Source organism: Echiichthys vipera (assembly GCF_963691815.1).
Source record: "Echiichthys vipera genome assembly, chromosome: 14".
Classification (NCBI taxonomy): Eukaryota; Metazoa; Chordata; class Actinopteri; order Perciformes; family Trachinidae; genus Echiichthys; species Echiichthys vipera.
In genome coordinates, this window is record NC_139839.1 from 6,147,250 (window position 1) to 6,420,664 (window position 273,415).

Below are 273,415 nucleotides of genomic sequence, written 5' to 3' on the forward strand. Positions count from 1 at the left end.
GCCTTTGTGGAAGAATCTGAGGGTGAACATTTGTCCAAACTCTTAAATTACTTTTCTCAAAATAGTTTTGGTGTCATGATCCACAGGGTTGAGTCATAATAAGATGTTTCAGTAAAAATGAGCTCAGGTGGGATGTTCTTGAATGACCGAATTGAACTATGGGTTACGAATACAAAACGAAATCAGCTCCGCGTCCTTTGGAGTTTTAAGGAAGGTCGAGTGGATCAGTGGAAACGAAGAGAAACGGGAGGACGTTGGGAGTGAATTTGCCCTAGAGCAGGTCATGACAGACAGAAGAAAGCTTTGAGTGTAAGAAAATAACACTATCGCTCTGATTGCTTTTGAAATCAACAAGAAATTGGTTGAGACAGGATCAGTCTGGTGTTAATTAAAGGTTGAATATGTAGAATGTTTATTAAAAGCTATATCTAAAATAATAATACACCCACGGGGCATTTTGAGGGGTACAGAATAAAAGTATTGCTTTTCCATAAAAAAATATATTTAGTCTGAATGAATATTTTAAAAAATCGTCAGATTTTACGATGACTTCCCGTCACGGTCTGTTTACATTGTAGCAGCCGATTGCGGGTTGCCAGGGTTGTCTGTTGTTCAGCGTCAGGGACAAGGAATCATTCTGAGCTGAGAGTTAGCGAAACGATTTCACCCCACTTAAAGAAAGACTTCCAGTTGAAGACTGGCTAACGTTAAATACTGTTGTAAAATGAATGAATTAGTCCAAATTAGTCGTTACCCTGTATGATTCTTCATCGACGTGGCGCAGGCTGATCGCTTGACACACTCCGCAACGAACTTGGCAACAAGACTAGTGGAATTATTCTTTTTTTTGTTGCGACTACGACCTTGAGACACTAGATGGCGGTGTTCTGCTCATTCTCCATATTCAACCTTTAATATTTGTTTTATTGTCAACAAATGTCACGAAAGAACCAAAACCAGCAACGTATAAAAGACGGACGTCTGTCTCTTCACCACATCTCTGCTCTGTATGTGGCAACCACCTCCAAGCCCACTGGTTCCTGATCCTGAAGATACTTTAAAACACCTCACAAAAATACTGAATAGTTACATTTTTTTTACGAGTCAGTAATTGTACATTTCTTTGGGAGTCCAACCAAAAAGTGATTTTCTTTTTTGGGCGATTGGTGTAGATCAAGGGTGTCAAAGTGATCCAGTAAAGGGCCGTGTGGCTGCAGGTTTTCGTTCCAACCAATCAAAAACACACCTGCTCCAACAAATCGACTGTGTGAAGACAGTTCAGGTGATTGAGTAAGTCGAGTCAGGTGTGTTCTTGCTCGGTTGGAATGAAAACCTGCAGCCACAGCGACCCTTTAATGGATCACTTTGACACCCATGGTAGATCAAAGAGTTTAAATCGTCATGCAATTCATGAGGTAATGCAAAGATTAGAGGAAAGTATTCAAAAATAAATGTAGAATTGTTCTGTTGGTGTTTTTCTTTTTTACTATTTTATCCTGTCGATTATCTTTCAACCCCTCAGATTTATTTAGCGTACCCGTTGCTCATTGATGTGTTTGTAACGGTTAAGCACCAGATGTCTCTTTCAAAGTTTAACCTCCCAGAGCTCGTATTACTTCTAATCACAGTCTAAAGAAACCTGTGTGTAGTAGCTGTTTATGTCTTATTTGCTGCAGCATAAAATGTGTCTTATTTCAAATGGCTGTTCTTCTCTTAGAGTGTGTCACTGCTGTGAGCATTTTGGTGGAGGCAAACATCCGCTACTACTGTGGTGACATCTCCCTTGTACACAATCATTGTGGTGCAAGCAAAGTATTTCACAAATGAACTGCTTTCGTCAAGATGTATGTGATCCAGTCCAAGCTACTATGTGTTCAAATCATATATACAGTGTATGGTTGCACACTTGATGTCTAAAACACTTAAAGCTGTCCACAGTTTGTCCAGTTTTATCAAACACACGTGGTCTTTGTACCTGAAAATAACTTAAACTCTACCGATAGAACACTACATCCACAGGCCTTTTCGTCATTGCATACATCTGTAAATATTTCTGTTTTCATTTTGTGTCCTTGAAATCATCACGCTCCATCAACCTACGACATATCCCATGAGTCTTATGCAATGCCACACTGTCAGAGCTCCATGGGGGCTGCAGTTGTCGAATGCAAAAGATGAGGGTTTTATCATTATTCAGAAATATGGTACAAACAATTCTTCTTGAATTTGGATTGAACGGATTTGTTCTGGGGTTTCTTTTGGCCAAAAAGTCCCTCTGATGTGGAACAACTGGCGACTATTAAAAGACTCAAATCCTAGGAAAAAGTTCCGCATTTGCGGCGAAGGGATGCATCGTTATCTGGAGAACTGTGGTGACATTGATTGGTTTTGGGGGGAGAAATCCATGAGAAGTAAACAACAGAGGCTTGTTTGTCAGACACTGTAGATGGAAACGTATATCTCTTCTGGGGGAGCGTCAGGTTTTTAATGTTAGCAATAAAGCTAGTGGAAGCAGCTCCAGACAGAACAGTTCTGCACAGGCAGTCTGTTATTTGTTCCCTAAAATACATTCTGACTCGACTCTGTCGTCTATGGAGGATGCATGGACACTGAGTCATGTAAACGGCACTTTAATGCCCTGTTGAGCTTGTTCCCATGCTGCAGAGTATCAGGAGAGAATAACAAAGCAGGTAACCAAAGGCAATACAAATCCTAAAACATCTGACAGACTTTTCTAAAGTTTTCCTCTGAATTCTTCATCTGGGAAATCGGCACGGTGGTGTGGTGGTTAGCACTGATGCCTCACAGCAAGAGGGTTGTCGATTCGAGTCCTCTGGGGCCCTTCTGTGCCGCAGCGTTGTAGTACAGATGAAAATGAGCGCGTGTGAGGTTAGAAAGTGTTGTTTTGATAGGAAATAGTGGTGTATATGTCTACTGAAGAAACCTCTAGTATGTGCATGCTTACACTTAACAAATGTAGCTTAAAGTAGCTTAATCAAATGTATAGAAGACTGTGATCAACAACAACCAAAACACAGAAACGGAAAGTTACCTCTCCAGTAGGTCTTTTTGATTAATTCACCAAAGTAACAATGAGTCTACAGAGTTTACAGTCGTGCACGCATGATCATAGTGACAGTGCTAGGCAAGGTGCCTTATATAGCACATTTCAGCAACAGGGTAATTCAAAGTGCTTTACATAAAACATTAAAAGCAAATTAATATAACTCAAAACATCCAAAGGGAATAGAAAGTATATAATACTAAAGTAATAGTGTGGTGTAAGAAATGAATTACTGTAAGCAGATATACGTAATGTTGCCATGTTAACCATGAAACCAATAACATTTTCTAGATAGCACTGAAGTCGGCCTACAGCTGATGGAAATGTCATTTATTTAATTATTATGTATTTGGTATGAACAATAGTGGAAGTAGACATTCGCATGCACTGAGAAAGGGCCCTGTGGAGTTTTCTCAGTGTAACTCACTGGAACAGATCTAACAGCTGTGGTGAAAGCATTTCCTTCCTCATTAGCACTTGCAGAACCGATTTTCCTCAAAGTTTGAAAGCAGAATTGTTTACATCCAGCCAGCAGTCTTCTCCTTTCCTGACCTTGTGTATACGTGTGGTTCAGGGCGCTACTTTGATCTCACCTAAGACCGTGCAGACCATTGGTATCAAACTGATCCAGTAAAGGGCCGTGTGGCTGCAGGTTTTCATTCCAACCAATCAAAAACACACCTGGTCCAACAAGTTAACTGTGTGAAGACGATTCAGGTGAATGAGTAAGTCGAGTCAGGTGTGTTCTTGCTTGGTTAGAATGAAAACCTGCAGCCACACGGCCCTTTACTGGATCAGTTTGACACCCATGGTCTAAAAGGCACTTCCTTGTAGTCCATTGGAAGGTGATGATGATTATTATTATTTGCACGGGAAGGCTTGAGGAGACAGCTCCTAGGGGCAGAGGAGATGTGGTGAGCTCACCTGATGGCAAACGTCACAAGCATGCGTCAGTAGTGTGAAATCACTCTCACTGCCAGTGGGGGGGAAAGTTCTGCACTGCAGGTTTAAGTTAATGGATCAGTTCAATATTCTGTAAGTTTAACATTATGGTCAGTGGTTTCTCTATACTGCCAGCTGTATAATGCTGGTGGGGAATTCCCCTGTTGAGTTAACTAATTTGTGCCAAAAATGCAATTTATCTGGATCAGTTTGATACCAATGGTGTAGAGTCCTCAAGTCCTCCATCCTTATATACAGTCTATAGCATGGGTGTCAAAGTGATCCAGTAAAGGGCCGTGTGGCTGCAGGTTTTCATTCCAACCAATCAAAAACACACCTGGTCCAACAAATCAACTGTGTGAAGACAGTTGCCACACGGCCCTTTACTGGATCAGTTTGATACCAATGGTGTAGACGAATGAGATCAAATGTACGCGTTGTCAGAGAACCATGAATGTTTGTACTAAATGTCATGGCGATCCATCCAGTCATGCTGCCACTAGAGGAGAGGGGATTAGGATTGATACTCTGGGGATCATGAATGTCTGTGAAAATGGTATCAAAGTTGACTAATCAGTCAAATCTACACCTCCCTGCTTGTGTCATATGAACCTTGAGCTTATTAACTTATTGCCTTTGTTGATTATCTGCTGCGCAAAGTTAACAGCAAAACAATAGTTTGACCTACATCGGCTGTGTTGACCTTGTCCTCCCTCGTCAATCATTTACTGCCTCGTTTCACTCAACAACTCCGAATTCCTGTGTGAGTGAGAACCTATGGCGCGTTCAGGAGGAAAATGGATCAGCAGAGGTATTTGGAAAGCAAGGGCAGACGAGTGTGGTGTGATTGCTCAGTGTTTCGCACCAGCTGCTGTTTCAGACTCCTCCGGTAGAAATGGATTTTTTTACTAAAACTCAATTCCCTACAACAGATGTTCCCCATTCCTGTCTGGCACAGGTAAATATGCTGTATAATTGTTTGCAGGTAATTTTAAAATATCTCAAAATAAACACAATCTAGGAACTACATTTTAAAAGCTCAAACTGAAATAACAGCCCAAGACTGATAAAGACCATCTACCACTGAAAGCTTTCCCATGTCTGACAGTATTCATTCATCCATCTTCGACTGCTTGTCCCTGTTGGGCTGGCAGGGGGGGCTGGAGCCAATCCCAGCTGACATCGGGCGTGAGGCAGGGTACAACCTGGACAGGACGCCAGTTTATCGCAGGACACATATGACAGTGTATAATCTCTATAGACACACAGATATCTGCCTTTGAATGTGGAAACAAAGCAACGGGGCAAGATTTTGGTATCGGAAGCATTGGTTACCCTTTGTAGTCTGTTTGCACCAGTCTCGTTCGAGCGGGCTTTGGTTGTATGCAGGTAAACAGTCCGTGTGGAGAGCAAATGCGGCGGAATATAATCTCAGAACGTACTTGCTATCACCTGACGCGATTTAGCTTTTCCTTAGCATTTTTAAAAGTATATTCATCTACATTCATATGAAATTGTTGTCTCCCAACTCCGCCCCTGCGTCTCAAGTTGCCAATTGGACTGTAAACATTGACCGTTGTACGAAAGACACCAGAACCGTAGAAATACTGGCCATTGCCCCCCCCCCCCCTCATCATTGGACTGATGGTGGATGGGTTCTGAAATTCGATGTGTTAGGACGGTCCTAAAATGTCCTAAAATAGCCATCGTAACAACTTTTCTACATCTTTCCTCTGGTGCTACCCTGAGGACAAACTTTACACACTGCAGTGGGCAGAACATAAAAAATATGAAGGAACGGCAGGTCTTTCATCAGCGAAGCGCCTCACTTCATAAAGTACAGTTACCACTCTATAGCATCATAATGTAAGATTAATATTACCGTTGAATGAACACCTTGTACCTCCACAATGAGCGTCATTATTCCCTCAACCTGCAGAGGAGCATGTGACCCTTTAAAAGTCAACTCCTGAAACATTTGTTGTATACTTTTTATTCTGATTGGACGTCCCACAGCTTTACGAGATGAAGAGCTTACATCACCAAGCGGGGAGGTTTATTTTGGACTGAATCCTGCTGCCGTGTGTTCATGATATAGACATGGCCTGCGGAGCTGACAGCATGTGAAAGCACTGTAACTGTGCCAGAGTGACGTCTCAGCAAAAACAGCTTCCTGTTAGACCAGTTGTGGAACTTTGCCCAACAAAAACAAGGTCATGCAGCATAAAGAGGCCCATATTACTTTATCTGTGTTTGCATAGGCATGCTCAGTCGGCAGAGGCGGAGGGAAAGACTTGTTTTCCCATTTCTGTGCTTGTTATCAAGTTGTTTGTAAAGGGATCATCTAATAGTCTTGACGTGTTCATCCGTGTTGTTTTTAGCGAGGTGAGACGAGAGATCTTAATCTCAAGAGATTACAGGAGTAAGTAACGGTAAATTATTTAAAAAAATTAATTAAAATCTTTGAATAAGTTAATGCACTTTCAGGCGTACCACCTCATTACAGAGAAACATCTTAAACTACTGTAACACACAGTCATTACCACCATGTCGACTGATGCCAATGAACGGATATTACTGATTGGACACAGCACAGGGAAGTTTTATGTGTGGGACATAAATTAATTTAAGCAAGCAAAAGGCCGTTTGAGATTAGAAATAGTCGGCGCGTGTCATTGTCCACATCTCCTCTGTTGCGCTCCTAGAAATCTAACATCACAGGGCATGCGAGTGTTGAGTGCGACCCCACTTCTGAAATCTTTATTACCACGGGGGGCTGGAGTATCAGGCTATGGTCAAAAACAGGCTCCCATGTGGGCCTCTTTGGAAAAGGAAAATGGAGTGCTTTGCAACTCGTACTTGAGAAGACTGCTGACCAGGAGGAGGCAGGAATACCACCCCCACCGGAGATGAGCAACTTTAAAACGCCATACCCCGAGTATCTAAGGGTACCATCACCTAAAGAACCGATAAAAAGACTTTGAAGACCTCTACAAAAGTATCAGAGAGGTAACCAAACCTGAGAGGCCATTACTAGATGGAGATAAACTCATGGGCAAAGTAAAAAGAGCGCTGAATTTTAAACCACCACTGAGAGCCGAGGCCAAAATGGAATATGAGTTTGATCAAAATTACATCTGCTCTAAAGATCAGTCTTCTAGAGAGGTCCACAAGTGGTCTGCAAACACATCAGCACCATGTCCACCAAACACTACACCGGCCACAGACTGCACTAAAGCCAGAAACCAACCACCGCACAGGCAGCAATCTGCTGGTGGAGACATATATTTCCCACCCATCTCAGAGACAGTGCAGCTCTCACACAGTCAAAGTCAATTGGAGCCACTGCCCTTGCAAATTTTCCTTGAAAGAGTTCAGATCCACTGCCAGCCACACAGGCCTCCCCTCATCAGAGGTGGCACTGACCTCAAACAAAGCTCCAAATATGGACGTGTGCTCAAAATTCACACCACAGGAAGCACTAATGCCACGAATTGATCGACACACATGCAGCAGCCTACTGGTGCAGTCAAACAGGGGACTAAAGACACTTCAAAGGACATACATTTGGGGCGGTCCCTGTGGCGGCGCCCCCTGCAGTCATGGATCATGATTCGTCTCGGTGTGCGCGGCCCCCAAAGGTAGCCTCTTCCTCACCTCAGATCTCAGGGCCCAGCCATGTCCATCCTCAGCGCAAGATAGTGTATTTCCACAAAGCAATGTCAGTCAAAAAAGCAACTGGACTGGTTGTTTGTCTAGGAAGACGTTTCACCTCTCATCCAAGAGGCTTCATCAGTTCATATACGCTAACTGATCAGGCTGGGACTGGTGTATGTGTGTGTAGGTGTGTGTAGGTGTGTGTATGTTTGTGTATGGGTGTAGATGTCTGTGCGTATGGCTATGTATGTGCATGAGTGAGTGTGTATGTCTTTGTGTATCTCTGTACGTATATTTGTGGGGGTGGGAGTTTGGGCTTTCATGGTGTTTCTTTGTTGTTGATGTTTTGTTCTGCTTTTATTTTCTCTGAGCCACTTTGTGCTACTGAAAGTATGAAAAGTACATCGTTAATAAAGTGGATTTGATTGCTAGACAACAGCGGGGGTCCTTGTCATTCAAAGGATAAAAAATTGTCAAAACCCGGTGCCTACAATACCCACAATGCAACGCAACCACCAACAGGTCTGTCGGATTTAGTTGTGCTCAAATGTAGCCCTGAGCCTCTGGTCTCAAGCAGGTCTGGAAAGATCATTCCAGCGCTAAAAACCCAGATTTATTTTAATTTTCAAACTTGTAGTCTCCAGCCCCAACCAACTCATTTGAGGACATGTATCAGGCTTCATACTGCTCCCTCTGGAGACTCTATACAACTCTTTTTACAGACAGAAGCGCTTTGATGTGTCAAATCGTTTGAAAAAAAGTTCACGTTTACGACTGAATAACTCAAATTGACACTTGCTTGTTTAATAATGTTTTAAAAGAGAATAACAAAACAGAGAAACATGCATAAATTCATACCTAACAGTGCCATTTACATAACACCTAAAATAAGAATGACGAGCAGTCATCGCTTATTAAAAAACAAACAGTGTACATACAACAATCAAGCACCAAACGCTTGGTTACTGTGAAAACATTTCTGCAGAAATACAGTACATCAAAAGGAATAAAACTGTCACAGTCATTTATAAATTGTGCGTCATGAACAAACATGGTTGTATCCATACAGCAATTCAGTTCCAGCTTGTACAGGCTGTCCTCATTGGCTGTTCGTATATATATATATATATATAATTTCGAAAAGCATTGCAGTGTAGTTTGTGTGTATTCCACGTATTTATTACTGTAGAAATCACATATGGAGCAAAGAAGGAACTCAAGTGTTGTAGTATGAGAACGCTAACTCTGTGTAGGGAGGAGGGTTGGGGGGTTGGGGTGTAGATGGGTCCCAAAACACAGGACTTTCACCTGGAGGGGGCGGTGTTTGTGTGGCGGCTGTGTTTGTGTCCCCACTAAACCAAACTAGACACTTTTTCTTATCCTTACCAAGTCGTTTCGATGCCTAATCCTTACCATCACCTCTTATTGCAAAACTCAAACCAGTCACGTAACGTTCTTGTGCGTAAACCTAACCATCACCCTTCGTTTCCTACGTAACCATCGTGGTCACCTGTGCAGTGTTAAATAAAATGTCACACAGGAATTTGTCATATATCATACCAATCTGTTTCGTGGCATTAAATAGAACATCATATTTTTGTGAATTACTTTTTGTAACATATACAAACCTGTTGATGAGAATACGTTGACAAGTAGCATTAAAGTTGAATACTTCTGCATTTCATCGGAGCAGCGGGGGCGGTGTTGCAGTCGCTCTACCGCACTGTTGTGACGAAAAGAGAGCTGAGCCGGAAGGCAAAGCTCTCGATCTACCGGTCAATCTTCGTTCCTACCCTCACCTGTGGTCATGAAAGCTGGGTCATGACCCAAAGAACCAGGTCGCGGGTACAAGCGGCCGAAATGGGTTTTCTCAGGAGGGGGGCTGGAGTCTTCCTTAGAGAGAGGGTGAGAAGTTCAGCCATGCGTGAGGAACTCGGAGTAGAGCCGCTGCTCCTTTGCATTGAAAGGAGCCGGTTGAGGTGGTTCGGTTTAGTAAGGATGCCCCCTGGGCGCCTCCCTAGGGAGGTGTTCCAGGCACGCCCAGCTGGGAGGAGGCCTCGGGGAAGACCCAGGAGCAGGTGGAGATTAGGTCTCCACACTGGCCTGGGAACGCCTCAGGATCCCCCAGTTAGAGCTGGTTAATGTGGCCCAGGAAAGGGAAGTTTGGGGTCCCCTGCTAAAGCTGCTTCCCCCGCGACCCGACCCCGGATAAGCGGATGAAGATGAGATGAGATGAGATAACTTCTGCATTTATACATTCAAGGATGTGCGTTTCACTCTACACTCATTCTTATATGCAGTGATCTATCTGTGGAGCAAACAGGATTGGGAGTGTATGTCTGTATGACGGGGCGGACAGAGAGCATGGCCCGTTCATTTGTTTAAGCCTGGTACGCTAAAGTCAGTCACTCATTAAAGCAAAACCGTGCTAAAAAGGGTGGCTAGCGACTAGTTGCGTGGAGGTTTCATCCTTAAGAACACTGATCCTGTATGACTCCTGAAGTGTCAGCTGATAAAGAAATTCACTGTTTAGCATCCTAACTGTATTTAATATGTGAGACGGGTGGTTGGCTGTAACTTCAGCCTTGTCTCATGAAACGGCCTATGAATAATGCAGCAAACCTCTGGAGACCAGTGGTAGCGACTGTGGCCTAGTGACAGAGTGGGTCGTCCTCCATTCACGAGATCAATCCCCACCTCCCCCGGTCCACCTGTCAAAGTGTCCTTGGGCAAGACACTGAACCCCTAATTGCTCCATGTGCTGCGCATGGGTGTGTTAATGTGGTGTTAATATGTGGTCTGTAGATGTCCACTGCCATCAGTGTGTGAACGGGTGAATGTGACAAACACTGTGAAAGCGCCTTGAGTAGTCAGAAGACTAGAAAGGTGCTATATAAGTCCATTTACCATGTGAAGCCAGTTATTTTAACTTAACCGTTCATTTTTCGTTAGTTACACTGAACTAACTTAACAAACGTCACGATTTTAAACCATATCCCAATTTTTTTCTTAAACCTAACCGCCACAGTTTTGTCGGCTATACTTTGACTGTAGTGGAGCGCCATAGTTCGGCACGTAAAACTGACATCCTGAAAGTGTCTGTATGTCACGAGTTGGGAATTAGAACAGGGCGTAAAATGACACGCAAAACACAAAAAGTGGGGTGCCATTTAAAGGCTTTCCCCTGAGATCCAATTCCAAAGGTTTCTTCCTTATGAGCACTGACCATGTAAGACCTGATTGTGTCTATAAATCGTCACGGTCAAAGAGTCATCTCGTAAAAATATTCAATGCTAAACACATTAACTGTATTTAGCTAATATGTGGGATATGTGGTAGTTGGCTGTTATTTTAGTAGTCTTGCTGGAACTGTGCATATAACCAAAGATGAATTGTTTTCAAATGGAAGAAGCTTTGAATGCTCTTGTGAACAAAGTCATTGTACCGTGTAGAAACGTTCTCTCGACCTGACACGAATGTTGACAAGAAAAATAACACTGCTTTTCAAATCGTCAGGAGGCCCCTTTAAATTCCCTCGCAAAAAACTGTAGCGTAGGAGTCAGCAAGTATCTTCCAAACACCCTGTCGATGAATTCACCGAGCTGGTGCAGCATTAGTCCTCGTGGGATCCAACCTGGCAACCCTGAATATTACCTATTTCTGCTCCGCTGACTTCTGGTCACACACAAAAGGTTTTTCAGAAAACAGCAAACCTGACAGAATCCGTAACTGCATCTACAAACGTGACACATTTCAGTTTATATACAGTGTAATCTACATGCTTAAATAAACCCATCACATTCCCACTAATCCAAAGCCTCATCATCATTGGCAAGAGGCGGACTTTGTGGTTCTGAGTCATAGACTCCTGGAACAAACCTTCATGCCTCTGTCCCCGTCCTACTGGCTCTGCACCTCCTCTTCTCGGGTGAGTAAGACGGGATGAACTGGAGGATTTTCAAAAATGAACTGACGTGGTTTGAAAAGGGCATGTATGAAGGCGAGGTGCTGCACTTCATCTTGGCATATTCTTCAGTCGTTTCTTTGCCTCAGTTCCTACATCACCTCCTCCTCCTCTGCCTCAAATAAGCCAGAGCTTAAACAAGGAGGAGGAGGAGTAGGAGAGCTTTCCATCCCTCCATCTCCTACTCGTCTTCTCTGTGAGGGGGATGACATCAGACGAGCTGGAGCAGGAGGTCCTGGAAGGTGTCCTGGCCCCGGCAGGAGTTCCTCCAGACTCCATCAGAGCCCATCTGGGCTGCCAAGAGGAAGAGCTTCCTGTCCTCAGTCAGGGAGCCCAGAGACAAGGCTTCATGCAGCTCCGACACGCTCACCGCGTTGGGCTTATCCTGTAGAAGAGGGTGAAACCGGTTCAACTCAATTTAACAAGAAACAGTGCCGGCATAGACCTAATTTGTTATGTACTATAATCTCATCACTTGCACTTTAATGTTAAGCCCATTGATTTTCCCTGTAATGTGCGACTTTATATAAATAAATTGCCTTGGCTCGCCTTTTATAAAGAATAATATATCAGCAAGTAAACATTGCCAATCTCTGACGGAAATTAGTCTGTTAATGTTTGTTTGTTCCCATAGTGTAAAATGTTTACCCTTCAGATGTTCATGTGTAAAAATGTCTCATTCTGTCAAACTGTATGAACAGCATTTTTCCAGTAAGCAGCTTTCAATTTAGTTTTTGCGGTTAGCTCCTTCGTGCATGCAACTATGTTAGCTTACTTTGTGAGCATCAGCAACACAAACAACGGACCACGCTATAATAAACAGAAGCTTTGTATTTAGCCATGTTTTGTCACATTTTGGTGAAAAAGTATAACGTTTCTGTTTGTTGCTAGTGTTTTATACTTATATACTTACATTAAATACACCACTCTTTGCTGTTAGCATTCATTTGCCATTTAGGACCAAGACTAACATACGTAAACTTAGTTGAGGGACGATTGTAAAAAAGCGCTTTATGCTAGCAGCAAACAGAAGCGGTGCTTTTGCCAGATTTTGGTAAAAAAATAAATATATATATATTCAGTTTGTCGAAACCAAATGGTGATTATATACTTTTTGTTACCAGCACAGTTAGCTACTTACTTTCAGGTAACAGCTCAGACAAACGCAAAGCAGTAAACTGTGCTAGCAGCAAACAAACTGTACATTTAGCCTTTTTCTTCTTCTTTTTTTTAAAATAAAAAAGCAGGTTTAACAACTTAGTACACAAACTTGGTTATAATTGGTTGCAACTTTTCTGAAGTCAAGCTGACAACAGTTCTCCGGGAAGATGAAAACTTGTGTGAGTGTTAGATGCTACTAACCCGATTGAGCTTTTAGTTCTTCATGTTACCCCTAAGAAAAAAATCTGTACAATTAGCACACATGGCACTCCACAGTGTAACTAGAGTCCATATTTTCTAACGGTGGTCTCAGTGGAGATGATGTAGCCTTTGTGAAGACAGTGAATTCCACGCCACCCTCCTACACAAACCATTCAAGCCAGGCTAAAGTCTTCAGATGTCCGCCTCGTTCCTTTGCACCGCCACGTCTTTTCCAACACGCAGGTTCTATTCGAAACATCCTTTGTGCCGTTTCAAACGGAGCGAGTGCCGAGGCAGAGAACAAAGCGGCGTGGTGGGCGGGAGACGGTATCACTGTCAAAAAGAGCTCCTCCTACTGAAGGCATTATTTCTTTTCTATCACCTGCGTCCTGTCGCAGCACGACGAAGGTTCAGGCAGACAATCCTTTATAACTAATACCATAGTTCTCTTTGTTTTTTTAGCTCGATTAAGGAGTTTTTTTTACTGTCTTTATATATTTTTTTATTTTGGCTTGTGGGAATTCAGCATCTACATAAAACAGAGTGCAGGGATTTAATATTATAGCTTAAACAATGCAAAATAGAACACAACTGCACTGTTCAGCTGTATGATCAATATGTTCCCAATAGTAAAAACATTATTTATATATATATAAACAACTTAATACACAGTGGCATAATAAACATTATAATTAACATTAGAAAAATTAAAAAAATTATATAATTGGATTATTTAACATACTGTATTTGTAAGAAAAAGCATGGAAAAGGAAAATGAATGTGCGTATAATATGCGTAACCCTACACTGGCATACACTTAAACATACAGTACTCATACATATGTTACGCTTAATACTTTTAACAAAATGCACATGATGGCCACAATAACACACAAGTATGTCGCCAGTATGTCATACGGCCTCTGCTACGTTATCTTGGGTGTGAGCGTTTAACAACTGGCCATGCTGTAACAAACAGAGGCTACATACTATTTAGCCCTAGTTTGAGATATGAAATTGGTTTAAGTCCAAACTGTCAGCACTGAGTCGGTCATCTGCATGCAAAAAGAAAAGCTACATTGGTCTAAACATTAGTTAAATGACTGTTTTAATGCGAAGCAGGTTCTGACTACAAGTGGAAGTAGTTACAGTATGTACATGATTTAACCACATTTATCTGAGCTTTAACCAAGATGCTTACGCGTCTTTTAACCTGCAAACCATCAAAGCTATTTGACTGGGAAATACTGCAGTTTGTTGACTAATCAAAGATTACCGGTGTAACCTGAAAGAAACTCTGGATATCTTCACTTCACTTTTATATCAATGGGTTTAGAGGGCATATGTCTCTCTTTCATTTCTGTGGTAGAAATTCTGATTGATGTTCAAGGCTCCCTTATTAGTTTTGAAGATGAAAGCGGGGCAAAAGAGGTTGCTAATCTCACACCTGTAGAGCTTTAAAGTGAATCTTGCTTTGGGTGTTTTGACCACTATACAGTGCATAACCTGACTGGACTGCACCTGCTCTGTACAGAACATTTTTGGCATTCAGCTTAACTGAAATTGACTTAACGCTGAGCGCAAGGAGTTCTCACCAATATTAAGTATATCGCTTTATAGAGAGTATGAAGCTGCAGCGCTCTGACCGTGGATGTGATGAATATTCCTGCTTCCCTTGAAGCGTCATGTATAATTCCACAAGTGCGCAGGGTGAAGAAATATGACAGGAGGAGAAAACGAGTCTGACGGATCATTACTGCTCTACAAATGAAGAGGGAACAATGTGTACCTGCTCCCTCCGTCACGTCACCTCTTCTTTGTGCACTTTTACTTCAATTTTTTGACCTCATGACTCTAATAATTATAATTTCACCAGAGAGTTTTTACCAGAAAGCCAGTCCCCCAGTGTGATGGCTTTAAGAATAAACGATTAGTGGCGCTGCTTCCTTTCCCTTTTTCCACTCCACAGGAGGACCTTACCAGTACTTTTGTTAAATCTTTGCACGTTTTACATACTTAACAAGAAATGACTGTATGTATGCTACACACTTGAGCTGCATTCTTTTAATGCATGTGCATCTGTGATCCATCAACGTCATTTTTGTACAGAAATGAATGTAAAACAATTGCTGCTTAGAACGTTTATCTAAAAAGCAACTATAAAGAATAGAATAGCCTTTATTGTCATTGCATTTGCATACAACAAAATTGGAGTGCCGCTCCCCCTTGGTACATTTTAGAAAAGAATATATAATAAAACAATAAGCAAAGTATAATATAAGCAATAAAAACACAATATAGTATAAACAATATAATAATGTGAACGGTATAGACAGATGGGGAACAGTATAAACAGATGGGGAACAGTATAAACAGGTGGGTGGAGAACAGAAACTATACTAAAATACGTATATTTAGAGTGCAGCATGTTATTATTGTACAAGAATTTCAAAGGTTTGTGGTTAGTTGCGATGTAATTGACTTTACCTGCTTGTTTCCGAGGACAACCACGGGCAGATGGGGCTCCACCCTGAGCAGGCGGTGCAATTCAGCCTTAGCCAATGGGAGGCGGCTCCTGTCAGAGGAGTCCACCACGTACACCAGAACATGAGTCTTTCTCAGGTAGTCCGACCAGTACCGCCGCAGGTCCTCCCCGCCACCGACTGCAGCAGAGAAACATTTATGTATCATAAAATATACAATAGACTTTTGAACTACAACAGCTTTTTGAACTTGGCTACAAATGTGTGTTTTATGACACACACATTTACAAATGTTTGGGACAATTTGTAAATAATATATGATGAGGACAAATGCATCATCCTATCTACAAATACAAACACTGCCGAACTTGAATAAATTCAAGTATTCTGCATACTTTGTATATTTCCAATTTCATTCATTCATTCATCTTCAACCGCTTGTCCCTGTCGGGGTCGTGGGGGGCTGGAGCCGATCCCAGCTGACATCGGCCGTGAGGCGGGGTACACCCTGGACAGGACGCCAGTCTATCGCAGGACACATAGAGACGTACAGAGGCAGACAACCATTCACACCTACGGGCGATTTATAGGTCATCGATTAACCGAACACCTGCACGTCTTTGGACTGTGGGAGGAAACCGGAGAACCCGGAGAAAACCCACGCAGACACGGGGAGAACATGCAAACTCCACACAGAAGGGCCCCAGCCGGGATTCGAACCAGGAGCCATCTTGTTGTGAGGCAACAGTTCATAAATCTAAAAACTAACTTGCATCTGAAATTCTTACTGTTCCATTTGTGCGTGGAGACTCTTTTAAAATCTTCCCACTCTCAAATGCATGATGCGTTTAGGTGCTGGTGAAAATGTCCAGCTGTTAAGGGCATAAGCTGAAACTAAATAAAATTTCTGAATCAAAAACTTGCATCCTGTGATCAAATATTCTAAAAACCAAGGTTTACCTAGTTTTTTCATTAACTCTAGAACATATCTCGGGGCCTCGTTCAGCAAAACGTCGTCACCTTCCTTTCAGATACAGTATTGTCAAAAGTTTTGCTTGTTAGATAACCCAAATGGTCCTGCGGGAGGTTAATTAGCTGTAGCTACAAGCTTTTAGATTTTTCCCTACAGACATTTTTATTGATATATTATTACATTTCGATAAAAACGTGTAAAAGCAGCTCTTCTATCAGCTCTCTACGGCTGTTACTGTGCACTTTGTCACTTTGCCAAGTGTTGTCTGGAGAAAAGCATGCAACTTTAATGATCATATATTCTTATCTGCCTGTGATGTATTCAAACAGTGCTCATGAGCCAGACTCTCAATTGTGACTCAGCAGTTGTTCTCAGTGGGGAAAACTGCTGTTCCCATGGTTAAATAAGGGTTTCATGTTATCAGTTTTTATAAGGGTGAACTCGCGGAAATGGAGATAAACTCTCTCTGATTCTTAGAAAAGAAACGGTCGCTGCAATGTCAGCCCAACAGCTACACCATCGGACTGATCGCCTTGCTCAAGGGCTTTTCAGTGTGGCAGAGGCTCTCTGTCCTTATGCTTTGTGTTACAGTAAAAGAGGACTCGACAGCCTAATGAATAAATAAATGGGCAGATCGATGGCTCGAAGTAGATAAGCCGTTTGCGACCCCGTGTTTAAACAAATTGGCCATAGATTCATTTCAGATGCGCACCAGAGCGAATTGAATCACTAATCTAGTTTTCACTGAGGGATGAAACAAGCGAAGATGCCACTTAGCCGTTATTTATATCCACGTTTCCCCGCTGGAGAAAATGTTCCTGATTCATTTATCCACCTAGTTGTCTGTGGATACGTCAGCAAGTCTCCGGGCAAAATATAACTGCGTAGCTCTTTTTTTCTTTTTAAAGGGCTTCAGGTTTCTATATCATATACTTCTTTTCCCTTTTTCGTCTTTATTCTTTGCACTTTTCCAACCTGTACACAAAAGCATTATTGATTAAAATTGGATTAGTATTGAGGTGTGTTTGACTCACGTCCTAATAATTGAGAACATGCTTCATTTTACCCAGCTGGGGCCCTTCTGTGTGGGGTTTGCATGTTCTCCCCGTGTCTGCGTTGGTTTTCTCCGGGTTCTCCAGAGTCCAAAGACGTGCTCGTGTTCGGTTCATTGATGACTCTAAATTGTCCGTAGGTGTGAATGGTTGTCTGTCTCTGTTCGTCTCTATGTGCCCTGCGATAGACCGGCGTCCTGTCCAGGGTGTACCCCGCCTCACGCCCGATGTCAGCTGGGATCGGCTCTAGTCCCCCACGCCCCCGAGAGGGACAAGCGGTTGAAGATGAATGAATAATTGAATGTTTCTTTTTAGCCATTTAGGGAAATAACTCTTTGTGTATGATTCCTTGATTTGTCTGGTCACAAAAACCTGAGCAGCATTTCTAACATAATGTTTTGCACATGTGGGGTCAGATGTGAGATCTGGCGGGTATTGGAGGACCATGTAACTTGTTTGCACAGATAATTATCTCTCCTGCTCTGTGGACTAATGATTTACTGAGTCACTTATCTAACTGATTGATGTTTGATGACTGTGACAGAGACCCTCATCCATGCCTTCAACCCCTCCCGTTTGGATTACCGCAATGGAGGAGTCCTGTTCAGGATACCCAACAGTGCCCTGGACAGGCTCCAGTATGTACAGGACTCAGCTGCCACGGTTCTCACCCTCACCCTCATCCACCTTCACTGGTTCCGGGTCAAGTCCCGCATCTCATTCAAAATCCTCCTCCTCAATCCTCCTGAAACTCCTGAAAACCCACCTGTTCAACACAGCCTACGGACTCTGTTAAAGCCTGGTGTGTGTGTGTGTGTGTGTGTGTGTGTGTGTGTGTGTGTGTGTGTGTGTGTGTGTGTGTGTGTGTGTGTGTGTGTGTGTGTGTGAGTGTGTGTGTGTGTGTGTGTCGTCATGTCAAAATGTGGTACTGTAGGCACTTACTGTAGGGTGAACTACCACAGAGGTGGTTTCGAGCACCTAGTGTTTATATGTCTGTCTGTCTGTCTGTCTGTCTGTGGCTAGATTTTGTCACTGTGATAGCGTTGCAACCGCAATAGAATAGTCGTCAATTCAACGATTCGCTCCGAGGAGCCTGATTAGACTGCCAATCTCACAGGAGACTTTTTGTAAAATGTGGTTATGAAACAATGGACTATTCCATTCAGGCCCTGGGGGTGCTGAATGTCTGATTTAGGTAACCTATGTGGGTATAAATATAAGCCTATTAATAAATACTGCTGCTAAAAATGGGAATATAACTCATGTGCTTTTAATCTTTCTCCTTATTGTACGGGAATAACCCCCTCCCCCCGTGGACTAAGTTGTTCTCTCCAGGATCTGCACCATCAGCGCATCTTGGCTGGGCTTTAAATCTATCTGGGCACCAGAAATACAACAGTCTGCTCCTGTTTAATCATCAGCATAATTTCATTTGAATACTTGACCATTTGTTGTTTTTCGTTACAGACGTTCAATCTGACACAGTGCTGTGAAAGTGAAACTACAGTTCTAAAGCTATTGTCAAAGAAAGATACAAACAATACACATTTATGTTATAACAACAAATACTTTTAATAAGATGCCCCTATGAGAAATCAAGAACCACATCTCTCAGTAACCCTCTGCCTGACACTCGCCATCCCAGATCAGAGGGTTTTTCATGAGCAAAAAAACCCAAACTGATTCGGTGATCAGTCGACTATAGGCAAGACATGACAAATCAGATTAAACTATGACATTTTTTAGTCAGGAATACCCTAGGAAAATTACAGCTGAGATCAAAATAAAGGCAGAGTCTGAAAATTGGTGTGAACAGAGCAAGGGGGCCAGAAGTAGGGCCTTGGCCCCATAAATATACACCCCTGGCCTGATGCAAGATGCAGTCAGGCGACTTTACAGGTGTGTAGCTGAGAGCAAAATGAAGGTTGATTTCAAAGATGGGTGTGGTCAGAGCGGCCATTATTATTGTGATTATTTTGATTGATTGAATGTGATTTGAAAATGACATTATAAGCTCCAGTGTAACCCAGACTAAAAGCATGCCAAAGCCTTCTGCAACACGTCCATACAACACTGAAAGTTTCATAACAAGTGAAGAAGGCTTTAACTTCCCACAACAGTCCTGCTGTGCAGAAGAACTGACCTGCAGCTATAATGACCAACAGCCCTCTGCGGCCCAAACTAATCACTGCTCACACACCGGCGGGTACGACTTCCCGTTGTCGCCGCCTCCGAATGCAACACAGCACAGCTCAGCAAGAATTCATTAATGCTGGACTTAATGGGGAGTGTTGCTAGGGAACTGGATATTGATGTACCCTTAGCTGATGTGATCTGGCAGCAATAAATACCTGTTTACCTGATATGCTACAGAGGGCGGACCTTGACGCCCAGCAGTGGGAACAACTTGTGTTTTATAGTCAGAGGGAGCTCAGCAGGACGCCGACGCTCTGCAAGCCACCTCGTTAGATACACACCCACGTGTACACACACAGCAGCCACTGAGTCACACCAGTGTGAATGATGTGGATCTGTGCGTATATATTGAACTAAGTGGTAGTTGCAGTCCTGAGGGCAAAAGTACCTCAGCTTCGTTTTCAATGGAGGTTGTGGCTGCACTTTCTGAGCAACTAGACGAGCCGTAGCACCACACACATTATTCTTACACAAAGTTTTACAGATAAAGTTCAACAAGACTTAACTTCCACCCCCATATGCTGAATCCCAAGATGCCATTCTGGTGTCAAAGTCTGTTTCACCATTGATTTGTTTTTCCCCTAGCCCCACCTGTAAGCTCCCTACGTTATCTCAGCACAAACCTTAGTGGGGAAATACAAACAGTATTTTCTTTTACCTGTTATCTGGCAGCGGTTTACATCTTCAAATCTCTCAGGCATTAACTATCTGCCTGAGCGAAAACCAATGTTTAAACACAGTATATTTTTTTATTGATTGTGTGCAGATGAAGCATACAAAAGAAGAGCCAGGTCGTGTTTGTAGCTGAAAAGCTGACACCCGCTCAGACGGATCTTCTCTGTTTAATTATGAAGTAGGCTGAGGTCTACAAAATACTGTCAAAGTATCAAAATGATCAATCCACCGAGAAATGCAGCACAGCCCGTAACTGTGCCTTTAAACGAGGGCTGTCACAACTACCATTACAGTAATTCCCTGGCTGCAATGACGGTGCACTGAGCCGGAGAGCGCACATGCGAAAGACCCTGACCAACAAGAGCCGACCGTATGAGTAAAATCATGTGTTTTTTTAATAGATAAACATGTTCTAATAGAAACCCAAAATACAAGTATGAACCTGAAAATGAGCAAAGTATGGGACCTTTAAAACTCTGACACCATAAGTGGTTTACTGAAGTATGAGATCGGGTCTTGGTTTATGACGTTTGTTCAGGTTCAGTCATCCAGCCCTCAGTAGTTTTCCATTGATCCTGCCTCTGCCCCACTCAGCCTGTCAGCCACACCCACCTCGTCAGTTCACTCTACTCACCTGTGCACACAGCTGCCTCTCATCACATGCAATCAGCCCAGCATTACATCACCAGCTCCACACTCACTCCTTTGCCAGATTGTATTATGCCATGCAAGACTTTCCAGCATTCTTCTGCCTGTCTTCCCAGTACAGACCTCACCTGTTCCTGATCGCTGCTTCGTCTGCACCCTGGTAAATCGACCCAGCCTTCTGTCCCTGACCAAGAGTTTAGCCTCTCCTCTCCTGATTCCTGTTTGCCGTTTTCCCATGTTGCCCTGTCTGCCTGAGACTGAGTAAACCGTTGAACTTTACCACTGAGTCCTTTGTACTGCAATTGGGTCCATACACCACCCGTTACAAGATTGAGTTGAGTTCCTCAAATCAAGACAAAAGCAAATTGGTACATACTGTACTAGTTGAGAGTATGGGCCCCAACTAAATGCACAGTTTGCATGAAACATTATAAACGTCTTCCTGATTCTGTTTTCAGTTCCTTACAAACTCCAAATGTGAGCTGCTCAAAGCCTAAAACTACCGCTCTCGCTGATCACACATCGTTTCGTTTGGAGTTTATAAGCTTTTAGCTGGATTTCTGCCAAGGAGAACTTGTCGCTCCCTGTGAACTGTGCTGCTCCTGATGTGTGTAAGTGTGCACCGAGCTGTCAACATGCCTCTGCATCAATGTCAGGGAGACAGAGACACCCAACATTTACTGCACTGGAGCCACAGAAGAACTCTGAGAGTGGGCGGTGGCGCGTTCTTATTTTCAGAGATAAGAAAAGGATCCTTGGCACGCACCGATCTCTGTGTTCAGATCGTGAATAAATCAGCCGCAGAGCCTGACACATCCCTCCAAATACATCTACCCAAACTCATTCTGAACTGCAGCTGAGCATCTCGCTCTCAGACCATCTGAATGAGGTGATTTATGTAATTCTTAGTGCAGTGAATGCTAATTGGCAGGATTTATGAGTTTGAATGTAAATACAGTCTAGCTGGACTCATCCACCTCTCCTCTTTGGATGCATGATTACATCTCCCCAATTTTCATTTGAGCAAAATGAAATAATATCTGCAAAAAGGTCACAGCTACAGTCACTAAGGTTCTCTGTAACTAAACTAAATGTTAACTTCCATGAGAGTTTGACACGGCAGAAACCCCCGTCATCCAACAAATACGGACGGCACAACGAGTGTCAGAGATGGCCTCTGTGTTCCCAATGATGGATGCAGTTAGTGAGCTTTCAGGGAGCAGATGAGAGACAAATATTTGGAGCCAATCCCAGCTGACATCGGGCGTGAGGTGGGGTACACCCTGGACAGGACGCCAGTCTATCACAGGGCACACAGAGATGACAAGAGACAGACAACCATTCACACCTACAGGCAATTTAGAGTCATCAATTAACCTAACACCTGCACGTCTTTGGACTGTGGGAGGAAACCGGAGAACCCGGAGAAAACCCACGCAGACACGGGGAGAACATGCAAACTCCACAAGGTTGTTGATCATGGGGGAATTGTTGGGTCTATGTAAATCATAAATAAGCCATAGAGTGTGGTCTTTACCTACACCGTAGGTAAAGTGTCTTGAGATAACTTCAGTGATGAATTGGCACTATAAATATAATGGAACTGAAACCAAATCCAGTGTTACAAACAACGACATCTCACCTCTGGTAATAAGATGTGAAAGCGTCAAACATGCATTTTAGATGAATGAGAAGAGTGTATATCCAATTGTTCCTCGCCCCATTTTGCTCAGCACCATTGAATTGAATGTACAGCATGCAGGGGTTTTCTACCTGGAAGTTATTGTAAACAAACATTTGGATTGGGTCTATGGCCGGCGTGACAGGTTTTGTATTTGTCAGGCTACCTGATCAGCTGCGGATGGTACCCTCTTGATTTTATGTTTAGCCTACTTATAATCAAACATACTGTAATCCAGAGCTGTAAAGGGGATATTGCAGATTATGGGCTGTACTACTTGGCTACGCAATGACAGCAGAGTCAATACATTCAAAGGTAGGCATACAATAGACTACACACCCTCTGGACAATATAATCAAGATGCACAAGGTTTTGCAAAGGGATTTTGAGGCTCTCTACGTAAGTAATGCTGTAGCATAAGTTACATTTAAATTACAGTGATCTTGTAACAAGTTACTAACGTTACCCGACCACAACCTGCTCTTTAATCTGCATCTCTGTTGTTTGAAACAGTGCCAGTTTGATCAAACAGATGTCCGACTGCACTGAACAGAGCAGCGCAAAGCTCTTTCCTAAGCTATTTGATAAAACATAAATGCCTTGTTGACTCCACTCCGAGCCTGCAGTGTTTGATTCTGAGGGATAAAAGGAGTCTTACTCTCCAGGAAGTCAAGCTGACAGGCGGGGGCGTCGAGGCTCATGAAGTTGAAGCCGCGGGTGGGCCGGCAGTGGCCTCTCTTAGCCGCTGACTCCCCGGGAGTCAAACCCAGCAACACGCTGCTCTTCCCGGCCCCGTCCAGACCGAGGACCAAGACCTGACGCTTCCCACGCTCTTCCTCCTCCTGCAGGCAGAGCACAGAGATGATCACAGTTCAGATATGTTCAAAAATGTAAACTGTATGCAAACGTTTAACACAATTAATTCCACACTGAATGAGGTTATTTGCTCAGTTAAGAAGAGCGAGGCTATGGAAGACTGGCTGGCTTGCCTCAGGTTTACTAAGTAATGGTGTAAATGAGGCACATCAAGCCACTATTTTCATCATTTTGTATATTGCTGGTCATTTTCGCAGCACCAATTATCTGCAGACTGGATCATCATTGTTTTCAAACTTGTCATTCAAACTGAATCATTTAGGGCAGCACTAGCTCAGTCCATAGGTGACTTGACTGGGAACCGGAGGGTCACTCGTTCGAGTCCCTGTGTGGACCATGAACGGAGCTTGGACTGGTGGCTGGAGAGGTGCCAGTTCATCTCCTGGGCACTGCCTAGGTGCTGTAGGGCGAAGGCATAGTACCCCCAACTGGTCGGGGCGCTGAGCCATTGGCAGCCCCTTGCTTATGCATGTATATAGGTCCTGTCTTTGCATGTGTGTGTATTTTCGGGCCTGCGTGCGTGCGTGCGTGCATGCGTGCGTGCGTGCGTGTATAAAATGAAAAAAATAGAGTGAAAATTGAATTTCCCCATTGCGGGACGAATAAAGGAACTCTTCTTCTTCTTCTTCTGAACCCATAAGACAGGTGTTATTTGATCCTGGGTGTGCAAATGATAATTCAATTATTTCAGGAAAATGAACCAGTGTCTGCAAACCTCTAGATGTTAAAGTCGTGATGTTACACTTTAATAATAGGCATCACAGAGCAGCGATTACCCCGCTCTCATCTTTGAAATGACTGTATCCGTAGAAAGACAAGTGTTTCCGTAAAGGTTAGCGGCTGGATTCAAAACTCCACGTTCTCTTTGCTCCGGAGACGCCACAATCCTTCTGAGATGCCGCACACGTCAGTCATCTCCGTTTTAAAAGTCACACAAGGTTAGTCCTTATTCATACCGTGCGCTGATGCGCGGCTACAGTTCTTTGGAGGTTAATTAGCAATTTAAATCAGTCCTTTCAGAGCTGGGATGCATTCGTTTCAGCTTCCTTATTAAGAAAAACCACACCTCACTTGACTCTGTTGACGGCTGATCAAGCCTTAAGAGAGTTTGGATCCTATTCCAAAGCAAACTCTCAGAATCAGCTCTAATTAAAATTCCTTGATACATAAATCTACATAACAAGGTCGGGTCAGAGGAGGAATGTAGAATATTTTGGTAATAATTAAAATTTCATCTGACTTGTTGCTGGGTAAACACGGCATCGGATAAACATGCTTGCTTTGACATATCTGTATTTGCCTCAGTGTATTTCTAGCTGACGCAGTCCGCTGGGAAATAAAGCTCAAACCCTGAAGGCGCTGAGCAGAAGGCAGAAGATTTTACTGCCTTTTCCCTCCTTTTGAAGCACTATCAGCCTGGACTTTGTGCAAAGTGATAAGTTCCTGCATACTCTCTCGGCATCCCTCCCCTCTTTTGATTGTATCTCCGAGATTATACAGGAGACGTTTATCTAAAGCTTCGACTGAACAAAACACTCAGTGCTGTTCCTTTTTTATTATAAATCTCTGACATTTCTTTGCTTAAAAAATGGATTTGACATTTGTCAAATCGAGCCGGCGCTCTTGCTATTTATCTCCCTCTCCCTTTGTCAGTTCAAACACTTCACTTTATTCGCACTTTCTTTTAGATTTTAACCTCATTTCCGCCGGTTCAGACATTACGCATGAGAAGGCAGTGATACTGTATTGATTCCTATTGTTTTTCTGCCCCACGGGGAGGAAAAACAGCACATCTCAGCAGCAGATCTGCACTGCTGGATCTGACAGGGATTTTAATGTCTTGCTCAAGGACACTCCCGCAAAGCAGTTGCTTTGGCTGTATCACACAAAAGTACTAAAGCCGCTCACCTGCAGCACTGAATAGCAAATGTTGAGTGGTATTTTACAGAGGAGAGAGAAGTGATGGAAGCTTTGATCCTCTAATACACATATCATCAGCCCCTTGTGTTCATCTTTCCAGGAGTTCTTCTGTGATTAAATGTTTTCATTTTCTGTGTTCCAGTACGTTCTCTATCAGCGTCCTGTGAGGAGCAACTGGTAGCTACTGCCGTGGTTTGGGCTTGTGTGACGGTGAAGCCGTGATTGTTGGCAACATGAGTGGCGACTGTTCATTCACAACATCAATGGCGGCTCCTAAAGAGGTTAGTGCAATAGCGTCAGTTATATCAGTTTTCTTTCATTAAAAGAAGAGCAAATAACGGCTTTTCTCGTGGATGTTTTCACTCTTCCCCTGATTTTCTTTACCAAGAGTTTGATAGACGGGTGGTTCATCCAATCACCTGCATAGTATTTTGAAAGTACACGCCCTTTTCCAAAAAGTTTCCAATGATGGCTGGAAACTGCGTAACAAACCACCACGCTACCAGCAAGCAACCTCACTGTGAGGACTTTAATCACTGCACCCAGCTGTTAAACAAGAAGTAGTTCCACACAAAACTCCCCTTACAGCGGTACAAATTGCCATTTCTCCACGCTGGGGATCATAAAGGCGTATCTTATCTTATGTGGACAGAGCCAGGCTACCAGTTGTATATTGTATTTGTTGCTCTTGAGGTGTCTTTCTGAAGACATAGTGATGATGTCATCAGGGTTATCTAAGCTTGGGAGTGTGCAGTTTCAATAGCATGAGCGTTAACCACGGGTGTGACAGGAAACCTTGACGGGCGAACAAGGTCAATTATCGCTCTTGCTGTTGTGAATTTTTAACCCATGGAGCTCTTCTATATTTGTAAAATTTTCCTTGGGCCAAGAAAAGTGGGCAGAGAAACACTACTGCACATATTCAGTGGGGCCACGTACAACAGGAGTAAACCTGGAAGCCAAGAAACTTCTTTGGCAGGCAATTCTCATTGAACTGAATTGGCACCATTTTGGGATCTGGTACCCAGTTCAATACATCCATGGTGTGAACCAGGCTGCGAGGGTCCAACGAGAGGCTCAGTCAGGTTACATCATGGAAAGTGAACAAGAAAGTGTTTAGGTGAGTTGAACCTCCAACAGTTTAGCCGGTAAGCCCCCCAGATCGTGATGCAGCTGCTCTCATGATCAATTCACAGTAGTTAGTAGATTGAGACCATGAACACCCGCCACTCCGTAAATATTAGAGCTGGGTTTCAGCAATCCATTCAATTTGATCTTCATTTGAATTAGTCGCTATCATATAGTAATTATGTAAAACAGATTGATTATTTAGAGGCTGAAGTTTGTCGGGAAGGGGGCTAAATAACTCCTAAATAAATGAAGGTACATTTTGGCATGGATGTGGGGGGCTGGAGTCTCCCTTAGAGAGAGGGGGAGAAGTTCAGCCATCCGTGAGGAACTCGGAGTAGAGCCGCTGCTCCTTTGCGTTGAAAGGAGCCAGTTGAAGTGGTTCAGGATCATCTGGTAAGGATGAACCCTGGGCGCCTCCCTAGGGAGGTGTTCCAGGCACGTCCAGCTGGGAGGAGGCCTCGGGGAAGACCCAGGACCAGGTGGAGAGATTAGATCTCCACACTGGCCTGGGAACGCCGCAGGATCCCCCAGTTAGAGCTGGTTAATGTGGCCCGGGAAAGGGAAGTTTGGGGTCCCCTACTAGAGCTGCTGCAACCCGCGACCCGGCCCCGGATAAGCGGATGGAGATGAGATGTATGACTTGAGGTACCATTTCTGTCTGCACCACACCCTCTGCACTAAAGAAAGCACTGGACAATTGTTATCTCGTCGCTCAGTACTCACTGACTCTTTCTGTGTGAAGTATCACCTCTGCTCTCCCTTCCTGAATATTAATGTTTCATTTCATGAAAGTGTTTTAATCTTCTGTGCAGTTAGTGGAGGGGGTCTTTGTTTCAGGCGAGGCGGCCCACCTCTGTGGCAGGAAACTGACGAGGGAAACCTTCAGGGGTTTGAATGATGACTATAAATTGAAGCCGCACTGACGCTTCTCATGAGATGTCGACATGCTGCCAGATCACCTACATTTCTGCAAGTGTCTGCAGAAATAACAGAAATCCAAATGGACTCAGACATTGATGGTACACCCTGACAGTTAGTCTGTGGCCTGTGGCTGCTGGTACAGTTTATCCAGCAGCTCAATGTGTTTCCCCTCTTTCAGAGATTGTTTGTCGCTGTGTAAATGAGCGTGTGCCGCCCTCCCACCTGCCCAAACTCCCCAAGGTCAAAAACACGCTGTTAGTCAACTCCCACGCTTTGCGATGCCGAAGACGCAATTACACAGCATCTTGGTACAATTTGGCTCCTGGGATGAAAACATGCATCCCCTCCTCGGCAGGGAGCTGCTTGCAGCCGCTGACAGCATTATACTCTAAAGACAGACTGAGCCAGATAAAGCAGGCTAAGCTTATTACAGGCTGCTGCTGATTGAATCTAGGAAACAAGATTAGAGACATGTAAATAGATTTTATTAAGAGATTCAGGCTGCGGCTTAAGTGCTCTGTCGGAGAGTCATTCATTTCTGTCTGCTTCTGTGTTTTTCTGCAGGAAACAGAGTAGTTATACTGGTGTCGACGTCCTGATGTTGTAATGAAATACACATTTGGGAGCCATTATGTCTTTTTCCCCAACCTCATCATCCACATATTCTTGTTCAGCATCATCATTCTTCTCACATCTTCCCCCTCGTCCTCCTCATTAAGGTCACTGCCTAGAGCTGGCACTTGATACCTTTTAAAGGGACAGTTTTTGAAATGTCGGGTATGAGGAATTTATCCATAATCAGTGCATTACCTACTACAGCACAAACATAAAAAGGGCATCAGTTTAAGTGTACGCTATTGTTTCACCACTTAACCTTAGCGTCACAAAGCACTGTTTAAGTTTAGTTGGGGGAAATGAAGTCATTCTATGCTCTTGTCAAAGCCACCAGACTGGTCGGTTAGTTAGTTTGTTTCCCTGTGTTAATAATAATAATAATAATTCATTTAATTTGTATAGCGCTTTTCAGAGACCCAAAGTCGCTTACAGAGCAGGACAGGTAATACATAGACACACATGTAACAGGTGGCAAACAACAGAAGACAAGGATGACAGGGTGTTTTAAAGGGTTGGGAACTAGGCCTGTCGCAATAAGCAATTAATCGATTATTCGCATAATATCTTTTCATGAGCTCAAAGACTTTCCCAGCTGCAAAAAAATTCAGTTTTTCCGTTTTCTCTCTGTCTCTCTATCAAAGAGACTGGAGGATGAGCGTTTCACTGCGGTGCATCTGTTTCCACTGAGCCCTCTCTCTTATTCAGCGTTATGAGGAGTTAACCCTCGTGTCGTGTCAGTCACTTGTCAGCAGCATGGTCTGTAGGTGTGTGTGTGTGTGTGTGTGTGTGTGTGTGTGTGTGTGTGTGTGTGTGTGTGTGTGCGCGCGGGGGTGGGGGTGGACCCCTGGCGTTACCCAGAGTGCAGCAGGAGAGCCCTGTGAGGAGCAGGTTAGAGGTAATGCTAGTTGAGATTTGGAGGTATAAAAACAAAGATGGAGTTGGTTTCAAAGCCGTAGCTGCCGTGTGGGAGCCCTTCAGGTTCAAACCGAATGATCGCAGTGAACCACTTCACCTGAGCGAGCCGCTGCGTCGCATTTGTTGTAAAACAGCAGCAACTAAACGCCCCAATGTTTTAAAATCTGTTTATTTATTGTTTTTGGTTGTTTTGTTTATTTATTGTGGATATTGAGTTCTAGTGTTACATATTCTTTAGTTTATTGATCTTTGAAAGGGTGTACTTGCATTATTACGTCATTATTATTATTATTATATCAGTGGAATCAGTGGATCAAGACAGCAGTAGACCAGCAATTCCTGTGTTCTGTAATGTAAAATGACTGTTTTTGTAAATGGAGTCTGGTGGCTTTGACAAGAGCACAGATAACGCCTTCAGGTCCCCCCAGGTGAACTTTAAAATGGCACATCTACAGTGGTGAAAATATTCTAAATTTAGCGTAGACTTCAGGTAGAAGAACAACATATTTACTAACGCTGACTAAGAAGAGAATGACTCATTTCAATTTAAAAACTTCCAAGGCCTTTAGTTTTCCTCCCTCAAATTCATAAACTTTCGAGGATTTCTTGTGACTTCGCCATCCTCAAAACGTCAACGCCATCATCTTCATCACCCCTCGTATCACCACCATCATAATTTTCACCGCCATCATCATCGTCACATCCTCTTGATCAGTTTCGCCGCCATCATGACATCTTTGATCGTCATCATCACTATCATCTCCGCTATTTGATGTTTAGGAAGCATCATCATCATCATCACCACCACCATCATCACCAGCATCATCACCACCACCATCATCATCATCATCATCCCCACCACCATCACCACCACCATCATCATCATCATCATTACCACTACATTAATTTAGTCATTATTATCATCTTCTTCATCATCATCATCATTGTTCTCACTGTTTACACTGACTATATTGTTTGTTTTCTGATGTTACCATCATCATCATCATCATCCTCATCATCATGATCAACATCATCATGACATGTCAGTTATTAATGAGCAGCATCATCTTCCTCTTCCTCTTCTTCATCATCGTTATCATTCTTTCCATTAAATATTCATCATATTCATCTTCTTCATCATCATTATCATCATCATCACCACCACCACCACCAGTACCAATGCCATTTATTCACCAAGCATCATTCAATCATCATCATCATCATCATCATCATCATCATCGTGGAGGAGAAATCATCTGAATTCTGCAGTGTTTTCTTCTACCTGTCTCTTTACCACCTTCAAGTCCAAGTGACATAATTGAATAAACAATAAATACTATTAAAAAAATGTAAAAATGATTCCAAACATCCTGCTTTACCTCTTTGATCGTGCAGTATTCCGCTTGCGGGGACCATATTCGCCTCTTGTAGAAGAAGTTCAAGGCGATGAAGAGAGCGGAGCCCAGGGCAGCCACGGCGGCGGTCAGAGCGATGGAGATGTGCCGGAGGAGAACCATATGTGGAGCGCACCGAGCGGCGACTGGACCCGGAGAACCTGGAGGGGAGGCGCTGCTTCCTGCACACCGACTCACAGTGATGACACTTGACGGCCGCTTGCTTCTGCTCTCCGGTCCGCTGCCGCTGGACGCACTACATGTGATGAGCGCTCTCGGCTTGTTTTTGTTTCGATACGCGCAAGAGAGAGGATGGGGGGGGGGGGGGGGGGGGTGCTGCGTTCAATGCAGCTAGGAAACTCTGCTTCTCCTCTGGACAAGCAGCTTCCAACACATTCAATTGCAATTTGCAACCAACAATAATGCAATTAAAGGTGTTTAACATAAAGGTTGAATATGTAGAATCTTTATTAAAAGCTATATTTAATTAAAATAATAATAATACACCCTTATACTCCCATGGGGCGTTTTGAGGGGTACAGAATGAAAGTATTGCTTTATCATAAAAAATATACTGTATTTGGTCTGAATTAATATTTTAAAAAAAATTTGAAGGGTTTGAAAATTACTTTCTGTCTCGTTCTGTTTACATTGTACCAGCCGTACCAGCGGCCGGCATTGCGGGTTGCCAGGGTTGCCTGTTGTTCGGCGCAGCTACTGTAGGCTGACACTGGATGAAACCATTGTCCAGGCAGCTGAGTGACAGAGACGGGCAAAAACCAGAGTCAGTATAGGCCAAGCATTCACTGCATGGACTGAGATAAAGGAATTCAACGGCATAAAACGCCGGCCAAATAGCTACGTTTCTCCTTGATCTGTAAGCTAACTTTCATGTTTACTTAGCTGTAACGGTTAATGGTAACGGCTAACAGTAACTGTGAGTCCAACTCCTCTAATACTTGTTTTTAGGGTGCAATTTGTCGGAGGGGATGGGTTCAAACCCCAAACAGGCTCAAACCAACTCCTGTCTCCTGTAGGCTTCTGGGCCAGGTCTGACCAACCTGGCAACCCGACTGCTCTAATTATTTTTTGTTGTTGTGACTTCGATCTTGAGACTAGATGGCGGTGTTCTGCTCATTCTCCATATTCATCCTTTAAGGTACATTTACGTGCATTTAGATAGGTCTGCGCTGCACAAGTAACAGCTCACACTGCACTGCTCTCTGTGGGTCAAATGTTGCACTTTCGACAGGGTTCGCCAGGGATCGCCACCTCCGGAGTGCACCTGTGTGTGTCATTAAAATGGTGCCATTTGTTATATATGCCCTTAAAAAAAAGACAAACCCATCTCTGTCAAGGTTTTCTACCAGGTAAAATTACTGTTTTTGTCAGTGAAGTCTGGTGGCTTTGATGAGAGCACAGATAATGCTTTCAGTACCCCCGTGTTAACTTAGAGACTGTAAGGTAAAGCGTTAAATACAGTCCACACTTACACTCGTTTTTTTAAAAAGGTAGCATTACACTGCTTAATTTCCGGACCTGATAACCCCAATTCCAAAAGTCTGAACTATCCCTTTAAGGATCTGGCTCAAGGTCATCATGGACATCCCATCACATTGAGGGAGTGATTTATTTTACTTTAGGTATCAAGTCAGCCAATTTTCAGTCCTTAAATGTCGATTTACCATTTTTTAATTCACATTGAAACAGCTTTGGAAGATAAATTTAGATTGTTCTTGTTGGACAAATCCCTGGAAGCAGATTGGGGGTTAGGACAAGGTTATTGCTAATGTTCATTCATATACAACTATTCTGGGAAGCTGCTAGTCTGAAGGTGACCTGACATGTATGAAAGCTGCTTTGGCCATACGGACTAAATGAACCCCTTTAAGTCTTTAGTCTTGTAAATCACTCACTTAGGCTTGACACCATAACAGAAAAAATATTTTGGGGTTTTTCAAAGTGACATTTGGCCTGGTGACGAGGAATAAGAAAACACACACTGGAATTAATCTAGATTAGACTAGAAATTAAGTGTTAAATTGTAATCACGGTGATTCAATAAGTGTACAAAAATATGTCTACTAATCATTTATACCAACAACAAGTAACAGACTCTTACTCTAATAACCATGGTTGAACACAGTGTGGGCTGATGCGCGCTGAAGGACCTATTTATAATATTTCCGACAGTACCTGAAGGCATCAGAAGCACCCCACCCGCCGCCGGTCTGCCGGTGAGAGCTTGCTGCCATATGCACAGCTGAAATGTCACCTGACCCGTTAGTGTATCTGACATGAGAATCATCTGATGGATCAAACAGTGTTGAAGAGTGATGTGCTGTCAGATCACAGCGTTGTTCTCTCAACATCAGGGAAAAAGCCTCACTCAGTCTCTCTCCATGCATCCATGAGAGGAGACTGCAGGTAAAGTGCTCCATCTAGAGTCAAGTCAAGTCTTATTTGGGCATATATAATCTAATCTCATCTTCATCCGCTTATCCGGGGTCGGGTCTCGGGGGCAGCAGCTTTAGCAGGGGAACCCAAACTTCCCTTTCCCGGGCCACATTAACCAGCTCTAACTGGGGGATCCCGAGGCGTTCCCAGGCCAGTGTGGAGATCTAATCTCTCCACCTGGTCCTGGGTCTTCCCCGAGGCCTCCTCCCAGCTGGACGTGCCTGGAACACCTCCCTAGGGAGGCGTCCCAGGGTTCATCCTTACAAGATGATCCTGAACCACCTCAACTGGCTCCTTTCAACGCAAAGGAGCAGCGGCTCTACTCCGAGTTCCTCACAGATGGCTGAACTTCTCACCCTCTCTCTAAGGGGCATATATAATATATATATATATATATATATATATATATATATATATATATATAATCTGTTTTCTGACTCATAAATACCCAGCACAACCAACCTTAACAGGAGGCTCTCTGAAAAGTTGTGTTCATGCAGCTCTGTCATATAATTCAAGAATTCACTCCAGTTATCCAGTTGAAGGGATGATTGGCAAGTTTATAAACATGATATTTTATGTTTAAGTTTAAAAAAGGGTGTTTTTGTGAATGTAACATTTCAATAAACAAAACGTTTTTTTGTGTTAAATAAATGTGGTGGAGTAAAAGTACAATATTTCCTGAAATGTAGCGTAGTGGGTTAAAATATAGAGGTAGCCTAAAACAAATTATATACTCAAGTTATGTCCTTACAAATTGTACCGATAAGAACCATACTTGAGTAAATGGAGACTACTTACGTTCAACAACTAGCAATAAAGCGACTCGATCAATGAATCCATGAAAAAAAGTATATTTTCAAAGTAATTAATGACAAAACCAATGCAGTTCTCCAGCAGTATTTATTATAGACAAGCCTCGGAATAAATAGTCGCACACAAAAAGTCCATCATTTATTCTGAAAGTAGGGTCTTTCTGTGTGTAGCAATATTACAATATATCAGTTAAACTTTGTTTGATTAGTTATTTCCACCCTTTAATCTTAGCGTTTAGTTAATCAACATGCTTTTGATTTATTGCTGAAATGCCGTAAGCTACACATGATGCCTGTTATAATAAAAACCCGACCAGGTGCCTTCTTTACCCTTAAATGACTTCAAAACAAATGGTGAGATTTCTAAAGTGTGGGGGCATAGGGTCGCCAGGAGTCACCCCTCCAAATGTCATCAAAATCGGATCAGAAGTACCTCAGGGGCAGAGCGTAAAACAGGGGTGGGCAGTTTCGGTCCTGGAGGGCCACTGTGTCAGGGTTTTGGGTCCGAGGCACCCTGCTGGTCTGTTTGTGTACTGTTGGCCATGCCTTTGTTTGGAGACCATGTGGTTTTGTGTTTGTGGCTGTGACACCACTCCCCCTTTTTTCCGCCACTTATTGTCCACACCTGTCCTGCCAATTAATTTGCTTGTTACCTTGTTTTCTCCTGCCCAATGATTGGTCTCTGTCTCCCTATTTAAGTTCAGCCTTCTCAGTATCCTTTGTCAGATTGTGCTTGCAAGTTTGTGTGCTACACTGCCTGTATTGGATTTACTCTGCCGGTGTTTGGATTACTCTGCCCGTGTTGAAATTACTCTGCCTGTATCGGAGTCACTCTGTCAGTTTGGATTTTTTGTTTCTGTCCACTGCCGGAAAGAGGTTTGCCCTTTGGTACCTGATTGCTCTGTGGATTGTTCTGCCCCTGTTCCCTTGACACTTGATGGACTTTGTTTATTTAAAACCTTAGTTGGATTTTGTGTCTTCTGTGCTTTGACTCTTCTAAGAACTGGACTAACTGAAAATAAAACCTCTTCATTGAATCTGCTTCTCATCTGGTCTGCTTTTGGGTCAAAACCAGCTAGCCTAACACACTGTCCTGCATGTTTTCGGTTTCTCTCTGCTCTAACACACCTGAATCTAATGATGTGCTCGTTATCAAGCAGCTGATGCTTGTTACAGTTTGATCATTGTTACACTCAGGTGTGTTAGGATAGGGAGAAACCTAAAACATGCAGGACAGTGGCCCTCCAGGACTGGAATAGCCCACCCCTGCCGTAAAACTAAGCTTCTCAGCATTAAGAGGGTCCATTCAGCAGTTCAACACGTTCACGTCCAGAGGGTGCTGCAGGCTCGAAAATGGGTTGATACAACCTGTGAAGGCCAGTGGGCTCCTTAAACAACACAATAAATAATAATAATAAAAAACAGAATGCAGCAAACAGAAATCAAAGGAGCCGAGGTGTCTTAATCCACCATGGCAACAAGGAAACCAAAAATAAATGCCATAAAATACTCACTTAAACAATGAAAAGTGTTGCTGTGATGAGCTTAAAAATGTCACTGAAGAGACAGTATATGAGAAGGATGATAAAATTGGAGATTTTTTTGTATCAATTGCAAAACTGCAGCTCGTTTAGTGAACTTTAATACAAATTGTACTGGGGATGCATGTCTTTATATTGTTATTACAATACTTTGCAAGAACAGCAGGTGTCATCTTAGTGAATAAAACCTATGATGCGGTAATAGATGAGAAATAATGTTTCCTAAATGTATTGTTAACATATAAACGGGGCGGAAGTAGCTCAGTCCATAGGTGACTTGGCTGGGAACCGTAGGGTCGCTGGTTCAAGTCCCCGTGTGGACCATGTATGGAGTGTGGACTGGTGGCTGGAGAGGTGCCAGTTCATCTCCTGGGCACTTCCGAGGTGCTGTTGAGCAAGGCACCGAACCCCCAACTGCTCGGGGCGCTGGTCACTGGCAGCCCCCTCGCACTGACATCTCTCCTTAATTGCATGTATAGGCCCTGTTTGTGCATGTGTGTATTTCGGGTCTGTGTGTGTAACACGTATAATAATAAGAGTGAAAAAATCCAATTTCCCAGTGTGGGATTAATAAAGTAATTCTTCTTCTTCTTCTTCTTCTAAACATAATAGAGATATTGATTATGTTCAGGACAGCCCTAGTCTAATTAACATTGTGTGTTTGGTTCAGTTAATATCCACAGTGTCAGGAACAAGCACAATAAAGCATGACATTAATAACCCCTTTTTTAAATTCTAGCGTTCTTTGGTGTTGGCTTACCTGTATGCTTGATATGTGGTGAGAAATTAGCAAACAACCACAATTTTAGGACAGGTAACAATAGGAACAAAATGTCAACAGTAACTTTATATAAACCTTTATAAGCTGGGACATTAAATATGTTTTGCGGCTCCAGACAAATTATATCTGGTGGAAGAGGGGGCAAAATGGCTCTTTTGATAGTAAAGGTTGCAGACCCCTGATATAGAACAACTGACCGGAAGTCGTCTCTCATACATGTTTTATTTTGAAAACCTAACCGGAAGTCATAGTGAGTGTATGTGACTTGACAGCGGTCGACCGGCCGAAGTCATCGGGACTGGGGGGAAAGACTTTACCGCCGCTGCCGCCGCGTCCCTCCCGTCTGCTTTGTACGCGGATAATTCAACTAATGAACACGCGAGTTTCCGGCGGATTTTACCGGATTTTTTAACGGCTGCGGATCCAACCGTTGACTTTCTCCTTCTCCCGGCGGTGTTCGCGCTGTTCGTTACCCCCGCGGCAGGCTGGCTTAGCATCGGTTACTGCTGCTAAACATGGTGGCCTGTCGGCGAGAAGACGAAGAGGAACCGAGTCCAGTTTGGGGGATTTAAGAGGATTTTTTTTTAAAAAGCCCCTTTTACGGCTCTCACTGTGGACAACACCGCTGCTCTGGAAGACATTACTGCTCTTTTATTGTGAGTTTTTACGGGACTTCGACGCGAGGTTGTCTTTTCTGTTTACGTTGAAACACAACCAACAGCAGCAGCGGCGGCGGCGGCAGCAGCACCGTCCGTGTTCAAGTGAACCGTGGGTAACTGGAGTTAGTTCACTTGGGAAAGTTGTCACCACACCTGCTTTAAAGTTAAAAAAACATGCGCCAACAACCGGGAAACATCGTCAAATAGCAACATTGTTTTTTTTTATGACCGTTGTGTTGATATTACGGGTGACTTTGACACTTACATAGACATGAACTGGCGCACAAGAACAACCGCCTGCTTGGACTATTTCATGCTCTGAGCCCCCCCCTGCTCCCTCTCACCACCCCACCTTTTGAGGGTTGATTCCTTGTTAATCTGTGGATTATTATGGATTATTATTATGGCCTAATCCAAACCGCATCGGACCGGGGAATTTGGGAATAACCGCTCACAGCCTACTTGTTGGATGTGATGGTGATGGTGATGATGATGACAGAGAAAAGCGATGGTTTCCCTTCGTTATGATTTTGAGTAGAGAGGAGCTAATTACATGGAGACTCGCCTGACATGCCAAGGAAGGAGTTGCCACTACCAGAGGGTTGGGAGGAAGCCAGAGACTTTGATGGCAAAGTCTACTACGTGGACCACATTAACCAGTGCACCAGCTGGATTGACCCCAGAGACAGGTATGTGTGTGAGAGTGTGTTTGTGTGTGTGTGTGTGTGTGTGTGTGTGTGTGTGTGTGAGTGTGTGAGTGAGAGACAGAGCTGTAGTGCTACTACTGAAAAAGATGGATGACCTTTTGACCTCCTGTAGATCATCAGGAGTACAAACAGCCTATTGAAGTGGCCTAAATCACCCATTATGTTAAAATAAAATATAAATCGCAAATGCATATCACTGTAAGGAGTGTAGGAGACACATTGGCAGTAATTCTGCATGTTTTCCCTGCAAATACAGAGAATATTCATGTCAGGTTACATATAATGCATATCACAAGTCAGCATAGCAGTGATAAAGACAAGTAAATGTCAGTCCGTAGTTCATCATCATAGCACATACATGATATTTGTGTTTTTACGTGTATTGGATGCCTTTTTCTAAGTACAAGATCCTTTTCGTTAAATTGAGACTTGTTACATTTGTTATCATCATTGTGTAATTTTTATGATGTAAATTGAGGGAGCAAAACTAGTATCGGCCCCAAATATTGTCTCAAGAAAATCGGCAGTCCGTATCGGTCATCGACTATGGCTGGTACAAAAACCGGCATTGGCCCTTAAAATACATAACGCTCTATCACTAGTACATTATTTGAACCCACCAAAGATGGATAGACTGTCTTACCTGTTCCTGGGACTGTTGCACCTGTTGTCATCAATGGGAACAAGCATGAATTAAACTCTGCTTAATGTCTAAAAGACTCAAAGCAGAAGATCATTTGTTGAAGGCAGTTATTGGACCTTTACTCGGCTTAATATCTCAAAATAATACAAATAAGTGCAGGTACCAGGAGACATATATTTCATTCTCCATCTTTGTTGTCTTCACTGATGAAACTATTTGTTCCTGCACATTAGAATGCTAATTCAATAATATATAATAATATACAAATATTGTCCCGAATCAGAGTGGTATTGTCCCGAATCAGAGTGGTATTGTCCCGAATCAGAGTGGTATTGTACCGAATCAGAGTGGTACAATACTGTACATTGTACATTATGGCCAATTACTTTTTGTCCAGCCAGAAGTCCAAAACCCAAATATTGCGTTGACCGTGATGTATCACAACCGATGGAAGCAAAACCTCACATCTGAGCAGTTGGAATCTGAGTGTTTGGCAATTTAGCTTGAATTAGCTTGAAAAAATGACTGTAAACGATTAGAAGATAATGAGAAAAGCTGCTAAAAGTAGGCCAAAAATCACAAGTTTGTCTGCAGTGACATACAACACCCTCAGTATACCCTCAGACCATGGGGATGAAGGTGCTGGATCAAACTCCTTGGGGATGAAGGTGCTGGATCACACTCCTTTTTAAAAACCAACTACCCATGCGTAGCTTGTTCATCCCTGAAACTAGTATGGCTGTCACCTAACCTGATGGCCTGCCACATCCACAGATCAAGCCATGAACTATGTCACAAATATCTGCCCATGGTTTGTGATATGTAGCCTAATGTATATGTTTTTTTTTTAAAATGTCATCTCTCTAATTTCTAAATGAACCTGTCTTTGTGCCACTGTAACATCCCTCTAAGGATCAGTGGTGTCTTACCTTAAATAAAGGTCTTTATTTGATTCACCTTTATCCACAGGCGATATACGTTGTACTAGAAACAGTTTTATCTGAGGAATATTGTGAATTTCACTCTCTTTTAAGGTCTAGTCGTTGGACACCTTTATACAGACGGTGTGTGTAGGAAAACCAGTGATGGTTGAGAAAAGAATGAAACATTATTTGACATCATGCAGGGAAACTTGAGCAAGGATTAGTCTGTAATGGTACAAACTGATTCTTATTCTGAATTATGATATCGTCTCTTGGTTTTGATTTTGCCAGAACATTGATCAGCAACTTTTTAGTATCCATTAATTGTTAATCTTCAAGCGGAAATGCTAAATATTTGATGGTTTCAACTTCTCTAATGATCATTCTTTGCCCAAAATGATATATGATAAAATACCCATGGGGGTTTTTTGTACTTTTGGTCAAACAAAACATTTGAAGATGTAAATAATTATTACTGCTTTCAAACACTTTGTTTTTTTTAGTTAAAAACTCTTAAAGATAGCAACGCTGTGAAAACACATTTATTGTCAATTTATTAGGCAAGTTTGAGTGACCTTACTGAGGCAAAACATATTTGTGAAGTAAATTGAACACAGAGGCTTATTTATGGATCAATTAGTTTTAGAAAAAATCCCCCCAAAACACTGAAACAGTAGCACAACATAAGTAACAAGCAACCCACAAAAGCTGCAGGATCGACCCTGATCTGGAGGAGGGTCAAACATGGATCACCGGACAGCTGAAATTCTTTTTACACTTGTGGAGACTTTATACTCATAATGATTTATTATAGAAAGTCTGCAGATATTTGTTTGATTAATCGTTCCAAAGGTTCCTGTTATAATTTCCCATGGCCCAATGTGATTTAGATGTCTTATTTTGCTCAACTAACCGTCCAAAATTCAAAAGATAGTAAGCTTACCATCAGGTATGTCAAAGAAAAGCCTAGAATCCTCACATTTGAGAAGCCAGTATCAGCAAATATTTGGCATTTTTGCTTAAACATTTACCAAAACTTGAAATTTATTTGAATATCAAAATAGTTTTGGATTAATTTGCTTCTATTCTCTAGTTCATTAGGCCTAATTGTTGTAACTCTACCCATAATGTTCACCTAGAGACACAACTGTTGCTTCCTGCAGCCGTTGGCACTGACATATTGTCATTCGTTATATTTTGGGTGAGTGTGACAGACTAGAAACCGCTTTATGTGAGAGTGATGGATCAATAATGAGAGTAAACCTTGCTGCAGAAATGTTTTTTCTTATTTGAACTAGGAATTCAACCTTGAAGCCGGTTGATTTCTTTAGTGTAAATTGCATTGGCAGAGAAATTGAGTGGGGGTCCTTCTCACAGCTTGCTCAGTCCATAAGTGATGCCTCATTAGCCCTGAAAGGAGACACCATAGATGGATACTATAGATATATTTTTTTCAAGATAATTTTGGCAGTTTTCCAAGCTTTTTTTTACTATACAGGACAGACAGGAAATAGAGTGAGGGGGAGACATGCAGCAACGGGCCACAGGTCGGAGTTCAACCATACAGCTGCTACCTGGAGTCCTCCAGCCTCTTTACATGGGGCCACTCAGCCAGGTATGCTATGGTGATGTAAACATGATTTGTAGTGAACAGGGGACCGGCGATAAACGAAGGGTGTTACGTCTTCTCTCCTGTTCACTACAAAAATTGTGTTTACATCACCATAGCATACCTGGCTGAGTCGCCCCATGTAAAGAGGCTGAAGGTCCCCCAGGTAGCAGCCGCAGGTTCAACTCCGACCTGTGGTCTAAAGTATACCAACAGTTTTTGGTTTCCTTCCATCCAACTAGACCGTCACTCTACCGCAGTGTTAAATAAGAATATACGTACAGAGACTTGAAATGAGTCATGCATCGTGGTGAATATCTTATTGCTTTTATTTCAGTTTTATATTGTAATCATACACAAATGCAGCTGTTAGTCCTATTTGTGTGTGGCATTTCCAGAAACATAACTAGGAAACAAACGGTGAGCAAACATGAGTGCTGGTCCAATTATAATGTAATTTAGTTGGGGAACACGGCAACATTACTATGCAAACATAATTTATTTTGACCAAAAAATAAAACGGACTAAATGCTCATCATAGTAAACATAAATGGAAGCCAGTTGCTGCCTGAAAGGCTGAAAGCCACAGTGAATTAGATGAAAGCCAATGGTTGCCTGCAAGGTTGAACACCAATGGCGGTAAAGTATACACAATAAGGAGTCAATGTCTCTAAAAATGCATTAAAATCCCTTTCATCCTTTTAATACTTAAAACAATACTTGTAAAAAAAGTCCTGTTTGAACACTGCATTGTTTAAAACAGTTTATCACTTAGTAAAAAGTAGTGGTAATAGTTTTTACATTGAGTGGATGATAAAGAAAAACCCCCAGTAGACGTTGTATGCCGTAGTAATAAAAAAAGTATACATACAGTAAATTATAGCACTGAATAAGTAATAAGTGAAGGATTTCTCACAGGAGAATGGATAAATGACTTTCTCCAAATATTTCAAAATGGTTAAAATGAACAAATGCATGGTTGGTCGGAGTTATGTCCTTTGTTGCTGTGCTTCTTCCTGGGCACGTCTTGCTTCATTTACATTCCTGCAATTACAGATCAGGTCCGGAGGTGTGAATTATCTGGGGTTTTTTTCCGCTCCCTTATAGAAATCCATCAGTGTAATAGGCTTAGATGGCTAAGCATGCAGCGCTACATGACACAGTCCCACTTGTGCAAAAACACAGTGTGGCAGATTTTCATGGGGGACTCGTTTTTCATCTTTACCAGTTACTTAAGACCCCTCGGACTTTGACACCAAATCCCTTTAATGGCTTATGTCTGGAATTCTGGAGGCTTAGGGGTGTTTTTTTTTCTTGCTTGGTGAGAGAGAACACACAAATGCTGTACTTGTTTAATCCTCAGTTGCATTAGGCTCTCGCAGGTAATGCTGCTAAAAAGTGATTCGGTCATTTTCGTGGCACTTTGCTGAAGTCGATCCCGTCTGATTCAAGATTCAAGAAGCTTTATTTATCCCGAGGGAATTTATTGTGCAACAGTCTCAATACAAAGGTGGGAAAGGGTCAGAGTAACAATAAGCTAACATAATCAAATCAAAATAAAGCTAACGTAAAATAAATCAAACAATTAACTAAGTGTGACAGAGTGCAACGGACATCGTGGTTAAACGTAGGTTTATACGATATACAACAATACGCAGCAAGTACAAACTAAATAAGTGATTATAAGTGTTATAAATGTAGCAGCATTAGTTGTAGGGATGGAAAGTAATACAGCTTCCTGTAGACCCTACAGGAAAAATTTACATTGGCTTCTATTGAAATGAAACAGTTATTCTCTGGTCCCATGAATTCTCTGTCTTGGATTACACATGTGATGTTTGCGGAATGAAATGATAATCGCCACGTTAAGAGTTTGACAGTTTACTGTCAGATTGTTCAGTGAAAGGCTCTGTAAAAAGCTTAATGAGAACGACTACATTTCATGTTCCTGTGTGACGTCACATCATCACGCTTTCCCTCCACTTCCCAACTCCGAGTGCTGCGTCTTCTGCCAAGATCGAGATCAAGACGCCAGCGTGTTTTGTGCCAGAATGTCCGCATTCCAGCAAGAACGGTTGTTCTGTCTTTCGATTCCCGTTCGACCGTAAAACCAGGACGCAGCACTGTGTGTTAAATTTATATTTCAAGCCACGTTTGTCCCCAGTCATTATGCCACAAATCAACAGCACTTTGCATAGAGGACCGTCATGGAATTTAAGTGTGAATATACGACAGGACAGCAACAAAGTAATATGAATAATAAAACTCATACATCTGGATGAAAGCAGCTCTTATGCTGGGCTATGTTCTAACATTTAGTTGCTGTCTAAAAGGTGGCAAGTTGAGTTAAGACCTTCTCCTTTTAGTGATACTCCTCTGGTTGCTTTTCACTCTGACACTTAGAGTAGAAACCTCACACAAGCACACACACACAAGTACACATTCCTGAAACACACGACGTGAAGGACCGAGCAGCATGCCGACTTGCTAACCAAAGGCCTGATTCATCTGAAATCCCTTTCACTGCTTGCCAAGGTGCACGGGGTCAAAGTGCAGCCCTGCAAACTCTTAACTAGGATCTGAACAGAAGAATGGCTCGCACAGCCACTGCTGTGTGGTTTTCTTTAATACATAACCAACCACATTATTACTTATTCATTTGTGGCAGCTTGGAACAACAGCATTAATACGGACCTGAGAGTGTTTTCCCTGAGCTGAAACAGTACACAGTGCTGAAATGTGCAGTCAGACAGCAGGCGTTGGTGATGCTTCTCACCACAACAACAACTGCACATGTTTACAGAGTGCAGGGGGGGGGGGGGGGAAGAAGCTACTTCTTCATCTATTCTTCTATTCGGGACAGCTCTGATGCCCATTTATACCTTTAAATTAGTGCTGTAACAAGGCAGTATGTTTGACTCAGTCTTGTTACTGGCATTTCTTCCCGTTTTAAACGCCTATCCCCCACTCTATATTCAAAACATACTACTAAAAATACTCTTTCCTTTAAAAATTCACAGCTCTTAAGCTTATATCCGGCCATTAATATACGGATCAAAATGAAATGGTTCACAACTTCCGTATTTGATTAATAGGGCTGTGGTGAACCAAAGAAAATCAACGTTGACTGAAACCCTACCTACTCTTCAACCAATCGATTGGTAGATGGGGGGGGGGGGGGGGGGCATTGTGCATGTTTGTGTTTACACTCTGCCATAAACAGCAGCAGGGTGACAAGGTGCTGAGCTAGCAGTCTCTTCTGTGCTGAGTGCTGCATGTATGCAGTTTCTTTCTGGTCGCTGAGATAAGGTTCGACTTGAAACACCGCGCTCATCTCTGTCACCGTACTCCACCTTGTGCCGACCACGTTCCGACATTTTTACTTCCGCGGATATGCCAGTATGTACCCCATAGCCACGGCAGAGAGATTCTTGAGATATGACTGTGGGCTCTGCACTAAACATCAACATCAATTCATGAAAAAATAATTCATAGATTGATCAAAAATGGAAATAATCAGCCTGAAGTTGAACCAGGCACATGCTGTGAGCTGCCAACACGTGAACACGTGTTTTTGTGACCTGTCACTTGCACACACGTTTCTGTTCTCTTCTGTGCTGTGATACTACTTTACTGCTAATTCAGTAAGGGAGAGCAAAGATGGTTAAGATTGCTCAAATATTTCCCGCTGTCATGCATGCATAGTTGTACTCTTACTGGAAAAACTTGGATTTGATTTTATGTTTAACCAGTTATTATCCATGGGATTAAGAAAAAAGACCAAGCAACGATAGGCCTAGTTTTCCAGTGCATTTTTCCGTTGTTGTTTATTATAGTTCCCCCTTTCACTCTTGCATTACCCCACTACTGGCATTTCAGGTGATTGATGAGTATTGACATGTGCTGTTTGCTTTGGATTACACTGTCAGCAAAGACGTTTGAGCCTGTTCACCATCAGAAACATTTATGTTTTTGGTGTATCATGCTATTATTATGGGTCGGCTCCACTGAACAGGGTGTTAAAGTGAGGAAAGCGCTTGTCTGGAGAGCTCTTAATGGCATGACCAGTGTGTGGAAATCCAACCTCCCCCGGCACATCAAGATCAGTTTCTTCTCTGCGACCGCGGAGTCCGTTCTCCTCTATGGCTGTGAATGCTGCACACTAACACAAGCCCTACAGAAATCCCTGGTTGGATGCTACACCAGAATATTGCGTGCAGTACAGAACATCAAGCAGGAAGAACATATCACCAACAAGTGTCTGTACGGGGCATTACCAAGTGTATCAGAAAAGATGGCAGTAAGGAGAATGAGACTTGCTGGCCACTGCCACAGACACCAAGATCTCCCAGCCAAAAAGCGTTGATCAAGAGGACGTCCCACACCGACCTTTGTGGACGTGCTAAAGAAAGACGCTAGTGCAGAGAGCACAAATGAGCTGGCAAGATGTATGGAGAACCGAGACAACTGGAGACGACGAGGGTTGGCTCGTTTGAGGACGACGTAGAGAGATTACACATGGAAATGGTGTATGAGTGAAGTAAAAGAAATGAGCTTAAATTCCTACGTCACGAGGGTTGCAAGAAGGCTCAGATTGATTTGTTCTTTAATAAAAAAAGGAGAGGTTATCTGAGAAGTAAACCGAAGCTGAGAACAAATTCAACGACCAGTCAGTGTTGAATTTACTGCTGCAGTCGTGTGGAAACTTCCCCGTAATAGTCTCGGGTTTAGGAATGAAGAAAGACGGCAATATGTGTGTGTGTGTGTGTGCGTGCGTGCGTGCGTGCGTGTAGACCTTCAGAAGTAGAGTCACAGATATGGAGGACTTTCAGATCGCACTGCTGATTTTCTCTGACATATTCTGTTTTTTCCTCTTCAAGTCTTTCATGACCCATTTTATTTGTTTTGCTACGTTTATTTTTTTTTCTGAACAAACAGAAAAACAACATTTATTTGATTAAAAATACATTATGTGCGTGAGTCATACAGTCACATTTAAAAGGTGGACTGAAATGAGAAAAGGGACAAAATAGAGGGACAAAAGAAAGACAAATCTCAGTATGTTTAAAAAAAAGCATCAACCTAGGCGGCCTATATAGCCCTTATAAATTCTTCAGAGTGCAATATCATCCATCCACCCTTGAAATGACGCATTGACTGTATATCGTCATGTGAAAGGAATGTTATCTGTGTAACACGCCGTCACTTTTATGAGCAGGGTAATGTGCTGAATGACTGAGGCGGATCTCTGCTGTAATTTGCATCTTTAGGATAATTTCACATTTTATTTGGATGCTTCAGAATAGTAAGGGCTTTACTGTGAGTGTGAAAGGGGTGTGTGATTGTTTTTACTGTTGGACCTTGAGCAGCTATGAAATGTAGTTGGGAGCCTCATAACTCGGCTCGAGGAATTTATATGCCGCTCCGAATGAATGATTCTCTGCGCCGTCGCCTGACTCACCGTTCAGATATGCAGCCCGCCCCTCTGTGTATTTGCACTCTGCCGCACGCTTTGTCAGTTTGCATTAGTGGCCTCCTGGCTTTTTACCTTGGTATGTGAAACCTGGGGGTGTGTGTTTACTCGGCTTTGGCTGATACTGTGTTTGAAAGGCTGATATCAGACCTGCATTGGTATCCTGCAAATTCATTTTTGACCACTTTGATCCCAGAACATCACAAGAATTCAGTGTTTTCCTCCAAGAGTTTTAGTCTCTGATAAGCTTCTTAAAAAACATGCAGACCATCATGTGACACTCTCCGCTGAAACCCATACTTATTAATTGGTCGGTTTAGCAGTTATATAAGACAGAGTCTGGACACAAGCAGGAGGCTAAAGACCCACATAACATCAGTTTAAAGGCAGTAAATGCCTCGAAAATGTGGCTAATTTGTTGTAGAAAAACTAGATGTACAAAGAAAATGAGACTTTAGTGCAGGTGTTTTTATTTTGGTTTGCCCTGGCAGCAGTCTGGGTTGACCTTCAGCACAAGACAAGATGCTTTTAAGTGCATGTGCATACTTTTCTGCACTGAATTTGAATGTTTTCATCAGTAACATTTTGCTACCCTGCCATAAAACCACGACTGGCAACACTGCAAGTCATCCATGTGACAAAAAGCTGGTCATCTGAGCAACCTGAGGTCAGGGATACCAGCCTTAACGTAGTGCGTAATGGCTGTGAAAGCAGTCAAACTAATTGATCCCAGAGAGTTTGATATTCAGGCGCTTAGAGTGAAAATAATTGCTGTCTGTTGCTCACGTCTCTGTGAGAAACACGTGTGTGTAGACACTAGGGGCATAAACATTATATCAAGTTATGTCCTTGTATCCTTGATTGTCCAGTCATTAACAGCCATGCTATGCCTCACCAGTATGCTGCCCTACAAAGGCTTAGTGCAGTAACTAGGAAATCACCAATAACAAACAGGATTTCTGCACAATTTTGGGCCTGAAAGTATGGCGGTTAAGATTGATTTGGATAAAACGTATTGAATGGCAAACTAGTAAACCATAATCCATCATCAGTGTGCCAAATATTAATTTGTTGGGACAGTAAACACAGCCATTCCTTTTTTGCTTAATTGTTATTATAGTTACTGCACTACGGCTTTGTAGTGCAGTATAGAAGCTACTGTCTGTCCATGGAAGGACAATCTTTGGTATTTCTATCAAGGTAACAAAGTACCTGGGTTGAGAAATGAGTCATGTAATATGAAAAATAATGACACTGCAAATAAGTGGTTAGCACTGTAGCCTCACCGACAGGTACAAGTGGTTGAAGATGAATGAATGAATGAATAAACAAAAAGCTATATGTAGGCGATCAGTTTTTCTTTTTCACCTTTAAAGCTAAATTGGGCGCTAAACAAAGTAAATATTTGCACCCAATAATCTGGATTCAAATGGACTCTATTGTGGGTGCTGCTGTGGCTCAGGAGTTCGGTAATAACTATATAAAAAGTATGTAGATGCAGTCCGTTTACCAGTCCATGTGGTGTGTTTCTGCATGTGAAGGTCTGGTTTAGAAAAACACATTGGTGGTGTCCTGTGTTTTTAGCGTAGGTATTGTTTTTGGCAGACTCTCGTAGACTACATTTACTGAATTGGCACATCCTAGTGGCTATGTGTTTATTACCTTTTTTGAACGACTTTTTACATGTTCACTTCTTCTCGGCGTCTTCTCACATCAGACAACAAAAAAACAATAAAAGAATAATAAAAAAAAGGATAATGGAGATATTTAAACGTTTGTTTGTCAATAGAGCTGCTCTTTAGGTTTGGGTTCTTTTCTGGTTTGCAACACTTGAGTGAGTGATGTCACCTTTATTATTGTTTCACACGCATGGTAGACTACTAATTAATTCATTCAATAAGCTTCATTCAATCAAAGACTGTTGGGCGCAGAAAACAACATTAGAAGCTTTATTCACATGTTATTCGCACAAAGATTATAAGTAAAATAACAAGTGCTTCCCTGTTAAGAAGAAAAAGAGAAGCGAGTGCCTGAACAAATAGTTTTTTAGGATCGTGGTTGTTGTATTTTCAACGCATTTGTTTATGTAACCATTATAGCAGTTTTGTCCATGTCACCTGTTCCCAGTATATGGGGGCTCCCACATCCATCACAGGCAATTGGACCACTAAAGCAGTGAAGCATGTAAGAAGCACTACAAGTGGCTATTGAATGACTGACAGTGAAATGGAGGCTGCCAGCTGGTCCTTCGCTCCTGAGGGAGAACAGCGAGTTTAGGTCAGCGACTCCCCTCAGCTCGACGATTAGAGGGTAGGATTTAGTGGGCGAGAGGAGAGAGGAATCGAATAATGGGATGTGGATATCCAGCCAGCCTACCAGCCGACTTTTTTCTGGGCTCAGCGGTTGGCAGAAGCCTCCCTGTCTTCCTGAGCTAAATTTAGAGTAGAGCTGAGGGGGTCTTCTCTGGGCCCCTTTCATTATTCATCAGCTGAAAAAGGACCCAGTTCAGTTTCTCCCTTCAGCGGTGAGCCACTGCTCTGTTTTTGTTTGCAGCCGCAGTCACGAAACAGAAGAAAAGCTAAAGAGGAGAGCTTTTTTACTCTGCTGGTTGTCGTCTCTCATCAAGAAATCATTGAGAGGTGGTTTAACCTGGTGGTCTCACTACGCTTGTTTGTTTGGTAGTCGGTGGGGGTTTGGACAAAGCTTAGGTAAATGGTGTGTCTGCTTGTATCACATTTATAGAACTACTTCCTTGATAGGCGTTTCAAATTCAGAGAATGGTGTCGATACCGTGTGAATTTCAATACTCGTGCCAAAGCGGTACTTTTCAGGGGTTGAGACAGAGTGCTTTGCAACAGTGACCGCAACCCAATCAAGCCATAAAATTTTTTAATTCAGAACAGGATTAGTGCTTTCATCACGCTGCGCATTTTTAGATAGTTAGCTTATCTAAAAAATGTGAATGTGGACACTCCCTTACAGCCCTAATTAATAATAATTACCCGTCGATGTAAAAACATGACTTAATATGAAATGTAAGGGACATTTTACCGTACGCAAAGTTGCATATTGTGCATTAAAATCTTTGGCTCATTCCGACACAGTTATGTTAAAGCGCAACGTTAAAGTGGTTGTATTCACCACCCAGCTGCAGTGAACTCTGTGTAAGGCCAAGGGTTGCCCCAGAAACCTCCAGGCGATGCGTCAGCGCTGCTTGTGGAATGCCACAGGCCGGTTTCCTCCTATTGTGACTGGCTGCAGAGACCACCCCCTGCCTCCTCTTCTCTCCTTTTCCCCCCCTTGGAGGTGAATAGAGGACTCAGTGGAACACCAGACTACCCACCCCCTCCACTCACATACACACTCACCCTACCTCATCCCGAAAGCTTTCAGTGAGCTGGGATGAGACCATGTTTTACTTTTTCAGACTTAATCAGACTCCAATAACTGTTGCATTAAGTAAGGTAGCGACAGAATACTCTATTTTATACTGTAGGTGACTTTTAGCTCTTCATCAACGATTTAGGGCTGCAAATATCAGTTGTTTCACTATCAATAACTTTTACTTAAGCTCCAGTTGACATAATCCAAATTGCTGTTTGTCCGACCAAAAGTCCAAAATCCCAACACATCCATATAAAACCAGAAAATCCTCACATTTGAGAAGCTGAAACCAGGGCAGTGACCGATTCACAAGGTTACTTTTTCGATTAGATTCAGTTCTGGATATTTACGTTACAAAACATTCTCAGAGAAATCAAGCTGTGAATTATACAATAGACCCTCTAACCTGGTGTATTGTTAAAGATATTAATGTTTACATTCAGAGATGAGCGCAAAGCTGTTGCATTAATGTACTTTTTATTTAACATGGACACACTAGAGCAGTCAATACAATAAAGTGCAACTCTGAGGACTATTCTACTCAGTCAGTGAGTATGTTGAGGTTAGAGGTCCAGGGGCCCATTTGGGTTGGTACCAGTGGATTCCTTAGGTCTTCATGTGTCATGTGATACCAAGAAAAGGTAGATTTTTCTGTGGATGAATTGATATCGGCTCGTTCAAATGAAGATCGCAATTGGAAAACCTATCTTTTTTACCTAGCCCTCGCTTCAACTGATTTATTTTTGTAATTTTTGCTTAAATAAATGTATGAAAACATGAACAATTCTATATCTTGAACTAATTGTATATTAATATTGTACGAATATTGTACGATTAAAGTTTTCTGTTGTCACACAAACACACACACACACACCCACACACACCAATTTTTCTTTTTCGGCACTTAAGTATCCCTACACATAAAACGAAGCACCGACAACATGGTTAGTGAACCCAGAGTTTATTAAGAGTGTTTTGAAAGACTCGCCAACTGGCCCCTGTAGCAGCTCCTCTTGTAGTAAAGTCCATTCAAGTCGATTACCAAATGCAATCTAATAGGAAGGAGCCCATTGTTGCTTTGTTTTATGTGTAAGGACTCTTCTCATGCTGCTGCAGAGGTTTGCTGTTATTTTGAGCAGTATTAGTGGTTAAAAAAGACGCTTTAATGCCATCACCGTACTGCCCCGAGCTAACCAGTGATAGCCACGTCCAGCTGTTAGCGACTCTACCGGATTTCTCCGTTAATAGTTAATTCACAAACTGTCTCGATGGCTTATATGAAATGCCGAAAAAGACCAAGGAATGGTTTCGCGCCTGAATTACACTTTAAATGCTTTGTCAAAAGCGTGAAAGCTTATGGGAGTGTTTGGAGAGTTCACATGGGTTCTGAAGTACATCACAACTACCTGTACCAGTTTGTACACATTTTAATCCCTCTGTAGTTGGGAGTATCACAGACCTTTATTATTGCTTGTCTTTCATTTGATATTTAGTGTGCAAAATCCTGAGGTTACCCACAATCCGGTGAAAATCCACAACACCACTCGCTCACGTTTCATGCACCGCTGTGTCATCGATAAATATTACACATGTCCTCATACCGGAGACATATCTGGGATGCCTGTTTATCACAGTGGTGCAGATTCTGTTTCTGACTCTATTTTCTGATTCTGATTTCTCCAGGCAGACGAAGCCTCTGACGTTTGCTGACTGCATCGGGGATGAGCTGCCGATCGGTTGGGAGGAGGCGTACGACCCCGCCGTCGGAGCGTACTATGTCGACCACAACACCAGTGAGTTTACGTGTTACCTGTTGTTCTTTCTGCTCATCTCGTCACCTTCATTCTCCTTTTGTACCTCCCCTAAGGTCTGTCCCATGCCCTTTGTTAACTCTTAAGCATTTCCTTTAACTCTCTACGCCTAACTGTACTTCTGACGTGTGCTTTTGTATTTTCTGTTGTGCCATAACTGTAAAGAGAAAATAAGAGTCGTGTGGTATTTTAGTAATTCAATCAGCAGATTCAACTTAATCTTTGCATTAACTGGAAGAGTTTGCAAGATACATGATCAGAAAACTCCCGCAATGAAAGGAAGACGAAATTATTTTGCAGTTTTCAGATGTTTTTTTATTTAAAATTGTTTCATTTTAAAATTCTTTGAATTGTTTATTTGGATACAGCAGACCTAATAATCAGAAAGTGTCAGTCTTCAACATTGTAATGCCAAATCTTAAATGTAGTGTGATGGTAACTATAATAATAATAATAATAATAATAATAATAATAATAATTATTATTATAATAGATCAATTTTACACATTGCTTTTCTCAGTACTCAAAGACGCTAAATGGATAAGTGTGATGACTCCTCTCTGATTGGCATCTCAATTTCAATATAAATGTGAAAACCAACAAGCATGCTTGTCATGATGCTCATATCCTTCCAGATCTAAATCCTCCTCTTCCTCCCGCACTCATTGTCTTCCTCTTCACCTTCTTTTCCTCCAGAGAGCACCCAGCTGGAGGACCCGCGGGCCCAGTGGCAGCGGGAGCAGGAATCCATGCTGCGGGACTACCTGGCCGTGGCCAGTGACGCGCTCAGCGCCCAGAAGGAGATTTACCAGGTGAAGGAGCAGCGGCTCCGCCTGGCGCAGCAGGAGTACAGGCAGCTAAATGATGCGTGGAGGGACAAGTCGACGTCACAGACCAGCTGTGAGTACGAGGGGTTTTCACGGCTACTGATTTCTTTTTGTATACTAGCCTCAATCGCTGCTCTGGTCAGGGAAATAAAGTCAATGAATCGGATAAACACTGTTGGTTTCTTCCCATGGAGCCGACATGAAAACTATTTTGGCTTAGTAAATTTCTTTCACTCAGCCTTTGAAGGCAGGTTATCCAGCTGCTGTCACTCGGCTCAGTAGCTGCCAACAGACAACAGAGACAGTTTGTCTCCCAACTCGTCCCGTACGGAGCCTCCGGGTCGGCCTATAACTTGTAGCCTGATCACGTGTTACGTGTTTGTGTTACGGGGCACTGTCTTCTTACAGTTCTTACATATTGTCTGTGTCTTATCTATCACTCTGTTGTCGACAGTGTATCGACTAACTAAATATCTTCACATTTTAATATCTCGTGGGGACGATATCTCGTCACATCCCTAATGTTTACTGTTCCTCTGCAATACCTGGATATCAGGCTGCTGTAACATAAACAGTTCTCAGTTTGGGATCAATCCCGGAAGTATCTACCTCAATGGTAATTTGATAATTCCACAGAGAAAGCACTTTAACAAGAACGGAACAGATACACTTTTATTAAATGCATCAATCCACACTGACACGCATCTCACAGAGACTAGTTGACAAGTCGACGAGGTGGTACAACCCCTACAGACGAGGGACTAAGGCAGGAGGAACCACAGGCATAGTGTTAATTAATTTATTTTACATTTAAGGACATTTTGCTACGTGCTACTTGGATCTGACAGCGATGCAACACATAGCAGGTGCTCCTGACGGCTGAGTTAGTACTGTCCACAACAGAGGGAATGGATTACCTCCCCGAAAAAACCAAGGCACACTGCTTTGTAAAATTACAAAAACTTGAAAAGTCTTGCATGATTAACAAGACCAGGACGAGTAGACTGAACTCTGGCCGTCGTCTGGGGCAAACAACCAGACACAGGAAAAGATAACGGTTTGATTAGCTTGTGGACATAAGGACCCAATAATCACTAACAACCTTTCTGATTGCATCTTTGATTTTAAAAGCAGTGGATCAAAACACTTTGATTTTGACAAATGCCTCCCTTTTCAGACTAATGTGTTTGGCTCCAACACAACTAGTTACCAAAAAGTAGTTGTCAATGTGATTTCTAAGTTTATAAAGATATAGTACTGTATATATATATATATATATATATATATATATATATATAGGGCCAATATAGAGACCCCTCATTCAAATCTAGTCGAGCAGTCAAGCTCACAGCAACTTAAAAGGATTTAGTCTCTGGCTTTTGGTTAATATCTTGTGTTGGCAGCGATCCGTTCTTACCACGCATTACCTCAGAGGGCTAGCTTGACACAAATAGTCAAGTATTTGTATTGAACAGCCAAATCTGATTTGACTGACGAAATTCGGGGGCAGCCCCTATGATGTGATACTGAAGGTCATGAAGAGAGCATTAGAGCAAGATGATCGGTAGCAGCAGTGTTATGTCAGTGGATCAACTCTGGCAAGAGAAAAAAAACTGTGCTGACCACAGTGCTGACCTTTGAGGGAATGCACAAAAGGGAAGATGAGGGGGTTTCTTTTGCTGTCAGTGTCCCTTTTTGTCCATAAAAAGTTCTTGACAGCTTAGAGCGCACTCACACTATTGGTCTCTCCCCCCGCTGGCCAGGCTGGTTTGTACCCACACTGCCTGAGCCTTGTGCGAATGCTTCTTGCCTGTCCATACGTCATCACACTGTTAACACGTCACACGCATTGACGAGGTCATCGCGATGCGTGGCTTTGTTTTCAAATCTTTCCATAGACCTCAGAGTTTTTGTGCGTCTTGTCGACTGTTTTTGAATATTTTCATCGACCAAATCTGCAGTAAACACTCCACCTCCGCATCACACAAACGTAAACATTTCACCGCCATTGTCTTAAATGTCCGCGCATGGTCCGAACAGGCGCACATAAAATGACGTCAGAACCGCCGTAGGCCGCGTGCTCTTGCTCATGCTCGTACATGTGCAAACGTACTTTACAAAAGCCCCCCTCTCCCAAACGGGCCGTGGACGGCAAGCTGGCCGCAGCTAGGCGCAGTACGGTTGCACTCACACTGGTCAAACGAACCAGGCTTTACCCATAAAACCTCTTTGGGCACGGTACGGAAGGATAGTGTGAGTGCGCCCTTAGATGTTGTTAGTTCTTTAAGATGTTGTACTTTTCTCATGAAAATACGAAGTAAAAACGTTTCCCCACATTGACTTTAGTTGGCTGTTCTGTCTCTCTTGCTCAGAGGTTTCTTGTGTAACAAGAAATTGAGAGAAAGATATGATGAGTTGTTCCTTGACACCTTTCTTTTCTCTTCTTTCTTTCCTTTCCTGCAGTGAATTCCAGATCGTCCTCATCCAGCAAGTACGACCCAGACATCCTAAAAGCAGAAATAGCCACAGCCAAAAGTCGGGTAAGAGCTCTCTCCATCCTGTTTCGTTCCTGCTGATACCTGATATACTAAACATAAATGTTTCTAATTAGGACTTAAATGTCAGAAAAGGTTGGGGATCACAATTGCCCAGAGCACATCATCATATTGCTCGTTTTTTGTTTGACCAACAGTCCAAGAAAAAGATAAAACAAAGAGAACCAGATATTTATCCATTTTCCTCAATAAATGACAATTAAACAACCAGTCAATCACAATAATTTATTCTATAACTTTGACTTTTAATGTCATCACTGTCAGATCACATTACAGTGTTTATTTTAAAGCAAAATACAATTAATCCTCTGGTTCCAGCTTCTGAAATGTATCTTAAATTGCTTCGCCGTATACTTCTACCAATGTGATGCAGCAGACAGTGTTTCAGTGAAAGCTGTGTGTGTTTGTGTGTCATACATTTGCCGTGAGATTGATATATTCATGTTTGAGGTTACAGATTTATGTTCCTGTAATTCATTTTAAAAAAGAACAAAAGACAAATGTTGTGGTGAAAATATAGTGAACAGGAGGGTATTTGGAGATGTTCATTCAGAAGACAATCACAGTTCCAACAGGATGCAATCACATGCATTTCCTGCACTTTTACATTCATAGATATCATGTAACTAACTTCATTCACCTCCACACACACACTCTCTAGCTCTCTCTCTCTCTCTCTCTCTCTCTTTCTTTCTCTCTCTCCCTCTCTCTCTCTCTGGTAAACTTAGTTTAAAAAAAAAACTTTTAAAATACATTTAAAAAAGAATCACAGATGCTTAGGCTGAGTGGGAAGCTGGTAGAAACCATGCACTCCTGTGGCATTTGTTGGCCAAAACAAAAATATAAAACAATACCGGCCTTATTCTTCAAACTATTTCCCCGACTAATAGTTCTTCTCATCTCTGTGTCTCAGGTGAACAAGCTAAAGCGGGACCTGGCCTGTATGAAGCAGGAGCTGCAGTACAAAGAACAAGGCTTTGAAACCCTCAAAGAGTAAGTGGTGCAACCTGACGTCCCCACGCAGATACTGACGCACTGGTCCCGCTGTTTTGCCTCTTTCTGTCAAGGAGGTATTTGCAGTTAATGCATTTACTTCTGGAATGTTCCCAGTCCAACCTCCCTCACCTTAAATCTTTGCTGAAGGGCATTTTGACAGGTATATTTGTTGACAGCCGACTCTGGGGTTTGATCCTCACGCTTTATGCTACCACCAGACCTCCTAATTTAATTTGACAAGCAAAGCAAGACAGTCAGAATCTGACTTGAATAGCAAGTACGTGTGTGACCTTCCCTTTGTCTTCACAGATTTACCTTCTGCCTGCAAAACACTCTGGACTCGGATTTAGTGTTTGGTGGAGAGAGTTCTCAGGCAGGGCAATCTTTAGCCATTTCCTGGGTTCATGTAGTATATCTTTATATTTCTTGATGAAGAATACACTTGTTTATGCTTATTAAAGTACTTCAATGGTTAATACATATAAATGTACCTCTTCCTCAATTACTTTATAGCACCTCAGACAATATGTCATATATTTGTCCCTTTTCAGTCTGGACATCTATCCGGACTAAGTGCGTTTTCACACCTGCACTTTTGGTCTGTTTAAGTTTTTTGTTTTCCCCGTTGGTGTGATCCTTTGGGCAGACATAAACACAGTAATCGCACTTGGGTGCAGATCAAAACACCTGCAACAACAACCTTAAGAGAAGGTTGTCTCGGTTCGGTTCCAAACGGACTCTTAAGCGGTCTGTTTGTGCTTTCCTCTCCCCCGTTTCTACTCTACTTGCTCCTCTCTCTTTTAGAAATCTTAGCCACGTCTCAACCTGGCTCTTATCTTTCGTTTGTCTTATCGTTATCTCTGTCATGATCACTCGGGTATCACAGGAATATGGTTGTACAGTAGACGATGAAGAGTGTTGCACTTGTTGGAATTTGCCCCGTTAAACAGCATGTCAAACAGTAAATGTGAATGTGTTGGGTTGAAGTGATGAAAGTTAGAAACTTCAGATCAGCAGACTGTGCTTATCGCCTCAGTTATTGCCTCAGCATTATCACACATTCCATCGGATCATTAAACACTAACACCTCTATAAACGCGCCGATGGAACAACAGCTGAAGAATGTGGATTTTAAAGGAAACACCCCTTCTATCTGACCTACTTCTACACCTCAGAATATGAAGAGAGTTTGTCAAAAGGTTTGTCAGAAAGTGGAAAGGTGAAACCTTCAGTCGGGAAAGTTGATTTGAGTGGGATCCAGTCTTCCCTTTGTCCTTTATCTCAGACTGAGGCTGTGATTTTTTTTTCTTGTTTTCGAAATTCACTTCATTGGAAAGCTGACACGCAGATTCGCTGTCGGTCTGATGTTGGATTGAACAGGAATGTCCGGTCTGTTTGTCTTGCCTCACGCAGCACAGTGAGTGTCAGGAGGATTAAAGAGTAGCTGAGGCAGAGTGGTCGGACGGCATTCCTCTGTGACTTTCCTCTCCTGTTACAGTCATCCGAAGGCATTCGACAACCAATCACTGTTTGCAGAAATACGAATAAGCTTAATCTGGAATGCAGTCGAACACTCATCTCCTGATAAGATTTCACAAAATACTGGTACATGAGAGGGTGTTTTATGAGGTTTTCTGAACAGAAAAGTGACAATATAATACACAGTATGGACAAAGGTATGTGGACAACCCTGTTCATGTACTGTTTTCTTTGTTTGGGTTATGTCCCTTAGTTTCAGTAAAGGAGACAGCTATATTAGAACAATGGTTCCCAAACTTGCCGTACGATAAATCAGGGGGGGTCACAAGATGATAGTCAGCATATGAAGGTGGAGAAAACATTTGTATTGTCAGTGTGGATAATTTTATTTTCATTCCACAGCACTTAAAATCCAAATGGTAGAAATATACAACCAGTGACAGGGGTTCACGAGTAGACCTAACTTTTGTTGTTAGGGGATCACGAGCCAAAAGGGTTGGGAATTACTGTGTATGACAATATTGAGCTTCCGACTTTGTGGCAACAGTTTGTCCTTGTCCCTGTTTCAGCATCACAGTGCCCTTATGCACAAAGCCAGCTCTGTTAAGAGAGGATTTCCCCAGTTTCCCAATCCGACACTTTTTGAAGTTACCTGGAATACGACTACACCCCACATCACTGTCAGACTCTCTAAAATCACAAAATAAACTTGATGATGGTTTCATGGTTTTATATCAGTTTGGATTGAAAGATTAAAGCAGAAGGCATCTGTTGCAAGAGTTGGAAAGTTAGGAGCATCTACCAGGCAGGCTGGGTCTAACCAAAGAGGCTATCGAAATGCATTATGGGTGAAGGATTCTTTGTTTTTGGAGCTTGACCCATACTAGAGACCAAGGCTACCTTCACATTAATAGGTGTGAATGGTTGTCTGTCTCTGTGTGTCTCTATGTGCCCTGTGATAGACTGGTGTCCTGTCCAGGGTGTACCACGCCTCACGCCCGATGTCAGCTGGGATCGGCTCCAGCCCCCCGCAACCCCGACAGGGATAAGCGGTTGAAAATGAATGAATAGTTTAGCTACATTTATGCCTGGTGTCAACGCTGCAGATGTTTCTGAGCCCCTTAAACGGAGACTTTTGGAAATGCCGCTAATTTCAAAACTCCAGGTTGCATTTTAGTCTGAACGGGCCAAAAGACCATTGGAAACGACGCAGACACCCATGTTCGCTCTCTGATTGGGTCTTATCAGTCCTGACGTGTCCTTCCCTGATTCAATATGCCCCTAGCCTATGACCCTTTCCTGGAAAAAACAAACAAACATCAGCCTTGACTACCAGTGGTGAATGCCACATGGATAACGAATGACAGCCATTTCTGACCTTGTTTTTTGATGCTAGTAGCTGTTAGCTAGTAGCCATTTTATAATGCTTCTACTGCCTGTTGTACGTTTTTTTAAATTCCCTCTCCAATATTGATATTGTTATATGCATCAATAATCCATTATTAGTAGGGCTTCGGTGGCCATATACTTATGGCCATATATGTGCTGTATGATAAGAGGATTTATGACAGGGCACTGCCTCCTCGGCCTAAAATGGTTACCAAAGTTGTGAATTTTGAAGAGTATTTCCCCTTGAGGTCAGTGGTCACCCAGCATCCACACAGATAGGAGCGCTAAAGAAAACCAAACAGGAGCAGGAGCTCTGCTTGTCGAGGATAATGACAGCTTCCCTGACGGTGTCACCACAACTGTACTTGTGGACAATAGTCTGTTACTAATTTAAAAAGTACAATGAAGTGCGGAATTTCAGTGTAACTTTAGAAAGTGTGACTGGTAACTTAAATGTTTCATCTTATTCAGTATCTGTCATATGTCCCTCTTTTTCTCTGTGCTATTGTAAAGAGGGCATTGCAATTTTATTTATAAAAAGGTTCATAACATCGTTTTCACTCCGCATAAGTCCATGTTTGAGAAGGACTTAGAGAGGATTACTTGTTTTCTCTGCCTATTACAGACAAGTGCCTCTCTCTCTCTCTCTCTCTCTCTCTCTCTCTCTCTCTCTCTCTCTCTCTCTCTCTCTCTCTCTCTCTCTCTCTCTCTCTCTCTCTCTCACTTCCTCATTCTCGCTGTACCTTGTTTTCTCCCTCTCTCTCTCTCTCTCTGTCCGAATCTCCCTCCCCCTCTTCCTTCACTGAAGAATGTGAAAGGACCTGTTATTCAGATGCATGCATGACTTGCTGATGACAGAGTTTACATAGCTGCTGCTGCCTCTGATGGCGGTTTTCCGCAGCGACTCCTCTGTCTGTTCTCCCCTGCAGCCAGGTCTTCCCAGTATGCCTGCAGCCAAAAACAGGGTCTAATGTGTGTTAACTGGAGCTGTCACTTATGATCTGAAAAATGGATGCTGCAGGAAGAGAAACTGACCCTTGTTAGTTTTAGGCTAATGATAGTTCTGTAAGTGACTCTAAAGCATTTTGACAGTTAGCATGTGCCACTAAGTATGAGCACAAATGTCATTTTGTAAGAAAGTGTAGTGGATCCTATGCTAGGATGGGGTTATGATGGCAATGCTTATTTCTGTTAATTGAGCTAAGAGCCTTTTTTAATTGATTTTTTTACTGTAAATCAATAAACATCACAATGATACAAATGTGGTGGTTAGCACTGTCGCCTCACAGCGAGAGGGTTACTGGTTCGAAACCCGGCTGGAGCCCTTTTGTGTGGAGTTTGCATGTTCTCCCCGTGTCTGCGTGGGTTTTCTCCGGGTTCTCTTGTTTCCTCCCACAGTCCAAAGACCTGCAGGTGTGAGGTCAATTGATGACTCTAAAATTGCCCGTAGGTGTGAATGGTTGTCTGTCTCTGTTTGTCTCTATGTGCCCTGTGATAGACTGGCGTCCTGTCCAGGGTGTACCCCGCCTTAGGCCCCCCGCGTTAGCATTGAGCTAACACCTGTATCAACTTAATAAAGGCTCAGTTTTTTGACTAGGCAGTTCGTAAAACCATATTTCTGGGTTCTTTATCCTCTGGGTAGTACTTCCCACCACCCATCCCCCCCAAAAACGTTTTTATATACTTCCAGGGAGTACTAAAAAAATGGGGTATAATATTTAATTCTAGGCCACATCGTACCTCCCTGTTTTCAGTCGTGCTTTCATATGAATGTAAAACTGGTGTTAAAGGTATTAAAAAAGATCTTATAAAGTCTTAAATTGAACTAGGTGAATGCCTGCACAAACCTTAAAACAAAGATAAATACAGGTTGGTGACAACACTGTCAAACATTGTGTAATGGGCTAAAAAACCCTTAAACTCACTTTAAGAGTATATTGTAGATGAATGGAGAAAAAAAAGCATATTTAAATAAGCCAACTTGGTGTTGAAGCGGTCTAAAATCCAGCTGAAAGTACTGCTGTCCCAAGATAATGAAAATTCAGGTACTGATGCTAATGCTGCAGTTTTCCAGTCTTTTACCCATCGAGCTATTGTGAGTCTACATGAAATCAGTGATTGACTTGGGGGAAACAAACACCTTGCATATTTGCTGGCCTCAATGGCACAACACAATAGCGAGTGTTGTTACCACGTGTTACGTCATCATAATTTCAGACGTTATTTCCTCAAAGGATAAGTAAACACAGGCTCACTCATAAGAGCAGCTTGGAAAATATGTCTAAGGAAAGTGAATGAGTAATGCTGCGCCACCACCTGCTGTTGAAGTGCCCTTGAGCGAGTTGTTCTACCCTCCTACATTACCAGTGAAGCCTGCTGAGTGGCTGATAGTAAAAGCCTGTGGTTACGCTGGGCAGCTTGACACTTAGTGTAACTGTATGTTAATGAGTCAAAGTGTTATTGTCGCGTGTGAATGCTCAGCTTTTCCAGTTCCCTGTGCAAACATTTTTTAAAAAGCAGCTAATTGAAAATCATTAGATCTTTCTTACGGATTATCAGCTCCAAGAAGAAGAATTCCTTTATCATGTTACACACACACAGGCCCGAAATACACACACATGCACACACAGGACCTATATACATGCAATTAATGGAGAGATGTCAGAGCGAGGGGGCACCTCTCCAGCCACCAGTCCACGCTCCATTCATGGTCCACACAGGGACTCGAACCGGCGTCCCAGCCAAGTCACCTATGGACTGAGCTACTGCCGCCCCAGAGCAGCTGACAGTGAATGAGGGGATCTGGGGACATTTGCTGAAAACCCTCGGCCACTTAAACTTTTCTAAAACATCCTCCAAACTCACCTTTATCCCCTGTCTCTCCCTCTCTACCTCCCCCCATCCTCTGGCTCTGCCCCCTCTTCCTGACCCTAGGATTGACCAGAAGGTGTCCAACAGCCCGTATGGCTACAAGCTGCAGGAGGCGCAGGCTATCCTCAGCGAGGTGCGGTCCATCCGAGACGCCATCAGCTCTGGGGAGAAGGAGAAACAGGAACTCATGCAGGTAAAAAAACCTGTTTGTAATGGAGGGTAAAAAGGCTAAAAGTCAAGTCACTCAAAAATAATTATCATAAAATGCAGTTGTGTTCCCAACTTTGTTTGTTAATTAAGACCCTTTAGCAACTGAATGAAGTGCTTAGAGTAAATATAGTACCAATTGCATAGAATAGTTTCAACCCGGGTGTCAAATCAACAATCTAATTTAGTGCCTTTTTGAAGAAGTAGATTCATTTTGTTTAATTCATCTGACGAATATTTATGTAATAACTCATCTCACTTACCTAAGACTGAGCACAAAGCTCAGCATTGTTTAGAGGTTGCTCAAGGCAGGATGTTTAGTTGATCAGCTCCAGTATCAACTCTTTGATGAACAAAAGGACGAGGAAAGAGGAGACAGATAATCCAAATACTGACATGGGATACCGAGAGCCACGTGGATCATGTCAGAAATCACAGTAAGGTCACTTCATGATGTGCATCTTCTCACACAAATTAGAAAGAATTCAATATTGCTGTCGTTTGGACAAGTTGAATTGCAGATTTATTTTCTAATCGAAGCACAAGTTTTAGTCCGGCCATTCTCATCTACAGAACAGCTGAGTTTTTAGGCAGTCAGTTCTCGGCCCAAGAGCTTTTCATGCTTGTCTGGAACAACTGCTTCCAGATACTCTTTTTTAAATTTGTCTTTATAGACATTTTGGGTTGTATTTGTAAATGAGGGGGGCTAGGAGGTCCACACATTACTTAAATTCACCCTGGTGGAATAAAAGCTGTTCCTAGCAAGCGTGATGTTTTATTTAACTGCACTTACCTCTCAACCCAGGCATAAATTAGTCCCTAATTTCCCTAAATAGACAAGAAGAAGAATAATTATTTTATTAATCCCGCAACGGGAAATTCAATTTTTTTTCACTCTATAATTATTCATGTTACACACACACAGGCCCGAAATACACACACATGCACAAACACAAACAGGATACATGCAATAAATGGAGAGATGTCAGAGCGAGGAGGCTGCCAATGACTGGCACCCCGAGCAGTTGGGACTTCGGTGCCTTGGTCAACAGCGCCTCGGTAGTGCCCAGGAGATGAACTGGCACCTCTCCAGCCACCAGTCCATGCTCCATACAGGGACTCAAACCGGTGACCCTCCGGTTCCCAGCCGAGTCACCTATAGACTGAGATATTAAATAGATTAGATAGATAATAAATAGATTGAAATGTGGTAAGTACTAGAATTGAAAGGCTCTCAAAGTCCCCCAAAATAGACTTTGCAGTGAGGTACAGCATAACACTGCCCTCGCAAAGCTGTCGCAGACGGTGATTTGTGAAAAAGAGTAAGAATAGGAGTATGAGGTAAGGCTGTAAAATGAGCAAATAAAGGCATCGGATGACTCTCAGGAGAGTCTTTAGCCTGTTAAAACAATTGACGTTACATTTATATTGCTGTGAGAAAAGGGCCAGATGTGCCAAAACACATTCAGTGACTGAGAGTAGCTGAGGCTGCTGGGAGGCAGGTGGTGTTTTAGTGTCGCGCCTCAGCCGCTGTGATGATAGCCTGTCGAGCTGACTCAGGAGAAGATGAGGGCTGTGTTTGTGAGGATCAGTTTGAGGAGAGTTTTCGTGAAATTGAAAACAATTTTGCGTATGGCAGGGTCATTTATAATCTGAGGTTTATGTTCTTTTGTAGCTCGTGAGATATAAGCTCTGAGTGGGTTAGTGAGGGTGAGTTAGGAGTCGCATACTAGAGCCACCTGTCTTCATTTCTCTTAGTGCTGATATTCAGTTGACGCTGTAGGTCACACCCCCCTGGTTTGAATCTGGAAAATAATTGAGGGATGTATGGCTGCACCTAGGTATTATTTCCATGTTTCTTAAGGGTGCTGGTGGAAATCCTTAAAAACAAAACTGCTTGAAATGAAGGTTATATACAGTCTTATGCCAAGTCTACTTACAAACAGTTGATATATATTTGAAACATGGAACTTTGTTGGGTTTTAATTGCTCACCCTTCTGTTAAATGCTGTCACAGAACATAGTTTTGGTTGATTATAGCAGAATAACATCAAATTGAATGTGTTGAAGCATTGAGATAATCAGTATGATGTATATACTACAATGCACATACATATTTATGTAACTCTAAGGTCAACTCTAAGATGCTGGAGAAGTTTGAAAACGCACCTCGAAATGCTTGAAAATAGCTTGAATTGACATTGGAAAATGTGCGGGAACCCTGTATTTGTACTATCAAATTCCTCTCAGTTGTTTAAGAATGTAAATCATTTGTACCTAGAATCGCAGATAGTGAAACCTCACATCCCAAAGCCCAAGATGAAATCTTCAAAATATCTTGTTTTGTCCGACCATCAGTTCAAAACCCAAAGATATCCTCCAGACAATTTCCACTGTTTAATACAGAGAAAACCAGCAAATCCTTCTTGGCAAAGCTGCTCAAGTTGTGTTGAGTTTCATGGGGAACTCAAGTTCAAGACAATCTCATGACAGTCTCTCTCTCTCTCCCCTTTTCTCCTGTCTGCCACATACAGACATATTCCTCCTAACTCTCCTCTGCTTTACTCCATATTTCCAACATGGCGTGGAGATCAACATGCAATCAATTTAATTAACAACGATTAATCATTTATAGTTTGCTAATTTACCATAAATCATTATTATAATGCCTCTAGTCTAGCAATTTAGACTTGAGTTCTAACAAAAAATACCCCAGTGTTGACTAAACATACATACAAGCATACTTGTATACGTGCATACATATACACAGATTTAAAATATCAGGTATCATATCAGGTCATTTTGGCTGCAGATTCATCCGGCTCACATTGGTTTGAAACATGGACTTTATGGTTTGGAGGTAGAGGCAGGAGAATGTGTTTAATAATACATAACCTGCTCTGTGGACCCCTCTCTACTTCCCTCTTTCTCTCACCGCTCCCCCTCCTTTCCCCATAACCATCTGCAGCTGACAGCTCAGCCTGTGTGTCTGCGAGATTTTCTAGGTTCTGGGGATGTTAATAATGAACAGATCATCCGTTAACCAACGAGACGGATTTTGACTTACTTACTTAATACTAAAACATCTATCTGTCAATTTGCTAATGCAAACGATACGTTTTAAGGTCTTTGTTTCTGTGAAGTTCGTGGCTCTAACAAGCTAAACTAACTAACAGGAAAGTGGTTGCATGCGTCAAAAACAATGTATGCAAAACCGTAGCGGCCCGGCCAATAGAAGTCTGAAGATGTCCGTAGACACTGAAAGTATGCCCAAGCCTCAATCGGTCAACAAGAATGGGTCAGAAAATGTCAGGAATCGATCAGAAAAAAAAAATCTAATTTAGCATGTCTAGTCTGTTCACATATGTTTGTTTCCCTGTGCAACTGTGCAACTGCCGTATGTTTGACTGGCTGTGAGTACTACTCTGTTGTTTTTGGCACAAGAGTGAATGATGCTTCATTGTTTGGAGATAACAACTAGAGAAACGGAGAGAGGTGCATTCTTACTAGCAGACCTCACTGACAGCTACAGTTTAGCTGAAACAATTAATGAGTGAATTGATTAATTCAATTCAAGTTTATTTATAGTGCCAAATCATAACAAAAGTTATCTCAGGACATTTTACAGAGTAGGTATAGAACATGACTTATGACTTATTTATTTTTTTACATAGACCCGACGATTCCCCCGTAGAGTACGGTGGCGTTGAAAACCTTCCCTATTACAGGCAGGAACATCAGACAGACCCAGCTCTGTGGAGGACGGACATCTGTCTGCACCGGTTGGGGAGGAAGAAAAAGAGAGAGAAAGAGAGAAAAGACAGACACAAAGACAGAGACAGACACACTTCCAGCAACTATAATAATATCTATAGTAATGTGAATATGACTTATAAGTTATGGCAGTTAATACAGCAGAACAGTAGAAACAAGCACAGCTAAGGTGATAGATTATAATAGCAGCAGGAAGCGTCATGCAGGACCACGGCAGCAGGCACCACCACAATCAGCAGAGACCTGATTAGTTGATAGCAATTTTGACAACCGATTAAAAGTCTCTCTACTAAACCATATCTATCTCCGGCTTCTTACTTGTGAGAATTTGCAGCTTTTCCCTCGTGCCATGTGATAATCATCTGAATACCGTTGGGTTTTGAAATGTCGGTCAAGAGTATTAAGATGTTCCGCAGCAAACAAGAGGGACATCCTCTAAATTTAAGTTGAGTGGATTCACTTTGTTGACAATCAAGAAGTGATAAATAAGGTTCTAGCAGCTGCTGCATTGAGAGAAGACTGCATCTGCCGGACCTGTTTGATGTTTTTCTTTACCAGAGCTCTGAGAGGAAATGAAGGTCTGATGAGCACACAGTGTTCATATTTTTGGGTAATGAAATATAAATAGAATTTAAATTTACACGCTTATCTCTGGCTGCCACTCACAGCCATGTGTAGCTTAATGCCGATACGTTGCCAAATCATGGCTCAGGGAAGAGACAAACATACAGTTGAAACACCAAATTCTTAAACGCTGCCGTTATCACAGAGGTGGCGTGGGATTTTTCTGGCCCATCTGAAAAGCAAAGATAAGGTGCATTCCACAGCAGGCTTCAAAACAAACCGCAGAGTCATATAAGATATTCATCAGGGCCGTAAAGATGAAAGGATGACTGCTGCAGCTTTCACTGCTGCTGCATCACTGTAACAAATGGGGAACATGCAGCAAACACACAGGAGGTATTTGTGTTTGACATTATTCTTTGCCCTGAGCAGCTCCCACTGAACTTGACTTACTAGTTGATTGCTAGAAGCTTCAGAAACAATAAGCCCTGGTGCTATTAATATGGGATGATGCCCCAGCTCTACTCTATTCAATCTCATCCTTGTTAAATATTTAATTTCACTAACTTGATACAGTATTTTATTGTCACTTTATCTATTTTTAATATAATTTCTATTCCCTGAGTAGTTTCCTGCTGAAGTGTCCCAGCTTCTTTCTGCAGATCGTTCATGCTTTGATCCATGTAATCTCCAGCAGTTCCCCGTTTGCCTCTTTCTGTTCATCCAGAAACTGGCGGTGCTCAAGGACAGTTTCCAGCTGGACTCAGGCTCTCAGCAGGAGCTGTGGGGCAGCAGTCCTTCGCTCGCCAACTCTGAGCTGTCCATCCCTCGGCTCTACTCTGATGCCGGCTCGCAGACCGACATCCCCGCTGAGGTGAGTCCCAGGCAGGAATCTCAGTTTCACATTTTTCTGAAGTATTAAAAAAACAGCATTAAAAGAGGCCAGGCCTTCGGAGTCTGGGCTGCAAATATCAGTTGGGGGAATTTTTTCTTTTATGGTTTTATACACCACATACATTTTGCTGATAAATTCAGGATGACATGTAGTACGTTTACTCGAGTACAAGATGTTACCATTGGTTAATTAGTCGATGTATGTCAATGTTCACCATATCATTGTGTCAATATTCTGTTTGCATTCAGTTCATGACCAGCACCAACAAACTGGCAGAGAAGGTTCGTCTGAGTCTGAAGTACGAGGAGGCCAAGAGAAGGTAGGCGCGTGCGTGTGCATGTGTGTGTGTGCGTCCGTGCGTGCGTGCGTGCGAGTGCGTGCTGTTTACAGTTTATATACCTTTATAATGAAAATAGCTGAACTCGCCCTTCCGAGACAGTGGCTCGGAACAACTTACTGCAAACAGCTGCAGTCTTGTACCGGTTAATCATCCATTAATGAAATTTCTATGATCGCTCTTTTTCTTCTTCTTTGTCTCTTCATTTGAAGATGTACAAACGATTTATCTAATTTTGTTATCACACCAGCTGAGCTCCTAGATTAACAGTGTACGGGGAGGAGGATTTGTAGCTCAGTGTTGTTCCATTACCAAGTCAAGGTGGAATAGTTCTTCACAGAATCATCGTCATCATCTCTGTAGGAAAAAGTTTGTGCACAAGTCTAATTATTGACCAGTAGGGATTAATCTTTGACCGACTTTTCTCTGCTGGAGAGCTGATTGATGGCTTGAATATTGTTGAGCAGAGACAGAATGGAGTTATGGTCAACAGCAGTCTGAATCCACATTTGTCCGCAAAAATTGATCCTTTTCTCGTTCTCTTCTCTCTTTTTTTATACTCCTCATAATTCTCCACTTTCCTCTCTCAGGATTGCCACCATCGAGGTCCAGATCGCCAAACTGGACAGCGAGGCGTGGCCCGGGCTGCTGGACCCAGAGCGGGACCGCCTTATCCTCATCAACGAGAAGGAGGAGCTGCTAAAGGAGCTGCAGTACGTCAGCCCTCGCCAACGCCTGCAGCCCAATGATGCAGAGAAGCTGGAGTCTGAAAAGAAACGTCTGGAGAAAGACCTGCAGGCCGCCAGAGACAACCAGAGCAAGGCTCTGACCGAGAGGTGGGGAGAGGGGGTTCTCTGGGGGGCCAGAATATTACATTAATTAATTGAAGCATAGCATGCTTGAGATGAATTCACAAGAATCAAAATCTTTAAGATACACTAGAAGCACCCTAAGCAATATAAGACCAAAAGGGAAGGGCAGAGAAAGGTTCCTGTCTTTTTGGATTAAAGCATAGCTGACGTTAAAACCAAAAACAACTGGACCACTAGTGTCTTTTATACTCTTACTCATGGAGAAGGTTAGAGCAGGTGATGACAGCGCTTTGATGTGTGAAACTGTGGTCATTATTGTATCATCTGCTGATGAAACCACTGACCTTCTCATTCTGTTTGACTCCTTTGACCTTCAGACCTTTAGAGACGTCAAACATCCCTGATGATTATTAAAAGTTTGAGATGCGCACGACTCCTCTCTTCTCCTAGCCTCTCCTAGCCTCTCCTCTCCTCTCTTCTCCTCTGTACTCAGTTTTCCAGTCTTTTATACATAGTTTTGTAGCAATTTCTCCTCTTTTAAATAGCAGCAGACAGCAAACCAGAACCACTCAGATCCTGCATATCTCCTCTCTCTCCCTCTCTCCCTCTCTCTAACAGGACTCTTGTTGTTCAGTGTTTAGGTCAGACTCTACTTGAGCTCAGTCCCTCTTTGTGTCTCCTGTTCCTGTAACCTGAGATGCTGCAGAGCCTTGTCACAAAAAGAACCTCTTGTAGTCCACCTACGCACCTGTACACACACACACACACACACACACACACACACACACACACACACACACACACACACACACACACACACACACACACACACACACACACACACACACACACACACACATTGACACAAGGAGTAGGCACACAATCATGTATTCAGAGTCTGTGGGTTGTGAAGCTGTCAAATTCACTGAATCAGTGTCTATGAGAAACTTCTTTTTCTGGAAGTTTTAAAGACTCCACACACCCACCAAGATGTTATCAAATATATGGCCAATTAGACTTCCACTCAATTTGGGCAAACTTTTGCTGGCCATTGCGTGGTAGGCCATAATAACAATGTCAAATGAGTGTTTTTATTTTTCCTTTATGTGAAGGTGACTCCCGTTCAGCCCGAAAGCAGCTGACTGAGGATCAGATTTGTTTAATGTCTTTTCATTTTCAATTTTGAGGATTGAATGAATTGCTTTCCACCTGCATCTCTGTAGCGGAAAAAGGACTGTGCAACTTTTTAAAATGTATTTATTTATTTATTTATTGTCATTTTAGGCTACGACTTCACTGCAAGAGGAACAAACTGGTCAGAGAGCTGGAGGAGATGGTTCGACTGGCCTCATCACTACATACACAACTCAAAAGGTTTTGTTTATTTAATTTCTGCTGTTAACAACTTTAAACAATTTTTTTATTGAAATTTAGCATCAAACACAATTCCATAAATGAATTTCAAACACAGCAAAGATACGTCCTCCCTATATGTTTGTCTGAAATGCCCCATTTTAAGATTTGTGATAAACACAGATACAAAGAAAAACAGTGAAAAACATGAACAGTAAGGGAGTGAGCTTTTCTTTGCCATGTAATAATAGACCAATCACTGACCTACGGGGCATTACATGGTCCTACCAGTTTTCCCAGTGTGACACAATAATTCATATTTATGATTTACATGCTGTTATCCTCTACATTGTAATGAACATCCATGCATTTAAATTCAGGCTCTCGTACAAACAGCATGTCCTCTAAAGAGCCTTTTTACCTGCTACCAGTAATACATTTAATAGTCTAAGTTTAAGAGTCCAAAATGATATTGCCTTCCTCTCCTGAGTCACGTGACATCTGAAAATAGAGTGATAAGAGTAACAACATATCTTATCACGCTATTCCAACTAAACTCTCTTCAATTCTGTGAACTGATACACTTCCATTGATGCATCCATATTGTATGCCGTGTTATATGCAACAAGTTATTTCCCTGACCTTAAATCTTTCTCTTTTAAAAAAATAGAATAAAATAAAAGTTCAGATAGTTCACGGAGGCAAGGCTGTACCTCATCTTTAGTAAAGCAGAGACAGCTTATGAAGGAGAATGTGGGAGGGAAGGCATAGATGAAAAGCTTTCGCAAGTTCCAGATTCAACACATTTCTATCAGACATCTGGATTTATTACATTTACATTAGTTTTTTTCACAGCCGTTTATTTCATTCATAATTTCTTTAGTTCGGCATATTAACTACGAGGCTGTTGAGCGTCAGATGAGTCACTGAAAGAAGGATCATTTCGTTATTAGATCCAAATCAGGGAGTCAGAGAGCAGAACTTTGCATGATGGAAGTTCTTCACCTTTTTGACCGAACATTCGTAAAAGATGAAAGCCATTTTGTTCTCATGTTTTTTTTTAAAATTTCAGTCATGATCTTGCCACAAATATAATTTCCCAGCCCAGAACATCCTCAGGAATTAACATTTTTATCGATGACGCAAGGCAGCTGTAAGAGCCGCACATGTTTAAGAATTCATATTTAACAGTCCTGAATTTTATGTTCGGATGTGATAATCTCAAAGCTTGACAGTGTCTCCTCCTCAGGCTAGTTTCCATCCCTCTCTCTCTTTCTGTTCTCGTCTCATCCTGTCCATCTTCCCGGTCTGATGGATTTCAGAAGTCCTCCCGGCGGACAGGAACTAACGAGCCTCCCTGCTTTAATTAGACAACTGCCCGTACCAAGTTACAGGAAGGCTGAGGTGATGGGATGAGACGACAGACGGAGGGGAGAAAGAGAATGACTCTACTCTCCTCCTGAAAGTAGACCCTCAAGTCCAATATTGTAGTTGTATTTTAGATTCTCAATTTGGTTGGAAGCCTTTAAATGGCAATGCACATGTCGCCTGCTGGGCTGGGAGATATGGGGAGAGAATAAAGGATCTGGTGCAATAACTGCTTAGGATTTTGTAAGGCAGGTTTTTTTTTTATGTAGCACATTTATGTACATGAAGGCCACTAGAATACATAAAACACACTTAATAGGAAACACAAGAAAAAGAAACATTGTTGAGATGTGTTCGTCACCACACCAAGAGAAATTAGCTTTCTAAATTAATGCAAAGATAAAGAGAAGAAGGAGCAGGCAGGGATAGAGGGGCGTACAGAGGAGAGAAGGGAAAGGAGGCTAAAATGTGACACGAGGGGAAGATAATGTTGGAAACCGAGTCTGTATGGAAGACAGACGTCTGCCTGCAGTGAGGTTTCAAGCGCCACACATCACAACTTTCTTTTTTTCTTCCTTTCTGCCTGTCTGTCAGGATTTCTCCTCCACCTCAGCTGTCTTCTCCCTAACCTCTTATGTGCTCGTTTTTTTAATTTCATGTTAAGCTGATGTATGTATCCAAAGCAACTTGTAACAGCAGAAACAAATTGGTTACAAATTACATTTGAAAACTCGCAGATCATCAGGGATTCTTCAGAGACTTTGTTGTTGTCCATCATCGGGTCGTAAACATTCTGTTATTGCTCATCATTTCAAATTCTTTTTTAATGATTATTTAAGATACTTAATAGCGTTTGATTTTCATCCACCCATTTTTTAATTGGCCCTAATTATTTTACAGCCATATGTTTTACTTTTCATGTTAATGCCAGTTCCTCGCAGATGGAAGATTTTTTCCCCGCAGTGAGAGAAGAAGCCCATTTTTAAGAAAACTTCACACCCAGCTTGTGTTTTCCTATATTCTTTCTGCAGTGGGGCTAAAATTTCACATGCCACTATGTGACTGACAACAGTTTAAGAACAGGAGAAATCTTCTATTAAATTCCTGATGTGTCGTCTTAGCTCATAACTCTTTCTCTCTCCTGCAGCCTGTCGGCCAGCACTCTATCCTGTTCGTCCGGCAGCAGTCGAGGCTCTCTGACGTCCAGCCGCGGCTCGCTGGCCACCACCTCCAGTCTGGGCTCCACCTCCTCCCTCAGCTTCACTGACATCTACCTGGAGCAGCCTGAGCTAGCTGACCCAGACTTCCAGAACAAGCTGGACAGCCTCCTGCAGGAGGGCGGCCAGGGTGGCTACCGCCCCTCCAGCTCCATCACCACCATACACGAACATGAAGTGGTGACAGGCTCCGGAGGAAGGGACGCAGGGATGCCTGCGGGAAAAGCAGGTGGGGTTGGAGGAGACGTGGGGTCTTCTGCTGGAGGAGTTGCAGGAGGAGGCGGTGGTTTCGGAGCAGAGTCGGGGTCCTCCAGGATCCAGGCGTTGAGACTGTCAGAAACCCCTCGCTCCATGAGCTCTTTATCTCCGCGGTCGTCTCTTTCCTCGCTGTCTCCACCCTGCTCGCCGCTGGTCACGGACACTAGTTTCCTGTCTGGAGAGACATTCGCAGGCCAGACGGGGCCTGACGGGTTAAGCCTCGATATGGAGCTCCACAGCAGACTAGCAGAACTGGAGCTCAGCCTGGACTCTCAGGAGCAGCGGCAGGAGGAGCACCATGGTCCCAGCGGGCTAGAGGAGAAGCAGACCCACAATACCGCACTGGGTGAGGAGGTCAAAGGTAAACAAAGTTTTTGTTACTTTATTCGGTCTTCTTCATCCAAAATGTTCACACACTTCCAGTTCCTGTTCATTCCAAACAGTCGGTAACTGTTGGAAAGAAATGTTTTTGTTATATTTGCTAAAACTGAAAGTACTACATGTGACACACAATCTGGGGAAAAATCCATGTTCCTCTGCCTCCACCTGTGGTGGTGCTAATGGCATCTGCAAGATTACACTGCGCCTATAGGAAAACAACGAATCAGAGCCGAGCAGTGTCGATGACTGTGATCCAGCTGAAATTAGGATCAAATATAAATCAAATATAAGTCTTTTCAGAAACATTTCAGAAAGTTTGTGTAGCCGGAGGTCGATGCTTGGTTTTTGGCTCGACTCAACACTTTCATACCACAAAAAAATTTTAACACTAAAACTAAGTTTGCCTAATAACTCAGCAGGGCTGCAGGATAACGACTCATGGTAATCCCAGTTAATAACATGAGCGTGATAATCGTGATGACTTTTCTACAGTTAGATGAAAGCAAATAAGTGTGAGAGAGAGAGAGAGACTGACGACAGGGATGGTGGTGATGTAACACCTTCATCTCTGTAACGGTAGATCTCATAGAAGTCACTTTTAACTCGATTGGAAAGCAGAATATAAGGAATCCTCTTCACTCTGTGTGTGATGAGAATTTGAATCCAGTGTGTGAAACCTGATTGCTGGTTGGAGCAATGAAGAGAGGATGGGGAGGTGAAGGTTAGGAGGGTGTTGGATTACAGCCACTGGGTCGTGTGTGCGTGTGTGTGTGTGTGCGTGAGTGCGCGTGTGAGAGAAATGCGGCTCCTAGATTTGGAGCCGATACTACTTTTGCTCCCTCAATTTACATCATAAAAATTACACAATGATGATAACAAATATTAGGAGTCTCAATTTAAGAAAGGGAACGTTAATGAGCTTAGAAAAGATGTCTCTAGCGACACAGCTGTCCGTGGACGCCTGCAGCCCGCATCGGCCGATACGATACACCTAAAAAACACAAATATCAGCCGATATCACTAGTGTTGTATCATAGTAAACAGAATATCTTTGCCTGTTGTTTGGATAAAGCAACTTAATACTGAAGGAAACCTAAAAACAACTTCAGTGGTTATAAGAAGCATCTTTTTCTATAGTTATTAATCAGATTTGAGTTCACAAGAGCTAACAAGCTCACTTCACGCAGACTTCTAGTTGATGTTCAGAATTTTTAGTTTTTTTAGCTCACAGCCCCAAAAAATGAACTATTTCAAGTTGGTTTCTTTCTTTTTTAATAAGCCGCCTCAAGACTGGTTGGGTTCTGGTGTGTTCCTTGGTCAAATTGTGTCTCCCATAGTGCGCCCCTTCGTGGTTAGGGTTAGAAATAAGGTTTGGTTTCAGATTTAGGTGGAAACTGGTATCGATGGGGAAAAGGACCTCGACACAACACGGGCATGATGCTGGTGTCTTAAATCCTCGGGTACTGCAAAACATTGTTAACACCACAACGTTAATTGTTGTGAGAGTGAACCAATGTCCAATGATGTTCATCAATGTGTCTCATGTCTATGTGTGATGACTCAGAGAAGAAATAACTGTAGCTGATGTACTTCACTTCTTCCATGAGCTGTGTGTCACGGCCACTGCCCTCTGGCGCAACTGTATGAATTGAAGTCAAAGCGATCGTAGGGTCAGCAGAAGTTTGAACGGGGCTTTAAGTCTGCTGCAGCTGAACGTGACTCAGGTTCTTGTTGCAACCTCGGGTGAAAGGTGGACGTGGTGTCTAGTTTCCTGTTCACTCTCCATCGCTGCTGCTGCTGCCAGGGCTGAACATGTTACCAGGCTCTAACTGTATACGGGCAGGCAGCCCTACAGTCCAGCAAGGCTGTGATGAGATCAACAGTAGCACCGCCTCAAAAAGTAAAGGCAGACCCCAGATTTTCTTCTGCGGGACCTCTGCGTCCGCAGCTATTGTGACATCGTTCTGTAGTGCAAAGCGATGACCATTCATCATCATCACCATCCATTTTTGTTTAGCATGTACCATCTAGCATTGTGCTTAGATTACTGCTGTGATAACTACCCAGAGAGGGAAAGAAATAGTATTAATGGTCATTCAGTGTCTTGGCATCTGCTTTCAAAGTAGGCTTCCTCATTCCTGTTTCATCCCATTACATATACAGTAGCACCTGTAGCTGACCATTTTGGCTGTTCCTTGTGTTTGAATGCATATCTTCCATGGGATATTCTCCACTACAGTCTAACACGTCTACTCTGTTTACTCTGTCGAAGCCACAATAACATAATCGTGAGGTGCTGACAGAGATTTGATCCATATTAGAGATTCATGTGCTGAAGGGCTGAAGTTTACTCTCAGACAGTGAAATCACACGTGTGCTCCTCGTTTCATGTCTCTGATTCAATTTGTGGGTGTTTAGCCAGTCCAGACACTCACTTCCAGATATATTTTATGTAGATTGATATATGATTAAGTTATGTTGGAGTTTCCGATGAAACCGAGATGCTTCTCGCCACTGCAATGTGGCATTTTGAAAATCATTTGGATAAAGAAGCTAAGTTTACTTCTGGAGATTGCATTTATGTTTCACAAAATCATAAAAGCGGTGTTTATTTATGTAGATTGTATCTAAAACTTGTGTTCATCACAGAGCTTAATCTCTGCAAAAGGAAAAATCCCATTGGCTTTTCTGTCGAGGGAACCAGGGTGATGCCTTCAACACTCTTATTAGTTCATGACTTTATTATTTCCGCCCTGATGAAGACTCATCATTAGGCTGATGTGTGTGTTTTAATGAATGCTCCAGACTGAGCGAAGGGTTTTAATCTGACTTCTCTCCTTGCTCCGCCTGAGAGTGCCTGAAGGTTTTTCTTTTTTTGTCTCGGTAACGGTTTCCATGGCTTATTAAACTCCATTTTCCTTTTTTCATTTGTTTTAAAAACACATGGAAATAAAGCACGCACAAGCATTTGTTTTCATATATCATCTGACTTCTATCTGTCTCTTCTTGCTGAATCTTATACATCTCAGTTTCTGACTTCCAAAAATAGTGATTCATTTCCCAAAGCAGTATGACGCTTTTCTTTTTTAGAAACTGTCACTCAAACAGAAGGAAATAGAGCATTTGGAATAAGATATGTCAGGTTTTATACACACTTTTAACTCTTATAGGATCAATTAATTTTTGGTTTTGGTCTTTTCGTTTGTTGGTATAAGATAAATATAAAATATCATCAGACTAATCCTTAACAGACACATCCACAGAGATCCAAGAATAAAATATCCTTTGTTAATTAGCCACATCTTTACCTCCTGTTGTCAGCTCCCCAGCTACGAGGGACAGTGGGGGGGCCAAAGAAGATGGGCGTTACCTCGGCGGTGTCCGACGAGTCGGTGGCTGGTGATAGCGGTGTGTACGAACCTTCAGAGCGCAGGTACCAAGACCTTTTTACCTTTAATGCTTTTTGTAAGATGGAACACCCAGAATGGTTTCCTTTAATCGGCCCGGAGCATTTATGACAAGACATTCACTTTGAATCTTTTTCATTTATTTAAAAAAATATATCTTTATATATCAAATATGAATTGCTTATGTGACAAATACATTTTTGAATCCTTGTTGTAGTTGTTCAGCGAAACAGTAAATAGACAAATTGCATACATTCTCGAATGCACACATTCTCATTTGGTCATTGCACTTAAAACATGTTCTTCTCTTAACCGAAGGTTAGATATTTCCTTAATATTTTTGTAAACTGTAGTTATTTTGACATTTTATTATTGAACACTATGTCCAACTTGTATCACCCTACTTTTATGGTTTAATTTCATTGCTATTACGCAGCGTGAAAAACTCCCGTCAGTCTCATTTTACATAATATTTAACTCATAAGTTTGTGTGTCTGGGCGGTTGTGTTTCCTCCAGGCCGGGCCTCCCTGCAGACCTCCCGCTTGGCTCCTACGAGGAACGGTTGGCACTGGGCTGCTCTCAGGTGCAGCTCGGCTTCCGCTACGAGTCCAGAGACCAGCGCTTCACCATCTACGTCATGCAGCTATCCAACTGCAGCGCCCTCTGTTTGCCGGCTGACCAGAAAATGTACGCCCCCCCCCCCCTTTCTGTTTATTAGATGACGCTTGTTAAGTGTGTAGTTGAGGTGTAAATGCACAAAAACAAGAGTAGAAGAACAACAACTGTGAATTAAAAGATGATACAGAAAGCTTTATATCGAGCAGTTTATATATTCAGATCAAACGCAGCACTAGAGAGTAACAATCAATAATGCATGTGAGGCTAAGACAGAGACAGGTAGAGTCAAGAGTATTTAATTGTTCCTGAGGCTTGTCCTGTTTGGTGCGTGCAGCCTGGCGTGTGTAATGCCTCTACAGACACTGTTTGCTCGTGCAGATGAGTGTCTGACAGGGCTCTTGGTATGTTTACATGGGAAGAAGTTAACAAGTCGTCACCTCACAACCAGCTTTACTGCTAACTAGAGTGCCAATTGATTTGTCAACCTTTAAGTTCAAATGTGATACTACTTCTGTGTACTGTATTCTAAGAGTTTTGAAAAAACTGTGTGGCACTCACATTAGCCTGTTCTGTTCATCAACATCCAATCAAAAAGTAACAGCAAAGTGATGTTTAAGCCAGCAGTAAAGCATCACGAGAGCAGGCTGCGTCATGGTAACACTTACGTCCGTGTCTCCTGCAGATACGTGCGCTCGGCGGTGCTGCCCTGCGTGGAGACCACGCGCTGCCTCTTTCGAACACGCAGTTCTCTGCCTCAGGACGTCATGGAGATCAACGAGGTGTTTAGCATGACGATTTCCCACGGTGCTCTGCGGCAGAAGACGATGAGGGTAGACGTCTGCATCACCAGCAAGTCGGGCCATGAAGAGTGTCTGGTAAGTAGAGCTCTTCCTTCTGGTTATACAGCCGTGGTGCTGGGAATATGGAGTGACCGTGTTTTAATGTTTGTCTTCCTGTAATGTTGTAAGGTTATAGTGTGTTCATCAATATGAAGATAATCACAGTCAGTATGAAAACTAATCTACCTGCACAAACTCGCTCTGCGGCTGCTTTTTGTCGTAGAGTGAGTGAATGGTTAACCTATTTATATTTTGGAAGAATTAGAATTAATTAGTTAGAGTATACTGTTTTTATCTTGTATTTCCCCCCAATATATATATATATATATACTACAGTATGTAGTCAGTATGCAAAGGTATTTGGTAATGAAAATTTGTAATATCTTAATATTATGACAGTGTTGCTGGTACCTTGATAGCAGTCAGGAAAATAATTTAAGCGATTAGGATGATAATCTCATTCAAAATTAAACACAGATATAAAAGAAGCACAATTCATACACTGACACTGTTTGAAAAGCTTTAAATTCAACTTTTAAATAAAGGTAAGAGGCAAAAAAGTATCAAAGACGAATCTACATTGTACACTATCAAAGTGCTTCACATAAAACTAATTATTAAAGACATCTCTGTTTCTGTTCTTCTAGTTTTGACAAAACATATGTGCCAAATATATATGAGGTGAAATGGAGAATAATAAATTATCTTAAATCCCCACTTTGTATTTATAGAGAGCTCAAAAAATGCTCTATATTGTTCTTAGACCAATTATTCATAAACATTTAAACACGTGGCTGTATTTTAATGGTTTAATTCTGTGAAGAGTCTTTTTGTCATTTGCAAGTGCTTCATCACTTCTGGTGTTAGTTGTATGAAGAAATGTTATTCCTGAGGCAGTTTTAACAAACTTTAAATAGAATAAACTTACAAAAAAAGGTAATTATAAGAGTAACAAAAGATTCAAACACAAATAGAGGATAGAGACACGTCCAAGTGTTTCCCAGCTAACTCAAAGATATCTGTTGTGTTTCTGACACATTTTGTGCTTTAAGTTACAAAATTTACTTGCCATGTTCAAATATAAAGTTTACAATGTTGTGTGTTGCTCTGTATAACACACTAATGACAGCATTCACCATAAAATGAAACACTATCGTGGCAGAAAATCAAAATGTAAAACTCAGAATTTTGAGCTGTCTCTCAGATGTTTTTGTATCTTTAACGTCCCTCCATCTTACCTCTCTGCTTCTCCTCACCCCCACCTCCTCCCCTTAAGGCGGGAGCCCAGATCAGCCTGGCTGATGTCAGCTGCTCGGAGGAGAGATGCACCAAGTGGTATAACCTGCTGAGTCGCGCCTACATGCCAGAGATCGACAACAAGGAGAAAGAGAGCAGAGCAGCAGCAGCCAGCGGCACCGACAGGGTACAGAGAGGGGAGACACTGTCACCCAGTGGACTGTTGGTTCACACAACAGCAGAGACTTACTTTGTCTTTCAGAGCCACGTCCAGAAGTGGAAGTTAACAGCTCAGAAATGATTTGACACTAGCTTAAAAAACACACAGTTAGCATGCTGCTGTTTCATATTTGTGGGGCCAGTTTCACCCTATTTATAGAACCAGAGTAACATTAAGAATTGAAATATATTACTCCTTATCTTTCTGCTTGTGCAAATATTTGCCCAGACCTGTGTCGTCAAAGCTAACTGAGCGACAGGTTTTCCTTCTGTGCTAAGACGAGCGGTTGTACCTGTGTAAATGCTTTTAATCAGGTAGAATAATAGTTTGTATTAAACAGGAAAAGAGTCGAAAGGTCACGGCCCCCATAGGATACTGTCACACGTCTGGAAAGGTCAGGATGAAAGGATTTGGCTGAAAAAGATAATTCAGACATGTACCTGTTTGACTGTTAGTTAAACACATTATGAGCTCATAATAGTCACAAAACACTTTTAAATTGTTAAACTAAATAGTTATTTGGTCCTGATGTGTGCGTATTCTGTGTTTCAGACTCGTGTTTCCAGCAGTGACATGGTAGGACCTCCTGAGGACGATGAGTGGTGAGTGTTTCTTCCAGCAATTACTTTTTTCATTTTTCTATTAATTCCTTACTTCATATATTTTTATATATATATATATATATATATATATATATATATATTACCATCCATTGTCCTCTCTCCTTAGTTCTCTTTTACATTTTTGTTCTGTGGCACTTTATCAATATTTCCCGATAACTTTAACCGTCAATGTCTCACTGCAGCTCTGTTTGAAACAACAGAGCTTGTGATGCTGTCATATAATAATACTTCTAGTGGAGTACGGAATATTTTGACATTGTTTTATTGGTATTTATACTTAAGTAAAGGACCCAAGTACCTCCAGCACACACTGAGAGGTGAGCTGCACTGCTTCACTGAGCAGAACTAAAGCCGTCAGTTACCACGTGAGCGTTTGTGGAGTGACAAACACACACACACACACACACACACACACACACACACACACACACAGTCGCACAGAATGTTACCTGGCAGGTTCAGACTGTAAATAAAGCTGCTTGAATTTCGGATACACCTCCCCCTTCTTTTGAATGACACCTCCACCGTTCCTTCTCCCTCTGTCCTACGACAATCACCAGGTGTCCTGAGGTCACGGCGCCCTCGACACACACACACACGCACGCACGCACACACACACACACACACACACACACACACACACACACACACACACACACACACTCACACTCACACTCACACAACACCTGTCTTCTTTCACGGGAAAGAAGGAAATAGACCACATAGTATTTCTTTTCAATGATCCATTCACTTGCAACTTCTCTGATCCAGTCACTATAGTGAGTGTATATAGTGTGTGTACATATATACAGTATATATATATTACATTTGCTTCAGTTAGTTGAGTTCCCATCAATCACCAACACTACAAACAACAGGTGTCTAAAAGAAATATAAAAAAACAATATAATAATAATAATAAAAATTTAATTATATTGTTTCAGCTCAAGCAAAAGAAACATTATTTTTCATTTGTAAATAAAAAAAAAGCCTGGCAGAAAAACTGGAAAAACATTTTTTCTGTTAATGCATCCACTTTTTTTAGTTGTTGTACTGAGACAGAGCATTGAGGTTGAAAAACAACCCTGAGTTGTAGTCGAGAAGAGATTAGTTTATCCCATCCTCCTCTCTCTATCCTCATTTTCTGCCCCTGTTGTGGATCGCCAGGCACGGTGACCCTCTGGACATGTTCGATGATGATGAAGAAGGAAACGGCGTGGAGGGGGTGGGGCCTCTTGAGGAAGAGGACGAGTTTTATCCTGACAGCAGCCAATGGGAAGCAGAGGAGGAGGGGGAAGAGGAGAGGAAGGTGACCAAACCTCCTCCTCTGACGGCGGCTGGAGCCATCACAGAAAAGGTAACTTGTGATTTTCTACTGATTGTTGATCTGAAGGGGAAGAAGAATCCCAAATGAAGAGTGAATGTTGTATTTACATTGTTGGATTGTGGCGGATATTATTTCTTTCCTTCGATAACTGGGAGAGCAATTGGTGGTGATTTTCAGTTCTATAAAATCAAAAAGCTGTTATCCAACAACAATCACACAGATGAAAATCCATCATAAAAGAGGCCAATTTCAACACTCACTGGAGCAAGACATTGATCACAATGCAGCTGTTTCTCCATCGGCATGTACTTTCTTCTTTTCCGTCGTGGCCGGAGGTCAAAAATGTCAAAAAGATGTTGTTTGCGTCTGAAATGTAGGCATTCAAATGGTCTTTGACTAAGTTGAAGAAGGCATTTTATGTCTAAATTTAGTTTTGGAAATCTTAAAACCACTGCTGGTCGTTGATTTTCTGTAATGTCTTCTGATAAAGTTGATATAATTTCCAGTTCTACCAGAGATTAAAAAAACTCCAAATGTACATTTACAACATTTTAGACAGTGTTCTCCTGATCCTCTACGTCTTCTCGTTATTCTCATTGTGTATTCTTTGTCCAGGTGAACAAGGAGACGAGCATGGACAACTTGTTGCCGTCCCACCACTCTGTGGTCCGACCCAAGGAACGCCGCCCAGACGTACACCAGCAGAACCCCTTCATGAGGGGGAACACCATCATCCGCTCCAAGACCTTCTCCCCTGGACCTCAGAGCCAGTACATCTGCAGGGTAACTGAAACTGTAGAGAGAAAAACAGACCTCAAACTCTCATTTTACGAATGCACAGTTGGATTCAAACGTCCCTCTCTGCTGTTTTTGCCTTTCTAGATTAACCGCAGTGACAGCGACAGCTCCACCCTCTCCAAGAAATCTCCGTTTGTCAGAAATGCCTCAGAGAGACGCAGCATGCGCATGAAGAAGGTAAAAATAACTCTCTCTCTCTCTCTCTCTCTCTCTCTCTCTCTCTCTCTCTCTCTCTCTCTCTCTCTCTCTCTCTCTCTCTCTCTCTCTCTCTCTCTCTCTCTCTCTCTCTCTCTCTCAATTTCAATTTCAACAAGCTCTATTGGCATGACTGGTTCACAATATTACCAAAGCGTAAACAATAATAATGATGATGATAACAATAACAACAATGATAAACAGAATATCAGTGTGCAGGTAAGAACCCAGTCGGGATCAGCTGGTTCATGTGGAGGAAATCATGTCAGGTGTTGTTGTGCAGCTCGTCTCTTCTCCTGTGGCAGTCGTTCACATATCTCGCCGCATCTACAGCAGTGCCACTTTTTCCTCCCAGTAAATGTTGTAGTTTTTCTTGGTTTGATAGTTTGGAGAATCTCTCTTTATCTCGCTGAAGAAAGAAAGACATTTAAGCAGTTAATTTGTTAAGCATTTTTGTGTTTTGTGATGGTCACTGTCAGATTGGGTGGTCATTGTGTCATAAATTCTTGCCATGAAGGACTACACACACCTTGTACCAGGGACATGCTTGTCTTATTCTCTGCATGTTGAGAAGTGTCCCAGATGCAGCATCAGGTCATGGACCTTATGCTCATTTTTGTACGCCATGTCTGTTAGGAGGGATTCACTGAAAAAGAAAAGAAAATTCTTATCCAATGATTAAACATGTTCACAGCTGCAGTCGTTGTTTATGAACATTTGTATGGTCACCAAAGTCTCTGTAATGCATCTACGTCATTTTAAAAAAAAACCTTACTTTCATTAGAAAATTGTTCTTGTGTTTTACTATAGATAATAGATCATAGATAGTTAGATAAAGAACAATACAACTGTAACAATTAGACACTTGATAGTAAAGTCACATAAGAAATGCAAGTTTGTCTGATCAGTTTACGTGGGCACTTGCATGTGTGACGTAATCCAAACATCTTTGATGCTCTCATGCACTTTATTTGCTGTTATATTGTCTTATCTTTTTTCTGCTTTTATACTCCTGTCCCGAGAAAAACATTTTTTTATTTCAGCTATAAATTTGTCTTAGATGGATTGACATAAACAAAACATGAAGTGGAACGTCAAACACAGTGGTTCAGGACCTCAGCAGTAGATCTCCAGCTGTTTGACTGTGTTACCGCCTCAGTGATACGATCTGCTCCGTATCTGCCCGTCATCTTCCTGCTTCTCGAGTTCTTGACAGTTTCATAGTCAAACCTGCAGGTTTAGCGACCACATCAACTATGTGCCTCCTTTCTCCAGAGAGAGAGAGAGAGACACACAAACACTCACACGTGCACACACAGAACCTATTTGAATTTCTGAGTCTTAAATCCGCCAGAACAACTCACAGTGAAGTGACTCTAAATATTTAATAACCATGTGAATGTTTAATGCAGCGATGACATTTGCCAGCTTCTATTTATTTAGAGGCAGGCAGCGGCATCTCAGTGTCCCTCCTGGGGCTCACGACACAGGGAAATCCACAAACACGCATCACATGTTGGTGAAAGTATTTGCAAATAATTCAAGTTGTTACTGTACACTCAGGTGGCATTTAAGACATTTGCTGACATTAAATACATGGCTGGCTTCAGCTGGTTAACAGCTTTTTTTGTTGTAATTGTGTTCAAATATAATCTGACTGTTATGGATAGAGCTGCAATGCTTGCGCAATATTTGGCATCATTTTTTGACATTTTATAGACGTAATGAATCGGGGGATGTAGAAGCCAAACACACCAGTATATTCTTTTTCTGTCTGGTTTTGCAGCAACATTGGATTGTGAAGTGATAAGTGAACTTATAGATACCATTTTTCAGTGTACATTCCTTTTGGGACACAAGCAACTGTTACTTGGCAGAACTCCACCTGTGGCACAATTTCAACAAGCTGATAAACATCTTTTTAGATGTTTAAGAGCAGCAGCACTTAAGCAGATAACAAATACACTGGCTAAAACCAGGGGTGCCACAAATACGCAAATGGAAGCACACACTTAACAAAATCTATAAAATGAAGGTAATAAATCACAGGATAAGGAATCCAGATACACAGTTTGAAGTGGAAAAGGATTCAGAAAACTAATATTGTACAAAAAAAAGATATAGCTATATACTTCATATATATATATATTAAAAAATGTGTGTGTGCAGCACCTAACGGTATCCCTCCCTGTCCTCCCTTCAGCCTCCTGTGCAGGTTAAAGGTCTGGACGGTCTGCTGCGAACGTCCCTGGACCTGGAGATGGACCTGCAGGTGTCTCGGACGCGGCAGACCCGGCTAGTGCAGGAGCTGCGGGTGCTGAGGGAGCTGAAGACACAGCTGGAGACGGCGAGGCAGAAGGGCCAGAGGGAACTGCCGGACTGGGTACGAGAAGACGAACGCTTCCGACTTCTCCTCAAGCAGGCCGAGAAACAGGTGAATGACCTCATCACGAGCTTTAGTCCGTCCTCCATAGGGCGCTTTTCTTTACATCTGTAAGTGAAGGAGAGCAGAGTTCCAAACTTAACACCTCCTATCCTCTTGGTCCTGTTCAGACTTGTGAGGAGCAGCTGCAGGAGAAGCGGGTGGAGAAGATGATGAGGGCAGCAGCAAAGGACGTCCACAAGATCAGGGGCCAGAGCCGCAAAGAGGTCCCCAAGGTCCAGACCTTCAGGTGGGAGAAACGTCAGACCAGGTTTCAGTCAGGGCTGGACAGAGAAAAATATTCGGAAATATGAGACTCGGTGGTTTGTTTCCAGATGAGAGCACCATCAGCATATCAGACATAAACATGCATGTGTGTTCAGCACATAGTATCTATTAAAAACTGCTGAGCAGCTTAAAAAAGACCCCTACTTCCTCTCCTGCTTCGTCAGTTATGACTTTTTAGAGGTCGTATTTCAGGCAGGAAGAGAATTTGATGAATACTGTGAGAATGTGTTCTTCACAGAAATACACCTACGTCTAAGTGGGACAAATCATGTATTGTAGCACAACCTCAAATGATATATGATACTCTCTATAATCTGGCACCAACATGCAGATACATTCTCCTGTGATGAAGGAGCATATACGTATCAACTGAGTTCGTTTATGTAGTTGTTCTGAACTGAACTGAATGGAGAATAGCAGCTTCAGCCACTCGCTACAACACTGGAAATGCGACTTGAACGTCTGTTACGTTTCACTTTTCTATCTGTGATGTGTTTTCCCCCCAGTGTTCTGAGTACAATGGGTTGCATCATTTGTTAGAAATACTTGAAAAGTCAAATTTGCATGCTGGTTTTGGCCTATCACATTTCATTGCGTTTAGCGCTAACCCTTTCCTGTGTGCTTTCAGAGAGAAGATGGCATTCTTCACACGAGCGAAGTCCAGCATCCCTGACCTGCCGGCCGACGACGTGTAGAGAAGCATTTCAAAGTACCCCCCACCACCCCACCCCCAAGAGTCTTAACCTGCTGTTCCCATACAAATGAAGCAAACATTTGGCGGTGTTATGAAGAATTAAAGAGATAATAATAATATGTTAAGTACAGAAAACACTCAAAACTATGAAGCACATGAAACACGTTTTTTTAAAGAGCTCAGCATTTCTAATGTGGATAGTCTTTGTTTGTAAATTAGTGATAGCAAAGCTTTTTTTTATTGTTATTATTATTATTATTATTATTATTATTATTCTTTCACTCTCTCTTCCACTCTGTTTATGGCGTTGTTTCTGTTACTAACAAGCTGTTTATAGGCTCTTAGGTGTTTAAAATCATTCCAGCACAAAGTCACACAGCTGCACTCATGCATACAAAGAGTTTTGTACTGAAATGACACATTTTGGACATTATATATATATATATGTATATATTGATGGCACAAAACAATGTCAAACAATGGTACTAAAGCAAAATAAGCAGCTTAACGTCACGATAAAACAAAAAAAGGTATCTCGAGAAATATTTAATACTAACCATTCAAGTAGTGTGTTTTTCAGAGCGTTTTGAAAAATACGCGGACAAACGTAAGCACACCTGACAGCACTGATGTACGCAAGCGTCATGAGCATGCCTTCTGTCTGGTCTCCGGCGTCCTTCAGTACACGACACAACGACAGGAGAGGAACGCTGGAGCGCGCTTTTTGCTGTACAAGCATCACTGAATGAACTGGATCTGATACGAGATTCTTCTCTTTTTTTTAGAAAGTAAAAAGTCATCACGATTGTCTCTCACCACACACACACTCATCAAAGTGTAGAAACAGCACTAACTCTCACTAACACTCAGGTAGTTGATCGAATAGTCTGCACTTTAAGAAAATTGAGGTAAAAGTTTAAAAAAAAAAGAAAGAAAAAGAAACGTAAACCTTTGCCTCGTGCTGGAATGATTGTTGATTGTTGAAGCACACAAAGATTGTTGAAACACACACACAGGAAGTGAGGATCAGATGTATTTTTGATGACTGTGAAATATAAGGAGTTTTAATGTCAGACTTCCCTCTGTTTCTGCTCTGTAACTGGATGTTTCGGATGCATATCTCATGATCTCATGTCTATCGGAACTGGACGTCCTGCCGCTCAATCTGTTTAATGTTGCTTTATGTTAGCATGGTGCCCCAGCAAATACATATATATGTGTGTGTGTAGGGGGGGTGGGGTGTTAAACGGGGGGAAACGAGTAAAAAAAACAGGCAATTTTCTTTCTTCTTGTATGTCACATGCAACGTCACAAACGTGCAAGACACAGGGTTAGTAAACAGCAAGCAGCAGGCAGGCCACTGAAAAACGTTTCGTTGGGTCCTACTTTTCTATATCTGTTACTTATTCAGTGCAGGTGGCACCGATCTGCCTAAATCAAAGCACTGACGTGGTGTTTGTCATCGTTTTTACACCCTGAATCCTGAATGCGGAACATTTGAGTTTAGAAGAATGTCTTAAATTGTTGGACCGTCAATAATGTCTTAAATTGTTGAAGCGTCAGGATGCTTTGAAGTCCCAGCGATGCATTAATATTTAAGGTTTCGCTTGTGTACAGTTGTGTCCTGTTGGGAAATCACCACTACGACCAAAAAGTCACGAATCTCATCCATCGACATATACATGTTCACATTCATAATAACGTCACTTTTCATGCGATCGTAGGCATCGAAAATACTATAAAGTGTCGGAGTCCTGTGAGATTGAAAAAGCTCTGAAAAAAGTGAGAATAAACGTAAAAGGAAATGCAATCATTTGTTCGGTTGCCCCTTCAGGAACTCGAGGACTCACTAAAAACCATTCAAAGCCACATGAATGGATAAATACTCGCGCAGTCAAACACACATTTTCATTTTAGGTATTTGAAGGTAACCACTTATTCATTTGGACACGCAGACCTTGCTCAGATGTCATCAGTTTAATCGAACATTAGCTGTTCTTCATGCTGTTGAATGTGAGCACTTGGTGAAATCAGAGGAGAAAACGCTTTTTTCCCCATTGAAGGCAGTTAAAAAAATGTGCACACCTCTGACATGGCGTGCGAGTCAGTTTACTGTCTCCTGCGATGTGATTTCTATTCAGCTTGGAAGCCTTAGTGACGTCTGACTTTGTTTCCACGGCAACCTGACTTATAAATCAACAGCAGACCTTGACTCGGGCACATCTCTTGTTCACCGACTCCTGGATGTTCAGCAGCTCTTGTAGAAGCTGTGTCCCCGGTGCTCTCCTTCACATGTCGCCTGCGTTAAAGCAAAACTCTTCAGTGGATTTGTGTTGTAATATTTTACACCCTCCTGCTCGTAACTGGACTCTTAACAAGAAGAGACATTACGTCGAGATATTGAAGCAGATTTAACATTGATAATGAACTTTTAGTGTCGCTTTTCTCTCGAGTCGCTCTTTTATACCGACTTTCACATCATACGGAGAGATTTCCATCAGAACAAATAGACCATGATGCATTGCAGCAACAAGACGGTTTAGTTTTCAGTAAGAACTGGAAAAGAGTTATCATTACTCTGCCTACTACCTCATTTTTATGACCAGTTTCTAACACATAAACTTTCCAGTCCAAAGAAGTATTTTACAAAAAAATAATGGAAACCGACAAATCAGCAACAAAAGTAATAAATAACTACTACTAATAATGAGAGATGACAACTTAAGGCGGCACTATTTTCATACTGAAATCATCATCACTTCAGGCATTGTCAAAAAAAAAGCACACAGAAAACTATAACAAATAGAAATAAATCAACCCTACTGCAGGAAAGGACTGAAACAAGTTGCTAGAAGGCGTTTTAGGAAATAACCTAAACCTAAATAAATGACCAACTGAAGTAGAAGTAGACGGGTGGAGGGAACAGAATTAGTAATTTGCACCGACTGGACACACAGATTGAAAACGAGTCAGTTTTAGTTACGTGGCTCTAAATCACAGGAAGCACAAAGCACGTGAAAGATGCAGAAACAATGCAAAATAAGACGAAATAGCAACCAAAAAAGAAAGACGACATCACAGAGCAGCAAATCGGAACATGCAAAAGCACAAAAATACAGATTTTACTCGTAAAAAAAAGTGGCTGAGTCTTCCCAACAATTATAAGTGAATGATTTATAACTTATAACGGCCTTGAGGTCCCTCACCTGTGACGTTTTGCTGTTATTTCATCAAGTCATATTTCACAGGACGTCCCACCCAGCTCGTACTCATGCTTAGAATAAACCTTACGTTGCTTTATTGGGGGAGAAATGCACTGTCATCGTCTGTGTTTCACTTCTTGCTGGGTCACCATGCTAAACGTGTCCACCACATGACACACACACACACACACACACTTCATATGATCATGTTTCCATTCCCGGTGTAAACAAGAATGTAGCTGACGAAGACCTCTCTGCTGTAGATGTTCCTCTGTTTTACTCTTAGATTGATAAACAGTGGCTCCTAAAGTGCTCGAGCTGTAGATCAGACTCAGTGGAGAGTCACCCTACAACCTTTTTCTTTCTGCCGGCCTGTGTCGTTCATGTGTTGCCTTCGGTGTGTGAATGTTTAAGACCAACACAGGATGTCGATTACAACCCTATTTTCCTCGTTAAGGGATCTCCACAAAGCCCCCAAAAATCCAAATCAGCCCTGTTTTCTAAAAACAAAATACTGTAAATGTTTTAAATCCACATGAACACGAAAGATAGTCGCAACACGTTCAGGTAGAAGTAGGAATATTTTTTGCACGAGTGTTTATTAGAATAATGAATATAAATAACAGACAACACTGCAGCTGTTAGCCCCTCGTCTAGAAAGAGACGCGTAAAAAGGTTCAAACTAGATGGGAACTGAAACGCTGAGAGGGCGTTCACACTGCAGGGACAACATGTCTCATTCTGGACGGTCTCAGTCTGAACAGTCAAACTTTTGAACTAAAAAAAATCAAAACCAAAGATTTAACACTTGATGCCCACACGAGTAGACAAACAGATAGGACAGCCGCTTGTGACTTGGAGGTTTCTTTACCTGTACGAGAGCGGGAAATATCATCTGCTCGTGTTTGCGATGGTCCGCATGGAGCAAGGGGGGGGCAAATCCGGTCCTGGAGAGCCACTGTCCTGCATGTTTTCGGTTTCTCTCTGCTCTAACACACCTGATTCTAATGATTTGCTCGTTATCAAACAGCTGATGCTTGTCACAGTTTGATTATTGTTAGACTCAGGTGTGTTAGGGTAGGGAGAAACCTAAAACATGCAGGACAGTGGCCCTCCAGGACTGGAATTGCCCACCCCTGGCATGGAGCATATGGGGGCCCTTAGAGACCTAAATCTGCCGTGACGTCAGATAAACAAAGTGGACTTAGTACTTTCATTTAAGTACTAGACGACAATGAATGAGAGTTAACTCTGGCTCATTTCTAAGGCTTGGTACCAAGCTTCAGTACTTTTACGTACCGACCAAATTACATCCATAGTGATAATTGATCGCCTTGACATTCAGTATAGAGTTTCAATACCTAATGAGTAAATTTCATCGGTGTCAGCGAGCCAATAAGCATGCAGCATGCTGGTACCAAGGTCTAATAATACTGGTGATTGGCTGTCTAACGATACGCGCCGTAGACGCCTACAGGAAAAACACTGCGTTACGCACAAATACTGCGTTTCAGTTGGACTCACTCCGACTTCCACGATACCCAGCCCAACCCATTTCCAGTTTTCATTGTTTCTGCTGACCAATGAGAATCATCCAACTAAATAAATTGAATCTAATGTGTCGAAGCTGGTTTCGACATCTTTGATTAGAGCGCCTTCGTCTCAGCTGTATCCCGCTATCGTCTTTTAAACGCGCAGTTGGGTCCGTTTGAGGTCAGTTTCTTCCTCTGTAGCAACATTTTAGGTAATTATGCCTCCTGAAGGTGCGATTACATGTAATGCAAAATGATTTTTATTTTTTTTAAACTGTCGACGGTGCTATATTTGGCATCGGCAACAGCTCAGACTCCTGACTGAACCCCAAACTCACCGGGAACTTCAGTTCATGTCACATTTTCCCTCGTATCTCTGTACGTTCGTGTCGTCTCAGGCCTGGGGATAAGCACGTGTGCGTCCCAATTTTTTTTTTTACAAACTTGCACAGGCAGGTCTTTTGACCTCAATTCAGTGTCCACAGCGAATACCCCGGAAAGACTCAGTTTCTCTATTGTTACGACAAACTTGAGCAACGTAAATCAACCATAAGTTCTCATCAGACTGTTCAGACTGAGGTCCCATAAACACGAATCAGATCAAGAAGTCTCGTCAAAAAAATGTCGCAGTTGTGTTCATTTGGTCAAGAGAAACACGCGTTGGTCACATGACAGATCCAGTCCGATCCGGTTTCCTCCTGCAGTGTGAATGCAGCTCTGAACACTCGACGGGGCGGAGGGTTTTTACTGTACGAGAAACACTGTGAAATGAATGAAAGCCTGTGGGGTTACGTGAGAGAGTGTGCCTTTTTTGGTAAGCAACCTGTAAACCATAATTTTTTTCTTTCTTTTTTTTGTCTTAAATGTCCAAACGTGGCCGCCGTCGTCTTATCTGTAAAAAAAAAAAAGAGCTGGAAATGTCGATTAATGTTTGCGTTCACTTTCCTGATGTGAACGGTGTGTCGTTTCTTTGTTGTCCTCCACTCTCGAGCGAGTCGTTTTTAAAGAATAGGACTCCGCGTGGTCCGAGGAACAGTGCTGTCCGCTGAAACGTCCATCGAACTTCGTCATGATCGACCGAATGTTGTTTAACCTCTGCGTAAATTTTAAAAAGCCACAAAAATATGGCAACGCCTGGATGAAGGAATGTAGGTTTTTGCCACGAGAAATCACAATCATTCAGAGAAACCCAACGAATGCTGTTAGTCGCAAATGTGTTTTTTTGTCATCATATAGGTTGTGATATAATTCCTGTTTGTTTTTTTGAAGTTCCCGTGCATTTTTTCCCCCTCCCTCATTTGATTATTGTTTGTTTTCTAATGAATCTGTTTGTATTACGACTGGTGATGAACCTGGTTGTGTGTACGGAGGCGGCTATGAGAAACATACAGCATGTATTTATTGCACTTTTGTGATTTGGGTGTGCTTTTCCTGTGTTTCTTTTTGATCGCGAGAGTCCCGAAAAGCTGTGAATCTTATTCTCAGACACTGTACTATCGACCAGAGTTGTAAATATTTCACCAGCACAAAAAAAACAACAACCAAACGATATGTTTTGTAGTTTCACAACAAATAAAAAAAAGTTCTTCTCTTCTATTTCAAAGTGTGCTGTAGAGTTATTTCCACTTATTACATGTTGCACCACTTTAATTCATCCGTCTCTCAAAATCTCTCATTACCTTTAAGTATGGATGTGTTTCTTTTTCTTGATAACCAGGGCCGTTCGAAAGTGTAGCAATACTTTACTACGAATTTTTGCAGTCCATATTTTTAATGGATTATGCAGGATCCATGACCGAAACAACGAGGTCGAGAGTACAAGCGGCCGAAATGTGTTTCCTCAGGAGGGGGGCTGGAGTCTCCCTTAGAGAGGGGGGCAGAAGTTCAGCATCCGTGAGGAACTCGGAGTAGAGCCGCTGCTCCTTTGTGTTGAAAGGAGCAAGTTGAGGTGGTTCAGGATCATCTAGTAAGGATGAACCCTGGGCGCCTCCCTAGGGAGGTGTTCCAGGCACGTCCAGCTGTGGAGGGGGGGGGGGGGCCTCGGGGAAGACCCAAGACTAGGAGGAGAGATCTCCACGGCCGGTGATGTCACTGGAACCCAAGACTCAATAGAGCACTAACAAAGTCGAAACCAACTTCCCACCAACGACTGCCACTCCAACGATGGTCGTTGGCACTTGGAGCACAAAGGGTTCCAGTGACATCATCGGCCTTGTGAGAGGTTAAATACCTGGATCTCACACCAGTTAGTTGGACCAGTCCCAGCCTGGTCCTGGTCCAGTCCCAGCCTGGTCTTGGTCCTGGTCCTGGTCCAGTCCCAGCCTGGTCAGATGCGTACATGAACTGATGAAGCCTCTTGGATGAGAGGTGAAACGTCGTCCTAGGCAAATAACCAAGTCCAGTTGCTTTTGACTGAAATTGTTTTGGGGATATAGAAAAGCAAAACATTTATTCTGTGCCCCTCAAAACGCCCCATGGTTGTATTATTATTATTATTATTATTAAATATTGCTTTTAATAAAGATTCTACCTATTAAACCTTTAACTAAAAGTATACTTTACTAGCTTACAAAATATTTATTTTTATACAGTTTGCTGGTTTAGTCCGATGGTTCCCAACCTAAGGGTCAGGCCCCCACAAAGGGTCAGAGATAAATCTGAGGGGTCATGAGAGGCTGCAAATAAACCCTGTTCAGGGGTCAAAATTGAAAAATGCTAATAGTGGAAAGTAACTAAGTACATTTACTCAAATACAAATTTGAGATACTTGACCTATCTATCTATCTATTCAATTCAATTCAATTCAAAAAACTTTATTTGTCCCCGGGGGGCAATTCAGGGCACACAGAGCAGCAAATAACAGTGCAATTATACAAAAACATTTTAACCTAACACAAGAATAAAGTGTAAGAGAAGAGTATCTATCTGTCTATCTGTCTATCTATCTATCTATCTATCTATCTATCTATCTATCTATCTATCTATCTATCTATCTATCTATCTATCTATCTATCTATCTATCTATCTATCTATCTATCTATCTATCTATCTATCTATCTATCTATCTATCTATCTATCTATCTATCTATCTATCTATCTATCTATCTATCTATCTATCTATCCTTCCTTCCTGGATCCAGAGGGTGGCGCTGTCGTCCCCACACGGTGGTAAGTGACCCACCCAGGAAACGTGAAGAAGATCTCGACACTTACTTCTTCCTCCTGTCGGTTTCATCAGCCACGAGTTTCCACATCCAGCCCCCAGAAGAGTTTCTTTCCCGGGTTTCAGAAAGATGGGAGACCCGGTAACCGAGTACACAACCCGACTGCAGCAGCAGGTAACCGGCCCCGGTAACGGGACTGACGTTAGCTGACGTTAGCTTACGTGTGTGTGGCTCAAGGGGTCCAGAAGGCGACGCAGCGCCAGACTTCATTAAAGAAACTGTCGATTTAATATTGTTCTGCTTATTGTTTAAAATAACTGCATGACCGAACAAAAATAACCATTTATTTCGAGTAGTCTGTCATCAGTCTTAAATTCGGCTAACAAACCTTATACCAATACTAGTTATTTTAATTAGAAAAATACATTTTTGCATTGGGTTTCTCTTTAGCCATCGACAAGATACTCCTTTAAGTTTACCTGCAACTAATGAATGTTTTTATTGTTAATTCATCTGTTACTGTCATTTACATGTATTCAATCAATTGCAATTTTCTTAGTGACATATTCAGATTTAAGGTTTTTATAACCAGCATTTATAAAAACCCAAATAAATCCAGTTAAATATAATGTATGAATAAAAAACACCTTTGAGAATCTAGGGCAAGGGGAATACTTGTCATGTTGGGTTAAAAAAATACTTTTAATACAATTTAATCTATTATAAGAAAAGTTCTGTGGGTCTATTATTTCACTTTTGGTTTCATCTCTTATGTAATTGAAGGTAAATGTATGAGTGAGCTTTGAGTCTCCCTCTTTAAACTACAGCTTCTGTGTTCTCTGTCAAAGATCAATATTAATATGTTCAATATTAATCAATATTAATATGTTGATCAAATCCACTTTTAACACAGTCTCGATTTCATAGTTGTAAGTTTTCTCATTTTAAAGTTTGTGCGTCACGTTCAGACAGTGAGGAAGCTTCTGGTTTCATTCTTATGCTCAATGTGAGGTGCTATAAACATATTTTTATGGCCTAATTTGTGTGTTTAACACATGTGAAACCCAGCTTTATAGGCTAAATGTTTATGATTCAGAATAACTGTTGAAGAAAACAGAAAGTATATTGAACAAAATGTTTCTCCTTGAATCTAAAAATGCACATTTGTGTCAATTTCCTCACAAAATAACTGCCCATTCTCTGTAACTCTGCTTTAATTCAATTTTGTTTATAGTGTCAAATCATTACAAAAAATATCTAAGGACACTTTACAGAGTAGGTAAAGACCACACTCAATGACTTATTTATGATTTACATAGACCCAACAATTCCCCGGTAGAGTACGGTGGCAACGAAGACCTTCCCTTTAACAGACAGGAACGTCAGACAGACCCAGCTTTGAAGAGGACGGACATCTGTCTCGACCTTTATCGTGGTCTGATTAGGGAAACATGGAAGGATTGTTTGCACAGTACAATTACAGCCACTGTAAAAGTGTTGATTCACTTTGAGTCTCTGATAAAAAGTTGTTTTGCAGTGTTGTTTATTGCCATATCTAAGACCAGAGTTAGACACTGTGGGTCCCCCCCTCAGACAAAATCATGGAAATCAAATTGGTATTAAGATAAGCTGTCACCCCTCATTATCTTTGTCTCACTTCTATTTTGTCATGCTCCAAGTTTTGGACCTACAGCTCCATAATATGAGGGCCGTGGGGGAGGTACATGCCTTTTACATTTTGACATGTTGGCAATTATTCATAATGAATAACTGTTTCTTTGGAAAGTATAAGAATCCTAAACCCTGCCTGATAGATATGTCTGAGTCCCTTAGAGATAGAGTGAGAAGTTCAGCCATCCGTGAGGAATTCGGAGTAAGTTTGGGGTCCCCTGCTAGAGCTGCTGCCCCCGCGACCCGACCTCCGGATAAGCGGTTGAAGATGAGATGAGATGAGACTTTAATTGCCTCAAGAAGCAGTTGGCATGCTCATATCCCTTACATTGAAAACCCCTGATCTAAGACATATGATGTTCAATAGAGCGAGCGGATATGTGTTAAAATGGACTTCTGAGGTGTGCCACAAGACTCCGTACTTGGTCCCCATTCAATATTAATGTATATTATTAACATTATTTATGATGTGCCAGATTATTTTAACATTTGACTCTGCTGTCAGTTTACATTAGGTTTCACCCCCAGCTGTGTGAACCTCAACTCAGTAGACGCTGTTCTTGGGGGAACAGGCTCTTGTTTCAAATTTAAACAGCAACATCTCAAAGATTCGTCTGGTCTTATGCATCACAAACGTCAATGTGTGTGTGTTTGTTTTGTTTTTCAGGAGCGGGAGATCCGGCTTCTCTCTGCAGAGATTGAGAGTCTGAAAAACCCGCAGAGCCAGAGTCCATCTCCACGTCTGGATGAGCTTCGGGATGAAAATGCAAAGTTGAAGTACCGCCTCAACGTTCTTAAGCGGGTGAGTGACGGCGGGTGCACAGCAGGGGGTGCTCTCTGGGTACAGCTTCCTCTTGCACTTTAAAAAAAAAAGCTTGTGAGAAGAGATCTGGGCCATGTACTAAAGGAATATCTAAAGCTGCAGCTGTTACGTTAGTTTAGTTGCTGGTGATGGTTAACTGACCATTTATGATCATTTACATTGTAGACTAAGAATTTTCCACCTGTAGCAGTTAAATGTAATAATACATACATGTTTCTTGTGTAAACGTTGCTTTTGTATTATACAGTAGATTAGCACAGTATTCATGAACTTTGTTGAATGAATGAGCATCTTATTTGACAGTCAGTCAGACTTCTGTTAAATAATATTCAGAAAATGTTAAAATGTTGATAGTTTAAGGGAAAATAATCCAAATGTGTGCAAAAACCACCTAAAATGGTTGTGTAATAGCAAACGTCCCACCAAAATCTATGTGAAAAAGTGGAATTTTGTCTTGAGTGAAACAAAACAGGAAGTAAACAGTGATGAACAGCGAGTCATCTTTTTGTGTTGTAGGTTTCAGTGTAGTGTAAAGTCAGACTGTAGACCATATAACATATTCACTAATAAATAACATGAACCATTCTTCATTTCTATTTGTATATTTTTGGTGGTATAACTGCCACATGAGAAACGGCATTATTTGATAATGGCCATTTTATTTCAAAATGCAACAATGGTTGTTTTTCAAATTAAAATCAGTCAAGCAATTGTAAAAACACACTTTTCAAACCACTCCTGCCACACACTTCTACTTCTCAAGTGTCCATCTCACAGCATGGTTGCTCAGGCAATCACCATCTTGCCAAAAATATGGCTAAAGAAGTTTATTTTGCCCCTCATCAAACCTCCGAATCCTTGCCTGTGTTTCCCTCATGTATCATCATTATGTTGATGTGAGTGAGGCTCATGTGCTGTGTGTCCTCAGAGCCTGCAGGAGGAGAGGACCCCTCACTGCAGTAAATCCATGACGAACATCAACCAGCGGCTCCAGGAGATTTTCGGCGAGGCCATCCGGGCTTCCTGCCCCGAGCTGGACAACCCCCCGCTGTCTGTCGCGCCCAACCAGCAGGCCAAGTTTGGAGACTACCAGTGCAACAGTGCCATGGCCATGTCCCAGGTTAGAGCGCCAAGTCTGTCTGTGGATCATAGGAAAAAAAAATCTCTTGAACCGCAGTTAAATGAAAATTGGATTATAGATCCTGTAGCCTTGCATAGCCAGAACCATCTCCACAGAGCTGTATCATAGAGGTCTTTAAAAAGAAAATAACAATATCTGCGACCAGGCAAAGGCTGCAATTTGAGGCGTAATTTTCCTCCTTTTTATCCCCCCTGAAAACGAGATGACTGCACATCAAGGAGTTACCCATAAATAAACTTAGAAACTTATAATCTCCTTTCCTAAAAGAAGGCTTTCTGCGATAGGCGTAAACATGTGACATGACGTGCAGCACAAAGTTGGACATACAGTGACGTATGCGTCGGAAGAAGTGAACCCCGTGATCTGATGATTCAGGACGTTCTCTGCCGTGATGGTCGACATCTCACGGATTTCACAGGCTTTCCAGTCGCTCATCACAGTGGTCGATATTCTGCAGTCTCTCGTTTCTGTGATCAGCTGTTTCCTGCTTTTAAAGCTCCCGCCCTAGGCTCGCACAACAGTTCACATCATCAGCTGTTAGCGACTCTACCAGATTTCTCTGTTAATAGTTCATGAACGGGAAAAAAAACTGTCTCGATGGCTTATTTGATTTTTATAAGTGCCGAAAAATACCGTGGGAGGATTTTGCGCTGGGATTACACTTTAACCGTTTGGCGATCTGCAGTGACGTGCTGATGTTTGCTGCCTGATGGGTCAGAATGAAAAGTGGGAAGTTAGTCATACTTTTGTCTGTTACATTTTAAGCCAATCCATCTGTGACTCTGTGGCGTTCCAGATGCTGAAGGCGAAGGGAATGAAAATCAACCCGAGGGAAATCGCAGAAAAGATCATCCAGAATCTTCCGGACAACAAACTCATCCAGAAGACTGAAATTGCAGGACCAGGTACAGAGAGACGAGACCTCTGGGCTCTCATTCATTTTAAAGACTGTTCTTTGATGGTGAGGGAAACTTCTGAAATCAGCATTTTTCCTCACTGCTTCCTGCACTTTTGTCGTTATTGCATATTTCAGAGTTTCTGAAATATTAATACAAAAAACAATGAAAACATTACAATATTCTGGGCAGTGTAGATCTCCATACAAATACACTAAAAACAAAGAAATGAACATTATTTTTATTTTATTGGACTTACAGATTGTGTGTTGGATCTATAATCGCACGTCAGAATTCACATTTTTCTGAATGAAATAAATAAACTTTTCTTAATATGCTTTAACAGCATTATTTCTGGAAAACATGCATAACATTTTTTTAAACAAAATACTCAAATATTACAATTTAAATTCAACCATTTACTGACTTTTTACGACTGAACAGCTGAGCAGAACATTTTTAACATAAACTTCCAGGTCTACTAAAAAATAAACTTCTCATGTAAAGATTAGACGTATTAGTGGAAATAATGTTTCACTCAAGCTCTTCAGCAGATGTGTTAATGTCCGATGTCTGACTGAAGCATCTCTATTAGTCTGTATTCTCATACCAGTATATGCTGCCGTTCAGTCTCGCCCCCTCTGATGTCTGTTGCGTCTTCAGGGTTCATCAACGTCCATCTGAAGAGGACATTTGTGTCCAAACTGTTGAGCAACCTGCTGATCAACGGCGTGCAGCCCCCCCCACTGGCCTCCAGGAAGAAGGTACGTCACACTCGGGTAGCATGAAACGATGCAGCTATTTTTTAGAGCATGAAAAGTGAAATCCTGGGATTCACACGTGTTTTGATTTTGCACATTTCACGACCCATTAAATCGTTGAGTCTGTTTCCATTGCACTTTGTGGCCTTTTGCTTTTGTCGATGCAGCAACATATTCATCTCGTCCGAGCGTACAAACTTCCACTGTTCCAACTTCCAACAGACTTACTTTCAACAGTCCAGTTCCTGCCTAGTTCTATTGTTTGCAATTTAATTTACATTAGACCCTCTTCTGCCAAAAGTACAACATGCAAAACATTTTATTAGTAGAGAAACAATAGAAAATATGTTGTGTGAACAGATTTTTCAACGTTTAAAAAAAAAGACAAAAACACATAGTTTGACAATTAAAACAAGTGTGTGTGTGTGTGTGTGTGTGTGTGTGTGTGTGTGTGTGTGTGTGTGTGTGTGTGTGTGTGTGTGTGTGTGTGTGTGTGTGTGTGTGTGTGTGTGTGTGTGTGTGTGTGTGTGTGTGTGTGTGTGTGTGTGTGTGTGTGTGTGTGTGTGTGTGTGTGTGTGTGTGTGTGTGTGTGTGTGTGTGTGTGTGTGTGTGTGTGTGTGTGTGTGTGTGTGTGTTTGTTTGTTTTGCTCAGGTGGTGGTGGATTTCTCCTCTCCCAACATTGCCAAAGAGATGCACGTGGGCCACCTTCGCTCCACCATCATCGGGGAAAGCATGAGCCGGCTGTTTGAGTTTCTGGGCTACGAAGTTCTCAGGTCAGTTCACGAAAACCTGCTGCGTCTGCAACACGGATCACACGCTGCTTAGCGAGGCTCCCCTCACTGTGCTGAAACGACCCACAGATATGAAAAGGGGCTTTTTTCTGACTGAGAAGAAACCGGTCTAAAAGTATACAGCCACATTTATATCCCTGAGGCAGTAGTGTCTATTAAAGCGAAATTTCCCAGGGTCTCTTTCGGCAAATTATGTCCTCAAATAAGCCAGAGACAATTTTTTTTGTGTATATACGATTACAGAGATATCCTGGAGAGTTGGGAGATCTCTGTTAATCGTTCATACACAAAAAAAATAGTCTCAATGGCTTATTTGATGACAGAATTTGCAGAAAAAGACCCTCGATTGATTTCACTTTAAGCCCAGAAACAGTTTTGGAACGTTGCAGGTAAACGGTGCAGCGGTATGAACTGACCCGTCACGACTCAAACCAGCTGATGTTGTGGCCTGTGTGCGTCTCCAGCAGCTGGTTTTAGAACGTGAGGCATTTGACCTGTTTGAACAGCTGATCAGTTTGTTGCTAGCTCAGCTGGTTGAAATGTCAGTTTCGGACGCGAGAGAGAAAGATGCAGGACTGGACTTTACACTTTAGAAAACATGTTTTTTTTCTGCAATTAATAAAAAGTAATGCTGTCACCTAAGTGAATCCTCTCATTTATGACACTTTGGACATGCTAAGACTGGAGATCCTGAATATCTACAGTTCCATTTTCATGGAAAGCTGATCCTGTTTTGACACAGTGGTGTTAGATGAATAGTCAGGTGATTTATGACTGAGAGAATCTGAATATCCACACTAAATATCATGACAATCTAGTCTGCAGTCATTGAGATGTCTCACTCAGGACCAAAGTGTTGGATAGAAAAATGCAACACAGGCTTCTCCTTTCTTTGGTTTTGATTGTAGGAGGATAAAAACAAAGAAAGCTTCTGTGTACATGTATTAATAGACGTCAGATGTAGAAAGTAACACTGCTTGTGCCGTTCTCAGGTTGAACCATGTGGGAGACTGGGGGACCCAGTTTGGGATGCTGATTGCCCACCTGCAGGATAAATTCCCAGACTACCTCACCTCCTCCCCGCCCATTGGTGACCTGCAGGCCTTCTACAAAGTCAGTCATAACTCCATCTGTTTCCGTCTCTCTGATTTTCGCTGCTGCCCGGTGGCTGAGTCCTCAGGGAACTATAGCAAATGTTGGCAGAGTTCAAAGAAACTTCGACTTAAAGCAACTTCAGGCATAGTCATTCATATGGGGTTTATTATTAGTTCGCTGAAGGGAGCTAAACGGATCATTTTTAGCTGTGCTCTCTTCTGGTAGCACATCATCTGCATATTTCACTGTTAAGTTTCATGTACTACTTCTGGTGTTTCTGCAGTTTTATCCAACGCCTTAAGCATCACTCATTATCGTTTTTATTTGATTATATGTGGATATGAAAGTATGAAGGCAAAGTTTAGAGGGGAAATGGTTTGATAAATGAATAATGAAGGGATAAACTTTTATTTTTGACAGTTAATGTCACCTATAAAAAGTCAAATTTAATGCCAGTTAATGCGAGACTATGCTGTGGAGCATTATGAACCTGCGGTCTAGCATCTTTATAGGATTCTTGCATTGTGTGAATACTGATATGTATCAACACAGACCCATTACCTGCTCTTCCTTTCTCTACACACGTCATTTACCTCTTAAAACATCTTCCCTCCTCTTTTTGTTCTCGTTTCTTTCGCTCCCGTCTTATCTCTCTCCATCCTCCTCTTCCCTAAATCAGGAGTCGAAGAAGCGTTTTGACGAGGAGGAGGACTTTAAGAAGCGAGCGTACCAGTGTGTCGTCAGACTGCAGAGCAAAGAGGCCAGCTTCCTCAAAGCCTGGAACCTCATCTGTGATGTTTCCAGGAGAGGTAGACTGCATATGAATCCATCTGTGTAGGACACTGTGATTTATAGGGATAGTTTTTAAAGTGGGATTATATTGGGTACCTATTCATAGTCAGGGCGTTACCTAGGCAATGTGACCGCCACCTACTGTAGGTAACACACTATATTATGAGGAAGGTGCCCCTTTATCTTGACTGGGCTTGTTAACCCAGACTGGATCACATTTTTAAGGGTCAATGAAAAGCACTCTGGTTTAACAAACTATCAAATTAATGGCCAACTATTTTGATAACTGATTTAGCAAATTAATCCTTTTAAGTCATCTTTTAAGAGAAGACATGTTCAAATTCTCTGTCTTCAGCTTCATAAATGTGAATATTGTCTGGTTTCTTTGACAGTAAACTGAATATCTCTGAGTGTGGATGAACAAAACACCCGTTTATAGACATTTTATAGACGACTGATCGGTTAATCAGGAAAATAATCAACAGGGAGAATAATCTTTAGTTGCAGCCCTATTTCGGGGTAATGCAGTTCTTGTGTAATGAGGTTGAAGACAGTCCACGCAGGGTGAGGTTCAATCGTTCCTAAGTTGAATAAAACAAAACCTTAAATAAACCGTAGTAACATTACGTTTTGTCAGCTTGTGCTCATTCACTTGCTAATATATGGCGACTCTGTTTGTGATCCAGAGTTTCAGAAGGTTTACGACTGCCTGGACATCAAGATCATCGAGAGAGGAGAGTCGTACTACCAGGACATGATGACAAAGGTGGTGAAGGAGTTCGAGGAGAAAGGTCAGTGTGCAGCAGGGCAAAGGTCACAGGGGATGGCCTCTTTTAAAATGTATTTTTTTTCCATTATGATTCATTTTTGATCCACTCATTTGACATTTCGTGGGCCTCTGTTTGAGTCCCTGTTGCCTCTGTACATGTTCAAGTCATGCTCTCATGTATCTGAGTTGATAAAAGCTTTGTTAAATCATTTTTGCACCAATAATATTATTGACCACCAGGGGGCAGTATTGACTCATTAATGTCTTCTTCCAAACCTTAACAGTCTCTGCATGTTTTTGCGTTTCTCTTTATTGGATTGTCTAATCTTCACTTCCTTCCTCCTCTTTTCCTGCACTTTCTTTATTCCTGATTTCGTTTTTTATAAATGTTTATTGTTTCTCTGTGTTTGTTTCTCTCTCTGTCTTTCCTCAGGCTTGGCAGAGATGGACGAGGGTCGTAAGATTGTCTTTGTCCCGGGTCAGTCAATCCCCCTCACTATCGTCAAGTCGGACGGCGGGTACACCTACGACACGTCGGACCTTGCAGCCCTGCGCCAGCGACTCTTCGATGAGAAGGGTGACATCCTCATCTACGTCACAGACAGCGGACAGGTGAGTGGAGAGATGGAGAGAGAACAAGTGTGTTCAGATATAAGGAAGGATGACCGAGTGTACAAATGCAGGAGCTGGACAAAAGAAAACAAAGAAACCTCAAAGTAAAAAAGGTAAACAACGGGGAAAACACACCAGAAGTTACAATCTGAAACATCTAATAGGGAGCAGAGGGACCTTTTGTTCACAGCGTCAGTGCTGAACTGTAAGTTTTCCTATTTTGCATTACTTCAAGAGGAAGAAACTTTTGTTCTTCAGGGGCGCAGGAGGAGAAAATCAATTTAAATCCCGATGTTTTTGTCACTGTGGCAGCACGGCATGGAAGACAAATGATTGTTTAACACTTGAGAACGGTGTTTTGGGAATACAATGTATCCTAAAATGTTTTTTGAGCACAGACGGAACATTTCTTTCAGAGAAATCAGAATAAAGTGGGAAGCTGGGGTTGTCGTCTGTGCCCTGGACAGCAGGTGGGGCTTTAAAATGTTGGTTCTGAATACAGACATCAGCAGCAGCAAAAGGAAGCAAGAGAGGGATGGGCTCCCTGTCTGCTGTCTGCCTGAAACTACAGCTGTCATCTGAAGGGAACATAATATACCAAACGCAATAAATGCAAGGCGACCTGTCGGAAACATTTCCATGGTGAAGGTATCTTAATGTGTTGCAAAAGGTAGAGGACGGCTGACACACGGGTTGTGTCTCTGGGATCCAAGTTGTCACTTAGCTTGAGAAATACAATATCTCACCATCTACGCTTTGGATTTGCACAAAATTTAGTACGACCTTTGATGATGTCCAGAGGATGAATCCTTCTGACTTTAGTGATCCTCTGACTCCTCCTCTAACGCCATTATTAGGTTGCTTTGTGGTGTTAAATGAAGTTACTTCCTAACTTTCAGATGGACATCCGTGCTGTGGTAGTGACTTTGTTGCTGTGTTTGAGCCGTGCGGCTAGTCAGGGTTCAGTTTTGGTCTAGATAGTCTTCTCTTCATCTGGAAGCATAACTTGACATTTGTGTAATATGTTACCGAAATTGTGTGCGTGTTTCTCTCTTTTAGTCCACGCACTTCCAGGTGGTTTTTGCTGCGGCTCAGATGATTGGCTGGTACGACCCCAAGGTGACCCGGGTGGAACACGCCGGCTTTGGAGTGGTGCTGGGAGAAGACAAGTGAGTTTAAAATGCACAGAACCGACTCGCTGTTTTGCGTCGGCGTCAGTCTGTACGCCCAACCAAGCAAAGTGTCTCTTGGATATACTTTTAAAGATACGGCATACCCATCCATCAAATACTCAAGTGGTATGGATCTTCCTATCAGCCTCTCTTCAAGAAAGAAAATAAGCATATTTCCCCTTTTTTCCAAAATGAAGCCGCTATTATGGAATTAAAAAAGACACATGCTTTTACATTGGTACATTCAGTTAAAACTGGACGTTAAGGGGTTAAATGTGGAGTCTCTTAGGCAGTTAAAACTGGACGTTGAGGGGTTAAATGTGGAGTCTCTTATGCAGTTAAAACTGGACGTTGAGGGGTTAAATGTGGAGGCTCTGTGGCAGTTAATACTGGACGTTAAGGGGTTAAATGTGGAGGCTCTTTGGCAGTTAAACCCCTGACACTGCCGGTGTCGACACTGAGCACTACAGGACTGAATGTTGTAGCTGCGTACAGACTAATAACCGTTTAGCCGGAGTCCAAATCACCTTCACCAGAGCAACAAAGACGAGCGGCCCCTCTGAAGAATAAGACTTCACAGCCGCCACACTATAATCATCCGGATGTCCTTCACTGCATCTTTATCGCCACTGCATCGTATATTTATTGTATTTATTATTAACACATCAAAACTGAATTTTACAACACGACTGCATTAAAAAAAATAAAAGCGTAATATATGACTCCACAAGGATGCAGAGCTGCTATCACTGAGCACGTGGTGCAGCAGGGACCTGAGAAGTTCTGAAGTACAGGGACAGCAGTAATTAAAAGTTGGACAACAACAGCACGAGGTGGAGTCTGAGAGATGCATTCAGCTTGAACACAGAATATAGAGCTGACTTCAGAAGTATGCGGTACGTGTCGTCGAGTGGAAGAGACATCACTGAGGGATTGTTTCGCTATCATAACATCTTTCTCTCGGATGCCAGGAGATTTTTAACACCACTATATTCCAGCGGGGCAGAAAGAAAGTCAGATCGCTCCCAAAGCATTCGAATTCTGCTTTGGATGACAATCACCATTGTGACGATTGAAGCTCTTTGGATCAGCGCATCATCTTCATCCCCGCCTCCTCCTCTTTCCTGCTCTTGCTCTTCCTCGTCTTTCTTCTCATTCTTCGACAATCCACGCCTCGTCGTCCTACTCAATGCATTTTCACTCACTGTGCGTATACTGTACACCCCACCTCTATCTCTTATTTGTTTCCTTTTTACAGTAAGCAGTGCTCACTGTGTGGCCGGCGGCAAAGCAGGCGCTATGATTTGAACACTATCTGTCACGCTGTTGTTTTTTCCCAATCCATCGTCCAGAGAAGAAGCGCCAAGCCCAGGCAGGAGGTTGATGTTACGCTTCGCAGAGAGGCCATAACTAAGTGCTGCTAAACGCCCCATAGTAACCTGAGTGGGCGTAAATTAGCCCCACAATGTCTGCGACACTCCAAACTCCATTAGAAATTTATCATGCTGTTTTCATAATCGCTCATCCAGACAATAAGGGCTCGAGGCAGCCACGGGGGGAGCTGTTATAGCTGCAAGTAAACAGGCAAAAAAAGGGGGGGGGGGGGGGTCGGCTCATGTTCTGCTCATGTTCTGCTCATGTTCTGCTCATGTTCTGCTCATGTTCTGCTCATGTTCTGCTCATGTTCTGCTCATGTTCTGCTCATCTTATTTGGTTGATTGTATAAAATATCACGTAGGTGTGAATGGTTGTCTCTGTTCGTCTCTATGTGTCCTGTGATAGATTGGCGTCCTGTCCAGGGTGTACCCCGCCTTACGCCCGATGTCAGCTGGGATCGGCTCCAGCACCCCCGCGACCCCGACCCCGGGATAAGCGGTTGAAGATGAATGAATGAATGAATGTATAAAATATACTCCCCACCCCCCCAAGGTGTGAACAGGCAGAAGAAATCTAATAGTTTTGTTTTCATGATAACTATTGGTGACAGAAAGTCAAACCCCAGTACCTGGAAGCTGCTGTGTGGACATGTTGAGACCTCGCAGCACAGAAAACGAACTGCACAGACTTATTATCTTTTATTTAGTTTCCCAGATAGTATCTTTTATTGTTTTATGTGGTTTCTTGACTTCCAAAAGTTTCCCAAAAACCTCTCGCTGAACTTTTGCTTCTTGTTTTTTTTTTTTTTTGCTCAGGAAGAAGTTTAAGACCCGGTCAGGAGACACAGTGAGGCTGATGGACCTGCTGGAGGAGGGTCTAAAGAGGTGCATGGACAAACTGAAGGAGAAGGAGAGAGACAAGGTGAGAGCCTCATCATTTCTTAAGCAACAAGGGCCACTGATGGTGGGATGTGAGGAGGATAGAGACCGTCCCTCTCGTCTTTGGTCCACCATTTTGACGTCAGAGTGCGTCTTGACTCTCCGCTGATTTACAAGGGTAGAGTGTGTTGTTTGGCACAATCTCTGGGCATCAATTTTGTGAGGATATGAATCCCATTTCAGACACATGAGCTTTTACCTTTGAGCATCATAAAAAGGGTTTCTCTGCTCTACGACACATTTGCTGTCTCATAAACTGAGAAAGGTGACATTAATAAAGGGCAAAGACGTTATACTTAATTTAATTTTACCTTTAGTAGTGTCTGTCTAGCCATGCTGCCAGCTTTGGTTTTATTTTGTCATGGTTTTTAAGATATTCGTGTCTGACATTTCTGCCTCCGTCTCAATACAATCGTGGTGAATTTCATTTGTGATGCTCACAGAATTTCAACATCGTAATATCAAGAATTATTCTGGCTAATCAACATGGGAACTACTTTCTAATCAGGAAATAGTCGGAGTAACAGGAGCAATTGAGTATAAAAGTTGATTATTGACCTTGGGGCTCATAGTTTGACAGATTGATCATAAATCAAGGTCCACACACTAGCTTTTTGCAGAGCTTGAGAACAATTTTGTGCACCTGCTTAAAGAAATGACTCTCCATACCAGCAGGTCGAGGTAGTCTGATTTAAGACGCTATTTAGGCAATTAGCACATTTACAACCCAATGTTGAAAGAACAAATTATATAAATGACGGCCGAAATGCCTCAAACAAGAGCGCTAGTGCCAACGGCACAGGACAAATATCAAAAACTAAGATGTCTCAGTGGTCATTACCTAATGAGCCAATGATCTCTAATAACCCTTCATTATACTCAGAAAATGATGGCACCTAAGGGCACCTAAGAACTTTGATTGTCAAATGCTTTTCATCACTGATTAATCTAAAAACCCAAAACTCAGGACTTCAAATGTCTTGTGCGACCAACAATTCGAAACCCAAATTAATTCAATTTATAACAGAGATAATGGGGAGACAGAGAAAGACCTCAAATCCTCACACTGAACATAAATAAACAAGACTTAAAGGCGGATTTAGAGTCGTAAGAAGGTTCAGTTATCTGCTGCTTTTCGATCATGCACATCCGGCAAAGCTAACCACATTGTGCAGCAGCAGTTTGCCGCTCAGTGACGAGATGAGGCCAAATAGAAGTCAAAGTGTTTGCGCGTTGCCCAGCGTCGCTCTAAATCACAAGGTGAACAAACACATTTAAGCGGTTACTGTGGGGAGTAGAATTAAAGGGGATATATGTTCATTTTCAGGTTCATACTTGTATGTTGTGTTTATACTAGAACATGTTTACATGCTTTAATGTTCCAACACAGGTTTTCTCATACAGTCTGAACATAACCCTTCATTAGGGTTCATCTTGGGGGAAACGTGGCCGTCAATACCACATTTTACAGCAAACCCGTCCAGAGTTGGTCGAGAGTTCGGTCCGGACAGAAGCACTGGACCTGCGGGCAAAACCACATTGCTTTCCTTCTTTTCTACTTTCTTGAACTGAAAATTTTGTTCCCCAGATGTTTCCACTGAAATTCCTTCAAGCCTCACGTTTGTTTTCTCTGACATTTTATCTTATGAAAGCCTCACACACCTACGGTCGTGTCTGAGATCTCACCTCTCCTGTAGCTTTTCTGTAGGCTCATCCAGTGAAGGCTTGGTACACATAGCTGGGCTTTATGTTTCCCCCCAGCAGCACCTTGACTCCTGGTCATAAATAACCCAAACTCAGCTGCTGGGTTCACCCCGCTACAACACAATCTCTCTGTCAGTGGACCCCATGCAGCTCAACGAGGACCTTGTTAAAATAAGTGAATGTTGGTTGTTTAGGAATGTGAGGTGTTGTTTCTCACCTCCTGACCTACAGATGGTTCCAGCTAGTCTCTGGATCCAACCCAGAGAATATCTGTTCACAAGCCTTCTCCCTCATCCCAAGACTATTGTTAGCTGTTGTTCCCTTTACTTCACACAGCAAATCCTCTCTCGCTCAAGGGTTTGTATCTGAAATTAAACTTGCAGAGGGATAAAGAGAAAAAAAACAACAAAACCTGACCTGGTTAAGTATTATCTGGAGTACTTGGTGCAGTGTAAACAGTCAGTGACTTCCAGTTGAACTGCAATGATTTTTATGCTGAGAAGGTTGTGGGAAACCGGTGCCAACACAGTTTCCCTGCAGGCTCCTCTGGCCTGGTGCTCCGCTGTCTGTCTGGGTCGGTGCCCACGTCTACCATCTGCTAACCCTGCCTCATTAAAACAAACCCCAACCCTGGCCTTTATGAACCTCAGCCTGCGCCGCTAACGCTGCTGCTAATATTAGGTTTTTTTCCCAGTTCTTCTGTGTCTTCTATTATTCTCTCCTGTCCTATTGTCTTTTGTTTTTTTGTGAATGTTGTATCCTGTTGTGTTCAGTCTGTTCCTGTCATGTCCTGTTAATACCTACCTCCTTGGTCCTATCCCTCCCCACCCCTCTCACTGGTGTGCAAAGTAATCCAAAATGAAGGCAGAGTAAAAAGATGGAGGGGAGGTTGGAAGTTCTTTTGTTTGATCCACCACTTTAAAGTGTAACTCCGGGAAAATTGGACCCCAGGGTCTTTTCACTCACTCACTCATCTTCAACCTCTTATCCGGGGTCAGGTCGTGGGGGCAGCAGCTCCAGCAGGGGACCCCAAATCTCCCTTTCCCGGGCCACATTAACCAGCTCTACCTGGGGGATCCCGAGGCGTTCCCAGGCCAGTGCGGAGATATAATCTCTTTTTTTTGGGTGATCATCTATTAACAGAGAACTCCTGCATAGTAGCTAGCAACCAAACATGGCTAACACTGAGTAGCTCGGGGCAGAGTGCTGAACTCATTCAAAACGGCTTTTTTTAACCACTAACATTGCTCAAAATATCACCAAACTTCTGCAGTAGCATGATTACAGTCCCTACACATAAAAAAAAGCACCAACAACGTAGTTAGAGAACCAGGAGTTGATTTAAAAAGACTGTTTTACAATGCTACAAGCCTTAGCAGCTCACCATGTCCATATTAAGAGGCAGTCCATACAAGTCGTTCAATAGAACTGAACTCGGTAATCGACTTGTTTGGGCTGTGAATATGAACAGAGCTGGCCGCTAAAGCTTGTAGCATTGTCAAACAGTCTTCTTTAATAAACTCCAGGTTCTCTAACTACGTTGATAGTGCTTTGTTTTATGTGTAGGGACTCTTCTCATGCTACTGCAGAGGTTTGGTGTTATTTTGAGCAGTATAAGTGGTTAAAAACGCCATTTTGGGTGTGTTCAGCACTCTACCTCGAGCTACCCAGTGTTAGCCAGGCTAGCAAATATCCAGGATTTCTTTGTTAATAGGTGATCACCCAAAAAACCGTCTCGATGGCTTATTCGATGTATATTCATGCTGAAAAAGGCCATGGGGTCCAATTTCGCCGGAGTTGCACTTTAAGGCCCTGCCCTGATTTGTTGTAGCAGCTGGTGTGATCCCATCACAAGATGCTCTCTCGTTCCGTCTTGTCGACAAATCCCATTAAAAAAATCCAAACCAATAATGAATGTATCTGCTAACAGTAATTGTGTGTGCATCAAAGCCTGATATATCCTTATTCCACTGTGCCGTAGAGCTTAATTGTTGTCCACAAACTATTAAGAACACATCACTGTTGCACTGGGTGACATGTTCCTTCATTACTGCGACCACACACACACACACACACACACACACACACACACACACACACACACACACACACACACACACACACACACACACACACACACACACACACACACTCTGTAGTTCATTAAGACTCAATCCCACATACACATCCTGCTGCCCCAAATACTCACGTCAGCACCAAATGTTGATTAGTGAGCCACAGAAAATAGTCCCCAGTAAACGATCCTTCTGTTTGAGAGACTTTTTAAAAATGACGCCGTACTGTATATTTTAGACACATTATTTTCTTTAGTTTTTTCATATTGTGTCATATCTCTATTTTCTCAATAGCATGTTCGTTTGTGTCTTATGTCTTTTACGTTTGTGTCCCGTTCTGTCAATCACTCCTCTGTCCTGTTTATCCCCATTGTAATACAATAATGTTTCATGTTGTGATGATCTGTCCCTTCCTTTCTTGTCATGTTGTTCATTTTTGTACTTCTTTGTCCCATCATATCATCTCCTCAGTCTGTAAAGCTCTGCTTTACTGGAAGTTTTTGTTTTCCCAACTTAATGAATCACCCTCCTGAAACTTTCCGCATAACCCCCCCCCCCTCCTCTCTCTGTTCACTCCCTGTGGTATCCGACACACCACACACAGATTCAGGGGAGAGCGATGACTTAATAAGTCAATTTAATCTTTGCCTGAGGCGACTTTTTGGATTAAATTCAACTGGTTTTACTGTTAAAAGCATAAGGTGACGCACTGCCTGCAGTAATTACAAGCTGATAAAAGCTACAGTTATTAGAATATTTAATGCCTAAAGGATTATTGGGGGGGATTATTGTCTTTAATATGTTCCGCTTTATTAAATGAAACTTCATTGTGCTGAAATTGTCTTTCCGCAGGTCCTGACCCCGGAGGAGCTGACCAAAGCCCAGAGGTCCGTCGCTTTTGGCTGCATCAAATACGCCGACCTTTCCCACAACCGCATCAACGATTACGTCTTCTCGTTTGACAAGATGCTGGACGACCGGGGCAACACAGCCGCGTACCTCCTGTACGCTTTCACTCGCATCAGGTGAGGGCTCACTCCAGTGTTCACATCGTAAAACTGAAAGGTTCTGCTTCTGCAAGGACGCAAAAGTGAACATAGTGAACTTTTAAACCATTCAGCTTTTCACCAAATATGTTTTGTAAGCTGAGGTTGAATTATTTTACCTTTTTAAAAGTAGAAAAAAGATGATGATGCAAGATCAGATCAGGTTTATGTCTGGTGTATCTTTCAGAGCTATTGACTTTTCATCTGGCCACTATTCCATCATCATTACAGCTTCATGGCCCTACTGGCATAGACTTTTAGTGCTGTTTTTCTTTGGTATCGAAGCAACTCTGATTTTTCTGTTATGTGGTAAGGGCTGTACTGAATGTCTGACTGACTTTTTACCTTCAAAGCCTCTATTGAGGTCCTCCGAGGAAGGCTCAAATGTCATGCACATCACCCTAAAAAAATGCAGGTGCGTGCCTCCTTTTGTGTGCAGCGAGCGGGAGAGAGAAACCGTTTTTGAAAGGCTCAATGTCAACAAAGGCAGAATATTTCGTTGGATGACATGTTGTGAATTTTGGAAATTATTACATCTATCTCTTTTAAACAGCATTTGACTTTTGGACGTCACCACGCTCTGGACATATTAGAAATGTCTGGATCGCGCGAGTTGGAAACAATCCCACACAGCCCCCCTGGAACATAATTCTAATAGTATAATAATAATAATATTAGTGGAGCCTAATGTTTATCTGCAACTGTGCAGAAATACCAGGTTAAACAGAATGAGTAGACTCGGCAGCATTGAAATGTTGATTCAGTTTTTGAGCATCAACGTGCTGAATGAAGCTTTGAACTACTCGGTACAGCTCCATATGTGGTTAACGCTTTGATTTGTGACTCTGAGGCTTTGGTGGTGTACAAATAGTGATTGATTAGTTCACAAGATGATGAAGAAGGAAGCACGACTGCATTCTGTGTGGGGAGAAAGCTCAACCACTCGCTTCGGGATGCTGAAAGTATCTTGAAAGTTAAATTGAGTTCCTGCGACACGTTTCTCCCTCGCCTGTGTCCTCGTCTCCCCTCGCTCCGGTTGGAGAACCTCTCACCGCCACCAGTATGCTTTCATTAGCCATATCAGATCAGCCTCTCTGGCCCCTTGTGGGAGCTTGTGGCAAGAGATTAGTCTTTGGGGTTTTTTCCAGTCAGCAAGACCCACTTTCTCCTCACCGCTTATCCCCTTGTATCGAGTGGCCATCTCCTGGCTGCGTTGATCCCCTTCCTCTACAGCTTCCCTGGAGTTGTTAAACTTGGGGTGGCACAGTGCCCAGCAAAGACTGATCTTCTCTTTTTTTTTTTTCTCTTGCGGGGGGTGAGGCATGAGCAGTCTCGCCTGAGAGGATTTGATGTTCCTGCATTCAGTCAATAGAGCACTCACTGGTGGCAGCTGCCCCCCACTGTAGGTGTTCAAGTGTCAAGTGTTCAAGAAAAACACAAAGACACAGACGGACCTCAGGGGGGGATGTTCAACTGGGAGCTTCTTAATGGTAAAAGGAACAACAGCCACTTTTAGCCACATGCTCAGAGGTTTACTAAATATATTTTTGCAAGATGATACAGCTGCAAGTAACGATTTCATTCATTCATTCATTCATCCATGTCGGGGTCGCGGGGTGGCTGGAGCCGATCGCAGCTGACATCGGGTGTGAGGCGGGGTACACCCTGGACAGGACACCAGTCTATCACAGGGCACATATTGATTTCAGTTATTGATAATAAGGAGTTTCCTTATTAAATGTATAGGAAGATATTACTGAAAATAAATAAGTCAAGTTGATTTCCATAGCCCAAAATTGCATTACATGCACCGATGGACTTCACAAGCCCACATTAGTGGTAGAAGTGGGCAACCGTATGAAGACAGTAAAAGCGTGTTAAAAACATTGTACACAGAATGCATACAAACAGATGAAGACAATTTACAAGCATGAAAGCAGATAATAGTGTGTTCTTTTAGCATTAATTCATATATGGCTTCTTTAACATTAGTGTTATTGTTTTCTTATAGGTCCATAGCTCGTCTGGCTAACATTGACGATGCCACGCTGAGGAAAGCGGCGGAGACCTCCGAAGTTCTCCTGGACCACGAGAAGGAGTGGAAGCTGGGGAAGTGCATCCTTCGTTTCCCCGAGATCCTGCAGAAGATTCTGGACGACCTGCTGCTCCACACGCTCTGCGACTACCTTTACGAGCTCGCCACCACCTTCACAGAGTTCTACGACAGCTGCTACTGCGTGGAGAAGGACAGACAGACGGGTGCGTTTTCTTTTTTTCTCGATGACATCCAGGTCAAAAGTTCAATAACAGGATGTTTCACTCTGAGAGGGTTTTCACTAAAAGCCATTTGAACACTGTTAGCCCTCCACTTGTTCCTGTTAGCGTTTTTATCCGTGCTTTGCGCGGAAGTGCTAGCACTTCATGTTTACAGCTGCTTAATTATGCTAATTCTCATTTAGCGCTGTAACAGTAACCCCAGGGGGTGGATCGGTGGGTGTGCATGCGTGCGTGCGTGTCTTTTTCAGGGATCGTCAATGCAATTTTGCTTCGTATTTTCAACTGATAGTTTATCAGCTAGAGTTTAAAGTTGTTCTCCGTAAGATTTCAGATGCGTTGTTTCTAGCGGCCTCTTTGGCGGTAAGATGTAATGAGCATGTTCTCTCAGAGCCTCCATCTTGTCACGTTCAATGTCACTATGTGTGTTGTTAGTTTTTTTGTAAACTTTATTGAAACACATTCACCTCTCTACTTCCGTTCCGTCCTCTATATGTTACCCCCTGAAATCCATACACACACACGTTCCTATTACACTTCTGCCCTTACTACAAGCCTGACTCAGAAGTTGAAGTTTCCGATTATAAGTGAACGCAGCATAACTGTTCGTGACCATCTGGGCCAGGAGACCAACCCCTGTCTGCAGCGTCACTAACATGGCAAGTGCTTTCATTAGTGGGTCACATGATCAGTCACCATTGATTTAACTCACTCTTTGATAAACAGTGACTTAAAAGACATTTAAGTAGATGGAAATCTTACAGAATGCAACTAATTATCGGAATAATACATAATAATATGTCCCTTTTTATGAGACGATAATTCATCAGTATCAAAATATATATATATACGTTTATCGTGCATCCCTTAATAAAACTAATATTTCCTCACAGGTTTCTAAATGTAAGAGTCCTTTCAAAAGTCTGCTTGGCTCTTTTTTCAAAGCTTCATCCTCCTCAGCGCTTTGTTCTCCTCCGATACAGTTCGATGCATCTGCTTGTTTGTGAAAATTACAAACTAATTTTGCTGTCCGTCAATGATCATCGACGTGCGTGCCGCTTTAACGACCTGTCTGTTTAATTCACCCTCTGTTGCTCATTACGGACCTAATTTCTATTGGATTTCTGCTCCGCGTAGCAATTTGGCCTGATAGGGTTGGACGGTCATGGATGTTGCATGTGGATGCAGATGCGCGGGTGATTGATTTTAATTTGTTGCCGTGGTAGTCCGCTGGCGCTGTGCGATGGTGGCGCCATTAACTCTGCACTCTGACCTTTTTTGTTGTTTGCTGTTATCGTTTTGTCCTCCACCACTGTTTCATCTCTCTCCGATCTGCCTGACTTCTCTCTTCTCTCGTCTACTGCACCCCACCTCTCCACTTCTGTCGCACTTTTCAAATCTTCTATTGTATTTTACATTTATTATTTATCTACTCTGCTGAATCCTGACAGATGTTGCTAACAAGATTGAACGCTGCCCCGACAGTTGGTTTTATCCCGTGTTTTGTGTCGTAATGAGAGGCAACCAGATAAATATGATTTACAGGTCAGGATAGAAAAATGAACATTTGTTTAAGAGCTTTGTTTGTTTTTCTTCTAACTCTTCTCTATTTGAGCGTCTCAAACTTATTGCAACAACTCACAGATGGATGAAAGGACTCCAGGGGCCCCAACTAGATGCAGATCAGTTTCAAGGGGTCACAAACCAGAAAGTTTTAATCATTAACAGTGTACTTTCTAAGTGATCATTATCTAAATAAAAATAGTAAGCAATGCCTATATCTGTCAGATAACTGTAGTATTTACCTGTGAAAGGTCTCTCTCTCTCTCTCTCTCTCTCCAGGTGAGGTGGTGAAGGTCAACATGTGGAGGATGCTCCTCTGTGAGGCCACGGCGGCCATCATGGCCAAATGCTTCGACATCCTGGGCATCAACCCCGTCGGGAGGATGTGATGTCACAGTGATCCAACCTGCTGCCATCTTTTTTTCCCTCTGTATCCGAGTAGCAACGGGAGGAGAAGGGGAACAGGATATGGGGTATTTTCCTGTCACGTCGCAGCCAAAACTCACTGGACTTCATTTCCACAATGTTATCATATCCATCCTGGGAGGACAACATACTTGCATTAAGGCCAATAATTAACAACTCATGTGAAGTTTCCTTTTTATTAAAGAACCTTTCTGAAAGCAAAACGACCCGCCCAGTCTGCTGTCAGTTATTTTCAAATTGTGGATCTCTGTTTAAAGCCAGTATTCGTGTGGGGACTGTAAAACTATGGGCTTAAAGTTGATCTGTAAACAAAAAGATGCACGAGAAACGCCTCAACTGACAGATTTTTTCAAGAATTTCAAGCTAAAAAAGGTTTGCATCACTTCCTCCTGAGCTGGATTAAATTACTCTCCACCTTATTGTTTAGTAACGTATCTTTTCCTCTGTCAAAGGGCTCGTTTAGCTTCTTCCAGCAGCTCTGTAGCTCACTCTCGTGGACGGTCGTTCCATTAAAATGTCCCCAATCTTTGGTAAGGGAAGGAGAGGATTGCCGTCCTTGCAATTATTATTTTTAAGCAGTTAATTTGAGATAAATTATTTCTCTTGAGAAAACAAGGTTCATCTCAAGATAACAAAATAATTAACTTGTCATCCCGAGAAAAGCAAAAGATTGTTTCCTCTTCAAACCTTAAGGTTTATCAGAAGTTGGTGAAGTTAGCAGAACGATACACGAGTGATTAGGCTTCGTCCAGTTTTCAAAAATAATGCGTTTAGAAAGAGCATAATGAGCTTCATTCATGTGACCTGTGCCCCTTATACATAAATAAGGAAAATTTGCTAAATTGTGTGGAAAAATATCGTAATTCTTTGATTTTGGGGTTGCTGGAAACTAAATCTATTAAAATACATTCGAGTTGGGGACATTTTTATTTCTAACAGCAAGAGGGTTCCCGGTTCGAATCCCGGCTGGGGCCCTTCTGTGTGGAGTTTGCATGTTGTCCCCGTGTCTGCGTGGGTTTTCTCCGGGTTCTCTGGTTTCCTCCCACAGTCCAAACACATGCAGGTGTTCGGTTAATTGATGACTCTAAAATGTCCTGTAGGTGTGAATGGTTGTCTGTCTCTGTGCATCTCTATGTGCCCTGTGATAGACTAGCATCCTGTCCAGGGTGGACCCCGCCTCACGGTCAATGTCAGCTGGGATCAGCTCCAGCTCCAGCCCCCCCCCCGCGACCCCGACAGGGACAAGCAGTTGTAGATGGATGGATGGACTTTTCTAACTAGCCTACATACAGAATACGTGCCAGCTTGATCTGGACAGTTAATGTCAGCACCTGGCTCTACAACTTCTGTAAGTGTTCGCCCTCGGCTGCTGAAAGGGTGCATGGATTTCAGGGGTTTGTGAGGTTGTGTGTGTGTGTGTGTGTGTGAATCATTGAGTGAATGCATGAAATTGCAGATGCATCCACATATGTGATCGCAGCTGTTGCGAATTTGCACTTTTTTTTACTCAGGAGTGACAGAATTGGATCAAATGCTAGATGCCGTCTGAAAAAATCAGTATAATTTTTTTTTTTAATTATTATTTTAAAAAAACAAACACAATCACACTAATTTTTTTAAATGAAAAAGTTTTTCTAAAGGTAATTTCTAATTCCTCTCCCTGGTCCGGCTGTGCACGCATGTTAATGCATGTGGCTGTGATGTTTTTCAGTACTTGGAGTTCAGCCCCTTTTTAAAAAAAATTTGGTTTTATTCTTTATTTGCAAATTTTAACAAATAAAGTACAAACAGAACAGAGTGGCATCATGCTTGACAAAGATAGAATTGTACGTAAAGACAGTCAGTTCTCCTTTCAGTAAACAATACACATTTAATAATGACATTACATAAGAATACTTAAATACTAAATACAGAGGCATAGATGAAAAACACAATAAGGCAAAAATAAATACATGTAAAGAACTTAAATTAAGACGTGGGCTATACTGTTATAAATCTTTGGAGTTCAGCTTCTCGGGAAGCTGCTGCAAGGTGCGTCGTCATCAAGGCAGATGGAGATCAAGGGCAGGAAGAATTACTATACTATATTTTATACCTTTATTTAGTCATTTAGTTAGTTTTCTGTTTATCACCATCAGTTCATTATTTGGTCCGTTAAATGTCGGGATATCCATTTAAGAGTCAAATGAAATGCCTAAAATTCAGAAGCTGGAACAATGTATGAAAGAAAATAATTAGTTTCAGCTCCTCCGGGACTCAGGAGTCCCTGAACATAACACTCGCTCCCAAAGTTATTACTGACTTCTTTCAAGGTGTTCCTTCCGACTGGGCCAGTAAGAAGCTACTGTAAGCTCCAGGATGTTTAGTGAATATAATAATGTTTTTCTCTTTAAACACTGATGTATGCATGTTGGATTACTCTGCTATGTCCGCTTTAAATAAGCTCTTTAACTTTTGGCCTGGGAATGAGGCATTGTTTACTGCACCGACGTTTACAAGGATTGTCTCGTTTTCAGCCATCACAGCGAGTTTCTGAGATGCTTTAATCACTTAGAAATTCTACACATTCAAGCTGAAGACATCAGTGACAATAGCTTTGCATGCATTTAAAGTCTAATTGCTTTCCTCGGCACCCGCCCCTCTGCTCCCCTGCTTCCCAGACTTTGACGTATAGAAAGGCCCGTTGGATTTGAGCTGCTTTTTTTAGATAACGCCAATTACAGTCTTTGCCTCCCATGCCTCACATAAGTAAGTGGGCTTTGTTTGCAGGAACTCAAAGCGCAAGGCAAACAAACCCATTTGGTGAAGTTAATTATACATCACACATTCGGAGGCAGCCTGGAAGCCTGTCATTTTAAAGTCTGCCTTTACCCGCCAGACAGTTGTGCACTTCTATAGAAGTAAAAGTTGTCCAACCATACTTGTGCCAAAGAAAACGCAAGCCTGTGACCCTTCTTTTAAACTTAGGAAATAGCCACACGCCTCTCCTTTCTATAGTCTCTCATCGTCCCGTGCGTCCCAGGACTTTATGGCTCGTCTCACTACCTTCTCGGCAATAATTCCCACAGCAGCTTCATGAAAGATTCATTAAGCTTTCAAAGAGTCGTGCCTTTTTTTTCCTTTTTTTTTAGCTGCTGAAGGACGACGTTAAAGTGTTTTGACAGTCGCTCCAGGAGGAGAAAGCCTGCCACGCCACTTCAAGAAAGCCTGCAAAAGCAATAATGTTCCCCATGCTTCAACGGAAGAGACGAATCCCATCACCCCGGTGGCCTCGGCTGATATTTATTCCCTTTCTGTAGTGTCTCCGAGCGGATTACAGAGGTGGGATGGTGACACCTGTGAATTAACAGGAGAGGAGTGTCGAGGTGGTGCAGCTGGAAAGTGCAGGCCACAGGTGGAAGGTAAATATGGATGTTGACTCTACTGTGTACAATATTTAGATTCTAGTGCTTAAAGTTGCACTCATCGACACTTTCAAGTTACACAGATTCCTTGCAATATGAACGACATTGTGATGAACCCCCTCTGAACTCTGCAGTCCCTCACTTCTGCAGAGAGCTTTAGCTTCTCTTAGTTCCTAGTGTTTGTGTCATGGCACGTCCACTGTTCAGTACGGAAGCCATAATGCAGGTGTCTCAAACTGACCCAGTAAAGGGCCGCTGTGGCTGCAGGTTGTTATTCCAACAAAGCAAGAACACACCTGCCTAGACTTATTCAAGCAACCGAATCGCCTTCACACAGTTGGATTTGTTGGATCAGGTGTGTTCTTGCTTGGTTGGAATGAAAACCTGCAGCCACACGGCCCTTTACTGGATCAGTTTGAGACCCCTGTCCTAGAGGGGGCCTTGCATACATGCATTTTATTTCCTCTGTTTTCCCGTGATAAGATAATTAATTTGAGATCTCATGAAAACAAAATGACAGTCTTGTCTTTTAAATCATCGCAGGATTCTGGCACCAATGTCAGGAGCAGGAGGAGATCGATCACCATCACACATGTCTTCAACCAAGGCCTGACACAGGCTGAAACAGCTTTATGCCTTTTAATTACAGATAATGAGAGAGTGAGCCTGAAGTTTTGACAACAATGTTATATTACAACAACATAAATAACAGTACATGGAGTTTTACAGTGTGCACGTAAATATACAGAAACAAAAAGTCAATGACCAACTGAAACCATCTGGCAATGTTGTCCATAGTGTTCTTCAAGATATGAGAAGTCTTTACGAGGCGTGACATGTCAGGCGGGATGGAAATCTCAGGCCTATCACTTTTCATTTATTATCTATCTAATGAATTTTGTCGTTATCACAGGAAAACAGAGGAAATATACTGTATGTATGCATGACCCTTTAGGGCTTCTGTAGTTCTGAGTGGTTGAGTAGCACTGCTCTCATCAACCCTGTTTACAGCAGCAGCAGGCAACTGTTTTCAGTGGAAACGCTCTGATACACTACCCGTTCAGCACCAAACTGCAGACAAAGTAATAGCGACGGGCTGGTGAACAAAGTGAAGCATTTGGCAGCTGAACTTATAACAACTTTTTAAGCTGAGAAAATGGTGGTACCACTATATTATTGTTCGTTTTGATGTTTTTCTTACCTCTAGTGGCCAAAGAGTAATTAATGCGGCTATAAAAAACTTTTTTACTTGCGGGTTTCCATTTTGAAAGATTGTATACTTCCTATATAACTCTAGCAACTACATCCTTAATGAGATATAATTATTTTGAATATATCAATTTAAAATTCATACATTTTGAATTCATAACTTTCTTACATTAATTTACTTACCAGTATTTTTGGTCTGTCTGTTCCTCCTCCAGGGCCCTGTGTCTGCGAGCCTTACCCTGAACTCTGAGGTGATGAACCCTGAGGTAGAAAACTTTTAAACTCCACAACCTAAGTTTGTTTGACCGACGCTGAGTACGTTCCCGCTGAGTTCAGCTTGTGGGTGGTGACCATAAATATGCCATCATTAATGGAGCTCTGATATTATGAGTCACCACTGCAACAGCTAAATAAAAGGCAGAGTCGGAGATATTGCATGTAGGCATGTAGAGTGCACATATATCAGAGAGGAGAAAAGTGTCATTAAGTCAGTTTTATTCCGACTTACGGTTCCTTAATGGATGATAAAGTGGGTGAATGTAACTATGTTTTGAATCAATGAGGGAACAAAGCAGCATGTCTGGCTCTGTTGGAGGGTGGAAACAGAAAGAGAGTCATGTTTGCTGAAGAAAATCTGCCAGAGTGGGGTCAGGTTCACAGAGTTAGGTCACCTCTCTTTCTGGAGCTTTACAGGTTAAACATCACATCATAACTTGAGAAAAAGTATTCTGGCTTTTAATTGTGCATTTTCTACTCAGATACTTTCACTTGGAGCTGAAGTTGGTAACCTTCTGTTTCACATTTGCTAAAAATATCACTGTATCCTGACAGCACAATGAGACAGACGATGTGTGAAATAGTAATGTGTCTTTACCTCCATCTGCTGTGCCTGTCTGTTCCCAGAGCCCTCTCTGTCTGCTCCTGCTCGCTCCCACCACGCCTGAAGAAACAAACAAACAATCACAGCAGCAGCGTCTCTGACAGTGTCAATAACCGCTCTGAACTCAATCAAACCGGCAAACTAGAAGTTGCTGATTAAATATGAAACAATATTCTTTAACTGTATTGCATATTTCTCACAAAGTATTGTCAGAAACGTATTTAAATGTACTGTGTAACGTTCTCATTTTACAGCTAAACAGTGCAGTTGATGCGAGAAATATGCAAAACAGTGACAGACTATTGGTTCATGTATGATCAGCGCGTAGTTTGACCCTGTGTCAATGATTACTCATGAACGCCGATTAAACTGTTAAAGTATCCTTCTCTCTGATTGGTCGTCAGTCGGGTGTAATGGATCTAGCAGATGACATTAGAAGCACACAGAGAGAAGTAGAAATACACTACTATTTCAATTCAATTCAATTTTATTTAAAGTGCCAAATCATAACAAAAGTTATCTCAGGACACTTTACAGAGTAGGTAAAGACCACACTCTATGACTTATTTATGATTTACACAGACCCAACAATTCCCCCGTAGAGTACGGTGGCAACGAAAACCTTCCCTATAACAGACAGGAACGTCAGACAGACCCAGCTCTGTGGAGGACGGACCTGAGGATCTGTCTGCACCGGTTGGGGAGGAAGAAAAGGAGAGAGAGGGAGAAAAGACAGACACAAAGACCAACAGAGAGACAGTCCCAGAGATGCAAGCAACCACAAAAGTTACAGTAACTATAACAATATCTATAGTAATGTAAATATGACTTATATATTATGGCAGTTAATATAGTAGAATAGTAGAAACAAGCACAGCTAAGGTGATATAATATGACAATGATAGTAGTTATGGTGGTAAATATGATCGTCACACACATTTCACGGATCATTCATCTCATTTTGCTTTCCAAAGTGACAGATTTGTTTTACAGAAAGTTACCAAAGTCGGCTTTAAAGTTGTATTTGTTAATGTTTGGTCACTTGGACGCAGCAGACTGACTCACGTCTCCCTCATTGACTTCTGTTACAGCTGTTCCACATCCAGCAGACACGAGGTAACATTATTGTCCTGTTGGAGCCGTGCTTGTGTCGACCTGATGAATGTGAGTCCGATATCTTCTCTTCTTTTTACTCTGTTTTTGGTCTCTACCAACAATGCTCCACTTTGTTTACCAGCTCATTGCTAACTTTGTGTGCTGTGTGGTGCTGAGCATGTAGGTTACACTGGGTTCAGCTGAGCATTCATGTTGAGAATGAGGTTATTAAGACTGAGCTATCCTGTAAAATGGGCTGTAAAACCTAAAATGTGTGGTAAAAGAGTTTACAAAGCTTGGAAGAGCTCCACAGTTGGTGATGATGTCATTTCAACACTACACGACTTCTTCATATAAGGGTCATTTCATGGTCGAAATGCCCCAGTTTGGAGAAGCAGGCCGGCGTAACGGCAAAACAATGTACTGTTGTGGAAGGGGGCAGAAACAGAAACTGATTTCAGCCACCTAAAAAAAGAAAATCTAAAGCAGGTTAGGTGTAAGCTAAGACAGTCCTTTCTGACGGGGATCTGAAGCTGTTAGCTATGCTTTCTTCAAAACTACAATACTCATTTGACAAAAGCAGAAATTGTACCACACACAGTTGCTTGGTCAGTTTGTTTCTTTATTGGGTGACTTTGATGTTTTAAAGGTATAGCTCGGATTTACCAAAATCGGTCAATAACACAAGCAATTTAACCGATCACGGCATCGGTGGACCTCTAACTCCTGTGTTCTGCGAGGTAAAATGACTGTTTTTGTCAAAGGAGTCTGGTGGCTTGGAAGAGAGCAAAGACAGCAGCTTCAGTTCTCCACAGGAAAGGGCTGTCTATTGGCATGGTAAAGCGGGGGAAATATTATAAATAAAGCACACCACACAATAACACAAGCAATCCAACCGATCACGGCAGCGGTTAACCTCTTACTCCTGTGTTCTGCGAGGTAAAATTACTGTTTTTGTCAAAGGAGTCTGGTGGCTTTGAAGAGAGCATAGACAGCAGCTTCAGTTTTCCACTGGGTAGGGCTGTCTGATGGCATAGTAAAGTGGGGGGAAATATTAAAAATAAAGCATGCACTTAAACTGATATTGATTCTTTACGGTCGGCCTCATTCTAGGTGGCTAAGATATGTTTTTGCTGCTGCCCCTGTCCACAGCAGTTCATTACTTAGCGTCCATGCCTGCTCTACCGCCCCTCTCTAAACTGGGGGCATGCCGGTCTCTATCTACTGTAGGTGATACACTGACTGTGGATCAGTTACGAACTCCTTTAGGGTTTATATTATATAATATATATTATAACCCGTGACCCAACCCCGGATAAGCGGTTGAAGATGAGATGAGATGAAGATGATATATATTATATATTATATTATTATATTTATATTACATGTATTGAATATGATCAAACCTCCTAATCTGTGGGTTCTAGACGTTATACTTTAGATGACCACTTTGTTTTCATTTAACCTTTTGACCTCGAGTTCATCCCGAGTTCACGTCATGGTATCGTAGCACCATATGGAAGGAACAGACTTGTACAGAAATTAAAGCCGCCCGTAGGCACTTCTGTGCTTCTGTTATTTGTAATTTGCATAAATTATCTCTCTTCCTTAAAATCCTGTTTAGACCGGGGCATTATCATCCTCGCCACAAGAAGTATTTCGACATCACATTTTGTTGCTCGGCATCTGTCTCTCGCTTCGAGTGCCTCTGAGTGTTTATCAGTGATTCAGCTATCTGATCTCAGAGATGAATCAATAAGATATGTAAATAAGCTCTATGCAAATTAGACACAAGTGGGTGTTGTGAGTCTGAGAAAGAGGTGAGAGATGTGAGTGTTTTTTGGAAGTCTGCAGCGCGACCACACTCCCAGGCTTATTAATCTCTTGCGCTTCAGTGGCGCAGTGTGGTACCTCATCTTCACACTGCCTGCTGCTTCCCCCCACCTAACTCTGAAATTACAGTCAGTAATCTGTTTGGCACTTAGACAAGTCGCAGAGGAGAGGGGGGAAAAAAACTAGAAAAGACAACAGGAAACAGGTTCAGAGAGAAATAAACATTTTAATTAGGTGTTTGGCACTCATAAACTTCCATTTCACACGCACACAAACAAGATAACATCTTCTGGAAGCTCAAAATTAAATAAGAGACTTGTATTTAGATATAAGATTTGGTTTTTTAGATACACATTAAGTTATATACTCTGAAAAATGGCGTTTGAATGAGTTTGACATTCACATGCACTCGCCTGCCCTAACCCACAATGGCGCTCTGAAATACGTAGGACAAGCCAAGTTAGTAGGTGAAGTAACGTTCGAGTGCCACATGAAATAAGACTGTACAAGCACAGAGACACGTGGACGTCACGTTCTTGACTGACTTAGAATAAATACAAATGTTGAGGTTTGGGGGACAAGTTTACCGGTTGGATATCGTCACAGTGCCAGAAAGCACACGCATAAGGCTCGCCCCTGCCCGGCGAGGCCTCCGTCTAATCACAACTTTGTCGTGCTTCAAAGGCACGTATCTGCGGCGGCTTCCTGTGGAGAGGTAGATATCGCTCGTCTTTGACCTGTCACACACACACGCGTGTCCCGTGTGTAGCAGGGGTCGAATTCACAGGGATGAGTCAAAGTCAGGATAGTCGCTAAAATGGGACAGCGAGACGTTCTAACTGTGCCGACCCAACAAGCTGATCTGTGCCGTGTTAGAAATGGAAACATCTGACTGGAAAATAAAACGTCTCTGTGGGATTTCAGTTCATCTGACTTTGGTGCATGAATGATTGTCTCAGAGTGCGTTTCTTCTTTTGCCCAGAAACTGTCGTCATGGCGTCAGACTTGAGACAACATCCTATCGTTGAGTGGCTGCGGCGCTTTTCAGGTTTTCAGGGCAGCTGTGTCTTCGTTTCTTGCTTTGTTCCTGGTCATAGTTTTGGTTACAGATGCTGTCGCCCTCCTGCCTTCTCAGCATCCACTCTCTCCTCTTCCCTTCTTTCCTTTCCACTGAAGCCAAATGTCTGGTGGCTAAAGTTTGGTTCCTGTGTTTGTCCAGACAGCTGCCATGTGTTTCCCCTCTTCCTCTCAATTTATGATTCTCTTTCTTGAAAACATGTTTTTTAATGGTTTGAATGTCGTTATCTGATTATTTGTAAAACGTTGCCACACTGTCCACTTGCTCCATCCGGCCATTTATCCTTAGTTAGAAGTCAAATGAGGCCTCAGCTTTTCATCCTCCCATCAAAACGTCCTTTTGTCAAATCTCCCTATGGTTTCCGTTCCTTTTTGTGAACTTGAGTGTGAAGCGTAACAGACGCAGCGGGGAGCGCTGCTGGCAATCCTGCAAGGTCGCTGACAAAAAAGCAAAACTAGAAACGAAGCCAAAGAGACACAAATGGTTCAGGGGGAGCCCTCGCAGGTCACCTTCCCTGCTTGCTGCGCTCTGGTCCATGAGTTTCACTTTTAAAACTTTGAGAAAGTACTGTGAAAATGACGCTGTAGCCTCTTTTATTTTCAGCATTCTGCCATGACTACACATCGGAGGTGACGACTCTTGCTTCCTTGACTTCTGCAATGACTCATATCTTGGTCTCTTTGTGTTCTCCTCTGAAGGAGTCCCTGATCGCCAGGAGACCGGAGGCCAGAAGGTGTCCGCTCACTTTGCTGTGCCACTCCTGCGAGCGGCCTCTGGAAGAGAAAACGAGAGAAACGGTCAGAAAGTTGAAGAAGTTCAAGATAATTTGAACAGAAAGAAAATAACTTTGCTTACTGCTGTAATTGGGAAGCATATTGTTCTCTATTTTATTTGTATAGATTCTCATGAAAGACTGTTGTTGCTGAATATTTCATTATTATAATAATATCATCTATTATAAATAACTTAGGTCAAACACGCTCTTTTTTTCCACAGTTCGTTGTGAGTAATGTCTCCCATACAGTAATTGTGGCATCATGGACCTTGAAGAGGCATTCACCCCCATTAAGTGCACATCCGCATAACTACAATCTTTAATCTTTAAGATTATATCATCACGTAACTTAAATACATCATTATACCCGTGCTTTAGTTATAAAACATTTTTACGTGTACATTTTTTAACTGCTGCAGGAAAAGAAGCACAAACTGTGTCTTGTGCGCTACATGTCCTTCTAACTGGACGTCTTCTGCAACTGGTTTTAATTATATCCACTAATTATACAGCAATGACTTTTGACAATGACTTCTACTTGTAACATTAATAATATTGAGTGTGTGCGAAAATGGTGCGTAATAATTGCTGCTGATGCTTCACGCACGTCTGTCTTGGTTGCAAATTAGCTGCAATTTTCCTCATCTGTTTACACCTTTTCTGCATCTCTGAATTTTAATTTTCACCGCAGTGTCTAACGGACTCCCGTCCAGACAAAACATCCTTGATGTTCCCCTCTCACTCTCAGAAGCCATATTGTGTTTAATTTCCTCTGGAAGCGATAGGATCTGTATCACAGGCCTGTACTGTAAAAAGCCCCGTTGACCTTGATGTTGCAGATCTGTCGTCTTGCCTTGAAAGTTAACAAGCACTTCAAATTAATGTCACAGCAAGTAAGCCCAAGACAGCCTGGCTCACAACAGACGTTTTAGCCCGAGCTCTGCCATGAGAGGAAATTAAAGGCGAGAGGAAGTGACAGACACAGGAAAGAGTGAAGGCATCCATCCCTCTGGTGTTTTCACGTCTTCTTACATGATCACTCCTGCAGAGGGGGAGCATTGGCAGGCCCACGTTACTCAGACGCCGGCTGGTTTGCTTTTAAAATGATCTTAGAATCGAAGCGTATTTTACATCTTTTGTTGCTCTGGATAACAGTTTCAGCTAAATGCCTCGAATGCGAAAGTGTGTAATACACTTCAACAATAGCAGTTGAGGTTGTGGCTGTTCGCTTTCACTCCTCTTCTTTATTCAGCACACACTCATCAGAAAGAGACACGGGGCTGTGAATGTGTACTGACGTGATCCTTCAGTTCAGTTGTAATGGGCCAACTAAAAGCCTGCTGAGATAATCACACAGCCATAGATCAAATCTGTCTTCGCCTTCCATCCCTCTTTTTGACTTAATGAGTCCCCATTTTCCCTCTCAGTTTAGTCTGTTTCTCATGGAAGCTCATTCCACGGAAATAAAAACAATCGACGGAAAGTTAGTCAATCAAAACGGTGACTGACCTTGAGGATTTATGATCCGTAAATCCAAATTATGGGTGCAGCTTTGACTTCGTTAAAAATGATCTGACGTATGAGATACTGATTCATAAAGTTATGACTTTCTAGGTGAGAATTATGAGACAGCAGGGCAAGACACAATTATAGCCTATGATTTTATGATTTCAAAATAGGAGGTCATAAGTAGGAATTAGCTTTTTATAGGTTTATCCAAAAGATCGCTACTTTGTAAATAATTGATATTAAAAAATAGTATCGGATTGGATACCAACTGGCAAAAGTATCGATACTTTTAGCCTCAGCTGTACATAATGCTAATTAGCAAATGATAGCATGCTAACACGCTAAACTAAGGTAGGGAACAAAGTAACCATTACACCTGTTAAATCAGCATGTTGTCACTGTGAGCATGTTAGCATGATGACGTTAGCATTTAGCTAAAAGCACTGTGTGCATTTCGCCCCGCCCAAGGCATGACCCACCCTACTCTGCCTCTGATTGGTTTCTACTTGTTGCCTTTCTTTGCTTGGTTTGGCTGGATTAAGAAGTGAGATTGGGAAAGAATATCATGGTAAGCCAATCAGAGGCAGAGTAGGATGAGTCATGTCTTCGCCATCCTACGAAAAAATACTGTACATTTTATAGCCTCACGGAGCGGCTAGTATGGATGTAGGCTCTTGGTCTTTGGCTTTAATACATTTTACTTAGTCCGAGTTCTGACATACATTAATTTAGTCTCTAAATTTGGTCTCACTGCGAGTGAAAGCACACCATAATGTCTAAATTCCTTGTATTTAGCATACAACACATTTGTGGTGAGTTAAAGTGAGCCCCGACTGTAGTCTGTTATCAGCTCTTTGTCCCTTTTTCCACGCCCCCGCCCCCCCTTCCTGTGTTCTCAGGTATATTATTGAATCTGCAAACGCTACATGCTTATAACTGAATTGACCAAATCTGCAGTTCTCTCTCCTGCAGCCTGGGCTGTTGGGAGGGGTTACTTAATGACAGAGATGCTGCGAGAGGGCTGCTGCCACCTGTTTTGTGTCACACAGAGCTTCATTTCACTTAACCAACTGAGACACACGGAGCCATAGGCGGAGCCAGGCATCAAATTGATCATGTAAGCGGCAGAAAATCTGCAGCAACTTGGTTTCAAAGGGCATGAATCATGAGAAGGAGGGCTGTGCCTCCTCCTCATATGCTCACCTAGAGGGAGGTTCTGACTGTATTGCAGATAGATGCTGGCAGAGGTCAAAGACACAGCACAGGCTCAATTAAGACGGATGAAATGGACTAAGTGCTCTCTCCAGATATTTCTTTTAATAGGCTTCTCAAAGCCTTAAATCCTTGCAGCCTCCCTGTAATTCCTACAGCTCACTTTGCCCTTGGTTTCACTTCTGTATTGTCTTTATTACTAAAAGGACAATTCTGCCAATTAATAACACAGTAACTAACAGAAAAAACATCAAATAAGGATCACTTGAATAACATGCTTTTAATTTTAAAGCCATAAAACCCTTACGTATGTGCCCTTTAAACGTGATTTCACGCAAATGTTGTGTTATTCATTTTAGAAAAAAAAAGCCGTATATAGCATGATAGGGCGAATGGTTTAAAGAGTACACCAACCATTTAAAAAAACAAACAAACATGTCCCTTGTACAATCTAGTCATGCATCTAGTTTGGATTTTATATGCCGATGGTTTGAGTCCAGTTTCATCGCATATTATTTTTGTATCATATTTAAAATACAAATTCATTAAGCACAAGACTTTGAACATTCATATTACTGGTTCTTGCATGATGCTAAATGTCTTTAGAAAATGATGCTGCTGTCAAGTTTTTTAATGTAATTTTCCAATGGTTTTAAGGGGCACAAACTAAATTCCATTCACTCAGGAGTTTTAGAAGTGGATATCTCAAAACATGGGCCAACTAACTAAATTGGAGCACTTGAATCTGTTTAGCCTATTTAATAATTTTATGTCCTTGCATGATCCTTGCACAGTTTGGCTAGTATCTCCATGGTTTAATGCATTGTTTTGGATAAATTGGCTAAATTAATGTAAAGTTACTACTAAAATATATCTTGCACACATACAGCAACATCTACTGCAGCCTCATACTGCCTCTACTCCTCCCTCCCTCATAATGAAATAACACTGATTTCCCTGATTTCCCTTGCGTTGAAAGGAGCCAGTTGAGTTGGTTCGGGCATCTAGTAAGGATGCCCCTTGGGCGCCGCCCTAGGGAGGTGTTCCTGGCACGTCCAGCTGGGAGGAGGCCTCGGGGAAGACCCAGGACCAGGTGGAGAGATTAGATCTCCACACTGGCCTGGGAACCTCAGGATCCCCCAGTTAGAGCTGGTTAATGTGGCCCGGGAAAGGGAAGTTTGGGGTCCCCTGCTAGAGCTGCTGCCCCCGCGACCCGACCCCAGATAAGAGGCTGAGGATGAGATTTCCCTGCATCCTGGCAGTTAATTAATATGAGTGAATGAGTCTTTTACCTTCGCCTCCCTCCCTCAGTAACTTATTTACCCATCAAACTAATTTGTAAAATGTTAAACATTTCACTCGTTCTTCTACTTTTTCTTCCAGAGTATGCATCCTTACCTGGCATCTGTTCGACAGAGGTGCGTCAGTCTGGTCTTCTTTGCTCCGGTGGGCTCCAGCAGGTAGAGGCAGGAGTGGATGTGGGCCCGGACCCCCTCCGAAGGCACCTCAGGGTGCTCCGTGGATACAGAGGACAGGTACAGCGGGCCAGAGGATGGGTCTGCCTGCCAGGTCCTGAGGAGGAGGTAAATGGGAAGAGATTATCAAGACTGATCACAATCAGACAGCATTCCAGCTGTTTATTTATGCAATTCTAACCATTTGTTTTGTGTTGAATTAAATTGGCAATAAATAAAGCAGTTGATTGATACTGTCTTTTTTGCATTTGGTAGATGGGAAAGAACCAATGAGATTGGAGCTTAGAGCCACTGGCAGTCACAAAGTATTGAGGGGATTTGACAATGATTAGAAAATGTCTGTGTGAGATGCTTGTTTGAATGTGCTATGGTGAAATGCTGGTTTTAATGTCTGACTTGGGTAACTTAACTCTCTGTCGCTGCCATACGACAAAGGAAACAGCATGATATGATCCAGCTGCAAACACAGATACCGTCATGTCTCATCTGACTTCCCAGTTGGATTAAAATTTTATCAGCCCCCTTCAAACCTCCTACACACAAAATAACAGACTGCTTTCTCTAACTTTAAATCAAACTGACACTTTATTTTTTTTTTTGGCTTCTGTCCTCCCTGCTCTGTAGAGCTCAGCAGGTTAAGACTCAGAGCTCAGTGAAGCCTGGGGCTCGCCTTGCCTCATTACCTGAGCAGCAGATGCTCCTGTGGGGGCAGTGAGCCCAGGGCATGGTCCTGGCCCTGGAGGAGGTAGCGGTAGACTTCAGCGTCCTTGGACAAGGTCTGGATGACGGCGGCCTGACGCAGGCTTCCCTCCCATAGCTCCTGCTCCCTCAGCAGACGGTGGAGCAGCTCCTCATGGGGGGCTTCTACCTCTACCGAACCACGCCACATCCACAGCGGGCAGCCGTCGTCCATCTGTAGATAAGTGGTGAAAGGGAAGTGGAACTCAGTTGAGCCACCAGGATGCTCCTGCACGCACACTATCAAAGATCACTGCTTAGAATGTTATTCTTAATGACCTTGATCTGGTACTTCCTACTTCCTAATACGTTCTCCATTCCCCTGATTATGTTTTTTCTGTGTTATTTTATTTGTTTTATACCTGATTGTTTAAATATTGTGTTCAATATCTCCTTAAAAAAAAATCTGCTTTCCTTTTCAGATTTCAGTTCATTTTTGTATTTCTGTTAATGCAACACTCAAAAATCCAACACACTCACAACCTGGTGTAAATTAATATGTAATATGGAACTGAAACATTCCCTATTCATGTCTAACCCCCTTTTTCCTCCCCCCATTTACCTTCTTACAGGCCAGCTCAACGTGCTCTGGAGCTGGGTGGCTCTCCCAGCCTTGGCTCTTGTCTCTGGCCTCCTTCAGGAGTTGCTGGGTGCTCAGCTGCAGCTTGCGCCTTCTTTCCTCCTGCTCCACCTCACCTCCACTCTGACTGGGGTACACTGGCCCTTCTCCTTTCTCAGAGAGGCCGTCGTCAGTGGAGCCTTTAGCACTTGACCGCTGACCGGGCCAAAACTCTGGAAGCTACAAGAAGGGCTTTGTTATTGTAGTTATCATAGTAATGCATGTCCAAAGAAGTCATAGTAAAGCATTGTAAACAAGTGTCATTGTATGGTATGACGAAAAAAATGTCAAAGAGTCAAAATATGTCAAAAAATACTTGAATCAGTCATAGAATAGTGCGTCTAAAACAGTCATAGCATAGTTTGTCGAAAAAGGCCCCAAAAAGTCAAAATATATATGTATGTCCAAAAAATGCTCAAATCAGTCATATGATAGCGTTTCTAAACCAGTCAAAGCAAAGTTTGATGAGAAAGTCAAGAAAAAGTTATAGCATTATTTCCCCAAAAAGGCAAAAAAAGCCATAACATAGTATGTCAAACAAGTAAAAATATAATATGTCCAAAAAAAGCTAAAATCATTCATAGGGTAGCGTGTATAAACCAGTCATAGCATATGTTTTTTGAAAAAAGTCAAGAAAAAGTCGTAACAGTGTGTAAAGCAAAAAAGGTCATAAGTAGGGTACTATATGTGGGAAAAAAGTCAAAAAAGTCAAAATATAATATTTCCGAAAAAAGTCAAAAAGTCATAGAACAGTGTGCCCAAAAAAGCAAAAACAAAACAAATAAAATAATTAAAAAAATACAAAAAAAATCTAAATAGGTCCAAAACCCGCTTTAATCCGTCATGGGATAGTGTGTAAAGACTCGTCCAAGCATAGTTTCTTTAAAAAAATACTTGAAAAAAGTCAAATCATAAAATTTTGTGCCCAAAAAAACAAAAAAAAAAATCGGGGCTACACGGTGGTGTAGTGGTTAGCACTGTCGCCTCATCATAGGTTCGCATCCCGACCTCGGCCCTTCTGTGTGGAGTTTGCATGTTCTCCCCGTGTCTGCGTGGGTTTTCTCCGGGTACTCTGGTTTCCTCCCACAGTCCGAAGACATGCAGGTGTTAGGTTAATTGATGACTCTAAAATTGGCCGTAGGTGTGAATGGTTGTCTGTCTCTGTTCGTCTCTATGTGCCCTGTGATACACTGGCGTCCTGTCCAGGGTGTACCCCGCCTCACGCCCGATGTCAGCTGGAATCGGCTCCAGCACCCCCGCGACCCCGACCCCGGGATAAGCGGTTGAAGATGAATGAAGATGAAAAAAGGTTAAATCACTCATAGGATCCCATGTCTAAAGTGTCATAGTATAGTGGTTCCAAAAAAGCAAAAAATTCATAGTGTAGTACGTTGAAAAAAGTCAAAATTAGTCAAGGTGTAAGATTTCTAAAGATAGCGTATCTAAACCAGCCGTAGCATATTTTGTCCTGGTATGAGATGTCCTAAAAAAGTCATGGTCTAGTATGTCATAAAAAAATGCCATCACATTATAGTCGTTCATAAAAAACATATGCAATGACTTAATCCACGGACGCCTTACTCTACAAAACATTTAACCAAGTATACGTGTTGAGCAACATGTTACAGAATGCATCCCTCAGAAAAGCACTTTTTTTTATCTTAAAGGGCTTAGAGCTAAATTAATTTATCAACTTTAGAAACTTTTAAAGAGCATGTGGACTGCCTGTCAATAATGTAAGTGTGTTGCATCGTTTCAGACTGTCAGTCGTTGTACCTGGAAGAGTCTCTGAGCCTCTGTGATCATGTTGGCCAGGCCCTGGGTGGCAGCCAGGTTCTCACTCAGGTCCCGCTGGTCCGGCCGGCCCAGGCTGTACTTCCTGTGATTGGACCTGCAGCAACAGTAACGGGGTCAACTTCACATTTATTCTTTTCGATTTAAAGATACTGAAATCCAGGTCTACTAAAGTAAACCTGAGTATTTTTGGTTAGATTATAATTAGCTTGATTTGTCTCTGATCTGATTTTGGTAACATGTCGCCATCACAGCAACGGTAATGGCGACTTCACACTGCAGGTAGTGTGTGTGTGTGTGTGCCAGTCAGCTGGAGCAGAAAGGAATCAGCAGCGCAGCGTCACGATAACTACAACTGACAGATTCAGGTTATTTGGGAAAGCTTTCACAACAGGATTTTATTTGCTATGAGGTTTTATCCTCTAAAAGTTAGAAAGGCACGAGTTGTGTCATACCAAACACGAGTCTTTTCATCGTGCTAAATGAGGAACTTAGACACAGAGAGCTGGTTTAGACCATTAAAAAGTGTATGTGGAGGAGGAGTGGTGAGTTCTGTCATGCGGGAACATGAGTGAAAAGATGCCAAATATGAGATTTTATAGATCTGTGGGAGAACAGCTGTGAGCAGCAGTCGAATTTTCCGAGTTATTGTTCCCACCGCACTGTGTGACATGATTTCTGACAGGCCAAAGTGAAATAAAGGAAGAGGTGGAGATGAAAGGAAGCGGGGAAAGTACAGGAGCAAGAGGAGTTGGTGGAATGAGAGTGATCACAAGAATGACAAAAAGAAACAAGGAGGAAGATGAGATATGTGTGTGTGTGTGTGTGTGTGTGTGTGTGTGTGTGTGTGTGTGTGTGTGTGTGTGTGTGTGTGTGTGTGTGTGTGTGTGTGTGTGTGTGTGTGTGTGTGTGTGTGTGTGTGTGTGTGTGTGTGTGTGTGTGTGTGTGTGTGTGTGTGTGTGTGTGTGTGTGTGTGTGTGTGTGTGTGTGTGTGTGTGTGTGTGTGTCTCCATTGTTGTCCAAAAACGATTAAAAACACATTAATGAGGCACACTGTTGCCCTGGCTGACATGTTCCTTCATGACCATGAACACCCACATTGTTGTTTATTTTGACTCGACCGTATACACCATCCTGCCGCCCCAAATACTAACTAGAGCATCAAATGTAGATTAATCCGCTGCTAAAAATACCCCCTGATAAAAGAACTGTTTGTTTGATAACAACTACAGTGACCAGCTGGTGTAGGAAATTACTAAGCCTTTTTTAGTGGTTAGCACTGTCGCCTCAAAGGTTCCAGGTCGGCACCCCGGCTGGGGCCCTTCTCTGTGGAGTTTGCATGTTCTCCCCGTGTCGGCATGGGTTTTCTCCGGGTTCTCCAGTTTCCTCCCACAGTCCAAACACATGCCCGTATAAGGTTCATTGATGACTCTAAAATTGCCCGTAGGTGTGAATGGTTGTCTGTCTCTGTTGGTCTCTATGTGCCCTGTGATAGACTGGCGTCCTGTCCAGGGTGGACCCCGCCTCATGCCCGATGTCAGCTGGGATCGGCTCCAGCCCCCCGCGACCCCGACAGGGACAAGCGGTTGAAGATGAATGAATGAATGAATGTATGAATGAATGAATGAAACCACATATTTGTGAGCTGTTTTTAAAGATTAATGTCTTCAGTAGGAATCACTGTGCTTGGAGCTGAGAGCCACAGACGGGATGTATTGAGAGATGGTCAAACACGTTATTGGTTTTGGCCTTTTCTTGGGATTTGGTGACACTAAGAAAAAGGATATAGAATAAACTGCACTGACACAGCACTTTCTACCCATATATATCATAGCTGTACAAAAGTCCTTAAGCGGCTCCTTTAGAGGCACAGTTTCTGAATATGTGCTGCGTACATTTCTCTGTGGTTTGAGAGTTTCATTACTTTCAAACTATTTATATAGCACCTCAACCTGCCTCATGATAAAAGAATAAAGAATAGAATAACAGAATTACGCTTTGCGGGTGTATGCCTCCGACAAACAGTCAAGTTGCAGTCTACCTCCATGTCTATCCAGGCTTACATAATATACGCAGTGTAGACTTTGAAAGAATTTAATAAGATTTTTCTCAAAACGTGGATACTTTACAACCCGTCACCACAGAAGATCTATACAATGACCGCAGTTTTAAGATTTGTGTCACCAATTCAGCATCCGACTAAATGTCTCTGTCTTCTGTTCTTGAGTTACGGTTTTGAATAATGGGCAGAAAATCATTTTTTTGCCGAACATTATGATGTCAAAGTTGACCTTTCGGATATAAAACCTCATCGCTTCATTATTTTACCCTGTTGAACATTAGTGTGAAATGTTGTCATATATTAAATTGATACATCTCCTTGTAATAAATAAAGAGTAAGAACTCTAATGTTATGGCCAGAAATGGGTTGGTGAGGTGACCTTTGACCTCCAGCTCATCCAGTTCAACCAGTTAATCCTTGAGTCCAAGAGGATATTTGAACTAAGTTGGAAGAAAGTTTTCCAGGGGTTCCTGAGATACCCTGTTCACGACTGTGGCTCAGTGATAGAGTGGGTCGTCCTACATTCGAGAGATTGGCGGTTTGATCCCCACCTCCCCCGTTCCACATGTCGAAGTGTCCTTGGGCAAGACACTGAACACCGAATTGCTCCCTGTGCTGTGCATGGGTGTGTAAATGTGGTGTGAATGATTGAATTAAATGGTATGTAGATGTCCAATGCCATTAGTGTGAACTTCTGTGTGAATGTGACAAATACTGGGAAATATGAGTACAAGTCCATTTACCATTTACAAGTAACGACAGACAACCCGAAAACATAATGCCTCCAGTCACTGTCTATCTCAGTAGTGCAACAGTGTGCGAGTGTGTTTGAATGTTTGCTTCTGTTGATGTTAAAGAACGCAGTCATGCATAATCACAGTGAACACACTTCTGACACTGATGGCCTAATAATTAGGTTCATATTCTAATAACACAAATCATCCACTGCATAGCCATTATCATTCTCAGCAGCCTCTACCCTCATGTTAATTCCCATATCTCTCCGTCACTGTTTTCTTTTCCAATTTCTGTCTCCCTGCCAAGCCCGAGCAGGATTCTCAGCTCAAATGCAGATAGAAAATTCCTTTCACATCAGGAAGTGAAGTTGAGGCCAGATGAAAATTGGTGGAGGTTATGTAACGTGCTCTCTGTGTAAACTGTGCTGACAGATTTTCATCACAAAGAGAAAGTGTGAGTGTAAGAGCTGGATCTGAACCAGAGGGCGATGTCATCCGTGAGAACCGAGAACTTTGGAAACATGACGTCTAACGGAGCGACAAAGGGAGGAAGAAAAACATGTTTCTACGGCACCTAATTGGCAACCTGCTGTGGCTAACACACACGATCAGACACACATGAACGCCAACCAAAGGAGAATCCAGGATCTGAAGCTAAATCAGAGGCTGAGATTTAGAAAAATGAACCATGATGACATGACAGAAAGACACCAGAAAAAAAGAGTAGGGATGAAACAAAATGGGAAAAAAAGAGTGAATGAGAGTTTAGGTTTTTTTGTACATGATTCATTCCTGTGTGATCATTTGAATGTCCCTTTCCTCGCCCTGTTGGACTATCAGCAACTAACTCGTTGAGTAAAATATTCTGATAACTGATAGGAATGACGACTACCAGATCAACAAAAGTTAGACCCAGATTGTTGTGTGTTTTTAGACTGGTATCCCATCTTTCACATTAATGTCGGTACATTGACTGTCCTCGTGATGTGTTCAACAACAACATCCAAAAACGGATGAAAGCACAGCGCCGATGAGCTTTGCAGTTGATGAGCTAACCCTGAGAAAGATTTGAATTGTTATGATCTTATATTTTATTACAAACCCCAAATCTAATTAAAGTGAGACAGACAGAGTGGACTCCAACCTTACAGCGGAGGTCCTATGTAACTGCTGTTCAGCCTTATGTAACTGTGGCAATGCCCATCAGAAACCACACACCCTACATTCACGTCCATCTTTTGGTGAAATAGTGTGTGCCAAAAGAAAATGTCCTCAATTTAAAAAATACGTTTTTACACAATGTAGCCTATACAAAAAGAGAAAACCTCAAGTGTAACCGAACTGATAACTGATGCAAGTGATTCTGTTGTCGCCCTAAAAATATTTCTTCAGCTTTCTGTGTCTGTAGTCTCAGCTCACCTGGGTGTATTGGCGTCTCTCTTCAGGGTGTTGAGGTGGAAAAGCGACGGCGCCAGGCAAACAGCAATGTTGGTTGGGGTCATTTGGTTCTCATCCACGCAGGCGACCACATCCCACAGGAAGAACAGCAGTGTTCGCAGCGCCACCCTGTTCTCGTCAGGAAGAAGCAGGATGGCTGCCTGAGCTGCAACTAGCTGCTGATCCTTTGGAAAATCTGCAAGCAGAAAGCTCATCTGTTAAGTATGTAGTTAACATAATTTTGAACTTGGACAAGAAAAGGGGCCTTACTTAATGTTTAATATTATGGACTGTTATTCTTCTTTAAGATTAAAATCTCTGTAAATGAATCTTTGTGGTAAAATAAATGACAAAAATAGTTTAATCACTAAAATAATGGACAGTATGGATTAGTGGTAAAGACACTCGTCAGCAATTAAACAATTTAAGTTCCAAAATCGCAGACATTAGTTTATCCAGACTGGATATGAATTGAATGTGCACGTTAGCATGTCAATGTCAACATGTCACAGCTACTCTGATAAAATGCTTGTTAACATGTTAAATGTCAAGCTAATTTTGGAGGTGGCACAAAAGACCAAAGAAATGGAGAACCTGATAGGTTTTCAGGTTAGCTTGTTCATTGCTAGCTGGCTTCACAATCACTAAATACACATTAGCCTGCTAATATGCTAATGTTTATCATGTACAGAGATGGTAAGCATGTAAGTTGGTAATAAGTTAATCTGTTAATATGCTAAAATGTTAACAGACATAGCATATTAGTATTTAGCAATTCATAGTTACATGTTAGCATGTTAGCATATTGGTCTGTTGGTGGCAGTAGAGGACAAATCACAGGGTTACTAGAAGTCATTAAGATTCACCAAGAGGAATTGTGACAATCTACTAGCTGACATGTCTTTCTGTGGTTTGTCCAAAAAGTTGAGATAAACCACCAATCACAACCGCTGATTTATCTTTGTTAGTTTTCTGTTGGAGGTTTACGGCTTTTAGAGCGCTGCAGGAATGAGTCCTAAAACCTGGAAATCAATTAATATTTCTGCACCTCCAGTTCCCTCATCACATAGTAAGTTGTTTTTTTGAAAAGGTTCTTGGTAGAGTGCCTGAAATAACACATGCTTAAGAGATTTTCACATTTTGTTCCTAATAAATACATCAGCAAATGCCCCACTTGTGAATTCTGAAGTAGATATGTTATGGTCTCAATGCTTTTCACGCAACAGTAGTAAGTGCTCACATTGGTAAATGTGGAGGAAGGTCTCGCAGAGTTTGCTGGTAAAGATGGGTTCAGGCAGGTCTCTGAAGTACTGCTTCACCATGTCGGCCACGTCGAAGGCAGACTGACCGTCGTATGAAACGCCATCTGGGTCAGACTCCACCAGCTCACGGAGGTACTGGATACGAGACTTTACGCCTGACTTACGGAAAAGACCCACCTGAGAGAAAACACCAAAAAAATGAAATTAAAACATAAAATTGAGTCCTCATATGCTTGAAAATAAAATTTCTTTGCTTAATTTTTTAAGTGTTAACTTCGATTAGGCCTGATCCTTTTTATACTCAGGCTGTATGTTTTAAAGTATCAGAAAAAGCACTCTGCATCTTCGTCTTATCTTTCAGACTGGATGTTACCGTCCCAAAAAGTTATTTAATTATTTCTGTATCAAGTCAAGTCCAACAGGTAGTGTTTCTAAAATCACTGCAGGCCTCTTGGTCTCCATCTTCGGCTCCATTACCTGGTCCAAACACTCGGTCCTCAGGTAGACCAGTGCTCTGAGGATGCTTGGAGGAAGTGGCTCTCCTGTTTGCTGGACGCTGAAGAGCAAAGGAACCCCAAAAACACGCCTGCCTTTCACCTCCAACCCCTTGGTCTTCCTCGGCGTCTTAGGAACAGTCCTGCGGGTGACAGAGACGACCATGAGACCCTGCAGCCCCTGAAGCCCCCCCTGTTTTGCATGGACTGGTGCCAAGAGGAAAACTTTTTTGAATTTTTTTGAAAAGTTACCAAAATTAGTTTGGCAAATATCCTGGGAATTTGTAATCACTTCCTGTAAAGACTACGACAAAAAAAGCTCAACTTGGCTGCTGTTGAATGCGTTTCCTTTTGAAAGAGGAGCCAAATAAACATTTTTTGATTACATAAGTCCCCAGTGACCTTAAAAATGTGTGCGTCATTCAAATCGACTCTGTAGGAAAAAACATGCAGGCATTGAGAAATTGTAAATGGTAAACGGACTTGTACTTATATAGCGCCTTTCTAGTCTTCTGACTACTCGAGGTGCTTTCACAGTGCGTCACATTCACACTGATGGCAGTGGACATCTACAGACCATCTAATCTAACCATTCACACCACATTTACACACCCATGCGCAGAACAGGGAGCAATTTGGGGTTTAGTGTCTTGCTCAAGGACACTTCGACATGCTGACCGGGGGAGGTGGGAATTAAACTGCCAATCTCTCGAATGCAGGACAACCCACTCTACCACTGAGCCACAGTCGAGAAACTGCATTGACACTGATATAAGACGTCAGAACTTTAGAAGCACTGTGTTAAAGTTTTGTACCTGTTTCTGAACTGATACCTGCGATGCTGACTAACATTGTTAACATTCATACCAGTGACCAGTTGTTTTCTTTTGTATTGGACACTAATGTTGCAGATGCACGACACCCAGAAACTTAACTGCTGGACTGAACTCCTGTTTTTAATACGCTGCAATTGTTTTCTAGGTTCTAACTCTGAAAATTGTAGGGATGAGTGCATGGATTAAACTGCAGTCTTGTATAGTAATAGTAAAAACTAAAAGAAGTGAAATCCTAAGTCCTTCAAATCATGAATGAAACCTCTTCTCCGTATAAATAAATCTGGCCCTTTAGCTTTCACCAAAGTAGAGTCACAAAGAGAGAATGGTATCACACATGCACTCTAAATGCTTTTCAGTTCGCTTTTCATCCCTGTGTTTTTCCTGCCACTTCTAACAGATCTCAGAAACAGAGTACAGATAATTGCTGTATTTTAATAATCCAGCACTCGCTTTGGCATCAGTGATTAATCATTAAAAGGACAATACTTCAATTAAAGAGTGAAGCTTGAGACTTTTCTTTCTTTTTTTTTTTTTGCTCGAGCATTTGTTTCCAGATTTTTACTCGTGTGTGCGTTTGACTTTAACTAATACCTTATGGTTAACTGCATTAGTTTGAGTCTGTCTTTTGATTTCATTATTTTGTGCCCAGCCCTGGTTCTACACGGACAGATGGAAGATATCAGGGGTCCCAGCACAAAACTGCATTAACCAAGTTCAATCACTGTCCACTTATATCTTCTCTGCACTACAGTTCTGTTTATACCTGTTTTAACAGTCTACTGCATGTTTACATTGTTTACATCATAAACACCCGTTCACATGTCTGCTTACATCCGATACACACATGTCTTTCTACATCTCACGCCGACGATGTTCTCTGTATCTAACCTGTACTAACACACTAACATCCTGACACTTATTCTACCTGTACTAACACACTAACATCCTGACACTAACTCTTCTTTTACACTTTATTCTTGTATTAGGTTAAAATGTTTTTGTATAATTGCACTGTCGTTATTTGCTGCTCTGTGTGCCCTGAATTGCCCCCCAGGGACAAATAAAGTTTTTTGAATTGAATTGAATTGAATCAAGTCATAAGCCAGTAAGAATTGAGATTACCTCTTTGGAAAAACGATGTAATTGTAGGTTTGCTTGCTTCAGAGCCTCCATCGTGTCACGTTCACGGTCACTATGTGTGTTGACTTTTTTTTCTTTCTCTTTTGTAAACTTTATTGAAACACACACAAACACTCGGCTGTCGCTCAGTGGTAGAGTGGGTCGTCTTCCATTCCAGAGATCGATCCCCATCTCCCCCGGTCCACATGTCGAAGTGTCCTTGGGCAAGACACTGCACCCCGAATTGCTCCCTGTGCTGCGCATGGGTGTGTAAATGTGGTGTGAATGATTAGATTATATTAGATGGTATGTAGATGTCCACTGCCATCAGTGTGAATGTCTGTGTGAATGGGTGAATGTGACACGTGTGAAAGCGCCTTGAATAGTCAGAAGATTAGAAAGGCGCTATATAAGTACAAGTCCATTTACCATTTACATTGACCTCTCCACTTCCGGTCCGTCCCCTATATGTTCCCCTCTTGAATCCATACACACACATGTTCATATTACACTTCTGCCCTTCCCAAAGCATGACTCAGAGTCGATTTGTGATTACACTGAAACGCACCATAGCCGGCAGCGATAGGCTCCAGCGGCAGACCAACCGCGGCCGGCAGTGTCACTAACATGGCGGCGTATTTCCATTTAGAGAGGGAAAGTCTCCACAGACACACAAATGTGAAAACTCAGCAAAGAGGCAACAAGTGCTTTCATTAGTGGGTCATATGATCAGTCACTATTGTTTTTTACTCACTCTTTGATTGATAGTAACTTAAAATACAATTAACTAGATGGAAATCTTACAGATTATATCTTTAACAATATTAAATGTTAAAACATGTGGCTTTTCTTTAGAGTGAATTGCAAGTGAGAGGATTGACACCACCCTCATGTCTGTCTGTTCAGGCTACAGCCATCAGTCTGAAAGAAAGAATCTGCCGTCCAGCTCATATAGAATCACTGTTTAGGTTAATCAATTGAACAATTCCTTGGCGCTGCACAGTTTCTGGGAAAATGTCCAGAACATGAGCCCCTTACACATCAGTTTTTGTGTGGATTGAACAAACACGATATAATGTGTGATTTAGAGGTGCTGCTGGCTCTAGCCTTATATTTAATGGACAGATAATAAAATGATATCCATCTTCTCATCTAACTCTCCACCAGAGTTAACTTATGGACAGTGGCGTGCACAGACTTTTTGAAGGGCAGGCACGAAAAGGAAAAAAGATCACATGAAGCGCATCCTCGCCACTGAAAAGGGCACTTTAGCATGCATTTTGGCTCCTGGAGGGCACTTAAGCACGTGTATTAGCTCCTAATAGGGCACTTTAGCACACATTTTGGCTCCTAGAGGGCACTTTTGCACACGTATTAGCTCCTAAAAGGGCACGTTAGCACACGTATTAGCTCCTAATAGGGCACTATAGCACACGTTTTGGCTCCTAGAGGGCACTTAAGCACGCGTATTAGATCCTTATAGAACACTTTAGCACTCATTTTGGCTCCTAGAGGGCACTTTTGCACTCGTATTAGCTCCTAAAAGGGCACGTTAGCACACGTATTAGCTCCTAATAGGGCACTATAGCACACGTTTTGGCTCCTAGAGGGCACTTAAGCACGCGTATTAGATCCTTATAGAACACTTTAGCACTCATTTTGGCTCCTAGAGGGCACTTAAGCACGCGTATTAGCTCCTAATAAAACAATTTAGCACACATTTTGGCTCCTAGAGGGCACTTTAGCACACGTATAGGCTCCTAATAGGGCACTTGAGCACACATATTAGCTCCTAATAGGGCACTTTAGCACACGTTTTGGCTCCCTAGAGGGCACTTTAGCACACGTTTTGGCTCCTAGAGGGCACTTTAGCACACGTATTAGCTCCCAATAGGGCACTTTAGCACACGTTTTGACTCCTAGAGGGCACTTTAGCACACGTATTAGCGCCTAATAGGGCACTTTAGCACACGTTTTGGCTCCTAGAGGGCACTTTAGCACACATATTATCTCTTAATAGGACACTTTAGCACTTGTTTGGTCCGCCACCTCTGCCCCCCTGTGCACATCAGTACTTATGGACATATCAGTTTAAACTTTGACCCACTTTGTTGGTGACCTTTCAATGTGTAGCCAATGAAATTACATCAGCTTTATTTGATGACCAAACTAACCTAAAACTACCAGAACTTGCCGGAACTTAGCATATGTGGGATGAAAGCAAAAAGTACGCTGTGTCTAAGTTGTATTATTGTCACATATCAGTTTGAGGCGGATGTGCACATCATTTGAGAGAGAACAAGTCATTTGCACTTCAGAGTTTGTGCTCATTTAAAACTTCTGCTTTGTTGGACAAAATGTAAATTTGATGTTTTCTTCCTTTTCCCCCCCGTAGAGGTCCGTTCTGACATGACTTCTGCTCAATTTCGCTCCCTTTCATGTGATTTATTAAAGTTTAATCTCTGTAAAATTAAACGGTTTGAAATGCTAAAACACAGCGCACCTGAACGACAGGAGACCTCGCTGATGCTTTTCAACCTGTTGCAATAGAGTAACTGTTTTTCCTGAATCTCCGCCTGAACATACATACTTTTCATACTGAAAATTAAAAACCAAATATCTGTGAGGAGTCATTTTAGGGGGGCTTTTGTTCATGCTCAGTTTCCACATTCAGCTTTATCTCATTGAGCATAACAGCCCACCAAAAATGTAATTGGTTTACCACCAAAGCATAAAACTAGCAAGTCATGTTTACTGAGAACACATTAGAAAATACAAATGTCCTACAGAGTAAACAAGCACATTATCTGAATGCTTTATTTTTCATAAAAATTAAGTTGTCACGATTTTGCACGAGGTCTTATTCCAAAAACATAGCGTACGAGGCAAAACACAGCTCAACAGTCTGCAACCACATTGTTGAAAGACCTAGGCCTCAATTTACTGACTGTCCTAAATCTTATTGTTCCCTCCATTGTCCTACTGCTACTACTGTCCCTTAAGGCTTGCTGTACCCTCTCCACCTCTATAAGGTCATTACAAACACAGAATAACAGGAACCTACACTGTTGCCATAAGCATTAAAGGATCATTCTAGATTATTTCAACCTGGTGCATTTCCAAAAAATTTAGCTATTGTGGCTCGACGGCTTGTGCCACCACCGTTGTAGTGAATCTACATTATTATTTGCAAAAAAACCTCTTTTAAAACTTTTTTTCTGTGCTGAGACAACCCTTTTTTTTGGCATTGACCTTTACCACAAGGAGGATGGAGACACAGTTTGACTTTCTGAACAAAGAGAAAGTAGTCCAACATAACCCACACTGCCAGTAAACACAGAGGATGACGGGACCAAACCCTGCTGTGATATCCCAGTACTACAGACACAAGGTGAAGCCCCCACAGTCCCTCCTGGGTTTTTTCTTGGAAAGGAGTTTATTCCTTTTGAAGCATGTTGCTGTTGTTTTTGTTAAGCCGAGGCAAGGTTGCATCCCAGCCATGAATAATAAATGAATTTTCTAAATAAACTGCCTGAAATATTTACCCAGGACACACCCACCCACCTGCCCTCCTTTCCACAGTTGTTCCCTTGAAGAAGTTTCTCGGTGCAGGTGTGCAGAAGCAAAGAATCTAGAGTTCAGTAACTTTACTTGCAAGCATGAAATCACCCTAAAAAAAACCCACAGCCGTTTGACACTTCTTACCAGTTCCAGCCCTGCTTACTGGACGGGGAGTACTTGTCCATGAGAGCGGTGAGTTTGAGAAGAGAGAGTTTCTGCAGCAGAAGTAACTGAGACACAGACTGGCTCTCCACTCCTGGACCGGTTGGCAGAGAGGGCAGGCTCTGCTCACTGGACCAGTCCAGCTGCCGACTCACTCTGCTGGACACACAGCAGTGAGAACAGATAAGTAGCCTACATACATAGACACAAACATGCATAAACACACACGGGCGCGCCTGCAAGCGAGCGTGTGCAAATGTGTCCCAATCAAGAGAAATGGAAAACCAATAATCTCCCAGATTTGGCAAACACTTTGCTGAAGAACAGTGTTTTTACTAAGTTGTTTAACAACTCTACATTGTCAGCCTGTGCATTTAAACTCATCTGTGCTTATTAAAAGTTAGCATTTGCTTACAATTATCAGAATTCAGTTCCAAGCTAGTGTGACTACCAGCCCCTGTTTTTGGTGGCCTGCCTAGAGGCACTACTTTTTTACTTTCAGTGGCCATTTGACCTGACAGTGGCTACAGTTAGGGTCAGGGGTAGGGTTAGGGGGTAGAGTTAGGGACTACATAGGCTTATTTGCCGGAGAATTCGGCACTGATCGTAGAAAAAAATAACAGACCAGGGAACATTAGCATTTATCATTTAGTAATTTATCTATGGTAACTATGCAAATGTCAGCCTGTTTGTAACTCGCTTACCTTAGTATATTTGCATGTTATGTTAGCATTCATCTCAGTTGTTGTAAATCGAGAATATTATTGAAATGTATCCAAAAGTTTAGTTGAACCAAAGTGCTGGACCAACAGGCATTCCTGTCTCTTGAGCCATGATGCTAGTGTGGTTAAAAAACAGGCTCAGAGAATAGACACACATAATTGGGCTATATTAAAACTAGGTAAACTATGTACAGTAAAACTAGAAAGAGAGAAAAACGCAGCCTCCATCGGCACACACTGATGATAGGGCTGTATTACATTACAGGGGAGGCCTCATAGCTTTTTATTGCTCTATATCTGAGAACAAATATGGAACAAAAAGAGAGATATAAAAACAGCACTTTAAAGAAGCGATCAAAATTATTCACCATGAGGTTACTGCTTTTATCTTAAGTGCTTCACAGTAACTCCACTTTTACTTTGGTTGATGCTTGAGGGGATAAATCTCCCTAACTGTCATTATTAGCGCTCTGCTGGGCACAAATACTTACATTTACAAATGACCAGGGCGGCTTATAATGCCCAATCATTTGTTTGTGTTTGTCATATCTGAATTTTAGCCCACAAAAAAGCTTTTAACATAGGGATCTTAAACATCACTCCTCCTCTTACCAAGATCTGTGTAAAGTCTTTTTAATGACCCTGATCTGTTTTTATCAACACCTGGGAAACACTTTGAGTTATATTGGTTGCGAAATTTGATACGCTCTATAAATAAAACTGGATTTCATGGAGTTTTCACTACTTGCATTACTTTCTCACCTGCTCCTGGGTTTTGGTGTTCTAGTCTTTGGCTCTTCTCCGTTAACAGGTACCCCCTCATGGCTCTTCTCATCCTCCTCCACCGCACCCTCCGTATGCTGCACCTCGAGGTGGATGTGACTGGGGGAGGACGGGCAAGGGGAGGCAGCTGACGAGCCACAGGCAGGTGAGTCCTGGGAGGAAGAAGGAGAAGACGAGGAGGAAGAGGAGGAGGAGGAGGAAGAAGAAGAAGAGGAGCCTCTCTGACAGTCATCCTCTGATAGACTTTCAGACCAGGTGGAGACCAGTTGTTGCAGGTCGCCGATCCTCTCCAAAACACTATCCAGAGCCGAGAAAACGTCTTCACCTGCCAACAGCCGACTCACCTGACAGAGGAAAACAATTTTGAAAAAAAATCAAAGGAAAATTCTCCAAAGAGACTTTTAACATTACATTTTTTTCGATTGGCTGCAGATTTTTCAGAATTTTATGTCTCTCTGTTTTATTTTTTTGGCAGTTTTTGAAGCCTTTATTATATAGGACGGACAGGAAATGGGGTGAGAGAGAGGGGGGGAGACATGCAGCAAAGGGCCGCAGGTCCGAATTGAACCCGCGGCCGCTGCCTCGAGGACCTTCAGCCTCTTTACATGGGGGGGACTGCTCTAACCACTCAGTCATCGGCCGCCCCTCTCTTGTTTTTTACACTACTTTTTTACTCCTCACTTGACTGATTCAGCAGATTTTTGGATTTTGCTATTTGAAGGTTTCCTTGCCATAGATCAGTTTAGGAGGAGAGCTATGACTTAATTTATCCAAGGATCAGAAGTAAAAATAACGGGTTCTTTAAAAGCCATTACCTAATGACTTCTATGATATTTTATGTCAACCTTTATTTCTATGGCTGCCATATTTTTGTCAAAGACGATTCCAACTTTGTTCTAAATGGCTCCTCTTCTACTTCCAAAAGAAACACATCTGAAGCAGGATGAGTCATTTAAACTGATTCTTGCATAGTTTTAATCGAAAATGGAAGTTGATACGAGCACTCACAAAGTGATTTATGGCTTCATGGGGAAACTCAATCCAGAGCTTAGTTTGGCAGAATCTATATCCTCGATTGAATGACCTGTGTTTTTATTGACTTTCATTTGAGATTTTCTACCTCTCTTTGGTACAAAGGCAGGAGAACCACACCACACTTCTTCTTCTGTTGATTCTTCTATTTTTGATTGTCCATATTTTTGCAATCTGTATTTGATATATTCTCTCTGTAAAACTCTTACAAAAGAGGACAGATGCCATAATTCTACAGGCTCGTTGCACAAAATAGCCAAAACAGTGACTCATCTATTACCTCACAAAGTACTCACGTTCTGTTTATCTCTGACCTATTCTGTCATTTTGGAACAAATTTATCCAGGCAAGTATATCTACAGTCACAGCCAGGTGGACAGAAATATGACTAAAGTACTGTATATCTGGGCGTTTGAATGCACTCATCCCTCATCCACCATAGTAACAGTCTGGGTTTAGTACCATGGACAGAGGCCCTTCAACAGAGGTCACCTGTTCACCACATGCACAGCTCTACTCTGCTGTGCCACTGCAGTTAAAAGGGTTAAAACTCACTTTTTCAGTGCTCTTCGCATTCATGTGGGTTCTGGAGTGCCTACTCACCCACAAAATGTAAAATAACAGGTCCCAAGTTAGACTTGTCTCCTGTTTTCAGATCCTTTGCTGATTATTTTTCCATGTAAATTACCTGTTTGCTCCTAGCTATGGATCAGGCCGAGGTCTCCCTACAAACAATTTACAGCCGCCATTCAACGGAACAAAGATGAAATGATAACTCATTGTGACGCAACAATCGAGACCATCCAAACTGGTCTTAACATCCAGGGGTCGTTACCTTCACTGGGTGAGCAGGTCTCTGAGCTCGAACACAGTGTGAGCTTAAATGAAGGTTAGGCCAGTAGACTGACAAAGTCTAAACTATAGCAGTGACAATGAGACCTGACCTCTCTATGAGGGACTGACTCCAGCCACTACAGTTGCAAGTGACATGCAAGATTAAGTTTAAAACATTGATGATATTATTCCAGTATATTTAGTTGACTTTTCTCTGTTGTGTTATATGCAGATATGAACTTTGTTGTAATCTTTATATTTGGAAAGCCTATGCCACGATTGGATGTGAGTTGAATGTTTGCCATAAATTGTGGCCCCAGTTGGTGACAGTTCTGACTATTGTAATGATGCAATGTCACAGGCTGGCTGTTGTTGTTAAACTATTGCATATTTGATTTCGTTGGCCCTTTTGCTGACCCTCTTTCCTTTCTTTTTAAGTTCAGGAAGTTTGAAATAGTTAGTTCAAAATAAATACTGCAGTAACAGTCTTTGGACCCACCTCCGACTCCTCACCCATCCGTTCTGCATCGCTGCCACTTCCCCCACTGCCACGTTCACTTTCAGACATCTGCTGGTCGTCGGGGACGTTGTCGTAGATACTCATCCGATGATCAAGCACCGCAAGCGGACTGCGGACTCCGACATCACAAGAAGAAGAAGACGAGGGGTCCTGGTCAGGAGCTGCCAGCGAAGACGTGCCTTGGCGGCAACTGTGTCGCCCCCTGTAACCATGGAAGCTCCCGGTCCTCCAGTTGACCGAGGTGTTGTCGATTATTGGGGACAGGATGGTGTGTTTGTGTGCGAGAGAGGTGGGGAAGGTCCCTGGTTTGTGACCTTGGGGGACCTGGAAGACCAGACTCTCGTGGCTGCTGTTGTTGTTGTTATTGATCTGGTTCCTGTAGTCCTGAGAGGGTGAACAGATGGATGAATGAAGGTTTAAATGAAATGAGTACAGAATAAAGACAGAATAAAGAGAGTGGAAAACAAAGAGCTGTATTGATTCAAAACTATTCAAAATGTACATATATATTGATATTAAAATACCTAGATTTACCAATACTGCATTTCACTGTGGTAAACATTCAGAAGCCTACGTGAAGTACAGCCTCACATAGCTGTGTGCATCTCTGTAGACTCTTGTCTTGTTACTCTTACTCATTTGAACTTACACAAAAATAAAGTGTAAATAATTTTGCCGATGTGAAACTTTTATTTACTTTTGGCAAATATAGTGAATAACAGTAAGACCTTGTTTTTATCCTTTAAAAGTACCTGTTTGTTTTGTTTGTTTTTTGTTTTTTTACACAAAAGTGCACTAAATCAAGTCATACACTTTAATTATTAATTGAAACTATTTGTAGGACTCACTTCTGCTCCTGTGCGGTTCTGGTTGTTCCGGGTTGTTCCTCCAATGACGCCGACACCACTATTGGAGCGTTTGCAGTTACTCCTGACCCGGGTGACCGGGCTGGGCGTGCTGACGGTGCTGCTGCTCCCTGAGTGGCTGTTACTGCTGCTGCTGCTGATGGTGTGAGGAGATGAAGGCGAGGAAGATGCGCGGCTGTTGGGTCGACCCTGCAGGCTGGACACATTCAGAAAGGTAGAACTCTACAGTTAGAGCTGCACTGGTAAGGCCTTGTAGTTGCAATTCTAGCACAAAAAATAATCCATCCATAAGAAAAGATCTTAAATACTGTATGTTTATGTCAAGCACTCTTTGTCATTCGCAACTCCTCTCATTAAATTTAGCAGAAACTTTGAGATCTGGTTCAAGAGTAGCCTTTGAGAATCCTGAAAACAGCTTTAAAACATTAGTTAAACAACATTCTGCACTTTTGAATGACTGCAATTCACAATCCTCACCTTGTTGGGCCATGCAGCCTCTCCATCCTCTCCTCCTCCTGCTGGACCTGAACCGGCCCGCTGATAACATGCCGGGCCCGACTCCTACTGTTACCAATATCACTGTGAGCAGAAGGGAGGAGGCCAGTCGTTCCCCTCAGCCTCAGTTTCTCCATCTTCCTCAGCAGACTGGTGCCCTTCTTCCTGGGCGGTTTGTCTTGGAGGCAGCCTTCGGCCTCCAGACTCATAGTGGACGACCCTCCACCACTTCCACCAGGGGAGGGGGGTCCACTAAATGTCGAGTCCAGAAAAGATGTCTTGTTCGTGGAGGAACAGCGGGAGGAGCTCCTGCTGGTCTCCTGATCGTCTGTGGTGCTGGCTGTAGGGCTGATGGAGGTGGCCATGATGGAAGCGGTGTCTCTGTGACTCTTCTGATGTCTGTTGTGGCCTTCACTCTCAGTGCTGCTGGAGCTGTGGATGGAGCAGACATCATGGCGATCGCTGACATCACATAGAGACAAATCCCGGGGTCCGGTGGGGCTGTCAGACAAGCAAAGGATGTCCATTGCGGAGTCGAGGCGTTGCCATCGCCGCGTCCTCCTGTCGTAGGTCCAGTTGGGGCTGATAGCACAGAAGTCTTCTTCGTCACAGTCGTCACCCTGGAAGATGAAGGAGGGTTCAGTCCACACAAACAAGAGCACACAGAAATGTGGACATTGGCACACAAATATTTAACCAGAATACGCAACGACACTAATATATGCAGAGTAGAGACATGTCGGCGTGTCTGCACACAGAATACATGCACTCTGACAAACACAGAGGCCTGAAATGTAAACAAACATAATTATACATTTATACAAACAACATCCAAACAAATCATCCAAATGCAAACATCACACACACAAAAAACTACACACAACCGTGTGTGTCAACAGTATCAACAGTATTTGGGGTGACATTCAATTTTAGAAATTAAAATGTAGTATACATTGTGAATTGAGCAAAACTATATGACTTAAAGGGACACTTACTAGGGGACACACACTAAAAAAAGGGTCTAAAAATCATTGTTATATTCTTAAAATAAGGCAGGGTAATGTAACGGATTATATTATTCATTTATGTTAGATTTTTCTACTTATTTCAGGAATTCTTATCAAGTTGCTTTTGTTTATCCAGTTGGCATTTTGCAGAAAGAACATTACTAGAAAATTCAATTTTGCGATTACAAAAGGTTTTTTCTCGTGCCTTCACACATGGAAATGCAGCCTGAGTGAGAAAATCACAATGACATTAATATAAAGGTGTAAAATTGAAGGCATTATAGATCCGGGTATAAAAAAGAAAAGCAGCATTCGTTTTTAATAACCAGCTTCTGTTTTCCTCCTGAACTTCTTCCTAGAAAGAGAAACTGTTGTCAGTTCGTATCAGTCAAAGTCAAGTGATGCTTAAAGAGGAGATTTCATGGTGTGACACTCCCCACGGCTCCCACTGTTTGGATACGGGAGTCCTGCTGTGTTAGAGTATCTCCGTGTTTGCTCTCAACACTCACCCTGCGTTTTGATCTCCGCGGCTCCAGCCTCATTTCCACGCATTTGTTTAAAGTGCTTAATCTCCTGAAAGAGGAAGGAGAGATGAAAGTGAATGGCGGATAGACTGGCAGCGTCTAATATTAACAGTGACCTGCTGTACAAGTTGTAAATATTAATTTGCCAATGTAAACGGATGCAAACTTGCAAAGGGTTCGTGATTCAAAAGGCACTGAAACTGTACGTTTGTTTTTTTAATAAAGGAAAATAATGTCCCATTAAAAAGCAAATGTGTGACCAGAAGGCAGCCAGTTTAATCCCCCGGACCAGTGGGATGAATCTGAAGAAATACGGTAGCAGCACTTGCCAGTCTCTCAGTTCCATCACCGTGGTGCCTTTGAACAAGGCACTAAAGCTAACTGCTCAATTGGAGCATCTAATTGGCTACAGATCAGAATGTGTTTGCGGTAAGTGATCATGGAGCCGAACCTTCCCTCAAAAGAGTGTTTATTTCCCAGTGACACTACCAAGGTTAAGTACAATTAAAGTTACACTGAGCAGCAAGTGTCACTGTGTGACCTAAAGAGTTGCACCTTTAACCCACAGACTGTATAAAAAGATGGAGGAGGCATCTTCACTTCCTCTCACTGTACAAAGGGGAAGCCAAGTGTAGATATTAACGATTCAATATAATAAATAGAGTCAGGACAAAGTATGTTATGGTTCTTTTGGCTTTCCTGTAAAGTCCAATTAAATCAAATTAACCAATTAAGTAAGGATGCCCCCTGGGCGCCTTCCTAGGGAGGTGTTCCAGGCACATCCAGCTGGGAGGAGGCCTCAGGGAAGACCCAGGACCAGGTGGAGAGATTATATCTCCACACTGGCCTGGGAACGCCTCAGGATCCCCCAGTTAGAGCTGGTTAATGTGGCCCGGGAAAGGGAAGTTTGGGGTCCCCTGCTAAAGCTGCTGCCCCCGAGACCCCACCCCAGATAAGTGGACGAAGATCAGATGAGAAATTAACCAATTAAAGCAAAATGTCACTTATGCCCATCTGATTCTCCAAAAAACAAACTGACAATAGTTTCCCATATCCCTCAAATATATTCTTTATGGTATTTCATAACTGTGATGTAGACTGTATAGGGCAGTACAAAGTAGGTCCTCAAACGTGCAGTTACCATAGAGTTCAACATGCAAAAAAACTAACCACTGAACTCAAAGGATGCGTCTAATGCTGTGTGACTGTACTAATTAACATTAAATTGCAAAGGCGATATTAAATCCACACCTCTTGTTAGGCATTAGGAAAGCGAAGTGCACCTGTACACCTGTGTTACCTGCAGAGTGAATCGAGGGCATCCTTATCGAGGAAGTGGTGATCACGCTTCGCCCACTCGATGTCAATGGGGAACCTGCAGTCTGACACACAAAACAAATGAAACAATAAGACGCTGCCTGAGACGCCGTTTGTATCATCTTGAAGATGACTCTCCGGGGCTGTGTGGATTACATTTAAAGCCTCATATTTACCTTTGAATAATTGCGCATACTGAGGAAAGCCAGCAGCTTGCAGCCAATCACAGGCCTCCTTGGCTTCAATCTCTGCAAACAGAGAGAAGGAAAACAGCATTTGATTCAGTTATAATCATTTCATGCTCCACTCACTCTAAGAGGGCAAATATTTGGCCTTAATCAGTCGTCTGTTTATGAAGTTTAATTACATTTGCATGTGAGTGGGGGAAAAAAAACACTGAGAGGGGAAAACCAGAAGCACATGCATGCTCTTAATTATCTGTGACTCTTAAAGAGGCCATATTAATTACTGTTAATCGGCTGAGAGAGTGTGGCATGGACATTTCTGAGAGTAAATAAAAAATAGCTTTTTTGTTCACATTTTCCTTCTCTTTATCTTCCACCCGTCTGCCTTGCTTCACCCTAGTTTCTGCCATGGATGGGCAGATCAACATGCCATAATTTGCCCGTAATACCCATGAAAAAGGATTCATTTTCAAAGGTGTGTTTTTTTTTTTAACATAGTTGCAATTTTCTCATGGACACACAATTTAAATCCTGAGCTTTGGGAACCTTTGTGCCGATGCTGAGATCTTATCATAATGTAAAAAAAACTAGAAGCTCACACACAACAGGCAACCTCAAGATGGTGTATCAAATCAGTTTGATTAGTCAAAACGCAAAGTGGCATTTGGTCCTTTTTCTCTCTTTGACTGTGATGTTTGACGGTTTATCTGCTACATTACCTCTGTTCAAACCAGAGCTGATGAAGAAAAATAAACATGACATGCGACCAAAGAGACAGTCAATCATTGTACCTTTGTACACAAGCATTCAGACAGAAACACAGTCAGGCACAGACAGACACAGAGAGAAACACACACACACACACGCACACACGCACACACACGAGCATTCAGACAGAAACACAGTCAGGCGCACACACACACACACACACACACACACACACACACACACACACACACACACACACACACACACACACACACACACACACACACACACACACACACACACACACACACACACACACACACACACACACACACACACACACACACACACACACACACACACACACACACACACACACACACACACACACACACACACACACACACACACACACACACACAGTCAATTAACCTCCAGTGCAGTCAAGTATTTCGGTGGAGAGTATTATAAAAGACTGAGAGGGTGAGAAAACATTCGGTTTTGTTGATTCAGGATGTTTACAATTAGGAGCGGCAGACACCATTTTCTCAGTCTGGTAGAACAGCCCCAGAAGAGGATTTGGATTTTCTGAGAGGTCTCAAAATATTTGTCCACCACAACCCTCCCTGAAATGTTAAAAGTTGCTCTCCCCCTCCGTGGATAAGAGGCTCGTTGCGGTTAAAATACTGCCAAAGGCATTTCTTGTTTTCATATTCAGACAGCATGAAATATGGTCAGCATTAGTCTCCACTAAAGAACAACAGCAGCAGTTTGGCCATGACTGATCGGGTCTTCAAACCCCTTCATGTTAGGTGGTTGTGTTTTTTATTGCTTTCTAATTCACTTCAGGTTTTTTTACATTTCATTTTTTGTGACTTTTCTAAAATTCATTTGACATAAAGATGGAAGCTAGGCTTAGGGAGTGGTCTCTCTGTTTCCCCCAGACACTGAGGATCAGTAGAACAGCATGACACAAAGAAGATGGCCCAGATATTTAGATATATCTATATATCAGATATATATATATATATATCTATATATATCTATATATAGATAGATATACTGTATATATAAAGACTTGGGTGAAAATCAGTGAACATGGCAATCATCAAGGTGAAGACAGAAAGACAGAAAGAAGTAAACTAACTGGCTAAAAGTGAGGAACCGTCAAAGATATTAACGATTGAACTGTAAAATACAGAGGATTATGGGAGTATGTTTATCCTGACCCTCTAAATATCCGTCCTGTTAAACATCTGAGTGCAGAGCCCACTTTCTGGAGTCACGATGGAGATGTGACATTTGAAATAGAAAAGAGATCAAGTGTGCTTGCAGAGTGGCAGACTCAAATGTCCGTGAGAGGACCTGTAAATCCAGGGATATGTGAATCTACCAGAGTTAAAGCCCTGAACTTAGCAACACACACGCACACGCACACACACACACACACACACACACACACACGCACGCACGCACGCACGCACGCACGCACGCACACAGATATAGAGAGATACTCTCCACTGCTAACCTCACTCCGAGCACGGTCCCTATCCATTGTTAAGATTGAAAAAAAAAAAATCGGTCATTCTGCAATCTTGAGGGTCACGAGTTAAAAGCTCTTGATGTTTAAACCCCTTTTCCCCTCTATATAGGTCTAATATTCTGCTTTAAGGCAACCAGAGCTTACAGAAGGAGCTTCTGTTGAAACTGTTTGAGGTTACAGTCCTAAAGCCTGCAAGGGGAAATCTCAGCTGGGAAAGTGAATGATTATCATTTTTTAGAATTATCTTAAGTCCTTGAGTGAAGTATTTAAACCACAATCACTCAAGGGCAGTTATGGATGGGAATGGATCGGAGTTGTACTGTCACAGAGATATGAATGTGTCGGATAGAGTCCGTGGAACCTGGACCATAACAGAAAGTTCCTTTTCTTTCATTCCTTATCAATTCAATTCAATTTTATTTATAGTGCCAAATCATAAGTTATCCCAGGACACTTTTCAGAGTAGGCATAGACCCAACAATTCCCCCGTGGAGTACGATGGCAACGAAAACCTTCCCTATAACAGGCAGGAACGTCCGACAGACCCAGCTCTGTGGAGGACGGACATCTGTCTGCGCCGGTAGGGGAGGAAGAAAAGGAGAGAGAAAGAGAGAAAAGACAAAAGACAGAGAGACAGACACACTTCCAGAGATGCAACAAACTCTGGGTTCACTTACTGTGTTGTTTTATGTGTAAGGACTATTATCATGCTACTGCAGAGGTTTGGAGCCGTCAGTGTTAGCCGCATTAGATTACATCAATAACTGTTAGTGACTGTCTGGGATATCTCCGTTAATAGTTGTGACATGAAAAAAAATGTCTCGATGGCTTCTCTGGTGAGTGTATTCAACGAAAAAGACCCTGGGATGATTTTATGCCGGAATTTCACTTTAATGCTATTGGACATTGATATATGTAGATATTCGTCTCTTTCAGTAAATTAAACACAACCTCACCCTTTGGTTAATTAAACTTTTGAGTGTTGATGCAGGAAAACAGTAGACGTGGTTGCACAAGTTTGGGAAATCTTCCTAAACTCAGGATACCTCATTTTACATACATTCTACAACCATTTTCAACAATGTCTGCTATTCTCTAAATACTTGCTCATATTAATGCTAACGGTGTGCTGAGACAGAGCCTCAGGGTCAACAGAGTGACATCAGAGCTGCGGGACACATTACTAGTGATTGAGTAGAAAATGACCTCCCACTATTCCCTACCTTACAGAAAACAGGCTAACAATACAAAAACCCTGATACAACAAGTCTGAACATGGAGCTCCGTCTCTGGTGACAATAAGTCATTTAGTGAGACATGGAGAAACAAAGGTGCAGTAAACACATACGTATTCTACTCTTAGAAAAACATGCTCGACCTAATTTTCACATGAATTATGCATCCAGTGAGGAAACGAACACTCCACACCTGTCAGAAACAATAATAAACGTTATACTCTGCTTGTACGTTTGGTCAGCGACTTTGACAGCAGCATTCAGGGGCCCCTCTGTACTCGGCTCAGCGTTTACGTAAGCGATATTATCTCCTGGGTTCCTGTATGACCAAAGCAGGCAATGGCCTCTTCCCTTTTCAAATGACTCTGCCTCTGAGGAAGTTGTGATTTGGCCCCTCTGGGCTCTGATAAGAGATTTGGATGTGCGATTAGGGCGGCATCGCCCCGTTAGCGTCATGAAACCGGACAGCATGTCTCTGGATGCTGAGACGGGCTTAGTGGACCATTTGTGTTTGAGTGTTTATGCTTTATACACCAAAAGTTTAACCTGGACTAACAGAAGTACGGCTTAGACTCATTTAAGTTGCTTTTTGCTGTCAGGGCAATCACTTCCAGAGAAAAAGACAGAAAGTAGTATAATCAACAATGATCTAAAGTCCCGTTTTGAGATAATTATTTTCCTCTTGATGTGGAACATGAACATCAATTAGCAACAGTCATTAGCTGACTGCCAGTTCAGGAATTTCACTTGTTTAAAATCACATGGCACAGTCACGTCAGGATACTGAGATAGAAAGCGACATGCCCACATGCATTCCACTCTTTATGATAAGCTAAGCTGGTTTGTGGTTTGCTGAAGCTTCATTTCTATGATTGGGTCCAAAAAAGCAAGCACCACCCGACATGAACCTGAATTGTTTCTGTCCAACCCCAACCCAGACCAGAACCACTGGCAGCAGATTTGGGATCGAACTAAAAACCAGAAGTTCCACTGCTTTTTAATCCATGCGTGAAAGTTGAATAGATATCCTGGAAATTGACGCAAACCCTTCACGATTCAAGCCAGAGTGTATTTTGCGAAAAAACAGTCCAACCTGACTTGCTGTGTTTGGGTCGGGCAAAGAATTAAAGGTCTGCTTGATTTCAACGACCTTCTTCTCTTGATAAGAAAACAAATGTCATACTATTCCTATGGAATTGAATGAGAGTTAAGGCAGCGCTACACACCACATGATGCAGTTTACCCTTCATTTAGTGTAAATCTGCAAATGACCAAAGCAAAACATGCCAAACATGTTTGACAATTTCTTCAAAAGTGTCCAATATCTAACTGATGTTTAGGGGCTTTCATGCCACTTTTATGCCTCACTATATCCCTGCGTAGCTGGTGAGTGATAAAATGGAGTCACTGCTCTGCTTGCAGTTCAGGGAGATTCTTGTGAGTGTCTCCCAGGGCTTGAGAGGTGCGGTTGAAGATCAGAGGTATATCAGCTGTCAAAAAGGCGAACAATGTTTCCCTCTTCCCAAGCTTGCTGTTTCTCTGATGGTATTCCCCTGTCAGTCCAGTCAGCTCAGCAAGACGTCTACAGTCACAAAGGGTTGAAGGAGTGAATACTATTTTGAGTGTTCCTGAAATAATCCTGCCTGCACGATTGGTTTGGCAATTTGCTAGAAGTAAAAAATGCCGCTGTATTAACGATCTCATGGTATAATATTGAAGCTGTTTGGGCCAACTCAAACAAAAGCATAGACGGTCAAATACTGTGTGTAGGAAGATTTAAATAACGCACGAATGAAACCAGTGTGTGTTTAGTGATGCTGCACATGAAAACTGCAGATACGACACACATATATCTGCTGTAAAACTATTGACAGGATACCTTCAAATGCAAACAAGGTTAATTATCACCATTTTTTATTAGGAGTTTATTAACTAATAAAGTGTAATTCCTGTGTAAAATCATCCCATGGTAGTCACTTGCACACAATAAATAAGCCATCAAGTTTTTTTCATGTATGAACATTAACAGAGAAATTGGGTAGAGTCGCTGACAGCCACATGTGGCTAACACTAATTAGCTTGGGGCAGTACGGTGAGGCATTAAAATGGCTTTTTTTTACCACCAATACTGCTCAAAATATCGGGTGCTGGTACGACCCTAGCTGACATCGGGCGTGAGGCGGGGTACACCCTGGACAGGACGCCAGTCTATCACAGGGCACATAGAGACGCACAGAGACAACCATTCACATCACACCTACGGGCAATTTGAGAGTCATCAATTTACACATGCATGACTTTGGACTGTGAGAGGAAACCGGAGAACCCGGAGAAAACACATGCAGACACGGGGAGAACATGCAAACTCCACACAGAAAGGCCATTTCCTATAAATTCTTCACAATAAAAGCCTCAGATTATTCTATTATTTAAAAGCTTCAGTATGAAACGAACAAAAACAGCAAATGGTGGGTTCTCATCAGCATTAACACTACTCCTAAACGGGAATATAAATGGTAAAATAAAGCAGATATCTATAAGTAAAAACAGGGACGCAGGAGAGAAACTAGACTTGAAACCACAGAGATTCATTTAGAAGCTACAACAGTATGGAGAGCTGAAGAAAAGCCTTTTTTCTCTGGAGTCTTCTGCACATACATGAGTTGAGTCTCACAACACATGCTAGTCACACAGCATGCAAGGTCATAGGACCACAACCTCTCATTAACCTCAGAGGAAAAGTAATCACATTATGAATTTTAAGTGTAAAGCATCAAAGATAAAAACATCTTACACATGTCAAAAAGGAACAGACACTAATTAACCTCCCGGCTGCATGTTTCTTAACTATTTCAATTGGCTTCATTAATTTCAGGCACTTAGCTGACCCTCTTATCCACAGCAACCTGCAGTAATTACAGCAAAAGCACAAAGATTACATTTAGAAGGTAAAACTTGACGGTGACGGGGGCAGTGAGACACATAAAGCACTAATATTCGTTAAGCAACAGACAGAATGTTACAGTATTATTTGTAAATCACACGTATAAGTGCAACAGTGAAGAGGTTTCCTGAATAGGACTCGACTTCCTGTCCTTGCTGGAAGATAAACCCAGGGTCACCTCTTTTATATTCAGTGTCAACCAAAGAGATGTCAGGAACATGAAGCATACAAAGAGCTTTATAACAAGTCAGTTGTGATCTTTTGTTCTAGGCTAGACTCAGATAATCAATTATATTATGAGCACAATTAGCTCCTCAGCCATGCACACACGCCAGATGTCTGAATCTGCGGCTCCCGAGCAGGAAAACTATTGAATCACAATAATAGGAAGAGCCGACAGTGTAGGATCAAAAGGCAATGTCGATTTGAACGAATAGCTGCCCTGTGGTCATTTTTTTTGACATCTCCTGCTTCAAACCCAAATAATTTTTAGGCCAACACACTCAAAAATATATTTTAACGCAGTCTCAGAAGATTAATAATAAATTATTGATTAATATGGGGGCACACACACACACGCACACATGCACACACACACACACACACACGCACACACGCACACATGCACACATGCACACACGCACACACACACACACACACACACACACACACACACACACACACACACACACACACACACACACACACACACACACACACACACACACACACACACACACACACACACACACACAGACACACACACACACGGTGTATCCTGAGCCTATCCAGGTATAGCTGCATTAGCTCATACGTAGGTATATTATTCTACAGTATAATCATCCCTGCATGCTGTTGCCCTCTGTTGCTAACAACACTGACTGTCCTGAGCTTTCCTGCCAGTGGAAAGATGGCTTTACGGAGTTTCGGATAAGCACTCTCAGGTTTCCATGAAGCAAACTGAGGAACTACAGGGGTAGTTCGTAGGAACAGATATGACACAGCCCAGCAGTTTGCCGCCGCTGGGCAGAAAACCAGCTGTCACCAAGCCAAACCAAACCACACGAGGAGAGTTTTTTTTTCATTTCTTCATTTTTTTGGGAGCACTTCACCTGTTGCACGATTAGCTGTTCAGTTCATCTGCAAATTATAACTAAGAATTAAAAATACAGAATGTGGCCTTTACTGTGAGAGACATACTTGCCCTCATCAGGGGATCCATTCCACACAAATTCAATGCTTCACTCACTGTGGTGTGGGGAGGCTCAATGAGTTGAAAAGGCTGAGAATTAAATAATAACAGACTTTCCTGAACTTGAGTGGAAATTTTGCTAGACACTCAATGGACTTTGCGTCCAACTATGGCAGTCGAGAATTTGCAATTTCCATTAGATTATCCGACTAAATTGACTGAATTAATCTAAGGAATAAATGAGGTCATACATTTAGAGAGAGATAGAGAGCAGGAGAGAGAAACTATGCTGAAACGGCATTTCTGGTCGCGTGCTTCTGTCAGCTCTGTGTCGGAGATTCACACACGTACGCACGGTCACTGACACTACCAGTGAGAGAGTGAGCGTGCATGTGATGGGCAGAATGAAGATAGCAGTAACATTATAGCACTTAGGTGGACTGACCTTTAAGGTGGACCAGCTACTCTCATTGTAGAGCCGCTTCTCCGAGTTAGCACTTTTCAAGTTTAACAGCGCTTTAACACAGGCATTTACAGCATTCACTCATTCACATACACACACACACACACATTCACACACTAGGGGCAGACTGTAGAAGCTATATGTGTCCTGATTAGTGGATGACTATCTATCTAACTAACTATGTTCTATCTCCTGAATCGCAGTTGCTAGATAAAATCTACTACTTCTGTCAGTGAAAAAGGTCATTGCTGTTGGAAGATTCAGTGTTGCAGATTTGTTACATGTAGACATCTCTGATTCAGCAGGTGGTTCAGCTGCAAAGTGAGCTCACCAGGTTAAGGCTAATGTAAGACAATGTAAGGCTAAGGATTAGCGTTTCATAGGGGAGCGTACTGTGTTCCCCGAGTCCTACGTTTCCCGCTTGTCACAGAGAGGGTCCCATGTTCCCCGGTCTGTTATTTTTACCTGTTATCAGTGCCGAATTCCTGGCAAACAGGCTGATTTAGACCATAACACTACCCCTAAACCCTAACCCTAACCCTAACCACAATCCCTAACCCTGACAAAATGCTGAATTAAATCAGCGGAAGCATAGGCTTATGTTGGGGCACATTGGACCCGGAGAACATCCAGCTGTTAAGCCTGGCGTAACACTCTTTCAAAATACTATATCCAGGTCCAAACCCTCCGTTGAAACAAAACAGACAACAACGGCTGGAAAATTTAACAATTATAATCACATCTTTCGTCAGTTAGACATCTTTTTCATTAATAAGAAAGAGGCAAAATGACAATAACATTGTTTTTTAAAAATTCAGATCTGTTCAAACAACGGAAAAAGACAGCACTGCTGCGTTGTAGAAATACCAGGCTCGGAACAGCTTGGACCCGGAAATCATATTTTGAAAGGGTGTTACGTCATGTCCTAACAGCCAGATAGGGATGACCCCTTTCATTGGACTGAAAATCATGATATAATTTGTTTAAAAAGTTTAACTTCTGACTAATGAAATTGCCATGACCGACTACATCACTTCAGTTCAGTTACAATGACCTGCTGAGTCAGTTATCAATGAAGCCATATGGTTCTTATTGTATCACAATGAAAACACGATTGCAGCCATCTTTGTCATAACCTGCTCCACACATTCACTGGCAACAAGTGGAGGGACTTACAACGTACCACTACATGTTATGTAATGGTGAAGTGCAAATGTGTGGTCCACGGGTGTCACTGCTGAAAGCCAAAAAACCAAAACAAATAAAAACAAAACCGCAGGTACAGCAGGTCACAGATTTCAGAATAAAAGCAACCATTTTGGAATAATTTACAAATGCCTTTTCTAAACATAAGTGCATTACTACACACATTCCTAAGTTTAATTATTTGCACTCCTTTCTTGTAGGCGATCAGTTCTCTACAACAGATCACGTTTTAAAAGTAACCCACACACATTCAGAGCGAGTCCTACGCCCTTTCTGCCCGAGAAAAAGCTTTTATTCTGCCAGAGGTCAAAACTGAGCTTGTGATGTTTTCAGGCCCACGGCCTTCAAGCTATAAAGAACTCTCAGTCGATGCTGGAGTGCTTCAAATTCCTTTCCTGCCCCATGAATCAAGAACAACCCTGTTACACTTTGACCAAAATTGCTGATACATATTTGAACAGAAATCTGCTGAAAACTAGCGTGACTCCAGCCTTTTATGCAGATTTGATCATCACTAAGGACCATTCACACCCACTCTACCACTCCTTTTCAGCTACTCCCATTAGGCAGCTGCTTCATAGCACCTCTGGCCAAAAAGAGAACTTACAAAAACTCTTTTTCTTTCTTCCCACTGCAAAATCGGCCTATTCTCACTTACATTTAACTGTCCTTTCATCTTACAGCACAGGAAACATGCAATGTAAACACAGTAGAACAGCACTGACTGTTAAAAGCACTACTATACTAAAAATAAGTGTCTGTATGTAACGCAACAGGTTTCCAACTGTAAACCCATCCGCAGAAATATATGACGCTTAGAGCAAGTGCTCCAGAAGTAAAAGTCCACATACGGATCAGGCTGTGGTGGTGGATGGATCAAACAAACAAAAGGACTTCCAACCTGGAGACTGTCACTGTCCACTACAAACTTATGTGTATGATTACAAACTTACTTATTTTAACCCCAACCACGATCTTTTCCTAACCCAAACCAAGTGGCTGTGTTGCCTTAACCTAACCAAGTAGTTTTGTTTGAATTCACAACGTTACAGTGGATCGCACCGTTTGGCGTACAGTGCTACTGAGCGCATTGAAAAGTGATGCAAGGAGCCCCGACAAAGTCAGAAGATACTTTTATAAGTAGCCCAGGAGCCATAGTCTGTCTAATCTAGGCTCAATCAGGTCCTCATTAGGTAATTAATTCAACCACTCGTTAGGCTAATTAAGCAATCTTCTCCTTAATGAATGTCATCAAGCACAAATTGTCAATTGTCTTCAGAAAGCACAGGCAGAAGTGAGAGGCTAAGATTCTCATTATCTCCCTGTCAGTCATGTACTGTCTGACAAGATATGAACACATACTCACTTGTGATCAACATGCTTCCCAGGGCCGATGTCTTGGATGGAGGGAACTTTAGCAAACTTCCATGTTACCCCTGAGATTTGATGTAGAATCAGACACATATAGATATTTGAATAATGTAATCCAAAGAGAAAAAGTTATATATCCAGTGTTGTAATGGAGCAGTAAAGTCCAGTTGTACTGGTCAAGTCGGGCATCATGATAATGAAGTCATTGTTGAAGATTTCCCCTTTCCCCTACCACTCCCCTTCCTCTGGCTCGGACCAGACCATCTGAACACCAGGGGAGGAGGGTTGGGGGTGGGGGGCGTGCTAAAAATAAACTGAGGTAAACAAGCCAGCCTGAGGAGACTGGAATAACTTTGAATGTGTGTGACTGTGTGAGATGTGGAAGAAGGCAAGTGAAATTAGGGAGATCAAATCTGTAAACGGTAAATGAATAATGCCGACACTCCCTGGAAGGAAATGAAGGATCCCAGAGTGAGCTGGCTGCCCACTTGCTACAGAAGTGACCACAGATTTCCACAGGGAAAGAGTCAGCTTTCGGGCTGGTAATTCTTTTTTTCCTCCTAAAATACTTTGAACTAGGCCATTTGGGGAGTCAGAAGTTCCACTTTGCCTCAAATGAAGTCTGCAGTGAAACTCATGATAGAAATCAATATTCTCCTCTGCTGGGGCCCTGCATCACAATCATCAGATGGTGAAATTATAAAGAGTAAGTAGCGAGGAAATTAACAAGATTTTCTCATTTCTGAGATTGAATACTTTCCACCAGCTCTGATCTCTGACCTGCTCATGGCTGTTAGCGTTGGCAGGGGACTTGGAGAAAGAGCTACTTCAGACAGAATGCGAGACAGATATCCAACTGGGCAAATGTCTCAACACGAGAAGGCGAATGTCCTTTCCATGCCCTAATAGCCTGTAGTTCTTCAAGGTTTCATTTTGGCTCAGTCCAAGGTATACCATTAGCGTTAATGGCCTTCCATTTAACGCGTAGGTGTTTGATTATGGGATTTTAAATGTGAATAACTCCCTCGGAGGAGAAGAGGAGAGAGGAGAGCTTTCTGCATGATTCGCTACATTAATTCACAAGTGGAGTGGGAGAAAAGTGGGAGTATGTAAACAACTAATGGACTTTTTCACAGTCTGCCGAGAGCCACAGAGCAAGGCAAGGAAGTGTAGAGAAAGAGAGAAAAAAGATGTTGAAACTTTTCTCCTCTTCGGCAACATAGAAGATTTAGTAAGTTCTCCTGCAACAATGTTGAGGGAACATTTGGCCAGGGTCACCAATCAAATTGCCCTAATTCCAACTGGTTAATTATAATATGTATAGACATATGTGAAGAACCTAACTTCATGCCGACAGCTGCCTGTAAACTGTCCTGAACAGACCGAGCAGCAGGTTCACACTCAATCACTTCGACTGCCTGCTTTCAATTTATGCTGATATTTTACAACATCTGTGATTTATGGAAACATTTTTGGACGGAGGAGGGAGAGGTCTTACAAAGAAAAATGTAGGGCGATCTTTGAAGAAGACACTGCTTCACAATATGAATGATTTGCTCAAACAGCTTAAAAACAAACGTTGGATAGCAAAGCAGGAAGCAGTTTTCAGGGATTGTCCCGGAGCAAAACAAGACATTTTGAGGAATTCACGTATTTGTTTTCTGGCTTAGAGTTAGATGAGAAAACTGATACCACCTTTTTTTCTTTCTCAATATCTGGCTGTTAAATATGAAGCTACAGCCAGCAACCGCTTAGCCTAGCTTAGCTTAGGAGAGTATCTTTGCCATGCTTTAATGGCCTGTAGTTCTCAGAGGTTTCATTTTGGCTCAGTCCAAGGTATACCATTGACTGTAAAACAGAGGGAAACAGAGACTGGCTCCGTCCAAATGTAACAAAAACAAACTACCATCACCTACAAAGCCAACTAATCAACATGTTATATCCTGTTTGTATATCCCTACAAAGATCTGATCAGTATTTTTACTTACAGGTAAAAGTGTCTTAACATGAATGTTTAAATAAAGCCAAGGTGGGTGTTTAAAACACTACTCCCAATGCACAAGATTGTATTATTATTTTTTTTATTATAATATGCAGTCTAGGAACAATACTTATATTCTTTTTCTGTATTTAATTATTTTCCACTTTATTGTACCAGCCTATCCTCTGAAATCACCCATGCCTATGATTAGTGCAACTTACTTCAAAACCCCATGTCCTCTCTCTAACAACAGACTATACATAACAGAAGAAATGATCAAAGCAACAACTCTTTTTGAAAAATCATCACAGCCATTAAATAACTCACCACCAATGGCTTTTTTCCCCCTCAAAACCTATTTTTACTGAACTTTGATCTATTCATGTTCATTTGCAAGCAGTTAAACCCTCATCTCAAAGTCACACACAGGGAGAAGCCTGCAGTCTCTGGAGATGGCAAGATGTTGACTGTAGAAATCAGGATTAAAGCGGCGCTCAGGGCCTGACCTCTGGCTCTGTGAACAAAAAGACTCTCCCTCACTGTATGCAAGTGCATCTCTCTTTCTCTCTCTCTGTGTCGTGTGTTTAAAGGTTACACAAGGCTGTGTTTCCTTTTCCCAAGCAAGAGCCTCACAGGCGTCAGAGGAGGAAGAATCCAACAATACTCCCAGCGGATGGGAGTTTCTGTGTGTGTGTGTGTGTGTGTGTGTGTGTATGTGTATGAGTGTGTGTCCATATGGTTGAGTGTGTTTTGGTGTTTAACGGGAGGCAGTAACAGTACGTGAGGATGTGATTTGTTTTGTTTACTCTCACAAGCTTAGCCTCGCTGCATAGTCACTGCTACTTGCGTGTGTGCTCTGGGGTGTGTACGTGTTTGAGTTTACTTTGTGTTCTTCAGACATTGTGTGCGTGTGTGAGTGTGTGTAGCCTAATCTGAATCCAGCCTCAGAGGCTTCGGGGCTGGTATTTCCGATGGAGCAGGAGAGGAAGCGGCCTGTTCTCTTGAACTGTGTCCCTCCTTCGGAGCACTGCAGCACAGCACAGCACAGCATACACTCTATAAGACCTATAACTTTATCAGTGTGTGTTTCTGTGTATATCTGCTGTACATAGCGTACAGCATGGGCCTGAAGTTTTAGCCCTAAGTCCATATTTAACTACCAAAACTAGTAACAAAACAATCAGTCGATTAAACAACCATAATTTTGAGAAATCAATTCATGGTTTAAGTAATTTATCAAGTAAAAACAGCTAACATTCTCTGGTCCCAGCTTCTTGAACGTGATTTGATTGCCTGCTTATATCTGTATTATATCACTGTTCCCTAAATATCTATGGATTTTGGGCTATAGCAGGGTGCACCTGTGTTGTGTGTGTCAGCCATACTGTACCGTATGTCAAATGCAGTATGCCAAACTACCAGGATTTTTACAGTATGCAGCATGCTTTTCTGGTCATTCAGACCACAGACTGTATATAAAGATAGATGGCATGTCTTAACTTCGTGTGCAGTAGGGATCTCATGCTGGAACTGCATCATGAAGACCTGGCCATACACCCACTCAACCAATCACAAGTCAATCACAGCTGTCAATCATGACATTTCACCCATTTTTATAGCATCAAAAAACTTAAAGTGTGTGAAGTTTGATTATAGCATAAAACACTTGAGCATACTATATATAATCAAGATAAAAACACAACATACATAAAATGACAAAAAACATATTTTAGAAAAATGTATTTGAGATGTACTTTGACCTTTTAGTTTAGCCTATGTCCCTTCCTCGACCATTTATGACCTATACTGCAGCCAGCCACCAGGGGGTGATCCAGATGTTTTGGCTTCACTTTTGGGAGTTCAAAGCATAATGATGTGAAGAAGTAGTATGTACATAAGGAGGCCTATGTAAAGGTAAAAGTTGTGTGCAGTTTGGAACTTGAATGGAACATTTTGATTTGGACTTAGTGGGCATGCTGAGTGGTGGGTTCAAATCAGCTTTTTATTAAGGTAGATGCATTTTTTCAAACCAATGCCGAGGTACAATGATGCTAACTTTAAACATAATGACACACTGTAATTCTTCATTATATTTAATTGTAACACGGTTGACAAACTGTTTCAGAAAAGAATACCAATGTAGAAAGACTAATTCTATTCAAGAGTCAACAAGCGCATAATCACCTTTTTCATTGCCTAAGTTGGCTTTGTTGAGACAAAGTGGATGCGGATTTAAAACAAGAGGGGTATCCGTGAAAAACTGTGTTTTGTTTTGTGTTTAGCAATCCCATCTAAAGTCTATTTCAATACAAGACAGTCAGCACCAGATTTCTTTAAAACGACATAGTGGAAATAGAACAGAAGAATAGAAATACTGTCTCTGCTTCTGAAGCTGGCTCTTTCAGGCAAGCAGCGTGGTGTAAATATATCAATTTCCATCAATTCTGTGGCTGCCAGCGTGACACACATCCATACTATGGTTTTGAATCAGAATGATGGTGTTTTGTTACAATAAAGAAGTACACATGACTTAAATTACACATCATAGCAAACGCACGTGTCCCTCTGTGTAATTCACGTAACAGCATGAATGTTAGTCATCCCTGCCAAAGACAAAAAAAATAAATTAAAAAAAAATCACAACCACAGCTTCCTCACATGGATAAATGTCTTGATTAAATTCACTTTTTGGGGGGGAGGGGGGGGGGTCACTGCTGCAGATCCTGACTCAAGCAGCCTCCCACGGTCTCCACAATCAATAACTGGGAATGTGATTAGAGCTACTCTTTATTAGCACTTAGGAATGATCTGAGAGTGTGAAGAAATGCGTCTTCTACACACAGTTTATTTGGAAAGTGTCTTAATGAGGAGTACACCCCCTAAAACCAACGGTTGAATAATCTGGCAGCAAACACAGCAGAGTTTGTGGGCCCTCCTTTCCTTGGCAGTATGGTTCTGTCGATTCAAATCCTGCTGTTTGTTTTGGCCAAATGATCCTTTTCTGGAGTCTGTGGGGAAATAAGATTTATGCCTCATTTTTTGTGCCTTCCAGTTTTATTTTAAGGTATTTATCACTGCAAAAAAAGGGTTCCTGATTCCTTTGAATGATCTTAAAAAATATCACAGAACACCGGCATGCCTTCCTACGATCTGAAACACAACATGCTTATGTAAATTACCAATTGCCCAAAAGGGGGAAGTACAAGTAGTAGTACAAAGTACAAGCTCTCTTCATCACCTTACAACTGTAAAACAAATTAACAAAAAGGCCCGGAGTTAACATATTCAATATTTATGTGTGGGTCAGTGAATTTAATAAGAGCATGAGCCTTAAACGTAGAAATGTAATAATCGCAAATCTGCTTTAAGGTAGAAACTGTACATCTGTGAAGAGTTTTCAAAAAAAGTAAAAGTATTTTCTTGCTGGCTTTAGTAATCTCTAACAGACTCAAGGGTCAGGCCATACCAGTGTCTTTTCCTTTGAAACGGAGGTACAGACGAGCCCTGCTTCGTAAGCTGGAGAGGCTGTGACTGCTGTTACCGTACAGCACATCGTCTCTGTGTTTCTTGATAACACCTGTGAGATAAGGTGCCCCTATCACCACAAACAGCATATAATATTTTTTTTTTACTTTTGTAAATGGAAAACATTTTATGGGTCACTTCAAGTTTCCCTGAAGAACAATCACGAGCACATCTCAAAGCGCCACTAAGAGATGCTTTTTTGGTATCGACTCTCAATCAAATAACTATCTGTAATGTGCAAAGGTTGTAAGCTGCGCACCAGTGTGGAGCTCTACAGCTTACTTTCACACTGATGTTTTTGTTCCCACAACTCGACAGTGTGAAAGGCAATGAAGTGAATAGGTGTTTAAAACCAAGGTGTCAAGGGCATGGACTAGTATTAAACAGGTGGTGAGAAAGCTCCAGTGTGAAGGCCTTGGTGTTTTGTATCACATCTTTGATTTGTTCAGCACATCATGTAGATTTGGTGAACAACCAAGTTAATCATAGAATTAAAGGCTGCGTTAAAGGTAGTTAACCCAAAAAATACCTCCCTACGTTCTCTACGGTCCGAGAAAAAAGTTTTTTATGGATGGATAGTGTTAAAGGGAGCGGACTATCCAGACAATTAAAGCATATCAGTACAAACTGACTTTGAGGGAGGATTAAGGAAACAGCAAAAGGGTTATTTAACTTCTGAAAAATGTTGTGAAAATCCCTGTGAAGCAATGTCCAGGTGTCTTGTATCCATTGGCGGGGTTATGTGAAATCAAACATAACTATTTTAGCTAAACTTCAGTAAAACAAAGTGGCTTTCAACCGGCTGAGGCAAATCCACCTTGGGGAGCTCCCAGCGCTGGTGCTGGTAATCTGCATGTCCTCCAGTGGCATAGAGCTAGTGCGAGCTAGGTTAGCAAGGTGCAACCACCGAACGCTGATCAACACATTTTAGGCAATCAAAACGACAGGGTCCTAAAACGATAACCCCCAAAAACAAGTTCATGGCTATTTTGATGACCACAGTGCAGTGGTTATGTATCGCTAAGCTGCTATCCTGATTGACCCTACTCTCAAGCATTCCCTGCTTGATCGTTGGTTTTACTCTATATGGGACCATTTTTTTTACAAAATAGACATCATGGTGTATTTCGGAGAATGAAAATGCAGATTTAATATGCTTCACTTTTCCGCCCTGGAAGCTACATCCATTATTATTTACAGTCTATGCATATTTACTACTGATTGCTTAGGGCAGAACTAAAAGTTCCCATACAGGTATTGTCTAAAATGAACACGACAGGCTGAATGAATGAATGAAGTGAAACAAAATGCCAGTTCACTCTGGTTATAAGGCTAAACAAACACACCTTATTTGCGGGAAGCTGGTGAGAGATCTCAACCCTGAGGCTGAACTAGAACCTCCTACTGGTTTAGTAATGTCAGGGGAGATCGTATGAACCTTGCATTTTTCATGCAGGTAGTACCATTTAGGCAATCTAAATTGGGAGAAAAAAATGTGGAAAAAAGAAATCCCCAAGAGACAAAAAAAGAAAGCATGAACATGGAAGCACTAACTGGTTCACTTGACTGATAAATGAGAGCTGTTCGTTGCAAAATGCCCATTCAGCTTTATCTCCAATATTGTTGATATAACAAGCAGAAATGGCTGTTTGGGGATTCACTTGATTGATTGCTTTCTTCTTGCCATCTTGTTATCTTCTTCTAGAGTTCATCCTTATTTCCTTGCTAAAGCCTGAACATTACCATACTGTCAGCCATGTTTTCTCTTTGATGAATAGCCAGCGGAGGAGGAGTGTATTAGGACTAGGCAGATGTTAATATCTGCACCTATTTGTCTGTCCTCTCAAAGTTGTTTCACAGTGCATACTCAGATACAGATTATCTAAGATGAAAAGAAATTAAGCCAAAGGGCTTCACTCACTGTTCAAGTTAAAATGAGGGTGGCACGTTGGTTAGCTGGGTTTGAGCCTGCTGTCTAGCTTCTGTGAGAAGTTTGGATGTTCTCCTTGTGTTAGCATGGTTTTTATCCAGCTTCCTGCCTGTGATGGGAGCGTGAATGATTGTCTGCCTCTATGTGGTTGTCTGTCTCTAAAGCCCCTTGGACACATGCACTGCAGCCCTGAAATTACCTAGACATTACCTGGAGGAGCTGTATGTGAGAGTTTAACAGGAAACTAAAGGACTTTACCCCGCCCGCTTCGTAGTACAAAGTCTGTGTAACCTCAATTGAGCCCATGTGTAAATAGAGAAAGTGATTATCCAGAGAATTCAAAGTGAGTGAGTGGGCGAAACTGGAAGAAAACCAATATCAGAGGGTGAAAAAGAAAGGTGATTGCATGGAGACGCCAAGGAGAGAGACAACAAGATGTGGGAACTTTTGTCGGTAAGGGACGATGCCGGAATCGTTGGGGAAATTCAAGGAACGGCAAGAGACTTGTTTTTGTTTCTGACTTAACTAGGCACTGGCTATGTGACCGCGGTGCAATCGTGGCATGTCCTCTACCTAACGCCATCCTTTGCCTACACCAAACAGAGTATATCCAATAAGTGAAAACACGTCTGACATGGACAATCTCCTGTTCTCTGCTACATGTGTGAAAGGGCAACTCTCACTGATTTGTTAGACAATTTGTTGAAATAATTAGCTGCTTTTAGCTTATGGGTGTAATATTTTGGTATCTACAAACTCTTGGCCATTGTGTTCTAGAAAATAAATATAAGGACACGTAGCTGAGCTATGTACAAAGCAATTTATTAAAGTATGACTATAAATTAGGCGGCCTTGCAGCAACCTACACACAGTTCGACAGACGCCTTATCCCGTTGAGTCACAGGGACTCCCCACAGCTGACCCTTCCAACTGTACATGACACGCTATAAATAAAGCATTCTCTGCTGTTTTGTTCTGGGCAGTGGATGGAAACCCGGGGACACTGCCAAGGGTCAGCAGAGCCCCTGGCACCATCTTCATAGATGTTATTATCAGGCTTTCAGTGCAATCATTGTTCCAAAATTCCTCTAAACACCAAGGGGCGGCTGTGGGGGTCGTCCTCCATTTAAGAGATTGTCGTTTCGATCCCCGGCTCCCCCCGTCGACATGTTGAAGTGTCCTTGGGCAAGACACTGAAACCCGAATTGCTCCCCATGCTGCGCATGGATATGTGTAAGTAGATGTCCACCGCAATCTGTGTAAATGTCAGAATGAACTGCCTGAACTGGTGTAGTGACATCCTCCCGTATGAAGTAAAACCTGCAACCACTCACTTATCTTCTCAAAAACCAAGCATGTAAAGTCTAAGTATATCTCAAATAGTTTAGAGTCTTAGAAATACTTGAACAAGGTATTCTCCATATGCTCAATTAGAATAAAACTATTACTAATAACGTTTGAATAACTAAACAGTTACAACTTGACAAGTTCAACAAGTTCAACAAGTAGTAACATCTGCATTCCATAAAGGTTTTCCAGTTCGGGGGCACTGGCTTTGCACATCCTGGTTTGCAGGCATGGCTTAATGGGACATTCTATATTAATATAGAAACCTGTGCTAAAATAAATCATTATTAGTTAAATGTCTGCAATCATCAGTGTTATTAACAACACCATCCTATTATCAGTATAATGAGTAACACCTGTGCTATCACTCATCTGAGTAGATATCCCTGTGGTACAGTATCATTAACATCATCAGTGTTACACATGTTATTAGTTACATCGATGCTATCATTAGAAAGGTTATACGTTGTGTAATGACAGAACTCCTGCTAACGAGGACCCTTTATAAATACAAGCATCCATACTAAAGGATGTATTTGTTTAGGTAACTTTAGATTATTGATGTATTCAAAATAACTTTTGAGTGCATTTGAAAGTGTTTTGGTGCAGTATAAACTGAAGTTTGTTTATCAGATCAGAGCCATTAATAGAAACTGCCTAAGGTCACACTGGTTACTGTCAAAGTTCGGAATGTTCCAGCCAGGAAATCCTACACCAACACCAGCTCCACCACCTTTGCTGCCCAGAGTCCATCAACGCCTCCAAGTCATACACTGTGTCCAACAACAGGCCTAGCCTTTAACGCCACTGCCTGACATGGTCATCCAACAGGGTTCTGACCAATCTGCAATGTACAGGCTCAGCTCTGGCCACTGATTGGATAACACCACTAATCTGGTTCATGCCACTCCCTGCCCTACTCTTGGGAGTTCACTTAAATGCTCCGCTTTGCTGCCCCTCTTTAGGGGTTGCTATTTAATGTGAAACATGTTAAACCACACTACATGAATGGGGAAATGTTTATGTCAAGTTAACACTTTGGCATTTAGCTGGTTATAAACCGTTTCCACTGTCACGAAAACACCACCACCAACATTACATGAACAGAGCCAAGATGGATGACTTCCAGGACTGCATTGCTCCCAGTGGAGTGAAGTGCAGTGTGTAGTTTGTATGTGTGATATTTGTGCCATTATATGACAAAGGGTGTAAGATCCTGTGTTTTTGCATGTTGTGTCTTTGCGCAGGTGGGTCTATGCATGTATTGTGTTTGTGAGTGTGTGTCATGCCAACACTCTTTTCTCAGTAAGTCGTTATCTGAAGAGAAAATTACTATCAAAAGCCTGTCTGGAAGTCTCATTTCCATTTATGGTAGCGTGATATTTCCTTTCAAATGCGATGAGAGAATAACATCAAATATGAAAACATCTTGAAATACACAGTGAGTAAACACAGGGCCGCAGTATCCGGCACATACAGACAACACCAGACCAGCCGTACCGCTGCGGAGGAAATGCACGCTGACATGCTGAGTTAAATCCCAGAGGCAGATTGCGAATGCAAAACATTGCACATACTATGATGTGACTATTGCACATGTGCACACCACAGTGTTGATGCTGAAACAGTATATCATGCAACCCTACTTAGATTGATGTTTGTGTGATGAACTTGGGTGAGGGAGGTGCTGTGTTAACCTTTATATCACAATGCGGACAGCAAGACAATGCAAAACACTCTCACCACGTGTTTCTTAGCCTGTGTTCGGTTCTTAGAGGCCTCCCGTGACAACACCAGTATCCTCACCTCTCAGTCTGAGCCATGGTAGCGAGATTGCAGGAAGTCCCTGCCCAGTATGCTGCAGTCCACACGACGATACAGCCTTTTGACCGCTCTGTCCTGTTCGCCTGCTCAGGAAATCCCTCTGTGACTAACTGACCCTTCCTGAGTGGCTGCTTGATTGCCTGTCTGTCCGTCTATTAAACTATCCGACTACTTGTCTCTGCAGTAATGTGACTGTCTGCTTGCCTGTCCGAACTATACCATTCATCCGATTGCCTGTCTGTTTCTCTCCCTCCTTTCCTGCCTGTTGACTTAAATCAACCTTATTCCTTTTTGCTTTAAATGAGCAATAAGTAAGAATTTTACTGCCCGGCAGGACAAAATCTCCATCTGCAGAGGGTTGATAGGGTTTACAGATCAATACCAGTAACTAAACAAATACTTTTTCAACTGCTAGGCAAAAAGTCACTCTATATTGGAAGAAAGACTCACTGTCTAGACACTAAATTACTTAATAGCATACTTATTTAAGTCAAGGCTCGGCTAGAATAGCCAGGGGACTCAGTGGGGCCAAGAAAATAAATCTAAGGTGTAAATAGATTTGTTTTCTTAGAAGGGTCAATTTGCCTATATCCGATAATGTATTTTAGCGGATATTTTATAGTGGTAGTGTTATAGACCTGGTATTAGGACTATTATTGATATTTAAATGTTATTACATTTGGGTGACAATTGGCGAAGGCTTCAAAACAAATATAGATCTTTGAGTTTGGATTCAATTCCTACAGACTTAAAAGACATTTTGGAGACCTTATTTTCGGTGTTTGATCAAATTATTCTTGGGATGTCTCGTCTAGTTTACAGCTCTATCTCAGTCATTCATTTCAATGCTGACAGCTGAAGATGAACACAGTTTTGCTTCTCGCCATCTGACCTCTGCAGCATTTACCACTGTGCTGGATTGATCTTCAGCTCGGCTGAGCTTCGGTAATTACAACGTTGTTGAGTTGATAACGCACATACAAACATGGCAGAGAATGATCAGAAACCTGAAATATAGCAGTATCCTGCTTCTATCAAGGACTGCAGCTAGCACATCGTGGTATATGGAATCAGGATTAGGGTGTACTGGCATACTCCATCGAAAACCTGATCTTTACCAGAACACTTGAGCACATGTAAACACACTACTACAGACGTAGGTAGAAGTATCTTGTTAGTTAGTCAGTTGATTCTTGAGCCTGAAGCATAACTCAGGGCTTGTGCCCTTTTCTATCCATTGAATCATTTGAGAGGGTGGCGAAACCCACTTGGGAGGATTGGAGGCAGCATGTGCAGAAATAGTAGTGAAGGTAGAATAACCAGGATGTACTCATTTGGGATGTACTCAAGAGTCAATGCTAGGAGAAAACACAGTGGAGTATTCTGACGAGCATCGAGACGCTGTTGATGTTCAGAGTTACATGATATAAAATGGATGCTTTTGCACACACACCATACAACACAGGACTTATTTTGACTCTTGTCTTGGTCTCAGCTTTTGACTCGGCTATCAAGTTGTTCCTGGCTGCTGTTTTCGGGATAGGTTGAATAGAACGGTAAATTCTATGCATTGATGAGTTTAGTTTTAGTCTGCATGTAGACTGCTGGGATAAAGCTTCCCTTCGGCCCCCTATTTCGACCAGCATTCTCCTCCCTTCCGTTATCTCAACTATCTATTTTGCAAGGGGCTGTTGTTGCATCCAGAGCTTTGTGCCACCCAAGATGTTTGTGATTGGTTTTAAGAAATACAACCACGACTTGTGCTGTGGGCACAGGTCTGGCTAGGCAAGCCTAGTTTGATGTTAGAATCCTAATCATCTTTATAGATCAATTTATAACTTAATCTTTATTCAGTTTATTAACATTGGAAAGCCACTATTATGGTCTTGAACAGGACGAGATGTATCCTGCACTTGGTCTTGAAATAAGACATGAGAGAATTTTATATCCAATATCTCCTCCTTGTACAATAAAAGAAATCCACCAGATTTGAGATTATTATGCTCCTGGAAGTCTTTCAAACAGAAGTTATCTAATATAAATGACTTATTTAAGATCCACCGATAAATATGGATGATCCAACAAATTATTTTGTTTTACTTTTTAAGCTGTAGCAACAACATGTCCTCCTTTTGTTATTGAAATGACGAAATAAAAGTCTCACTCGGATCAATATTTCTGGAACAGTGCATCCTTCCTTACTTCCTTTCTTTCCTCTTACTTTCACTCCATTTCTAAAACTTAATTTCACTTCACATTCAACCCCTAACTTCCAATTACTCTGGCGAGGACGACTTCTCCGGCGCTGTCCCCTCCTGGGACCTATAAACCTTTGATTGAAACAATGACTGATAACTCGCGAACAAGAAAAAATGAGACTGCTTCGTTATTGGTGATTCATAATCCACTTCTGAGGTGTTAATGGGGAGCTGCATTTAAGCTGCCAATGTTTAATATACACTTTCTGCAGTTGCACTAAATCTCCTGCAGTATTTTTCGGTTACGGGAGGGGTGTTAATGGAAGGTGTGGAGAAGCAGGTCAGACTTGGCCGTCTGCCCAGGACCAGACTGTTCTTTTGGGTTTTCTTAGCACTTGAAAGTGTGACCTGGATGTTCAGCATGTGGGTAACTCTTTCACTCTCTCTCTTTTCATCTCTCTCTGTTAGACTTTGAAAAACAGAGAAAAATAAACTCAATCTTTCTCCTTTACTTAGTGTCACTTTCTGTGTCTGATTTGTCCACCTTTCTTACAGTTTATCTCTGTGCATCTCTTCCCTCCATTCGCTTGTTCCATGGACTATTAGCGCGCACTCACACTGTCCTTCCGCACCGGGCCAAAACAGGTTTTGTGGGTAAAGCCTAGTGCTTTTGACCAGTGTGAGTGGGGAGGGGGGGCAAGTACCCTAAAGCCCGGGGTGCGGTGCGGAAGGACAGTGTGAGTGCGCCCTTAAAGGAATACTCCTCTATAATCCTATCTTTGAATATCTCTTTCAACATTTTTATTTTAAGCAGTAATTCAATTAATACAACCGATTACCAGGGCACTCTTTTTATACCTACTATTATAACTGGTGTCTTATACTTGCTTTGGACTCACTCACTCATCTTTAACCGCTTATCTGGGATCGGGTCGCAGGGGCAGCAGCTCAAGCAAACTTCCCTTTCCTGGGCCACATTAAACAGCTCTAACTGGGGGATCCTGACGTGTTCCAAGGCAAGTGTAGAGATATAATCTCTCCACCTAGTCCTTGGTCTTCCCCGAGGCCCCCTCCCAGCTGGACCTGCATGGGACGACTCCCTAGGAAGGCGCCCAGGGAGCATTCTTACCAGATGCCAGAACCACTTCAACTGGCTCTACTCCGAGTTCCTCACGGATGCTGAACTTCTCACCTTATCTCTAAGGGAGACTCCAGCCACCCTCCTGAGAAAACACATTTCGGCCGCCTGTTCCCGCGACATGGTTCTTCCGGTCATGACCAAGCTTTCATGACCATAGGTGAGGGTAAGAACGAATATCAAACACGCCTGTAGATTATAAAGGTGGCTCTCAGTTTGTAGCTCCCTGGTTCGTGGAGGCTGGAGGCTGTTGTCAGCTTGTGTTAGTAGCTACAATGGCTTCCAACGGGGATCCGAAATCACAAAAACAGCGAGGTATCAAAACTATCCTGCAGCATAATTCACTTCTCCTCTGTTCGTCCCCTACTCGGTATATTCCAAACAGCAAGCTTTTAAGCCCTCCAGTGGCGAATGTTTTTGAAAGACAAGTTTTGGGCAAGGTATTCCTTCAGCACCAGGCTCAGTCTGGTTCTGGGGTCTATGGGACATACAGTCCAGTGCTTGTAATCCCAGGTACTCTCCCACACAGATAAAACTGTACTGTGAAGTGTCTTTTTGTGTTGAAGTCCATCTCTATGAATCACATTGAACATAATGAGGCGCAGCGAGACTTATGAGACCCGGCAAGTCAGTACCTGAGCTTCAGGGCTGTAATCCCTTTGACATTTATCTTTAATGCCAGACATAATAATATGGACCTTCACACACTGCTAATGGATCAATGCAGTTTGCAAAAAGCCGACCTTTAAAAAGTTAAAAACTCTCAAAGGGACGTATAATACCTTAAAAAAATAAACATAACTTAATCATGGAATATGATTTGGTCTTCTGTACAGTCTCATCTTCTTTCAACAGCACAAGACATCTAATTGTCTTGGTCTCACAACATTCACAAAATAAAAGAAAGAGTCAAAAAAACAAAAAAAATGCATTTAGCAGTCATCATATTAGAGTCCCACTTTGTTTAGAATGTTTTCTAAAAAGCTAGAAATTGTTAATAGTACAGCTGCTGACGACTTGTCATCTCAGCAGAATACACTGACAGAAATAAAGTGCAGGTTAGTTTGACATGAAGTTAGATGCTAAAAAATGTCTTTCTATATCCAAGCGGTCCTTGACAGTCACAGAAATATTAGAAGAGTGAATATTATAGCCTAGAGTAGGTAATGATACATTGTCAGGTTTAATAACAGAGGATGAGACAGAGACCTGCATAAAGACCTAGAGGTGGCTGACAGAGGGAGGGATCAAATACTGAATTGTATAAACTGTGTTGAAATATGGCAATACAAATTATAAAATCCAAAAATACAATACATTTGCAAGCTGTGATGATGATAACATGGGAAACAGAACATACATTTTGCATTAGAGTTGAAATACGAAAGCAATTAATTTACGTTGGTTTTTAGCGGCTGCTTTGGCGGTAAGATTTAATCGCAGGCAAGCCCCTGGGACCTCATCTCCCAGAGTTCCTTTGGAAACCGAACAGTGTCAACGGTACGATGTCAGTAGATTGACAGAACTCATCTGTGCAATGCGGCGTGATGCCTCAAATCTAGTTGTACTGTACTGTGGTTCTTGCGTGATGCATCTGTTGCGCCTTATACACATGTTAAATGATTCCTTATCTCCTAAATGTTTTTGCAAAATCTTTTTTTTTCTTAAAGCTGCATTGTTAATGTCCTCTGCATTCAGCAGAATGTGTATCATATCATCCCTGCAATTGTGTGAGTGAGTGAGAGAGCGAGTGAGTGAGTGTGTGTGTTTGTGTGTTTGTGTGTGTGTGTGTGTGTGTGTGTGTGTGTGTGTGTGTGTGTGTGTGTGTGTGTGTGTGTGTATGTGTGTGTGTGTGTTTTGGTATCACGGAAGATGCAGGGTTCCTTTAATTTCTCTACCAACAGGTCACTGCAGATTTACAGAGCAGAACATGTTTTTTGTGTGCTTTTAACTTTCACTATGACTGTGCAATTTGGTTTTGTGGTAATTTAAAGCCAAAGCCTGATATCTATTGTCAATAGAAAAGCCTCATGGAGTGTGTGGTTATAGCCTTGAAAATGGTTTTCCTCTTCTTTTACCTGACCATGTAAGTGTAGATGATGAAGGTTGCAGACAGAAACAAGCAGTGGCACTTTACTTGTAAGCCCATGTGTAACACTGTACTGTATGTGGCGTTTTCTACTTCTTAAGTGCTTTCCCTTTGTTCCTTTTGAGCCTTTTATTTGTGGAAAATATAGTCCTCAAATGCCATTAAAAAAAATATTATAATCCAAAACCTTTCAGCAAAATTGAGCCCGGTTATAACAGAGGGCTAGCCGAAGTTAGTAACCGCTGTTCCAACAATGAAGTAAGACTGAGGAATAGAAAAGAGAAGAAAACAGAACGTAAAAACTAAAAGCCTCTGCTTCATGAAATCGGTTTTGGTTAAAGATCCATCTTTGTGCGTGCACAGAGCCGATTGTAAGCCTTCACCCTGCATCTCTCTTGCTAGTCGTATGCTCTGATGTTTACTGGACAGCATTCATAAGAAGTGGTACATTATTAATTTTGGACTAATTTATTTGAGACCGAATAACGTCCACATTTGGTAAATGGTAAATGGACTTGTACTTATATAGCGCCTTTCTAGTCATCTGACTACTCAACGCGCTTCACAGTGTTTGTCACATTCACCCATTCACACAGACATTCACACTGATGGCAGTGGACATCTACATGCCATCTAATCTGATCTAACCATTCACACCACATTTACACACCCATGCGCAGCACGGGGAGCAATTCGGGGTTCAGTGTCTTGCCCATGGACACTTCGACATGTGGACCGGGGGGGATGGCGATCGAACCACCATTCTCGAACAGAGGACGACCCACTCTGCCACCAAGCCACAGCCGCCCATTTGCAGACTTCCTTCATCTGTTGGAGGTGACTGTCAACCTGGAACAACACAAAACATCTCTCCTTTTACCATCACTGTGCATGTGATCAGTTCCGCTTTGCCACCACACTAATGTCGGCAGCAATGCGTGCAATCTATAAATCATCTGCCAGATCTGTCTATTGAGAGGATACTTTACTTTAAGCATCGTATTTTTTGCCAACTAGTCAAGTTGCACTTAACATCCATGACTGTCCAGACTTACATAATATATGATATATCACATTCACAAGAACGAGGTCGCGAGTTAAAGCGGCCGAAATGGATTTTCTCATCTAGTAAGGATGAACCCTGGACGCCTCCCTAGGGAGGTGTTCCAGGCACGTCCAGCTGGGAGGAGGCCTCAGGGTAGACCAAGTTAATGTGGCCCGGGAAAGGGAGGTTTGGGGTCCCCTGCTAAAGCTGCTGCCCCAGCGACCCGACCCCGGATAAACGGTTGAAGATGAGATGAGATGAGACATTCACAAAAATGGGATGGACGGGCAGATGGACGGACAACCCAAAGTCATAATGCCTTCAGCCATGGCTGACGCCGGTATGGAGGGATGAAAAGGGTAGACCACTAACATCTTCATTATGCCTATTTAATTACCTTATTGGATGCAGATGGAACTAATTTTGACACTGTTATACAGTAAATCTGCGGTTGACCGACATGACTAACCACAGGTTCATTAGTGGTAATCAGTTCAGCCAGAAGAAAGCAGCCACTTCCTGTAGTTGTGTACTGTTTCCATCTTTCTCCTTTCTCTCTATGACAGCATAGAAATTGCAGCTGAGTCATAATTTCATTAACTACATCGACCTCCACCAGGGAGGTCAGAAACGCTGTTTAAATATCACAATCATTCAGAGCTCAGCGGGATTCAAGGGTAACAATCTTATAATTATTGTGCACATAGTTTTTCATTGTGATTTGATAATCGATGCCCTTAAATTACCCAACGCATAGCTTCAATTTATGGGAGTCAACCACTCATATAAAAATGTTATTGCAGCAGAAGATACTGGAGCTCCAGGTTGTTGTGGCTACGGCCGGTTGTAAACTAGCAGCTGTGTTTTTATGTAGAGGTGACAACCCAGCTACATGCTTTCCCTCATATTAATTGTCACGTTTATTACCTCCGCCACGGATTGGTTGGTCTGTTTGTATGTTTGCCTTTCAACAGGGTTATGGAAAACTACTGACCACCATTAAACATGGTGGTAGGGTGCAGCATGGGCCAAGGAAGAACCCATTAGATTTTGGAGCAGATGCAACAGTTGTCAACTGTATCAACCAATCCAGCAGATACAAGGCAACATTATCTTTGACTTGGTGTCGTGGTTGTGTCCACCTGCTGTATGTAAGTCCAGCCCAATTATTTACCAACTCCTGAGGTAAATGATCTGCTCTTTGATTGCTTGATGCCTCTAAAGTTGTCTGATGTTTATTTCTAGGCAGGTAGTGCTTTTTGCTGCATTGTAAAGTTACTGAATAAATACTAAATTTCACTTCCCCCTTCTGACTGATGGTGGACTCACAAGATTACAAATCGATTAGGGGGCGGTGGTGGTGGTGTGTGTGTGTGTGTGTGTGTGTGTGTGTGTGTGTGTGTGGGGGGGGGGGGGGGGGGGGTCCTTTCACCTGGCTCTTCCCCTTGATAAAGTCTGTTTCTTATAATGAGCCATTTTCCCAAACATTTTGTATACAGTTCACATCCTGCAATCACTGGAGACCGAAACCAGCAAACCAACCTGCCTCCTTGTATTAGGAGGGTTCGGAAAGAAGACTTTGACGAAAAGGTCAGGCCACCTTTTCGCTATTGAAAATCATTGGCTGCAAAAGATCATGACATTAAAGGTATGAGCCATAAGGCCATAAGAGAGCGGCAGTGAGGAAGAACAGATGAGGCCGTGGTGGCGTGATGGAGGGATGGAGGGATGGGAATACCATAGAAAGAACTTGAGCGTGAGAGAGTGCCAGAGGATAAGAGAGAAAAAGAGGTAAAGGAGAAAGACAAAAATGCAGGTGGCTGACATTAAGAACTGACTACAAACAGTATAGTGGAAAAATATCCAGATCTTTTAATTAAAAGTCCCATATGGTAGAAATGGAGATTTGCATGTATTTGTATTAATATAAAGCAGATCCAGGTGCTGTATATAAATACTGTGAAAGTATCAAAATGGTCAATCCACACAGATATGCACACAATCTGTATTCAGAAGCTGTACCTTTAAACACATTAATTAAAAGTAAGGCACAAAAAGCAGACATTGTACAACGACAAAAAAGAAAGAAAGAGTGACTAAGAATAAATAGATAAATAAGTTATGAACATAACATACTAAATAAAAAAAGACAACAAATAAAGTACATTGATACCTAGTGCAAATCGGGCACTACTTTCACATTATATAGAGTTGTATGTGCAAAAAATGCCCATACAAATGCAGAAAAGACAGAGGTTTAATACAGGTATATTCAGACAGACTTAAATAACTGTATTCAACCATCAACCAACCTCCAAAAGTGCAAGAATCATGCAATTACATCGACTTTATTAAATATGCAGATGTACTTCAAGAGCTATTTGGTTTAGAAGTTGTTTTGAAGATGAATGAACAATGGGAGATAGGGGAAGAGTAGAATAACAACCTAAATTACAAGTAAAAGACCATTATTCTAAATTCCTCAAGGTAAAATGACTCATAATAAAGAATATGAACCTTTTACAGATTGAATTGTCAGTAATTTGAGGCAAAATTTGAACGTTGTAGTTTTTCAGATGGTGCCCAACTACAACAAACTAATGTACTACCAAGACTACAAGTACGACACTTTCAGAGGGTCTGCCTCAGTCCGCCAATCTGGGATGAATCAGGAAATGCACAGGATACACCAGACTGAACAGACTTTATTCCAGCTGGTGCGGACGTAAATAATGTATTATAGAACTGTGAGCGTGTCAGCAAGACCGGTACAAGTACACAGACCAAGTCCAGTGTGTCGAAGGAGACAAAAAGAGCAATTCAATTTCCGTGTATTAATATAATATACCAGGGCACCACACGCAGAGAGAGAGAGAGAGAGAGAGAGAGAGAGAGAGAGAGAGAGAGAGAGAAGAGAGAGAGAGAGAGAGAGAGAGAGAGAGAGAGAGAGAGAGAGAGAGAGAGAGAGAGAGAGAGAGAGAGAGAAAAGGAAGAAAAAAGTATGTAAAAATCATCTCTGAGAAAATGCATTTGAGAACCAAAAGCTGGTGGGACAGCAGAGTTTTCCGGTTGGACTTTCCCTTTAGCTTTGTAATCACCAAGTAAAAAGTTGAGACTCTACAAAACGTACAACATGTTTTATTGGAGCACCCAGCAGCGGTGTTTACTGTCCTACTTCACATGTTTCAAAAACAGGTTTGAAAGCATGAACTGTTGAGCACCATTTTGCCATAAAAATCAATTTTCAACTCACAGTGAAATGAGGCCAATGTTCTAAAGGCTGAAGAATTAGACATACTGTATGTAGGCTAACGCTGTGTTAACAGAGACTCAGTGGAACCAAATGATTAGAGCTGCAGAGAAACCTGCAGAGCAAAAAGTGAAGAAGCCGTGCTCCTGTGTTTGCGCGCATGTACATACTTATATGTGTGTGTGTGTGTGTGTGTGTGTGTGTGTGTGTGTGTGTGTGTGTGTGTGTGTGTGTGTGTGTGTGTGTGTGTGTGTGTGTGTGTTTATAGCTTTCAGTAGAAACCTGATAAAGGGTCTCAGATATGGTCTAGCTTTTGTGTGCAGCTTTCTTACAGTATTTGTGTGTTAATGTTGCTCATATGGTCCTTTGAATATACACATTACATATACATATATATATATATATATATATATATAAGAATAAAATCCACAATTCTTCCACTGAAAAGCAATCCACCAATTCTTCCACTGAAAAGCATAACTGGGTCACTGAACATCATATCTAGACACATTAAATTGCTACAGTTAGCAGGAAATCTCTGGCCATTCTACAGGTACTTTATTGACTTATCTAACTATAAAGCAAAGTGTGCAGGAGCGAGTTTTCCCTTTGCATTATCTCAAGAACTGTCCATCCGATCATCTTCACGACTTAGTGGGTTTATGTAGATGGATGCTGAGAGACCCAGTGATGTACTTTGTGTCGACTTTGGTGCAATTTGACCAGATGGCGGTGCTGGTAACAGCCATATATATATTTTTTAGACTGTATCTTTTGAACAGTAATTCTGTGGGTTCTGATGAATCTATCCATATAAGCCACGCTCATTTACGGACTAGATGTTACACCCTTGTGTCCAAATTGTTATTTCTCACAACTCCTCTGACACATTTTAAGCTATGATCACAGAATTTGGCATTGAACATCTCTCGATGTAGAGCCATGCATGTCCCACGAAGGATACATTAGAATAACTTGTAATAACTAAATCAGTGTTCTTCTGACTTTTAATGCTTAAATCTAATTTAATCTTAATTAATTTGTACAATATAGTTTATGATATATATATGTGCAAATGGAATGCAATTTACGTAATTTTGCAAATATTTTATTGTCATATGCGTATCATGAAATAGCCCTGCGGTTTTAAACAGGTTTAAACCATGGTACACATGCTATCGTAGAAATGTAACATCAATTCGTATTTATTTATTTTTACTTTTTTCACAGATTGGTGTGTGGTCATGTCCTTTCAACTCAGTTAAATGCTGGTTAACGAGAGGTAAAAGCAAATATCATGAGATGCATGTTCTCATTATGAACCTGCTTTGAAAAACGCCTTTAATCTCGTGCCGGTTGTATGAAAGTCTTTACAGGCAGTGTTTCGATGATTGCACAGATGAGTCAGTAGCAGCTAATTATGCTTTCTGGGAGAATATAGGATCATGATGGTCTATAATTACTGTAAAGATTCCTGAGCCTAATTAGAGTTAACATCCACTGGTGTACTTCACTGTTTCAGAGGGCTTGTTAGGGGGCATTGCATACATTTTCCCAAATATGGATGTATATTCTCTTGATCATTTTGGGTCTGAAAAAGAAAAAAAACCCTGGGGAGGATTTTAGTCTTTAGGTGGCTTTCAGAACAACAAGAGCTTTGATTTATGCTACAAAATGTAGATTGGGCTGAGCAGTGATGCTAATTAGGCCTTGGAGGTAAAGAAAATAATGAGATTCTCCCTAGGAAGTTCATGTAATGTCTTACTTCTCAACAAAGAATGTAAAAACTCAGTTTCAGTTTTATCAACCATCATGTGCTCAATGCAGCTACTGTCCCCTTCAGGCTCCTGTGACCACTTTCCTGGACTTTCTGACTTCTGACATGATAAAATCTTTGCAGAGAAAAATATTGGAGAAAACGCTCGAGTGTGCAGCCTGAAGCAGGTGAAAACAACTGGCAGCACGCTGTCAGCAGTTAGTGAAAATGCTGACCAACACAAAGCCCTCCATCAACTAAACATTAAAGAATCAATATTTTGAAAAACAAAACTCCACTGTATGAGGAGCTGTAGCATGTGAGAGCTACTGCTGCTGATGTTGGATTCAAAATCAAACTCATCATGTTGGTGTAGAGGGAGTTCTTATCATTTTATAGTTTAACAAACCTGAAAAGCATCAAAATGCTGCCGAATGCGATCAGAGCTGCTTCAGATCTATATTTTCATAATGTAGGGCCTTGACTCATGATCAGATTATGAGACTGAAAATTCTCAATAAACTCATCGTTAATCAGCTAATATTAGCTATCACCAATAATTCTCAGAGATAATAATAACAGAATGATTATAGTTAAACCAGAGTTCACCTGGAGCACCACCTTCGATTTATCCATTCATCCATCTTCAACCTCTTGTCCCTACCGGGGTCGCAGAGGGCTGGAGCCAATCCCAGCTGACATGGGGCGTGAGCTGGGTACCCCCTGGACAGGACGCCAGTCCATCACAGGGCACATAGAGACAGAAAGAGACAGACAACCATTCACACCTACGGGCAATTTAGTGTCATCAATTAACCTAACACGTGCACGTCTTTGGAATGTGGGAGGAAGCCGGAGAACCATGAGAGCCACGCAGTCATGGGGACCTTCAATTAATGAAGGAAGTAATATAAAAGTCTCATGAAATATACCATAACTATTAATTGAATGAAATAAGTGTGTGGAGCATTGCTAACATAAAACATCCTCAACATAACTGAATAAACACGGTCACACCATAATCATCATCAAAACATCATAACAGGTAAAGTCTCAGCACGTGCTAAAGCCCAGTTGGTGTTTAGTTACCAGCCCAAGAGATGGGAAAGATAAGCTGCACTGCTTTGATGCCAGTGTCTGGTCCTTGAGAAGGAAGAGAGTTGGTCCTTGTGCTGGTTGTGTTGCCCTTTGACAAAAACGGGCTCATGTCGCTCTTTGTTCTGCTCAGGTGGTCCTTGCGACCAGCAGATGTAGGGGAAGGCCGGCGGCTCGTCCAGGATGGATAAGAGAGGAATAGAAGAGATCAAGGAGAAAAGAAAGAGAAACTGGTGCCCTCCGGTTTTACAGACAGGATGAACTCCTCAGCCAGAGGTCAGGTCAGCCAATGGGCTGGCAGATAGGCTCTTTGGAGAGTTCTCACACCTTGGTGCGACCTGTTGCTCCTGCTGAGTCACCTGTCAGTTCTTTGTCTGTGACCAAGCGGTCAGGGACAAAGGGCTCTGCAACAGGCTTTCAGGTCTGGACTTTTTCCTTTATACGATCAGGCTGAGGCCTGAGCCTGATCAAACTGAAAGATCACATTAATCCAGAAATGAACAATCCTTCCTGGAATGCCGATTGCACCTACAATAAAAACAATATACTGTATAAAACGACAACAATCCAAAAGACATGCACGTGTTAGGTTAATTGATGACTCTAAAATTGCCCTTAGATGTGTGTGTGAATGGTTGTCTGTCTCTGTGCGTCTGTTTGTGCCCTGCGATAGACTGCCGTCCTGTCCAGGGTGGACCCCGCCTCACGCCCGATGTCAGCTGGGATCGGCTCCAGCCCCCCGCGACCCCGACAGGGACAAGCGGCTTAAGATGAATGAAGGAATGAACAACACTCACCACTCCCATAGTGTCATTTTTGAGCTTCATTCATATCCCCATAAACCGTTTCCTTCAACCTTTTGTCGAGTTTTGAGTGCCTCTTTAACTTTAAAGATCCAGCATTGTAAAAGTGAGATTCCATAATTTGGTGCTCCCAGGTGCTTCTAGACTTTCCAAATATCAGACCAAATGGCATAAATTCTGATATCTATGTCATTTCGCGGAATTGTGATGCTCAAAAAATGTACTTATGGATTTACAGACATCTTTTTGGTCATGATAGTCAAGTTTCTTTACCCCAACGGCATCAAGTGACGGAGCCGGTAGTTGTGATTCCAATGTTTGGCCACTGTGTCAAATTGGCTTCAAATTGCGACAAGGCCTCGGGACCAGATCGAAAGTGCTGCTACACTCAATCCGTAGCGTTTTAAGGAGGGGGTCTTAAAGAGACAGGTGCTAGAAACGGAGAGTGTCAAAGAGAGGGTGAATACAGTTATATTCAAACAGACAGAATTAGATTTTTTTTTTAACAAATAAGCATGTAAATACCGTCTGTTCTAGTAGAAACCCAAAATGCAAGTATGAATCTTAAAATGTGCATGGTATGGGACCTTTACAATAAACATATAGACAGAGCGTCATATATATATATATATATAATTCAGGTCACTACCTAGGGATACATATAAACTAAGATTAATGAGCAGTATGATTATGGTCTGTGAATTGACATGTTTCTCTGGATTCTGTACTGTATGTAACATGTCAGTTCTCTCTTTCTCTTCCTTCTCTGACCCTCTGATTATCTCACTGTCTGACTCTAGCATGACCCCTTGTGGCAGGAGACCACCACTACAACATGACATTGATTCTAAGCATGTATGCAATCATGTGTGTGTATTGGCACTCATGGCCGCAGTGCATAGTAGATTTCTGGTGAGAGATGACTCCTGAGATGAATCTGCTGCTGGTAGGTTTTACCAACCTGTGCAGGGAGAGGAGCGAGAGCGGGACTCACTCTTGTGATCTTATTCTAAAGAATACAAGATGCTGCACAATCGATCTGTATTTTAAGGTTTTTCTTTTTAGAACTAATGGGACAAAATGAATAGTTTATTGCATTGTTTCCTCACATTTGAGCCGTGGGTCTTGCAAGAGGACGTTGTGTTACTGTAAACTCTAATGATCTGCATCTTGTTTCAGCTGCAAATAACAACTTTTGGGACATAAAATTCAGGTTTTAATCTGCTCCTTTAATAAACAATGTGGTATTTTTTAAGGAAAGTCAGGAAACTGAAAACAATGAGCTTCATCTTTATGCTTGTAGTAAAAGGTTCACTTTATATTTATGTTGCCCAGAGGATGAATCTTGTTGACTTTGGCTCTGACTCTGACTTTTCATCGAGTGCCATCATCACGTAAAACATTTTAACTTGTCAGTTTAGTTTATGACCAAATACCTGCAAATCCGCCTTAGCTTTGTGTTTTGTGGAATTTACAAGAGCCAAAAGGAAGGTTTAACTGAAAACGAAATTTTAGGCGGATAACCTGACACTTTTAAGACATTTAATTGTGCAATGTGCTGAATTTGCCTATTAAAGTTGAGTGTATCCTCATCTCCACCTCCACAAATGTTTGAAGTCGAAAATGTGTCAGCATTGTAGAGTATCCACGCAGATTAACAGCTGCAAGAGGATGCGGAAAACCTCATTTTAATTTACATGTTCCTGAAAAAGTAAAAGTAGGAAAAGTAAATTAAAGTCATCTGTTAATTCAGCTGAAACTCTGAGCTGGAACACTAGTTTTACTGATTCAGCTGTTGATATCCCCCCCCCCCCCCCCCCCCCTCATCTCAGGTTGAACGCTGTAAGTATTTTGATATGCAATTATGATAAATGCAAATAAGCAAATGAAGCGGCAGTTTTGATTAAATTAGTCTAATAATCTTAATTATGGCTGAGTTATGGGGGCATCATTTCTGAATAATATACTTCATAATTTCCATGTTTCCTAAGTGATTTAAAGGTTGACTATGGCGAATCTTCATCAAAAGCTATATATAAATATATATATATATATATATATATATATTTTTTTTTAAATAATACACCCACAGGCTGTTTTGAGGGATACAGAATGAAAGTATTGCTTTTCCATAAAAAATATATTTAGTCTGAATTAATGTTTTTAAAATCATTGTAAAGGGTTTGACAATGACTTTCTGTCACGTTCTGTCTACATTGTACCAGCCAATAGCAGCCGGCATTGCGGGTTTCTAGGGTTGTCTGTTGTTCAGCACAGCTACTGAAGGCTGACACTGGGTGAAACTGTTATTTTTCCCAGCAGCTGAGTGACCGGAGACGGACAAAAACCAGAGTTAGTAAAGGCCAAGCATTCACTCCATGGACTGAGATAAAGTCATTCAATGGGATTGAAACGCACGCCCAAAGGGCTACGTTTCTCCTTGATCTGTGAGCTAACTTTCATGCTTACTTTGCTGGAACAGCTAACACTAACTGTCAGTCAAACTCCTGCAATGCTGGTTTTTATGGTACGATTTGCTGGAGGGGACGGGTTCAAACAGGCTCAAACAGACTCTGGTGTCCTGTAGGCTACTGGGCCAGGCAACGTGACTGCTCGAATTATCTTTTGTAGTTGCGACTACACTGTTGAGACACTAGATGGCGGTGTTCTGCTCATTCTCCATATTCAACCTTTAATTATGGGTGAGTTATAGGTGCTTTATTTCTGAATAAAGCTAAATCATTTCAAAGTTTCCTCAGTCATTTAAGGAAAAGAAAAAATATAAACAGTGTACACAGCAGTCATGCAAAAAAATATGGAATATGGCTACAGGCAAGCACACAATTCAGCATTTATAAAGAATCCATGAATGTTGCTAGTTATTCAATTGAATTCACTTCGATTCAATTTTATTTATAGTGCCAAATCATAACAAAACACTTGGCCCAGATCAACCAATAACATTAGCCGTTTCCCCCAGAGGCTAATTCATAATCAGACTGATGAAACAACATCATCCCCAAATCAAATGAATATTTAAGAATGACCGCAACACGTCAAAATACGATTATCTGTTAGTATGCACATCAAACTAGTGATTTTCCCTGGAAAAGACGTAGCATTCACATATTAAAGCCACGAGCTCGCTGCGGGAATGCCAAAAAGACACATGATTTCTTGCTTTCATCTGAATCTGGCAGACGATATAGTCTTACAAAGTGCAATCAAATCTTTAGTTACACACAATGTGTCTCAAGCACAATTTCTCTATCCAGTACATTCTTTCAGTTAGGTGTACATCATAACAGGAAATGTTATGCAATCTGCTGCCAGCTATCATGTAATCCGACTCTGTTTGTAAAAAACCTTCTTGGACTTAAGCTGAGCAGTTGGTGAAAGACTGACAGCAGCGCAGAGCTTTGACCCTGATGCTCTGTTGAACAGCTAATGCTTCCCATCCCAGGTGAAAAACACTTTTGCTGCCATGTTGGCTTCTCACACACACACACACACACACACACACACACACACACACACACACACACACACACACACACACACACACACACACACACACACACACACACACACACACACACACACACACACACACACACACACACACACACACACACACACACACACACACACACACACACACACACACACACACACACACACACACACACACACACACACACACACACACACACACACACACACACACACACACACACACACACACACACAAGCTCAGTGTTTTACTGTGCTGCAGATCGTCTGTATCATCACACTCGGCTGACTCTGAAATCTGATCAGGGCTGCTGGGACCCTAAATGACTGCGAGACAGGAGAGGCAGGAATCCGTTTGTGTGTGTGTGTGTGTGTGTGTGTGTGTGTGTGTGTGTGTGTGTGTGTGTGTGTGTGTGTGTGTGTGTGTGTGTGTGTGTGTTTATGTGTGTGTGTGTGTATCAAAGTGTGCATCAGAAAAACTAGCGACACAGAGAAGGACAGAAAGGAGTGCAGTCAGGCATACAGCGTAAGTATGTAAGGGGCGAATGTGGCTCAGAAGTGGGTGTTCCCTATACCAAAGATCATACCAAAGATCCGCTGTTTGATACCAGGCTCCTCTGGTACCGGGCTCCTCTGGTCCACATGTCGAAGTGTCCTTGGTCAAAGCACTGAACCCCCAAATTGCCCACTGTCCTGTGCATGGGTGTGAATGGAAGTTAGTGTGTGTGTGTGTGTGTGTGTGTGTGTGTGTGTGTGTGTGTGTGTGTGTGTGTGTGTGTGTGTGTGTGTGTGTGTGTATTGTACTTCTATCTTTGTGAAGAACATCTTTGAGTTTTAGAGCCTTTGAGGATGAGGCTGAGCATTTTTTATTTGAACCATAAAAAAATACAGCTGAATGCATTTCTCTCAGGGTATAAAATAGAACAACACTTCAGATAAAACATTTTAGGGATATATTGGAAAATTTGAAATTTTGAAACACAAGGACAATTTTGAAATGCAAATAAAGTGAGAACATCTTGTCTGGTCCTCATTTTCTCAAAGGGGAATCTAAATGAACTGTTTAAAGACTCCACATCACCGTGATAGAGTCGCAACCGGGCAGGATACAGTCAACATTACAGGTGTGTAGCCGAAAGAAAGCCAAGTTTGAAAATTGGTATGATCCGAACAAGAGAGCCAGGTTATACCCCTGGCCTGTTAACCATACAAGACATAGTCAAGAAATTTCATGGGTTTGTAGTTAAGATCGAAATGAAGCCCGAGTTGAGATCTTACACTCAAAGATGATCAGAAGTAGGGTGGTAGGAAGGGGGGCCATTGCCCAACCACACCACTGGCCCAGTTTGGAGTGGTGGCTAGTGTGATACCATCACAAGATGCTCTCTAATTTGTTGAGCTGTTGTCATGCTTAACTGTGACTGGCTCAGCTGTTCCAGAGTGATGGAAGACGTAACAGGCTGTGAGTGTATTTATTCAATCCCCACAGCCTGTGATCTAAATTAAACTTCACCAAAGACGTTTGCACTTTCAATGCTGCACATGCATGAACCAAAGTAGTAGATTAGCTTGCATACTCCCACACAGTTAGCTTGCATACGCCCAACCAGTTCAAATGTCCAAAAGCCTACTGCATTACACTGGCATTTGTGTGATTAAAGCCTTAAACCTTTGATTAAATCTCATGTCCAGCTATGTGCGATAAATGAAACGACTCGTGTAAAGAGATGAACGCCACTGAATCCTACACCCCCCACCCCCCCACCCCACAAACGTCACGATAAAAATAGCCACACATGCATGGTCACATATTTATCATTTGAACTTTACAGTTGTTTTTACTCTGTTTCTGTTTGTTTACAGTGCAGATATACACCTTATTATTTTGACACCTGCGTGTTCATGGATTTACAATTTGCGTGTGCTGTCACCGTGGCCTGTAGTTATAGTGATGCCTCAGCACTAACAAGGTGTCTGACAGGAAAAGTGAAGAGAGAGAGTGAGCAGGTGTGGAGAGCAGAGGGAACTAAAGCCCATTGAGAGTCTCTCTCTCTCTCTATCTGATATTTATTCATTTTAAATTTGGGGCTAGTTGTTGCAAGCTAGTCAGCCAGGGCATGCTAATACTAGTCAGTTACAATATAGTGCTCAAAGATCTTTCTATTTCCCCTGAATTACACCATTAAATTCAGTAAAGAGTTATTGAAGAGGGGATAAAAAAAGATCAAGCACCAACTAGGATTCTCCTTTCTTTTTTAAAGCAATGAAAGGAGGGCCAGTCTCCGCACAAATTACTGTTATTTTGGATTACACTCAAATCTCAGACTTTAGACTGAAGTCACAAAAATGGAGCCTTTACTTGGATATAAATTATCACGGAAACCCTCATAGCTGTTTATTGTTTAAAAAAAGTCGGACTTGGTTAAAATGGTCTGAAGAAAAACTGTCAGAAGTTCCCGAAATGTTGACAAGCAGTCAGGGTATCTATCTATCTATCTATCCATCTATCTATCTATCTATCTATCTATCTATCTATCTATCTATCATTTTGTTATTCTGATTGTCCATACTGTGACTTTATTATGTTGCTCTATTCTGTACACACAGCATCTATTTCATGTCTGTCCATCCAGTGAGAGGGACCCTTCTTCAGTTGCTTCTCCTGAGGTTTGTTCCATTTTTCTCCAATAATGGGGAGTTTTTCCTTATCTGGAACAAAGGACAGAGGGCGTCGCATGCTTACCAGATTAAAGAGTCCCTTGAGGCAATTTGTGATTTAAGATATCTAGCTATAAATAAGGTGGACTTAACTTGTGACTGGCCCTCAGGATGATATAGGAGGGAATACTGTGGTGTGTGTCCTTAAATTGCATTCTTCCTTCAAAACATATGAGCTTCAGCAGCATTTCTCTGGACTGCTGTTTCTCTGTGAACAGTTGAAAGACACAGGAAAAGTGAATGCATATGAAAACAAAACGTCCCTGCTAATTGGGGCAGTTTTAGTTTATGAACACAGGTATTTTTGAAACCAAACTTTTAGGTCCCCCGGTAACTCCGATTACCAAAAAAATCTGGTTTCAAGACCCCACAACTGCGTTTACGTGTGGATGAAAGGCCAAACTGTGCAGAGAAACGCACAGTTTCAAAAAATACCCCTGTTCATGTAGACGGCCCCTTAAATGTTTGCTGGGTGCCTTCTCTTCCTCTGTTCTCTCCCTCTGACCTCACACCGGTTTTTGTTGTTGCCAAGCTCTCTTTCAACCTGGTCTGCTGCTGTTTGTTCACCTTATAGTGCTCGTAGTTCACTGTCATCTCAGCCTGATCCGAATCATCACAGCCCTCCCTCTCCCCTAATCACCTCGCTACTTTCTTACGGTCTCTTTCACATCTCTCCTTCGCCTTTTCCTTTTATCTCTTCCTCTCCACGTTCTGTATATGATGCTTCACTCATCTGTTCTCTCTTTATACCTCCTCCACCCTACCTACCTTTCCTGTGTTAGGACCACCCGTGCTTCTTTTCTATCCTCCTCACCATGTGATAAAGAACCCAGGTGGCATGATGAATTTCAGCCGGGTCAGTAACAGTTTGCTCCCGGGCTACAGCAGCTCTGGATTGTGCTGGATAAGCAGGTCAGATGGAGTTGGTGTGTGCAAAGAAAAAACAGCTGACAAGAAGCAATAAGAGGAGCAAAAGATTGGCCACCCAGAGATAAATGCATCTTTTTTATATACAGACGGGTGGGGTGGAGGGAATAAGCTATTTCCATGTGAAAAGCTCAGAGTGAGAAAGAGGAAAGTGGGCAAGATCTAAATCAGAGTCACTTTTTCCGACAAGTATGATAAATGTGCAGGAATATGCCTCGGAGGCACTGGTGCAGAGAGGTTGGCCCCTAACTGAGTTTCCCCTCACATGCTTGTGAAGGAGAAAAAAAATCTGATCCATAAAGAGCAACAGACGGGCTTACAGGGCTACAGCAGGGTAAGGGAGAGCAGAGAGGTTCGTGAAATCGATGTAATGTCAGGTAAACGGCAGGAGAGACACAGAGGACGCAAGAATTAGAGGTTAAAGTGAAAAGACCTCCGTCTCACCAGGATGCTGTTGCTTGGCTTTCACTCCCATTATTTACAGGCTCATGGTGAAGTCACTTCATGTCTGAGCTGTCACATATTATTTTCAGAATAAGATGCACCATGAAATCTCATCCTGTCAGCTACTGGCAGTTCCTACTGCAGCCATGGGTGTACAGACAGCACAGCTGGATTCATTTTGACACTGGCAAAAATGTCAAATTGAAGAAATTTCTAGAAAGTAGCACTTATTCCAGTGAGATGTGGATGACATCTGTATTCTCTGGTTTGCCATTTTTTAAGCTAAATGCATAAGCCAATGTCTGACTTTGGAATGACGTTGGGGGAACAGCATCCTACAATCTCTATAACTTTATGAAAAACGATATTCATACCCACTTAACGTGTTTGGTCAAGTGTGTGGAGGAAAGAAAGTAAGCAGCGTTTGAACTTCTCTCTCTAGTTCTTATTTGTGTCACTTTTGAATTCCTTCCAGAAGAAGAGTGTCTGAAAGCGTTGACTGTTGTTATTTCCCTATTCAAATGATTATTGCCTCTCTATGGTGGCTGGCTTTTCCCTCACACTCTCAAATATAGACATGCTATGGGTATCAGCCTTGAAAATCCAGTAATGAGTGGGCAATAGCATTAACCAAACAGGCAGTCTGAGATGATAAAGTGTATCCTTGATAAGGTGACCTTAGAGGAAGATCAATAAATGAACAGATTTTTTATGTGCTTGGTTTGGTTTGGTTTGGATTTATTTATTGTCCACAATGTGGAAATTTGTCTTTGGTCTCATAAAATCATAAAAGACTTAAGCCTCTGTTCACTTTTTTCATATTCCAGATAGAGAAATATATTCCAGATTTTCTAAAAATGTTAAATAAATGCATAACCCTTAACCCTATCACTGGGGATATATTTGTTTTAGAAAATGCCAGCTGGCATAGGGTGGTGCCTTATCTACATTCATCAAAATGCATTGCGTGTATCCCATTGGCCTAACAAACATGTTGAGTGCATTTACATCATCATACAACCTTTGCTAAGCTGATAATTTAATATTTGGAAACCTACATTGCTTACAGAGATGTCTGTGTTGGAGGCGGGGGCCCGTAGTTGAATGAAGACAAAAATGTTCGACTTCCGCACATTAAATTACTCTGATCTTCAGCACTGCTCCCACACTAGAGACTTACTACTTGCGCTTAAGCCCTTAACTGAATGGGGTTAAAATGATTTAATCGGGCAGATTTTTCCAAATGTTATCAGCCTGAATGGATAAAATTCTGATAGCGAAAAGAGTCATTTACGGATGTCTCTTTCTCATTATTCTGTAAGTAAGTGGGAAAAAAAGTATTTTGTGGCCCTCTGGCATCATGTGATGGATCCAGAATTTGAAATCCCACGGTTTGGTCACCATGTCAAATTGGCTTCAAAGCCCGGCACGCTTCCTGGGGGCTTGGTTTGCCTGCTGGAAGGCCTGTTCCTCCCTGCCTTTCCTTGAGCATTGCAGCATTTCTTGGTGCATTACTGCCATCAAATATGAAACAGCTGAATACCTTGAAAATGACAGCAGGAATGTCTATCGTGTCACTCGTGTCTTTGGTCTGAGCCTGAGGTTGCAACATGGTTGGGACTGATAAGACATATCTGGAGAGCATCAACACTGACTAATTATCAAATTCCCTGTTTGGATTGGAGCCCATAGCAAAAAGGATTGTATCATCAGTATAGAAATAAACATTAAATTGCTGTTTTGATTAAAAAAAAATATATGAAATTTAAACTGTTAAGCAGAAATATAAAAACAACTGACTATTAAGAAATGTAACAACTTATTTGTAAAGTCAGTAATCCTTCCCAGAGTTGTGCCTTTGTGTTTCTGGATAGCAGCCTTGTTTTTCAGCGCTGTAATTTTAGTTTTTTTAGCTTAGTTTTCTCAGGCCTTTATCATAAATCTCTATTTGGAGTGAGAGAGAGCAACTGAACAGCAACACACTTGTCTGCAAAAAAAAGTGTGATTCATTGAAGACTGGAAGGCACGTGTAAGTCAGAGCTGCAGAGCTCTTAATTTCGTCTGACTGACATGCAAACTCCTGCGGCGTACTTTGACTCCGGTTACAGCAGATTCTACTCGCTCTCTCAGCTTTGACCCCGGGAAAAATAAGAAAATGATTGCACTATCCTGGAAGCAAAACCCTTCAAGATTTTCAGCCAGGACCACCAGAAATGTGAGCAAGTTGTTGTGTTACCCCAGGACTAGATGTAATTTAAAGCATATTTTATTTTAACTTAAACCCTCTGGGTTTCCTAAAGTAGCCACTCAAGCTGCCCTGGGTGCGATTTAATAACAGTTTGACAGTCATAACTTGCTTCATGCATTTCATTTATTCAATGCAACTTTCTCGCAGCACACCAGGTTACTCTGTATGTGTTTGAGCAATTACACTGTACAGCTCTAATTATCAATAACTTGCATATTCACAATAAATCTAATGACTGTGTAATAGGAAGGGTTGCTTCCAGTGATGAACCCAGAGAGAATAATCACTGACTCTGCGGAGCTCATTCGTTTGGTTTAATGACATAGCATTTGACATGTACATATTAGCAGTTTTGAGGGGTTCCTCTAGTATGCTGCAGTAATGAAGAATCCATAATCTAAACAGTTACAGGACAAATTACTTTAAACAGCTTGGATATCAACCTTGTACTACAAATACTGTCACAAACATTTTCTCCAGTGTACCATACAGAAGAAAAATGGAGTTCTAAGTAAAGTACAGTTGTTAGCAATTAGCAGAAATGAAAAATCAGTTCAACCATGTACACGGAGGCAATGCAACACCTCATTTAGCTTGAACATGGAACTTCAGGCATTTAAGAAAAACATTTAAAACTACTAGCCATTAGAAGGCATAAATTCATGTTTTGTTTGCTCTTGCAGATGCTTCTGGTCTCCCTCTGCTTTGGAAAGATGTCCAGGAACTTGAGATCTTACTGGCCAATCACAATTAGTTGCGCTAATTTGTTGTAATCCTATCAAGTTGTGTCCAGAGGCATATTGGTCTTAACTCATTGATAGATAGGTTCCAGACTAATTTGCATTTGTGATTTGGTCTTGTGATGTCAGGCTAGGCAAACCGTTTCAGTGGCCAGCTTTTCAGTGGAGTGGGACTTACTGGTTGAGCTGGTTGTATTGGGAAGTTGCAAGACTGTTTTTCCGATAACAGTATTCTCAAATTTCCTGGATAAGTCAAAGTAAGTAAGGCATCCAACCCTTTCTAACCAGTTTCCACAACAACAAACAAACTCCAGGGTTATGAAATTCTCGCACATAGGTTTTACTTTACACACCCGCGTGAATCTAAATCTGATCCTCAGACAGAGGTCTCTTCCTGAGCACCAAGTCAGACACAAGCAGATTGTCTTTCAGCCTCTGGCCTCGTCTCGGCTGTACTTTGCTCATCTTGTCCATCCCTGCAGCGGAAAATGAGGTTTTAAGGGGCCGCATCACAATGTAATGAAAACCAGGAAGCTGACCGGCTTCCCTGAACTTGCCCTCACCTTGAGGATACTCATCTATCTCGCTTAAAGGAAAACACAATTCAGTATACAAATGCATGTATGTTATTTATGAGGTTCATAGGAATTGAGTCAGAGTGCGTGACATCAGGGAGCTCAAATGGAGAATGGGTTCACGGTCGCATCACATCACATATTTTATCGCTGCCTTTATCCACACAATGTTGTGCAAATACATAACCATCAGAAAGCTACTTTCACAAAGCTGAATATTTAAGTGGCTGCAGAGGAGGAGAAACTCTTACAGTCCTGATTTTATAGCATGCTGTGACCAGTCATTTGCTGAATGGCTTTGAAAAGCTTTTTTGGTACTATGAGTGCATTCAGTATTTGAGTTAGATCTGAGTTGACCCTGGCTGAGTCAGTGCCTTTGCCGCAGTCAATACCTCCTAAGGGTATTACAAACACCAAAGAATTTGAGTCACATTAAAGGCTTCATAATGGAGGACAGAACGTTTCAAGTGCCTCCATAACAATGATTGTTATATAAGAGGTGCGCTGGTGTACAAAAATGTGACAAGGTCAGGAGAAAAGTGTGTTATTTTCTGTCTGGACAGTTCAGTGAACTCTAATGCTTACACAACTTACACTCTACGATTCTGTCTCATTTGCTATTATAGTTAAATTGCTGTTTTTTATCTGATACAAAACAAAAACGTGATATAGGCATTATACATTGGCTAACCCCCATCCAGCTCCCTAAATATTGGCCTGGCCCTTTGAAAAATCCATAAAGGTTGAGCACTAATTGGAATATATTGGAGAGTGTACCGACCTCCTCCTTTGTAATCCAGCCATTTACATACAGTGGAACACTCGCCTCATCAATTACCACTACATCACTGCTTATATTTAAAAGAAAATGCTCAGGAATGTAAAATAGGTCAAACATTTTAGTTAAAACATGCACAATCACAGCCTTTTAGATGAATATTTTTAAAATATACAGCCGCAAGAGCTGTGTTTAGCAATGAAAAAGCAGTTTGGGTGATTCATTGGGACTGATTTAACAGCCTGAAGCTATTCATCAGGCTAAATGACTGAACTGAAGCCACCAGACCAAATGATTTACATAGTAAAGTCTTACAAAAATCCGTCTGACATTGGGGGTGGGAAGGACGATGGTTCTGCAGGCAGAGCCATCGACTGGAGCCTCAACAGCTCAGAGAGCCCTCCTGAACAGGAACAGCACCGCTGCTCCAATCAGGAACATCTCCAAATCAAATCAACCTTTATTTATATGGCGCTTTTCATACAGAAAAGTATCGCAAAGTGCCTTACAGAGATGTACAGAAGAAGAGAAACATCAAATAAAATCAGGAGAAGAAAGTTAAAAGAACCCAACCCTCCCACAGTCATGCACAGAGACATACACAAATATACTGTATATAAGTAGAAGAAGAATTAAGAAGAAGAAGAAAAAGAATTACTTTATTTTTATCCCACACGGGGAAATTCAATTTTCACTCTTATTATCATATATGTTACACACACAGGCTCGAAATACACACATGCACAACCAGGACCTATACATGTAATTGCGGAGAGATGTTAGAGCGAGGGGGCTGCCAGTGACCAGCGCCCCGAGCAGTTGGGGGTTCGGTGCCTTGCTCAACAGCACCTCGGCAGTGCCCAGGAGATGAACTGGCACCTCTCAAGCCACCAGTCCACGCTCCATATATGGTCCACACAGGGACTTGAACCAGCGACCCTACGGTTCCCAGCCAAGTCACCTATGGACTGAGATACTGCCGCCCAAGTACATTCACACATTCACATAAACACACAGCCATGCAGGCAAACAGATACACAGACTCACACCTACACCAACGCTAGCTGTCACTACAGAGACATGGGCGGGCAGCGACACCTGAGGTACAGAGGAGTCTAGAGGAAGCTACCTTTTGGGGGGCCAACCACACCGGGAGAGATCCCAGTCCAAGGTCACAGGGAGCACCGCCACAGAGACCACCCCAACCCGGAACTGTCCACGGGACAGCAACCCCCGCGGCCAGACCAGAGACAACTCCCAAACTGGCAGGCCCCCTGAGGAAACACTGGAGATAAAAAACTGTTGCCTAAAACATAAAAGCATGAAAGCATATTAATCAGTCAGGTCGAGGACAGAGGAATCTCACTGGACGATCAATATAATGGTTCGCAATAAGTGTTTGGTTTTCGTTTGCATCCATAGTATTTGAACTGGATACGGCAGAGAGGATGTTTGATACGAAACAAAAAAATGTATTTAAAGGGAGAACATTTGATTAAATTAATAAGTACTAAATGTCTGTTCTTTAAAAGAAAAATGTTAAAAAAAAGTTAGCAAGGAAAGGAAGAGAAAGAAAGAGAGAGAATCACCAGAACATGTATTAGATGAAGAGAAATACTGAGAGATAGAAACTGCAGCAGGAGGGAGGAAAAGACAAAGCAAATAAATATGAGCTAAAGAGAAAAAAGCATTTCATCTCAAATGGGCTCTGGAGACGCTTTACTTCCCCTCACTCACTCACTCACTCACTCTACCCGCAGGCTGGAGCTCCGCTTTAAAAATAACAAACACACGACCCATCATGCCATATGTTTCGCGTCTGACTTTGAGCACAAACACACATGATGTGTTTTCTGTCAGTGGAGGGTTTTACCAGTCAGCCTGCCACGGTGACGAGAGCAATCAGCAAAATGCGGCTCTGCTGGTTTAAATTGATGCAAAGAAAAAACATTGATGATCAAGTTTTCTACATTAACAGGTAAATATTACATCACCAAGATTACAATGGCCCATAATTTTCCAGATCAGGGTAAATCTTTTTGAGCGTAGCGCTGCGAATGAAGGCGTCAACCAATAACAGTGAGAATTATAAAACACGGCATAGTCAGCATCTGTCGGCAAACTTTATTACTCCTTTGATCTTGACCATGGCAGTAAATAACCTACTGTACATCAACTTTCCTCAGACAGGCAGGCAGGCAGACAGACAGACAGACAGACAGACGCTGCCCTGGGTCAATAGTATCCCAGTGATTTTGTTGAATGAACCAGTGCAGCAATTTTGCATCGCTGTCGGTCTGAAAAGTTTTGGGATTTTCGTGTTTCTTATTCATAACCTCCCTGGTGTGTGAAGGCCTTTAGGTCACCTTCGGATTGAAATGGGTCTGAGTGGGTAATGGCATGTTGCTACAGGGACACTTGAGAAGGTACATTTTGATCCAGGAAGTCCAGTTTGAGTAAAGTATACACATGTACCTCTGCGTTTAAACATAAAGGGATGATCACTCTTCTTCATTGTCAATATTTCATCTAGGACAGAATTTGTGAGGGATCCATTTGTTGGGTTTATTTTTATTTTAAAAATGATTTAATCTATCTGCTGTATCAGCTCAGGTTGCTTGCAGAACAAGTGCATGGAGATTTGGACTTGTTTGTAAAAAACTGCTGACAGGGGTCAACTCTGTTTGGTAGTTTTTCACGATGATGATCATGGTGATGGTTACAATCAGGACTCTATCCGTCACAGATGGTGGGCTACACTAAGGATACTTTTCAGTTGGATTTCTCCATCTCGTACACGAGAAGCTGCACACATTTGAGACACTGCTGATGAGACTGATGATTAAGATATCAGTTATGAAGTTGATCACACCCTTTCAAAGGGAGCATACACATTCACACAAATGTCTACAACTGGACGTTTTAATAGCGCGCTCAATAATGAGTTGTAGGTTTTCATGCCAGCAATCAATTTGTCAGAGGAGCTGTCACATTTTATATAATTTGGCACGTCTCAATTTGGGATACAATTATGAAAACAAGTGAAATCAGTCTATGAAAACCTCACATTAGGGAGAAAAAGTTACTTATAATTATAAATAATGTGACACTGACAACTGCGCGCACACACACACACACACACACACACACACACACACACACACACACACACACACACACACACACACACACACACACACACACACACACACACACACACACACACACACACACACACACACACACACACACACACACACACACACACACACACACACACACACACACACACACACACACACACACACACACACACACACACACACACACACACACACACACACACACACGCACCCGTGCACGCACACGCACACACGCACACCCACACCCACAGAGAGAGAAATAGAGAGATATCTGCACAGTTGCAAACACAATCACACTCGTATGGGAGCGCTTGCTTAAGGGCTTATGGCCAGGTGGTGATGGAGCAGCTGGGTGGAGTTTGTGCAGCTCTTTTAAAGTATGCCAGCTCTGAATCAGAGGCATAAGCACCAGCCAATGATAAAAACAGACTATCCAGAATCTGAGAACTGCAGTTTTAAACAAAGCAGACAAACAAACAAAACACAAGAGTGCATGCGCTTCCTTTGCCCCTTGTGATTTTTTACTACTTCGAAAAAGTGCACATGCATGAGATGTTTCTTTTACGCTGTCTAAAATGATGCTGTCTTTCTATTTGATGTGTTTGTCTTTTGTGTTTTTTTTATGGGAATTCTAAAAAAGGAGGTGATTGCATTTCAAATCAATGTATGTAAATGACTGTGTTCAAAAACAAGGGTGAGGATTTCTTCCTTGTTTCCATACTAAATGTTACAAGGTAAAGAGCAGCACTTCAAACCTTTGTTATTGAGAGATAATGTTACCTGAATGGGCTGACTGGTTTATTGTTTTTGACTGGGAGGACTTCCCCACTGGATGTTAAAAATGTATATTATTATTAGGCTCAACAAGGCATACAACAGGCATATAATAAGAAACTGCATACCTCCACACCTTAAGTGAAGAAAAATAAGGGAACCACACTGTAATAACTGTGATTTCCATTTTTTATATATATATATTTTATTATAAAGCAGTTAGAAGATGCTAAATTAATACTGTGAAAGTATCAAAAGGCGCAGAGACAGGCGCAAAAACAGAGCGATTCAGACAGAGGGTCAATGAACACATTCAGACGGACAGTATGTGAAAAATAATGTGTCTTTTGAATGTAAACACAAGTATGAACCTTAAAAACGAGCGTAATAGGTCACCTTTCATCATTTCCAGGACAAACTATAACTGCCAAATTTCACAACTCCACAATCTGTACGCTTCCTAAGAATTTTGTCTCCACAAGGGGGAATTTAAGTAATGAAGCACCGCAACAATAGCTCAACTTCACTCTTCTCCTCAGATCCCTGGAGTCTCACATTTAGCCAACTAACTGCAAATGGAAACGGGCTAACTGCAAATTGAATGTCGCCTAACAGAGGGGTCTGGTGTGAGACAAGGTATGAGTAGCAGGTTGACTCCTTCAACAACAAAAAAAAAGTGACTGGGGCAGCATCTTTTTAAGAGTTCATGATTTGAGGCGAAGAGAAGGTGAGTGTGTGTGTGTGTGTCAGATTTTCAATGAGACAAGAGTCACAGATCCTGATTTGTGTTTTTTCTTGTGGTTCAGAGGGTTCAGCAGAGGTGGGTTTGAAACAGAGCACAGCAACACTGTCTCTGTGTGTGTGTGTGTGTTTGGCTGCTGTGTGTGTGTGTGTGTTTCCATCCCCTGGCTAGCAGATATGGACCCTCTTGGCAGGGTCTTCTCTCTCTTTTTCTCTTCACACGTCTCAATCCCTGCAGGCCTTTTGTTCGTAACCACAACCACACACTCCAAAACAAACCCATAAAACAATATCAGATCATTAGCGAACATGCAATCCAAACACACACACACACACACACACACACACACACACAATGACACAATTCAGAAGGACATCTTGTTTAGTTTTTAATAAAGCTGTCATGAAGTTAGCTGTGCGGGGTTCTGCACACTCCACTCTGAGCAGACTGAGGTAAGTTCCTCAAGGGGCCCCCCAGGGTGTTCGCTTGACAATAAGGAACACTATAGGGAGAAATGCTATGCTGCACTCTTTAGCCCCTTTCACACATGCAATGCAAACCTGAGATTATCTAGACATTAACTAGTCAGACTGTATGTGTGTACGCAAATTTCAAACGGACATCAAACAGAGCTTACCCTAGCGGCTCCCTAGTACAAAGACCGGGTCATTTACGAGTGGGCTCCTGTGTGAATACAGCCGCTTATTGTGAATGAATGGGGCGTCCTGATGATGTTTATATCATGCGACTGCCAACGGTGGAGCAAAACAAACCTCAGATGGTGGAGAAGAACTGCAGATTTACACAAAGACAGAGAAAACTGGAGAGACTATAAGACTGGGGAACTTCTGTCAGTAAGGACCCACATCAAAATCATCAGACTAATTCAAAGAATGGCAAAGGACTTAAAGTGTTTGTGACCACATTTAGATCCAGCTCCGTCAGCATGCTTTAGTCCCTGACATGTTCTACCCCCTGTTTCAAGTAAGTGAGAATGCATCTGATACGGGGAATTTTACAGTTGTGGTCCTGATTCTCCTGCCGTTGTGTTTCAAGCCTTGAAAAGCCTCCAAACCATGGCAAAATATATGGATTACGGATTTAGAAGAAGAATTACTTTATTTTTATCCCATACGGGGAAATTCAATTTCCACTCTTATTATCATACATGTTACACACACAGGCCCAAAATACACACATGCACAACCAGGACCTACATACATGCAATTGAGGAGAGATGTTAGAGCGAGGGGGCTGCCAGTGACCAGCGCACCGAGCAGTTGGGGGTTCGGTGCCTTGCTCAACAGCACCTCGGCAGTGCCCAGGAGATGAACTGGCACCTCTCCAGCCACCAGTCCACGCTCCATATATGGTCCACACAGGGACTTGAACCAGCGACCCTACAGTTCCCAGCCAAGTCACCTATGGACCAGACCCCGGAATTTAGATGAGACATGTATTGAAGTTGTATTATCTTTTTATTAAAATAAAAAATAAAATTTGGGAAACATACATAGTTTAACTTGCTAATTGGAATAAACGTCCAATAGAACGATACTGAAAATCATCACGTTGCAAAGTTACTCGGGATATTACGCAACCTTGTGGTGGTGCGACTGAAATACATATTTGTCACAACTGTATCTCTGCATGTCACTAATTTTCACGTTGTTCTGCGTTTTAATTTTTTTCATCATGACTTTTGAATGTACACAGTAAATATTGACAGAGAGCGACTGGGTAACATTCAAAAGCAACTAGGTAAGGTAGGTAGAAAAGCAGCACAATAAAGCTGAAGTTGCGACAATTGCATGAAAAATATGGAAATGAATATGCAGGAATATGCATTTCTATTGCAGAAAGGGATTGGATCTTGCAATAATTCAGTAGAGTGCTCTGAGGCTAAATGAGCAAAACTAATTTGTCAAACAATGTTCATCTGGGGATGAGTGTGTATGTGTATCCTCTATCATCTACAGAGGAGATAGTGAGGTGAGGAAAAGAAAGGAAAGTTATACCAATGATGAACAGAAAATGACGGAGGGGGAAATCTAAGAGGCAATAAACAGGAGGAGAACAAGAGGTGGAGAAGCAGCGGAGAGGAAGCTACCAGGACGAGCAGTGGAAGAAAAAAAAGGGGACTGAGAGACAAACGGGTGACAAAAAGGAGGTGGACAATGAAATGAAATTGCGCCGGGGACTTTTTTTAGCATCACTGGACCTCGTTCCGACTACCCCCTCCTTTCTCCTTTTTGTCTGAACCTTTTCATCTCCAGCTGAGGGGAACACCGACGCTGCATCTCTGCTTTATCAGCTGCGACCACATTCACGTTGCACGAAGATGAATCAGTGGAGGGGTTCGCAGCCACCCCGGCGAGCAGCAGTAGCCAGCCACGCAGCAGGAGCGGAGTAATCCTCAGTCTCTCTAGCATTACAAGACTCCAAAAAGAGCAACTGGATCCGGATTAATGTGGAAGCCACACTGCCCAGTTTACAGATACAGCCATAACAGAGATCTCCACTTTTTTTTTTATCTGGCTGCTGCTTCTGTGTGACTGCTTCAATCCTGTTCCATTCTCAAGAGATGAGACAAATGCAACCAACCCCTTGCTTTCTGTTCCTTTGTCAGAGCCGGTTGTTTGAGAGACAAAAAAGTTCTGATTTGCAGTCATTGAACACAACAATGAGAGAAGAATGGTTTGCTGTGAATAATGCATGATAGATAGAGTATCATATAAATCATAGTGTGAAGAGGAAGTCGGGAACGTGTTCCCAGCGTAAAGAGAGGCGTCTGGAGTTCTGAATGAGTAACAATGCCATATAACACAACTGTACAGCCATGGTCTTCTACTAAAACTGGGAGATGTCGTTTGCCGTCTCAAGGAATCAGTCTAGCACAGCTGGGCTCAGACAGGTAGACAGTGTCCTCCAGGTAAATGAGGACCTTACAACCCCACACAGCAACTCTGACAAATCGACTGTCGGCATCAGTGTAAACTCATTATTGAAGATTGATGATTTGGATGGCCCAGAGTAATAACACAGCAGGTTTGGGATTAAGAGTGTGAGGTCTGACATAAAGAATGAACAAGACAATGAAACACGATGTAATCACGACAGCTACAGAGCTGCATTATAATTAAATGTGCATAATGTTGTTGTTTCTTTTAAAAAGCATGGTTTTGCATGTTTTACCAATCAAACTTTGTATACTTTACATCATTACTGAACATCTTAAGGTCACTTTTTAGGTGGATTTTCTACCTTTCAGGTTGCTGCTCATTTTCATTATTTATATGTTGAAAAAAAGTAAAATCTTGGATACTAGTTTGGAGTTTCTCTTAACTAACCAGCTTTAAAGATGGTTTACTGTCTTAAAAACTGGGATGGGATGTTGGGACATCTATGATATGTTATGGTTTACTGGTTTTGCATGGTATGATTTTAATCCAAATCAATACTAACCTCCATATTTTCAGGCCCAAAACTGTGTAGAACTCATGTTACATGTCATTTTATAGCTATCGCACTTGGACATTGTAGGGAAGTTTAGTCATTTTGCTTCAGTCCCACATACACCATTCAGTTGCCCAAAATACTCACAAAATATGGATTTATCCACAACTGAAAATAGTCCCTAACAAATGCAATATTTCCTAATGTTTGAGAAACGTTGTTTGTAGGTCTTTTTAAAGATTAACCTCTTCAGTAGGAACCAGTGGGCTAGGGGCAGATCTGAAAAATGAGTGCACACTGAGCCAGTCACCCTCCAGCTGAGAAACGATGGTGGATAAAGCTTTTGTTTTGAAGATGCCAGGCTCAGGAGAAGCTTTCATCCAGACACAAACCTGACCACAGACGTTTGTCTTTCCCCGACAGGCTGACTCCTTTTAGGGCCATTAGGCTTCTGGCTCTTTGACGTGAGAGTCTGTACTCGACCAGAGCAGTTCCTTAACAACAGAGCTGCTTTTCAGACAGCCAATCCTGTCTCATACACACACACACACACACACACACACACAATCAGACTCAGAGTGAATATAGACACCTCACTTACTCTTTCAAGAACCATTTAGCATCTGCTCATGAGTTCGCGGTTTCAGAATGAAGCCATAAAAGCAGGGGAAGTATTCTGTCCTGTGATGATGTGAATGACAGTGACACTGGCAGGTAATAGACACAAAACCACCAAAGCACCCATCAGCCACACTAAAGATCTTCCTCAAGGGAACTCCAAATTTAATAAAACATCTAAATGTGCTTGTATACACAAATGAGTCTACATGCATGAGAGAAGAAAAAACTACCAACACATTTGATTTGGGTTAAAACCATTGACTAGAACCCTGGTTATCAAAGCTTTTTTGGAACAAAACATTTTAGCCAATAAGATTACTAAGATTACCCACTGTACAAGATTATTAAACTCAATGTTACAGAAGTAGACTAAAGCTACTGGTCACACTTGAATTTCCCGTGTTAATAACCTTTACTGGGGAAGCGAGAGGTGTATTCGCCTTTAACAAAATGGCACATCGCTTTAAGATCAGAGAGGTGCTTACCTCTTAATGCAAAACATGGATGTCTTAACTTCATGTACAAACAATAATTGACTTTATTTTATTGTCAGATGTGTGCTTAAAATGTTCAAATGCCATCAAAAAGTCATGTCTAAGAGCTTGTATTATTAGAATTAGAAGCTATGACATGGATATCCGTGAAAATGTGGTTATCATGGATGGTCCACAGAGTATGAACCCCAATAACTTTGGTGACTCTTTCTCCTCTTCCACAAGCATGTTGATATTTCTTATCAACTATGGACTGACACAAAATTTTGTACAGACAGTCATGGTTCCCATACAAAACATCCTAATGACTAGTTCCTCCATTTTCCCCATTTGGTCGGCATTTTTGGTTGTGGGTGAAATGTGTCAACAACTATTGCATGGATTGCAATTAAATTTGTTTTTCAATTCATGTCCCCTTCAGGGTGATTGGTTTACATTAGGCCTCAGCCGTTCACACACTGCTTTTATACTTATCCTGCCTCATTTGCTACAAAGAAAATTCTCAAATTAACTCCTGAAAAATATCTGATATCACAGACTGATGATATCTTAGGTTCAATGTCTGAATACAGACACAGGCTGACAGACATTTGTTCATAAATACTGAGTGGAGGGAGAACTTGTGGAGCACAATATGAGCACAGATGGCAGATCCACACGTTTGAATGGTCACTCTAGTAGTACAGTTCATAACTGTGGTGCAGTTATAATGACACAAACAAACAAAGGCAAAGGCAGTGAACCCAAATCTGTTTTGTTTACCATCTTAAATTCACTGTAACAAACCATGTTGTTGCAGCAGGAGAATGACAGAAAAGGGATGCGTGCATGCGGCACACGCTCTACCAGGTGAGCTAGAGGTCACCCCAAACATTATACATTACTGATGCTATTGTGTATGTGAACGCATGTTACAATCGGATCAAGTAATATCACAGTTGTGATTGAGAAGCATCACACAACAGATGTACTGTGCAAAGAGAGAGATGTGCATCAGTGGGAAAGAACAACCACAGAGCTAAACACTCCCACTTCACATTTACAGCACATGAATACATGTATGAAGTGCAGCCCTCCTGTTGCATACTCAGTCGTTTAGGAATAGAGGAGAGATTTCAAATATCAATGAGTGACAGTCCTCTCACACAGTGCAACCTTTTTCTGATGCACCTAATGAGCAGAAGTAATCCCTCCAACGTCCAAAACCCATTTAAGCCTGAACACAAACATACTGAGAAAAATATATTTACATGTTTATTTTTTCAGCATGATACTCATGATTTCATCCAAAGAGATGGAGGAAAACTCTAACAAGGTAAGGTTCAGCCCTTAAATAAAAATAAAAATACATTATTTTTGGGTCGGTGAATGAAACCCCATACACATAGTTTATATTTGTTGTTAGCATATTGAAGCTCAGTCTGTCATGGGATGTTTCCATTTGCAGTTTATTTACATGATTAGACCATTCATGTTTTATTCTATCAACCGCTCAGGACATCTGTGAGTCTAAAGTGAAGGAATAAAGCATTGGTGAAGCGGATATGAAAAATGTATAAGAGAGTCATGACTAGATTCAAAACCTAGACAACTTATGGAAAAGGGCTCAGAAGTAACTACATAATAGTTCTGATGCACAATATGTTGAATGCCAGTGAGCAGCACTCACTATAAAAGAGGTCTGGCAGTCAAACAACACAAGTCAAATGACACCAGAGAGGCTTAATTTAAAACAATACTCACTAGAAGAATGACTGTAGTGGCTGTTTGTGGAAACTAAAAAGCTGCATTAAGCAATAATTTTATATGAACAATGCATCAAATGATTATCTTTAATGTGAAATGTGTTACTCCTAGAGACGAACCCACCAAGAGTTACAACCGGATGTTCTGAAGCTTTTTAGTAACTTTCAGCCCATTTTTTGGGGGGCAACTTATTGCTTATTGAAAAAAAAAGTACCAATACTTTTGCCGTCAACAGTGTCACCCAGCAGCGCTGCAGACAAGACAAGACAGAAGCTACAGCTCGTCTCTCTGAGAACATGAATGCCTGTTCATCATGTTAACACAGAGCTGACTGAACACAGCTATTGCTACTGCTGGAGGACCTTCGCTACCAGTTTAAGTAGAAAATGAACAAAGCAAAAGTGCCATTTGAAAGTATTTAGCATACAAAGCTAACGCTCAGGGACAGGCCAAGGATGTAAACTAGCCGATATGCTAACAAAGCTAAAGTGGAGCTAAGCGGTATATATATATATAGCTAAGCGGTGATACTGTATATATATATATATAACAAACTGAAAGTTGCCAATAATGATTTGATATACATGCACAATATAACTTTTGTTGCAGTGTTTGCAGTCGTGATTTCGTTTTTTGTGCTTCTCTACGCACTGCTGAACTTTTTCACTACCCAGAGAAAGTTGCAACTTTTTGTAACCAGCCTGCTTCATTGAAAACGGAGCAGATTTTTGTTGAAAATTACACATTTTGTGTCGACTGTTGGGATGTGTGGGTTTTTTTTGGAGAGCTGTGCACTCAGATAAGAAACAGTATGTGTACTGTGAAGCACTTGATGTGATTTTGGTCAGAATGATAATGAAAGAGATGAAGGTCAGAAAATCCCATTTTGGATTTTTCAATTCTTTCTTCCACAACACACATCTTGACCACTGAGTTTCTGAATGAAGCCGTTATGATGTGTTGCTTATTTACAAATTAAATTCTTATTTACGTACCACTGTGTTGTCAATATCAAGACTTAAAAGGCAAATAACAGTTGTTCATTATATTAATTCTGATAAAGAGGCGATCACAAGAGTACATGAACTCAGCAGAAATACAAATATTGCAACAATAAGGAGACTGTCTTTGTGCCCAGGATGTGATCTATCATGTCATATATCGATACCCAAAACAATACCATGTACCATGTAGTATCAATATCTTGGTGATATATTCACCCACCCAATAAATTAATAACAAAAAGAATTTGAACTTGAAATATGAGAACTCTATGTGTGTTTAAAAATGTAGAACATAGAAGTGAAACACACACTGGTTGTGTGGCTTGTCCTTGTGTTGCAGGGCCAGCAGTAGATATGTATCCACCCTTTTTATAAGAGAGTGAAAAAAAGGACAAAACCATACAGATTATTTTCATGTGTTGCCATAAAGTCTAACTAAAAACAGACATATTAAGGAATACATAGAATTTTTATATCAAGAAACAAAATATGTGGAAAGTTTGTACTCGGAGAATTTGAATTGAATTCTTTATGATGAAAGTCAGTAAACTGTGAGAGATTAATTATTTCTTAACAGCCAATATGCCCTGCTCAATCTGCCATAGTAGTATAATAAAAATATACTTTAGCCACAAAATGTACAATGGGGAAGTTAACCAATCCAGCTGTCAATACCTACTAATCTAAAAGCTGTTTAATAAAAAAGTAGGAACAGGCCGTTTTTTGACGGATTGAAGCTTGTCACCCAACAGCACACTGTGTACATGCTAACTCAAAGTGAAGGGAAAATGAATTCTTTTGGGGGGCAACGTTGTGCGAGACGACTCGCTGCCGTCCGCCTAACCGACACAATGCTGCTGTCCTGCATTGTCCCGACCGCCTGCACTGTTATCATGTGCCCTTCTACGAGATTGGAAAAGTAGCGAGAAAGAAATAAACTGCCATTTCTTTTTCTCATGGGTAGCGGTACAATAAGTTATTCCTACACAGATACACATATGATGTCTAAATCTAGTGAATTTTTTAAGATATTAAAATGAACATAACCTCCAGGTAGGCACACATGCTGGACGCAAAATAAACTGAATAGATTGGTGCATAGCTGGTTTCCAGTTTCTGTCTCTTTTACACCAAATTTGAACAAAAGCTCACCGTTGAAACTTTCTGTGGACATGAAAACCAATAATCATGCCGGGGAGTTTAAACAGGGCCTGCAGCAGGAAGTACAACAATGACACAGGAGGTGCATGAGGGATTAATTAAAACAACAAGACAAGCTAATCAGCTTATGAGCACCAAAAGGCACAGGATGATTTGGTTTAGACGGGTAAAACAAAAATGAGTGCATTTTCATTTCCCAGTGGCTGAAACAGACACGAGTTGAAGAGTGTCTGAATCTGTCAAAGCCGATACTGTCCCAGACTTAACTCACAAAGGCTCTGAGGTTAGACAACAAATGAAGAACTGCAGGGGAGTAGACCGAATACAGAAACCTGTAAAGACTAAAGCAACCCATTGCCACAGCCTTGGACTAATTATTCAAACTTGTCATGTCTAGTTGTACTTCCTGCGGGGACTATGGTGATAATTTGTTTCTTGCTGCTATGAAGCACAATGTATTTAGTTTGAAAGCTAGTTTATACTTTGTATCGTCACTTTCCTTGTTACTGTACCAACTTATTTTAATTTTTCCTCATGCTTAAGGCTCATTCACTGTTTGCACATATTGTATAACTATGATAAGTAATGCACTGTGATTTTGAATCAACATATTTATATCTAGAAAAGAAAGAAATCAAGTGAAGTGGTATAACAGCACAATCAGACTTTCATTTGGAAGACGGGTGCGTATACCGGAAGTACTGAGCATTTTTCTAATCTTAACCAAATTGTTTTGGTGTCTAAACATACCCAGTCATGCAAAGTTACTTCTAGTGGCTTCACTTAACCGAAACCCATAACACAGGACTTTTTACCTGGGGGACCAGCATTACATAAAATGTCATTTTTAAGATATCATACAAATTTTTCCATACACTTACAAGCATTTTCATAGGATATATGAACCTGTAGATACATTGAAAATACATGGAATGTTGTGTTCACACCAAACGCAGGCAATGAAAGTCACCAAGCTGTAATGCCTCCGTATGATGTTATAAACGCAGACACGATAATGGTTGGTTTTCCCCTTCCACAAGAGGTGCAAAGCAGCAGCAGTGGTTAATTCCTCAATGGTTGATGAAGGAAATAAATGGTGGTTTCTACACTGGCGCGTCTTGGGGGTAAAATCAATGAACACAAATGCATGTACACAAAATATCCCACAGTCAAAAATTCGCTCACAATTTGCTTTGCATTCTGTGTGAGCATTGTAAATTGGAGAAAGGTCTGAGAAACCACTTATCTCCAATTTACAATGCTGCCCTTTCATCCCTTCCCAGGAGGTTCAACAATCTAACCTCAAAGAACAACTGTTCACAAACGTCCTCCTGTGACTCCAACAACTGTCGTTCAGACTCAATAGAGCACTAACAAAGTCGAAACCAACGACTGCCACTCTAACACGAGCGTTGGCACTTGGAGCACAAAGGGTTTCAGTGACATCATCGGCCTTGTGAGAGGTTAAATACCTGGATCTCCACACCAGTTAGTTGGACCAGTCCCAGCCTGGTCCTGGTCCTGGTCCTGGACCAGTCCCAGCCTGGTCAGATGCATACATGAACTGATGAAGCCTCTTGGATGAGAGGGAAAACGTCTTCCTAGACAAACAACCAGTCCAGTTGCTTTTGACTGAAATTGCTTTGAGGATAACTCTTGTTAATGGAATCTTATTTACTGATTTGTAATCACCAGTGTTGAATTTTTAGTCCAATACTGCTTTCACAATGGTCTCTAACCTCAAAGTGTTCATCCTCATTGGAAGTGTGATTCGCTCACTGCATACGTAGCTCTGCACTTATACACACATAGTGACGGCATACAATTTCTATTTAGCAAAGGGGGTTGCTAAACACACACAAATAAACTTGTTTCAGGGAGAGGAGGATTCCATGAGTGAAGTTTATTAAACTACATTGAAACTGGCAAAACTGTTGCTGCCTCAGGACCTAAATAAAGGTGTCCTTTATTAAAAAACAAACTCTCGAAGCCACAGTACACCCTACTGCTCTGAAAGAGCAAGATCATTTCAGATAAGCACCTTTCCTCTGCCGTCCCCTGTTTTCCTGCCACACCCTTCCTTTCTAAAAATCTATAGCTAGGTGATGAGAACAGCAGACATTTTAGGGCTTTCTGTGACTCTCAGGTGACCTCCTCCTCTCCTCGCTGCTCTCTTTGGAAGACATTAAAGCACATTTGCTCCAAGATATTAAAACCAACGCAATAAATACTGTGGAATACGGCACTCTGGATTCTGCCGGCAGCATATTTCACCTCCGTTCACTCTGCTTCCTTTTCAAAGCCGTGTCCCTCTGCAGCTTTAATGCAGTCTCTGTGCTTTTCATTGTATTTCATTGTGGAGACACAGGCAGTTGTTTTTTTAACCTTGCAAACCCCACCGGCCAGCCAGTTCTTACAAACCAAGGTTATGTGGACAAACTTTACTCAAACATTCAAAACTTTATATCAAACTCTAAATAACAAGATACTAAAAATGTCTGGCTGAAGAAGAAGAAGAAGAAGAAGAAGAAGAAGAAGAAGAAGACGAAGAAGAAGAAGAAGAAGAAGAAGAAGAAGAAGAGGAAGAAGAAGAAGAAGAAGAAGAAGAAGAAGACATTTTGGATATTTTACTTTGACGTAATGATAAAAACAAAACATAAATGTAACACTGTGATATCAGTTGGACATTTTTTTACTATCTTCAAAGTGACTAATAGGCAAAAGTTATTAACAGGGCCAAAGCCAAATTGAAAGTTATGTCTGTACAACTATTCAACAACTACATCTAATTTGTTTATATTTGTTTTCTGGTGCTGTCAAAGGCTTATACATCTTAATTACATTTCCCAGAGCTTTTGTGCTAAAAGCAGCAAATTTGAATCATTTTACTGTGACTTTATATTTAAAGCAGTGCTAAGATAATTCCTTATTGTTGTCTGTTGTCTGTATTGCTATCTGGCCATTTTGAATTTCTGACCAAATATTTGTTTAGCTTTTAACATTTAAAAAAAACAAAAGTTAAAAAACTTATGACCTCAAAGATCTGTAAGAATGTTGTGTTGGCTGAGAAGGTGTGGATTCAGATACTGGAGGTTCAGAACTACTTAACTGAACAACTCAAATATTTATACCGATACATAAATGATAAACTTAGAGACCCCACTGTGATTGATGTTGGTCTCATTGAACTAGAGTCCAATCATGGTCACATGATGATGGTTCAAATCCCTTATGAATGACCTTTGGCAAAATCCTCAGGTTTGCAGGGAACATATTTAACACACAACATCCAAAAGTTTAATTTTAGCTGTTAAAGAACCAGCGTAAGATAGCTACAGCTGATATAATCTACCGCACCATCGCTGTCCTCTTACGTACGCTGTAGACTTTGAGCCTCTGTCCTAACTGAAGTGACCAGCTGATTGGCTGCTGAAACAGGTGGCATGATTTGCATTTTTAAACCAGCCACTGGCAACTTGACAAACTGAGTGGCAGGCGACACCATTGGCTGGCTTGAGCCGAGCTGAGACGGGCTAGTTCATACTGTTCTTCAATTTGTTTACGTTTTTGTTTCGGATCTTTGGTCTGAACTGAGTTTTAAACTTGTTTGAATTTTGCACTTTGTTTCTTTACTGTTCAAATATACACAAGTGGTTCACTGTGTTTTGGGGCTTGTGTGTGAAACACAGCAGTGTCTATGCAACACTGCTCCTTTAAGCAGACTTCCTCTACTGAGAAGTCATCTGTTATTGTGATTAAAGCATTGGGCTTTTTTAAGAAAAAGAAAATGCCAACAAAACTCTTAAAGGTTGAACACAGTTGGAGCAGAACACTCAGATCCATCTCATATTTCTAAACTGTCACCAGTGTTGGCAAGAAAATGGTCACCGTATCATTTACTGGCAGTTGAATCTTCAATACTGGTACCACTTTACACAACCACATGGGTTCAAGCTTAAAATATCTTGTTGGCGGATAAAAGACAGTTAAAGTAAAGATAATCCATTTATCTCTACCCGATATAAAAAATATATTTTGGCTCATCAAAGTGACTGAAATGCTGTTAGATTCTATCAGGGAAGGAGACTATCAATTCTTTCTTCAACGCTGTGCTGCCCAGTCAAAGCTGTAAACAAAGCAAACACATCATTAGGCCATGGGAGTTACACTCAGCCTTGTCCATTAAGAGTCTGGGGGTCAGCGCTGTGTTTTGATGAAGGTTCACAGCCACCGACACCATTAAACCGGGCTCACTGAGTTTAACAACTGTGGTTCAGCCCAAGGGATCACATGATCTGCAAAAACAGGATGCGCGGTGTTAAGTGGATGTGACCCTGCGAGCTCTAAAAACATGGTTAGCACCTCATCAATCAAGCTTGAGGAAGCTTGTTAAGCAGTTGGCCGTGAGTACCAGCTAGGTGGGTTTGTCTCATTGCATCAAATGGTGTATTAAATTGTCAGGGACATAACTTTTACGGTGGGGGCGAAGGAATGAAGCGTATATGGTTTCTTCATCTCAAGATTGTGTCTCAACTTTTTTGGGGGGGTTTGCTGGTCAATTTCTGACCATTCAGCCAAGTTGGGATGAAGGACAGCACCTCTATGTTTGATGCAATGGTTCTCCTTTCTGGTTGTAAGCCAGTTGCTAAGGAGTGTTTACAACCGAGAATAAGATGGAGCACAAGATCTACAAGCGGTATGAGCATGTGTGAGCGTTGTATGAGGCGGTCATGTTTAAGAGGGTGATGAAGATGGTCTTCATTTAATATTCTCTCTACCTACCAAAGTCACCTTACGTGATGAACTTTGGGTAGTAACCAAAATAATGAGATTGTGCATGCTTCTCGAGGAAACCCAGCCTCTCCTCTTTACCCCTCTGTGTTTCTTTTTTTTCTCCCACCCGTGTGAGTGGTGTGCTTTTGACATGAGTCTGTGTAGTCTTTCGTCTTTGTAGATCTACATGGTGGAGAGGAGGTTGTGTGGTCCAGGTCTTTTTTGGATGAAAAATAGAAATGTTGCTGTCCTGCCAGATAGGGCCATTACAATAGAGGTTGATGTTAGGAAATGGGCTACATTCAGAAAACTAAGCACATAGTTTTGGATGGCCTGGATTATCCAGACAGACTTGGGGGTTGTGGATGTCTGAGTTACCTTGCTTAGCCTGCCTCCACTATGATGGAGACATGGATAAGTGGTGGAAAATGGATGGATAAATGGATGGAAGAACCGCCATTTTTACTTTTTTTTGTGAGGACCAGCAATCAAAGGTAAACTGCCGACTGCATGTTAACTTCCCTCCACCTGCTCATCAGACATTCTCTGGATGAATGTAAAGGTTGAAAAACACAAAGCTCTCTGCGATTTGCCTTGAAACTATTAAGCTTCACTCACGGAGGAAGACAAGGTCGATGCGGCTGTTAACGGGCTCTTGAATGGCTCAACCAACCAAGCCACTTTCTGTCTCATCTGCTGCGACATTAGAGACACATTTTCTTTGCAGCTCCAAGCAGAAAGTCATTGTCATTCTGGACGGGAAGACCTGCTTCCTTCTTATTCTCATTTCCCCACACTCACAGATTGCATCTTCAGAAATCAAACCAGTTTTTGATAAAGAGAAAAAATTATTTGGAGGCCCCTTGTACAATAAAATATTCATGGATTCTGAAATAATGCATGCAAAGGGGAGCCGATCAGTAAAAAGGATAATTTTAAAATATTCTTTCAGCTGATGTTGGAGTTGAGAAATCTGAATCCTTTCCTTTTTTATTCCAGATGGAATTATTTTTTTCCGGCTGGGAATTTTCTCAAATCACATCTGGAACAGTGACGTGCAGTGAGGGTTGGGGTTGGGGAGGCACTGACTCACAAGTCAGATTTACAAACATACAGTAGGATGCCAATAGGATAAGATAATAGGAGATAATAGGAGAGAATAGGATGCTGAAAACCATTTTAAAACACCAGTACAACTGTATATTGCGGTATATCTTACCTTTACTGTAAATGACTATATATTGCAGCATATCTTACCTTTACTGTAAATGACTGTATATTGCAGCATATCTTACCTTTACTGTAAATGACTGTATATTGCAGTATATCTTACCTTTACTGACTGAAAGTCCAGCTTTGAAAAATGTCTTAGTTTAGAAATCAAATCCTCCATTTTCAGGGTGAGAAATGACAGCTTGTCTCTAAGCTCTACAGCGTCGCACAGCACACTTCTGTGTTTACTTTTTGCACACAGATCAGAGTTCACCGTGATCTGGCTGCAGGCTATCAGGCTGCTCACTATCGCCACCTAACTTGAGGCAGAGTTACTGCCTGCCTCAAGCCAAGCATTTCCCCTGTGGATTTATGTCACATCAATAAGATGTAAATATTACACACATACGTAAAATACATCACTGAACACCATGGGAAAGAAGACGTATGCTTTTATTACATAAAAGTGTCCTCAACCATCATATTGGAAACATAAACAGAAATGGGAACAAGCACGCTCAGAGGGCACGCGCTCAATCCAGTTTGTGAGTGATTGCGCAATCTGGAGAGAGGCACGGCTGTCCGTGCCTCACCTCTCGTCTCCGAAGAGACTCCGCTTATTTAAATAGGAAATACAGAATTTTCTGCGATTTTTACTATAAAAACAGTCAAAATACATTAAGAACCACACCAAAATCACAGTCCAGAGGACAAATATTAATACTTGTGTTATTTTATTATTTCGTTTCTTTGTCCTCTCATGATGACAGGGGAGGCACAGCCTCACCTGCCTCCCCTGACCGCACGTCACTGATCTGGAAAGGTTTTTTAACAGTAAAGAAGCCTTGATCATAATAGTCAAAACCTCTCTCGCTCTCTCTCACACACGCACACACAAACACGCACACGCAGACACCAGTCAGAGGGACAACAAACACAGAGGAAAGAAGAGAAGGACAGAGGGCGGGCAGAGATAAAGAGCAAACCGCAGAGAGGGAGAGTTAAAGGCAAACGTAAAGAGAAGAAAGGAAGTGAAGGGTATGTAAAATAAGAAAGCAGTGAGTGGAGACTTGCGGTCCCGATGCTTGGGTTGAGGACTGATGAAATCCAGGCTGCTATGACAAGAGACATATAGTGTGTACTGTATATGGAGAGGGAAATGTTTCTTCTACAGACCTGCATTTCTTATTTAACACCAGTGCGTTGAAACAGAAACGGCTCTGAAAATGTACTGACTCCCGGCGGAAATGGATGCTGAACGGCAAAAGAGAAACACAAACAAGACCCCAGATGCTGCTCCTGACTACTACAGGTGGTAGTGTTGGTCGCCACACACTAGATTTCAAGATGACAGATTGGCTGCTTTCAACTTTTGAAACAAGTTCTTTCTCTAGTGTCAGTGACTATCATTGCAGACTCTCTTCAGATCGACTACTGTAGGGGTTTTCAAAGCTGAAACTGTGGGCCTCTCCTCAGACAAAGCTTGGGTAAAAGGCACCCCCCTTGCCAAACACATGAAAAAGGTTTGTCCAGAGGCATTCCCACATATCTCATATGTTGGATAAAGGTGTCAAGTGAAAAAAATATTCTGTATATATATAAATAATGCTGCTTTAAAAACCTCTTACACAGAAAGCTGTTGCAGTTTGGACCCCTTGGCGTCACTTTGGCATGAGAAACAGCTGCTTATTCAAAACAACAATGGCGGCTCCTAAAGAGGTTAGTTTAAATGCTGCAATAGCATCAGCAGAGTTTAACTTTATTGAGAGAAGAAAACAGGACTGAATGCTTTTCTAGATCGAAAAGATATTTTCTCTCTTCTCCCGTTTGTCTTTGGCAAGAGTTTGATAGACAGGTGGCTCATCCAATCCCATGCCAGGTATGGTTTGGGAGTGCCTGCCAATTCCCAATCACTTTCCAAAGACACTTCCATGTCCGTTCTACTCTGATTTTATTGCTATGGTTTAAAACCCTGTTGCTCCCTCTGTTTAGTTTGGCCCATCTTTGATCACTGCAGAATACACACCAGCCTTCACATTGATTCCTTCCATCACATTTGGCTCAGAGCCTCTGTCTCACTACGTTCTCGTTTTCAGTTTTAATTATCTTTATCCTGAAGAACCACTTTATTATGTAAGGCTGCTTAGCTGTAAAATTGTTGGATAATTAGTTGTCGGTTTATGTAAATAAACAGTGGTGGCTTCTGAGTCTCCCTCCGAAAGAGAAATGCTCCGACAGGAAATGATGCGTTTTATGTTTTCTGAACCCTCTCCGAGCAGAAAAAATAAGAAGCTGTTTAATTAGGGTTCATTTAGTTTGTCCTCCAGTATCATAAACCAAGTGATGGTAAATGGATCCAAACATGTACTAACAATAAAAAGTCAAACAACATTAAAACTGAATTATAAGAATATCAAACGTTTTAGAAATTGTATGAATCCATCAAAGTAAAAGTTTAAATGTATCCTATTTCTGACCTCATATACGTAAACTATGGGTGGATGTTGCTCTTAGTATGACATCGTTAAACAGGAAAGGGAAATCTCAGAATAACCACATCTGAACAATTAAACTGGATCACTGAAGTAATTGTAATCACTACTGAACTTCTAGGAGTCCAACGTTTCATTGCTCATTGCTGTTCTTTACAGGTTTAATATGAAATTCAGCAGGAAAAATGAATGTTCAGAGGTCAGACACTGCAGCACGGTGGCCTTATAAATCCTGAACAAATACCTCAGGTCACATTAAAGCATCTGGTGACACCTTTTTCCTGGTGATGACTCTAGAGACATCCCTGGAAGTCTATAAAACCTCTTATAAATCTGGATCAAATCAAAATGTCCTTTTAAATCCTTGGATATCGTCTTCCACTTTGACAAAACCAGCAACTCAATGAAAATACACAAGTCTTTACCATTAAGGTCTCTGTGTATTTGCACACATAGTTCAGCACACATGTCACAAGCCTCTTGATTAAATGCCAATCTGCAGTGTCTGGAGACCGTCACCGTGTCATACTGGTGATGAGTACGTCCAGGCGTAAGGAAAATGTGACGGCAAAGTTTAGAGAGTGCGTCTGGCAGAGCCTGCGTTTGGAAGAGCATTGCTTGCGAGGTTCGACTGGAGGACCATATTTGGGCTGTGAATTATGACAACTTTTTTCGCAGAGGAGTAAATATTAGGACGGGCTGATGAAGGAGAGCGCACAGGAAATGCTCCTGTGGAGAGATGCAGAGACAGTGAGTGATGAAAGAAGAGTGGAGGACAAAGCGAGCGACAGAAATGAGGTTTACAGCAGCGACTCTCGTGGGCCGTGTTCACACTGCGGCTAAATACGGTCGTCACTCCTCAGGAGAGACACAAAGATGGTTCAGTTCACAAACAGTTCAGTCATGAAAAGAAGAAAATAGGTGCGTTATACCACCGGAGCGGCAACTTAAATATATCAGACTGGCTTGATTCACCGGAGCCACTCTCTCTTGTGCATTCACTGCCACTCTGATGTGTGTTGTATTTTTTTCCCCCAGATGGGATGTAGTTAAATTACACACAGGGAACACACAGACATTTGGCTAAATTATCTGCAACAAAGTTTTCAACTGAAAAACAGCCCTACACAGGATTAAAGAAATTCTTAGTTGACTAGTTTGTCGACGACTTGATTACTTATTTTAATCCACAAATCTATAAAATGTATTTCTTTACAAACAATCTTGCAAAAACATCACATTAAATAACCAGAGATGTGCTCATAAGTCTCTTGAAATAAGTCATACAGCATGAAAAAAGTATAGAAGATGATTTGATGTAGTGTCTCTCTTTATGCACGTTTTAATTCATTAACCCAATTTCACAGTATGCCTGGAAATCAGTGGCTGCTTTGAAGTTTTTTAAAAATGGGATAAATGTATATAATGTACACACAGATAAACACAAAACCATTGCTGTGGATCTTTAAAAACTCCCTCTTTTTTTGTTTTTCTCTCTGCCCTGTGTAAAAGTGTGACTGTGCTACAGGACTATGAAGCAGAGAATTACATAATCCATCTCAGCCAGTCAGTGAGCATGACTGCTCTTACGTCATATGCTGATTTAATCCACATACACACACACATGCACACACTCACACATGCACACACACAGATATAAGTGTACACACAGCTGGAATCAGGTAACAGCTCTCACAGGAAAAGCCGAACCAGCTGTGTGAATTACCACAAACAGAAAAAAAAAAGAAACGTTCCCACACATACACACTTGTGCATACACTCACAGACCTTCACAAACCTGCAAACACAAATACACACAGGTAGTCAAAGATTCAAAGTTGTTCCTTGAGGTTTAAAAACCGCTCAGTGAATCTGGACATCAACATACAGAAGAAGCTAGTCTAGCTTATCTAGTATTAATCAAGAGAACAGACAAGGTACCGGTACCCCTCTAATAATACTGTATTATTGGCTAACTTATCTAACCTTTTCAAAAAGTATGGCAATTAACTGAATGTGAATTATAGTTATTGATATTCAATTATATAAATGTAATCAAACAAAACATGAATAACTCTACAAAAGCATATTTATTTCTAAATGTCTGCTTCATCGATTTTATACTATTATTATACACACACACACACACACACACACACACACACACACACACACACACACACACACACACACACACACACACACACACACACACACACACACACACACACACACACACACACACACACACACACACACACACACACACACACACACACACACACACACACACACACACACACACACACACACACACACACACACACACACACACACACACACACACACACACACACACACACACTTCCCTGAAGCTTCAGTTAAGCCACACACTATTTTCTTACCACACACACTTCACTCCTGAGTCTCAGGCTCCCTGATCTATTGAAACCGGCTTTGAGTTAATCGTGATAAAACACTGCCAGACACCTGCTGAGGAGGTTGAGTGTCAGACCTGAGACCTTCTGACCTCACAGGATCTGTCAGATGGATACTTAATAGCTGTCAGTGTGGAGAACATGCTGAGACTGCTGGATGTTTAGAGCCAAGGTCTCCGTTTAGCACCGAGAGTATCAACAAGTGAGCTACCCTCACAGTGTGCAACAAACACTGGAAATCACTCAGCCCCAGTGAGACGTGAAACCACAATCACTCTCAGCTACATCTCACATGCCAGTGGTTTTGTGGCGCTGCCGTGCAACTTCATGATGTGCAGAAAGAAGCAGGAGCTGACTAGGATATTATGACAGCTTTTGAAAGTGGTTTGACAGATATTAAAGGATATGGCTGTTATTTTATGTATTTATTTTTTTAGTAATAATCCTGCAAAGAAACAATGATTTTACTCTTCCAACAAGTAGCCAACGCCTGATGCAAAAAGCCTGAGAACCTGAGAAAAGTCTTCAGCTCCTGTATCAGTTTGCAAAACTCTCCCTGCCCTGGACACTTTGGTATCTCATCAAGAGCGACATCGCTACTTGAGAGCTGCATTTCAATTGGTCGTGTGAAAGAAATGAGTGACAACATTTTCAGAACGTGAATTAAAATTACATGAAATGAAAATAAAAAGGCCATCATATTCCTGATATAACATAAAAAGATCGTTACATACCAAATGGATGCAGGAAGTGTCTGTGACTCTCAACTACGTCTCAGCTTTCAGGCTTGTGCAGGAAACACCAATATAAAAGCTCCACAGATGCCCTATTTAATTCACTGGTGTAACCAAAGACTGACATCCCTTTCAGTAAAGTACACTATATCATAATTTTGATTTTGTATCGTCAAATTACGAATACCCTAATAGAATATTTTGACCTCATCTCCCATACCTAATATAAAGTTAGCTGTTTGCTTCTACCAAGATGCTGCTGCAACCTTGTATATACTTCCCTCTCCAGCTGAATACTCTACATTCACATCATATCCAGACTCACCCGACAGCCGCCTCTCCCTCACGCTCCTCCAGAAGACATCCCAAGCCTTGTTGGTGGAATCTTTCACATGCTCACTGAAGGATCTCCGCAGTGGAGTTTTTACCGTTGCCGTCTGAGCCATATTCCAAACGTTGAGGAGTTCCTAACCCATGTGGGCAGAGTTTGCTCCATCTCATGGCTCATGCTCATGGCGTGCTTGACTTAAGAGTTGAGCAAAGTGAGGAAGGAGGAGGAGGAGGAGGAAGTAGGGGAGGGGGCTGACACTAGATGCAAAAAGTCTGTATGTAATTTGTGAAACACTCCTGTCCTCTCCCTCCCTGTACACATCCCTCTTCAGAAAGTTGTGAATGTGTGTGTTTGAGGTAGGCTGAGTAAAAGAAAACGTGTGAGAAGAACTGTTAATGTGGATGAGCAAACTATTATGGTGTGTACGTGCACATCTGTGTGTTTTCAAGAGGATGAATGTGAATCTAAGCAAATGTGGGAAGTGTTTTTCTTTTGTGCATGTGTGTGTGTTTGTGTTGGAAGTTGAAGGATTTGGCTGGCCTGAAGAGAGGAAATGACATCTAACCCAGTTTAAAGACAGCACGTAAATGCGCACACACAACCAAAAATGGAGGGGGGAGGGGGTGGGCGACATGCATCTTGACTCGCCCTCATCGACTTGTGACCTGCACTAACTATCTCAAATTACTAATTTGAGACTGGACTGGAGAATAGTTTTGAATGACTTTAACTTGTCTTAAACATGATGTGACACACTTAAGACTTGAGTTGGACTTGTGTCGAATGACGCAAGAATTGACTGGAAACCATCTTGAACGAATTCAGACTTTACTTGGACTGGTCTCAAATGACTTAAAGTGTAATTCTGGCAAAAAGGTCATTGGTCTTTTTCGGCATTCAAATAAGCCTTTGAGACAGTTTTTTATAGTGTATGAACTGTTAACGGAGAAATCCGGGAGAGTCGCTAACAAGTCGATTAGAGGCGACAGATTCCTAAATAAATCATCAAAGGGCTCCTTCCTTTTGGATTGCATTTGGTAATCGACATGAATGGACTTCACTTCAAGAGAAGCTGGTACAGAGGCCAGTAGGTAAGTCTTTAAAACACTCTTTAAATAAACTCTGGGTTCAATAATTACATTTTTGGTGCTTTGTTTCATGTGTAGGGACTCTTTTCATGCTGCTACAGAGGTTTGGTGTTATTTTGAGCAGTATTAGTGGTTAAAAAAGACGTTTTAATGCCTTCACCATACTGCCTCGAGCTAATCAGTGTCAGCCACGTCTGGCTGTTAGCGACTCTCCCGGATTTCTTCGTTAATAGTGTACACATGAAAAAACTGTCTTGATGGCATATTTGATTTATACAAATGCCACAAATGCCTGACTCTAGGTCCCAAAAGATATAGATTTACTGTAGTGATCACAGTTCCAGTCCACTCGGGAATAAAGAAGAGCTCATGTAGTAAAAGTCCCATGTGAATGAATGAGAAATTGTTTGTGATACACATGAGGAGGACCCTAAAGTCTTTACCCCTCCCATGCAGCCATTTAGCTTTAAGGAACCACACATGAACGCACACACACATAATCATCATCCCCGTCATCATCAATGCTAAAATCTGTTTGTACACATTTCCTCTCATGGGAAAGAGGATAAATAAACAGTACAGGTCAGGAGTGATGGGGAGGAGGAGGAAAGATACTCAGGGAAATGATGAATTCGAGGAGGATAGGGAAGGGGGGAGGCAGGAACTTAATGAGTGTAGACTGTAGATGGTCAAAAGGATAATAAGTACATAAATAGACACGATGTCTCGGTCTAATATAGGGATTGAACCCCAGTCACAGTACCGATCAAAATATTTAGCTCCAAGTATCATGAAGGAAAAGTATCAAGAAAAAAAAGAAGGCAAACTTCAGACTAAAGCAACCAAAACTGTGCTGTTTTGGGGGAACTGAAATCCTTGGATGGCGATCCAGCCAAGGTGTTGGTGAGAAGATACACCGACGCACAATACAGATGGTGTTGTAAAACGACACGCATACTTTGCTGTGCAGGAGGGACTAGCAAGTTGGAAATGTTCCGTATTAAGTTGCCAAAATGATCACGCTCTCTATCACGGCTGTTTAATTAACACTTGTTCATTCAAAATGTGTTTGTAATAACTAACCCAGCAGAGAGTCAACGGAATTAAATAGATTAATATACACAGCACAGCTCTCTCCACATACGCAAGTCAAAGCCAACAGCTGTCGGATCTGCAGCAGAAGTCAGTACGAACGGCTCATTTTCATGAATAATTAATTTTTCTAATCAATTCTCATGTTTTATTTCCGATAAAAAAAATCTATTTATGGAATTATGCACAATGAGAAAAAAATGCTCATCATTTTTTTGTTTAATTAAATTAAGTTCAGCGACTAAAATGTCTTCAGACCATTTGAAAAAATGTTTCTCTCTTGTGCAAAAATCTGAGTTGATTTCAGACTGTTTTTTTTTTATTTCAGGATTCCACTTAATTTTAGGCCAACAGCATATTGTCATTCATTTCTTGTTGGTTCGAAACTGTATCACACACTTTGTTGTTCCCAAAACACCACCCTGATTTAGTCCTCCTGCACCACCCATGAGTCTCTTTGCATCATTTAACTCGGCTCCTTCACTTAAATGTCAGTTTAACGATAATGAGCAGCTCTTATCACTGACTTTCATCAGTGTGCACATACAGTTTTCAGATGGCCCTCCCCTGGTCACCTGAGAGCTTTTGGCCATTTTCATCAACAAACAAACTTCCTGTTCCCTTGACTGGCCCTGACATTATGGGAATTCACTTTATGTCGTCAGCTTACAATCTAACCATACGAAAAGAAATGGAACTGCACGTGTGGTCACTGAAGCCATTTTGTGAATTATCAGTGAAATAATTTTTATTAATGCATTCAGTTCACTTCAACGAGGAAATTCAAGGGTAGGTGAATAGGGAAGAGCAATGTTACCATGTATAGTGTTGATTTAGCAGGAAATATTATGTCATCTCATTGGATAAGTTACAAAAGTTCAGAGAAAAAGACTGTACAGTGACAAATGACGAGAATGCAATACTGCCATATCCTCTGACCATCAGAAAAACTCAAAATAGACAGAAGGATTAATCTAGAAATCATCACCAACTATGTAGTTAAAATAGAGAGCTAGTTGAAATGCACTCTTCCATGCATGTCTTTAAACTTGATGGCCAACAGCAACTAGGAGGCTTTCCTCTACTGTGGTTGTCCTGCAGACTAAGAAGCGGCCCTCAGCTGCAAAATACATCCAATGGTTCAACACAGATGTGTCCTGTACAGTGTAGTGAATGGGGAAATGCCAGAACCTGACATTCAACTTTGCTAGCAATAATGGTAGTCCCTTAGCTACGGGGAAACAACAAAAGCCTCCGAGCTAGCAACCTACTTTTAGCTAGTCTGTATGGAATCTGAATTTGCAGTTACAGGACTGTGATAACATGACCCTCATGCCCGATATTGATCTGTTTTCTGACACGGCCATCATCAAAGATAAGTCGAAAATAAGCCACATCTCATAACCCTGTGGCATTGACTTGACCAGTGTACCAGTCGGTTTTCACTTCACACGAGCTTCCGTGATAAGGTTTAATAAGTTTGTGCAAGAGCAACATACTAGCATGCTAGCTGCAAATGGTCTGTTGTTTTAATGAGTCCAGGGAGCTCCTCAAGAGGCTTCATTTCTAGGTCACTGACCATCTAATTATGCATGATCTTATTTTAGTAAAAGTCCCACCATACATGCATCCAAATTCATTCATTCATCTTCAACCGCTTGTCCCTCTCAGGGTCGAGGGGGGCTGGAGCAGATCCCAGCTGACATTGGGCGTGAGGCGGGGTACACCCTGGACATCGCAGGGCAAATAGAGACAAACAGAGACCGACAACCATTCACACCTACAGGCAATTTTAGAGTCATCAATCAAGCATGTCTTTTGGACTGTGGGAGGAAACCGGAGAACCCAGAGAAAACCCACGCAGACACGAGGAGAACATGCAAACTCCACACATACATTCATACATACATTCCAAATGCATCTTTTAATATTTTTGGGAAGATCCAGTACTGATTTTTTTGCAGCAGTACTGTCGCTGTATCCAGAGCCAAGCGCCACCCAAGATGATTGTTATTGGTTTTAAGAAATGCAAACAAGCCAGAGTTTTCCCCCTTAATCAAGACTGTATCTGTGCGACAGCCAGAGCGCTCTCAATCGCAGCATATCTGACAGTATGAAAGTCAACATTTCAGCTCGCTCCTACACCTGCAGGTTTGAAACACTGTGCTCGGATATAAAAGCAAACTTCTTTTCCATGTTATTCTCCTGCTCTTGTTTCCGAAGCCTGTACACTCCAGTGTTTCAGAACAAAGCAGACTATTTGAATAACAGCACAACCCAAAGCTTGATCAATTCACTGTGGTGTTATGCAAAGGTAAACCATTCAATGTCACTTTTACTGCAAGCCTTCAATCCCCTACACAAGCTTCTCACAAGGCTATTACAAAATGTGTGATAGAAAGCAGCTTCTGCCTCCCCCGCCCCATCCACTTCCTCTGCTGGGAGGGTAATGGGAGACATCTTCTTGCATATTTGTTTACCGTTCAAACAAGACCTAAATTAGTTGCATTCCCAGCGGTTTTCCAAAAGCAGGTAATTAAATAGCACTCAGCTGCATGCTGCGCCGCTATGATCTGAAAACCTCCTCACTGTGTATCGGAGGGAAATGTCAAGCAGCCAACAAAAGGAGGCACAGTCTTAGTTGTGACAGAGCACAACCATTTGCATTTGCTGAGAACTAATGCACATATCCAGAGTGACTCACCTCCCCGAGTTTGCTCGATGACACTTTGAAGGGCTGGTGGCTGAAGAATTCAGCTGTGTGGCTTTTGGTTTCCAAGATGATCTGTCAACAAAAGTGACACTATTAACGTAACATAAATGGCACAGGTTTGAGGCTTTAAAGCTGATGTTTGTCTTTTTTTTTTTTTTTAAAGAAGCAACCCACTGGCTACAAATTGACACTAATGAAGTTAGCTCCCATTTCAAAGTGAAGCTCTTGTCTCTCGTGTTTATATGACAATAAATATTGTCTAAATTATATAAAAATGTATATCCTACATCTTTTTCTCTTGCTATGATGATAAAAACAGCGTCCGCATTGGGTTTTTACAATATGTATGCCATTTGGACAATTCTATATGTCAGATTCTTGGATTATTTTGCACCGACGTTCTTAATAAAATGAGAAAATACTCAGCACTTTTCAAAGTATATCATTCACACACGAGTATACAATAATAGGCTTTACCATGCGATTGTTTCATAAAGACTATTTATTTGTTGAATTACCAGTAAACATACCACATACAATGTACAAAGTAATCGAGGTATGACTTTACCTATATCGAGATAGAAAATGTTTGCCAAGAGACCCATCCTATACGCTTTTCTTTTTAAAGTCTTTTACCAGGTTCTTTTCCTGAAATATCCACTATTCTGACCACAACCCTGTCCTTTTGTCCTGTTTTTACCAGTGGAAGTAAGCTACCTTGCCTCTGCTTAAATCAAAGGAAACAATTACACATTCATGAATCTCATTCAGACAGACTGTAAAACAACAAAGCACATTGTGTAGTGTTACACCTCTGCTAACCAATTTCTTGGATGAAAAGCCCTACTTATTTTTTATTCCCAAACAACACAAATAGGTGTTGTGTTCCCTGCAGCATGAAGACACTGATCACCACAGTTTGCAATTCATAAAGTACCTTGTGATGACTCAGCTCCGTTGCCTCCTGCCTAAAGTGAGAGAAGGAAATCACTCACTAGCATGTCTAATAAGTGATTATACAACTGAGGCCTAAATAGTTTAGTTTTGGATTTATAATACCTGCTTTCTGTTATGCATTCATGGCTCCATCCAGTATATAAAACCTCCCTCAACTGGTCACATGAGGTAAAGCACACTGCCAGAAATACACACTCAAGTGTCCAAAATATCATGAACCCTCTCCCCCTATTGAGCTGCTCCGCACTGTTCACAACACACAATACCTTTGAATGTCAAGAGGACTAAAAGCGTTCTCTACCCATCTCCTCTCCTCACCTCTCCTCCACTTTTTGCCTCCAGGCACAGACTGTATTGTTAGTCTGGTCCTCTTCTCATCTGCTGCTGCTGTTGTTCCTTCTCAGAAGCTTGTCACTCATCTTGATGAGCTGTCTACCTTAAAGCAGTGTTCAGGCCTCTGGCTTCAGCAAACAGCAAAATTTCCTCAGGCGCTGAAGGAGTGAGCAAAATCCTTCTGCACAGTTCTTCAGCTTGCTTTTGAGTTTTCTTGTCAGTTACATGTTTAGTTTGACCTCCTCTTTGTGCTGCCTGCCATTGTTGTTGACCTGTGACCCCACCTTAATCACTATAACCTTGCTCAGGGCTGCCCCCTGTTGGCCAGGAGACACATTAAGGCTTCACAACTCTAGGTTTACCAGATTTCTATGTGCCCTGCGATAGACTGGCATCCTGTTAAGGGTGTACCCCACCTCACGCCCGATGTCAGCTGGGATCAGCTCCAGCACCCCCCACAACCCCGACCCCGGGATAAGCAGTTGAAGATGAATGAATGAATGACACTGCAACTTTATTTTTTTCTGTAGACCAAGATAACTATGCAAGACTTCACCCTACCTGCGTATGTGTCTCTTGCCAACTTGCAAATAAAGTCTCTTACATTCTGTCCTGTCTGATCAGTTTAATCATATTTTCATTTGATCCAACCCACAACCCTCTGTGGACACTCGGCGAGCTCCACACTTTCTTTTGTGACTTCATAAGCGCTGTACTGATTAAGCATGACTGCGGCTAAGAATAAACACTCCCACAGTGAGTGTACTTGGCAGCAGTGGTGTGTCAGGAGCCCAGTCATGAGCAGAGTTATTTTTCCTGGTTTGGCCCAGTGTGGCCCTGCAGAGTCTGAATCCCCCGATGTTTGGACCACTTTAGAAGGATTTCACTTTATTTATACACACATTCCGCCTCCCATTTTGTAAACTAATCTGTTTCAAAATGATCCTTCTGCCGATGAAGATAAAGTGAAGTGTAATAATTTTGGTGAGTGTCAACGCTAAATGCTCGATATGTAAAGCATCTCTCAATCACTGATGTTTACCTGTTGCAAATAACAAGAAAGAGAATCAGAAATGAACCTCTGAAAAATGGAAACTGGAGGGAAAAGAGTGAATAGGAAGGAAAATAATGACACCATGCTGTGAATTTGACCTCAAACCCATGACGCAGTGAGATCGAGCGGCTCCCTTTGATGCACTTCTTCAGACAAACTGAGGCCTGACGATGCATAATGCAAAAAAGCAGTTGTTGTTGTATTACTGGGAGATTTGCTGTGCTCTTTCTCTTGCCCTACGAGGCCCTGCTTGACATTAATACTGTATAGTTGGCTGCTCAGTTCAGCCACAGTCCTCTGTTGGAGCTCATCAAGACTTCCTGTTGTCGGAGTTAATCTTTCTTGGATTAACTGTTCCAGATGGATCACTGACCTTTTGTCTACATGACTGTTACCAAGTCAACAGACCTCTAGCTTGATTAGATGGTGTACCTTGACTACAACGTCTGCCTGCTTCAAGTGTCCAATCAAGTGTCCAGTGTGTGTGCCTCAGGTGTCAAATGCAATGCCTCCTTCAATAAAACACAAGCGTTTTTAGCCCTGTTTTCAGACCACTAATTCACTCACTTGATCATTGGATGCTTTGGCCATCCCCATCTATATGCTACAAACAGTTATTGCACCAACTCTACAGATGTTAGCCGTAGCTAGCTAAAAACACATATTGCCTCTGGGTGTGTAAGTGCTAAAGCTCAGAGCCAGACTGATTTCAAAGCTTACCAGGAACTCCAGCTATTTCTTTTATTTTCCTCCAGTGTCTCTCAATTTTCATCTGGTCTCATTAAATGAAGCCAAATAGCTTCAGGATAAACACAAATTCTGAAACATTTCAAAGCCATTTGATCTCTGTCTCCTCGAGAGAGAATCTGCATTTCTTTTCTTTTAAATCTTTCCATTATATTCGTATGGAATCAAACCACCTCTCAAATTCACTTTGCTGTGAGCTCCACAGAGCTACAGAGTTGTTTATACTTCTTTGTTTGGTGCAAGTGCTTTTTTACACATAACATAGTATTTTATCAGTTATATGTTTTACATTGTGATTGTCTCTTTGTGACAAAGTGGGTGAGAACTCACAACTTGTCCCTTGCATGTTCATCTTACACATTTCTACATTTCTTACATTCATTTCCACATGTGTTCAGGTTTCTAAAATACAAATACAAATCTGACAAACTCATGTTTTATCAGTTTTATCAAACTGTCAAGCCAGGGTTAGGGTGCAGCAGCTAATATTCACCTGTGAGAACTCAAGATGTCAAAAAATAAAACACACTATAAATAAAACTGAAAGTGAAATTTCGGTTGACTGTGGCTTACTCTTTGTAGAGGAACCCCTGACATTCCTGATGATGGTTGATAAGAGTTGTCAGAGGTTGATGATTGACTTCCTCTTATGAGAAAGAGAAGAGAAATTTCTAAACACCTGTAGCATCTGTCAATTGAGCCCACTCGCCTTAAGACACCAGCTGTAGATAAAGATGACCCACGGGAGGTCGTACCTCAGTTTTGCTCGGCTTAGCATTTGATCCTTGCACAGTCCTGTACCGATATAAATCTCTTTCATCACATGACCTCAAAGCCATAGATCAAAGGTATCTTCAGCTGAGTGTAACAACAGATCATCACCTCTGTTGATCACATATATCTGAGTTTATAGCGTCTAGCTGAATGTGAGCTATTCGGTATATGTAGAATCTTTTGTAAGCATCTAAACATGGAAAAAGTTTTGACAAAAATATGACAACCTCAAACAGCCTCCAGGGCTTGAAGGCACACTGAAACCCTGCAGTGTGTTGCTCTGCTTTACAGAATGTCTCTTCAACTTGTAGAAAATACACAGAACTGTCAGCTGTGAATGCTCGGCTGTGATCAGAGCCTGAAGATTTTACTGATAATGATTTACATGTCAAGGAATAGGCTCCTACAGTGACATACTGAATTATTTCATAGTCAGAAAATGAATACAAGTTGTGGAAAGAATAATATGGGCAAATAAGTTCTTTAAAGGTCCCATATCATGATCCATTTGAGGTTCTACTAACATGTTTACATGCTTTAATGTTAAAAAAACACATTATTTTTCTCGTATTGCCCATCGGAATAAACCTGTATTTACCCTCTGTCTGAAACGCTTCGTTTTAGCACCCGTCGCTTCAAGCTCCCCTCCCGAAAAAGCCCAGTCTGCTCTATCTCGTAAACTGATCTGTGCTTATTCATCTGCGCTCTCTGCTTCTCTGCATTGTCATTGCAGCCAGGGAATGACTTTAAAGGCACTGTAGCAGCACTTTCTACCAATATATAGTATGTGGCATCATAACTCTATGAGAAAAACCCTTATTTAAAAGGCAAAGTTTATGAATATGGAATGTGTGCATTTTTTCTATGGGGTGTTTTGATCCTTTATATAGACCTCTACCCACTTTATAATAAAAAAAGACACAGAAATCTAGCTCTTTACAATATGAGACTTATAAAACATCCTTTTTAAGATACAAGTATAGAGGAAAAAGTCTGCTGAGTATCAAGCAATTTTTTTAGTTTGCTTCTTTGCTATGAAAACAGTACTAAATAAAGAATCAAAACATCTATAGATACTGCAATTTAACAAGAGCTGCAGTGCATTTAATCTCTTGTTTGGACTTTCAGGGCTGCTTTTATCAAAATTCATGAGTGGTGCAATGCAATGCAATGCTAAAAAAAAAGCACAAGAAAAGCAAGGTTTGGAAAGTTTCTGTTTCCCTTTTGATACTTTAGTTTTGAGTCTATGGATGGCAATATTGATCGGCTGTTCCACCACTTTAATAGTGACAAACAGACATAACTGTATCTTAACATCTACTGGATGGATGAACTAAAAAAAATAAACATTAAGAAAAAATGGATGCAACAAAGAGGAATAAAATAAAGAGAAAATGCAGTACATTCGGGAAATCCATCACACTGAATGTCAGAGAGAGGCCTATCAGCCACTGATCACACCACCAATTTAACAATCTAAACCAGCCAAACAACCATTGATAATGACAGCCAAATGTTCCGGACAAACCACAAAAACTACAGACAGCTATCTTCTATGCCAAGACCATTAACCATCTGATGCAGGCACTTGGATGTGGGTTGTAGGTGGATGTGGATCTGGATTTATATTGTGTTTGCCGTGTGTGTCATTATTGAACTTGCCTTGTGCAATCCATTGGGCTTCTCAGTAAAACACATTTCCCAAATGAGTTCAGAATTAACAGATGCAGACATTAACTAGTTACATTAGCATACGGCCTTGTATCTGTCCAAAGAAAAAGCATGTACATAAGCCTTTATATATATATAAGGTGCTTTAGTGCTTTAGAAGAAGAAGACATACTTTATTAATCCCTAAGAGGCTGATCAAGATGTATTGGCTTCACTTTTAGGGAACGGTCAAGCCGCCCATGGTTATATACAGTATATGATTCACATTCATATGATGGAGAAAGCGAGGGGGCTGCCCGTGGTAAAACGCCCAGAGTAGTTTGGGGTTCAATGAAGACGCAACTGACCCAGCTGGGACAATCAAATGACCAAGTCCAGTTGCTTTTGACTGAAATTGCTTTGGGGATAACGATGACCTTGACAAATGAGAACATCCACAAGCTCATTCAGTATGATAAATACCATTGTTTCTCCTTTCCGCTTTTCCCGTTTCTGTTAAATAAAGGTAAAATAAAAAAAATGGTGATAATGGTGGGTGGTGGTACCAAAACATTGCCCATTCTATACATTTGAACCCCAAAAAAGCTTATTTTCTTTAAAATGAAAAAAACATCCATACTACATGAAGATACAGATAACTCTAGTTTATACAGCCTACAAATAGAGGTTTGCCCTCTGTATTTACTTTATTCCTCCAGTGATTGTCATAACTTCCCAATTAAGGTGAGAGATGTAATCTCTAAAAGACTGCCATGTATAATTCATGTTAAGTCAAAACGAAAGTACAAAGTACAAACTTAGTTCAAGGAAAAACACAACAACAGAAGAGCAGTGAAAGCAGCACTGGTGAATGGTGTTCCCGAGAACAAAGCTAGATTCTTTCAGCAGCACAGACGAACATCTCGTACAGAGCCAAGGTAAACTGTCAGACAAAACTCCCAACAAGCCACTTCCTCACCTCACTTCTACTCTGAAGAGATTGGCTGACAGGCTGACTGACAGTCCTGACACATCTGCAAGCAGGGGAGGGACGGGAATTGTTCTCCGGATCAATACTAAATACATCCTCCCATCACACTGCAGATATAAGGAACAGGACAGAAGCACACCAAACACTTGACTGTAAAAAGCAATAAAATTATTAGTGCATTGATTTAGTCCAAAATGCATTGATTTTCACAGCACGATCAGTTCCGTGTCTCACTTCTTACCAGATGAAGAAATATAAAAAAAAAACGAATTGTGGACAGAGCTGTCAATCATTCCTCTGAACTCGTCCTGGTTGTCTTGTTGTCAACAACGGGCATTGCCTCCTCTCTGTTGAGTTTGTATTTTCTTTGCAAGAAAAATGTATCAGAGTAACTGAAGTGTGATCCCTCTGAAAGCCTTCCAGTCCGTCTTTCATCAGTACTAAAGCTCGGTGGATGGTAGGAATGATTGTCATGTTTGTGACTCAGGTCACCATATCCATTAAGTTTGGGTTTAATAATGTTGAAGAATAAAGGCTGACTTGAGGCATCCATGTTTGTTTTTGTTATTAAGCATTAAGTCTGACATATCAGCGTTTAGTGGTTATGATTTCAACTCACATGTTGAAGTGAACAGCAATTAGAGACCTGTCTTAACTTTAATTCTCTTAAATGAAGCAGAATTCATTGAGTGAGAGACAGACTGACGGACTTGGGTCTGACTGATCAGAAGCTCTCCACCTCAGGCAGTGTGGGGGGACTAATGTTCTAAGGATCAATACTAAACCCATTTTGTCCTTTGAAATCACATCAGGGAGACGTGAAGTGCTGAACAGGAAGGACATGCAACCCGTGTTTTGCCTTTGTCCACAGTTTTTTAACAGTCAATTATGAAAAGTTTGGGGGATGTTTTAGTTAGGGGTAATGGTTCTAAATTGCATTTGCACAACCCCTCAACAAACTATTATATACATTTATCTCAGTTACCTCAGATAAAATGCCTTGTGAAACCTGTTTAAATGACTGATCGGAGATACGTATAGAAATAAAACGCATACTAGTTTATTAGTTAGTTCAATAGGACTAATAAAAAATATAATGGCAAAAAACGCACAAGGTGGACCTGGTGCTTCATAAGCATCAGTAGCCCTCCAGGAATCAGGGGACTTTGCATCTGCAATTGCATTGATTTAGTTATTTCCCCTACTGTTGGTTCAACATTACCAACATTTACATTTAAATACAGAATATACAGTAAATATTTAATATATCCTGTATTTAAATTGTAAATATATAATTGTAAATATATATAAGATCATAACAGTGAACAATTAGTACCATGAATCAACATGTCATGTTCGAAAAAGAATAAAAGTATTTAATCTTGAATCCTAAATGCAGCACAGAAAACACAGTGGCGAGTACATTTTAAATCACAAGGTCCCTGGTAATACTAATCATGCGTGAATAGGGTTGTTCAAACGGTTTTCTTCGGACTAATTTTCCTTTTGTCTTTTTCATTCTCGCTCAATATCTTTTTGTCCCCCTCCCTATTTCTCTCCCGTTCAACCCCTGTTCCTCTCTTCCATTATGTCTTTTGTAATCTCTCCACATCCCCCACATACCTTTCAAGGACGATCTTCAGGTAAAGATGTGTTGGCAGCTGCAGCGATCCTGACAGCGCCTGGCTTTATCAGGAGACTCAACACAACTTTACTTTGAAATCCATCATGTCTCTTCCTGTGGGCTTAGCAAGGGGGATGAATATTGTGGAATGAAGGCTGTGTGGGGGGCTTGCTGGTGCTTTGGTCAGGAAATGATGTCATCATGTCTACCTTAATACCTCTGGAAACTGGGATCTACGTCAGAACGACTTCCAGCACAAATAAGCTCTCCAACTCAACCCTGCTAAGATTATGTCTGACAATAAGGGGGGTAGGAGGCCATGTGTCTGTGTTTCAACTCAACACACACGCCTACCTCCACCCCTTTCTTTAGTTCAGGAAAAGCTGAGCCGTGCAGCTTCGGGATCCAGGATGTGATCGAGATGGAGTGATCACAGCCTGCAGACGTGTGCTCGAGCATCCAATGTGGCGCAATGTTTAGGGATGCAATCATGTGATAAAAGAAGCAACTCATGCTCTTGTTCTTCTTCTCCTCTTTTACCCTCATATGTACGTTTTGTTTCAGTGGTAGAGAGCAGCACGTGGCCACTTCTATTCTTTAGTCTATTCTTTCTACCAATTCTTCTAATCTAAGCTTTTGCATGGAAAGCATTTGGGACTGTCTCCTGTGCGGTCCTGATGAAACATCAAGATGGAATGGGCCTCATGATAGATCATTTTCATATACTTATCTTAACTCTTACTGCTTTTTGTACGGTAGGTTCATGCGAGTGTGCTACGTCAGATAATTGTGTAAACATGCATTAGTAAACACGACGAATGCAACCTGTGCATATATGAGGATGCATTCACGAGAATTATATATTAGCATAAGTAAGGCCCTGCTATTACCATGTAAGGCTTTGTGTCCTGTCCCATATGGCCTTAGTCCTGCTTTCGGAGATATATATTATATATATATATATATATATATTCTCAAGACATGGAATGGGAAAAACAACAAGTGCTGTTTATGCTATATCAACGAAGGGTCATACTATCATTGTAACAAATGGTAAATGGTAATGGTGTTATTGAATCTTATTGAAGTTGACTGCAGGCATAAAGGGTAATCAAGAACATCACAGAGGCAGCAGAGAAGGCCTTATTCCAAAACTGCTTTTTCATAATGATTGTTTCCCGATTTCTCTCTCTCCCTCTAGACACTCAGCGTGTTCAGTGCACCCTTTAAGAATTCTCTCTGAAAGTCTTCTTTCTACCTACCTAGAGAAGAATCTGAAGATGATTTTTCACACGAGGAGGTTATTCAGGCCAAGTGTGTGGGCTAAAACCACTTCCCAGTGCCCTGTGGTGCAGTAGCAGGCTGGTACAATATCTACAGGAAGAGAAACAGGTCAAACACATGTAGCTAACCACACAGCAGGGGCTGGTGAATGTCCTAAATGGACCCTTTGTGTGATCCGTGTGGGCACCAAAACGAGAAGCTGGATGTAGCCGGAGGTTTTGTTTTCAAAGTGTTGGGCTTGAGTTCTCAGAACTCTTCTCGGTCCAATCTGATGAATATATAAACCAAAGGAAGAGAGAAGAAGGTTTCAGTTCCAGTTGGAATTTCAATCCATCAGTATTGCAGCAAATCGACAGCATCTCAATTTTTATGGGATTTTCAGCCCTTGTTTGTAGTTGAGGCTGACAAGCAGGGTGTCGCTGTGTGCAGCTTTGATGTTGATGTTGTTTCAGCAAAGTGATGTTTTTTGATGAAGGAGCTTGCCGACTGCGGTGATGATTCCCACGAACCACAGCTCTAATCAAAAATAGAAATTGTTATAGCAGCACATTTTGTGCCAATCATCTGCTTTGAAAACTTCACTATTTTCATTTTTTTCTGCATGTAACTTCTTGATGAAATGCTTTTGTCAGAAATCACATCCAACATAATATATGACAGTGCATTTCTTGATTACGGGTATGATTAGTGATACCTGTCAGTCATCAAAACAGCGCAGGAAGAGATCAAGCATTTGCTAAAATAGAAAAAGCTTTATATTTCTCACATTAATGAACACCTAACTTCAAGTTTCTGAAAGAGAAAAATGAGAACAAATGTGAATCATCATTGTAATGAAGTTAGAATGGAAAAACTCCATTATAATTTAACAGAATAATGAAGCTAATGTCTTAAACTTAATGTTAGCAATCTCCCTGTTTAGAGAGTAGAGCCTCATATTATCTGCTTATATAATCCCTTCAGTGTTTAAAGGATGACTTCAGGACAGGAGACAGAGTGCATCAGTGTGAGGAGAGCCAGAGACCACCTCCGGCCCGAGAGTCTTTTGCAGCAATCCTTAAGCTGAGGGTCAGGACCCAGAATTGCTCTCAGGACAGACACTAGCGGGTCTTATAACAAAAGTCATTTTTGTAATGAGCTCCGATCCCAGAGACCCACCATAGGCTGAATATCCCTGCACTCCCTGTGCAGCTGGATTCAAAATGCAAAAGTTCCAGGAGCTAATTACCAGGTCCAAAAATGAGTTCAGGGATGTTCAGGGCTCTGTATGGGGATTTCATGGCTGCTTAGCTAATAGTGGAGTGGTTTAATTTCACTATGATTTAATATGTTAAAACAACGGGTGAAAAAAAGATATATGCAGTTTTTTAAACAGGGGAAAACCCACTTAAAATAGGCCTCCCACTGACAGGAGATGAGTGCCTTTCTGGTTCTCTTGTGGCGTTTCGCGTTCAACATCACAAACGTGGCAGAAAACAGGGTTAGTAAACAGTGCAGAGCAGCATGGAGGCTAGAGTCAACTTATTCAGTCCCTCTTTCAAACTTGGTGTCGACTTATTTGGAACGAGGTCAGATGCTGCTTGGGCAGAGACAAACAGAATATGTGGCTGAGATGACAAGTGTCATTGCATAGCATCACACGAAAAGGGGCGAAGATTAGCATGTCTACCCGAGTATCATGTTTCCATCACTGCTGATTGGTTCTGGTGCCAATACATACCTGGGACCATTGCAGAGTCATTTCCTAAGAATTACTGCACATTGTAAGCTTTCCCATCAAAGACAAAAGCCAGATGTTAGTGGGTGTTTTTTGTCCAGTGGAATAGAGGCTGTATTGTCTTTGGTGCTGGCATACGTATTCTCAAGTCGACCAAATTAAGGTCTGGTAAAGGCTTCACTCTCTGCATTCATCCAAATTCTAACAGCTGAACACACACACACTTTAGAAAGGTATAATAAGTGCATGTTGTGCAATGACATGTTTAGTGTATAATGTAGTACCGTATTTTTGGACTATAAGTCACACTGTATTCAAGGTTTTGCTGGTCCTGCGACTTATACTCAGGTGTGACTTTTATATTAAAAATATATAATTTTACAGGGCGCCCTAGGCTTGTGTGCCAGTAGCTGCTCCTATTACTACTGTACCACTGAAACCACTGTACCACTGATTTCCAATTCAAACATCAACTTATAAAGACAACTGAGAAAGACTTACCAAAAAGAAAATTTGAGGGAGTGTCGAAAAGCGGAGGAAACTCTAACTGCAATGAAGAAAACAAAAAAGCTGATCACGGGCTAAAAGCTAGATAGCCACAGCTAGAGGAACAAGTTCACAAGTGTGTGCTTGAAGAACGTGCTGCCAGGAGAGGCTTGTCAACCACTTCATGCAACCCAACCGCCTCACTATAAGAGGATGGACCCAAAAAATGCTACTATATGTTTTTTTCTTCTTCATTATGCTTTTTTTAACTGGTGCGACTTATTCTCCAGAGCGACCTATTGTCCAGAAAATACGGTATACAGAATTGTACATATACAGTATAACTGTAAGCCCCCTAAGACAGGACTAAATTGTCAGCTCAAAGTTGTTTTCAGTCCGCATACAACTGCACATTGTGCAACTGGATCATGATTTCTTCAGGTTGGTATCCACTGACCTATGTTATGTGACTCATGTTTTGCTACCACAGCAGTCACAAAAGCTCTGCATGCATCCACCCACCCCCACCCCCCAACTTTTCCCACATTCCTCCAAGGTGACGTCTCCTGCTGTTGTGTAACATCCATTGCCCCGTGGAGAAGCCAGCACACACTGCAGGGTCCTGACAGGTAACTCCCTGGATGGCCATTTGCCTCCACTGTCAAACATTAATCCCACGCTCTGATCGTAAAAGCTTGTCAGTATGGAAGCCATTACACATAGAGGGGCCTGGAAGAGAGAAGGAGTCTGGAGGGGGAAAACAGTGAAAAACAATATGAGAATACTAGGGTAGATGGAAAATCAGACACTTAAGGTGACACTCCACCTAAAATCTCTCTTTTTAGTATCAACAATTCACCTTATGTAGACTTAAAAAGGTTTATAGTTGGCATTTATGATCAGCTGGACTTACAGCCATTATGGCATCCAATGGTGACCCAATTTCACAGTTAAAGATGTCAAAACATAACCAAAGAAACCTCTTAAACCACTCCTACAACTTAATCTGCAGTTTCTTATGCTTCAGACACAACGTTTTTATTTACTAAAGTGGTAAAATTACACTAAAAAATAGCATTTTTAAGATGTAGATTTTTAAATTATTAATAACAACCATTTAAATTAAAGATGCCTTGTGGATTTATGGTCTCCCTATATATCTCATGCTTGCACTTTAGCATGCAACACACGCTCACATACAGTATATCCCATTACTCCAATTTTTTAATATTCATGCTATTTCACCGATTGCCCGTTGGTGGCAATAATGTGGCCCCCTGCCGACCCCTGCTTGGTGTGTTTTTGGCGTCAAACTACGTCAGCTGACTTCCTCCTTTGTTCCTGCCAAAATGACTGCAGCCACTAGAGGTCGCCGCCTTACAACAAACATAAATATGGAATGTAATAAGTTGCTTGCATAATCGACCTATATGAACGAATATACAGTATATTGGCTATACGGTATGTAGTCAGTGAAGCCCAGTAATGACTAGAAAGGTTCATCTTAAACTTTGTGATCACATCAAATCAATCGAATCAATGAACTCTGTTGCAGTTCACTTATTTTCAGCCCAGGGTGATTGAAGCAATCCCTTTAAAATGAGACCAGATGCATTAAACTAAAAGCAGCACACAACGCTGCTGAACTCAATCAAAACAAAACTCGCTGGCAGATGATTGCTGCCTCTGGAAGTGATATGTCCTGTAGCATAATTGTCATAAATAAACCTGCATAGTGACAGTGATATAAACTACCATAGTGCAAAGACAAAAAAAAAAAGAATGCTTCATTGACTCACAGCCCACAGCGCTATTTTCAGAGAGCTCATCATTGCTGTGTGCACCTGTGCTCCCGTTGCCTTAAGGCATGCTGAGCATCTGAATGTTTTCGGAGCCACAAGGTCAGAGAGACAGTAGCGGCGTTAAGACAGCTCACACGCACAAAAGGGATGAGAGAGTCTTAAATAATTCAAGAGTAGACAAAATCCAGACCTGGTAACTTTTCAAAGTGTGAGAGAGAACGTTTCTCTGTCAGCGGTCCCCTGGGTCTGCTGAACCAACGCAAACCCTTTTCACACTGACCATTCAAGCTGAGTTTCCTGTGTGAGAAGACACACAACACCGAAATGCAACAGAACAGGCAGGGACAGATGCACCGTGGGGAAGGCAAGGCTTTTACTACAACAGTGAATGTGATGGAAGAGTTTAGCATCGAACCTAATTGAGCCAAAATATATCCACATCTAAAATTTAGACAGAATCTGATATCTGAAAAAAGAACATTAAATGGTGACTAAGACGGTAATACGGTTAAATACCAGTTCATTTTCTAAGCAGATGAAAATGCAGTTATTTTTCTTTATTTACAGAGGAACATAAACTGCCATTAACAGTTAAGCACCGGCCATGTTTTCCTAAATGAATTCTCGCATCTGAAAAACAGTATCTCGTCTACCACTGTAGGTGAGATGGAGACATTTTGCCCTAGAAAGCCCAACCTACTGTAGACTCAGCTCCCCTTGATTCTATAAATGCTGTTTCAGTGTTTTTTTACATGAAATAATAAATTTCTGGGTCAGCCACTGAATTATGAACCAGTTCTGGCAGGACACTCTGCTCCATATACAAATATGCATCATTACGAACGGTTCAGTGAGCCTTGGTTTCAGTCAAGTATTGCAATGTACTTTGGCATATGAATTAAAATGCTGATGCGCTGCAAAATGTCCCTTCAAATTGAAACTGCAGAATGAATATAGCTTTACAAGGACTTCACAATAAGTGAGTTGCTGATCGTCAGAAAAGATTTGCCTTGAAGAGAACAGACGTGGAGGTTCTTCAGTTGTAGTGTCCACTTCAAGAGTACTTTTGTGAATAAGTGTTGTATAGTGTTGCCACTTTCCTTTAGCTTCTGTCCTTTACTTCTACGGTGGGTAGGGATTTCCCTGATTTCCTCATTTGGATGGAAAGGGCAATAGTGAGCATTGTAAAAGCAAGAGAGTGAGGTGTTTCTCAGTAAAAGTGATGCTCTAAAAAGATTCCAATGGCCTAGAACCCCAAGGACTGATTTTGGGGATCAAATCAAAACTTAAGTTTGATTGTCCTCTCTCCCCTTACTGGCACATGTTTCTCTTGTCTGCACCAAAATGTGGCAGGCGGACTGTTTGGAAACATCTATGTGTTCTTTTTAGACTGGTTCATCGTTTAACTTTAACGTTAAAATTGTTTCAAACCCACCCACCAAAGAGATTGTTACTGACCCACTTATGATTTTCACTTATTTTAACTAAATTGGATTAGGAGGTGAACAGTGGAAATATGGCTTTCCTGTTGCAAAGTAATCCACCAGGAATGTGTGCTTGCATGTATGTGATAGGCCACAATTGGCTTGTTGGATGATGTCACAATACATTGCATTGCATAACAAGGCAAAAGGTGAGACAGTATCAACAGTTTTGCCGGAGACTCCTTTGTTTTTTTCCCACATCTGTGTAAACAGGACTGACTGTGAACACCTTTATGGTTTAAATACAGAGATTTGTGGTGACAAACATGTAAGTAAACCGCTCCTAAAGTAAATTTCTAGCTCAAAAGCCACTATAAAACAAACACCCCTATAAAACTATTGTGAAAATTTAGTTCATGTTTTATACTGTGAGCTTACCACAGATAGAAACTGCTATCTGTGGTAAGCTCACTGTATTTACAATCCTGCGTATTCATAAAGTTGTGCCGCTGTAAGCTTAATGATGTACTAGGGACTAGTTGCTGGTGGTTAAGGGGCTTAAGTTTTGTGTGTGGCAAAATGGATACAAAGAGGAAAACTCTGTTTGCCCTGCGGTAGAGCAGGGTTATATAACACTGAAATGTGTTACACATCCACTATATTAACTATTAAAACAGGTGTAAATGCAACCAAAACACATTGAGGACGGATTGGGATCCATTCGACCAAACCTACGGTGTCAGGGACGCATTGTGACCACATTGAACCAAAGTGTCAATGTAAATGCAAATGTGTTTTCCATGCACATACTGAACCACAACTAACAGCACATGCCTCTAACGAGTCCGGACGCTGGAGGTTGCAGAACTTTCAGTCAAAGAGCATCTCTATGCAGAAATAAGGGAAAAGTCTCATTATAGAAATAATCTCATCTCTCATCTCATCTTCAACCTCTTATCCGGGGTCAGGTCGCGGGGGCAGCAGCTTTAGCAAACTTCCCTTTCCCGGGCCACATTAACCAGCTCTAACTGGGGGATCCCGAGGCGTTCCCAGGCCAGTGTGGAGATATAATCCCTCCACCTGGTCCTGGGTCTTCCCCGAGGCCTCCTCCCAGCTGGACGTGCCTGGAACACCTCCCTAGGGAGGCGCCCAGGGGGCATCATTACTAGATGCCTGAACCACCTCAACTGGCTCCTTTCAACGCAAAGGAGCAGCGGCTCTACTCTGAGTTCCTCACGGACGGCTGAACTTCTCACCCTCTCATTATAAGAATAAAAATAATAAAAATAATCATAGCGCAGCCTGGTGCTGTGTCAGTGGTGGGAGCTGAGGTGACATAGTAAATGTAATCAGGCTAATCATTTCTAGATACGATCTGGATGGAAGGTGCATTTTAATGCCAGTTGTAAATGGGGTCCCAGTCTCTGCCTGTCCTTGAATGTCTCACAAAAGTACTTTGCCTCTGAGTCAATCTTCTGAGTGCAGTAAATCCATGTTGTTGTGACAGAGCCATAATGTGGCACGTGGCAAAGCTACAGAGCATTACAAGTGAAGTTGCCCTCAGAAACAATGTCATGCGGAATCTAGAGGTCATAAACTTGGTACCTCTTGGATAAATTTAAGCATAGCAGCAGAACGTGGAGACGTAATAGACGCCCTTTATGCTACACACAGCCTTTACCAGAGCATTTGACTGAAACAGATTGATGCCAGAGGTCAACGCCGGCCCCTGCAGTGCCGTAGGAAAACACCTACTAATAAACATCTCTCCAGCATTGTCTGTTTTCTCAGCACCTCTGCTTGCTGGTTCATCATTAGCTCTTGGCAGCCTGAGCGTCACATGCACCACTTTTTTCCTATTTACATGCCAGTTCCAATGAATAGTAATGAGAAATGTTGTTGTTGCTCTGTTTGCTGATGACCTTCTCAGACTCTCCTGGCACAGATATGATTATGTCTTGCAGAAATGAGTTGCGTCGGTACACACAGGCTATCAGCAGTTTTAATGCATGCTTAATAGGCCTTCCTGTGTTTGACATAGTGCTGCCTCCTATCATCCCCGTTACGACATGAATGTGATGGCTGATATACATACATTAAGAAGATAAGTGCAGTTTGCTGAGTACACAGAAAAGCTCAATGTGACCCTGCCTATATGCTCGTCAATAACAGCATATGGTCGACATATCTCCGAGCTGAGAGAGAAAACATTAAAACAACTCTCCAAACAACCTGGAAGAAGGACCTTATGGTTTATGCGGGACACGTAAGGTGCCTCTCAACGAGGATCATAAACTAAACTCAAGAACTAAAACTGGTTTCTCTGTGCATCACTGTTTGAGGGTCCATCACATCTGAACTGTTGATATTAGGCATATTAGGGAGGTTAGAGGTTCTAAAGGACACTTAAAACACCATAAATGAGACACACCTGCCTGCTTCTGGATGTTCTCTTGAGTATTTTTTTATTTTATTTTTTTCAGTTTTGTGATTTTTGTTCGACCAAGACGATGGAAACATAACTAACCCTTCAAGAGGGTATAGAATACAGCCCAAGAACTACAGACACACACACACACACACACACACACACACACACACACACACACACACACACACACACACACACACACACACACACACACACACACACACAGGATTAGAGGTGTCATAGAGGTGATCTCATACCATGCCACCATAAATCACAACTTCGTAGAGGCTCATTATATCATTCAAAAAGTACCGCACAGGGAATCATTTTTTGTGCTTACCTTTCTTGTTTATTTATCATAAACAGCAAACAACGCGTGTCACTGCTTACCTAACTGTTGTATTAGTAAATCATAATCTTAAGGGTTCTTCCCATTGATTTGCATATTTGTAGGAGAACAGAGATGAAATGTGAAATAGAAATATATTTGTCAAACATTATTTGTTCCACTATGTCAATCATTTCTTTTTAGATGTGAATCTAAAAGGAAGGAAAATGTGAAATCTGAAAAATGAATTGAATTGAATTGAGTGTGCTTGTGAAGCTCAAATGATTGAACTAAAATGGAAAGAGTGTCTCACTGTCTGTATGTCTGTCCTTTGATTTTCTCGACAACTGTTCAGCTGATCAACTTCACACTTGGCGGGTGTCGTGCTGAGGACCCAGTGAAGTGCAGTGTTGAGTACGAGCTCTTGAGATCTAGGGGACATACTTGAACATATGCAACCGAAGCATGCTCAAATGTGATTAATAAATACTACTCGAACTACAAATGCAAACCACTACCCCAATCTTCTCCCATTGCCTACACATTTTACATTCCTATGCAGAATCTGTTTATAGAGTAGATTGTTGATTTAATCAAGTTACATCATCACAGCAGGTATAATAGAGTGTGTAGGCTTTAATTGGCTGTTTGGGCTGCTCTAAATTCATCCAGTGACTCTCAAACACGACAGGAAACATACCACTTATGCCACATGAGTCAAATAGACAGCTAATTATCTGAAAACGTATCACTGAAGACAAACTATTTTTAGCTGTAAAACTGAAGAAAGATACTGAAGCATGATGCCACTTCTGTTGGACATGCCATCAAACTGATTAAAGGAAAGTCCCTTGCAATCCAGTCAATGTGACAAAAACACCGTTGCTGGGAGTGTTAAAAAGCTGCTGATAACAAGCACCAAAAGACGTGTTGCCGTTTTTATTTTATTATATCTCACTGTAAGAGATCATTTAATGTCGACCTACTCGGTTAGAAGTTGCATTTCCAGAAGTGACAGCAAACAACCAAGAGATGGTTCTCTCTTGCAACCCACCACTTAAAAATGACCACACCCCTATGGTTGTGTGTTGGAAACAGTTTTATTCCTCTGCTGCTGCTGCACGGGCAAAAATGTCTTTAATTTAACTCAGTGTACTTTAAGCTTGGGTTCCTGCTGGAATGCAAGGAACAGAAATGAGCTTTGAAAATATAAGTAGTGATCATAGCAGGGGCCGTAAATCCGTTTTTATTGATCTGGAAATCAATAGGACTGATGCTTTCAACATCTTTTCTCTACAGCGGTGAAAAAACTGTATCACAAAACAACTTCTCCTTCAGTTCAATAAATCTTTGCAGGACAGATATCAGCCATCCGTCAGGTTCTTTTATCATTGCACATTGTTAATGTTATACTAAACGTTATACTTAGCATAACACTTTAACTAAGTAAAATAAAACCATCTACTCTTTTTACAGTAAAGCACTTGGTGATTATAATTAGAAAAGTGCTAAATAAATACATTTATTATACTTTTTTTGAGTAACATTATATTTTTAGTAGTGTCACTTTATCAGGTACGTTTCTAGAACTGCCAGTTGAACTCTTTTGCCTTCAGAACTGCCTTTATGGCATGGATTGAACAAGGTGCTGGAAACATTACTCATGGATTTTGGTCCATAGTGACATTATCCCATCATGCAGTTGCTGCAGATTTGTTGGCTGCACATCCACAATGCAAATCTCCCATTACACCACATCCCAAAGGTTCTTTATTGGATTGAGACCTGGTGACTGTGTAGACAATTTGAGTGAAGTGAACTCATTGTCATGTTCAAGAAACCCATTTGAGATGATTTGAGCTCTATGGCATGGCACATTATCCTGCTGGTAGTAACCATTAAAATATGGGTACACATGGTCATCAACAACAGTCAGGTAGGCTGTGACTAAGGGGCCTAAAGTCTTCCAAGAAAATATTCCCAAGACCACTACCATTTACCATTTATACAACGCAGGATTGATCAAGGCTTTCACACCTTTTTCTCTAAATCCTGACCCTATCATTTGAACGTTGCGGCAGAAATCGAGACTCATCAGACCATGCAACGTTTTTCTGATCTTCTATGTCCAATTTTGGCCATTGCCGATTGCAGCCTAAGTTCCCTGTTCTTAGCTGTCAGGAGTGGCAGTCGGTGCTTCAAATTTGGACGTGTTGGGCATTCAAAACGCTCTTATGTATACCTTGGTTGTATCGAGTGGTTGAGTTAGTATTGACTTTCTATCAGCTTGACCAGTCAGGCTATTCTCCTCTGACCTCTGCCATCAACAAGATGTCAACAAGAACAACATTTTTTGTCTATTTTTTTTTTTTCTAAACCCTAGAGATGGTTGTGCATGACAATTCAAGTAGATCAACAACCTGGCCAAGTTCAAAGTCACTTAAACCACATTTCTTCCATATTCTGATGCTTGGTTTGAATATCAGCACATCATCTTCATGCCTTCATGCTTAACTGTGTTTATGTGCATGTTTGGGTCATTAATGACAGGGTTTTTTAAAAGGGTTTTAGTGGCTTTGCACTACACAGGCGCCGGCCTCTGCATGTGGACGCAATGCGAACAGGCTTTCTTTAGCATTCTCTTTGGAAGCTGTCACATGTTTGACAAACAGCACTCCTGACAAATACAAAAACAAAGCACAGGAAGACATGCATGAAAAGTTCAAACATTCTATGCGGAGCCACATATTTCATCAGCTTCTCAGAACAAACGGTGGGTGGTCGAGAGAGGAGCATCCTGAACACTTGGCTTGTGTTTTTACAGCAGTGATGGATGGAGCGCACACATCACCAGAACAAAACTGAATTGATGAATAATAACTGAAACTAGACTCTGCTGTTCACTGTATGCCCTAAAGGCTGCAGTTTAAACACCATTAGGTTGAATAAATAGCTGCTGCATTTGAACCAAACTGCAGTGCACAAACACTGAACTGTAAACAGCCAGGGCTCCTTCCCCTCCAGTGAGATTGTTTAGAAGTGGTGTGAAACACATAAGATCAACAACTTAAACTTAAAACAGGACCTGAGTCAAATTCAAAGAATATCAACGTTTCAATGAGCGCACCAGTGGGTGTATTAACACTTCTTTTGTTTTACAATTGTCAGGTTTTAAAATCAAAGCTGCCATTCAAATAAAAAGGGGAAGAAAGGAGGAAAAGCATTATTATAATAATATCAATTCCTAACACAATCATACCGTGAGTTGTTGTTTTTTCTATTCTCACTAACTGATGAATTAATTCTGAACTTTACTGCATCTGTACATGTTCGTGCTGACGCTGAAAACTCCCTGAAGAGCTTTCACAATATAAACATTTTAATGTAAAACAATTGAAGGATGCCCTTAGTTTCCAGCAATAACAGCAAAATTAAAGGTTGAATATATACTGTAGTATCTTTATTAAAAGCTATATTGAAAAAAATAATAATACATCTGCGGGGTGTTTTGATGGGTACAGAATGGAATTATTGCTTTTCCATGAACAAAATATATTTAGTGTAAATTAATATTTTAATGGGTTTGACAAAGACTTTCTGTCAAGTTCTGTTTACATTGTACCAGCCAATAACGGCCAGCATTTAGGGGTTGCCAAGGTTTTCTGTCCGGCGTAGCTACTGTAGGCTGGCACTGGGTGAAATGGAGTTTGCGTCAGAGCCTCAGCGAAGGGGGCGTTATAACGGTATTATAACGCACACCGAAATGGCTACGCTTCTCCTTGATCGGTAAGATCACTTTCATGTTTACTTAGCAGCCCCGGTCTCCTGTAGGCTACAGGGCCGGTTCTGTCTCCAGGTTTTACACACCACTTAAAGAAAGACTTCCAGTTGAAGACTGGTTAACGTCAAATACTGTTGTAAAATGAATTGATTAGTCAAAATAAGTCGATACCCTGTATGATTCATCGCTTGATCCTGGCAACCTGAATGCTGGAATTATTTTTTGTTGTTGGGACTATGATCTTGAGACACTAGATGGCGGTGTTCTGCTCATTCTCCATATTCAACCTTGAAGCAACATAAAGTTAATATTATACGTGGAATAGAAAAGATCAGAGAATATGCCTTTGGGGGTTTGCAACCACCCTCGATAAACTCTTACTACAGAGGTGCATCTGTTTGTCAAGATTCTTGAAGCCTTCTCGTTGTCTTAAAAAAAATTATGCTAAAGCATAACACTCATCTGTGGGTCTGCTTTTTTTTTTTTGATTATTTTTTTGGCAGTTTTTCAAGCATTTTATTATAGGACAGACAGGAAATGGGGTGTGAGAGAAGGGGACACATGCAGCAAAGGGCAGCTGGTCGGGACCGAACCGGCTGCCTCGAGGACCTTCAGCCTCTTTACTTGGGGCAACTGCTCTAACCACTGGGCCATCGGCCGCTCCACCTTTGGGTCTGCCTGTCTGAGTATTTGAAAGCTGTTTTTTGACATCAAGGAGTTAACACAGTGGATTAATAGGTCCATTGAAATGAATGAGGAGGCACTTTTTCAGGAAGTGTTGATGTCAGTCGGAGCACAGCCTTACATGTAACCTAAATGTCTAAATGGTCTGATGTACAAAGCAAAAAAATCAATACTTACTGGCTATTAGAAAGGGTTTCTCAAAGGAAAGTTGAAACTCCCAGGGGTCTAAGTGTGAGGTGCAGGTCACCAAGCTACTGTAGTAATAACCTTGGGGAAACCCTGTTGGATCACTGTGCTTTCTTCATTTTAAGATGCTAAAGAGGAATCACCTGTGGCAGATGTTTCACAATAAATAAATACAATTTTTACTTTTAATGAAAAATAGATGGAGAGCTAGACAGCAAACAAACCAAAGCACACAGAAAGGCTTTTTATTAGAATATTAAAAATGAACAAACAAATTGTCTAAAAGAAAAGTCTTGTTATCTTTTCCCTAGTACTAATAGAGAAAACATTTTCTCTTTACAAGGAAAACGAGCTTAATAATGTCCAAACAAATAATGAGATGCCTCCAACACAGTTCACACAGCTCTCTTTCTGAGCGTGTATGTTTGGAGTGTATTCAAGTTCAAGAGTGTTTCCCACTTCAGCTCAGCTGAGCCAAGATCACTGAAGATTTGGAAGTTTGAGCGTCGGTCCACTTCCAAATAAAAACGCAGTGCTTTTTCTCATAAGTCAAGATAAGATTCAGACTAACAACACAAAATTAACACAAAACACCAGCACTTTTTCATTCCATTAAAGATCAGGCTACTGCAAACTAATAAACTGCTAGTAAATTATCTTTTGTTTATATTCCCTGGCTCTCTCTGTTTCCTATCCCACGACAGCCGTGTCTTGCCACGTATGCGACTCATGTTTGGCCATGAGATAGCTTCCATGAAGGTTTGCCTGTTTTGGGTTAAGTTTATAATAACCTACTACCATAGGGAAAAAGCCGGCTAAACTTAGTATACATATTCACTGTGATTATGCTGAACTTTAAATTGCTAACCCAAGACAAAGTTTTAGAAAGAAAGGGAATGACAATTTAACCACTGCTTTTTCCACTTGTAAAAGTAATAGTTACCCATTCAGTTATAAGACGAATATATGAAAAGTGTATGTTTGATCCTCGTCTCTTCCCTTCCCAGTCAGTGTTGTGCATGGGCGTGGTCTTCTCTCTCCAGCAGTGTGTTTCGCTTGTGTAGCGTATCTAACCTGTTGATTCCTCTGTCCAGTTAATCCTGCCTGCCTGCCTGCCTGCCTGCCACTTCGTCTGCCTGCTTGCTACCACGCCTGTTCGTCTCCTCCTGCCAATGCCGGTCACTGCAGCCGACCGACCTCCATCTTGGGGAAGCAGCGTTGAAACGCGGCTCCGCCATTATCGGCGAGATCACCACCTTTTCACCAAGCACCACCAGCGTTCCTTGTGGGACTCTGGGACCCCTCCAAGCACGCCATTACTTCTTCCTGCACCGTGGTACTTTCACTGGGTCACCATAAATATCACCTTGAACTGAATCACCTGAGTCGAGTCGTGCATTTGTGTTCAACCTCTGTTGTTCATCATAACATATTGGGATCTTCAAGGTTACATCAGCTACAGTTAGTGAGTTAGGTGTGTTAAACATCAACCTTTCCACTCACAAAGTCACTGCTTGAGCTTTAAGCTGCTGCTTCCTCACACTTTATTTGTTTCAAACTCCCGTACGGTATACTGAAGGGAAAGATCAATGCAGCTTAATAACTGATGAAAACACTACAACAGGAAATAGGAAATTGCTCTTCCTCTAGTGTCCCTGGCCGCTGGCCATTCCTTGCTTATTTAAGACAATGAGATTTCTCAATTAGGCCATCCTGAACTGATTATTAATCCGGCTGCATGATGTGAGTCAGCAGCAGCTTATTAGAACAAGTTTCACCTTTTCTTTCCTCTCTTTACCTCCCATTGTCCCTTTACTTTTTATCTCTTGCTTGTTAATCCTGTCCACTCTAAATTTTAAGCCCCAAAAAATCAAGACTATTTGCATGAATGTGTATGATTAAAGATAAGTGTTAAGTAGTGTGTTTCTTTTACTTATAATTCGGCCATACTGTGTGATAATGATATATATCACACATATATTCTGGTGCTTTCATTAACAAATAGTTTATAAAATCAACACATGGTAAAGCCACTAATGATTCAATTAAGACATATTATTCTTTGTCAGATTTATAAAGCTGTGTGTACACATGGTCCTGTTTGCATTGTGGAACTTGGTGCACTTGCACAATTTCCCTGCCATAGGTCTCTGGCCAGAAGTATGGCTCCAGACTGTGCATGGAGGTAAGTCCCACCTCACCACAAAGAGGTGACATTCAACATCTCCAGAGCCAGCCACCCAGTGAAGATGAGGGGCCTCGACAGACCAGCAGCACACTCGACCCCAGCGGTTTCTATTGCTAGTGGAAAGCTAGTGGCTTTCTGCAGATGACGTGTTCCTGATGGCATCGTCGGTCAGTGACCTTCAGCACTCACTTGAGTTCACAGCCCGTTCACAGCCTAGTGTGAAAAGCCTGGGATGAGGATCAGCACCTCTAAATCTGAGGACATGGCTCTCAACAGGAAACCGGTGGATTGCTTACTCCAGGTATGGAATGAGTCCTTACCCCAAGTGAAGGAGTTCAAGTACCTCAGGATCTTGTTCCGAGTGAGGGGACTATGGAGCTTGAGTTTGGCCGGAGAATTAGGGCAGCTGGGGCGATGTTGCAGTCGCTTTAATGCACCGTTGTGATGAAAAGAGAGCTGAGCCGGAAGGCAAAGCTCTCGGTCTACCGGTCAATCTTCGTTCCTACCCTCACCTATGGTCATGAAAGCTAGGTCATGACCGAAAGAACGAGGTCGCAGGTAAAGGAGGCGGAAATGGGTTTTCTCAGGAGGGTGGCTGGAGTCTCCCCTAGAGATAGGGTGAGAAGTTCAGCCATCAGTGAGGAACTCGGAGTAGAGCCGCTGCTCCTTCCGGTTGAAAGAAGCCGGTTGAAGTTTCGGGCATCTAGTAAGGATGCCCCCTGAGCGCCTCCCTAGGGAGATGTTCCAGGCACATCCAGCTGCAAGGAGGCCTCTGGGAAGACCCAGGACTAGGTGGAGAGATTTTATATAGTCCAGTTCAGTTAAGCAACATTAAACAATTGCACCACCCCAGTGGTGGTATCAAAAAAGGACACTGTAGTTCCCTGTGACTACCCTTATATCAATGATCACTTTAATAATTAAATTGCCAATTTAATAACAAGGACTTAAGATAAGGCTGATCATCTTCTCTAGGAGGTGTGAGAGGGATTGGATACAAACTGGATAAATTTAGCAACTTGCTCAAGGGCACTTCAGTAGGACTTTGGGATCTCAGATTAGATAATTTATCAGTGAAATGCAATCGAACAGAGTAGGTCCAGCAGAGCATGGATACCTACTCAGAGCTCATACTGTTCATTAAGTGAGTTTTCTCATCCACACTCTTTGTTAATGTGATAAGCTTCACTGTAATTTGTCAACGCGTTTTAAACAGCCTATTAGTGGGAACCATGTTAAGTGCCCCCGTCCCCTGTCCCCCGTCCCCTGTCCCCGTCCCTGTCTATGGACATGCAGACCTGAGTTCCTCTCTGTTACATGAGCGACTGTCAGCTTCTCAAATATCCACTGCTTGGTTGATTTATGGCTCTGCTTTTCTTAAAGTGACCCTCCGTATTGAGATTTCACTTCCTCTCAGCTCAGGCTGTTCAGCCTCCCAGGCTCATTATTTTGTCGTTTTAAAATGAAATGTTTCTGTATTTGATTAGATTCAGAAAAAAATGCCAGCAACAAATGAAGATTGTTAGATGAACATATTAGTTTAACACATTTTGCAGTGCCATCATATGAATAATACAGGATGTGAACGCCATTTTTCAATTTCAAAGATTCTAAATTGACCATCCACCCTGGTGTAGGAAATAAACCTAGAACATCAAAATTAAAAAAAACGTTGCCATGGAACATAATCCTATAAGAAATGGCATTTTCTTTCAAAATGTATTTGGTAAAACTAATTATCGGTAGGCGACACGGTGATGTGGTGGTTAGCACTGTCGCCTCAAAGCAAGAGGGTTCCTGGTTTGAATCCCGGCTGGAGCCCTTCTGTGTGGAGTTTGCATGTTCTCCCCATGTCTGTGTGGGCTTCCTCCTACAGTCCAAAGACATGCACATGCTAGGTTAATTGATGACTCTAAATTGCCCATAGGTGTGAATGGTTTTTCTGTCTCTGTTCGTCTCTATGTGTCCTGTGTTAGACTGGCGTCCTGTCCAGGGTGGACCCCGCCTCACGCCCGATGTCAGCTGGGATCGGCTCCAGCCCCCCTGCGACCCCTACAGGGACAAGCGGTTGAAGATGAATGAATGAATGAATAATTATCAGTATGTAATGCAAGTTGTTGGAGGCAGGGTCAACTGACTGCTTTCAGTGTTCATTCATCCCACAAGACACCGCAGAAATAACATTTTAAGACTTTAGTAATCTTCTGTTAGATTAGAACATTTTTAGAATAAAATGAAACCCAGCTGGCAGTGGCATGTTTTGAAAATAAATGCTAAAAATTCTTAAGGAAATCATTGGAAAGCTCAACACCTGACTGACTTTGTGGTGGATCTTAAAAGACAGCCTTACTCTGTCACATTTTAAATTCCAAGTGACCTGCTGTTGATAATTAGCCTACATCTGTGATACTTTCCTCCAGATTTAATAAATAATTGGCTGAGAAAAAAAAACTAAAAACAAGATCCTTCAAAAGGACTTTACAAAGAAAGAAAAAAAGAAAACAGACAAACAGTAACAACAAATCAAGACGATAAAACCTCTACTGAGTTGGACAATGGAACATAAATATTGTGGCAGAAGCCATGAAGAAACAATACGATACAGTAAAAAGTGACAAGAGAAATAAAAATGTTTTTCTTAGCGGCTGTTTGGGCTAGTTTTCCCTCAGCGCTCAACAGTCTTGTTGACTAGATTTATCGTTGTTACATGCGGAACGGGACGAGCTGTAAAGGATTATTACGCTGTAATGAAATCACATCACAGGTTCTGGTGACTTATCCACCCACCTTTGGGTGCAGAGACACAGAGCTTCAATGTGGAGGATCAAAGGAGTCTGAAGCAAAAGTACATTTACAGGCAAATGTTCTGCTTAGTACTAAAAAAAATGAAAAAAATGCATGAGAAAACAAGTTTCCATAGCACAACTCAAATTATAGCCTCTATGGGTCATTACATACTCGGTTAGATGGGATCTTTGGCAGTTTGAAAGATGATTAATGCCGTGAAAGCAGTATGAACCAACCTGGACAATGATGGGCTCAAACCCAGATCTACTGAGTAAACATAATGTAACACCAGAGTTTCTTATGTCTGGAGGTTCACACCAGCACTTGAATGCACCACTTAACCACAACAACGAGCACAGGGAAAACTTTTATTGCCCTTTAGGGACCCCTCAGTGGTTAAAGTCTTCTTTACCCTCCACTCACTAAACAAGCAGCAAGACCACTGAGAACCACTCTTATGAGACAGGGTATAAAACATGTTTCAGGGTCTCAGAACTGAAGACAGGAAATATTCGCATGGCAGCAGCAGTATGTAAGCTGATGTAGTCAAGCCTGCTGGTGGTGCTGATTTATAATTACACGCATGAGTAGCTTTTCCCTTGATGCTGTCATTACTGAATACTTGAAAGGGGGTCATTTTTTAAAGGTTTTTTTTTTCAGACTAATCACAACATTTCTACTGTTTTTCGCGTGCAATGGTTCATTTCTTTCAGTGCGCAAGAGAGAAAAAGACAGTGACCCATGCTATCTGTCTTTGAGCGAGTGTTTTAATTACGCCTGCTAATTGAGCTGTTAAGCCAACCTCTGTCTTGATTACACATCTTCTAACTGCTCTCTGGGCAGATCTGCTTTGGCTGCAGCAACTTGCCTGCTGCATGCATGTGTGTGCGTCAGCATATGTTTAAAGATTCATGTGATTCTGATTTGTCAAGACTGCCCCAGTGCGACCAGGACAAATTCCTCTCTGTTATTTAAGGCTTTCACAGCCGTGAATCTCCTCCAGCTCTGTGGTGTATTATTCTGCAGCTGACCCTTCAACCCTTAAGGTGGGGTCAGTGATTTATCAAACTAATGATTCTCATTATGTAAGAAATATTTCCAGCAGTTTCCGGCGCAGACCCTGAGTCATACTAGAGGGGAGCCTTGTCGGACACTTGCCCTGAGGCTAAATCACGCCATGGAAGACAAAAATCTGCTGAGCTGAAGAATCGAAAACACCAGGGTCGGCGAATTCAGGTCTTTTCCAACTTGTCACATACGTCCACTTTCTCAGGAGCCCTTGGCATCACCTTTCAACGCACTGGTTAACCCTGCATGTCCATTTGTGACCCTCCAACACGATCAATGTTTTAAACACGAGGGACACATGGTTAACAGGAATTTAAAGAAAACTCCTTGATTATGTTAAGGCAACAACACCACTTGGTTTGGTTAAAGAAAAGATTGTGGGGTGGGTAAAAAAAGATATACTCACACGAGACACACGAGACACAAACTGTGGTCCTGTGTTTTGGTTGATCCATCCACCATGAACCCAACATGAACTTTGATGATCAAAATTCTGGAGAACTTGCTCTGAGTGTCTAATATTGCAGCAGATTTACAGTTGAATGCCGGGTACTTGTCAAGGGTGCCTTCTGCGTTGGTTTCAAACGCTGAGGGCCGTAACAAAATGGTGGTATTCGATGCCATAGCAATGAGAACAGGCTGTCCGCTGACCAAAGTTAGACGCAGAGCCTTCACCCATTGCCGCAACACTCTTTCGAGGGCTCAAAGGCGAAAAGGACTATAGTAGGTGTAACTTGGGGGCCAGTGAGACATGTTCAGCACACGATGGAAGATGATTGACAATTGACTCTGGTCTATTCCCCCCTGTGGTTCTAGGTTGGTGTCGACCCTGTTGTTGTTTTTCTTTTGTCTCCGTTTATTCTCAATTTTCAACTCATCTTCAAACATGGCGTCAGCTTCCTATGCACTGTCATCAATAATTTTTTTCTACAATAGAGGTGAGTTTAGAACTAATATAGAAATACTACTTATAATCATAACGATTTAGTTCCTATTTGTTTATGAAAGAATGTGTTTCACTGTATATTTTATTTGTTTTTGTGAATGAAAAAAAAATTGGAAACATCAATAAGTTGACAATGTAAATATATTCTTGCAAGACCGACCAGACAAACGGCAGCAAGTTTCTTCTGCTTCATTATGTGTCCTGTTTTACGGCTCTATTAGCTGTTTACACACCCTGCGTAGCGGGGCCCGTTACACTTTCACCAGCTGATAAAGCAGGTTGCTGGAGGAGACTAAAATGCAAATATTAAATGGAATACTCTAAGTGCTTACACGCATGTTTCCTGTTGTGGAATTTAATCTGCTGCCACGAGGCACATCAACTGCTGGGAGGAATTATTCTATGTGTCTTTTTGTAATTATTGAGAACAGCGAGGAAGGTGTGAGAGGAGAATAAATGCAGCTTGTAAAAAGTCCACGGAGGCTGGATTTGGATCACCCTGAGAGATGAAATGAAATTGCGTTTTTGTTTTTTGAACAAACTCAAAGACATTTCAGTCAGTATGCAACTCGGGGTGTGATTGTGAATTTCCTTTAATGCATATCCTACCGGGACAGACAATTCACCCCCAGAGCACATCCAACCTCCTCCAACTGCGCAGGGAGAAGATCCCATCCATGAATATACTATGATTCAGAGGGTCTATTCTCTGCAAGAGGGCTGAAAGGGATAAACATTCAAATGAAGTTATATTTCTCCAGGAAGAAATCAACTACCTGACACTTTTCCAGAGGTCGAGAGTGTTAGCACTTGTATGGAAGTTTACATGTTTAGTTTCATGCTCAAATAGATTGTTTTCAATTAACCATTCATCCCATCCCTCATTTACGCACTCTCCCTTCTTCTCTCACCCACTCACTCTCTCCAGTTCACCTCTCCCTCCAATAACAAACTCAAGCACTTTTCCTTCTGCACTCACCCACCACACTTTAACACTTCATCCTCACCTCCACAGCCTACATCCGTCACTCTCTCACTGACTCACTCACTACCTCCTTCCATCACTCTCTCAATCTATGGTGTTTAATTAACAAAGCATTTCTACTCTGTGTGCACAAATGCAGTCTTGCGAGCAAGGGGCTGTGAGGAGCCTGAGCTCGACTCACCCTATGCGCTTACGAGTGCTCATCACTCGCTCGTCAAGTTCATTTTCGAGACTTTGGAGACAGGGATGGAATAAACAGTGAGTGAGGTCTCCCTCCTCTGATGAATACTGACCAAGACCTTTGATTGGCTTGATCGCCCACCACTCTCTTACCCTCATCCCCACTTCCTCCATCCCTCACTCACCTCACCTCACTCATTCACTTAATGCCTCCGCTTCCCTTCCTCCCCAACATTCCTTCGGCCACCTCACTCACCTATATTGTATCACTCTGTTTCCTACCTCCCACGTCACCCCATACCCTCCACTCAGTCATTCACTCACTCACTCACTCACTCACTCACTCACTCATTCCCTGCCTTGCTTTCACCCTCCTCTCACGCACCATCTCTCTCACTTATTACTAATCTTGGCCCTTCTCTGGCCCATCATTCATTCATCCATATGTCCTCTATCCGTCAGACTTCTGCAGCAGATTGTCTCCCCTCATAGTCTCCGTCCACTCTATTCCAGAAGATTCCTTCCTCTAACGTAAACATGTGCATCTGTCTGCGAGCCCCTCCGGAGCTTGACGGCCGCACGGCTGATAAACACTCAAACAGCTCGTCCTCATCTGTCAGTCTGAGAGCTCGACATGGGAAAAACAACTTTTCTAAATTCCACGTAATCTCTCGCTAATATTCCACCTCAATCTTCACCGTGTCAGGAGGCGACACGGGGAAACAAATGATGGTGTTTTTTCCTCTGTTATGTTTTTCTCTCCCCTGAGCAACCTAATGTGTGTGTGAACTCAATTAATGCTGGGTGGATAGTTCAGCTGTCAGTTTGAGACGCTGACAACACACTCGGGCTTTCACACACATATACACTTTCAGATACACAACGTGCACACGGAACGATGAAGACACATAAACATGAAGGCACGCTCAAATCTTCACAAGTACATACACACTGTCAGGGACAAAGCAGTAGAAAGACTCCAAAAGCAAAAATAGTCAATTTATATACAAGAACCAAATGATTGAAATTGCAAAATAGGAAAATTTTAATGTAATTTTATGACAATTTTATTTCACATGTTCATAGATGTCTTCAAAGCTGCGGTCATGGCAACGTGTTTGGTTTATGTAAATATGTATATATGATGTATAATATGTAATACCTGACGTGTAATGTGTATGCTATATTTTATAGGTCAAATTCAAATGTAATGCAGCATGGCACAATGTGTTCATGATGAACCTTTCTGAAGATTCCCTGCATTGAATATTGAAGAATTGGCACTTTGAACCACATAATACAGAATTGTACAAGAACAAGAAAAGACGGAGGCGTCACATTAATAGCTCAGTCAGCTCTTTTGAAAAGAAAGAGAAAAGGACTGCCACCCATATGAGAAAAAAAGGTTATTTTCAGTAATGTCTTGATATCTTTTTCTATGAAAACTGCACCATTAAACTGACTTTGTCTCATGTTCGCTGAGTTCCATTAGCAGTGTTTCTATTTCTACTTTTGCCCTGTTTTGAAAGAATCAGGTAACCACAGGTACTGAAGACCAGACGTTAACTGTATAATTAGAGGCTACGTGTCTTTGAATCTGTGAATAGCTGTGTGAAAAAAACCACATGCACAACAGCTGAAAGAGCAACAACACTTGGCTGCTTGTCTTCCTTAATAATGTTCAGATAGTTATATGCGTGTGGTTTCACTTTTAAGACATTTCAGTGGAACACGAAAAAACATCAACATATCAAGATGTATAAAACCAATCGAACAACATAACAGGGCAGGAACATTTGACAGAAAACAGTTTTTTTTCTACATTTTCTCATCAGTCTGAGCTGGCAGCATAATGAAGTCTGTGTGAAGTGAATAAACATGAAGCAATCCATTTATAGTGTTTTTGAGCTGACTGTTGACAGAGAGTTTGAAAGCTTTGCATCGACCTTGTAGAAAAGTGATGATGAATGCTTCACTTTGCTGATGCCTTATTGGCTGACAGTCTAATGGCACAGTGAATGGTAGTGTTTAAAAGAAAATTAAATGTTTTTTATCCTCCCACAAGTTTTAGAACTGGTATAGCTTGGGTTGGCAAAGTGTAAGCACACTGATGATGAATATGATCTGCAAACTTTACTTTGTCTTTGTCTGACACAGGTGCTGGAAGCATCAAGGTCATCATCGATCAGAACTTTTTTTTTATACTCACGTACCAAATGATCAAGACTGTCTTCTTTGATAAAAAATGAAGCAAATAAGGAAGTAGCATGACGCATAGTTCCTTGAAAAGTTAGGGTAACTGCTGATGTAGCCGTTGTGCAGTTTCTATTGTGTTGTGTGGTTGATGAGTCATTTACAGGCACTTTTGGACCCAATCAGCCATTTATTTGTGTATTAACAGAATTAAATGAGGTCCCCCACAGCCAACTATGGTTGCAACGTGCTAAAACAATAGAGGAAATAATTTAGCTTACTGCTGGTTAGCAAGCTACATGACAGAGATTTCCGATAAAGCTACGTGAGTCATCATGGAAACAATCAAGCTGACAAAAATGCACCAATATCATGGTGAGCTCAACAAACTATATCAAATAACTCAAGGCCAACATAGTCACAACTGGAAGCCCCATTTAGCATTCACAATGCACTTTACCCAAAAAAAGCAAACTTCAAATGAACAGAAGGTATTACAAATCAACCTAGTGACATGAGTGGGAACAGTGGGGTAAGCAATCATGTCTCAAGGTGCCCACAGAAGGTGCTCTTACTGCACTCAACACATACAACACATACACGCAACAACATATTGATCCTACACAGAAACATAAGGGTACAATGTAGCAGTGACTTATACACGGCATCAAACACCGACTCTTTATCACATGCCCCTTATCTGATAACACAACATACAGTAAGTCATCCCTGAACATGTGTAGAAGAACCGGACTCCCACTTTGCGCTGTAGGGCGGTGTGGAAGAATACAGGGAAGTTGCGCCGGTTAACTGTGATAAGTAGCTGATTCTGAACCAAAGATTAAGGCTTTCTAGTGCGTATTTAGTCACTGAAACGTACACACAGCAGTACATATTTCACCACTTATTTATTCATTTTATGGTGATTTAGAGCAATCACCACGGTGCAGAACAGACATGAAAGTGGGATCACTCTTCTCATCTAAGTCTCGGCAAGAAAGCAAATAAGTAACCAATACCTGTCACTGGCTGATTATGTATTCCATTGCTGAAGTGTTGCATTGTATTGAGTGATAACCTTTACTTCTGAGAGTTGACCAGAATCAAGATCAATGAAGTTAACATATATAGTTCCTTTCCAGATAAGGGGTTAAGGTCTCAATTAATATAACCATATAACAACCCACAACCCTTAACAAAGTTATGATTCAACACACAATGAATCGGTTTGCTCATGTAGCACAAGTTCATTGTATTAACTACCAGTTCTCCTGGATACATTTGTTTTGTTGCAAAGAGACGCGTACTACACACTGAATATAATGAGGGAGTGAGAAATCTGATTTCATTATGTTTCATAGAGACATATTTTAATGGCGGACATAACTGTATGGCCTCTTAATCATATCTGTACACAGTTTTGACATGAGGCGCATGTTAATGTCAGTTGATATTAAAAGGCTCCTTTGTCTTTCTCTGTTTACATCGCAACAAGGCAGAAAGCTTTGGTGGATATCATCAGTCTTACGGCTCCCAGCGGTCTCACATTCTCACCCTCACACTCTCACCCACTTGTTTTCTCTCCCTTTATGTCTTTTGTTTCTCTTTACAGCCCAACAGAGCAGCAAAGCTTCTTGAATGTCAGCCTATAATTAAAAAGTTTACAGTCCTTATTCAGTCGATGTTCTTCCCCCTGAATTGTCATGTTTTTTTAAAATCTTTGTAATATTGTAGTTTTTAAAATGTACATGCTACTTTTCCACATTCAAATATCTAAAAAACCCCAAATTTTCCATATTTTAACTTTAACTTCATTTTACTACACATTTGGTCACCTGCAAGTGGTGTTATATCCTTTTTGTCCCATTTTAAGCTACATTTCTACAATACACCTTATTTTCAAATATATATATTAATCAGATGAAAGATATCAGATCATTTTTTACTGGTTTTATTTACCAGGGTCGTTAGTTTTCGAGAGGAGAAGCTTGGGGTGGTCAGGGTGGTGGATGACACAGACCACAGACCTGAGAGGGCGGTGTTCTTGTCCTGGAAGTATTAAGCCAAAACACCTTTCCGTCAGCACCCCACGTTTATGCTAAATGAATGTTCCTATGTTTATATTAGTTCTTCTTTATGTGGTTGGCGTTGGGCAGTGCATGCGGCTATAATTCGCTATCAAGATAGGGAAATCAACTGACCCGTCTCCTGCTGACTCCACAAGACTGGCCGGTCATGGTTTTCAAACATCAAGACAGGAGAAAAGGTTACGAAGATGTGCTCCAGCTAGCAAGACCATGTCTTTGGCCATCTCATGTCTATCAGGGGTTCATAAAGATAGGGAAAACAACTCAGACATAATCAGAGAAGCTTCCATCTCCATTTCTTCATCAGAGGTGGCATGGAGGCAAGCTTAGAGGAATTAAACACCAGCTGTGATTCATGGACCTTCTCTGCCTGGAATCCTGCTGCCCAGTGTGTAGGCGATGGAGGGTGAGCAGGGCAGCCTCAGTTGCCATGTCGGTTTCCAGCGGGATGTCAGGAGCTGTGGTGTGCTTTAGCAGAGACTTGGCTGCTATACTGAAGTGCCGGAGGGCTCTTTTTCTGTGTGCAGACACATTCTACTTTATGGTGAATCATGCACACATTAAAGGAGCTAATGAGATTACATATCACTGGAATTGTGCCTTGTAAGATTTCATGTGACAAATAAAACTCAAACTATTTACATTCCTGCTATTACTTTGCTTTGGTGTATAACACTGCAAAGATGATCTGAGAATACTTAGCCACAACAAAATGTTAGCAAGCTAATAACACACGGATGGTTAAGAAAGAAAACAACGTCTAAAAATCTCTAATCTCGAACTCAACTATATAATCAAGCAAAATTAAAGGATAAGTTGATGTTTGTCTCATCAAATCAGTCAAAATCACGTATGTGTGTATAAGAGCCTGACAGATCTTATTCCTCATTGCCATAGAAATCTGTGTTGTCCAAAACTATTAAAATCACATAACTGAGTTGCTCCTCTGTTACCTTGACCACACACTGTAGTGTTTTAGACCTACATTGTCCTGTTGCCCCAAATACTCAGTGGAGCACCAAATGTGGATTAATCTGCTGCTGAAATTAGTTCCCAACAAATGCACCATTTTCTCCTATTTATGTAACATTTGTCAAAAACAACAGAGCCCAGCTGTTGTAAAAAATGATCAAGCCATTTGTGAGCTGTCTTGTCTCAGATTTACGTCGTCAGAAGAGAGCAATGGCCTAGGTACTAGTGCCACAGATACCAGGACATTGTTGGTTTGACAGGCCTAAAAATGTAGACCAGCACCATCCTTTAAGGCTTTTTTGTCATTTTGTGATGTACCAATTCAATCAAAAACATAAAAAGTGGTGAATCAATTTATAATGTTAGGTTACTCAGAAAGAGTTAGGAAAATTCACAATACACACATTTCTGTTATGATCTTCTTAGTCACATGTGAACCACAGCTTTTATGAGGTAATACAGACAAACCCAAAACATGATGCTAATTAACCCTGCACAGTTCTACGGATCCTTTCTACCAAAATACCAGAGTCCGGCTGCTTAAAAGGCGTAAAATGACCATTCAAACAATTTTCACAGCTCATGCAGCCTAATCCACGCTTCTGTTGCCAAACAACTGCAATGTAATTACAAAAGTGAAGCTTTCTCCCATGGTTTCCAGGAAAAACCTGCTCCTGTACACCAGTTTTTCAATCACTGAACAACCAATTAGTCCACAGTTTGAACCGCACACCTCCTGCAGTTGAGAACCCCTTTTCATTAAAGGCTCAGCATAGTTTAAAGATTCATGGCCTGAATGTGCTGAGGCAATGCCTCCAACTAAAGGTCTAACATTAACCAAATGAACCGATAAAATATGATATATTGTCAATGCAAGCAAAACTAGGAGAAAAAAATTGAGAATTATCAGTAATCCAACAAAGTTTGGCCATTCTAAGCGGCTCCCGGATCAGTAGATTTTGACCTTTCTCAGAGAATGAATGCATGCAAGTGCTATAATCAGAAATTCACAGAGAAATTCAGTACACAGACACCCTACACAGTTCATGAAGAGACTGTGATTGAAACATTAGATGCAACAATGCCCTTTTAAGACATCCGCCCTCTCCACATAGTTTGGTTGTTATTTAGTCATGCATGAATGTGACTATTGTTCCTTTGTGAGAAAAAGAGTACTGTGTAACCACTGTAGATGATTCATGTGTTTCCTCCCAGTGTATTCTGGCAGAGAAAAAATAAAACAGGTTTTGTTCAGAACCAGCGAGTTTACAGCCTGAAGCACAAAAAAGGAAGAATGTTTGCGTCTCAAGGTCCTCAGAGGGAGAAAATACTGACATCACACAAAGCTCTGTGTCAGCACAAGGACCACAATGGTTTAACAAATAACGAAAAAGGGGAGACGATTGGCTGGTTTTAGCTTTGTCTCAGGACTGTTGCCAGTTTCGGCATTGATGCGTGTGATATGTGCAGTTTTCTGGCATCTTTTTTATTATTTTTTTGTTGCTAAGTTGTCTCTCATTTACATCTTTGTTTATGTAACTGCATGGTGAAATGATACAAGCAGCAGAGGATGAGGAATGCTGTTTGGCAGCTACGAGGAACAAAGTTAGAGGTGAATGACAATAAAGTTTGAGGAGGCATTTAATTACTAACTTTTAGAAGACAGTGCGTAGAAGCCAGAAGCGGAGAGAGGGAAGCAGGTTTCTATACCCACAGCCAATCCCCTCTCTCAGGTGCAACCAGTTGTCTTGATGATCCACCCAGGTTTCCACAAAGAGGAACAACAGGCGGAAAAAGGTGATGGGCCACAGCTATTAAAATGTTTTTTTAACAAGGCTATTTGACGGATTGCAGTGGACTTAAATAAAACATTAAAAAATCAATCAAAAAATGAAAATGACGATTAATTATGATTGTCCCAGTTCATTTGAACTTTCCCCTCCACTCTATCTGCCTTTCTTTTCCTGTCCCATCCCTGCAAACGATTCTCGTATATGAATGGAAGTCGGCAGCCATGCCTAGATTGCCATGTGTGTTATTCATCTGCTGAAAGCTCAGGATATGTTGTTCGGAGACAACTAGCTGAAAATGAACGTGGAAATTTTAAAATGGTGAATCAAATGCAGAATTTTGGGGCGGATCCGTGACCTTATTGTGGCGATGCTCAGAGTGCCTGACTGCTCTGAGCTGTGATGCCAGACACCTCACACATTTTGGGGCTTTGGCTCTACAAATATTCAAAAGAAAAACATTCATGGTTTTAAAAATGATAATACAAAGAGCAATAATTAACCTTTTTTGCAATTGGAGTTGAACTGTTTACAGATAAGGTCTTTGAGACTAAATGTATTTTGGGCCGCTGGTGTTTTTCTTTTGTTTTCAGTATCACAGTAGGAGTCTGTCTCAAACTGATCCAGTAAAGGACCACTGTGGCTGCATGTTTTCATTCCAACCAAGCAAGAACACACCTGCCTAGACTTATTCAACCAACCAAATCGCCTTCACACAGTTGGATTTGTTGGATCAGATGTGTTCTTGCTTGGCTGGAATGAAACCTGCAGCCATGGCGGCCCTTTTCTGGATTAGTTTGAGACACCTGGTCTAGGACAAAGGCTGACTCTGCAAACCCAGCTCTCTCACTACATGCATGTTCCAAACTAGAAAATGCAACAGAATTGGGACAACATGTCTGTGGGTGGAGCTTTGTAGAAGCTGATTTCATGCTATCTAGTTGGACCACAATGTGACCTTTGCCCCCAGTGTTCATTTTGACTGTGAAGTGACAAAATCACATCTGGCTCTGTGAAATCACATTAGTGCCAGGCACTAGCAGGAGCTTGTCTACATTCGGAGATCTCTGGCTTTCAAAACTGAACTTAAAAACCCTATTTTTGTGGCCAAACAGTGTATGTTTGAGTGTTCTCAGTACAAGACATGAAAAAACTATTAAGTGCAAACACTTTGTCACTGTGTTAGGTGGAGGTAATCTTTTTAAAATAGGTTTATTGATACAGTTTAGATTGCAACTCATTTCATAAATACAAACTGTATTCAGAAAGTATAATTAATTTAAGAGCTTTAACTGGCATTATTCATTGCATCATTGCAATGCGTCCTATCGCAATTTGTTTGCATAGGATGTGTAAAGGTCCCCTTTGTGTCCACAGGTCATGGTACAAACAGAAAATAACTGTAAGTCTTCACAATGACAGATCTCACATTCACTCAATTTGAACCAACAAAGTTTTCCAAACTTTTCAAATCTGTAACCAGTGATGTAGAGAGATCAAGGATCCACAACTGGTACCGTTATGATTATCAAGGGACAGGGTGAAGAGTACTAAAACATCCCCTGCTGAGACAGTTTGCTGTATTTACACATGTTGAAAATATGACAGAATGACATCGGTTTAATTGTTTCAGAGTCTTTTGATCTGCTCTTTGATCTCGACTGAAAGTTTAATATATATTTTTTAAAAGATCACATGTTCTTGTAAAGCCAAAAATAGAGAAAACAAATCTGGATCAAACAAAACTGCAAATATATTGGTGGCCATTTGTGTTGTACAGGAGGTGCATGACTTACATTTTTGAAACTCTATAAAGTCTTTACAGCTCTGTGCTCACACTCATGTGCAGGTAAACACCCGGTACACCTGACAGGTAAAACACTTCATTCAGAAGGATCCAAATATCCCATTGATGCAGTACTAAGCACACACACACACACAGTTTAAGAAACGTCTCGAGCACAAAATATATTTCTTTAAAGGTTTTACACTCACTGCAGATGACACAGAAAAAATAACTGATACATGGCACTCAAAATCTTGTGATAAATCTCAGCAACCAGCACACAAAAAAGCAAATTGATAAATACAACTGAAATGACAACCAGCATCTGAAATTTACATCACTTGCATTATTTTAATGACCAAACCAGACTTTAAGAGTAGAATAAAGCCTTATTCTGCCCTGTCAGTTTTACGTGGGGGAGTGGGGTAAAATAGTCTTACCACAGGACGTCTGTAATATAAATGGCCAATTCCCACAAGATTGAGAAACCCCTGTATTCTAGCAGAAGTGGGAGGGGTTACTCAGTTTAAGCACCGCGTCACCTTCTTGACGCCATGTGCCATTAGTATTACCTGAGGTATTTTTTCCGGACCGTTTTACAGAAGGTAAAAATCGACATAATTTTTACTGACATTCTCCGGAATAATTACTGACATTGGATGGGACTAAAACCCCTGGTAAAAATGACCTTAAATGACCCTATTTGCCTGTGTTTTTCTTATAAGCTAAGATTAGCCACACTGTTGCTCGTAACATACAAAAATCCGAAAACTGAGGAAAGCCTGTTCCTGTTCAGCATGGAGAAAACTTGAGCAGATTCAATCAGGACCAACACCGTTAAACAGCTGACTTGTAGCACTGTTAGAGTGCCAGTGTCAAACAACAACATAGCTGATTTTAAAATTGAATCAGGTGAAATCACCTTTCTGGGCTTTTCAAATAGCACAGAGACCAGTCTCACTGATCCAACAATAAGCCATATTCCTGTAAAATGTCTATTAAAACACTTTTCATAGGCCTATTTATAGTTCAAGTAAAGCTGCAACGAATTATGGACATAATACCTCTACAGGCAGCTCTTTAGGTAACGTTCTTTAAAAAAAAAAGAGAAATGCGAGAGAGGCCCGGTCGATAACTCACCGTGAGCTTTATGGGCTTCTTATTCCAATAATCAAAGAGAACCGTCATCTCTGTGAGAGTGGCTCTTTGTATGAAGAAGCTGACAAAGCTCTTTTCTCAAAAGACCTGAAGTGAAATGACACAAAATCATGTGAAATCTTTGCCTCTCTGTAAAATATATACTTGACTTTGAAAGGTCCTCTGTTAGCCATCAGTGTTAGCCATCAGTGTGAAATGATAAAGGGCTGTTAAGTGAGAAAAACAAGTCAAAATCATGATAACACAGTCAAGTTGGCACTTCGAACGGGTGATTGATCGTTTTCGTTGGGATGAAAAAAATAGAAGGAAAATAGGTTCTTACAAAGAGCATTTCAACGTGACTTATTGCCCACTCTGATGCAGATAATATCAGTTGTGTTAAAATATCTGTAAATGTAACAAAATCTTGATTGACACACTGAGATGGATACTTTCTGCAGTGTTGCTGTAGCTCGAGGTTAGCCATCGCTCAGTGAACATTGGCTAATGAGTCACCATGCTAAAGCTCATTCTCCAGGCTTCCAGCTGCTCTGAAACGCAGATCAAACACCATCTCTCTGCAGTCTGGCCTCGCCATCAGAAGCTCAAGAAAGCGAGGAGCACAGCTAAATCTGGGGTGGCATGCGTTCACTTGGCTGATAACACTGCAGAGAAGAAAGGAAGCCTGACCCAGACTGAACTCTGCCAGGGCTCAGCGTGAGGGTCGGGTGAAAATGATCAAATTAAAATATGTTGAAGGAAACTGAAGTTAATGCTGAGTAAATTTGACCAGGGCTGCTCTACAGCCGGAGCTGTATTTGAAATACTGAACAAATGTGGGCTATGGTTTGGCTCCAAATGGCTCTCTCAGACCCCGTTCCCCAAACCTAATCCTTTACTTCATCATATCTTCACATAGAAAATAGTTGTTTGTTGCTATATTAATGTTCTAAATGTCGAGCACAGTTTCATTAAAAAGAAGAAAAAATGCCTGGACCTAAGGAAAAATCGGCATTTTCATTCTTATAAAAACACAACCAGACAGGTTGAGACATTTTCCAGAATAAAAGGTTCATTAAAGCCTGACAAAAAGCTCCAGGGCGTGTTTTTATTTTAAGTCTCTTTTCCTTCAGTGGTTCTTATTCGCACATCGGCTGTCTTTACGCTCAGAGACAAAGAAAGGCATCAAAACTCGCTGGAAACCCATTACACACATGTGATTACACCTGTGCCATCAGACATCATGAAGATGATGATGGGGGAATCAGGAAACAGCGTCAGATTAAACACAACAGACAGCTATTTTATGAATTTTTGGCCAGATTAAATCTGGATTCACTCATCCGTGTTCCAGTTCCTGTTTGGATATTCAGTGGTTTTATCAGGTCACATCATGAAATGCATAGAAGTAGCTTAAGGTAAGTGTCAAACATTTTTCCCCGGTCCTTACTCCAACATGAAAAACTGTTGCAATTACAAAACAAAGATAACGATAAACAATTCACCAAACTGACCATGAAATACATCAGCGTTATACTGTATAGTCTGGTAAATGGGAAAGTAAAAGAAACTCTCTTACACATTGCATTCAATTTGCTGTAGATTGTCAAGTTATATTTTTCCAGCCCGGTCTCCTAAAAAATAGGTTCCCATCCCAACTACCATTAAACTGCAATGTACCAACTTGTGTATGGTACATTACATAACAAGCGTACTAAAGTAGTTTCGTTTCAATTCACAACATACGCCCATCACTGGTCAACGACCTGTTGAATCCAGGAGAAAATACATTTGCCTCCAAACGAGTTTGATTTTGGAATTTCTTTTTTGTATCTTTCTTGATGTGGTTTGTTGATTTAACAACATAAAGACCAACGTAGATGCATCTCAAATCCTTTTCCACATTGCGAGGAATATAATAATTAATAATGGAGAAATACTGAATCATCTATACAGCCTTTGTTGTATATCTCCAAGTAGGAAAAACACTGGTAAAAACTAGATCAGGTTATGTTGAAAATGGCGTTCTGCATAATCCTGTTTTATCTCCCCTGCCCCACATTCACCCTTAACGCTGCTATATTAGACATGTTTGCTCCGAGGGGGAAAAGGAATTTAGTCCAGTGATGCTCAGTCTGAGGGAGCAGATGACTTCCTGTTTCTCTAAGGATAAGGATTTTCAGATCAACCTCACGTTTCTCAGATGGCCTGAAACCAGCTCCTGAACTTCTGAAAACTTAAAAAAAATACTTCTTTTTTTTATTTGTATAGATTTGCATCTGATTTCAGAGCAGCAGGTAAAGAAAAGACATAAACTAAAGAAGACAAAAGTAATAAAGATGAGCATCGGCCTATAAAAATATCAGCTTATTTCAGTCAACATAGCTCTTCAGTTTCTAAGATGTCACTGACTTCTTAAAGTGTTGAAGCCTGCATCCTTTCTCCTAGCTAGAAGCCTTTGTTCCACAAGCTCCTGTAACTCGTTGTTTTTACCCTTACAGGATTTTCATCAGTATTTATGAAAATCTCAGACATGTTCTGGAGGTTTACCGTCCATATTCTAAGGTAAGAGAGCATACGAGTGTACAAGGACTGTAAAATTGAGCACTGTGCCATTTTAACAATTGCTTTATTTCTACTGCACGGTATGGCAGGGCTCTACTCAACGTGCTGTTATTTTGGCTCTGCAGTGTTATGCAGCCTTGCTATGGCGATCAGCTGAGAACCACCTACACTGATGGGGTACTATCTACAGTGGAAAACAAAATTGAGAAAAGGACTTAAAACTAAGTTAAGTGGAACCATGCAGCTGAAATGAGGCAAAAGGTCACAAAAGCGAGCAGCCAAGTGGGAAAAATATTGGCATTTGCCTCATAGTTGTAATTACCAGTCAGAGGGCTTTTTGACAGCTTTGATGTGTCCCAATGAACTTTAGAAATTACAGAAATGTTAAACTGGTGAGCCACCGTCTGCACTTCAATGTAAACTGAATACAACATCAATACTGCTACGTCCAATTAAGCTAACCAGAAAGCTAATTTAAGAGAAGCTAGCTTGTCCCACATTTGTTTAGTCAAAATACGTTTTAACTTGCAAACAAACGTTGGCTAAAGGACATCGTCCATTGAAGTAATGGCAGCATTAGCCTTTAGCAAGTTTTACAAAATGATCATTGTATTATCACATCACGTTTAAGTGCTCATGTAAAATTTAGACACAGTTGAAAAAGTAGAGGTGAGAGGCCAGGACTTCATGTTTCTGCTGAAGAAAGCTGAACCCTCAGAAAGAAGGTCTGTGGTGGAAAAAGGTTTCTTGGTAAGCATGTTGAATTTCTGGCTGTTTTTGCTTTGTCGGGGAGGATCCAATGACTACTGCAATGAATCTGAACAACGCCTTTTATTTTGGCATCTTTGAAAACTACTCCATGAACGGCAGTTTCAGACTGAAGAATGATGAAAAAATGTAAATATTCAGGACGGATGTTAGGAAGGAGCATGAACACAGGGCTGCATCACAGAATGTGATCTGGACGATATAACTGTTATCAACAACATAATCCACTGAGTCGTGCCTGATTAGTGTTGTCATCGGATCACCTTTGGATTACTTTGACTCCAAAATTGTGCACTGCGCACACCTAAGTCAAAGTAATTGTTTCTCAAAACGCTTAAGTCTGATTTGAACTGATGATTGCTTATTGTGTTTTTCAGTAGGTGGATTTCTGTTGCCTGTCTTTGTATTACTTGTATCATTGCAACTCAACCCTGTGTGTCCTTTCCTTCTCTGCTTGTCTTTACTTTTGGTTTCTGTGTTTGCGTC

At 41.7% G+C, this 273,415-nt stretch overlaps 4 protein-coding genes across 6 annotated transcripts; 2 read left to right on the forward strand and 2 right to left on the reverse strand.

Annotated features, from left to right (window-relative positions):
* Positions 1-11,838: 11,838 nt before the first annotated feature.
* Positions 11,839-30,591, reverse strand: arl10 (ADP-ribosylation factor-like 10; the record flags this gene model as incomplete). Its single annotated transcript, XM_083927532.1, has 4 exons — positions 11,839-12,012; positions 15,476-15,651; positions 23,355-23,538; positions 30,454-30,591. 4 exons carry the CDS (start codon positions 30,589-30,591, stop codon positions 11,839-11,841), a joined length of 672 nt encoding a protein of 223 aa, XP_083783658.1.
* A 5,770-nt stretch (positions 30,592-36,361) lies between these two features.
* On the forward strand, positions 36,362-86,374 carry wwc1 (WW and C2 domain containing 1). The gene is made up of 22 exons (XM_083927363.1): positions 36,362-37,410; positions 51,144-51,253; positions 51,968-52,171; positions 54,562-54,638; positions 55,567-55,646; positions 61,452-61,581; positions 66,661-66,807; positions 67,077-67,147; positions 67,756-68,001; positions 69,262-69,351; positions 71,846-72,534; positions 75,876-75,987; positions 76,479-76,649; positions 77,263-77,455; positions 78,696-78,842; positions 79,428-79,477; positions 80,666-80,855; positions 81,441-81,608; positions 81,708-81,800; positions 84,022-84,252; positions 84,372-84,490; positions 85,157-86,374. The coding sequence occupies exons 1-22, from the start codon at positions 37,292-37,294 to the stop codon at positions 85,221-85,223; spliced, it is 3,504 nt and encodes a 1,167-aa protein (XP_083783489.1). The 5' UTR covers positions 36,362-37,291; the 3' UTR covers positions 85,224-86,374.
* A 6,798-nt stretch (positions 86,375-93,172) lies between these two features.
* On the forward strand, positions 93,173-115,254 carry rars1 (arginyl-tRNA synthetase 1). The gene is made up of 15 exons (XM_083927238.1): positions 93,173-93,295; positions 95,460-95,594; positions 96,544-96,735; positions 97,553-97,661; positions 98,316-98,416; positions 99,066-99,187; positions 100,198-100,318; positions 100,980-101,109; positions 101,779-101,883; positions 102,295-102,473; positions 103,533-103,642; positions 105,838-105,943; positions 110,592-110,764; positions 112,797-113,044; positions 114,902-115,254. Exons 1-15 carry the CDS (start codon positions 93,251-93,253, stop codon positions 115,009-115,011), a joined length of 1,986 nt encoding a protein of 661 aa, XP_083783364.1. The 5' UTR covers positions 93,173-93,250; the 3' UTR covers positions 115,012-115,254.
* Positions 115,255-123,675: 8,421 nt separating this feature from the next.
* LOC310956628 (rho GTPase-activating protein 7) lies at positions 123,676-224,446 on the reverse strand (the record flags this gene model as incomplete). Of its 3 annotated transcripts, none has more annotated exons than XM_083926930.1 (17): positions 123,676-125,320; positions 129,442-129,615; positions 130,202-130,431; positions 130,819-131,055; positions 132,652-132,766; positions 136,888-137,101; positions 138,146-138,344; positions 138,645-138,804; positions 144,322-144,495; positions 145,824-146,188; positions 148,210-148,614; positions 149,079-149,292; positions 149,574-150,211; positions 151,108-151,171; positions 152,423-152,504; positions 152,616-152,687; positions 224,326-224,446. In XM_083926930.1, the coding sequence occupies 17 exons, from the start codon at positions 224,444-224,446 to the stop codon at positions 125,212-125,214; spliced, it is 3,573 nt and encodes a 1,190-aa protein (XP_083783056.1). In that variant the 3' UTR covers positions 123,676-125,211. The 3 variants fall into 3 exon arrangements, with proteins under 3 accessions (XP_083783056.1, XP_083783055.1, XP_083783057.1); XM_083926929.1 differs by having other exon boundaries at positions 144,322-144,498; XM_083926931.1 differs by lacking the exon at positions 224,326-224,446 and adding an exon at positions 163,282-163,489 and having other exon boundaries at positions 144,322-144,498.
* Between the last annotated feature and the right edge of the window lie 48,969 nt (positions 224,447-273,415).

What these genes read in the sequence shown, in the direction of transcription:
- wwc1 (XM_083927363.1), top strand. Translation starts at nt 37,292, where the DNA reads ATGCCAAGGAAGGAGTTGCCACTACCAGAGGGTTGGGAGGAAGCCAGA. An exon ending in CGGGCCATGAAGAGTGTCTG is followed by an intron (nt 77,456 to 78,695) that starts GTAAGTAGAGCT and finishes CCTCCCCTTAAG; the next exon opens with GCGGGAGCCCAGATCAGCCT. An exon ending in TCAAGCAGGCCGAGAAACAG is followed by an intron (nt 84,253 to 84,371) that starts GTGAATGACCTC and finishes GGTCCTGTTCAG; the next exon opens with ACTTGTGAGGAGCAGCTGCA.
- rars1 (XM_083927238.1), top strand. Translation starts at nt 93,251, where the DNA reads ATGGGAGACCCGGTAACCGAGTACACAACCCGACTGCAGCAGCAG. An exon ending in CTGGGCTACGAAGTTCTCAG is followed by an intron (nt 99,188 to 100,197) that starts GTCAGTTCACGA and finishes TGCCGTTCTCAG; the next exon opens with GTTGAACCATGTGGGAGACT. An exon ending in GGAGAAGGACAGACAGACGG is followed by an intron (nt 113,045 to 114,901) that starts GTGCGTTTTCTT and finishes CTCTCTCTCCAG; the next exon opens with GTGAGGTGGTGAAGGTCAAC.